The sequence below is a fragment of the Neolamprologus multifasciatus genome, chromosome 6 (genome assembly GCF_963576455.1).
Source record: "Neolamprologus multifasciatus chromosome 6, fNeoMul1.2, whole genome shotgun sequence".
In the NCBI taxonomy this organism is placed as follows: Eukaryota; Metazoa; Chordata; class Actinopteri; order Cichliformes; family Cichlidae; genus Neolamprologus; species Neolamprologus multifasciatus.
Window position 1 is genome coordinate 11,139,705 of NC_140444.1, and position 205,056 is coordinate 11,344,760.

Here is a 205,056-nt window from a genome sequence, read left to right on the forward strand (position 1 = left end):
CCCTAGTCTTGTCTCCAGGTTTCCTAGAGTTTAGTTTTAGTTTTAATTTTAGTTTCTGGTTCTGGTTGTTTTGGGGTTTTTTGCAAGTTATTGTTTTTGGAGTTTTGTCCTATAACTGCAATAAAGCAACCTCTTTGAGTTTACTCCTCCATCTGAGTGTCCTGCATTTTGGGTCCTCCATCCTTCCTGCCACAGCCATTTCATGACAGAATCTTTAAACACACCTGAACTGTTTGAGGCTTTTTTTGATGGAATGGCAGTCCCAACTTTGAACTCGGCATACAGAGACCAATTGGAGGAGAAAATTACAGTGAAAAGAAATTAAATTGGCAATTAGTTCAATGCAGAGTGGCAAATCCCCAGGTCTGGATGGTTATCCGGTTGAATACTTCAAGACCTTTAAGGACAGTTTATCACCATTATTACAAGACATGTTCATTGAGTCATTTCAAAATGTCTTCTCCTAATGCTTTGACAAGCGACCATTTCACTGTTACTGAAGTCACATAAGGATCCACTAGAGTGTTCATCATATTGTCCTATATCACTTTTAAATGTAGATTTAAAAATACTGTCAAAAACATTTGCTGTCAGGTTAGAGCAATATCTACTGTTGTTAATCTCTCCAGATCAGACAGGTTTCATGAAGGGCAGGCATGGTTTTTTCAACCTGCGCAGGTTTTAAAACACATTACACATAGAGTCAACTACAGGTCCTGTAATTGCCTTATTACTTGATGCTGAGAAGGCATTTGACCGGGTGGAGTGGAATTACCTGTTTTATTCTCTAAATAAATTTGGATTTGGCCCTAACTTCATTTCATGGGTTCAGTTACTTTACTCCTCAACTATGGCACGTGTTACAACCTTTCTTATTTCCCACTTCTCCATAGTACGAGAAAAGAATGTCCCTTATCCCCTCTTCTTTTTGCGTTATCAATTGAACCATTGGCGATTAAGCTGCGAAATGATAATTGCATCAAGGGCATCTACAGAGTTGACCATAGGCACAAAAATATCCTTATATCTTGACAATCACCAGTTGGATATGTCAGAACCTTTATACTCTCTTCTCCATGCTCTTGCCATTTTTGAATGTTTTGACAATATTTCAGGTTACAAGTTGAACCTACATAAAAGTGAACTTCTCTGTGTCAGCTCTATAGCCAGGAAGATTTCATTTATGAATTTTCAATTTAAAGATAATCAGAGTATGTGACCTATCTGGGAGTTAAGATTACCCACTCATATGAAGATCTTTACTGAGAAACTTTGTCCCACTGCTTGAGAATACTGAGACAGATCTTCAGAAATGGAACAGTTTACCACTGTCATTAATTGGCCGCACCAATTCTATCAAAATGTACATACTACCCAAGTTCCTTTATTTATTTCAATGTATCCTATGATACTAACCCAATAAGTATTATATAACAATGAATAAGTGTATCTCTGCATTTATTTGGAATGGCAAAAGTCCACAAATTCGTAAAAATTTCATGCAGAGAAGTAGGCCAATGGGTGGATTAGCCTTGCCAAACTTTCAGTCTTATTATTGGGCAGCAAATATATGAAATGTGCTGTACTGGATGAGGAGTTTTACTACAGAGATTCCAGCTTGGCTCCAAATTGAGTCATCAAATTGTGGCAAAACATGTCTATCAGCTTTGTTGAGTTTAGTTCTCCCATTAGAACTGTACACCTATAAACGTAACCCTTTGTTGTATGACTTGCTCAGAATCTTGGTGCAATGTAGGAGAAGGTTTGGGTTACACTCAATGTCAATTAAAGCACCTATCTGCTCAAATCATATGTTCCTCCATGATGGATTCTTTGTAAAATGTAGATTTCCTTCATTTCCGGAATTACCCTCTTTGGATAAAATTATTAATATAAACATTCATAAGAGAGGGGCAATTAAAGAAATCTATGCTATATTATTAGATCTTCAATCTTACAGTGGGAGAAAGACCTTGGAATGGATATAACAAATGAACTCTGGAAATCTTTTCATTACAGGGTACATATGTGCCAGGCATGGGCTCTTCCAGTTCACTGATTACAGATCTCCAAGGAAAAGTTAGCCAAGTTCTATCTGGGAGCTGACCCCCTATGTAACATGTAAAACAGAAACCGGTTCACTCCTTCATACTTTTTGGACATGCCCCAGTCTTCATAACTCTTGGGTCTCTATATGTAATACCTTTTCAGAGATCTGTAACGTTAAATTTGATCCTTCTGTTCTAACGGCTATCTTTTGAGTGATAACTCCAAATGTCACTCTCTCAAAATACTATTCAAATTCTATTGCCTTTGCTTCACTCGTTGCAAGGCGCCTTGCACTTTTAAGATGGAAGCAGGAAGCTCCTCCCACACATGAATGGTGGCTTGCAGAGCTCATAAGCTACCCCCCCCAAAAACCCATCTCCATAGAGACTGTGTCTGCTTCCAAAAAGACAAAAAACAAACTAAAAACCAGCAACAAACAACTTAAACATTTACAAAGAAAGAACAATACAGTATCCACATTTGAACCAAAGAGTAAAACAGTGAAATGTGGATTATTAAATATTAGGTCTCTCTCCTCCAAGTCTCTGTTAGTACATGACTTAATAATTGATCAACAAATTGATTTACTCTGCCTTACAGAAACCTGGTTGCAGCAGGATGATTATGTTAGTTTAAATGAATCAACACCCCCGAGTCATTCTAACTACCAGAAATCTCGAAGCACAGGTCGAGGGGGCGGTGTGGCAGCAATTTTTTACACCAGTCTATTAATTAATGAAAGACCAAGACAGACTTTTAATTCATTTGAAAGCCTGATGCTTAGCCTCGTCCATCCCAGCTGTGAAACTCAGAAACCAGTCTTACTTGTTATCATCTATCGTCCACCTGGGCCTTACACAGAGTTTCTGTCTGATTTCTCAGACTTTATATCTAATTTAGTTCTGAGCTCAGATAAAATAATTATTGTGGGTGATTTTAACATCCATGTTGATGCTAAAAATGACAGCCTCAACATGGCATTTAATCTGTTGTTAGACTCAATTGGTTTCTCTCAAAATGTAAAAGAACCCACCCACCACTTTAATCACACTCTAGATCTTGTTTTAACATATGGCATAGAAACTGAACATTTAACAGTGTTTCCTGAAAACCCTCTCCTGTCTGATCATTTCTTGATAACATTTACATTTACAATAATTGATTACGCAGCAGTGGAGAGTGGACTTTATCAAAGTAGATGTCTTTCTGAAAGCGCTGTAACTAAGTTTAAGAATATAATCCAGCCACTGTTATCATCGTCAATGCCCTGTACCAACACAGAGCAGAGCAGCTATCTGAACGCTACCCCAACAGAGGTCGATTATCTTGTTAATAATTTCACCTCCTCACTACGTACGACTCTGGATACTGTAGCTCCTGTGAAAACTAAGGTCTCTAATCAGAAGTACCTGACCCCGTGGTATAATTCTCAAACACGTACCCTAAAGCAGATGACTCGTAATCTGGAGAGGAAATGGCGTGTCACAAATTTAGAGGATCATCATTTAGCCTGGAGAAATAGTTTGTTGCTTTATAAGAAAGCCCTCCGCAAAGCCAGAACAGCTTACTACTCATCACTGATTGAAGAAAATAAGAACAACCCCAGGTTTCTCATTCAGCACTGTAGCCAGGCTGACAAAAAGTCAGAGCTCTTTTGAGCCAACCATCCCTTTAACGTTAACTAGTGATGACTTCATGAACTTCTTCACAAATAAAATTTTTATCATTAGAGAAAAAATTACCAATAATCATCCCACAGATGTAATATTATCTACAGCTACTCTTAGTTTCATTGATGTTAAGTTAGACTCTTTTTCTCCAATTGATCTTTCTGAGTTAACTTCAATAATTACTTCCTCCAAACCATCAACGTGTCTTTTAGACCCCATTCCTACAAAACTGCTCAAAGAAGTCCTGCCATTGATTAATTCTTCGATCTTATATATGATCAACCTATCTCTAATAATCGGCTATGTACCACAGGCCTTCAAGGTGGCTGCAGTTAAACCTTTACTCAAAAAGTCATCTGTAGACCCAGCAGTCTTAGCTAATTATAGGCCAATCTCCAACCTTCCTTTCATATCAAAAATCCTTGAAAGAGTAGTTGTCAAACAGCTAACAGATCATCTGCAGAGGAATGGTTTATTTGAAGAGTTTCAGTCAGGTTTCAGAGTTCATCACAGCACAGAAACAGCTTTAGTGAAGGTTTACAAATGATCTTCTTATGGCCTCTGACAGTGGACTCATCTCTGTGCTTGTCCTTCTTGACCTTAGTGCAGCATTCGATACTGTTGACCATAATATCCTATTAGAGCGATTAGAACATGCTGTAGGTATTACAGGTATTGCACTGCAGTGGTTTGTATCATATCTATCTAATAGACTCCAATTTGTGCATGTAAATGGAGAGTCCTCTTCACACACTGAGGTTAATTATGGAGTTCCACAGGGTTCAGTGCTAGGACCAATTCTGTTTACATTATACATGCTTCCCCTAGGCAGCATCATTAGAAGACATAGCATACATTTTCACTGCTATGCAGATGACACCCAGCTCTATCTGTCCATGAAGCCAGATAACACACACCAATTAGTTAAACTGCAGGAATGTCTTAAAGACATAAAGACTTGGATGGCCACTAACTTTCTGCTTCTTAACTCAGATAAAACTGAGGTCATTGTACTCGGCGCTGAAAAGCTTAGAAATATGGTATCTAACCAGATTCTTACTCTGGATGGCATTACCTTGGCCTCCAGTAACACTGTGAGGAACCTTGGAGTCATTTTTGACCAGGATATGTCCTTCAACGCACATATTAAACAAATATGTAAGACTGCGTTCTTCCATTTGCGCAACATCTCTAAAATTAGAAATATCCTGTCTCAGAGTGACGCTGAAAAACTAGTTCATGCATTTATTACTTCCAGGCTGGACTACTGCAATTCATTATTATCAGGATGTCCAAAAAAACTCACTGAAAAGCCTTCAGTTAATCCAAAATGCTGCAGCAAGAGTACTGACAGGGACTAGAAAGAGAGAGCATATTTCTCCTGTTTTGGCTTCCCTTCATTGGCTTCCTGTTAAATCCAGAATTGAATTCAAAATCCTGCTCCTCACATACAAGGTCTTAAATAATCAGGCCCCATCTTATCTTAATGACCTTGTAGTACCATATCACCCTATTAGAGCACTTCACTCTCGCTCTGCAGGCCTACTTGTTGTTCCTAGAGTATTTAAAAGTAGAAATGGGAGGGAGAGCCTTCAGTTTTCAGGCCCCTCTTCTGTGGAACCAGCTTCCAGTTTGGATTCGGGAGACAGACACTATCTCTACTTTTAAGATTAGGCTTAAAACTTTCCTTTTTGCTAAAGCATATAGTTAGGGCTGGACCAGGTGACCCTGAATCCTCCCTTAGTTATGCTGCAATAGATGTAGGCTGCCGGGGGATTCCCATGATGCATTGAGTTTTTCCTTTCCAGTCACCTTTCTCACTCACTATGTGTTAACAGACCTCTCTGTATTGAATCGTATCTGTTATTAATCTCTGTCTCTCTTCCACAGCATGTCTTTTATCCTGTCTTCCTTCTCTCACCCCAACCGGTCGCAGCAGATGGCCGCCCCTCCCTGAGCCTGGTTCTGCCGGAGGTTTCTTCCTGTTAAAAGGGAGTTTTTCCTTCCCACTGTCGCCAAAGTGCTTGCTCATAGGGGGTCATATGATTGTTGGGTTTTTCTCTGTATCTATGAAGCGCCTTGAGGCGACATTTGTTGTGATTTGGCGCTATATAAATAAAATTGAATTGAATTGAATTGAATTGAATAAGGTCTTTGCATTTGGAAAAGATGAGATATACACTGGCACGTACAACCACCAAATTTCTTAAGGCATGGCAGCCATTTCAGCCATTTCATGGAAACATTTAAAATGATCACCTTATCATGAACGGATACCAAATTTCGACATCACAATCGTAGTTAACGGTACACTGAGGGTCCCTCATACATTTTATTTTTCTATTTGTGTTTTGTTTTTGTGTTTATTTTTGTTTGTTTTTTTTCTTCTCCTCTCTCTCAGTTATCTTTTGGGGTATTGTAAGTATTGAGCAGCAAAGTACTGTATATTCAAAGTTTTGCTATTACCATGGTGTTGTAACTGAAAATCTAATTTTATTTAAAAAAAACTTTATATTGCGTCTTGACATAAGTTTTTCAATTAGCTCTATGAATACCACTAATGATTACACTAGCCAATTACATATTGTAAATATATCTTTAGTACACCTCAGATGCTACTCTTTCATTTTGTTCTTTGCGATTATGCAAGTTCTGTTCCCTCCAGTATATGACTGTTTACTCACAAAAAGCAGCAGTGACAGCATAGAGCTGACCTATTTAAATTAAAAATCTGTCCTGTCATTTTACTAGTGAATTCAGACTGGTTGCGAGCTTTGTGCTGTACTTCAAACACAATGAGTGATGAATTGATTGTCTTGATTAAGACCCAGAACAGGGTCTGTTAATATTTTCACTATGCCTCTGGAGTTTGTTTGTCTTGTCTGAGGTAATGTGCCGTTGTGCAAACTGAACAAAGTTTAGTAAACATTCTTGCATCATTTTAAATACCAGATTACATTGACTTATGTTACATTGGACATTACACAAGATAAAAATAAAATATAGTTAGCAATAAAGGTAGATTGACCAAGGTTTCATTAATATGTCCAATTTTTTCATTCATTCACAAACCTTCAAATACCAACTATGAGCCCTTAGATAATGTGAATCTATACATGCAATAATATATAAATGCAAAAAGAAAATATAATCCAACATTTTGCATGGATCCACAATAATCACACTGACCAAAACAGCTTTATTTTTCGTGAATTAATTCAACCTCACTGGAAATGTGTAAAAGTACAGCAAGTCTACTTACAACGGAGCTCCATCAGCCACAGACGTCAGAGAAGCAAAGGCCAGAGAGGCCAGTAGCAGCAGAGTCCTCCTCATTATCCTGATCCTTTTCTGCTACTAAAGTAAACTGTGGCCCTACAGCAGTCTCCTCTAATCCACTAACATCCTGCACTCTTACACACTTTTATCCATCATTTTCTCAAACATACACGCAGACAGGCAGTTGAGAAACAGTTTAGCCCTGATAATGATCTCTTCCCTGAAGAAACAGGTGAACTGTCAGCAGATGGTTGCCACTTCCAGGTCCTGTTTCTGCCAGAGGTTTCTCCATGTTAGAAAAGTTGTTTTTCTTTTTTCTTTCCAGCATCCCCAGTGCTTTCTCATAAAGGATAATCTGATCGTTGAGCTTTTCTTTACCTTTCTTTACCTTACAATATAAACCACCTGGGAAAAAATTGTTTAACTGAATATAGGTAAAACCCATAGGAAGGAAGATTTAAAAAACAAAAAAAACGACTTTTTCAGCATTTATCATGTAGACAGCATTTTATGTTGTTTTAATACAGCAATTTGATGATGCATTATATAGACTATAGAAATATGTCGCTTCATTTACAATCATCCAGGTAAGAAAAGCCCAGAAAGTTGATTCTGTTCATCTGGACGTAGCCACTCAAGACTTTGGGAATGTCTAGGTCCAGAACAGAATCAACTTTCTGCAGGCACCCCACATTTAATTACTCTGCAATTAAATCTAAGGTACTTTATTTGGAAATTATGGATATCTTACAGGAAAGGAGATACAGATTATACTGTAAGTACTACATAAGTAATTTTAAGTACACCTGTTAGAAGATTATTCTCTCTCTCTCTCTCTCACACACACACACACACACACAAGTAATCTAATTTCAAGTAACCTCTGGGCCAAGTGTCAAAAACTCAATCATAAATGGTAAATGGCCTGCATTTGTATAGCGCTTTCTAGTCCTTAAGGACCCCAAAGCGCTTTACACTACATTCAGTCATTCACCCATTCACACACTGGTGATGGCAAGCTACATTGTAGCCACAGCTGCCCTGGGGCGCAGTGACAGAGGCGAGGCTGCCGGACACAGGCGCCACCGGGCCCTCTGACCACCACCAGTAGGCAAATATGGGGTTAGTATCGTGCCCAAGGATATTTGGCATGCAGGAGGCAGCCTGGGATCGAACCACCAACCTTCTGATTAGTGGCTGACCTGCTCTGCCACCTGAGCTACAGCCACCCACCCATAAAGTGTTATTCCAGTTACACATTATCTCATTTGATTCTATTTCCATTGCTGACAAAGATTTTGCATTTTACTTTTACCTTTCTTAGTTTAACATGAACAAATGATACTTGCTGTTGCAATAGAATCATATCTTTTATATGAATGATGCTGCATTAGATATTACTTTTTAACGAAATACTGTTCACCAATTTCTGGAGATGCAGCAGCTTATCAAACAGTGTTAGCTTTGGAAAAAAAGATGGTGGTTGCTATTTAAGTCTGATAGTGTGTGTCCTGATTTTTTAAAATCAAACCATAGAGAACTCTGCTCTAGCATGCAAATGTTCATACTTTTAACATTTTCAATGATTTTTTATCTGATCTAGTAATAACATTAATTGGGCAAAACTGCACTGGGTCAAAGTCAAAGTGCAGAAGGAGGGCATTACGTGGATAAAAATGCTCCAGAGTTGTATGGTAAGCGCAGATATGAGATCAAGCAGGGGGACATACAGGACTCGGCTTTGGCTATTAGCCTCACTGGCCTTTTTGTCCTTAATTTTTCTGACTGATGGATCACCCATGTAAGTAGAGTTCAAGATCCAAACTCTAAGTTTACAAGAGTTTGTGATTTGAAAATGTTTGTCTGTAAAATAACAGCATGAATTTATTGTTTTTTTATATTACTGGTGCTATTAAATATTTTCTGTAATGTTTATATGTACAGCACAATATCAAATGTAGGCTCTGCACCCCTCAGACATGTCAGAGTGTTATATCATACACTATATCTTTGATGAGACAATGAAATTTAAATTTGGTAGTGATGAAATATGTATTATTTATTCATTTTATATGCTGCTTCAGTTTCAGTCTATTTTTAAAGCTCAAATAAAAGCTGTCTTTGTCTGGGAACTCTGTCCCTACTGTTTTACTGATTTACTGGTTTTCCAATTGAACCTATACAAGCAAAGATTTTCAATAATTGCATTTCATCTGTTACTTCCATAATGATTAGTCTTTTAGCAGTTTCTGTTGTATAAATTAACATTCTGTTGCAAGTAACTAAACTTTTTATTACTTTTTAGATGTTTTTTATTTTTCCCGTCCCAACCATAATAAACAATAATAACAGTGATGAAATATTATATTGACTTAGTACTTAGTACCTTAGTCAAGATAATCAATGGGTCACTTATTATGTGTAAAGTCCAGTTCGAAGCAGAAGAGAGTCAAACATATTGTTTAAACCAGAACTTCCCGTCAGCTTTTGGGGAAAAAACAAATAAAAGTAAATCTTTGTATTTGTCAGTGGTAAACAACAGTGTGTTTGCCTGTTCTTAGAAGCAATGTTTAATTTTTTCCTCTCTGTCTCACCACTGCTCCATAGGAAGGTGATGTCTGCCCCCAACTTGTTGGGGGTAGGAACAGCACAAAACATCTTTGTGGAGTGTCAAGACTGCACCGATGAAAGCAATTTAATGGTTGAAATTAGTGTAATGAGCTATCCGACCAAATCCAAAAGGCTGATATCAACATCTGTGAACCTCACCAGTGCAAATAAATTTCAGGCCTTTGGACAAATTAAGGTAATGCAGAAATATGGAAATCTATGTTACTGTTAACTGGTTTCGTTGGTAGGTAAGTCTTGTTTGGATTTGTCAGCCCTCGTTTTTGCATAATAATAAGGCAAAGTGATACAGAACAAGAGTTTAAGTTAAAGGTTAGCATATGTACACCATTAAGTTAGACACCTTACATTTTTTAAATGTTTCTTGTGTTATAAATTTGTTATAAATTTGTTTTGAATTAATCAAACTGACTTTTTATATTATTCTACATTCAATAATCATTGATAAAACAAAAAAGGTTGTTTTTAGAAATGTTAAAAATTGTATTAAAAAAACAAAGCCAGTGTGAAGAAAAGGATTAAAAGCAAGTTTATATAAACATTAGCAAATCTTCCATTGTCCAGGAGCAGTTGGCTCTATAATTAAAAGTAACATGTATAAAACTACACATACTTTTTATAGTGTTTTAGCCAGACAGATTAGAAAGAAAAGTTGGTCAGGGAGGCAAACATGGACCCAGTGATCACATAAAGAGGTTTAGAAGGTCCTCTGCAAAAATGGGAGAATGTGCCCAATGGAAAACCCTTTCAGTTTTCAGTAAGCAACTTTTAGAGAAGAAAAGTCAAGTTTTCCAGATACATTTTCAGGTCACAGCACACAAGAACAAAGATGTAATAACTCAAAAACAGAACTATTTGAGCAAAACATCAAGAGCTATGAACCATTTACACCAGGCAATAATTATCATGTGGCCAATATAGTCCAGACAGTGAAGCATGATGGTATTTGCAATTTGTTTTGGTGGAGATCTGAAATAGTAAGGGAAGGATAAACACTGCCAAATGCAGATACTTGAAGAAAACCTTATTCAAAGTACATGCCAACTGAAATTGGTCTGATGATAACCATACAGCCAAAAAAATACTGGAATGGAACATGTCTCTGATTGTTAATGAGTGGTCCAGCTAAAGCCTCCATTTAAACCACATACAATCTGTGAAGAAGCCTGAAGACAGCACTGTACAGACAAATCTTCTTATCCAGGCTTCAAAAGACTTAAAGCATTAAGAGCCTGAATACTTTCAAAAATGACATATCAGATTGTTACAAATTAGGAAAGAGAATAAATAGAAAACACTTGTTAATATTTTTATTATAAATTTATACGTTGTTGGGAAACTTTTAATTGTTCATTGAAAAATTACATTTGCAAAACTGTAAAGTGTGCAAAAAGTAGAAGTGTCCGAATAGTTTCTGAAGTGGCACTGCACTACCACCTTAACTTAATTATCTCATGTACCCTGCATTGTACTGTTTCTTCACACTGGTCCAAGATCCCCACTCAAGGCTTCAGTAGGGATCCACAAAGGAAGCAGTATGTTTACCTGCAAGCTCAGTTCCCTGATGTGAAACTGGAGAAAATTGTCCTAGTGTCCTTCCACTCTGGATACATCTTCATCCAGACGGACAAGACTCTCTACACACCCAACAGCAAAGGTAAGTTCAATACACAATGATAAAATGCTTCTGTATTTTTAGACATTCTGAATTTAAAGAGGAATTTCATAATAGAAAGAAAGTTGTTTAGTCTTAGCTCTTTATGTTGGATTGTCTTGTTATTGTTTTGTTCAAACAGTAATTTATGATAAAAGAAAGAGGTCATTGTTCAGCTTCTCCTTTATACCTTGAAAAAGGAAAATCTTAAATCCTGCTCTGCATGCTTGTATCCTGGATACGGAAACAAGAAAACTATACAGAGAGGTCTAAGTAGAGCTCAATAGATAAATGAAGGTCTGTTGAAAATAGCGGAAGTCTTTCTTCAATACAAAACATGTGGGATTTTCTGAGTATTATCTGAGAAATATACCATATATCTAGTTTTCAAACCAGGCCAGTCTGTATTTATACTATTAAAAAATTAAGGAGAGGACTCTCCCTGAGACGTAACAGATACCGATGGTTTTAATGTCACTGTGCTGAAAAACACTGTGGCATGTTGGGAAATGTGGCATATTACAATGCTACATAACATGCGTTGTCACATATGAGGCACACAACAACACAAATCTCTATTCTAATGAGGACATAAACAAAGTCTTTCTTTCATTCTTAAGTATTAACACAAAACCTAGAGCAAAGTTTAAAATCAGACCAAAGAGCATCATACAATCATTCTAGTGTAGGAAAAAAATCTCATATCATGTCTCTGAAGCTTTGTGTTTCATTTTGAGTTTAAGGAAATTGTGTTTTAAAATATATGTATATGTTATTTTGATATAGCTGTTGTTCCTGCCAATGATGCGCTGTTGCTTTGACTTATAGTTCTAGTGGTGAAAAAAAGATGTTCCGCTGGAAGTGAAGTTAAATGCAGGGTTACTGATACCCTTGGAAGCACAGCATTACTCTGTTTAAATGCGGAATGAAAGAGCTCACCTTTATGTTTTACTTAGAGTTACAACTAAACCTGAAAATCTGGCGCCTCCCTTTGGCTCCCACAGCAAACTACAATGTGTACAATCAACCCCCTTTGTAGTGTTGGGGATTTCTAAAAGCATTTTTTTTACTTTATTGCAATATCAAATTATTTGCTCTACTTGTTACTAGTGCTGTGTAATACTGCAGATTTTGTTAGTGGTCTGATAAAATAAATACAGGGCCTGTATTGCCAATACTGATAACCAATACTTTTAATATAAAGGCAATTTATGTAGGGAAGGGCAGTTTGTCATTTTGTATGAGATGAATCATCGTCAGTTTACAAATTCTTAACACATTTTAATGACCACTAAATCACTGTGATTTTTAACACACACACACACACACACACTTTTCAACTTGTCATGTTTTTTTGTTTGTTTTTTTGGAGACCTCTATTGTAACTGCGCTTGTCTCTAACAGATTTTTTAGGTCAATTTCAGGTGCTGAAATGTGCTGTAGGCTATAAATAAAAGAAATTGAAGAGTCAGAACACACATATTTGAGGCATATTTTTTCATTTTCAAAAAATATTTAATCTAACACGATTCAGTGAGCTACATATAGAACTTAGAAGATAGAAACAAAGTGTTGATCCTATCATGCTAGTATCAATCCAATGCCAATACCAGTGATATTCAATTGATATTTAAAATGATCTGCCCACCTTTAATTTTTACTTCACTTTACAATACTACATAACATGGTTATAGATGCATTGTCACATAGGCACACACCGACACAAAGCTCTATCTTAATGAGGACGTAAACATACAATTCTTTGTTACTTTGTAACACATTACATACACTACTGTTACAAGCAGCTGAAAAAGCCAAACAGTCACAGAGCTAAATGTAGAATAACATGAATAACCTTTCTCTCAGTTCATTACAGGTTATTTGCACTGACCCCTAACATGGAACCAGTGGAGCGGGACAATTCCACCATAAGTGATACCTCTGTTGCCATTCAGTTTGTGGTATTGCTTTCGTTTTATTCTTTTATTTAATAATGAATGTGATATTGTAGAACTTTCTTTTTAGATGAAGGCAAGTTGTCATTGTTTTATAGAGGATAAACTACTACCATCAGTCTGCACCAAGCAATAAACTAACTGGCAGACAGACTAGAATTTGACTATATAGATTAATTTGGGATGGGTATTAAAATGTGTTATTTGATTGAATTTTGAGGTCATTTGGTTGAAGAATTCATTGTCATATTACATGTTCTGTTGCTTTTCATATCTAGGTAGTATGGAGGCAGTATGACTGAGATTGATAAAGGCTTGAGCTTATGGAGTCTTAATAGACTCTTAATATAACTTAATATGCCATGAAAACATTAAGTGTATAGAATAAATAATACAAAAACAGTATGACAGAAGAGATAGTAAGTATCGATGAAGGAGCTAGATTTTTCTTTTTGTAAATCAAAGTATAAAACTAGTTTTTTTGGGGGGGGGGTTATTTTGTTTTCTTTTTTAGAACCCTGAAGGCATCATTTTCCCACTCGATACAGTTTCTGTGAAATCAGGAATCCACTCTGGACATTTTCAACTTAATGAAATTGTCAGGTATATATGTTTTAATTCCATGCTTTTGTTGTTTTGTTTTGTTTTTGATTTTTTGGAGGGGTGGGGTGGGGGGGATAGGTTTCTTGTATGTTACTTTTACATGTATGGAATAACTGAGACATAGTGATAAGTAACATGAGTTTTAACATGCATATATTAAGTACTTATTGGAATGCTAATATTTGCAAGTTGCGCGTGTTAAGCACCCGTACCATCGTCTCTGTGTTTATTATAACGGAATTTATTATTGAGAATGTGTGCAGTTTTGCAGGCAGCTGATCCATTTACATTTTCTAGATACTTGATGTGAGAAAGGGGTATTCTGCATCAAAGAAGTGGACAGAGCAGTTAGAATTATATTATATGTGAATGATTTTATAAAGAATTAACTAAACATCACAGGGTAATTTTATTGACAGTGTGCCATGCATTTAATGCCCCTTAAAACATTTTTGTCTTGCGTTTTCATCACAAAAAGGTGTTAGTGTCTGCCAGTAAGATGTGCCCTATTTTGCTGAAAAAGGTGTGCATATGATTTTATCCAAGCTTGTTGTGATGTCACTAAAGCAGACATTAAAGTAGACATTAAAAGATAAACAAAGGAAACTTTCAGCAAATACAGTAAATGTGGAATCTGCTTAACACAAAAAAAACCCCTGGCAAACATGTTAGCATTTATGTTACTCATCTAAAAGCATCACCATGTCTCAGTTAAAACCAAAAATATGCCAAACTACACACACATCATTCTGGATATTTAAGCACTATGAGTGTATTAAATTGGGGATTCAGCTCTGCACATTTAAATTGGATGAGTCTTTAGGGAATTGAGAACACCAAAACAGCAACAGAATTAGCCACTGAAACATGCCATCGTCCTGGAAGACATCCTTCACATGTCAGTCTGACTCTGTGTACATGTGTTTGTCTTTTGAAAGCACTGGACTGTGGAAAGTGATGGCGAGTTTCCAGAGTAAACCACAGTCGAGCTATTCTGCAGAATTTGAGGTCAAGGACTATGGTGAGCTATCTCATGGGCATTTTCATCATAGACTGCATTTAAAAGATGGATGTAGGTATCATGCCACCGCCTTGTGAAGCCCTGTTTCTGAAGTCTCTAAGCATTTTTGGCTGTCACCATATTAGTAGCACACTCTTGCTTATTCACTAATATGGAGCATCATTTGCAATGTAAAGATCACGTTGTCATGAAATAGCTGTGTGCCAAGCAGGATTTGGGACCCAAGAAGGTAGGAATCAAATTCAAAATTACCTTTAATGCTTTACTTTAAACGGAATGCAAAAGTCCTACACAGTAGCAGGGTGGGAGCAAAGAAACTAAAAATGTGGAAATAGAGCTGGAAGACATGAGGAAGGACACAACAAAGGACAATGGGAGATGAGGATGGGAGAGGAAACCAGTGGGAACACAAGTGATGTTAAGTAAAATTAGAGAACATCAACTTGACACAACTAAACAGTGGAACAAAAAATACAGAGACTAGGCTGAAGGACCAAAACACATAAATGAAACTAGGACAGAATGGATCAGAAAAGGGAATTAACTCACCTAACAAACAAAAAAAATTAGAAGCACAAGAAAATAATACTATACCCACCGAAACATAAACAAACAAAACAGAATTTGTTTTCTTACTTGCTACAAAGAATGCAGGTTTATGGCTTCTCCCCATTTTCTGGACTCACTTTTCAGGCCCAGGGGTCAATTCCACTTTAGATATAACCTGTACAACAATACTTTTACCCTCTTTACTTTATCTTCACCATGCAGTAAAATGTCATTTCAGTGCTGCCCAATTTCGAGGTCAAGCTGACGCGTGAAAATCCTTTCTTCTATGTGGACAGTGATGAGCTCACCATCAACATCAAAGCTACGTATGTAAAACGTTTTTTTAGATTTTAGATTGTTATTTTTTTACGTTTTTTGATGATGATTAATCATACCCATTTGTTGGCCTTGTTAGCTTACTAATTACTTTCTTGTGGCTTTAGCTATCTGTTTGGTGAAGAGGTGGATGGGTCAGCTTTTGGGGTATTTGGAGTTTTGCATCAGGACCAAAAGACAAATTTTCAGGCCTCGCTTCAGAAAGTGTCGGTACATGCTCACACATTTGTTCATCACTGTTGTGTGCCATCACTTCATCTTTATTATTGTGTCTTTCTGTCCCACACAGTTTTCTTTTACGCACATGTATTAAAACACATGCAAAGAAAAGAACAAATGTTTTCTGTTTGGGGTCTGAGCTGCAACATTTGCATCCAGATGAAATAAAGCACTAACATTATGTGTGTTATGTGTTGTAGATTGAGAATGGTGTAGGAACAGTCACGCTGAAGAAAGAGCACATCAAACAGACCTTTGAAAACATCTCCAGCCTGGTGGGGAGCTCCATATTTGCAGCTGTCAATGTGCTGACAGACAGCGGTAAGAAATGGTAAAAGAGAGCATTGTGAGTGTAATTAAAAATATCAAAGGTGAATGTTAATTATAGTAGTAGACCTATAGCTAACACAAGAATTAATGGGTGTGTCATGATCCTGGGTCATTTTGACCCAGCGTTTTGTGTTTCCTTTTGGTTTCACCTTGTGTTTTGTGTTTATTCTGATTTTGGTATTAGTTCTTAGGATTTGGTTCTTGTGTTTAGTGCTTGAGTGTTGTACCAGCCCTACCTGTGTCTGTCCTCTGTGCTCTGTTTGGGTCCTCGAGTTTTGTGTTGTAAAACAGTCTGTGTGTTTCCTGTTTTACTTTGTAGGTCTGTGTCTCGTTATGCCCATTAGTTCCAGCTGTGTCCCATTTCCTGATTGCCTGGTGTGTGTATTTATAGGGTGTGTCTGCCTGTGCTCCTCGTTGCGTCGTCTGCGTTACTCTGTGTCAGTCTGCATTACTCTGTGTAACCCGGTGTTCATTCTGTGTCTCTCTGCCATCTTTCTCTGTGCATTTTGCTCATCCTCCCATGAGTGTTTGGTTTCAGGTTAGTTCTTTAGTTTTCCCCAGTTTAGGTTTGTTAACTCCCCGCTCTGCTTTTCCTGTTTTTGTCACTTCTGTAATTAAACACTCACTCGCACCCCAGCCAGTGCCTGCATTTTGGATACTTTTCTCAATACACCACACGACTGCTGCCCCAGCCGTGACAGGGTGTGTAAATAGCTATGTCACTGAAATACTCTCAATAAGATGAAATACACCCACACCTTGTTGCATACAACTGTTGGACTGTTTGCTAATGTCAATCCCCAATCAGCCAACAACATGCCAGTTACTCAATATTGGTCTGTAGACATGATCAAGATGACCTTCTGAAATTCAAACCAAGCATCAGAATGAGAGAGATGGATGTTTTGAGTGACAAACTAGTCTGAGGATTGCATAAACTGCTGATCGTCTGATATTTTCACACATCCCGTGAGCAGTCATTCTCTACAAAAAGCTACACAGGAAACTATATAACTGTGTAACTGTGTTTGGAGTTCTGGTGTTCTCTGGCAATTATCTCAGAATAATGCACGTGAGCCATCTCAAGGTCTTTTTGAAGGGCTCTGGCAGTGTTTCTCTCTGCACAGAGGAGCAGATATCAGCCCGGCTGTTCAGTTAATGCCCTTCCTAGTCCTGTCCAGCTCTCGTTGTGTCTTCTTTTCCAAATCATTTCTTGTATATCCTCTGTAATATTAAGACTGTGTTGGGAGACACAGCAAACCTTACCTAACTTCCTGTGCAACCTGAATACATTTCAGTAACAGTCTAATGCTATCAGTAGTGACAAGCACACTAGCAAAAAGCAACCATCTGTGTCTGTGTCTATATGTCTATAGTCTGATATTATCTTTTGGGCAGTGTCTTCTTGTTGCCTTTTCAGTGCTCCTGTTGTTGCTTTCATTTGGATCAAAAAAGATAAGATGATTTATGCTTCCTAACTTGATAGACTTATATGCCTGAAGTTTAACTGGCTTTGTCTTATGTTCCCTTAACTTAATTTTTGATCTGTGTATCGTAAAACAAATCCTACATGTAAATTTTAAAAAGTTACTAATTATTAATTATATTAATTAATTACATTGTTAGATTATTAAAGTCCCCTGTTCAGCCAAATTAACTCTTGATATTATTATCTTTATAAATTTAAACACGGTTTTGGTAAATATTTAATAATGCCTGTACAATCAGTTCTCAGTTCTCCACTCTCTCTCTCTCTCTCACACACACATACACACACACACATAGAAAAACACAGAACAGGGAGAGAGACAACCATATGGAAAACACATCAGAGGACAGACGGAGACTTGTCCTGTGTGTGAAATTTCACTTCCATTTTATTGGGATTAATTGGGATCATAGCATTCATGGTGCAATATTAAATGTAGTCCTTATATTGTATTTATATGTACAATAATTAAAATTAGTATACTAATGTTGTGCTATTAATATACTGAGAGCCAACAACTTAAAATGCATCTAAGTTGCTTTTGAAATACTGCACCAAAAATGTGTACATTTAACTTTCTATATTACCGTTTCCCTGAAATCTTTGCTTGTCTGTTTTTATTGTGTTTTAAAGTGCTAATAATCATTTTTAATTTATATATTTAATGTAATTGTTTGTACAGGAAGTGAAATGGCAGAGGCAGAGCTGACAGGTATTCAGATTGTTACATCACCTTACACCATCCACTTCAAGAAAACGTCCAGATATTTCAAACCAGGAATGTCCTTCGATGTTGCGGTAATGTGAATTACCTTTATTTGCATGTTTATAAAAATAAAACTATGGTTAGATGATCTGAGATACATAAATGGTCACTTTAGAAATGACCACTGGATGGCATTGTCACAGTCTGGCAGAGGCAGACGGTATGGATTGACGAAAAGGACCCATAACGCAGACTCCAAGGAACAAGGAACAAAACTTGAATATTAACAAAAAGCGAGCCGTTTAATGGGGCAGGTAAAAAAGGTACAAACAAAGGGCAAGGCCAACTGAAGCAAAACTAACATTAAGCTAAACTGGGTGAACTAAAAACAAACATGAAAAAACCCTCAACATGAAACTTGGCCTGGATGAAACAATACCTGAAACATGGAAACGTGACGTGAACAACAGATGACCTGACAAAAAATGAACAGAAACACACAGACTAAATACACACAAGGGTGATTCGTGGAAGTGGAAACACATGGGGAAACAGTTGACACTTACGAAACAAAGGAAGCAATGCTGACTACACTGACGTAGGACATGGACCTTCAAAATAAAAGAGGAAACATGAGATGCAGACATGACAATACAAACTTGACAACATAAGACATGCAGCATGAAACACATAAAGGGCAAAGGGAGACTAAAACACAGGGGTATAAGACACAAGGGGAATCTAATAAACAAATGAACTTAGATAACCTAATGAACTTAAACATAAACCATAAACATAAAAAATAAACTAAAACTCAAAACGCTAGGTCAAAAGACCCAGGATTGTGACAGAGCCCCCCCCCCCCCCCCCCCCCCTTGTCCCCATGAAAAGAGAACAACAAAAAAATAAACATGAAACAAAATCGTAAAATTGCCACTACCAGGATCGTGACCGAGCCCCCCTTCAAGGGCGGATTCCAGACACCCTAAACCATGAAAAGAGAAAGAACAAGAAAATAAACATGAAAGAAAATCGTAAAATCGCCACTACCAGGATTGTGACAGGCATTGTGAAAAATGTGAATATTTGCTTTGACAGCGTTGACGGAGAAGTATAAAGATGGTCAAAAGGAGTAGATAAAAAGATAAAAATGATAAAAAAAAATCGTTGTTGTTTTGCTTTGTTTTGCAGATTGAGGTTTTGAATCCTGATGGCTCTCCTGCACAAGGTGTTGAAGTGATGATTGACCCAGGTGATGTCCAAGGCTTTACTGCAGCTAATGGCATGGCGAGGCTTACTATCAATACAGTCAATAATCCTCAACCAATGAAAATCATAGTAAGTCATAAAACCTAATAGTTGTCAGTTGTTAGATAAGCTTATCTGATATGCAAGAATCTTCAAATCCCCAGTGGGAGAAACTTCAAATCCCCAGTGGGAGAATTTTTTAAAGATACTGTTAGGTTAATTGTCTCATAATGATTATTCTGTATATATTTAGTTGTTACTGAATACTGGCTTTGATATAATTAAATTCAACTTTGCACATAAAGCAATGTTGTACTGTACATGGGTCACCTCTATATGCAGGCTGAATAAAAGTGAGAGCAAAGTCAATTACTTTATTAGCTTACGTGTGCTTTATTGTAGGCAAAGACCAACGATGTTAAAATTTCACCTGAAAGGCAAGCGTCAGCCACCATGACTGCTCTCCCATATGCCTCTCAGAGCAACAGTTACATTCACATAGGTATGTACTGAAATAACATTAGAGAGGTAGTGACATCCAAAAAAAACAAATTTCTTAAGTCAAATTTTTTTTTAATGTTTTTTTAAAGGGGTGGATACAGCTGAAGTAAAAAACGGGCAAAACATGAAGATCAACATTCACCTCAGTGGGCAGAAAAATGTTCAAAATGACATAACGTACTTGGTGAGATACGTATTTACTTACACAACAAACGTACATAGTAGAGTGTGCATACATAAGAGATAAGTGTTGATGTTCAATTCCTTTTCTCTAGATACTTAGCAGAGGTCAGCTCGTGAAATATGGTCGTTTCAGAACAAGTGGTCAAATAATGATATCCTTAATCATCACTGTTACCAAAGACTTGCTGCCATCTTTCCGCATCATCGCCTATTATCATCCAAATGATAACGAAGTTGTGTCAGACTCTGTCTGGGTGGATGTAGAAGACTCCTGCATGGGTTCGGTGAGACACATAATAATGATGTAGCAATTTAAGTGGGAAAATTACACACCTGCGCACCACAGTTAAAGTTATCTGTATTTTTACAACTTACAGTCTGATTGGTTTAACGAATACAAATCTACTTTCCTGCCTTCTCCAGCTGCAGCTTCATTCAGAAGGAGGTTTTAAATTCTATGAGCCTCGCAAAATATTTAGGCTGAAAATCACAGGTGATCCAGAAGCCACAGTTGGACTGGTTGCAGTTGACAAAGGTGTTTATATCCTAAACAGTAAGCACCGTCTAACCCAGAAAAAGGTAATTTATTTTTTATTTATTCCCCTTTTAAGGAGTTTAAGGCTCACACTTTAATGGCAGTGGACTAAAGATACAAGTTGTTGCATTTTTTGCTCAAGAAAATTTTTATATGTAAAGGTATGGAGGAAGACTAAATCAAAAACTATAGAAATAACTGCCAGCACACTCATAGCTGAACCCTAAGCTTAAACTATCTGCTTCTCTGTTTGTATAACTTCCATACTGTAGATTTGGGACAGTGTGGAGAACTATGACACAGGGTGCACACCAGGTGGAGGGAAGGATAGCATGAGTGTATTTTATGATGCTGGGCTGCTGTTTGAGTCAAATACCGCTTCTGGGACTCCTTACAGACAAGGTGACTTCTTTTTTACTCTCACACTTGTATTCCTTCCTTCTTCTAAAACCAAAACAGTAAATTCTAGTCTGTGTTTCCTTTCCAGAGCTGAAATGTCTGAACCCCAACAGAAGAAAAAGGGCCGTTGATATGATGAATGTCACAACTACCTTATGTAAGATCAAGAAACACATGATCTTCTCTCATACAGTTCAGGCTTTACAAACAACTCCTTCGTTGTTAACGTTTCTAAAGTTTAACTTTTCCATTCTATATGATTGTGGAAGTATAAAAGTTAGTTAAAAGTCTCTATTATTCATTAGAATTAGAGTATTCATTTATTATATATGAAAAATCCAGTCCGTCTCATCTACAGCTAGCTGCTCAGTTTTTTATACTTACCCCCCCCCCCCCCCCCCCCCCTTCAAATTCTAGTTTGGTGATATGGAAAGTTAGAAAAGTGCTGCTAACTAAAATGTAGTATTTCTATTTCTCTTATTACTGTGACCTATTTGAGACTTTCCAGTTTACTCTGTTGTGTCAACTTAAACATTTTTGACAGTTTTTTGAATTTATTTTAAGATAAAGAAAGAAAAATGACCATTAACACAATGTGACACTCAAAGTCAAATTCAATTTAATTAAGAAACTTTTTTATTTCTAATTATTAGTGCTTTATTCCTCCGTGTAAAAAATAAGGGTGAGAAGGAGTCTCACCTTTTGTCTTTCTGTTAAATGGTATTTTCTCCACAGTGAGTCAATATAAAGACAAACTGGAACATGACTGTTGCTTAGATGGAATCCGGGAAACCCCGACTTCATCTAACTGTGAGAAGCGCAGTGAGTTTATTGCCGATACAGCCTGTTTTGAGGCTTTCCTGCACTGCTGCAAGGAAATGGAAAAAAAGAGAGCTGAGAGGAAGGAGGATGGCCTCAAACTGGCTCGCAGTAAGAACATGAACAATGGATGGAAGATGGTTATAAATGGTCATACTGGTTACTATAAAGGAATAAAAATGTGAACGTTTTAAAACTTCAGGTGAGGACGATGACAGCAGTTTCATGGACAGCAATGAAATTGTTTCGCGCACCAATTTCCCTGAAAGTTGGCTCTGGTCTGATATGAAATTGCCTGCTTGCCCTGAGTCGAATCCTAACTGGTTAGTGAGCTGAAATATAGAATAGAAATATAGTAATACTTTCAACTCTCACAGTGGTGATATTTCTATTTCCAGTGAAAAAGAATCAGTTTTCAGAAATATTCCTTTGCAAGACTCGATCACAACCTGGCAGCTCACTGGTATTAGTCTGTCAAAAACTCACGGTGAGGATGAACTGATATAATTTGTCTCTAGATCAAGGAGCCAACCTATAGCTCATCAACTGGTCTTTCTTTTGCTGTGTTTGTGTCTTTCTCCCTTTTTTGGAAGGTATCTGTGTGGGTGATCCATTAGAGATAGTTGTCCGTAAAGATTTCTTTGTTGATCTGAAGCTACCTGACTCTGCTGTTCGTGGGGAGCAGCTAGAAATTAAGGCAGTCATCCACAACCATGGTCACAATCTTTACACAGTAAGCCTGGTTCATTCAAGCACCATCATAATGTTCCATCCAGTGAACAATTCCCAACAATTCATTATTATTGTTATTATTCAATTAACTGTTCATCAGTGAAACTTGATCAGAGACTGTAGTGATGTATTTATATTCTGTAGATTATGACAAAAAGTGTTTGAAATCCTTGAATGAACTTATTTTCAAGGTGCGCGTTGATCTGACTGAGGCGGAACATGTGTGCAGTGCAGCATCTAAACGTATGCGATATCGTCAGGAGATGAAAGTCGGAGCCAAAAGTATACGATCTGTACCGTTCACCATCATTCCTACAAAAGAGGGACAACACCGCATTGAGATCAAAGCAGCTGTCAAAGAGTCAGAAATTAGTGATGGAATTGTGAAGATGCTACGAGTAGTGGTAAGAAAGAAAGACATATTCTACCAACTCACATACAGTGGGGCAAAAAAGTATTTAGTCAGCCACCGATTGTGCAAGTTCCCCCACTTAAAATGATGACAGAGGTCAGTAATTTGCACCAGAGGTACACTTCAACTGTGAGAGACAGAATGTGAAAAAAAAATCCATGAATTCACATGGTAGGATTTGTAAAGAATTTATTCGTAAATCAAGGTGGAAAATAAGTATTTGGTCACCTCAAACAAGGAAAATCCCTGGCTCTCACAGACCTGTAACGTCTTGTGTAAGAAGCTTTTCTGTCCCCCACTCGTTACCTGTATGAATGGCACCTGTTTGACATCATCATCTGTATAAAAGACACCTGTCCACAGCCTCAACCAGTCAGACTCCAAACTCCGCCATGGCCAAGACCAAAGAGCTTTCGAAGGACACCAGGAAAAGAATTGTAGACCTGCACCAGACTGGGAAGAGTGAATCTACAATAGGCAAGCAGCTTGGTGTGAAAAAATCAACTGTGGGAGCAATCATCAGAAAATGGAAGACATACAAGACCACTGATAATCTCCCTCAATCTGGGGCTCCACGCAAGATCTCATCCCGTGGGGTCAAAATGATCATGAGAACGGTGAGCAAAGATCCCAGAACCACATGGGGGGACCTGGTGAATGACCTGCAGAGAGCTGGGACCAAAGTAACAAAGGTCACCATCAGTAACACACTACAACGGCAGGGAATCAAATCCCGCAGTGCCAGACGTGTTCCGCTGCTGAAGCCAGTGCATGTCCAGGCCTGTCTGAAGTTTGCCAGAGAGCACATGGATGATACAGCAGAGGATTGGGAGAATGTCATGTGGTCAGATGAAACCAAAGTAGAACTTTTTGGTATAAACTCAACTCGTCGTGTTTGGAGGAAGAAGAATACTGAGTTGCATCCCAAGAACACCATACCTACTGTGAAGCATGGGGGTGGAAACATCATGCTATGGGGCTGTTTTTCTGCCAAGGGGACAGGACGACTGATCCGTGTTAAGGACAGAATGAATGGGGCCAAGTATCGTGAGATTTTGAGCCAAAACCTCCTTCCATCAGTGAGAACTTTGAAGATGAAACGAGGCTGGGTCTTCCAACATGACAATGATCCAAAACACACCGCCCGGGCAACAAAGGAGTGGCTCCGTAAGAAGCATTTGAAAGTCCTGGAGTGGCCTAGCCAGTCTCCAGACCTCAACCCCATAGAAAATCTGTGGCGGGAGTTGAAAGTCCGTGTTGCTCGGCGACAGCCCCAAAACATCACTGCTCTTGAGAAGATCTGCATGGAGGAATGGGCCAAAATACCAGCTACTGTGTGTGCAAACCTGGTAAAGACCTATAGTAAACGTTTGACCTCTGTTATTGCCAACAAAGGTTATGTTACAAAGTATTGAGTTGTATTTTTGTTATTGACCAAATACTTATTTTCCACCCTGATTTACGAATAAATTCTTTACAAATCCTACCATGTGAATTCATGGATTTTTTTTTCACATTCTGTCTCTCACAGTTGAAGTGTACCTCTGGTGCAAATTACTGACCTCTGTCATCATTTTAAGTGGGGGAACTTGCACAATCGGTGGCTGACTAAATACTTTTTTGCCCCACTGTAGCTCCCTACCTTTAAGAGACACATGAAGCCTTTGAATGCAGCCAGATATGCAGGGTACAATTAAATAAATTAAGAAATCAAGCATAGCATTGGTACAAGCAGGCACCAAAGTGAAGCTCAGCCCACATTCCAGTTGAGCTATCACCTATGATCATTCTAAGGGTCACATATAGGGTGCCCCTTTTAGTCCCTGAAGCCTGCCAAACCTTCTGTTAATCTAAAAAATGCTTTGGAACCTACCTCCATCCTCCTTTTCATCCTGTATCTGATGCGACAATCCACACGTTTTACACTCAACTCTTCCTCAGCATACAGTAGTTTTCTCGGGAGGTTTAAGGTTTCATTTTTTGTTTGCTTGTTTGATATTATATTACTTTGTTAAACTGCCAAAACACAGTATCCACCCTTTTTGCCATGGCTTTTCAGGTCAGGTTGGCACACTTGCTGCTCTTCCCATACCATCCTTACTCAGTGTGTGCTTGTAAATGTGGAAAATATATATTACTGCTGACTTAAAGTTGTTCTTTTTTTTAGTGGATCTGCCTGAACTAAACTGAGATACTTCTTATAATCAAATCCACCTAGGACAAATAATTCTCATCTAAATTTGATGTACAGCAAGTTAAAAAGTTGTGACTGCTTGTTTTTTCAGCCTGAAGGCATATTGATCAAATCTTCTCATACTCTAACTTTGGACCCTAAACAAAGAGGTACAGGTGAGTATCAATGTAAAGTAGCTGCAGTTAAAGAAAAGATAGTAACTTATTCATTTGCTTAAAGCCTGATAATGAACAGCTATCATCTCTGGTTATTTTTTGTAAGTATTAATGAAACTTTTTCAACTTTTTAGATGGCAGACAAGTGGAAATCCTCAATAGCAAGATTCCTGTGATAGATTTTGTTCCCAACTCACCTACCAGCACACAAATCTCACTAACAGGTAAGATATACACATCAGAGTGCCTGCAGTGTCACCTCGGTATTACTGCAGAGATAAGAGGCAGTGGTGCCAACAGGACTAAATTTCATTCACATGGCAGTTCCAGTGTCATGTCAGATTCCTCACAGTAATAGTTTCTGCAGACTTTCAGCACAGTCTTGTCTGCTTGGGAAAAGCACTAACAATATTCAATATGCAATGACATATCGTCAGTGATGATCACACTAATGATCAGCCTTCAAATGCTTACATCACATCTGGCAAGCCTGCCAAAAAAAAACCCCAAACATTTTAAGCATATTAATTAAATAAAATCATTCATATTATGAAAATTATATGTAGAATGCATATGGGATTACTGTATTTATTTGGTAAGAGCTACGTGTTCCACCATCGGTGTAACTTTGTGCTGAACATTGGGGGGGTCGAGATCTCTGTCTAAATAAATAAATAAATCTGGGTAAATTCCCGGATGATTAAACGTACAACTATTTTGCTGGTATTAACTGAAATAAGTAAAGAAAATCAACAGCCTATTTAAGCAAAACTGCTCCCAAGAAACACAGATGTTTACATCAGTGCTGTAACAACTTCTACTGTTATAACTGCACATTACTTTTCTCAGCTTGTATATACACTAACTTATTGGAAGTTACATGTCTACTTTTTAATGCACAGGTACAATACACAATCTGCACTTTTCTAATTATTCTAAATATTCTTAACTATTTAAACATCTTTCAGTATCCTGCTCTGTTTGCACACCATCTGTACGCTAATTTCAACAGCTGTACTGTACTCTGCTCTGGTAACTATTGTCCATGATGTAAATATGTAAAAAAAAATAATAATAATTTTGTTTTCTGTTCTGTGTCCTGTTCTTTTTGTATATGTGCTTTTCTTTGCTGCTGATACAACCAAATTTCCCCTTGTGGGACAATTAAAGGATTATTCTATTCTATTCTATTCTAATTCAATATTTTATTGGAGGGGTTATATTGGCTGGGTCTGATTATTGGGGGGGTCATAACCCCCCTTACCCCCCTGGAAATTTCGCCCCTGTGTTCCACCTTGTTCTCAGTGGCAAATGATGAGACTGGTTGTGTATTAATTTCAGGGAAACAACAGAGAAACGTGCTCAAGAACACAATTAGTGGGGAGTCAATGGGTGGTCTGATCTATCAGCCTTCAGGATGTGGAGAGGAGAACATGATTCACATGACCCTACCAGTTATCGCAATCACATATTTAGACAGAGCCGATCTCTGGGAGATTGAGAACATTGACCTGCGTGATCAGGCCCTCCAGCACATCACAACTGGTAAGTTAACACAAACTGTTAGCACAGGTATGAGAGATTTCTTTTTTAAAGCCCTGTGTGTAAAAACCAAAGGTCACACTTCGCAGTAACCAGCAATGCAAAACCACCTAATTTAAAAATACTATTCAAATTGGTTTTCAGTAACTTTTAGTACAGAGTTTGAACAATAAACTTGAGTTTACTTTCTTTGGTTTGTTTAGGATACCACAACCAACTTGAATACAGTAAAAAAGATGGATCTTTTGCTAGGACTCAGGATGAACCCAGCAGCACTTGGTGAGGCCTACAGTTGTTGGTTTTTAATATGTAAATGTTTGCATATTTTCTCACTCGGATTATGACTATGTGTTGATTTTACATATACACCTTCTTTCTTCTACTAGGTTGACAGCATATGTTGTCAAGGTGTTCGCCCTGGCCAACAATCTGATAGCAGTGCAAAGTGAAGTGATCTGTAACGCTGTCAGGTTTCTGATCGTGAACACACAGCAACGTAACGGCATGTTTATGGAAGTTGGAAGTGTGTCCCTCAAAGAGATTCTTGTGCGTGCACTGATTTCATTAACATTAACTCTTCATTTTAACAAAAGCCTGCATAAAATACAAACCTGCAGAATAGTATACCGAATGTCATTTTGGATGAATCTGCAAACTTTTATTATTAAATATATTAAGAAGTAGTATATATATCAGTAGTTTTGACATGCTTGTGTGTATTTGCATGTACAGGGTGATGTGCTTGACACAGACTCAGATGCCTCCTTTACAGCTTTCTGCATCATTTCTATGCAAGAGTCACGAACAATATGTGCTCCCACTGTTCATGTGAGTGCCTTTTTGTTTGTTATCTCACTTTTTTTAAAACTTTTACGCACAGAATGTGAAACCCAGTAGTCAAATATAAAAAATGAAGGATAGTGTGTTTACTGATCTATCGAAAGACTGGCAGCCTGTACATTTTGCTCCCATATTGCAGATCTTTAAACATCTGTGCAGCTGCAACTTAAATCTTACCTGTCGACGTGATCTTGCATTTCTTCTACCTTTCTTTCCTTCATTGTTTCTTTCTATCCAGAATCTGCAAGCGAGCATAGACAAAGCAGTGGGCTACCTGGAGAGGCGTCTGCCAAGCTTAGTCAACCCTTATGCTGTTGCCATAACATCATACGCCATGGCCAATGAAAACAAACTAAACCGAGAGATCTTCTTTAAGTTTTCTTCCCCAGGTGCTGTAACACAACAATCCAAAATATAAAGATAGTAGTACTAAAGTGGAATAATAAATAGCTTGTGCAAAACTACATCAACAACCGCATCACAAAAACTTGGGTCAAACGGATTGACTCTCATGTCTAACATTCACTGTACATGTTAGCTTATTAGAGATTCTTGTAAAGCATCAGTGTGGTTGTGTAGTTACCTGCAAGAAAGAAAAGCTCAAAAATGCTGTAAATATATGTGTGCTATTTAACATTACAGGAATTGTTCTGTAGTTCAGTGCATATCCTAGCTTTCTATAAATGCAAGATAAAGTGGCCTAAAAATGTATTTTGACATTATGTCACATAACTGGATAAGAATGTGAAAGAAAATGATTTTTTTAATACACATCTGTCAACTGGAAAGCACATTTGACAACCAGAAAGTTCCACACAAATGAGTTTGTTAGTTTTGAAGTTGTATACAACTCAAAATCAGTACAAATAGATGCGTATTCTGACACCCAATAATGACTTTACTAAAGATCAGAGATGGAACTTTTGGTTTTATTGCTTTCTGTCGGTTAGCTTGTAGAGCAGCTTGACAACATTTGAGTGTGGACCCAACCAGTCTCTGTGACAGTTTTGGCAACAGCTATTAACTGATTTTTGTTCTCCATGACATTTTTTAATCTATTTTTTAGCAGCCACAGTAAGTGGAGATGTTTAGTTTGGATCATTTATGTAGTGTAGGAGGTTTTACTAAATGAGTGACTCAAACATTTTGGTTTAACATCCTACTGAATGAACGTGTAACCTTTTTTGGGGGGTATATTTCTTTAAGCGTGATTCTAAAATATATGACATGAGAGTTTGTGATTCCATCTTTATATGCACGTTCACCTGCCACATTGTAAGAAAAAGAAAGTAAGACACTGATGTTTGCACCTCTGTGTTTTTCCCTCCATCCATCCATCTTCTTCTGCTTATCCAGTGTGCATTTATTCCTAGCAATCTTCTTTGGGTTCCTTCTCTTTCCATAGGACCAACAATTATCTACTGAGTTGTATCTGGTAACTATTACTGAAGTAACAACAAGCATTGCATTTCTGCATTTCACTCCTCCTTTTTTCTTCAATCCTCCACCCAGCCAGCACCTATCAAATAGCAGCTTTCTTTTTGAAAAAATGGAATGCATTTTTCTTGTGTATGAACTTGTGTATACATTTATATAACCTTACCCACCTATTATCAAGTTTATTATAAAAATTATTAAAATTAAAGATTAGACAGAGCACCACATTACTTCATGCAAAACTGTCTCTGTGTTTTGCTTAGATTCTTCCTATTGGCCTTCACCTGCAGGACGAGTTTTCACAGTGGAGGCCACGGCTTACGCTCTATTGGCTCTTGTTAGGGCCAAGGTAAGTATCTGTGTCACAGAGCAGTACATGTAGCTAAAGTTTACATGTAATAGAAGATTGAGCTGCCAGGCAGGAGGAAATGAGGAAGACCACAGAGAAGATAATAGATGTAGTGTAGGAGGATATGCAGAGGTCTGTGGAAATCATGCTTATTATATAACAGCTTTGATAAGATTTTCTATATTTAACTAAAATAAGACAAATACACTGTATTTCAACCCTTTTCTTCCATTAAAGGCCTTTGATGAAGCAAGACCAATTGTCCGATGGTTCAACAAACAGATCAGAGAGAATGGAGGCTATGGGTCAGCTCAGGTAAAGAAGACATCTTAATATCCTCATGTACTGATCCACTGATGAAGTTAATCTTGCTCTGGCCACAAATTATTGATCACTGATCATTTTTCTCCCCAGGCCACAATGACAGTGTACCAGGCAATAGCAGAGTACTGGACCAGTGAAAAAGAGCCAGAGTACGATCTGAATGTGGACATCTTGTTGCCGGGGAGGTCAAAGCCTGATAAATACAACTTTAACTGGGAAAACCACTTTGCTACAAGAACATCTAAAGTGAGAAAGTGTTCTTTTTCACATAAGTAAATACACAGCATCTCTGTTCCTTCTGCTTGCTATGTGTTGATTTCTGCATCCCTGACAGATCAACGTCATAAACCAAGACGTGAAAGTGTCAGCCACAGGACCAGGAGAAGCAACACTGACGGTAAGTAAAATGCAATGTTTTGGTTGTTTATTTGTTCTTTATTTGTTTCCTTGTGTTTGAATTTGCTGTAAGCTCCTGTTGTCTGTATCACAGATAACGTCGCTGTATTATGAACTGCCGAAAGAAAAAGAAAACAACTGTCAGAAATTTAACCTGTCAGTGCAGCTCCTTCCAGGTAATTTGCTGCCCTCTGTCGGTTTATCCATCTTAAGATAACTGTACACATTTTTTTGACTATCTATGTGAGGTCATTTTCTTACTTTAATTTGATTTTTTCCGAGCTTTTTAAAAAGTAAATACTGTAAATCAGATTTAAAGTCTTCCATTGCTTTGCCTCTGCAGAGTCGCTGGGTGATGATGAAAATATCTACAACCTAAAAATTAAGGTTTTGTAAGTAGACAAAAAATAAATATATGTATATTTCATTGAACTTTTCAAATGATTTGATTTCCGTTAAAGGTTTTAACAATATTATATATTATTCCCACCAACAAACCTTGAGCTCACACTTGGAAAAATTGTGAAATGAAGTCACCAGGCAGAAAAACACCTGTAGCGACCGCGCACGGGGCGATCTGCACTAACTCACTAACGGAGATTTGCCCCGTTGATGCAGTTATGCTGTCAACGTCATTTTAACAAGATTAGCGCTGACAGCACTAAAAATTTGATTTAAAACATTTCTCTCACAGCTCTTGTTTAGAGCTATACAGATTTGTAACTTTTGTGTCTTTTACTGCTGATAAAGAAATTGTTCTTGCCTTTTCATTCTTTGATTACTTATTCTCCCTGTTCTGTTTACAGCTATAAGAACAAGGAGCGTAATGCAACCACACCAGTCTTGGATATAGGCTTGCTAACTGGCTTCACTGTTAGCACAAAAGATCTGGATTTAGTAAGAAAAATAAACACAAATGGGCTCAAATTGTTCAGAATTCAGTATTTCTAATTAAGGAGGCATCTTTAAATTTTGAACCGTGGATGTGTGTGTTTCATTGCAGCAAGCCAAAGGGCATGCCCGCACTATTTCAAAATACAGGCTGAACACTGAGTCAGAGAGAAGCTTGCTCACCATTTACCTGAACAAAGTAAGCTATCAGTGTTCCCACTCTGTCTACTTTTTCTCTTTTGGCCTGTGCTCGCATCAATTTTCATCAAATTTTTAATTCCTTTTCATAACTTCTCTCCTCTAGGTTCCTTACACAGAGCTGGAGATTGCCTTTAGGGTCCATCAGAAACTGAAAGTGGGCATCTTACAACCAGCTTCTGTATATGTCTACGAATTCAGCGACCAGCTACAAAGTGATCGTGAGTTTGGCATCTTGGAATCATTTTTTTGAGCGTAAAGGATTCGTCTTTGCTTCCAGTAGATTTCATTTCATGTGGTTGGGTGCAATATTACATTTTTAAATGTACTACAATGGTGCAAAAACATCTTTATTTGTCAATGCAGAAACAAAATGTGTGAGATTCTATCATCCAGAAAGGAAAGCTGGAGAGCTGCTGCGCCTCTGTAGAAATGATGAATGCATATGTGCTGAAGGTAAGCAGGAGATGACGCTACATACATTTTTTAACCTCTGAAATTCTTTATTAAACATTTTTGGTATACAAAGGTTAGAACAGGTAGATTGTACACAATACTTGGAACTTTTTTCTTTTTTTTTTTTACCATATCAGTACTTTAGACACTCCGTAACAAATACACCTGTGTGATTCTATTGCATCAATGTGGCCAAAATCTTTGAGGAATGTTTCCAGCAACTTGTTGAATATGTTTTGTGACGAGTTGTGGAGGCAACCTGATACTAGCAAGATGTAATGACGTGACTGCTGGGTGTATATTGTAGTTGCTAGTTAGTTTTTGGTAATGTAATTGACCCATGAGATGTATGATTCTATTGTTTAATAGGAGCTCATCTGTCAGTCAAATGCAGATAACACGAACACAGCTCTAACATATTTAAAATGTGACTTAGATCCATGCAGCCATCACCACTCCACAAAATTCCACATAATCTCATTTAGTTCCTTTATCCCTTTGTGCCTGTTGTATATTTCCAGAGAATTGTAGTATGCAGAAGAAGGGAAAAATCAACAATGATGAACGCAAAGATAAGATTTGTGAGACTACAGTGAGGAGCAAAATAGATTTTGGTAAGTTTGTTTTTAATAAATATGGAATTAATACTCTAAGGAACAGAGTAGGTGAGCTAACAGTCTACAACCTGTCTGTCCTCAGCATACAAAGTGAGCGTGGAACAGTTTAAAGATGGTTTGTCCACAGACATTTACACAGTGCAGGTGCTGGAAGTTATCAAAGAAGGTAGGTTGATTTTATTTAAACCTGTGACAGAACCAAAAATGTTTGCGATTTGTATTGTTTCCCTATCTGATCCCCTATAAATGATACCAAATATCTTCTTTGTCTGAATTTAAGACATTTTCAGCCATTATTCTTTTCAAATATTTGGCTGAGAATTTCTCAGAATTAAAATGCCACCTAATTTTTCATAGCTGAGCTTCTTCTTAATATGTGAATTTTAAAGGAATCACAATTAAGTACGATTTAGATTCATTTTCTGGGCTCTGACCAATAATTCTTCCCAAACTGCCTACTTATGTGTTTGTTTGTTTGTTTTCAGGTAGTTTGCAATCTTTCAGAAGTGATGATTAGAGCTACAAATAATACAGAGAAAATGTAAAAATTTCCTTTATGTGTTATTTGCATTTGTTCTTCTATGTATTGATTACAGGAAGTTATGATGTGGGTCCTCAGGGTAGACAGCGCATGTTCCTAGGTTATCCACACTGCAGAATGGCTTTAGATCTGGGAGTGGGCAAAACCTTCCTTATGATGGGAACATCTGGAGATATTTTCAAAGATGAAAAGAGTCAATCGTAAGTTGTTGTTTTTTCTTCTTGTGATATTGGGAGTATTCATAGATTTGTAAGATTTTTTTCTGTTTTTCACTTTCAAATTAGGTATCAGTATGTCCTTGGTGAGAGAACCTGGATTGAGTACTGGCCTACAGTAACAGAATGTACAACTGAGGAACATAACATAACCTGTTTAGCCATTAACGAGATGGTCAATGAATACATGATCCGAGGATGTCGAAATTAGTGAAACTGAAGAGAATAAAAATAATCTATAAATGCTTTTTAAAGGTTGAGTAAGACACTTCTTAAAAAAAGGCAAACAAAAACCTGCATTAGCAACACAGAGAATTAGGCTAGCTTTCCGAAGGAGAAAATAAAGAAAAAATCATAAACTGTATATTAAAGACAGACTTCCAGGTTTGTAGTGAGGCCAGTGAGGAAGTGTCTTAAACGTGCATTCTTCCACCACATCCCAAATGTCCCTTGATGGACTGAGACAGAGAGACAGAAAGATGAAGACAGCCAAGAATAGAACTGGTCGACTGTAAGGAGATAATAGGTGAATTTTTCAAGTAGTATACAGAAAAATAATCACTTACTCCACATTTAAATTACATTTTGAAAAAATACAGTGTAAATGGTACCTATATTTGGATGAACACGTAAGAATCGTTTGTAAAACATCATGTAACATCATGTGTACGAAGGTGGTTAATAGATAGTTAATAATAACAAAAATAAAATGTCAGCATGTTTACCCATGTAACAACAAATAAAATTATATAACCTGAGTTATATCTGCACTACTTGTCCTTTTTAAAAAATATTTAATTTATATCGTGCTTTTTTTCCTTCCTCAAAACTTAGGTTACAATGGCAATGTATGCACTGTGAACTGTGCGAGAACAGGTTGCCGTCATATTTGATCTTAGTGGCTGCAATTGTGTTTGATAAGCCAACATAGTCACAGTGGAAAATGTTGAGAATCACACTGTAACGCACTGGTTTTCAGCACTGAATAATGCTCTGTGGAAATACTGCCAATGCAGCTACTGGTTTTCTCACACAAGTCAAATGAAAGTTAGAACAAAAACGAAGTAAAGGTAATTTTTGGAGGCGCCTTGGATTTCTTTGCAATAAAGTATTTATTTCATGGTCTGAAACTTTTCCTCTGTGTAGAAAACTTGATCAGTCAGTGAAGAGACATATACAGGTCTTTTTTTTTTTTTTTTTTTTTTTTTTTTTTTTCGCCTGTCCCATTTGGTTCTTTAGCCGTCAGAATTGTTGTCTGAAGACCAACAAGGATACCCAATGGATTTATTTTGCCAAATGGATCATCATGGCATTGCCGTATTGGTCCATTTGATCGACCTTTGTTTTTATTATTTATTTTATTTTCAGTTGTTACAGACGGGACAGACATGAGTGAGGGATAGGAAAGGGAGAAAGAAAGAGGAAGGAAAAGAAAAACAGAAGGGGAGAGGGACAGTGAGAAAGGGGGGAAGAAAAAATATCTCCGGGATCACCTGTTGAGAGAAAAAGAATAGAAAACAAGCAAAAAACAAAACAAAACAATGCAACATACTATACACAACACCATCGCATTAATCTAGCTAAGTGAAAACAGCAGTAAATACTAAATATTGAATGTTGTTGTGCAGCACGCAGGACAGACAGCGCACAATGTGCTTTGAAGTAGCAGCCAAGAAAGGTGTGATTTAAGTCTACGAATAGTGAACACCCATGTGCACACCTGTGTGGATCGGCGCGCTTGTATTCAAATGGTTTCCCCATGTAATGGTCTGCTAGAGGATGTAGAGAGCCATAGCCCCGTCCCCCAGGGCATGAAGCAGGCATGGAGGAGATCCAGGCCCCAGACATCCAGAGGCCCCAGAGTGCAAGAGCCCAAGGAGGACCACCGGAGGGGCATCCGTGCCACCTTCATGGGAAGGGCTGAGGATCCCCAGATGAGGGGTCACCCAGTAGCCACCGGGCAGAAGCTAGAGGGGGCTGCACCGGCGTGCCCGCCGGCTCTGCCGGCAGCCAGCTGTGCCAGAGTGAACCGAGCCGCAGGCACAGAGGCCGGAGGCCCGAGGGCCATATACAGGTCTAAATAACTGTGGCATTGTAATAATTTTTTTGTTTCTTTTAAACAAGTAAACAACAGAAAGGCATTTATATGTCAGCTCTTGGCATTTCTCTACTATATGCATATATACACACTATTTTTAAAATATTTTTCTTGATATTTCTCGAGGATATTTATTTATTTAGTTTAATCTAGCTGCAATACAACAAATTACCATTGGAGGGCAGCCCCACCCTTCTATGGAGTATGGAAAATAAAGACGTTGAAGAAGACGAAAGTGACGTACTTCCTTCAGCCAAGCAGCGGCTCCTTCTGTTGGTGTACTTGGAGAATAAAAGAGGCTAACTGTAACTTGCGTCTTTGAAGCCAGGCAACTTTGACAGCGTGTGAGCTCGGCGATAATAAAGTGCGAAGTGACTCACTAAATCTGGTTCAAGAGAAAAAAAGGCGTAAGAGTTTCTCAGGTTGAGGTGCGTCTGAAGATATGGCCAAGGTACAAGTGTTAAATGTTGCTGTGTTGGATAACCCCAGCCCGTTTGGAAACCCGTTTCAGTTCGAAATAACGTTTGAATGCATGGAGGACTTGCCGGAAGGTGGGTATTTAGCTAGCGTGTCATTCTAGTTGAATTACTCTTTTGTTAGATGTTAGCTGTAGAATAGCAGCGTCGTGTGGGCGCAGTCTGCTTTAAGTGTTAATTTCACCGCTGGATGTATTTGTTGCATCATAAGTGAATGATAAGGACGTTATTTTGCTCGATGGTTATTCAGTATTAGCTGTCGTTTGGGCTGTAAAGTTATATTTCATTTGTAAAGTTGTTGAAAATTGGCGCTGGCGCGTTTGTGCAGAGCGCCCCGCCTCCTGCCCACCGCTATTGGTTAAAGAACCTTCCTCGTAAGTATTTCTCAAGAAGCTGATTGGTCGGTCACATGTTACTGTAGCAATAAACAAGCTCGTAATTTGCCGCGAACCGCGCGACGGGATAGTTGGGAAATAAAATCGTTAAAAGTTAAAAATATAAAATTGAATCCAGCTGGCCTAAATATATATATATATATATATATATATATATATATATATATATATATATATATATATATATATATATATATATATATATATATATATATATATATATATATATATATATATATATATATATATATATATATATTTTTTTTTTTATTTTTATTTTTTTAATTTCTTCTAACGATCATTTCGGGCTTTAGGACATCATATATTTTTCTTTAAGGATATAAAATTAGCCCGCATTTTCTTCTACTAAATATAGCACAATGGACTTGTGAGCCCTAAGTGGCATTATATTCATTGCTGCTTTGCTGTGAACATTTGGTATCTATAATACTGAAACTTAAGTTTCATTACCTTTCCGATTAAAAAAAAAAACTATTTTCCTGTCAACAAAATTTAAGTATAAACTTCAGTCTGAATTTATTTGTACGTATTATATCTTGGACCATTTTTACTAGTACTTGACACAGCACCCTTAACATTTATTTGATTTTAAAAGTAATGGATAAACAGATATTAAATATAGAATGTACTGAACTGTCTTAAAATCAAGCCTACCAATAGCATCATGCTACAACTTTAGTACTTTAGTCTCCTGTTTTCTGCCGTTCATTTAAAAGTGAGCCCAAATAATATTACCAAATACACATTAGGAGCAAGTGGAGTTTCAAATTTTGTCAGCACCTCAAACAAACTGAATTGCTTTTTGTCTCTTTCGTATTGTGGTGCTAGTTGGACTGAGTCACAAATCTTGTTTTGTTTTTTCCAGTTGTTTTAATCCAGTTATTAATATCCCAAAACAACATTTGCACTATTAAACATTGTTTTTCTCCCTTATATTCAAATCAATAAATTGTGGAAACTTGAGGTTTTTATGGAGACTGATGCCGTTTTGGTTATATCTGGCCAGTGCTACAGGTAAATTTTATTTGCATTACTAATACTAATTAATACAAGGTGAACTAGAACAAAAAGGGACAACCATGAAACATTTTCTATGTAAATTGGATAAAGTGACCCTTCTGATGAAGGTATCATTCACAACACCCTGTTTTGTGTGTGTGTGTGTGTGTGTGTGTGTGTAAAAGGAAAAAAAGTAGCTTGTGTATGTTTAACTATAATTATTCATTTAAAAAAGTAAAATTAAGCCTACCTTGTAGTAGTAATAATAATAATGATGGTGATCATAATAATAATTTAAAAACAAACCTCCCTATTTGTCCTCTGTGTACTGGCAGACCTGGAATGGAAGATCATTTATGTGGGTTCAGCTGAGAGCGAGGAGTATGACCAGGTTTTGGACTCTGTTTTAGTGGGCCCTGTACCAGCTGGCAGACACATGTTTGTGTTTCAGGTGAGTCCTCTCAGTGAGCTTTTATCATGTAATACTTAACATCCAGTTTTATTTAAAACAAACCCTGTTGAGTAGTATTCAAAGCAGACATACCAGATCGCACTGTCCCAGCATCTTTTTTCCCAGCTTTTCTGAGAGGAAACTGAGAGGTTCCCAGACCGGCCAAGAGACATCATGCCTGGGTTCTCACTGGGATCAGTGCATGTTGCTACAACACCTGATGCAGAGATGTAGTGGTTCTACTCTAAGCCCAGCTACCCTTTGGAGGATTGTCTCCGCTAGTATTTGTGGTCTACTTCTGTCAGTCTCTACCTTGTATTTTTGTCCGTAGGTGAAGGTAGAAATGTCAATCGAACGCAATAGATCATATAGCTCTGTCATTCTCCTGCTCCACTTTACCCTTGTCTCTAAACAAGATCCCAAGACAGATGAGCTTCTCCATGTGAGGCAGCATCTTATCCCCTTTTCTGACTAAGCTGATGCTAATTGTCAACCAAGTCTCTCTGCACTCAACTGCTCAATGAGTTATACAGTACTGTGCAAGCCTATACTAAGTCAAGCCTCATTTCTTATTATATTTTGCTATCAAGGAGTCAAGACTTATCATTTTTGTGGTCTTGAACAATAGTTTTCCAAAGTCTTCTGACCTTTCAGTATTTCTTTGGACATTGGCTACTTTTTTCCTCACTAATTTTCAATCTAGTCCTTGTACCTGGATATTTTCAAAGGATTTCTTTTTCTTACAGTCACTTAACAATGACCTACGAACCATTCAAGCGTAAAAGAAAAAAGGCACCTAATGATGAGAAATGTCAGAAAGTGGTGTGAACTTTAAGTGCAGAAGAGTACTGTCAGATTTTTCATCTGATGTATGACTGCTTTTAAGAGGACAAGAAGGCATGGACAAGCACCTCAGCTTGTTTTCTCAAGAAGTAAATTGGAGATTCTTGTCCAAGCCTCCTTCTCCTCTTGCTTAGGTTATTGAATGGAGTTTTCTGTTGACTGAAGCATCTAGTAATTCCCTTCAGTCTGTCCAAAATGCTCCTGTGAGACTCTTAACTGACTCTCAAAAGTCTTCATACATCAGTCCACTTTTAACATTTTTGCACTGGCTTTCTGTCAGGTTTAGAGTAGTTTAAAATTTTGGTTTTTCATCTGCATTATCAAAGTGCTCCACCCCTATTCTCTAGGCTGGGTTCGTAGGTCCTCAGATAGAGGCCTTCTTGTGATTTCATATATCCTTTTGAAAACTAAGAGGGGACTGTGGCTTCCAAACCTTAGCTTCAAAACTTTGGAACAGCTTCCCACTCATTCTTTGCACTTCCCACTCAGTGGCATCCTTTAAACAGCAGCTTAAAATGCATCTGTTCAGACAGGCATTTGGGTTATGTTTGTGTTTTTGCTCATTTCATGTGTATCCATTTTGTCTTTTTAACCTCTATAAAGCTCTTTGAGTGTTCCATGTCTTGAAAATTGTTATAAACGTGATTGGTTTTTTTTCTTTTTTCACATACTCCTTTTGCACAATATCATATATGTATTTGATATCCCTGGTTTGATTAACCAGTTACTGCTTCATTTATAGCATAATTAGATTTCATCTGATTTCTTCTCTGTGTTCATTTACCCCATCAGGCTGACGCTCCTAACACAGGGCTGATTCCAGAAAGCGATGCTGTAGGAGTGACCGTAGTCCTTATAACCTGCACTTACCGTGGACAGGAGTTCATCCGCATCGGTTACTATGTCAACAATGAATACACGGACCCTGAACTGCGAGAAAACCCACCTCTCAAACCAGATTACTCTCAGGTAACATACACAAGTACACAAATGACCGTCATGAATAATACTGAGGAAATCTGTTTCCAGCTGTCTGCATTTACTGTAATCAATCACTGAAGTGTACCCATGGTGCTAATTTATTTTATTCAGATATGACTAGATTACATCAGCATTAGGTGATATTAAGTGTAGAATATGGGCCATATTTGTGGAAAAGTACTATAAATGGCTCTCTGCTGCCCTCTTGTGCCCAGAAATGTGCAATTACAGATAACTGTAGCATTGTGTACGAAATAACAGTAGAATTACCTGGGGATTGTTTAGCACTGTGTTTTTGTTTTATTTGGTCTTGCATTGTTTTAAAATAATGCATTAGTTCAGGTGGTATTTTATGCTTTCTTGTACCAGTATCTACTTTAACATTAGCATTAAAATCATTATCTTGTGCTTCATTCTCTTTACACTAGTCTTTTCCTTCTACAAATCCAACGTAAAACCAACTATTCATTGTATTTAATTCAAAGCTATCCCAAGTTTTGAGGGGAAATGTGCACTCCTAAGGATGGCTGTCATAACTAACTTTTGGGCTCCCTAATTAGTAATCTAATTATGTCCTCATGTAAAAACATTAGCAGTCCACCCCTATTTCTAACAAGTTCTCATCATTGCAGCTCCAGAGGAATATTTTGGCCTCGAATCCTCGTGTCACACGTTTTCATATCAACTGGGAGGGCTTGGCAGACAAGATGGAAGACAGTGAGAATGTTGACCCGTCCCCCAACATCAGTGGCATGCTCCCTCCATCCTGTATACCAGGAAAGATGCCACATCTAGGAGTGATGCCAGATAACTCCATGGACTGCATGTAAGAGGCATCAGATTAATGCAATGGATAAGGAGCCCTTCTTATCTATACACACCCACATTGCAAACACACATTTATACAAGGAGGCCATGGATGTTTCTGTATAACATGTGGACTTTAACAGAAAGCACAGGACGCCACAGCATAGACATTATCTTTTTATGAAGCACTCAAAAATGGGATTGGTCTGGAATGGTTACCACCTTTGGTTCATCCTCTTTACGCACTTCCTTTCAACACACATACACACACACACAGGTGTGCACAGTCAGATTTGCCTTAATTTATTGTATTTCTGTATAAGATTATATTTCATGCCTGGCTGAAAGAAGTGCAGATCATCAGTGCTGGGCCGGGACCTGAAACGTGTGGGGAAAAACTCAAGATTCTGATATCCATGCTGTTCATTTTGGCCTTTTCTACACAGATCAACTAGTGCTATGCGATGGGAAGGATATAGCACCTAGCTGCTTGTAGTAGAGCACTTCATTCTTTGTAAGATTTGTCTCTTGTGACACTTACTGAGGGGAGGGAATTGGGTTTAAATTATGGGCCATGTTTATGATATTGTGGCATCAAGTGGCTTTATTCGCATTAACATGTTTTGCCTCAGGGTTATCTAGATTACTCGGTAAACCTGCTTCTGTGAATAGGCAACAGTTCACCTACTGTTACATAAAACGCCTATATGAGCAAAACATGTAGGTAATGATGGATGCCAACTTGCATTGTGTGTGTGTGTGGATGATTTAGGCTTACTGTAAATAATGTTTTCCCTGTTCTTATTTTGTCTTCAAATCAAGAAGGCATGTTTTCATTTTGTACTTACTATATATTCTCAGCTTCAGTATTTGTAACAACATTTGATGGGGTTAATAAAGTTTTTTTTTTTTGTTGACCTTGTTGTGTTTCCTGTTAATCAGAACATGTTACATACGGCTGCTTTCCACCTTGACTTTTGTGGAAGGAAGCACTGCAAAAGCAGAGAGACTCCGCACATTGGCTCGCTCCTCGCCCTCCCATCTCTGGCTCCTTTCTGTTTTCCGATTTCATTCATAAAATGCAGCACCACCATTTTCACTCTAGCCTCATGTTGCTAGGCAACTGCTGCACAAAAGGAAGGGGGGCCTGTCTGTGCTCTCTTGCACATTTTATCTTAGTTGAAGGGACCAACTCCCCCATCCATCCATCCATCTGTCTACTTCTCACATGTCTGAACAGTTGACCAGTTTATTTTCATATATTCATATTTAGCAGTAAAACCCATATGCAGCTTCAATTGTCCTTTAACAGCACCCTGTACAGTGGTGGGGGGGGGGGGGGGGGGGCTGTGATATGTAAGTTACAACCAAGTATAAGCAGAATTAGTGATTTGGTTTTTGAGTCAGTTCTACATAACCGTGGTGGTGTCGTGTGAGCCCAAATGATGGTGTCAAACCCTGCAGCAGCTGAGAGATCTCGTATTCATAGAATGGATGTTTTTTCATACCATGAGTTTTTTTGGGGTTTTTTTTTTTTTGTTAATTACCAACGCATGGTTAAATTGTTATTGAAATTAGATATTCAGATGCAAATCCATGTGAAACCGAGCCTTTTGAAGGTCCCGTTCATAAAAGGACTCTCGGTCATATGCTAGGCTAAGCCTGCAGGTGTTCCAGGTGCTGGGTGGATGTGCTGTGTTGAAGGAGGCTGTTGGAGGGTTTCGGTGACTGTAAAACATTCAGAGAGACGGTATCTCTCTGAGTGTTTAGAAGGACAGTCTTGTTTCCTAATATTATTTCTCACTAAATACACTCATCATTTAACGCACGGCGGTCTGCGAAATGTTTAGAAGTCCTGCCAGCCCGACCGCGCCGCGCGTGCGTTAAATTCTGACCAACATTTCTAAAAATAGCTCGCGGTTGACGTCACTTGGCCAAACGTGTATCAGTCGCTTGGTGGCGGTGGGAGTGGGGGGCTGAAGATGGGTTTTTTTTTCTACCTGCCAATCGTTACTCAGAGCCAATGGACATCTTCACGTTCGCCGAGATTCCCACGGTTCGCCCTCATCGAGCCAATGGAGGACGGAAACCAGGAAAAGTGGGCGGGTATGTCGTCGGGAGGAAAATAATCGGTGACGTTCCCCTCACTCGCTTTGTGTAGGGTGGTAGGATGGTGCCGCGCTTGATGGATTGCGAAGAGCCAATCAGTGCCTTCCGTGGGATACCGGCATACATAGGTTGCCAATCCGCGGGCTGGTTGCAGCTGTCAATCAAAAACCGGTTCTGGCTAGTAGGCGGGACGTTCAGTCGACTGTAGTTCCGTCATCTCGCTCGTCTCCGAGGCTACGGGGGGCCAATGTTGATTTGGGTGAATTCCCGTCGTCGTCGGACCCCGCCGAGGTTTAATTTTTAAAAGCTGGGTTTGGTAACAAAAAGTGGCGGCTCTTGGGCTGAGAATATCGCGTCCCCGCCTCTGGTGTCGTTTTTCTTTAGGCTGGGGAGAGGTGGGGAGCCGGGGGGGCTCGTTCGGCGGGGGCTGCAAGGAGGGACAGGCGAAGACTGGATCCTCCGTGTTCAGGCCATCTGCGCCGAGCTCGGCCTTACGGTCCAGTGAAGCCCCAACGACCGAGATACCTCAAAGGTATCCTCCCCGTGGATTTGAACTATATATCGGTCGCCGGTTGCTGATGACTGAGGAGTGAGTGAGCCCGCTTTACCATCTCGTCTCGCCCTGGCACCGCATCAGCAGCTGCCAGGCTATTAAAGACCAAGACCTCGGAGTTAACGCTTGGTGCTTTTGGATTTAGAAAATACCGAACAGACCTAATCGAGATTAGATCGGCTTGAGAAGGCTGCAGGGCGGCCAAAAAGCCACGGATCGCCCGTTGACAGGTTGTCATCATGGGCAACGCGCCCACGGCCAGGAAGGGCAGCGAGATGGAAAGCGGTGGGTACCGTCGCCTGTACGCTACACATAACACATTGCTCTGTTCCAGCCTCACGAAATCACCAGAGACGGTGTGACACAGCGGCTATGTTAGCTTCAGTTAACATTCCATGCAGCGGCCTATTTCTGCTGTCTGATTTAAAAAGATCCACTCATCCTGCTCAGTCCTTAAATAAGCCTGTGCCAGGATAGCTTTCAAGAACCCAAATTAGGCAGCTACATTTCAATTAACTAACCTCATAATATAGGGACAGATGAATAGGTGCTCAGTAGTAGTATTCCGCTTTGAACAGAGCTTTTTCTTTGGATTCAGTTGATGCTGCTTTATAATAAAGCAGGTGGTAGTACAGTTTCCACAGCCAAATCACTTCACGAGGTGCAAAACAACCAACAGCTATTGTAAGCTGCAAGAATCTTGGCAACTTCACATCCTCTTGTACTCAAATCTTGGCGAGATCACAACAAGCTATGTGTCAGATATTTCCCAAACGCACAGTGCCTGTTGTCTCTGGAAAGAGATGCTGCTGAAAGTGTGGGGGCTATTTTGTTTGGTGAACCCCCTTAAGGTTTGCAGATTGACACTGAGCTAGTCTGATTGTCTGCTGTACTGTAAGTCCAAATATAGAAGGATGAGTGTGCTCATGTCTGGGGTTATACTTTTGTGGGGTTTTTTTTTTTTAAATTCATCAATTTTTGAAATAGCAATTTACTAGGAAATGATATGTAAAGGTTTATTTAGTTATGTATGTGTCACAAACTGGAGTAAATCTGAATACTGTGATGGATTTTTTTTTTTTAAGAAAATCAAAGAAACAGTTATTCCAAAAGGCTTAAATGCTTGACATTTAAATCAAGACATCTAAGTATATGGCATAGCTACTTGGTATAAATGCATACCGGTCACTGAGCAGCTGACACTTTTAGTGAAGGTGAGAAGGGAAAGTGTTGATAGTTAATAGGTGAACAAGTGTTTTGAAATGTGTCCTGGGATTTAAGCTTTTAAATGAGTATACTTGTTGATGAGATTTCAAGTTCAGGTATTTTTTTTTGCACTTGAGAATATTCTGCATGTAGTTTTCAGACTATCAGCCATATCTGGACTAATTGCTGTACATTTAGAAAAATCCCAGCACAGCCTGAATTACCTTACAAACAGATAAGACGATCAGTGTACATCTCAAAACTTTCTACACACTGACAAATCATCCATGTAGCCTCTGGGTCTTTGTGAGTAATAGTTATGAGCAGGTGGTTTTACGATGGATATGAATAAAATTTGATTTAATTAACAACTTTTAGTCAGACTCTGTGCTGTTGACTTCAGACAATAAAGTAGTTGTTCTGTTTCTTTATTTTGCTGTTTTTTCACTTTCTGTATACACACAGATGCCCCACTAAAGCCTTTCTTATGTAAACACTGGTGTGTGTTTTTTCCACAGTCAAGGAATTCCTTGCTAAAGCCAAAGAGGACTTCCTCAAAAAGTGGGAGAATCCTGCACAGGTTAGTGTGTGTACTAAGTCTGCCCACTAAGCTTCAGAAATATGATACACAGGATTTATTGTTTGTAATTTTATCCTAACTTTGTTTGCATGTTAGAAAAACAGAATTTTCACTCCCAATTCTGTATGACCAAAGAAATATATACATTACTTCTGTGTGGGCTGCTGTTTTTGAAAATGCCAATTATAGCTACTGAAATTTCACTTGTTTCATGTCTTTATTGTTTATTTGTTCAGTATTACCAGCTATCACTTTATGCAAATGATAGAAAATTATAATTTTAATATATACAGATGGCAGTATAAATAAATTAGTTTGTAAATAGCATCAGTTTTATTGTTTATTGGCTATTGGTTAGTGATGATGCTACTGTCTGAAAGTTTTTAAAATGCAAGTTACTGTTTCAAGTAAACTGTGACATAAAACAACTCCATATGTTTTGTCATATTTAATGCTGCAAATTTAAATTCGGTATACATATTTCATATTGTATGCATTATGAGTAAGAAAGTTGGAAAATATCCCCAGGGCAATGTCAACTGTATCAACCCTAAAGCTATGCGTGTGTTTTTTTTTAATTCACTTGTTTTAGATCACCTAATATTCTTCATAGACACTAATTAAACCATTAAATATACATAAATCTGTATCAACATTGTTTTAATTTATACTGTATATAATTTTCTCCGTATGTTTTGGGACACTGGCTTATTTTTTTAGTATTTATTTAAGCTTATTGAAGTTAAATGATGAATTTGGGGTTAAAAAATATATTATATATATATTATTCAGTTTTATTTATTATTTTCAGATTGTCAAATGAACAAATTAACACAATGATAAAAAGGGCCCATTGCAATACTGTAATACTGATCAAAGCTCACCAGTACTGCATTTTTTTTAAATGGATCTCAAGGATAGCTTGTTTCACTTGAAATGAGAGCTCTTTCAAACACATGTTGTGGGTTCATAGCTCCCAAATGCATGTACCACACTTGAAATCATCTCCAAAACTTTTTTATTTTTTAATCTACTTAGGAAGAAGTAATGAAGAAACAACCCACAGCTGTCAGTGAAACAGGTTATGTAGCAATGATCCAATTACACTTGAGCAGCTCAAACTATGGCACTGGGTATAAAAATTGCAGTGAAGGCAATATTTTTGTTTTGACTTTTGAGATAAAGCTGAATATCTAAGCCTAAACCAATATTTATCACATATGTATGCAAAAACGTCTATGGCAGTATCTAAAAATATATTAGTGTTAAGCATGATTTGATTCTATGTAGGAAAACATCAATTATTTATGATAAATAAGTTTCTGGGACCATCTCAGCCTGAGAAACAGTTCAGGTACCACAAATATGAGTAAAAGTTTTTTCTTTATTGTTCTTCAAATTTACACTGTATCCTGTATGCACATGTGTATTACTCTCTATTAAGAAATTATAAACCATACATACCAAATATATTAATTTATATATATTATCTATTGCATATTTGTTTATGACATGTGCAAAGAATATATACCATGAAAATACAAGAATTAGTGGTAAATGTGAGCACACGAGTAGCTGAAAATAAAAACTCGCTACCAGCAACATGACCCTAAATATCCCATTTTCACAAAAATCAGCTAACCGTTTTTGTTTTGTCTGTTCAGAACACTGCTTGCCTGGAGCAGTTTGAGAGGTTGAAAACCCTGGGCACGGGCTCATTTGGTCGTGTTATGCTGGTGAAGCACAGAGAAACGGGACAACATTATGCGATGAAGATCCTCAACAAGCAGAAGGTCAGTCTGGGTCAGGGGTCACCAGAATCACAGAGGGATTGGGGTGTTTAAATGCGCTCCCATCCATTTTTTAGTTAGTCTTCCCACAGAAAACAGAAATGTAATTGATGTGAATACTGCACTCGGAAGATTTTATTCTTTTATGCATTTTGTTAAAGGCCCTTCAAATACAGGTGAAATTATTATCTGAACCCACTTGTGCTGAAAGCAGGGATTAGTTACAGTGACAGAGCGGAGGTTGTCTTTACGTGGATAACACCAGAGTAATTTTAATATTCAGTTAAAATAAATCTTTGACTTAATCTGTGAATAAGATGATAATTAATCCACAATATAATTATATTATGGCTTAATTATCATCTTATTGATAAAACACTGAGATTGGGATTTTAGCAAGATCAAAATCAGAATGAATATCTATATCTATCTATCTATCTGTCATGCTGTACTAAAGTACTGGCAAAATAATTTTTGCATCAGTAGGGACATGAAGGTAATCCATGAATTTACAGACTTCTGCAAGTACTACTGACAGAACACATGCCTGAGAGAGTGAATGTACATGAACACGATGGTGTTGTTTTGCTATGGCTGTTTTCACAAAAAAGTCTATGTTGCACTTGTTTCAGGGAGGTGGAACAAGTGCAACAAGTATACTTTTATTTATTTATTTATTTATTTATTTATTGCCTCTGCATACATAGCACCATACTGTTGTACTGACAATTAACTTTAGTAAACAATTTAGATGGAGTTATTGGTCCACAGGGTCATCTCCCAGGGTAAACCCAATACTTTCCCAGAAGCTAAACTACCATCGCATCTATCTAAGACAGACCAAATCACTTCAAGGACATAGGGTCCCCAAACCATTTTAAAAATAGCCTCTGGCCCCACACAAGCCATTTTTGCACATGCAAATAGGGCAATGCGATGAAATAACTCCCTCAGTTTTCAGAGAACTGGGGTTACCCTGGTAAACAAACATTGCCTTTTAAGCTTTACTTGGTATCGCACTATTGGAAATATAGCTCACTCCCAAATTGTATGCTCTCCTGCCAATAGCACCTCGTAGGCCGACACCTCACACCAACCCCAACGTTCAGCTAGCAGGCCTCATTAAGGCCTGAGCATGCAAGTGAGGACGCAGTTACATCAGAACAGTACAAATTAAAAAATGTGTGGGATGCCCAACTAGCAATAACAAAGATGTAATCCACAGAAACACCCTTAAAAAGGCCCCACAAGGAAGCCATTTCTCTGGTAGAATGTGGATGCTGGTGAATGCTGGTTGCACTGGTAATCATGCCATCACTATAGCCTCCACCATCTAGTGTCACAGCCCTAATGAAAAGCTAAGCTAGATTCCCTAAACCAAGGGAAGGCAAGGGAAGGGACTGCAAACAGGAACTATGGCAAGATACCAAAAAATCCCTGAAGGCCTAAACTTGCCTTTGTGCCTCAGTTTAGGGTAATTGCCATCAGCTCTTGCTAATTTATATGAGTCTCTGGGGCCAGGTACCACTGACAGCCCTCCCCTCAAAAACAGCCTTCTAACCTTTCAATCAAGCATCTGTTTGCTCATAACCACCATACATAAGGTTATGAACCTGGTTATGAACAATTTTGGGTCACTCCAGTGAGACATAGCTACCAGATATTTAGAGAAATTGCGACTGGGACTCAGATGACATCTCATATCCATCTGCAGAGAGGACACCTCCTGGGACACTGGCTATTACATGCTTGCATATCATATATATAAGCGTGACCTTATGGGGAAGATGGAAAATGGCCACAATGCCTGGACTGGAGGGAAAATGACATCCTCCTCATCGTCATCATTATCATCAGAAGATACTTTTTAACTCATCCTCATCTTCTTCCTCCTTGGAGTTGAGGAGCTGATTATAAAAGGAGTAAGTTCAGCCTTGGGGTCTTTGATCATATCCCCCCAGCAAGTGCAACCTGAGCTGGGTATGTTGCTCAGCTTCGCTGCAGTGTCAGAGAGACAGGGATCGGCTTTTGAGGCCCTGGGCACTTGCAAATGCGACTCCAGGATTCTGTCTGCCCATGTGACGCCGTTGCATGTTTGACACCCACATAAGTGATTCAGAGGGGTTGGGGGGGGGGGGGGGGGGGGTTCCCTGAGATATTCAACCAGCAAACGCAACGCCCCTAACCTTGCTACCACTACCATTTCCCTGAGAGAATGCAGTGGCACCCAAAGGCACCAATTTTCAGCTTGGACAGCTAGCAAATAGCTATACAAGCACAAGCTCACTTGATGTGCTGACTTGATAAGGTGCAGAATTGCAACAACACAACGACTGCTTACTAGAAAAATGTATTGATGTAATTAAAATATAATTAAATAAAATATTTATGTTAGTAATCCTGAAACCAGAAACGTTCAGGGAATACCTTTCACAACTGGATCTGTAAACTGTTAAGTGGATAACCTTGGTCCAGGATCATTGGTTAAGCTCTAATGATCTTCACGGGGAAGAAAGCAAGAATGCCTGGTGTGGGGCCAGGGCCTATTATAAAGGGGGTCGGGTGAGCCTGTGTCCTTGAAGTGATTGGTCTGTTACAGATGGAAGTGGTGGAAGTGGAGTATCTGTGACTGGTCTTGCAAGTGAGGCCCAAGTGGCATACCAAGTGAGGTTTAAAAGAGAATCCTATTTTAACCAGGTGGTGACACCTTTCCGATGCAGCCTTGTTGTAACTGGTGATGTAGAATATGTTCATAAGTCTTCCCAGCTAAAAATCTGCAACAAACTCTTGTTTCCTGTTAAATTTTGCACTATCCGCCTTGCAACCTCCTTTCATCTAAACTACTTCTAACTCTAAGCTGAAACCCCAACACGTTTCATAGTTATTTTAAAGTTCAAAGACATGGCACAATAGCACACTGGCCTATAGTCTTAATTATGGAGGGAAATATTGAGAATACGGACTTCAGGTTGTTTTCGTAAATGCCACAGATGTCTTGCTGTACCTGGAGTTTCTGTTTGTTAAAGTTACACAATTTTGGAGACAGTAATACTACTGTCTTATCATAAAGAAGTAATGTAATAAGTAAGAGTCTTTTTATCATTCAGTGAGCAGCTGAGATATGATTTTGAATGTCAGCAGAAGGGTACAGTGAAAGAAGTTTGTTGGAGGTGTGCAGTCTTTTGCCTGCAGCGCTTCATCTGACAGCTCACTCTGGCTGTTGCTTCTTGTTCCATTACTTTCTGCAGTATCTCAAACTGATCTGCTGTCAAAGAAATATGTCAGTTATATTGTTTTTTTTGATCCATTTTTAATGAATGATAAAAGTAACAAACACAATGCATTTCCAGCTAATACTTTATAATAAAAGCAAACTCATTTTTCAAAAGTTAAATGGTTTTAATGGGAAGATGCAGCAGTAGGAAATGTTCAGTTTGCATTACCAGTAACTTAATACAGCATTTTCTCCAGTAATGGTGCCACAGACACCCATGTTATAATCCTCCAATTGCAAAAACACTCAAATATTGTGATGATTGGGCCATAGGCAGCATCATATTACTTCAACCTGTGAGAGATGTCTTAACAGATATGTATTTAAATGAAAATTGCTAGTTTCATATTTGCCTTAAATTTTACACTCTTGTCTTACTGGGTAAAATGTCTCTCTCTCACTCTCTCTCTCCTTCTTCTTTCTGTCTCTCTCTGCCTTTCAGGTGGTCAAGCTCAAGCAGATAGAGCACACTCTAAATGAGAAGAGGATTCTCCAGGCTGTCAGCTTCCCTTTTCTGGTGCGGTTAGAGTACTCATTCAAGGTACGGATTATTTTAGGTGTGTGAGAGCACACACGCCTGTGGTTGTTTGATGACAGCGAGTGACTGCTTAATTTCTCACACAATTAAAATAACAATAAAAGAACTCTTTAGCGAAGTTTCACTTATTATTTCATTGAAAAGCCACAGACAAATGTTATGATCCATTCGAAGCTGTTTCTTAGCTGCCTGATTAATATATATCCATCTTTGTGCTGGTCTCAACCAACTCCTGAAATTACTAACTTGCCACTAAATACTATTTTCAACTGCTAGTTGTTACTTTGGTCACTGCTGGCAATGGTCAGTGCTTTATTTAACATGTGTTATACATACCTGTACTTAAAATGATTCTGAAACAATAATAAGCAGAAAACGGCTAAAATTTGTTACAGATCTGATGATGGTTTGGTTACTACGGAAGACAACTTACGCACAAATAAGTTAATTCAAAAAATTATTTGCTTTATTTATTCAAACTATGAACTAAGTGGTCACATTAAGTCTGCATGTTTTTAAAGACCTCTTGGAAGTGTTTACATGTATCTTTGGCCAGCAGATGAGAAGACTATTTGTAATATTTTTGAAAATTGAGCACCAACTCTGATTGTTTTGATGATTAAAATTAAATAATTTATAGTGCATTAATCTTTCAGTCTACTACCCCTTCCATCACCACTGTCAGTCCTGTTGAGTTGTATGTAAGTACATGGTGAAGTTGGCTTTAGATGTCACATGAGCGTGTGACATGGACGTGCACAGACCAATCCTGCTGATGGCTATACTCCAATTAATGCCTTATTCAGGTTAAGCGCTTTAGATGCACCTGGAAAGCCAGGGATTGACTATCCTAGACACCTTAAATAAACCTATTAACAGAATATTCCGGTCCACGTGTGTTGTCCTACACACAGGAGGAAGAGTCAACAAGAACAAAACATACGCAGTGTGATTTGTGTTAGTCGGTTACACTACTTATATCTTGCAAAACTGTGATATAAACAACACACAATATACAAACCAGGCCTTCAGTAACGTTCCTGGGTTAAAGTACTTTATTATTTATATGGCAATACTATAAATAATAGTCAGTTAATGCTAACTAGCAAAATACCAGCTAGATTAAACAATTTGGTAACTGGTGAAATTGCTCTTGTTGTAACTCCTGTATATGTGTGTGAAGTGCATCCATACATGGGCATGCGTTTGTGTGTTTGTGTGAGTGCCACTAACCTTTGTCCTCCTTTCCGCAGGACAACACTAACCTCTACATGGTGATGGAGTATGTGCCAGGTGGCGAGATGTTTTCCCATCTACGGAGAATTGGCAGATTTAGGTCAGTGTTTGAATAAAGTTTATATCCAGAAGCATTTTGTGGATTGCTACAAGAGTAAACAGTGGACTTTGAAGGCATTTCTGTTATCTTGTATTCTACATAGGCACAAAGCACAACAACTCTAGAAAAGTTTGGATACTGTGTCGCAAAATAAGATTTAAAAATCTTTTTTCCCCAGAAGAATTATTATACTATCCATGTATAGAGTTACATGACATTATAACTTAATTAACAGCTTAATCCAAAGTTGCAAGATGATCTGGCTTATCCCAAAGCAGCAAACAAATGTCATGCTATTTCAGATTATAGTATAATGTAGAGTATTGCTTGCCTACATCTTTTCCATGTATTAATTCCTATTCAGTATTCTTTCTTCTATCATGTCTCCTAACCTACGGCAGTATTTTCAGCTCTTCTTATCTCTATGCTAGACTCAAGTCATCTCTACTGTTCGATTACCAAACAGATCCCCTTTTGTCTCGTTGTGTTTATGTGCAGTGAGCCTCACGCTCGGTTCTACGCTGCTCAAATCGTTCTGACCTTTGAGTATCTCCATGCTTTGGACCTGATCTACAGAGACCTGAAACCTGAAAACCTGCTCATAGACCAACAGGGCTACATACAGGTAACAAACTTACTGTTAATTATTTATCCTTCACAGACCCTGCTGATGCATTTGTGTTCCATATTTATTATGTCTGCAACTGACAGTAATTGTTTTTAGCACACATTAATCCATCTGTTTTATTCCATTTATCTAACATCTTTTTACTTAAATATTTTAAAACTATCATCACAGTGAGAGTTTTCTAGAGCTTAAAATTAGAATATTTTATGACACGTACAGCTCAACAGATAAGAGGACATTTATTTTCAGTGTGAGATTTGTTAACCTTACAAAGGTGTTCTTCACTCTTGAATTGTCTCTGTGTGCTGGTGTACCGCCCTCTAGTGGCGAACTGTTGCATAACAGCTGGTGACAATTTCCCTTGATGCGACTGTTTTTAGTGCCTCTCTTTCTTGCTGCCTTTCATGTGGTGTTATTTAGCCTATTTAAATTTTCTTTCTTTTTCTTTTTTTCTTGTTTGGTTTTTTTTTTATTCTTTTTTTTTACTCACTGTCGTTGTCATTGTTCTTTGTCCCCTTTTAGGTTACAGATTTTGGCTTTGCCAAACGTGTGAAGGGCCGGACCTGGACACTGTGTGGCACCCCAGAATATCTGGCTCCAGAGATCATTCTCAGCAAGGTGCGCTTGGCAGCCAGCTGAACTAACTTTAAGCTTGGGGTAGAGGCTTCTTCGTTTTTTAAGGCTAGGATTATATTCACTTGTGGATAGCTGTAGGTACCTCATAGGAAAGATTTTTTCTATTATACATTTTTCCGGTTTGCTTGCAGTCCAACTGGAAGACAAATGCATAACTGTTGGTTTTTCTGTCAGGACAAGTCCTAAAAATCATGTGAAAATATGTGAAGGTCCAATAGCTTACTTTGCTTACTTGCAAACTATAATACCAGCGTTACACCCCTGTGAATTTAAAGCTGATCACACGAATAATCTGCAGTAATATACAGTCATATAAATAATCCTAGCAGGACATGTTTTAGCAGTACTTTTGACAAGCAAATTGCGGTTCACTCTACATGTGCATATACGCTTTAAGATGCTGGGAGCATTGTGACACAAAAACATGCCCATCTGTCTGTATCAGTCCCACCCCAGATGCTCTATGAATGTGTGTGCACACAGATGAGAAGTTGTGTACTCCTGAGTAGAGGACACACAGGTCTCTTCAGTGTTTGACATATGTTAGCAAAACACTGATGACAAAACTCATTAAGAATATTGTTGTTTACACAGACTGGCAGCATCCTCATTAGGTGCCAGGCTTTGGGAAGCTTACGTGCCAGCAACTTTAAAATTGTGCAATAAGTATTAAAATAACATTTGAAGTGCTGCAGTTTATATATAGAGACATTTATGGGCTTTGTAACCCTGGTGGGTTGTGATCTATAGACTCTGTGAGTGACAGGCAAGTTCAAGTTTCTCTTTCTTAAACACCAAAATGATGGGAGAGTATTTTCACTGTGCTCTCTGTAGCTCAGGTCACTGGAAGACTGCCACATTCACATTCCTCTTTTTTTCCCCCAACAGTTGAAGGTAGGATCAAAAATTGCTGTCGGAGATGGGTGGGTGGAGGTATTAAATAGGCAACTTTTAAATGTTACACAAATAATTATATAAAGTAGTTCATCCAAGTGGTGTTGACTGGTAGTGCCCTATATTATAAACAATACTAAATAATGTGGCTAAACTTTTAATTCCAATAAATCCAAACTATAATGTAAGTGAGGTTTCCGCTAAATGACTGAACTACTAGATCTTTATAAAATTGGGAACCCAAGTCTCCTCTTACAAATATATGTTTACAATCAGACAGGAAAAGTCATTAAAGCAATTATTAAATCCAGTGTATATAATAAAATGTACCAAAAGTCACCAAATTTAGTCTTAACAGACAAGCTTTTTGTCTCAAAGGCATCCCAAGATACTCCTCACAACAAGAAGTGAACATATCATTATTAAAATGGAGCTATTCTCTTTATTTCATGCTCTGTATTTTTATTTTTCTGGATTTTATTATCGTAGTTTTGCATGATTCACAGTTCGAGGTAATCATTTGTTTTATTCTGGGACTGCAGCCCCTCAGTTCCTCCACTGTGACTAAAACAAGTTTTCACTCCTCTCCCTTTGAGGCCACCCTCGCTTTAAGTCAACTCACAAATGATTGATTTGAATAGCAGGTGGGTGGGGCTTATGTGCTCAGGCAAAAGCTGTGTATCTGAGATGACCACTCTTGGTGTCTTTGTCATCATGCAGATCCACAAGCTTAAACAGAGTGCCAGAAACTGGGTGTTGGAAGCTGTCTGAAGCCTTATTATTTTAAAAGTTTGGCTATGCTTAATGTGAACGTCGAACATTGTAGCAGTACATATCTGTACTTTGCATTAGGAAAACATATTGAGTGTAAGATATCTTGGAAAGCTAATATGTAGTTAGATTGGAATGAAATTGAGTCTCTGAGACCATGTATATAGGAATTCATTTGGGACCTCGAGTGTAGTGTGAGTGGACCTTTTAAAGGTTTGGTCCAAGTACTCCAACCATGTGTACTAACTATGATACAGACACGTGTAGACACAAGCTGTCCAGTAACTGACAGTAACTAAGGCTAACAGGCTGTGAATGCATCCTTACTGTGTCCAGCTTTATATAACACTTTATAATCTGGAGATACTGAGTTGACAGTTAATTATGTGGAATAAAACAAGCCACTTTATTGATTTGTAATTTTACTGTAAATAACAGACTATCAAGATAGTTCATTATTTATTTTCTGTGGGGGGGGGGGGGGGGGGGGGGTTCTGGGGAATTGGTGCATTTGTTGATATTACCCGTGTACACAATTCATTACAGACATATGATGAAATATACATTTACTGCGTCATTTTATATTTTATCTTAAATTAACTTAATGTTTTTTCTTTCTTCTTCCGTTACTCCATCCTTGTCATGCCCCCCGCTACATCCACCAGGGGTATAACAAAGCAGTAGACTGGTGGGCATTGGGTGTACTCGTCTACGAGATGGCAGCAGGGTACCCACCTTTCTTTGCTGATCAGCCCATTCAGATCTATGAAAAGATTGTTTCAGGGAAGGTGAGTTTGACTGTCTGATTAGCATTTTGTGCTAATATTTAACGCTTTACACAAGAGAACATGACTCATGATGTGATATTAGGTTGGTTTTTTTTGGTTGTAAAAATGTATTTTAGTTTACTTTGTATTTAAATTTCAGTTTTAGGTTAATCCTGAAAGAGTTTTGGGCATTGTTTTTTCTTTTTTCTTTTTTTTTTTTTGTGGTAGAGTGGGTATGGTGTAGTTTCAAAAAATGTGTTTTTACCACAGAAACACGGACCAAGTAGAAGCATCTGTTTTGATCTGTTCAGCCATGTTTTTCCTTTGTTGGTCTTTGAAAATACTCTGTGGTTTGCATTGTATTTGTTCCACACACATTGTTGTTTCCAGATGTGTAAAAAGCATCAATTTTATACGCCATCATATTAGAGAACCTGGCAGTTAGAGCCTTGATCCGGCATAATAAATCTGATCAGGGAGGATGTAAGAGGAGCATATTTCCTTTATTTATTTCTTGTATATTTATAAGGGGAGTATTGTGATCATTTCCAGTTACATAATTTTATATTTGGACTTTAATAGAGTTGTGTTGCATTATTCAGATTCCAAAATAATCCTTATGTATTTTATAACAACCTTTGATACAGCACCTCAGTTCATCCACTGTCTGAACTAAGCTATTTTGGCTCTGCCTCCTTTGAAGCCACCCTCTCTTTAATTCATCTTTCCTCTGATTGGCTGTCCACCTCACACAAAGAATTTGAATAGCATCGTGTTCACTGTGTACCTGAGGTAACCATACTGAGACTATCTGCTATCTTTTGACATCATGCAGATCCAAAGTTATGTTCACTTGTATATGAGTGTTTTAGTAAACTTAACTTTCACTGTGTGGCAGTTTGAACCACTGAAAACAGCTTTTGAAAAATACCTTTGAGGGTGAAATTTTTTTAAATCTATATATCTGTGTGGACATCTATTTATGTGTGGACAAGGAACATTTAGGTTTTTCTCTTGCAACATGAAAGCTGTGCACCTTTATCTCTCCCTCTCTTTTTTATGTCAGACTGTGTGCCATGTTATTGTTTGTGGCTTTTTAATTGGCCAACATTTCTTCATGGTTGGGTTATATCACCATCTGTTGCTTTAGCATGAAATTGACATAATATTTTTTTTTTTTTGCATTTAAATGTGGATGGAAATCAGCTTGGATAAAAAAAAAAAGTACCTGTGTATGTGTGGATGTAGCCCAAACGTGGAAAAAATATTTGAAACTGGGTGGTAAGAGCACACTGAGCCTTCCCAGCAATTTCCCACCAAGGTCAGACCATCCAATGGTCAGAGAGATTGCAAAGAACCAACAAGCTACATCTCAGACTCTACAGGTTTAAGTTAACATCTTAAAAATTCAAATTCATGACATTAAAAATAGAAAAAGACTGAGCAAGTATGACTTTTTTGGAAGAGTTGCCAGAGAAAGCCACTTCTTTCTAAAAAGAACAAAGCAGCACAGCTTAGGTTTCCAATCTGAATAAGACTTCTGGGACCCTCATTTACTAATATGTGCATGGAAACAGGAGGAACAATGCGGTTTTCGTCCTGGTCGCGGAACACTGGACCAGCTCTTCATCCTCTCGAGGATACTTGAGGGTGCATGGGAGTTTGCCCAACCAGTCTACATGTGTTTTGTGGACTTGGAGAAGGCATTCGACCGTGTCCCTCGGGGTGTCCTGTGGGAGGTGTTGCGGGAGTATGGGGTGTCTGGCCCATTCCTACGGGCCATTCGATCCCTATACAACCGTTGCAAGAGCTTGGTTCGCATTGCTGGCAATAAGTTGGACTCGTTCCCGGTGGGTGATGGGCTCCGCCAGGGCTGCCCTTTGTCTCCGGTTCTGTTCATAATTTTTATAGACAGGATTTCTAGGCGCAGCCAAGTGGCGGAGGGCTTTCGCTTTGGTGGCCTCAGAATCTCATCTCTGATTTTTGCGGATGATGTGGTTCTGTTGGCTTCATCGGGTGAGGGCCTCCAGCTCGCACTGGAGCGGTTCGCAGCCGAGTGTGAAGCAGCGGGAATGAGGATCAGCACCTCCAAATCTGAGGCCATGGTTCTCAGCCGGAAAAGGGTGGAGTGCCCACTCCGGGTCGGGGATGAGTTCCTGCCCCAAGTGGAGGAGTTCAAGTATCTCGGGGTCTTGTTCGCGAGTGATGGGAGAAGGGAGCCGGAGATCGACAGACGGATTGGGGCTGCAGCTGCAGTAATGCAGACGCTGCACCGGTCCGTCGTGGTGAAGAGGGAGCTGAGTGTAAAAGCGAAGCTCTCAATTTACCGGTCGATCTACGTCCCTACCCTCACCTATGGCCATGAGCTGTGGGTAGTGACCGAAAGAACGAGATCGCGGATACAAGCGGCAGAAATGAGCTTCCTCTGAAGGGTGGCTGGCCTCTCCCTTAGAGATAGGGTGAGAAGTTCGGCTATCCGGGAGGGGCTCAGAGTAGAGCCGCTGCTGCTCCACATCGAAAGGAGCCAGTTGAGGTGGTTCGGGCATCTGACAAGGATGCCCCCTGGGCGCCTCCTGGGTGAGGTGTTCCAGGCATGTCCCACCGGGAGGAGGCCCCGGGGCAGACCCAGGACACGCTGGAGAGATTATGTCTCTCAGCTGGCCTGGGAACGCCTTGGTGTTCCCCCAGATAAGTTGGAGGAGGTGGCTGGGGAGAGGGAGGTCTGGGCCTCTTTGCTTAGGCTGCTGCCCCCGCGACCCGGCCTCGGATAAAGCGGATGAAGATGGATGGATGGATGGATGCATGGAAACATTGGTATACTGCACAAAGAAATGAGGAAAATCAATGTCAGATTTATGACAGGTGCACACTGACCAATTTTTCTTACCACCATGCATATGTTAATAAATCAGTCTCATTCTTAATCATCTGCTTCAGGGGTGAAACATAACTTGGGTGCTGAATATTGTTTAGCCTGAGCTAGTCACTGTGGATCAGTTGATATGAAAAAGACAAACTACAGGAAAAAGAAGAAATTAGGTGGAGGACATGGACCACATGATCTGTCAAACCCAGATAAGAAACACACGGCAATAAAAACAAACAAAACAAAATTACGCCTCAAAATTCCCCGTCATCTGTGGTATAGTGTCAAAAAAGAGAATATTAGAAGATAAGTTATGACATCAGACAATGATTGATACATATGTTTTATTTTGAGTTGTTTTTTTTTTATTTATTTAATTGTAATTCTGAGTATTTGGGGCCTTACGGTCAACTGTAAATGATGACTGAAAAATAATAATAACAATAACAATAATAATAAGTAGCAGTGGTGTAGTAGAAGTAGTAATACTCATTTTAAAGACCTATGTCATGCCCTCATTTGTTCATGCACACAGTCTGAAGGACTTCTAATTATATAAAATACAAACCTACGAAAAAATCGATAAATCTGTGCATGAAATGTTGTTGTGAGTACAGACTGTTAGAGCCATAAGAACAAAGCGGACAAGTTTGGCCATACATGCACAGCTCCACGTTTGGAGAAAACCAGACACAGCATAATAGCACGTACACCTCAAACCATCAATCAACTCTGTGGAGGGGTGATGTGTTTTGTTTTTTCTGTTATTGTGTGCTTATTCTAGAGTCAAATGTGACACCATTTTTCCGACAAAGGAAGCTTGGTTGACCAACGAGAAAGTCATCTCACACACACGAGCAAATCTAAAACAGAAGATTCAAGGTGTTGCAGCGGCCTAGTCAAAGTCCATACTTAAACCTGATTGAATTACTGTAGCTGGAACTCGAGAGCTGTGCACAAATGCACGCCAGCAAGCCTCAATGAACCGAAGCAACCGTTGTAAAGAAGAGTGGGCTAAAAATCCTCCACAACAATGTGAGAAGTCTGGGAAGTCTCTCGCAAGACAATTACTGGAAGTTATTGCTGGAAAAGGTTCTTCTACAAGCTACTGATTCATAGGATGTACTTAGTTTTTCCCAGAACTACATAGAGCTATGTCATTGTATTATAAGAATCTACCAGTGCTTCACTACAGAAGATAACGAACCCGAGAGCCTGAATCTCATCACTACATGAAGTTATCACTGGTTCATTCCTCATTTTGTGCTCTGCCCTTAGGTTCGTTTCCCGTCTCACTTCAGTTCAGACCTGAAAGACCTCCTAAGGAACCTGTTACAGGTGAGAGCAAATACCGCAGGCATTCAGACGTTTAGGTTACATTTATTTTTCTTTAACGTGACCGTGAGAAAAATATGTTTGTGTTATTTTAAGGTGGATCTCACAAAACGTTATGGAAATCTCAAAAATGGGGTCAATGATATCAAGGGACACAAGTGGTTTGCAACAACTGACTGGATTGCCATTTACCAGAAAAAGGTATGTTTTGGTGAGTGTACTGTGTGGCATGTGAGACTTTTTCTTCCCTTCAGTTTGTTTTATAATAGTTTCCTTTATGTGACTTTAGGTGGAAGCTCCCTTCATCCCCAAGTTCAAAGGACCAGGCGACACCAGCAACTTCGACGACTACGAGGAGGAGGAGATTCGTGTCTCCTTCACTGAGAAATGTGCCAAGGAGTTTGCTGAGTTCTAGAGTTAGAGAGCAAGAGAGGAAGAAAGAAGGAAATAGGGAGAGTCAAAGGTAGGCTGGTCAAGTGGGAGACATAAGGAGAAAGTACTGTCTCCTGTCCAATCACAAGCACCAGCTACAAAGAGGAAAAATCGGATAGAGAAGGAAAAAAGAGCAAGGAGACTGATAACCAGCAGTGTTGCCTTTTCTGTTGTGTTTTTGTTGTGTTTTATTTATTATTCTGTCTTATTTATGGATCCCTTTATAATGAAGGTGTGCTTCATGGGTGTTGAGAATCCAACTAATTTGGAGTTGCCTCTACACATTTTCACCCGAGATCTTCCCTTTTCCTTTTCCTTTTTTTAAATCCATCTTTTAGACATATTCACACCACAGCAAAGAGAAATCAGTCTGTCTGTGCTGATCTAGTCCAGTCTCTTAGTCGTTACATGAAGACTAATGAGTTTTGTGCAAGTTTAGGTCTCAGTCTGGACAAAAGTTTCTTAAATTTTAACCGACAACTGGCTAACATGCTCTTTGTTTTTTTTAAGCAGGAAGGGCATGTAAGTAGCAGGTTTGATAAGTCTTGCACACATATGTACTTTCACCTTGGATGACTTTACATTTTGCAGTTTTATCTCAATTTTTCCTTCAGAATTTAAACTTTTACCCTTTCATATCATAGACACACGACATAACTTAAGGCTTGATGGGCCAACAAAAAAAAAAAAAAAATGAATGCATTGTGTGTGCAAAATAAATTTCATCGAGAGACAGATGATGTTTTAAGGGGAAAAAAAGTGAGTTACGTTTACTGTGTAACTATCCATCTACCGTTCTTATCATTGTTAGAATTAGTGCATATCTACGGTACTCCATTATAAATGTTATTAGATACTAGTGGCTCCAATGATATCATGTCACGCTAACAAACAAGGAAATACGAGTAAGGGGATGGAATTAACTCAGTTTTTAAGGGTGTTTTAAAGAAACACTGTAACGTAATGGTATCTCAGGTTTGAACATATCACTTAATAGACATTTTATTAACATACAGCGTTAGGATCAGCAGGTAAATCTGTGATATGGATTTGGGAATTTAAAGTTCTGGTTCAAATTAAGAGAAACAAAAGGGAATATTCAGACTTTTGGTTAGCGTCTTCCACAGTTTGCCCTTCCAGAAGATTTGATTTTGCTAACTGACTCGACAACTTTGTTTTCATGAAAGCACTTCCTGTCTCGGCTCAGAGTTTACGTAATGGCCACAGTGATTCTGCTTACTGAATCAAGCCTTTGGCCTTGATTACTCCAACTGAAAGAGACCGCTTGAGGCAAACTACCTTGAACTGCTTCCGGCTGGTGGCCTTCAGAGCATTTTGACCAGTCACTGATGGCAGTTTGGATAGTGCGCTTTTATGGTCTTCAATGGAAATATGTATTCATGTTCACCTCATCTTATTACCCATCCCTTTCTTCTTATCACTTGTAAAGTAGGACCACACTCTATGTGACAGTCTTATATGTGACAGCAGCTCTGTTACTGTTTATGTGTTTTAAACATGCACAGTTTTTGTTTCATTTTGTTTTTTGTGTGTTGGTGATGATGTAAAGATGACTGGCACTCTATTTAACAAGTTAGTGAAAGCTAGAGCTTCTGGCGGTGAATCGAGCTAATACTGAGAAGAGAGAAAAATAATCATAGCGCACGGTATACAGCCTGCTGATTTGAAGAATACAACAAATAGCACTTTTGGTATTCAGTGTCTCCTTGGCTCCTGAGCTATGGTCACAGAATATTTCAGCAATGGCCAGAGAGGGTCGTTACTGTAGGATTTGTTCATTCACAATTTCTGAGATAAAACAAAGTGACACTGATGTTCGTTTCAGACATCAAAATGCCTTCTTTGTTGCTGTAATTTAATGTGCCACAATAATGATGGTTTCCTAATTTGATTTATACAGGCGCTTTGGTTTTTCTCCCATCGTTATAAACTGGATAATATAAATTCACATACTTCCCTCGAGTCTGAAACAGTTCAGATAGCAAAAACATATATATATATATATATATATATATATATATATATATATATATATATATATATATATATATATATATATATATATCTCAATCAAGCATTTTCTCCAGGATGCACATTTGTTATGTGTAATGGTTTGTGTCTATCATTTGTAATATGGAACAATAGCCCCCACAGCTAATTGTCCACTTGCCATATTTACTTATTCATTCTATCAACACTCTTTTCCCACTCTGTGCGTGACCCCAGATTTACAATGTGGTAATTTGTTTAAAAAAAAAGATCAATTTGAGAATGTGCATCACAGAAGCACAGTGTCAGCTGAAGGTCTTAAAGGACCACTCCGGTGATTCAGCTTTACTGTTTAGCAAACTTGCATCAGAGGCTGCGTTATCTTATTAGTGCCTTGCATGGGTCAAGCTCCAAAAAACAAAGTCCTACATCTCCCACATCCTTTAAATTCTGCATAAATGTACAGTTTGTAACGCAGGCTGTTTGTGACTCTGCAAGGCCTGTCAGAATTACACGGGTGATGTGGTGTATTTAATTTCCTTTTATTAGTTTATTTAACAGAGAGAAAGAGATATCAACTGAAACAGGAGACACCATTTCAGAATAAATGGACTAGGACAATAATGCTGGGTCACTTTTAAGGCTACTGGATATTGTGCTTGTGTGTGGCATAGTCCCAAAAGTAAAGTTAAATGACCACAAACCAACTGCCACAGTAAACCTGGGGCTTCACAGAGAAATGAGTCACTTACAAGGCAACTAACATGGATCCGACATGTCTCTCCTGTATTAATGTTTCCCCTTCTTTTTCACTGAGGCAGATTAACCAGCTTAAAAACTCCAGATTTTATCAATGAATCTGACGCCAAAATCATAGTGGCAGATAAATGGTGGCAAGAGCTGCAAGCTGTAAGCCTCGTTGTAGTCATCAGCTGGCTTATTGGTTAATTTAAAAACCATTATTATTATTATTATTAATAAACTGTTTACATCACTTGTTGAGGTTTCACATTCGCTGTATTTCCTCCATGTCAGGTTTAATGTTGAATATATCATCATGGACAAAATGTTTGAAGTTATAAAACAATATTATTATGTGTCTCCTCGATGTTTTTACAGTGATACAACTTCCTCTCCATGCAGGCACAATGCTGGTACATACTGTCGCACTTTTTAGGGAAATGAGACCCCAATATAAACCATATTAACCCCCGCCACAGACATACTATACACACACACACATATACACACACTGCAAAGGGAAGCGTCTAAAGTCACGGAAACGGTGACATAAAAATACGAAGTGTAATATTTTGCAACATGAGTATCATTCCAATAAAGTTTTACTTGTAAAATTCTCCTGAACTCCCGCGTCCTCATTTGGGTGTGGAGCTGAAACGTGAAAGTTGCACGTTTGCCGAAAAGTGAGCGGATGCTGAGGTATTTAAAGTGTTCTCGGTGGGAGGTTGGCGTAGTCTTGAGGTGACATCCATCACTCCCGCCTGATGCGGGGTGAAGCCGTCATCCACCCATCTGTTGACCGTGCGGCTCACTCTCATTCGCCATGACGCTCAAAAATATAACACGCAAATACCCGGGGTGTCCTCGGCGGAGGCTGCGTGCGTGTTTCTTTGTGCTGAAATCCACTGTGCTGCTGTAAACCGCAGGCTGATCAGAATAAGACGGCGAACAAAGAACGTGGCTCTGAGCCACGCGAATGCGAGTCAATTCCACCTTAAATGCAATTTGCGTCTCTGGCGGCAGAGACCATAGGCGCCATCTTCGGTCCACCTTAAGCGCACAATGTGGCAAACGAACGCAAGCGTACCAGCCAGGCTTCCGTCCTCATTCTCCAGCCGGGGATCGCACTTTGGCTTCCCAGCTTTGACACAGCGTCACTTGTGAAACAACAGAGAAGGAAAAAAAGACGCACTCGGGCCAAACCCCATCCGCACCAGCAGGAGAAGATGTCCGAGCCAAACAAGTACCGAGAGTGGATCCTGGAAACAATCGACTCTCTCCGCTCGAGAAAAGCCCGTCCGGATCTGGAGAGGATCTGTCGAATGGTCCGGAGACGACACGGGTCAGACCCGGACCGAACCAGGACAGAACTGGAAAAACTGATTCAAGAGCAGACGGTGCTCAAAGTTAGCTACAAGGGATCCATATCGTACCGAAACGCGGCGAAGGTGCAAAGGAAAAGCAGAAAGAAGAGTGAGTTTACGGCCGCTGGCAGCAGCAGCGCGGAGGCAGCGAGGGAGCGGACCAAACACGATCATCTGAACAACAACGGCGACAGTGCGCACAGCTTCACGGACCAGGAGGAGGCAGAGGAGGACTCGGAGCCCAGCCCAGATCCACACACTCAAACATCAGGCAGCACCACCGGCAAAAAGCTCAAGCCTGCCTCCAGCCCGAGTAGCGGAAACGGGTGCCTCAGTTGTGGCGCAACAACGGGCTGTGCTGTCGGGAGCGGCTGTAAAGAGGAGAAAGCGAGTGCACCGAGAGACAAGGGATTAGGACAGCAGGCGGCGGGGGACTGCCCGTCGCCCGGTTTCGGCCACAGGACAGGCGCACACAGCGGGGCTGACGGCGGCAGGACGGCTCAGAGCAAAGCTGGTGCAGTTAGCGCAGAAAAGGAGTGTGCTGTGTCCCGGGCTGACACGCAGAGCAAAACTTGCCCTGGGAGTGTCAGCAGTGTTCATCATAATCAAAGGCAGAAGCAGTCTGTGCCCCTCAAGCCCAAACTTCGAGTCGGAGGAGGGAGCACCAAAACAACGGGGAACCACGCCAACTCGGACCTGGGCGACAGATTAGTCGCTTCTGTTCGCAGCCTGTCCGAGAAGAGCCTCCGAGGGGGCTCAGCCGCTGTGACCAGAGGCCACATGAAGCCGCTTGGGCTGAAGGAGATCCTGGGCTATCTGAGCAGCCAGGAACGGCTGTCGGAGGAAAAGCTGACCCGAGGCAAAGTCAAAGTGGTCATGGAGAGAGAGGTGGCGAGGGGCAGGCTGCGCAGGACCCGCTGCGGGAACATTACTCTCCCTCTGAGGGGGGTGGTGGTAGAGGAACCGATGCCGAAGAATGCGTCCGCTGACAGACTTGCAAAGAGCGCACTGCAGGACAAACACGCTGTGAAAAAGGTGGGCAACGCTAACTTAATATTTTCGACACGTCTGGACTGTACGGGGCTCAGCGAGCAGCTTTGGCTCGATGGATTGCCGATAAATTAATGATCGCGGGTTGAAACCGCACGCACAGCATTAGGACGCGCTTCCGTCGTCCGGCGTGTGCTTCGTTTTTTCTTCTTTTCGTCAAACCTCAATGTTTCAAAAAGTGTTTGAGGGGATTTGAGGAAATGCGTTATTGTCTCGGCTGCTTGTCAGTGGGATGCGACCGTGTCTGTGTTGCGTTTGTCCTCTGTAGCCTCGCCAAATGCGTGTCTCTGTCTGTGTGTGTATGTATAGCTCGGATTCCTGCACAAAAGGTGCGGGTTACAGAGAGGAGCAGACAGCTCCGGAGCGGCTTTCCCCGGCTCCCAGGGCGAGAGCGCGCACCAAAGAGCGTCTGTGCGCGGCGCGAGCACGAGCACCTACAGATTTCGTTTCCACTTCGCTGTTTTCGGGTCAATAACATCTGATTTCGTTCCTATAAACTTTAGCCGTGCACACCGGAGCGCGGAGTGTCTGGGCCTGCCGCGCAGTAGGCGGTGTCTGTCTAAACTTGAGACGTGCCGCTGCCGCGCTCCTGTGAGCGCTGCTCTGTCGCGCAGGCCGACGGAGGACTCAGCCCCATCAGCCGGACATCGTGTTTACTCATATAATAAAAGCGCCATTCTAACGTTTTTATTATAGCCTTCCCGTTCATGTCCCACCACCCCTCCCGTTTCTTGCTTCATTAAGTCCTTTGTGTCATTTCTGACAGCGCACTCTCCTCCCTCGCGCTCTCTCTCTCCCCCCTGTGTGTGCGTGCAAACTTAGCTATAGTAGGCGGCTATCGTTATTTCTGATGTCTTTTTCCAAGTGGGGGGTGTTTATGAGCAGCACTGTCTGCCCCGGAGAAGCTCAGCAGACCTGATATGCTCTTAAACCCCTCAAAACTCAGGGAGCGATTAACTTAGCTTTAAACTCATCTCGAAAAGCAGTGCACCTCCCACCCTTTTTTTTTTTTTTTGATTGCGTTTCTTCTGATACAACTTTATGTGTGCTTGCAGCCGCCGTCACCCTCTGTCCAGGAGAATGAGCCGATGGAAACAGCCAGTGAAGAAGAGGAACGGGAAGACAACGAGGAAGAAGAGGAGGAGGAGGATACTCGGAGTTCTGAGGAGGAGGGAGGACTATCCCCGGTTGTAGCCATGACAACCGAACCAGTGCTCATTGAGAAAATCAGAGAAGATGCTGAGATCCAGAAAGCATCAAAGCAGGAGAGCTCCCAGCAGGAGCAGCAGGAGGGAGGCAAAGGTGTGTGCACTGAATGGCTGTGTGTATTCAGAGGAAGCCTCATTAAAGAACTAGTAATATTCTCACGGTTATATTAAATAGCTCTTGCTGCTGCTTCTTAAAACCTTCGAGTGGTTATTTGTTTTTTTCTTTTCAAACAGATTTCCAACTTTAAATTGGACTTTTTTAAGTTTTTAATTTTGTTTCAACAACAATTTCAAACTCCAGATAAATACTAATAACTAATAACTAATACTAGTAATTATTTAATACTTGAACAATTTTTTCTTTCTTTATGTTTTGCTATGAAAATGGGAATGTGGGCAGCAACTTATTGAACTTTGCAGACATATATAGAAATAGAGTTTGTACAATTCTGAGGTGTTTCAAAGTAAATATTTGGCTTGACCACCTTTGTTCTTCAGCACAGACTGAACTTGCTTAGGTAAGCATTCCTGTTATTTTTTTAAGTAGTCTTCAGGAATTGTTCTCCAGGCTTCCTGGCTTCCTTCTTCGGATGTTGGCTCCCTTTTGCTCAGGTCTCTGGCAAGATGATCTCACAGTGCCTCAGTAATGTTGATGTCTGTATTTGAACCTGTTGCTACTAATTTTCAGTTCAGTTCTTATGTAATTTGCCATGCATATGCTCTTTCCCTGTTTTTCTTTCTTAAGAATAGCTTCTTGATAACCACCCTTCCACTGAGACCATTTCTTATGAGGTTTCACCGTGTCAGTCCATACGCATTTTCTTTAATAACACAAAGAAATTGTGTTATCTTTGACATATTTTGTGAATTCAGCTAAATGATTGGGAATGCATTATGCATTTTTGCAACTGGGTGCTGGTAATAAAGTGCCTACACATACAATTTACACATTTTTACACTTAGGTCAGTGTTAGGGAATGTAAAAAACAAAACACCAGTCCTCTGTGAATAGCCAATTACCAGGACTGGACATAAAATGAATGAAAAAGCAACCAATGTCCAAAAGAACCTTCAAAATACCTTCCTGGACTCAAGAGCACTTTAATAAATCAGAAGGAAGTCTGGCTCCTTGGAAGTAAAAAATATAGAAATGAGGAGTAGCTCAAGACTTTTTGACAGTACTGTACACAGTAAATTACATAAATAGTTGCTCCTATGCTACCATTAAACTATTTTCAGATATAGAATTTCCTTTCTTCAGTCTTTTTGCCTTGCTTTGACTTTCTTTTTTTTTTTTTCAGGTTTGCCGGTGCTTGATTTCATCCCCGACACACCAGTTCAGGGAGCCTCGCAGTCACAGAGTAATGATCCAGTCATTGAAGAGAGAGCTGGTTCCCCTGATCAGATACCAATGGAGGTGCAAGTGAGTTTAAGTACATGTGTCGTCCACTTTGTTTTTGTTTTGTTCTGTTTTTTCGATCATTCAAAATGGTTTGACTGATAGTACACAAGTATTATAAGTCAGATATACTGGAGCATTAAATGTGAAAGTATTCTTTGTGTAGTAATGCTCTTTTCCTAGAGGAGTGGTCATTAGTGAAAACCCTAAATTACAAGTTAAATGTTTGCAAAAAAACAAAAGATGTGAATTTGGACTATTTTAACCATGAATTGACATCTACTTTTATCCTCCATGATGCTGCCTATATGATGTCAACAACTCAGTGTCTGTATCTGCTGAAACTTTCTCAGACTTTTCAGTTTTCCTAGTCAGGAACTCATTTTTCCGAGAAGTGTCTAACTGCCAACTAACATAAATATCTAATCAGCCAATCACATGGCAGCAGCTCAGTGCATATCAGCCTGTGGACATAATCAAGACAACCAGCTGAAGTGCAAGCTGAGCTTCAGAATGAGGAAGAAAGTTGATTTTCTCAATTCCCTTAAAAGCATTTTTTCAGCATCTCATAAGAAGGAAGGAGAAATCATCTGAAGGTGGAATCAGAGTTCTGCACTTACTTGGCTGATCTTAGGTTGTTAAGGAAATTTCTGTATGTTATTAGTCTGTTTAAATATACAAGCCAATTATTTTTTATCAGAGTAAGGAAAGCTACTGCTACTCCTACTACAAATATCAGTAGAAACCTTGAAATAAAAAACACTCACAATATACTTATAATAATAAATAAATCAAAACAGGAAATCCCAAAGTCAACCTAACAAATAATCAAAAACTTAGAGCACGAGAATGGAAACAAACATTTAAACCCCAAAACTCAAAATCCTGCAACTAATTACAGAAAACCCATTTCATGCTTTTCCCCTGTTTAACCTATTAAACCAAGTTTAGCACATAGTTAGATCAGTTCAAGCAACAAATCTGAGAGCAAACTTTAAGAAAACTCAATAAAATGCAACAATTGTTTTCATTTAATTTATCTTAACTCATCAAAGAACTTTTTCAAATAAATATCCATCCATCCATCCATCTATCCATCCATCCATCCATCCATCCATCCATCCATCCATCCATCAATCTGCTTATTTAATTCAGTGACACTAATAACTATAAAAAATAATAATTAAAAATATTAAAGATTTCACATTATATTTTTTTCTGCACTGCTTGTAGAAGTTATTATTTAAATGGTTTTGTAGGGTTTATAGGTCTGTGTTACAATGTAACACAATGTAACTACAACTCATGATTGTGAAGTTACAAAACTTGTATAAAAATGTAAAAAAATGAAACCTGATTTTAAGATAACTTCCTTGGGCAGTCCTGCACCACTTCCAACATTCTTGTAGATCATTCCAAGATGTTCCAAGCGACACATGCTGGACTTCCAAAAACAAAATTCCACTGAGCCAAATCTGATGAGTTGTTTTAAAAATAAATCTCAGGTACATAATGGCATGTTCCAAGAATCATCTTGTTTTCCATTACTGTTCTCCATCAAACATGTCAGGCCATTATAGTCTGTGTTAACTGAAGCTAGAGGACAAATTGTTGCTCTTAGTGTTGAAAAAGCAACAGACCTGCTTCTAGTTGGGTTCCTGTTCTGATGAGTCACTTTATGGTTGCAAACTGTGGCCTCTTTAACTAAAACTGCTGTTTGGTCACTGGGTTACAATCAGAAAACCATCTCTGAATGGGAGTGATTATCCTTGAAATGAAGGCTGTGTCAATTTTTGACACAGAAGTCAGTGTTTTGCTCTCTGCAACAGTAAAATCTCAAAAGTGCAAGTTCTCCCTTTCATTGGAAAAGCAAATATTACGTTATGATTAATGCTGAATGGCCAAGCTTTGTCACACTTAATAATAATAATTATACAATCAGGAAATGTCTTACACTGTACTTAAAGGATATGCCCAATATGTGATTAAGGGCCTGATGCTGATTAATGGGTTATTAAGGAGGAACAAAATATTAAAAAGGGTGTAAGTACAGAGTGAGCTAGACTGACATCTCTCTGACCCTTTCATTAGTTCTGTTGTTCTGATTGGGTAAGGGAGTTATACCTTTATCATGTTTTTTTTAACTTACGCAAAATAGTGCTTTTAAATTAGTATTCCTGGTAAGAGTTCTGAATGCCAGAAAAGAAGCCTCTAGCAACACTTTACATTTTTCAAGAGGTTCAAATAAATTCTAAGAAAATGTAGCAGGCAGATTACTCTTGTTTCGTAATTATTTGTTATATGATCCACACTGATCTAGAAAATGTAATCAGAGTAAACAGCAGTTTATCACACACTCTTAACATTTCTCCAACAACATACCCAAACACTGAAGCCGTGTGCATGCTGGTCATTTTATATGAAAATGGTTAAAATAAATAATTAGTACCCGATAAGGACTTTATTAGGTAACAGTTGTATATATGGTATATGAATGTTGATATACACTGCTTCAAAATGTGTTAGACCACCACCCAGTGTAAGGTTTATTAAAGGTATTTGTAACTATCAAAATCTTTTTTTTATGTTTCTATAACTGGTTAATCACCACTGTGTGCATGCTCTTTGACTGCATTTTTAATTATTGTTGTTATCCACAAATTTTAAAATTTACTGTTTTACAAAAAGCAGAAAAAACACTAAAGTAAATTATCATTTTTTAAATTAAAGATGCCAAAATACAGCTATTCACTTGCATTCCTGAACAAAAAAATTAGTCAATCAATTCCAGCATGACAGCACAAATGTGGTTTGCATAATGTGTGTATATACCTTTTTTTGAACATATACCATGCAATGCTCAACATAGCACTTATTATCCAAGCACTTCTTATGTATTGTGTATATGTATTGTGTAATGACAATGTCAACAGAGGAGTGATTTCAAATGCAATTACAGAGTTTTGCTGGTTAAAGTAATGAGAGGTTCAGTATGTGGAGGCATCCATTTATCTCCAGGAGGCTTTTCTATGCTTTCAAAAGTCGGGCAGAAAAATCCTATTACAAAAGCTGTCTAAGGCAGACTTCAGTTCTCCACCAGGGTGACTCATCAGCTTTGTCAAACTTCGCCCCCCCTACCAGTCCACTCCATACCTTTGCACATCATCATTTTTACTCCCACAGCAGATGGTCTCAATGTCCCACTGTGGTTTTGTCATATGCATCTTCATGCTGCTAGCTCCTCTTGTCCTTCATTTTAGGCGGAGGTCATATGACTCTCTCTGTATTGCTCTGACACTCCCTCTTTGCATTTAATTTAACCCCCGTCTTTCTTTCCTCTCCATGCACAGAATCAGACACAGCATGATGAAATAAACCACAGCTCCTCAGACTTTAACAGTGAGTTTCATTTCATTGATAATCTCAAACTGAGTGCATGTTCAGGTTTCACGACAAGGAATCATACTTGCCTCCTTCGTAGATTTGGAGTGCAAGACAGTGGTCGGTGTGTCGTCCTGCCTGCTAACACCCACAGCCTCCCCGAGAGACTCCAGCCGATCTGAAGAACGAGGGATAACCATTAGCAGTGGAGTGTGAGTACAATAGAGATGTTGCAGATACTGATGCATGCACACAAGCGTTAGAAAACTATGAACAAAAGTCAACAGCTTCTTTGTGTGAAATTCTGACGATACATACCAATATATATGTTAAAAATATCAATTTGGTGCAGTAAACAGATTTTATTTCTGCTTTGCTTTTTGGGTGTTTGCTCCCTTGTAAAAAAATTTGCTTTTATGCTAGCAAAACAAAGAATTCAGAATTAAGATGTTCATCAAACTGTCTTTCAACGAAAACATTTTCTCTCTTTTCTGAGTTTTCCTGCCCACTCTCTGCACTGTCCTGCCAAGTAAAAAAAAAAAGAAAGAAAACAGACTGAAACTAAAACCCACACACTCACATTTACACCTCCCATTATTCTCTTTACAGGCTCTGTCTTGTCTTGCAGTTTCTTGAAATACTTTGAGTGATGTGTTGTCCTTCTCTGTATGCTGTCATTTTCTTCAAAACAATAATAATTTGAAAAAACAATCAAACTCAAACAAGAAAACTATTCCTAAAACTAAAAACTGTTTAGATAAAAAAAAAAAGATGAATTACAAAACTTTAATAACTCTGCAACAGATTTCTCACTGCAGTTCTGCACAGACCAGTTTGCATTGTAACATTTGACTGATTAAAATTGAATAAATAAAATTGAGTTTATTTCATATTTTGATCAATTTTAGATAGACATTAACACATATTTTTTTTCTTGGTGATGCTCTGCTGAGCCAATTCTGCCGGATGATTTACTTCTTGTTTGTTTTGGAGCCTTTTTTTTTCTTCAGATAAGGTCATGTGATGAAGAAAGTACGCCCTGATTCTATTGCAAGGTTTAAAATATCAGGATCCCTTAAAAAGACACCTGGTCTTTAGCAGGTTCTAAAATTAGAACGTCAGATGAGCTAAAAAACATGACATATTATACTGTGTTATTATTTATATAATTTATAACTAAATACAGAAGCAGTGTGTGAAAAACTAAGTAAACTTTGATAGGAATTAAGAGGCAGCCAAATGCACTTGATTAACTAATCATCAGAAGGTGTGACTTCCTCTATAAAAGCAGATTTTTAGCAGTTTGCTGGTCTGGAGCATTCAGGTGTGTGTTAACACAGTGCAAAAGAAGAAACACAGCAGCAATGATCTTGGTGAAGCAATTGCTCCTGCTCATCAAACAGAAAGGGTTATAAGACCATTTCCAAACATTTTAAAGTCTATCATTCTGCACTGAGAAGTGGAAAACATTCAAGACAGCCGTCCATCTTCCCAGCTTGTTTCTGCTTTTTTTTTTGTGTTGTGTACATATTATTTATTAATGCTATTTGCAGTCAACTTTTGCACAATCTTAGTTTTATATTTTTAGTTTTTTTTGCTTTTTACTGTTCTCTACATAACATTTTTTGCACTACCTCTCGTTATAAGACCTTCACTATGGGCCTCTGGTACTTTTCCTTTGAAAATGTTGTTTTTATTGTGTAATATACCGTTTCTTTTTCTTTTTCTTGCTGCTGTAACACAGCAATTTCCTTTGCATGATCATAAAATATCTATTTGTCTGTCTGTGTAGATGTACCAGTAAATTCCTTCCATGCTTAGACCCTTCAATGCTTAGAGAAATTGCAAAAAACCCAAGAACTCGGTCTCACATTTTACAGGCCTCAGTCAGCATGTTTAATGTTAAATTCATTACAAGTCAATTAGAACAAGACTGACATGCGTGGATTCTTTGGAAGGGTCGTCAGGAGAAAGCCTCTTCTTGCTAAAAGAGGACATGGCAGCGCAACTTAGGTTTGCAAAGTTGCATCTGGAAAAATGACGAATCTAAACTGGAGATGTTTTGCCATAATGTTCAGTGTCACATTTAGAAAAAACCAAACAGCGTATGAACACAAACACCTCAGACCAGCTGTCAGTACGGTGGTCGACGGGTGATGAATTGGGCTTGGTTTGCAGCCACAGGACCTGGGCATCTGTCAGTCATTGAGTTGAGCACGAACTCCTCTGTATACCAAAGTATTCTTGAGTGAAACATGAGACTTTCTGTTTGACAGATAAAGCTTGTCCCAAATTGAATCTTGCAACAGAACAATGATCAATGAGAACAGCAACAAATCTATAAAAAATGGCTAAAAACAGAAAAGGAAGGTGTTCCAATTGCCCACTGAAAGTCTAGACCTCAACCTGATTGAAATGCTGTGGTGGGACCTTAAGAGAGCTGTGCATAAACAACTCCCCTCATTGAACTGAAGCAACGTTGTAAAGAAGAGCTGGCTAAAATTGTTTGACAGCGATGTGGCAGAGGTGGTTCTACAAGGTGACATTTATTATAATATATAAAAACCCTGAAACTCAAGGGCGGTCTACTTTCATTTTCACATTATTTTTCATGTGAAGAACATCCTGCATTTGTTTAGTGTCATATCTGATATTTGCCCATATTTGATGGACTCTTTTCAGCCAATATGGATGTGACCAAAACGAAACAATTGTACTTAACCTGTGAAATCTTAGCTTCAACCTGCAGACAGGACACAAAAAAGTTATAATATTTTAACAGTTGTGTGAGTTTAATTTCAACCTTAATATCCAACTAATCACCACCAAGCACTTAATCACAGGATATTGAGTAGTGCAATATAAGCTCTTCCCTGATTACATTATACACTTAATATAAAGTGAGACATATGATTACACCAACTGTGACACAAAAGTAATCGCTGAAACACAGGAAGTCAATGCATAGCATACTAGAGGGGAATGACTTCTGCAAGGTTAGACAAAGTGATCCAGATCAGCACCAAACTCTAATAGGTTTTTTCTCTGGCCCCAGCTCTCTACCAGTTTTATGAAATGAAAAAGCATTGATAGTTTTTCTGCAGTCATGCTATGCACTTTAGAATTTACAAAAGAGAGGAAAAATAAATCTGGCAGCACTATAACTGTTAAAATTGACTGTTTCAACGTCTCCTCCTGCATGTTTTCTATTTGACCAACTTTGTTATTTTTGCAGGCTCATGAAGTCTGAGGGCGTCAATGGGAGCCCAGTAAACTGGACAGTGTCAGATGTTGTCAGTTATTTCACAGCAGCGGGTTTCCCTGAGCAGGCTGCTGCGTTCAGGACCCAGGTAAGGCTGTGATCCTCCTTAGTTGCCACTAGAGTGCACCATACAGAAGCTCAATGGCTTGCACTTCACTTTAAACACTTGTAATCAACATGCACCTGCATGCGCTGTTTTGCTCTCTTCATTAGGAAATCGATGGAAAGTCACTTCTCCTCATGCAGCGTAATGATGTTTTGACTGGCCTGTCAATCAGACTTGGCCCCGCCCTCAAGATCTATGAACGTCATGTAAAGGTTCTGCAGAAAACACACTTTGAGGATGACGACTGCTAACAGCATGAATCAAATACAAGCAGACTGTTGTGTTTGTATCTACATATAGCTAACATAGTATAAAAATGCATGCATGATATACAGTACAATACACTTCACTTTTCATCTCATGTCACACAACACATGCAAACACAAAAACACAGGTACACACACACTGTTGTTTCTTATCCTCCTGCCTCTTGACATCAGAAATGAGACTGGATTTTTTAGACAACAAGGATTTTCTATCAGAGCACAAGTGTCGGAGGGAGAAAGCAGCAGAGATTTTCAAACAACCATGCAATTTCTCCTTTAAGACAAACAACAATTAAGCACTTTGCAATTGTACTGATTAAACTGTGCAAAATGTTTTGGTTTAAGCTGTCACTTCATGCTGACTTTTATGCACATTTTGAAAGCGGTATGTTTTTTTTCTGGGACTTGGGGAAGGGGTCATTTGCATTGTTGGGCTATGATCTGAGAATGTTCTTGTTGGTGTGTACCTTTCCTTCTACAAATAGACAGAACATGTTGAAAAGGACAGCAAAGAAATTAGAGGTTGACCGGATTTAAGACATTCCCAAAGCTGAAGTAGGTTGATGATGGCTGGCATGATGAACCTTTATATTGTTCTCTATGTTTAAAACAAAACCTGTGCAGGGTTATTGAAATTTTGGAAATGGTTGCTGGTCAAAGCAATAAACTGACTAAGATGTTTGAGAGGCTTTTTGGACCATGTCAGCTTGTCAGCTGGTTGATTTTGTGTAACTTAATATCTCATGTGGAAAAAGTTTTTTTTAAATCTGCTTAGGGCTATGCATCACCACCTTATATGCTGGTTTTACAGAGATACACTTTGATATTTGCTTTACATCAGACTTTACTTCTTTAATAGACACCTAAAATCGCATGTCACACAGAACTGTTTAACTGTCTTATGTAGGTCCAGTTTTATAGAAATTATGAGTAAGCTGAGAGCTTTTTTCCTAAACAAACTAAATGGATTGATCTACTGGGAGTGATCCGCTCATCAGTGATGACTTAGACAAAGAGTGTAATTTTTAAGTGTATTTAAAACTGTTTAAGTGTATCTTTAGTTATCATGACATCTTGGACCAGAGTTAAGATGTTGTGATTTCTTGAAGACAGTTCATCCTCAAATCCAATTAAAGGGAACTATTTAGTACTTTATTACTAAAAGAGATATTGCAGCTCAGCTGAGGGGGATAATAGTCGCTTTCTTTGTAGTCACATTGAAAAGATTGATGGGTGTAGCTCAGTAGAAAGAAAATTGTTCCTAACAGAAACTGGATTTTTTTTTTTTTTTGTTATTTTCACTGAGTCACTGCTGAATTATTCCAAATGAATGAAATTTGGACTCTGGACGCCTCCTCACTGATTTTAGATCAAGAAATCAAGACATGGTTGAAGTGCAGGCCTTCAGCTTTAACAAACAAATTGGAATAACAGCTATTTTTGTACATAGTCCTCAGTTTCCAGAGGCTAAAAAGTAATTGGACAACTGACTGACAGGCACCTCTATGGTGATGCTGTTATCTTCGTTATTTCATGACAAAGTAAACAGATAAAATATTTGTTGCTGATTCCAAGTACCAAGCTTGCATTTGGTAGCTGCTCACTGGAATTCTCATTATGAGGTCCAAAGAAAACTGAAATATTAATCAACCACTAATTAAGTATTTCTAAAGTGCACAATCGAGAGACACCTTCATGAATGAAAATAGGGTTTACAACAAAGTTCAAACTTCTTGTTATACACAAGAACAAGAAGGCCAGATTACACCAGAAATGATCTAAAGGAGCCTGCACAGTTCTGAAGAAATATTGCAAAGAATAACCAGAATGATGGAAACAGAAACATACCATACCACGTCATCCGTCAAACATGGTGAAGGCATGTAATGGTACGGACATGTGTAGCTGCCAACACAACTGGACCTCTAGTGTTTATTAATATTGTGATTGCTGATAAAAGTGGCAGAATTAGTTCTAAAGTGTGCGAGGCATTGATCTCCACTGAGGTTCAGGTTCAGCCAAAAGTTCGAAACTGATCCGAGAACCATTCAATTTGAAAATGGATAGTGAGTCAAAGTACAGGGCAAAAGCTGCCCAAGAGTTTCTCAAGGTAAAGAAATGTGAGATTCCTCAATGGCTAAGACAGTCACCTGACATGTTTTTAGTTATTAAATATAAAAATGGTGGCAGAAAGACCCACAAAGAGCAACAGAAGGAGCAACAGTAAAGTCCTGGCAGAGCATCTAAAGGAGTAAATGCAGCATTTGATGATGTCAGTTTTCATCCAAATATTAAAACACATCTCCGATTTATTTTGCTTTTTCAGGCTAATGATAGCTTCCTTCACTTGCATCAACACAGCTTTGGACCTCATTGAGAATTAAATGCAATCCTTTCAGGGGCTTTTATCAGCTGTATTTATCATGGAATAACAAGGGAACAGACCTCATCTGATTACAATCATACTTTTTAGCCTGCAGTAGGCATTTGGTAATGTCCAATGGTTCTAGGCTTCAAGGTTTCCAGCAAAAGTAGTTTAATTAATCCTTATTTTTAAATTTTTCTTATTCAGTTACTTTTGAGCCTCTAAAATCAGGGGCTTTGTAGAACAATGTGTGCGAAACAGGTAATACAATACTTAAACTTAATACTTAAAATCCCTCAAATGGAAGTCTGCACTCGAGTCACATCTTCAATGCTTGATTTAAAATCTTCTGTGGTGGTGTGCAGCTCTCTAACTGTTCCCAATATTCATCCAAATATTTATGGTTTTAGACACCAGAGAAAAAAATATTTCAATTCGATTTCTGTATGAACTTCCTCTTTTATATGACAGCATATGTCAGATCATCATGAATCAACCACTAGCTTTAAATGCAAAGTCTTTTGTATGGTATTTTTAGCGTACTAGCTTAATCGTTGAGAATGATTTAGCTCGATGTCTTGAAAACATTTTAGTGCTGTTCAATCAACACCAATGTAAGATAAAAGTAAAACAGGATGTAGCAGCAAAAGGTAGCATGCCTTACACACACACACACACACACACACACACACACACACACACACACACACACACACACACACACACACACACACACATTTTATTGGCCCTAAATATGTCTTTATTTAATGTAGGTTATTTATTTGTGTATTATATGTCAGTTCCAGACACATACTTAAGGTAATCTTAACTTGCTTCTGTTAGCTAGTTACACTTGGCAGTTAATTTTTAATATTTAGTAAATAGATTTTAATTTTGTCATACATAACTAGGAAAAGCTTGAAGGGACAGGCAGCTGGTTCAATCTTTTGCCTTCCTGGGTCTATGAAAACACCTGACTGTTGCTTTTAACAGGGACAGTGCATTTTGATGGACGATATAAAAAAACATATGATAAAAAAATCCCAAATTTGAGCAAGAAACACTAAAAGCGCTTTACTTACATAACAAAGGCTCAAGTCTTATAGACATGCTTACTTCTTTTGTTCCTATAGATATTACTGATAGTCAACATTAAAGAAGAAAATACTGCCTTTGTGGCCTATTTAATATAGAAAACACCTATGAAGCATCTAAATATCTCTGTGAAACCAGCTGCAGAGTAAAGTTTTGTATATATATATATATGTGTATATATATATATATATATATATATATATATATATATATATATATATATATATATATATATATATATATATATATATATATATATATATATTAAAACCCATTTGGCTGATTGTTAATTACTAAGATTACATTATTTACTGAGAGATGTTGTGGGTAAAGTTGAGTCGATCAATCAAGTGATCTCATACCACCAGCATTTTTTAATGGCTTTTATTGACTGATAACGACAAAAGGCGACCAAATGTGTCCAGTTGTCACATAATTTATTTCCATCTGTATTGTAACAGCATACATTCCATGTTTATGATACAAAAAACTGTAATTTTGTCTCTTTGTCTTATTTTTATTTCTTTTTTTTTCAGCATATCCAATACATTTCAACGTACACTGATGCGTAAATCAGATTCAATGTTTCTTTGTGCATTTAAACCTCCTCTACCTCTCACTGTCTTTCCAATAACTGAGTTTGAAAGATTACCATTAGAAAGAAGAAAGTGTTCGATGTGTTGTTAACATCATTTCCTTCTTGTTCATTAAATCTGGGAACAGCTCGAGTCCTGATTCTCACAGGGGGAATGTACAGTATGTTTAAGCCCTTGTAGCTTGTTTCCTTTCATTTGTTTAAACAATTTAGTAATAAAACATAAAAAATAAAAATAATCCACAGTGAGTGAATGCTCAGTTGTTTGCAAGCTGTGGTGATGTTTTTGTGAGTGTCCTTGAGAGGGTGTGTCTATGTATGTGTGTACTAAACATAAATACACCAACGGCCGAGAGCAGCCGGAGCACAACAGCAGTTCACTTGAGTCACGGTGACAAGGAGTCGAAGGACAATGCTGTATTTTAGAAAAGAGAGGACTCGTCCAGGAGATAAAACGGACGATATGTCGGTTCTTTTGAAAGCAGAACTTATTATGACCCATAAATATTTCACAGCGTTTGAGGCTCGCTCAGCTCTTGCTTGCATTTGTTGGTTAGTAGCAGGAGGAGGAGGAAATATCACACTGTATCTGTTCTGGGACACTCTCCAAGGTAAGTGTGCAAGGAAATGTGTGTGTGTGAAAGTGTGTGTATGGGTCCACCCATGTTGGGGTTATAATAAGACAGAGAACTAGATGGACATATTTATACCTCCGCTGATAAACAGGCAGGCAGCACCTCCTGTAAACATGCTGCTTTAAGAAAACAGAGGAAAAGAAAAAAGACTCTGACTGCTGGGAAAATATCAGAGCTTCAGAAAGACTAAAACCTGAACAGCGCTGGTCAGATCAGAGGGAAATCTGAGCTCTTCGGTGCTGATTAGAACTACACAAGATCAACTTTTGAATCTACGAGGGCAAACACCTACAGAAGACAGTGAGGGAGTGAACTCTGAGGGTGAAAAATTGAAAGAGATCTAAAGTGTGACAGGACAAAGAGGAGCAGTCATGCCAGGCTCAGGAGGAGCAGAGTGAGCGAAACAGCTGCTTTGTGTATGCATGCGTGTGTATGTGTGTGTATGTGCTTAGTCATGCATGTTTCAATACGCAGTAAAACATTTTAAGGAGTAAAGACATTTTATCCAATATGGATTTTTGTGTCATGAAACTTTGAATAATGAGAAATCACAGTGCAGCTGTTCAAGATCATGAAATGTTAAAACTCCTGTACAGTGAATTATTGATAATCAAATAATATTTTCATGTTTATGAAATCAAATAGTTGCTATGTGCAGAGCCACACAGATTCTAAATACAGCACAGAGTCACATGAGGAAATTAGAGCTTCACGTACATGTGAGAGTGCCATAATGCGTCTCTTGTTTGGAAGCCCAAAGGGAGAAGATTACTCCACTGCTATCCTGAAGCAGAAGCATAGACCAAACAGGCTCATTGTAGATGAGGCTGTCAGTGAAGACAGCAGCATTGTCAGCCTGTCACAGGTGTGTGTAAGGTGTAAATATAGCCACACAGAGTCCTGTTTGTCTTCTTGTTAGACTGTTAGGCTTATGTGTGTGAGTGTGTGTGTGTTCGCATTAGCGAAAGACAGAGGAGCTCCAGCTTTTCCGAGGAGACACCGTGGTGCTGAGAGGGCGGAAACGACGGCAAACAGTGTGCATCGTCCTGACGGATGACACCTGTGGAGATGAACGAATTCGGATGAACCGTGTGACGCGCAACAACCTGCGTGTCCGGCTTGGTGACATCATCAGGTGCAGTGGACCTCGTGCCTGTGGCTTTGAGTGTAGTGTGGAGCTATGATTTTACCATAATCCACAGGTGTCTGCTGATGTGCGTGTCATTACAGTATCCATGCCTGTCCTGATATCAAGTATGGGAAAAAGATCCACGTGCTCCCCATAGATGACACCATTGAAGGCCTATCAGGGAACCTCTTTGATGTTTTCCTCAAACCGTACTTTCTGGAGGCTTACCGGCCTGTGCACAAAGGTACAGCAACACCTCAGTTGCTAGTTATAGCACAAAGGTCACGTTATAACATAAAACAGAAACTCAAAGAGCACAAGAAGCTGCTGTGAATGTAGTGGCTTCTCCTTTTCATTGTTAGGTGACATCTTCTTGGTGAGGGGAAGCATGCGAGCTGTGGAGTTCAAGGTGGTGGAGACGGACCCCAGCCCTCACTGCATCGTTGCCCCTGACACAGTCATCTACTGTGAGGGAGAGCCAATTAAGAGAGAGGTCTGTGAGAGATTAAAGAGTCTGCTTTGTGTGATGTTAGTGTGTGTTAACATTTAAAGAACTGTAAGAAAACCCTTTTATATCAAAATTCTCCTATCTGGGGAATTATTGCAAGAAGTATTGCACCAGTCACAAATGACTTTCTTGTTTCAGGATACTATCAAATTTATAAAAATGGCTTAAAGGGACCTTTGACGACGCAAAGATATACGTGCATGCTGTTATGCATAGCCTGTTCTGATAAAATGAATTAATATGGATTCCTGAATTCTCATTACTAAAGTCTGAATAATCTTCTAGACTTCAGTAAACCAGTTATGACAACCTCAAGCACCCAAAGAAATCTCATCGCCTCATCTTTTAATCAGTACATACAGTAATAAACTGTCAGGCTTTCTGGTGCATGACAGGATGAAGAGGAGAGTCTCAATGACATCGGCTACGATGACATTGGAGGCTGTCGGAAGCAGCTGGCCCAGATCAAAGAAATGGTGGAGCTTCCTCTTAGACACCCAGGACTGTTTAAGGCTATCGGAGTTAAGGTATCATGTACACACACACACACACACATGAAGTTCAAAGACAATTTATCATCCCAGCCACCAATAATAGTGATTGTTTCCATTTTAACATGGCATCTTTTTGCATTACTTGGTATGTTCTTCCCTTCTCTCTCAGCCCCCCAGAGGTATCCTGCTGTACGGCCCTGCAGGAACAGGAAAGACCCTGGTGGCCCGAGCTGTAGCAAATGAAACTGGTGCCTTCTTTTTCCTCATCAATGGTGAGACTTTTGTCTACTGAGGCCTGAAAATGCTCAAATCTAAAGCACAGAAGGAAATAAATGACTCTCTGCAAAGCAGAATATTATGCAAATAAATGCAGCAAACAAACAAAAAATACTAGTAATAAATTAATTAAAACTTTGAGTTAATATGGTTTTGCATTTCTTTACTTTTGTACAAACTGTGCTCCAGTTCTTTTTCTGTTAAGTGTCGATTAACCAAGAGATGTAATATGAATTGAACCTTCTTTGAAAGGTAAAACAGAAATGCACAGTAAATAGAAAAAGGAAAAACAACAAACGTTTTACTCAAAAACTCAAAATCTTAAAAAAAAAATAAACAGAGAGAAAAATTAAAAGGGGAATTTATTCATTTATTTACCTTTATTCAACCTGGAAGTTCCACTGAGATCACATCTCTTGCCAAGTTAGCGGTTATATATTCAAAATCCATTAAATACAACATAAAGTGCAAGATATGCAATAAACTAACAACACACCAATAACTGCAACAAAGAATACTAGTGACCTTTCAAGAAAAACTTTTAAAATGTAGTCAGCTGAATAACGAGAACCTGATGGAGGTTATAGTGGTAAATAGTGGTTCTCTTGTTCTTGGCCCTGTGCAGGAGATGTTTGTAAAGTATCATTCTGTGACCAGGTCCCGAGATCATGAGTAAGCTGGCCGGAGAGTCAGAAAGCAACCTAAGAAAAGCATTTGAGGAGGCGGAGAATAACGCCCCTGCCATCATCTTCATCGATGAGCTGGATGCCATTGCTCCCAAGAGAGAGAAGGTAAACATGAGGGGACAATTCAAGAAACCTGTTTCTGCTTGGTCAGATTGTGTGTGTGTGTGTGTGTGTGTGTGTGTGTGTGTGTGTGTGTGTAGGTGTGTGTGTGTGTGTGTGTATAAATGGTCTGTCGACCAACTTTCAGGCATTTTTTTGGCAATCTAAAGCACTGTTTGGATTTCTGAATACTGGCTAGTTAAAATATGAAAAAAGTCTAGTCTCATGTTTCAGCACAAACTAATAAAAACTCTTCACATTGCAAAAAATAATTAGTTAGTTTCAATGGGTGTGGAAAGGGCCTGAAGGTGGGTCAATGGACCTTTTTTGGACCATTACAATTTTAGGCAAATCCGAGTTGGTCAAGCAGAAAATGTTCTAAAAATTTGCTGATTTAAGAGGGGAGTGACCTAATCCCCTGTTGTTCTCCTGTGTCCATGTAAATAACAGCTAAATGTTTTTGACCACGTGTGAGTCTGTGTGTATGTACAGACTCATGGTGAGGTGGAGAGGCGTATAGTGTCCCAGCTCCTGACCCTGATGGATGGCTTGAAGCAAAGAGCTCATGTGATTGTCATGGCTGCAACAAACCGACCAAACAGTGTGGACCCGGCTCTGAGACGCTTTGGTCAGGAGAACCACACACACACACACACACACACACACACACACACACACACACACACACACACACACACACACACACACACTTACAAATATTGCAATTTCTTTCCAGGCAGGTTTGACCGTGAGATTGATATTGGAATCCCAGATTCGACTGGTAGATTGGAGATCCTGCAGATCCACACCAAAAACATGAAACTGGCTCAAGATGTCGATCTGGAGAGGGTGAGCCAGTGGAAAATGAATGAATGCTTTAATAATATAAAATTAAAACTGAAATGGTGAGTTAAATAATAATAAATAAATCTGCTATTTTTTCATCAATCACCTTAAAGGCTCAAGCAAAAAAAGCCAACAACTTTTTAAATTATGGAGTTTGTGAACATTATACCAAAGCTAGTGGCTTCATAGTGTAGTAGTTTACACACAGTTACCAATCAAATGAAACATCCCTGAAGGGTGTAAAAATCTGCTAAACCACATATGTGGAGCTCTCTGCCGTGATGAAACCTTGTGACTAAGGGAACAGCTGAAAGTAGCTGATCTGATAACAAAATTAATATATTATAGCACTGTACTGGTAACAAGTCTAAAAATTACCACTAGAAAGTTAAGGTGAGCATTTTTTGCAAGTAGAGCAACCAGAAGCACATCCTGTACCAAGGCCAGTGTCCTATTTTGCAATTATAAATAAACTAATCAGGATGAAAACATGCATTTCTCTACCAAGGATCCACCTTGGCCCTCCTGCCCTGGCAGATGAATAAGGATCCTTAGGTGCAGTAGGTCTTTTTGATATTCTTGTAATACAGCTTGAACTTATGGCAAGAGAGTATCATTTAATTAGAGTTATTCCCCATAAATGTAAAGACTCTGATGATTCGTTATAACAGTTTTTACTGAAATAAAACTGAAATTTTAAATGGACTTTGTAATTAAATATGAAATCAAACATTTGGACAATGCCTCCTTTTGTTGCTGTAAGTGTTGCAATTCGTATTAGACCGTATGCATTATAATATCAATTGTAAACATAATCTTCTCTGAGAAGGGGCGATATAGGAATCTATGCAACAAACTAATGATATTTATTCAAATTATTTCTTTTAAATTAATCTTTTTTTTTTATCAATATAGGGTCAGTTTAATTTAATATAGTTGAATGTTAGGGTGATATAAGCAAACTCACCAAATACTTAAACTTCTGAACCTTAAATTTTGTTTTCCTTTTAACTGATTTAATACTTTTATGTGCTATTTTCTTCTTCTGTAAATACTTTTGTGATTCTTGTCAGTAAAAAAATTCTATGAATAAATATTATTTACTTGCTTGATACTTAGTATGTTAATATTAATGTGATTTATTTAAAATACTCCAGATTGCCACAGAGACCCATGGCCACGTGGGTGCTGACCTGGCTGCTTTGTGCTCAGAAGCTGCTCTGCAAGCCATCCGGAAGAAAATGACCCTCATAGATCTGGAGGATGAGACCATCGACGCTGACCTGCTCAACTCAATGGCTGTCACTATGGATGACTTCCAGGTACAAAAGACATGAATACACATAAATTTAGCTCTTTGTGTTGGTAGAACTATAAGAATTGAGTGAAAGAACAACATATAACATGAATGTGAGATGCATATCACTATTTCTTGAGGAATTAATAAATGAATAGATATGCATCTCTTTACCAAACATCGCCCCACTTTAGTGGGCTTTAAGTCAGAGCAACCCATCAGCTCTGAGAGAGACGGTTGCAGAGGTGCCTCAGGTCAACTGGGAGGACATCGGCGGACTGGACGAGGTCAAGCGAGAACTCCAAGAGCTTGTCCAGGTGGAAGAAACACTCATGCATTAATTTTGCCACAATACTACAAACACAAGCTCAATCCACAATCTGTGAATCTTCATCTTGCTTCACCATAGTACCCTGTTGAGTATCCTGACAAATTCCTGAAGTTTGGAATGACCCCATCTCGTGGAGTTTTGTTTTACGGCCCTCCAGGCTGCGGGAAAACCCTACTGGCTAAGGCCATCGCCAATGAATGCCAAGCTAACTTTGTCTCAATCAAAGGACCTGAGATGCTCACCATGTGGTTTGGAGAATCAGAGGCAAATGTTAGGGATGTGTTTGATAAGGTAAGAGTGGAGAGAGGAAAGTGTGAGCTCAATACAGACTAAAGTACTCTATCAAATCTGTAGTTCTGGCTTTACACTTTAACCTTTCTTGACCTCTTGACCTTTTCCTTCTGCCTCTAGGCCAGACAGGCAGCCCCCTGCATCTTGTTTTTTGATGAGCTGGACTCCATCGCCAAATCTAGAGGAGGCGGTGCAGGTGATGCTGGTGGTGCAGCTGACAGAGTCATTAACCAGATACTCACAGAGATGGACGGCATGTCGGACAAAAAGAACGTCTTCATCATCGGTGCCACAAACAGGTGCACACATTTTTGCGTGTCTGTATCGTACAGATGTTAATAAATGAAACTCTTTACCGACTTTTCTTCTCACTTTCATCCTTCCTCTCATCATCCCAGGCCAGACATCATAGACCCAGCCATTCTGCGGCCAGGTCGTCTGGATCAGCTCATCTACATCCCGTTGCCTGATAAGCCATCTCGCACAGCAATTCTTAAAGCCAATCTACGCAAATCCCCTGTTGCAAGAGTTAGTGATACAAAAACCAATTGCTCTATACAGTTAGATTCATAAGTTTTGTAAAATTACACAATTTTGATATTTTACCCATGTACACCACCACAGTGGATATTGAACTCAATCGAGGTGTGATTGAGGCGCAGACTTGCAGCTTTAATTTAGGGTGTTTAACCAACAGATTGCATTAACAGTTTCAAAACGGCAGCAGTTTTTATGCATAGTCCCCCATTTTCAGAGGCTCAAAAGTAATAAGACAAACTAAAATAATATAGGAACTGCTATTAATACTTGGATGAAAATGCGTTGCTTTCAATAACTGCCTTAAGTCTAAAATCCATGGACCTCGCCTAATGATGTGTTTTTTCCCCTGATACGCTTTGCCAGGCCTTTACTGCAGGCTAAAAAGTAATTGAACAATTAATTCAGAAGCAGTTATGTGGCCAGATGAGTCCTGCTCCCTGAGTATTCCATGATAAATTAACCAGATAAAAGACCTGTAGGTGATTCCAAGTGGTGACGCTGCAATTTGTTCACTAGAGCCATCAATATGAGATACAAAATGAGACATTGAGGAAAGTGAGGGCAGCTATAATCAGACTGAAAAACAAAATAAACCAAAAATTAGGAGCAGCTAAACCAACCATCTGAAACATTTTTCAAAAAAATTGAATGTGCTGGTCAACAACAAATTCCCTGAAAAACCAGAGAAGACAAATAAAGTGGATGATCAGAATGATTCCCTTGTTTGAGAGGAAAAACATCTTGATGCATTCTCAATCATCCAGGAAAGTAAATCTCCAAAAGTTGATTCTGTTCATCTGGACGTAGCGTTTTGTGAGTCTCCCACAAAACACTACGTCCAGATGATTAGAATTAACTTTTGGGGAGAGGAAAAACAATTTCACAACATCTAGCCAAATCAAGAATACTCTAGAAGAGGCAAGCATATTATTGCAAGTCTACAATCAAGAGATGCCTTCATGAATGGAAATCAAGTGAGTTTACAACTAGGTACAAACCACGTATTACAATCCAGGATAAGGTCGGATTACATTTTGCCACAAGACATATAAAATCCACTTCTGGAAAAAAATATCTTGTGACAGATAAAGCCAAGACTGAGTTGTACCAAAATGATGTGTAGAGAAGGAAAGAAACAGCTCCTAATCCAAAGCGTAACACATCATCTGTAAAACATGGTGGAGACACCATTATGGCATTGGCATGTACGGCTGCCAGCACAACTGCGACTGTTAAAGATGATGTGACTGCTGATCAAAAAACCAGGATGAAATCTCAAGTGTCTCCTCAGATTCAACTAAATGCTGTGAAACTGAACAGACAGTGCTTCAACCATATAAAACACGCTTTTCAGTTACTGAAGACAAAACTAAAGGCACAAAAATAGCAACTGAATGTGGCTTCAGTAAAGGCCTGTCACAGCCTCTCTAGAGAGGAAACACAGCATTTGATTCCCATTGGTGCAAGAGTTTGGAATTTTTCCTCATTATTCTGAAAAATCCCTGTATTTACAGTTATGTTAGTTTGTCAAATTAATTTGAGCCTCTGAAAATGAGCAGACTGTGGATAAAAATGACTGAAATTCCTAAACAGCTTCAACTTTTGTTGAATCCCTTGACTTCAATCAGATCTTCACGGTTTGATTTAAAACCCACTGTGGGAGTGTACAGAAACAGAAGTTATTTTTTTACATTGTCTTAGTTTCTGTCTTTTACTCTTCCTCTTGTCTTCAGGATGTGGATCTTGAATACCTTTCTGGCATCACAGATGGATTTTCTGGAGCTGATCTGACAGAGATCTGTCAGCGGTCCTGTAAGCTGGCCATCCGTGAGGCAATAGAGGCCGAGATCAAGGCTGAGCGTCAGAGGCAGAACAGACCAGGCGTCCCTATGGTCAGCTGCTCAAGCTTGTTTACACCAAAATATAATGTGTTATATAAGAAAATGCTAATTGGGCTTCTCTGGCTTTATTTTATTATCTCTACAAATCACATCTCAAAGTTGTACCAGGCTGTGTGTGCATGGTACAGACAGAGACTGTGGGAGATAAAACGTTCCCTAAAGGGCGGCTGTGTGTTTTGTAACTTTCAGCCTTTGGACTGGGAACACACACACACACACACGCACACACACACGTTCAAAGTGTATTATTTTTGCATGAAATCCTTATCTGTTTTTTGTTTTTTTTCTGACTGCAGGATGAGGACTTTGATCCAGTCCCAGAGATCAGGAAGGACCACTTTGAAGAGGCGATGCGATTTGCCCGTCGCTCTGTTAGTGACAATGACATACGCAAATATGAGATGTTTGCTCAAACTCTGCAACAGAGCCGAGGTTTTGGAAACTTCAGGTGCACATGCTTATCAAACATGTAGTTGTGGACAAGCCAGTCTTGTTTTAGTTGTACTTGAAACTCTTTTCTCCCCACCCAGGTTTCCTTCTGCTACTGGTTCCCAGTCTGGAAGTCAAGGTTCTGGATCTGGGAGGCCGAGTCTGTACAGAGATGAAGGCGATGATGATCTCTACCAGTGACAAAAACTGCAGTCAGCTACTGTGTACTGCATCTCTGGAGGAATGAGACAGATGATTAAAGGAAGTAAAAAAAAATTGTAAGCAAAAAAAACAAAAATAAAGAAAAACTTTTCAAAATTTTAATAAAATCATAAAACAAGAGGGTGAATAATAAATCATTTTCTGTATGACTTTATCAGTCTCTCACATCATTGGGAATTTTGGCCCACTCCTCTTTATAACATTGTTTCGGCTGTGCACAGATGGCCTTACTTTTGAATACTTTGATACACAGCAAACTTCATGGGTGACTAAATTAGGTGTCCAGGTCCTGTGTCTATAAAACAAACCCAAATCATGACCCCTCCACCACTGTGTCTGTCAGTTGATATGATGTATTTGTATTTGATTTACTGTGTTTGTGCCATATGGCTAAATATCTCATGTAAAATCTGTCTAAGGATATTGTTCTAGAAGTCTTATTGATTGTTTGGATGCAACTCATGAACATTAACATTTAACATACTAGCTGAGGTCACTGTGGAGATGTAGCTCTTAGGATTTTATAGTTTGTCTGAGCATTGCACGGTCTGACCTTGGGGTGAATTTTTTGGGTGACTGGTGTCACCTGAATGCTCACACCTGAATGCTCCAGACCAGCAGAATAATATTTGTTTTACTGTCCCCACGCAGTCAATTTATAAAACAAGTCTAAAATCTTGTTACCCTAACAACATGCTTTGGTTGTCACTGTGATCAGTTTGCACTTTTCTGTTTAACAGTTAAGAAATGAATAAAAACTTCTTCTTCTTGAAAATTTGTATTTTATGAGTAGCGTTAGCAGCAGTGAGTCTCTATATGACAAAGCTTGACTCAGCCAGCAGAAGGTCTTGGATCAAGCTACAAGCTAAATACAGGCTTATTTTAAATTCCTTTCACGCTCACTGGCAACATCATGAAGATGTTCACACTGTGCTGACAAGTAGTATACTGAACGTGATTTGTACTGTGTACCAAATACTATTATATAAGAGCTTTTTCACACAAGTGATTTTGCCATGCACTCAAAAAAATGAAATTGGGTGGTTGTTAAATTTACAAAATTCAAACTTGTAATGTGAACAAAATAATTTCATGTTTCTGTGCTGAACATAATTAAATCATGTAGGATCTGCATGAAATCCAGCAACTTAATTTATTCTTGTTGAGATGACATGATACAATCTAATAAGAGTGGTTAGTTGCCTGGATTCACAAAATTCACAAGATCACACAAGAGTTCAAACCACAGGAAAATCACTGAGGTTAGAAGAGACGGACAACCATACACACACTACGTATATGCCTCAGCTATTTATTGTGGTTTTTAAAATTCTATATAAAGCCTTGTAATCATAGTTTCCCTATTTTTTTGAAGTCTAGATTGACAGCTCGGTGGCACAGTGGTTAGCACTGTTGCCTTGCAGCTTGGGACCTTGGGTCAAGGTCTTGGGTTCAAATCTGCAATCTGGCCAAGTTTGCAGTGGGTTCTCTCTGGGTACTCTGGTTTCCTGCCGCAGTAATTAGGGTTAAGTTAATTGGTGTTTCTAAAATATCTGTGAACATGAGGGCAAATGGTTGTCTGTCTCTCTGTGATAGACTGATGACCTGTCCAGTATTCTGCCTCCCACCCTATTACATCTGGGATAGGTCCCAGCCTCACTGCAACCCTGGTAAAGATAAGAGGATGGATGGAGTGCAAGTTATTATAAATCCATTAACATTTTATGTTAACCAGACTCTAGACTTTGTTGAACACTCCAAAAAACAACTCTTTAAATGAACTTAAAATAAATGGATTAATAAAGGGATTTCTATTATGAATAAGCATGTTTTGTTGCACTAACGTAATTTGCATGGTTTGGATCAAATCAATTAAATTAAGTTGGACTCAACTGTAGTAAAACAGTTGATCCATCATTAATTAATCAAGTTAGTCCAACTCAAGTACATTAAGTTGGAATAACAGAATTGCATAATGCTAAAATAAAGCAATTTAATTATGTGGAAATTCTTTCCATGATTTTTTTATGTTCATTCAAAGAGTTATTTTTTTGAGTGTGTTACAGTTTCAATGACTTGCATTTTTCTTTAAATAATAAAATGAATATGTTGAAATGTGGGTTTACATAAATTTTACTTGCCCGAAGGAATTTTCTTGTGCTCTTAAGTAAATAACAAAATGTGTGCAAACACACAAGCACTGTTGCTTCACATCAACACTGGTTCATTTGTACAGTTGTTGTTAATTTATTTATCAAATGATCAGAAAGCCCAGGAAAATGATCTGCAAAAACAAATCTTTACTGCATACAGAGTGACTGTACTTAAGTACATAGTCACCTCCAGGGCCCCATTCTTAGCCAGGAAAAGCCCCAATTTAGATACATTTTCAGGGTCTTTATTTCATACACCATCACTCAAAGCTATTTAGTTAACTAACATGACTAACATAAAAATAATAATGAATTAATTACAGTTTAAACAAATAAAATAAATAATATTACTTATATTAATCATTAATAATAATGAAAATATAAGCTAGTTGATGAGGTTTCAGCTCTGGAAAAATTAACTTTGTCTTAATGTATGCTCAGTTATCCATGTAAGGAAGTCCCAAAAAGTTGACTTTGTTTTTCTCGATGCAGCGTTTTCAGTGGGAGAAATGTTTTGTTACTCACAATTTCTTCAGTGTTAGACTGATTTTTTTAAATTTAATTTAATTAATTACAAATTTGAAACACAAAACTATGGTATAATTACTTACACTGAGACATTTAAATAAACAGAAATACATTTTAATTATAGTTTAATTAATGGAGTTAAGGCTTTTCTCATAACAGACTCAATTATGCAACAGACACTAAAATAATAAAAACCTCTTTCACATATGTCAAAGCAAAAAAAAAAGAAAAAAAAGTCTTTTTTCGCAATTACATAGTGTAAAAGGACTTTTTGCAATATAATTGCTGAAACTGAGAAAAACTTTCATTCCTAGCGTCCTCTTCTGTCACATCAACCTGCATGTCCTCCTTGACTACATCTATTAAAAAAAATTCTGGTGTCTTCCCCTTTTCTTTCTGCCTGCCAGCTCCATCTTCAACATCCTTTGTTCAATGTATAAACTAACCCTGAACTCCACATGTCCAAACAATTTCAACTTTGTCTCTAAAGCTGAGCGAGCCATCCCTCCTGGTCACTCCCAGTGACAATCTAACATCTTTAGCTCTGCGTCTTATCTTATTATCATTGCCACCGTCTCCAAAGCGAAGAGAAATCCATATCTAAAAAACAAAACAAAAAGATTTAATTGAAGGCACCAGTGCAATGCTGGACAGCATTTAGGTAAGTGACAACTCTGCAGTTCTGATTGACAAAAGCACAAACTGTTTTGATGAGTTGTGAGTACATATAATTCACTACTACTCATCAGTAGTAGTGAATTATATGTAGAAACAACAGTTTACAAATACAACGGGAAAGGTGAATGTGAGTGCAGTGACGGGGTAACAAGCGGAACCTTTCTCATTTGTTTTGTTTCCCGACTGGCTTGGCTGGGCTATTTTTTTCCGGTGACAGCCGGAAGTGGTAGCAGGAGGCTTGTGGAGGTGACCGAATGGCAGATAGCAGAATAATTCTGTAAAGATTTCGTTAGCGCCAAAGAAAAGCGACCAGAATTTGTTGATTTCAACAGTGTACGTTTACTCGGTGTCATGGGAGCCCACCTGGTCAGAAGATATGTCACCGAGACGGACACCGAACCCGACCCGGCGAAGAAATTCGAGTTCGACCCGCAGTTCGGCTTTGCAGAAAGGAAGGAGAGAGGTTGGTCTGCAGCTAGCAGCTCAGCCTCTTTTACAGCTGCATTATTTATTATTATTTTTTTATTAATTGAGACTGGAATTGATTTATTAGCAGCTAGTTTGGCCTGTCAAGTGTTAGCTTACGTTAGCTTTGCGGTAATTTGTTGGTTAGCTTACCAGCTAACTGGTTTTGTTAGTTTGTCATGAGCTGTACCAGGATTTCGGCACAGATTACTCGTGAAGGGGATTCTAATCTCCGCCATCAAACTAAGTTTCTATCACAGAAAAAGTTGTGTTTTCATGGTTGCATTGCACAACTGGTTTAATCACTCACAGTTCAGATTAGGCTAGAAACTTTCTATGGACCTCTGTGCCAAGATACTTGGAGTCAGATGTACAAAAGTATACAAACAAAGTCTATACTGACAAAGTTTACTCTTCTCAAGAGTTTAGTTTGAGCATTATCTCTTTCGCAACAGTTTACAGAAGACCTGAGTGTTCATCAAACTACAATTAGACATCCTGTCTAGAAATTGAGGAAATTCTCGATTCTCATGGTGAATGGGCATCCCAAAAGCAACTTCAAAATGCCTACCTCTAACTTGCTTAACCTATATTTATGTATCCACTGTAATAAAAGTGACAGAAGCCAGTGCAACATTGCAGAAGTCCTCTAGGAAGCTCCTCAATACTACTTTGGGGAGATGAGGGAAAGAGATCCTTGGTCTGAAAAAATGACTTTTCCCAGGATACTATATTTAGCAGAGTTACATATTCATATAGCAACAACAATCATTTTAAAGAACTTTTTAATGCAGCATAAAGAATCTGTACATTAAAGAGAACCCCAATTATCCAGCAGGCCACTTTTGGCAAACACTTAGGGATGGTGGGAAAAAGAACTCATTTTTACTAGGAAGAGACTTCCAGTACAACCAAGTCCTTGGAGGAACTTCTGTCTCCAATCGCCAGATGGGGGGTGAGGGGAAAGGGTAGAGAGTAAGAATGAATTTCCTGTTTGAAAAACAGTTCTGACCTCGACCCAGCTGGCATGTTTTTGTGTGATATTGAAAAGGCTGTAAAGTTAAATCACCCCAGAAACTTTGATAAAATCAAACCATTTTGTGCAAGCAATGGTTTAAAAAGTGTCAGAAGCAGCTACTTTTGTGATTCACTTAGTTTTTTCAGACTGCACTTTAACTGCTTTCTCAATATTTTCAATCAAGACATGAAAATGTTTGGTGATATTAGTTTAGCCATATTGTGTTTATCCATAATTGTGACTAAGAATAAGGTCAGACCAATTACTTTTTATTGCAAGCTTCTATATATCATATTCTATTTAGCACATCGGGGTGTTTTACTTGGTAATGATTCACAATTTGTGTCCCTTTGTCAGAGATGATTGCAACACAGGAGCAGATGAACTTGGCCCAGTTGCCTGTGGAGCAGAGGGACTACTGTGCCCATTACCTCCTGAAACTCATGAAGTGCAAGAGGGACAACTGGCCCAACTTCTTAGCCTGCAAGCATGAGAGACACGACTGGGACTACTGCGAGCACCAGGAGTAAGTGCTTACAGTTGTATAGACATTGCTGTTAGTGCTTCAATTTAAAACGATAAATAATAATTAAACTTAAAAAAAAACACATATATATAAAGTGAAAACTGAGGTCTGCTCCTATGAGTAGATCTTTATTTATGGTAGATTCACTTTTTTAAAACTATTGATATTGAGGAAGCCTGTATTACTGTCAGATGTAAGTAAATCTTAGCCACACATGATTCATATCTAGAGTAATTATGAAGTCTATGAAAACAATCTGGTCATGTGGAGTCTAAAAAACACAAGGTCCATTTAGCTTTCCTTTAACCTCCTAAGAGCCAAACTCTTTCATGGCATGCATTTTTAATTTCTCTTTGCTATTTGGACTGATGAATGTAAAAACAAAGAATGACCAGATTTGTTTTTTGTTTTTACCTGATTTGTTTCTGAGAAAAATGAGATCCACATTAGAGGACATTTGCTTTAAATTTCAATATAACAGTGGCAGTATAATGTCGTCATAAGTGGATATTAGGCCCTTGTCAAGACCAAAATGCTAAATTTTGCTCTACACAACCCAAAATGTGATGTCCACATATGTGGATGCCAGGTCCTAGGAGATTAAATTTCTTGAGATCCCCACCAAAATGTTAAAGTTCTTGAACTAGCTGTACCAAAAGGGTTTTAACATGGAAGTCTGTGAGGATCAATTCACATTTGAAACTGAAGTTTCTTGCACTTCCTAATTTTTAAGCCTCAGAAATTCCTGCTCGGTATAAACAGAGCAACTTGTTTTCTTCTTTGAATATCAAAGCAACACAAAACCCCAGATTTCATCAATAAACTTCACCCTGATGCTTGTGTGTTTCTGCCTGCAGCTATGTGATGCGTATGAAAGAGTACGAGAGGGAGAGGAGGCTCCAACTGAGGAAGAAGAGAATTGAGGCTCAGGCTCAAGCGGCATAATCAGTTCATCCTCTGATTCTACTTCTTTGTATATACCTGCTACTGTTCACATTAAACAATATTGTTTAAGCTCTACATCCAGCATCTTATTACTGAAAATAAAAAAACTGATGTTATAAAAGACAACTCTATTCAGATGAACCATTTCACCATAAAAGGATTTTGATTTATTTGATCATTACTGTTTTAAAAGGTAATTTTCAAGTAGTGTAGATGTCATGAATTAACCTGAAATGACACAACCACATGTTGGTTTACTTTTTTAATAAATTACATCAGACATTAACAAATTAAGTTCTGTCACGGTTTCAGATTTGGATTTATGGAAATAAAAACTGAGAACTCTATACTGAATATCACCAGGTGCAAATTCAACCCCTAAACAACAGTACTGGGGGGAAAAAAAGGAACCGTGGTGTCATATATACACTGGTTAGTTTAAAGGTGAAAACTGCTCTGGGAAAGCAAACATACATCAAAACTCAATTAACCAATCAGGGTTTGTCTTCAATAAAAAAATTTAGAGCAATACTAGTGTTTTACATTCTCACACAAGACAAAAGGGGACAGATTACAGGAAGGGAAAACAAAGGTTGAACATCATGGGGGAAAAAAAACAGGCTCCCTTTTCCCAGTTCAAGTTCCACTGTAGATTTTAAAGCAAGGAAAAGGGGAGGGTTTGATTCCTACAAACAGGCAGTGCTGACTAGTCCTCTACAGGATGAAAGGCAGGATGGGCGAGCGGAGAGGAGGGTAGTCTCGGAACTCCTTCAGGTAGCTGCGGTGCTTCCCCTTTGCCCAAACGGTCATCTGGATGAAGCCCACCAAAGTAAAGAAGGCCACTGGCAGACACTGGGTCATGAGGGTGAAACCAAGCCAGGAGCCCAACTGCAGGAGGAAGGAGAAGGATGTGAGACATAAGCTTTCCTTTTCCCCTTATCTGGTTCCTTTGTCACTACACTCCTACAGAGACGGTTGTCAACAGTGAGCAGTACACTGAGTTTTCAGATTTTTATGAATCCATGTACATGTGATGGAAATAATTTTTTTTCACTAAAGATTAATGAGGTAACTACACAATGTATTTACTTTACAGTCAGATTAAAATCTGGTGGGACGAACAGATTTTGTTTTTCCACCACCAATGTAATTGACCTAACTTCCAGACTTCAGATTCCAATCACTAGATTATCTGCTATAGATTGTCAAACAGAGCTCCACCAATCCAACTACAAGTCCAAAAGATCTGTTGTAAGACATCAAAGGTCCTGGGTCCATAACCTGACCCATGAACAAAAATGAACAATGCATAGTTCTCTCAAGGAGAAAAGCCAGTTATGTGATAAAGATGTACCAATGCCACCAGAGGGCAGCAAACTCTTTGATTAATGCAGCAGTTCTGAACCCTTCAGACTTGCTCCCCCCCCTTGAGAAGAAGGAAAAAAGCTATTAACAACAAAAGGGTCCCGAGTTGAATTAAAGCACAAGGAAAGCAAAGTGGGGAAAAAAGATTAAATCTGCAGTTTCAATCCATATTTTCCCCCAGACCTATACTGGCTCACCCCATAGTTTAACAAACTGAACATACTTCAATACAAGTGAGAAACTACAATTTATATATTCAAGTGAGAGTACATTCAGCTGCATGGTTAAAGCATCAATGACCCTCTTAAAACTGATTTGTTACTACAGTGGACAGAAAACCTTTAGCCACCAAAGTCATTAAACCTGTTACCTCATAGGTGTAGTTGGGACAGGAGACCAGCAGAAAGATCCAGGTGAAGGGGTTCTTGGTTGGATAGGGAATCTTCCTGGTCTTAGAGCCTGGATTTAGGGTGGGTGAATGAAAATTCAAAATATTTTCAATCCATGCAGTCATCTTTAGTTTTATTATTTGTTGACAGAATAATGTTTTGTTTAAAACTACTGAGACTGCAAAGAGACCACAATTTTATTTTTCAGTCAGATTTGGACTATGAAAATAGCATGAACGCACACACACACGAAAACAGGGTTCTATATGAAGCTTCTATATGAAGTTTTTATTTTACACTGAAAATGTCTAATGTCACATATTATACTTCATTATAACTTATCAACATCTTGAGGAAGTCACTTTTTGTTCATAGTCATAGGTGTAGTTTGAGTTTGTCATTTTCTATAAGGAAATATTAAAATCATAATACTCTTCAAATAGTATTTCTAGAAAGAGAAGAAAAGGTATGGAGATATTGATGTACAGATTTGACAGGTGTGTTTACCTGGTGGACGAAGGTTCCGAAGAGCAATGTGGATGGAGAAGTTGCCGATCTGACAGAACTGGAAAAAGAAACCATGTCACTCCTAACGTGTTAAATCAAAACAAAAAAGTGTTTTAAAAAATCTAAGCGTAGAAATGTTCTTACCAAGAATATGATAAGGGCAATTCTTATCTGTTGCTCCCCATAAACTGCAAGAGAGGCAATCAATGTAATCAGCAAAGGGGAAAAAAAAGAGTTACAATGACACACTGGCAGGTGTGAGCGTTGATTGTAAGAAATTGTAGCTGCATGCATACTCACTGGGTGGCGTATATAGCGGGTGGTTGATGTAATAAGCCATCCATGCTGCAAAGCCCCAGTAGTAGGTACAGTTCTAAAACAGAATGTGACAGAAGCATTGTCAGCCCAACATTTTCAGTCAGAAAATGAAACACTTTTCATCTTGTACTGTACTTAAATCAGATCTTCAAAAAACATATTTGTATGAGGTAAGGTAACAATGATATGCATTTTTAAATCACCTTGAAGATGTTGCGTAACGGCATTGTTCCATGAGAGAAGCGATGGACAAACAGCGTCTCCAGGAGTCTCTTAACGTAGTGGAAAGAGTGACACATACAGGCAAGACTGGAAAAATATAAGCACTTGATTAGACTTATTACATTTTTTTTTAAATAACTTAAAAAATATTGGTGGCTGCTAGTATTTTTTAAGCCTTGCTTCCTCCCTGGCAGGGTGACAACAATAACCCATCAGCCTTTTTAAAATAAATAAATAAATAAAATAGGTGTCCTTCATTAAGTTGCAAACAAAGCAATGACTGCTTGACTTTGACTTTTGACTGCTTACAGCAAGTTTCTGGGGTTTTGTCAGACTACAGACTAGTTCACATTTAATAAAATCCATTTATACTTTAATGTCCGCTTATCAGTGTTTGTATTTGATATACAATTAGGGATAAAACTCATCAGAAGTGTTTACAACACTAAGCTTACAATGTTGTTTACTACAGCTAAAGCTTTATATTTAGATGACAGGCACAAGAGTGTTATCAATCTTCTATTTGAGCTGTTGAGATGGTCACAAAAGAGGACAAGCAGGCTCTGTTTGACTACCTAAGTGTTCTGAAAGTGTGTTTGAGACACTCACTGTACAACCCAGTGTTTACTGGTGGTAAAGTCATATTTGGGTGGGTAGATGAAGGGAACCCTGAAGTAGAACAACAGATAGATGACCAGTGGACCGGTGTACTCTGTTAGGAAAACCTGAAAAACAAACAAAGGAACAAGAAAGATTAGTCAGAACTTTGGAGACTCAAACAATGAACATACACTCTCAGTCATTTTAACCTTGGTCATAAATTATTTTCCATCTGCTTGTCCTGCATCTCCCTGCAGAGTCAAAACAACCTTCACTGTCAAAGTGGACTTCTGTGTAGCAAATTAACCTCAAAGTTAGGTCTAAACGTCTGACCCACAAACACACACTCAATTTCTACACACAGGGAAAACTCTATATAGCTCTGCTTGATCCCACTTGCACTGATGTATCTGGGCTTGACAGCGCTGTTGGACCCATTCATGGCAGCACAATATGTTCCTGTCTTTGGAGCTGTCTTTGTGTTGTACTCACTGTGACCCAGCTGATCTGAGCTCCCAGGTCTCTGAAATAGAAGGTGGCTGTAGTCCCTACAGGAAGATGCTGCAGAACGTCCTCGTCCTTCAGAGACTTCCCCTCTGAAAAACACACGTTACTTAATATGAGATTTAAAATGTATTTAAAATAAATAAATTATAAAAATAAATGATTTAAAGTCAGAAGGAAAACATTGATTTAAGTGGACCTACTGGGGTCGAGGCGAATGGACTGTCGGGCTGGGTACCACTGAGGATCTGAAACAAACAAAAACAGATCTTCTTAAGACTGTTTTGAAGTATTTATCTAGGCCACGTTAGAAGATTTCCTTGATCTTGACTTAGATTTATGAAGCTGCAGACAGATGGCACTCACGGCTTTTGTGGAACATAGACTTGATCTCCCCGATGGTGGCATTTGGCTCAACCTACAAATAATATCACAATAAATAAGTGCAGGGACGTGTACATACAAAGGAACAGATAATAACCCTGTTTTCCATTCATGATGGTGATTAGGGGTAAATTTAGCTTTGACTGTGTGCGCACACCCCATGGATGTGAGCTATTTAACAGCTGGTATTAGGGTTTCAAAGAAACTTGGCACAGACACACACAGCCAAAGTACACAACCTCATGCCAGGCTGCCAGCAATGGCTCAACAACCCCCCAATATAAAAAAGGAATGACGACGAAACAGAAACACGAAGAGCGCACAAAGGTAAATATGGACATGAACAGTTGTTACGGGACAACAAACAGTGAAACCCTGGGGAATTAGCTTGAATCTTGTTGTTTAAAGTAATAATCACTGTCACAATTATTTGAACAAGTGGTTTTATCTGTTTAAGCTAAGGAGGCATGCATTCAAACAAAATGAACAACCAAAACAAAACTACAGTCTTAAAAAAGCAGGCTGCTTTTAGCAGGTTGACAGTGTGGCAAGTTCTGCTAATCTTAGGGCACATACTAACTTCTAATGTTATCTGTGATATGATTTATTTGGAGTAATGTACAATTAGGCAGAAATGAATTAAACATCTTTGTGTCATCTGACTCCAAGCATAGTGCAATTATAAAATCTGGCACAGATACAGTGGTCCCTCGCTATAACGCGGTTCACCTTTCGCGGCCTCGTGGATTTTTTTGGTGCAATTATGCCTGTTTTTCTTTCTTTCTTTTTTTGCGCATTGTGTTCTCCGCCCCGATTGGCTGTAGACCATTGTCAATCAATCTCGTTCTGTGTCTCCTGCACAGTATAGAATGCATTCAGCCTGTCAAATTTACATAAATCTTCAATCGCGAGCAGTGTGACTCTGAAGTGCTGTACTGTATGTAAGTTTTCTCCCTAACAAACACAACAATGTCCACGAAACGTTTTGCACCGTCAGGTGCCTTTGGTTTCATTCTATAATACAAAGGTTTGAACGTTGAGAGTGTTTAAACAAGAGAGAAAAGTGTGACAATGTTCATGCCTGTCTGAGAAAAGTGTATACTGAGGGGTTTTACAGCCATAAAACATCTATAATAACTGTAAAAAATAAAGTTGGCTACTTTGTGGATTTCACTTATCGCGGGTTATTTTTAGAAAGTAACTCCCGTGATGAACGAGGGGCCACTGTATACATTTCTACATGACAAAAGTGTTATATTGTTATTCCAACAACGCCATACATTTGATATTCTGGATATCTATAATTGAGCTATTTGTAAATATTAGAGCTATTTCTTACATTTTTTAACTTTATAATATATTGTCTTATTTAATTTAGTTCGGTCTGTTACTGTTCTTATGGTCTTAGAGCAACTGTAACAACATATTTTCCTCTGGGATTAAGTATTTGATTCTGATCCTGTTCCACTTACTAGTGCCCATAAAACTGAGACAAGCCCGGGCAAGTCTGACAGCGAGAGCTGTGCGTCAGCCTCTGATTTATTTACCTTAAAAAGGAGGTACTTCAACCTCCTCTAACAAACAAAACATACAAGAAAACTGTTTCTGCTGAAGATGGAAACAACAAACTTCTCTCACCAGTTAAGGTGAAAACACCATCAAGTACAACCAGGCTATGGAGGAGGAGATGGCAGCAACTGGTGGTCAGTGACCTTAATGTAAACAAATGACCCCAAGAATTGCTGGAGCACTCGCTAACTGCGCTGAATATGACAGGAAGAGCAAGCAGATTGAAAATGAAGGTTTTAAGAATCTCGTTAAAAAGCTCAACCCAAGCTTCAACTTCTTGGTACAAAATATTTTTTGTGTTTTACTATTTCACAATATTTTAACCACAATAAGGTTAAGTTAATTTAAAGACAGTTGTTTTATAGTTCAACTTAAAATTTCCAGGGAAAACACTACCTAAGCTAAATTTGTGCTTACATTTGGTTTATAATATGTCACTTAATATACTGCTGGGTCACTACTATTGTACTATAACGCTGCTGCGGGCACCTTTTTCAGTAGACTCGCTCTTTGAATTAGGTACGGTCTCATAAACAGCAGTAGCTCATAACAAAAGGAAAATGTCTTTCATTTACTTTAACTTGCTAAAATGCTGCTGTTTGCAAGCTGTGAGTATCAATAACACAACCCTTGATGAACCTGTGTTTCTTTCCATCTGCGAACCAGGGACCTTTTTTGCACATTGGGTGATTGTGAGAACCACTACACTAAGTTAAGACTAAAATGCCATTACAGTTTCTTAGCCAGGCCAGCACTTTTCAGTGTAGACAGTTTAGCAATGGTAAGCCATCTCTGCAATTGTCTTTAAGAAAGGATGGGAACTATTTTTTAAGCTTTAAATCAAACTTGCTGATTGCTTATTTCAGTGCTCACAAGGAGTGTAAGGAGATACTGCTTTACATTCTGTCATCATCTGCCTGTTGAAGTGTCGCTCCCTCGTCTTGGCTTTCAAAGATTGTGTGACAAATCAGTAGTAGACTGAGCAGGTCTGCTGCTGTAATTGACTTGGCTTCTGTTCATGTCCCCCCGAAGACCACATGCCATTTTCAGCAGGATGACATCACTATCGTTGAATTAGATGGACCAACCACCTGTCTGAACTCCCACTCTTTCTGCAGGCCTCATTTAGTATGAAGTCAGTCAGTCAGTCATATACACACACCGAGCCAGACATAATACAGAACTTAATTTTTATTTTATTTTTTTTAAAAATGTGTCAGACAGCTAGTCAGTTTAGCTCCGTTAGCCTACTTTGGAGGACCAAACCTCTCTCCCAAAGGGCCTTCTGTCCAGATTCCAAATCTATATCTGTCACATCTGTCAAGCTGCCTCCAAAGAGGTGATAAGATTGATGATGTTATCACCATAGAAACTCTGCTAAGCTGACAACAGAGTATAATCCAATAAGGATACAACCTTATACTCTGCGTTCCTGAGGAGTAGCCTTTAATAAGCAGAGTCTGCCGTGGCTGATCACACCGTGAATTTGACTAATGCAACTCTACACTCACCGGACTCACAACAACAATACACTAAACAGTTCTAATGCAAGAGCAATAACCTGCAGGCTGAGCACTAACAATTTAAATCTGTCAAACATTACAATAACATAAGCACAGGGGGAGTAGAAATAACTGTAAATATGCCTGATAAAGTTGGCTTAAACATCCTTTCAAAGTAAATATGGCTAATGCAGTGCTGATACCCACTTAGTCCCAACTGTAAACACAACTGAAGTCCATCAGTCAACACACTGGTCAAATGTAACAGCGGTGTAAATGGTTTGTTGTATTGCAGCAGTGAAACAGGGCACACTTCAAAATTAAAAAGAAATTTAAAACTGATGTTAAATGTCAATGAATGTAAAGTCTAAAGCAATCTTGTACTAATTCTGCTTCTGTTGTGATAGATTTTATAGCTACTATAGCTGTTAGAGTTAAACTGATGCAATCAACAGACTATTGTTCCTATTTTTTGTCTTAATATCTTGTGTATCTTCAAACAGGTTCAATCACATTTTGGAATAAACAGCACAAAAGCAGAAATATTTACATTTTTCAAAGACTGTAGGAGTGGTTAAATAGAGCCAAACCTGAATCTCATACATATACACACACTTTATATATAAGATCAATATAATTGTCATGATTAATACCACTGACCAGACAGTGACAAACAAGGAGTAAATCTGAAAAACTACATATGTGCTGCAATACTGTAGTAGCTGCTCAATTTAAGGTGTATTTCTATAGTAGAAATCATTCTTTTGCTCTTATGCTGCAGTCACACTGTGGAAAACAGTGGTTAGAGACAACAGCTCCACCAAAATTACTGCAACGTGTGCAAAACTGACTCCAGGTCTGTGAACACACACAGTTTGTAGCCTTCTTTAAAGTTCCTTTGGTGTGCAAAGATAGCAAAAAAAATAGCAATAAGACCGATTTAGTTTGCTATTGAAAGGACTCGTGTTGGCAATTATACACAATCTGTTCGTGATAAAGTAGCAAAGATTGCAATGTGTTGCTGTCTGCATACATTGATAATCATATTAGCTACCTTCAGCCAGAAGCACATAGATTTGAAACAGAAATTCCTCAACAGATAGTGAAATTGTTGCTGCAGGACCCAGAATAACCAGAATACAACCAGTTGGCAACCAGTTGAATCAAGTCTCTCACTGCAAAGCGGTGAGTTGCAGATGAGTTACGGTCATCGACTCAGACTGATTCCGAATGATTGTAACATGCTGAAAGACTGTCTGTGTCTAGAAATTACACGGCTACTTGCAAACCATTGCCAATATGCAAAACAAACAGCTGTTAGTCTGAGTTGCGCTGTGACTGTTTGGAGACAGAATGCCTCCCACCAGGTGTCCTGTAACCTTAAAAGTGCCCAAATGTTGAGGGTGTTGCATGTTGAACTTCTGAGCAACCAGCTGTTCGTCACACCTACTTGTGATTGTTCACAATCAGATCAGATGACCCTGATGAAGGCCACAAGCCGAAACGCGTTGGTAAATTATTAAAGTTGTTCATCTTCCCTCAAGTGTTGCTGGAGTTCCTGCTTTGTGAATTGTTCACAATCACCAGGCAACCACTCAAGTGTGGTTCTGGTCATATTTTATAAAGTGTCATAGTGAAACATGGGAATGCCTTGAAAGTGTCTAGCAATATTTAATCATACATTATCAACATATTTCACTGCACATAAGCGCATGCATGTCTGAGGCCACGCACAACTGTGATTGCATTTATATTGTAATGCCCAATGCTTTAAGTGAACCATCTGTCCGACCCCTCCAAAATAATAAGTGTGGGAATAAATACAGGCTACAGATGTAACACAAGACTGCATTAGGCTGCAGTTGTTACTCTTATTTTGTACGTCTTCTTGTATGTGCGTCAATAACCTCTACCATATCCAGATAAATAAAACCAGTAGTGCTGTGCTGTATGTATGAAAGGCACTTCAGTGTGTGCACCATTTACAGACAGCAGCACTCAAAGGCTGTGCACACCCACTGACAGACAGTGGGGAGTACAGCTATAGCAGCTTTTCCATGTTCTAGAAAACACCTGACTTGCATAAAAAGACCATTCTACTGAAGTATAAGAAGAGAAATATTGGATCTATTGGACTGAGCAGAGAAGCAATGATTACATGTGCACAAGCAGTTTTTAAAAAGATCAGGTATCAAAGTAAGTTAGGTGTGAAAGTAAAATTAAAGTTGCATAAATATTTAAGAAAAAAAAGGTTCCACAAATGTGTAAAAAAAGAGGACTGACGTCTTACCTTGTCCAGGAAGCAGAGCTTGTCCTTGGTCTTGGCGTCCAGAATCTCCACCTCAAAGAAAACAACAGCCTTTTTAGTTTTTTTGGCAGGTTTGCGTTTACTCTGGGCTTGGACCGGCAGCGGGGCCGGCACTACTGCCCCGTTAGCCACCCTTTTGTTGCCTGTGGCCTCTAATGCTAGGGCATCCATGTCCACAGTTCTTCTCCTGCTCTCGGTTTATTCCCGTCTTCCCCTCAGTTCTCTCGTCACTCTCCACCTCTCAAATGTTTATCTCAGATGCAGACTTAGCTGGAGAAGAGAGAGGAGGCTCTCAGCTGTGGAAATAAATCTGTCTCTCCCTATTCCTCTCCCATTCTTTTACTCTCCCTCCCTCCCTGTCTGCACCCCACTCATTCCTTCACTTCTGTTGTGCCACTTTAACTCCCAGGCGACCCCTGCAGCACAAACATATGCTGCCTGTGTGTGTGCATATGTAGGAATGCCCAGTATTCCCCAGCTGTCACCTGTGTTTATCATTAAAGAAACTTCAGGACCTGAGAGCAGTAGCTTCCTTTCAGAGCTACAGTGACTTGCATTTGAAATATAACTCGTTTCTAAAAACAGACGCCTGATGACCATTGACACTTCTCAACTCCCAGCTAAGTAGAATGATGAAGGAGAGGTAGAGTGACAACACCACTTTCTAGTTAGACCCCCCCCCAGTCTTCCTCTACCCAGCTAAATATAAAACACCTCCTGCTAAGTCCATATAACCTGACCTCTCCCTACAGACCCCACAGCCATCTGTGTCTATTTTGTGATGTCATGCTCTTACTGTTAACCATACTATGCTGACATTCAATCAGCTCCTAACTTCAACCCCCATGTCCATCACTAAACACTGTGACACCAGTTTAAGGTTTCACTATCACAGCCTACAGGAGTTTTACAGTATGAAACCAAACTGAACAGCCAATCGTCTCAGTCACATACGACTACAGTCGCCTATTTCTGCCACCTCAGGGTGATAATTCAACCCCCTCTCCCCCACTCCCAAGTCTGAGGGCTTAGTGAGGGTATTCCCCTTGGCAAACTTCACCATTCCACTACCTAAGAACGAAGACTTGGGATACAATTTCAAAAAATGAATGAAAGACATGCAGTCACAAGTGGCAGCAGGATCAGATCCGAACTTGGATTTGGATGTGTAAATGCAGACCATCTTATGTAGCTAATTACCCGTATGTCCACTACATGTATCCAAACAGGAGCTAAATTTGAATGTTATTCTGGTTAAAAAAATAAATAAAAATAGGTGAATAAATAAAAAATAACTTCGTGTCACTCATAATTTACTATTCAAGTTTTAAATGTCAGAATTGTGAACACTTGTTCACCTTCACACTGCTTTGATTAAATGTACAAGACTCAGATGACGCATTGACCATTGTTTTGTCATTTTTGCAAGGCAGCCTGTCTGATTAAATGAAGTGATTTAATTAGTTTATTATTGTCCTGAAAAAGGTAGTCATATAGATTGGGAAGAAAAAAAAAACGAGGCAGACACATGACAATGCTGCGGAGACTTTGGGAAAATAATCCTATCTCAGTTTATGTGTCAGGCATACCCTCTGCCTGAGCACCTCCCCCCGTCTCATCTATCTATATAAAAGCTCTGGCAGTGACTGTGCTGCTAATACACTCTGGGGTGACAGTGGGAAACAGGGAGCACCAAGCTTAAGTGGACTTGCATAATGACTACACAGAACCTATTTATTCAAGGTAAGAGATCATTTTAAAATGTTTTTCACCAATCAAAGTAGAAACATTTTGGTTTTGTATGCATTTCTAGATACTCATTACATGTTGATGACTGTGGAGTTGCTCTCCGGTGCTATCTTGTGTAAATGCATTAAAACAGAGATTAAACTGTTAAAACCAAAAAGTCACACTAATGTTTTGGAAGAATCATGAGCTATAACACCTGCAGCCTAATTTATTTTTCTCTTCATAGGTTACTCTCTGAGGAGGCAGTTAACTAAAATATATACATATATATATATAAAAGTAGGACAATAACATCAGAACAGATTGAATTTAGGATTTTGTGTTATCCAGTTAACTTCAGGGTAAACCTGATTTTTCAGGACTACAAAGGTGGTTCACTTCTTACTGGGCTACATCGCCATAGTAACTTATACTGTGAATCTAACCTGCTACAGAGAAGGCCATGTGCCAGAATATTTTATTTTATACTGGTTGATCTCTAGAGTAAAATGTCAATCATATATATTTAATCTCTGTAATATTCTGGATATTTGTAATTGAGCTATTTGTATATATTAGACTCATGTCTTATGTTTTGTAATATATTGTATTATTTCATTTAGTTCAGTCTGTCACCGTTTTTATTGTCTTGAAGCAACTGGAACCAAATAATTTCCTTAGGGATTAATAAAGTATTCTGAGTCATATTTTTATATTACAGTTCTATCTGTAAAAATCAGCCTTTCTGATGGCCATATACACTTGTGAATGTTTGTAATTTGTCTGCCAATGCTACCACTTTCGTGTGAACGCGCAGAGGGAACCTGAGTATTAGCTAGTTAATAATCTGCTTCATGTGACTGCTTATCCTGACTAAGTGAATCTAGATAACAGAAAGATAGCCTGGGTATGTTGAATTCACTTCATCGTACAGAACCCAGGATGTGGTGGACTGATTTTAGCTCAAGTCAAGTTAGTCAAGATGACAGAGTGCTCTGAATCCAGTTTAGCTGTTTGGTTTCCAAAAGAGACAAAGAACCACAGATATGATGTTAATTAAAGTTTAACATATGCATTTTGCTTCAAAAGTCAGTGAACAACCATGCTTTTTTTTTTTTTTTTTTTTTTTTTTTTTTTTTTTTTTCCCGCCTGTCCCATTTGGTTCTTTAGCCGTCAGAATTGTTGTCTGAAGACCAACAAGGATACCCAATGGATTTATTTTGCCAAATGGATCATCATGGCATTGCCGTATTGGTCCATTTGATCGACCTTTGTTTTTATTATTTATTTTATTTTCAGTTGTTACAGACGGGACAGACATGAGTGAGGGATAGGAAAGGGAGAAAGAAAGAGGAAGGAAAAGAAAAACAGAAGGGGAGAGGGACAGTGAGAAAGGGGGGAAGAAAAAATATCTCCGGGATCACCTGTTGAGAGAAAAAGAATAGAAAACAAGCAAAAAAAAAAACAAAACAATGCAACATACTATACACAACACCATCGCATTAATCTAGCTAAGTGAAAACAGCAGTAAATACTAAATATTGAATGTTGTTGTGCAGCACGCAGGACAGACAGCGCACAATGTGCTTTGAAGTAGCAGCCAAGAAAGGTGTGATTTAAGTCTACGAATAGTGAACACCCATGTGCACACCTGTGTGGATCGGCGCGCTTGTATTCAAATGGTTTCCCCATGTAATGGTCTGCTAGAGGATGTAGAGAGCCATAGCCCCGTCCCCCAGGGCATGAAGCAGGCATGGAGGAGATCCAGGCCCCAGACATCCAGAGGCCCCAGAGTGCAAGAGCCCAAGGAGGACCACCGGAGGGGCATCCGTGCCACCTTCATGGGAAGGGCTGAGGATCCCCAGATGAGGGGTCACCCAGTAGCCACCGGGCAGAAGCTAGAGGGGGCTGCACCGGCGTGCCCGCCGGCTCTGCCGGCAGCCAGCTGTGCCAGAGTGAACCGAGCCACAGGCACAGAGGCCGGAGGCCCGAGGGCCCCCCGCGCCCCGGAAGAGGCCTGACCGAGCAGCAGGCGCCAGGCCCCGCCAAGTAGTCACCGGGAGTGAGCTGAACAACCATGCTTAATATTTATGAATACTGACCAATTTAATAGGTATTTTTGCCAAAAAATCTGAGTCATAAATGTTAGTATAAACACCTGGTGTATTTGATTCCATGTGGCGCCGTCATACATCTGGTTATTACACAGTAACTCCATGTACACATCTAAAATGTTTAGAATTTTCAAATCCAACTAAAGGGCTTGTACACAAGTTCAGGAGGTGATAACTGACGAGATAAGGTGAGTCAGGCAGCTTGATCAGAGATCTTAAGAGACAGTTATGCCCCATTGGCCAGTCAAGTTTTTATCCTGTACTAAGGATTGTTTTTTCTTTAAATTAACTCAACATAAGGGCTGCATGCCATAGTGTGCTGTAGACAGATTGTAAGCATGGAAAAAAGCCCTTACAGTGCAAATAAAGTTGATGCAGTGTGAAGAAGACGAAATTGTTAAATTAAACCAATGTTTAATAATTTTTTTTTTTTTATACAATTTAAAAGCATACAAGTATGCATTTTACTTCAAAGATAATCTAATGAAGTTTGTTCTTAGATTTTTTTTTAAATCATTTCGGTCTTTTTTTCTCATTTAAATTCTAATCCTGCCAACAGGTCTCAAAAGCGACACCTGTCAACGGAGAAAGGGGGAGCCAGAGCAGTTACTGGGTAGGTTGGTTTCTGTCAGACTGCTTCAGATCCTGTCTGATGGGTTTTTTTGTGCTCATGAAACTGTTAACATCTGGAGAAACGTAAGGTGCTTGCACAAGTAAAACGGCTGCTTGAAACAGGAAGCTTTTCACGTTTGCGATAAAGCAGTAAAGAGGCCATTATGCACGTTTTTCCTTCTTAATATACAAATACCTAATTAATTTCACTCATTCCACCTCATTTAAAATGTATTTTTATTTATTTTTTTTAACCCACAGTTATACTACAGGGGTTAATTTAGAAGTGCTGAGATTGCGCACTTGACCGTTCACCTGCATTGGGTAAGAATAAGATAAGAAGCGCCATGAGTCACTCCGGCCAGAGATGGCGATGATGCCGAGCATTATCCTACCTACACCCAGTTATCAGTCTTCAGCTAACAGAGAAGTAGCCTACACTTTACAATGAGAACTTATCAAACGCTAAGCGTAAGTATAATTAATCATATCAGCGGGTGTTGTTTGTGTTTCGAATACAGGATTTGCCAATTAAACCGCGACTTTAACGACAACAGGCCACAGCACCTCGTTCATATAGGGCACAGTATATGAGAGGCGGCGATGCAGCAGCGTGCTATTTTCACTGCTCAGGTTTAAAGCTTTGAATTTGAACCTCTTTTCGCTGATTTGGAGAATTGTCTGGAAACTTGTGGGATTATTTAATTAATTCATTTGTAGCCACACTGACGGGTAAAGTTTCATAGATACTACTTACCTCGTAGTGCTTCATCTTGGCAGTTTGCACCCCTTCCTTAGTATCCCAGATGAGTGACAGGAAACCGTCCAATCAGCGAAGTAATACACAACTGCTGAGGCACAGAGCCGTGCACCATAGGTCAACACTGCGATCGCGCCGCAGCCAATCAGCTCCCGCATCAATTGTGCGTACACGCCTGGCTTATCAGGGATGTAGCCAATGGGACGAGAATTCGGAGCGGTCGCGTCTACACCGATATTGTTGGATTTTTTTTGTAGTCTAAAGGGCAGCTCTCTCAAGTGAACAAGAGATTGTAGAAAACGGTTTTCCCCTGCAGTCTTCCTTGTAAATTAAGTGTTGTATTAATAAAGTTGGATTTTTTAAATTACCTGTCATGTGTCACTTCAATGTCTCAAATTTAATGCATTAGTGTCTGTGTATGTTTTTGTTTGTCACATTACTGGTGGACTCTTTTGTCACTCCATTTCCTCTTTCAGAATCACTTTTCAACCACTCAACATTTGACCAATGGACAGCATCCTCCAAGTCGAGCAACATGCAGTTGGGATTTGTGCTTAACGCATGGTAGTGCGATTGTGTCAGTTTGCCACTGTGCATCGGTAAATACACATTATTTACCTATGTAACTTATGATTACCTATACCTGTTTACCTAGTTGTTTTCAATAGGTCTAAATGTTCTTCTGGCCTCCAAAATTCTTCTGCATGCTGCTCAACATGGATGATGCTGTGGGTTGGTAATAAGCAAAGGGAATGACAGCTACCCCCCAAAAAAGGTTTAGGATTAGGTTAACTGGTGATTCTAAACTAGCCAAATGTATGAGTGTGAATGGTTGTCTCTCTCTACTCAGTGTGGTGTGTTGTTAATCTTACAATAGGCTGGCAACCTGTTCAGGGTGTACCCTGCCGCTTGTCCTATGAAAAAAACAGGAGACTGCTACAGTGATTTGGGTGGGTCTTTCTTTTACCACCCTTTCAGTTTGTACTGGCAGCAGCACTCACCTGGAAAACAGGTTTTCCTTCACATGACGAAGAAGTTTATCTTACAAATTGGAATATATTACTTTTATACAACCCAGTGCTGTCTTGCACAACAGCGAATGAAACTGAGGAAACCCACAGAGTGCAGACAGGAGTCTAGTGATACTTGTAATTAAAAAAAAAAAAAGATTTAGTCATATATTGCTTAAACAACAAAAACCACTTTTTGATAAAACATAGTGAATTATATATATAGTATGGTAATGAGGGGCTATGTTACCATAAACCCCGCTGTTGCTCCAGTGCATCGTTATTTTAACTTATATTAAAGTCTCTGAAACTCAAGAGAGATGGAGGCCCGTTTTACCAAAGAATATCACAGCATTTGGTGTTTTGATGATGGTGTCTGTATTAATTTGTAGTGAACCTTTCCTCTAAGGCAGAGGTTGTCAAACTGTGGGTTGGTTACCCACTGATAGACAAAAATGTTCACTCAATATGGTAGATTTCTATTGAGTAAATAATAAAACTTGAGTTTGTTGATGCTATTGTGTGTTTTGTACTTAAGTCAGATTTAGCTTGGATCCTTTTTTAAAATAAGTGATTAATAATATTATTATTATTATTATAATGAAAAGGTGGTCTTAGCAGTGGCAGCAAATCATTACACTTATGTATTATCTAGCTTCAACATTTAAATCAGTTTGTGTAAAACAGAGATTTAAAAAAATGCAGTTTAAAGAGATGAAAAAGTGGGCTTCCAGATGTGGCTACATGGTAGAATACAGCCAAATTATGCAGTTTAATCCCATCAAACATGGCAGTTACTGTATCTCTTTCACATGTTTCTTGTCTGCTTTCCTCTGATTGAGGTAACAGGTCTAAAAAAGGCTGATCCCTCCTGATGGCACAGTGTTATTGTTACATCTTCCTGTTCACCACCAGTCAGTAAGCAGTGAATTTATTTGTCTTAAATCTGAGCCGCACCCAAGCGTGGAAGTTCCTGCCAGCTGTTCACTCAGCTTCAGATTGCATTTGGTGTGCCAAGCCAATAATCCCACGGGACATGTAGGAATGGATTTGTTCTAATGTTTGAAATATTTTGGAATAATCAAGAGTAGTCTTGTGATCTTGTTTTGCATCAAAATAAACCTAAAGTTATGTTTATCAAGACAGCGAAGGTTGTCAAACATACCAGAAACAACTTAGTCATGGCTTTGCAGGATGTGGGGTGTGAAAATTGGAGAAAAGCCCTGAAATAAAGTTTTTCAATGAAATGATATTCTCTGTAAAGTTACGTATTGCCAGCATTGCTACACAAGAGCAAAAATGTATGGAAATGTATGGAAAGTACTATGCCCTTTACTTACAAATACTCTACATATAAAGATTTTATGCTTTTAATTAATTAATTTATTTGTACAGTGCTTTCTGAAACACACAGTTTGTAAAAAACAAAACTCCATATTAAAGGTAAATATATATGTTCAAGCATACAGCAAGTCAAATAGACGTTCTTATGTTCTAATTCTAACATACACACTTGAATGCACACATCAGATGTAAACTATGGCCAAAAATAATAGGATTCAGAAAAGGTTGACCTATAAAAGGGGTTTTCAGCAGTGCCTTGAAACAGACCACTGATTAAGTTGCCCTGACAGGGTGAGAAAGGCTTCTCCAAAGTTTAGGCACTCCAACCTCAAATGAGTGATCACCTCTGGTTTTAAAATAAGATTGTTGAAAAAGACCCTGATCAGATGATCTGAGAGGCCATTTGGTGTTATAAAGCATACATACATATACATACACGAGTCAGACCATATGGGGCTTTATATGTCATTAATATAATTTTAAATAAAAACTAATTCTGCTTAATTAGCAGAAAATGTTTTGAGTAGGTTGTTCTGGAGTACTTACTGGAGTACTGATCTGGCCCTTTTGAAAGCAAATTGGGCTGTGTGTGGCCAGTGAACTAAAATATGTTTGACACTCTTGGATCAGGCATGAAACGTAGGTTGAGAAATATGTCCGACAGCACATGAAGGCATCATGGCGTGACGTCCCGCTGGGCGTGTCCCTGGCGCAGCGTCACCGAGGAGATTGTTCAGGATGGTTATGGAAAACTCTGGAAGTTTCCACACTGTTTATAAAGAAAATATGCGGGGCTGAGCGGATCGAGTTGAGACAGGACTGAGGACGTGCGGCATAAGTTCATCACCAGCAATTTACCAACAGCTACAACAGGCTAGGCCACTGGTTGGTCAAAATGGGTAAAGACTACTATGAGATTTTGGGGATTAAGAAAGGAGCATCGGAGGACGACATCAAGAAAGCTTATCGTAAACAGGCTCTGCGTTATCACCCTGACAAAAACAAGTCACCGGGAGCCGAGGAGAAATTCAAGGAGATTGCTGAAGCTTACGACGTTTTGAGCGACCCTAAGAAAAAAGATATATACGACCGTTTTGGTGAAGAAGGTAAGTTTTCTAAATCATGCAATATTGCGGGGCCAATAATCATCAAGGCGCCGTCAAAATAACGTTTAACACAGTTGAAGCTACAAGCTGTCAACAAGGCTGGACGGAAACAACAGTTCTGAACATGTGTATACTAAACTGGGATAATCCTGTGTGTCATGGCGCTGTCCTGGCTCTCCTCCTGTCCTCCGACCTTCAGTCAGTGGCTTGTCTCTGAGCCAGGACAGGAGAGCTGGTCTGCTGACGGCAATACTCGCATTGCATGTTTCTGCAAGAACTTGATGAAGTACGGAGAGAAGCTGAAGGGTTCTGCATCTGACGGGACAGGAAAGGGGCGGGGGGCTCGGCTTTTAGGCCCTAACGATGACTAGCTAACCTCGGTGTTGATATTTTTAGTTCACGAAAACCTGAAATGGTGGAAACTTCTACTTAAGTATTAGCACAGATGTTTTAACATTACAACAAGCCAAAGCATAAAGCATAATATGCTTATAGTTTAAAGTCTTCAAAGTCAACAACAAAGTAAAGCTTTAAAATAAATGAATATCAATGTAAAAAATTTACATCTAAAGTATAGTGAAGTGGAAGCATAACCTTCAAGTGCTTCAGCGTTGTCCTCGTTGTACTAAGGTGCAGTCCACCATTGCTCCTATTCATGCAGTTAGACAATGATGATGGACATTGTGAGATTAACAGTACTCTAGCACAAGGCTATTGGTAGAGGGGGGGCAGTGCCACTCCATGCACCCAACTGGACATATCCCAGCTACTCTCATGGAATACTTAAGTTACTCCTAGTAAAGCCTGGTAAAATTGTGAAAAATCACCTACCCAGTGCACTTATGCAGTGGAAACCTCAGTTATCCCCAGTGATCACAGCATTACACAAGCATTCGTGTTGTATTTCTTCACATTCTTCTTGGTACCTCCTGAACTGAGAGCATTTCCAAATAAGGATGCTGACAAGTAATATTTTGGCACACAGTTAAACAGCAGCTGCTGTATAACTTTGGTTATACCTGGTTTGTGCCACTTTTTTTGGGGTGGGGGGGCTATTAATTCTAACATGACAAATGTGTTTTAGCGCTGTTTCCTGGCTGATTTTAGTGTTATGCTAGTTTCACATCTGCTTATGTACTTTAAAGGGTGTTTGCAAAATCAAAGCACAAAATAACTTTGTTCATACTATTGTTTAAACGAAAAAACATGGTATAATAAAATTCTCTTTATACCAGCATTCACGTGAACCTCATTAGTGTATGGGATATTTTAAAATCAATACTAATAAAAATCTAAAATTTGTAATTTGCATTAAATAAGTTGCACAAAAGCAAGATAATGATGACTAACAACTAGGGATGGGTATCGTTTAGGTTTTATCTGATACCGGTGCCAAACCGGTACTTTTGAAACGGTGCCGGTGCTTAAACGGTGCTCGAACCGGTGCTTAAAGAATGGAGAACACAAAATTGGTCCAAAAACCTCTCATGTTCAGCTGTTTTTTTTGTAAAAAGATAACAATGTTAGCCTTTTCTGCAGCTATAGGGCATATATGGTATCACTCTTGGCTGGAAGCAGTGCTTTAACAATGGAAAAAACAAAAACTTTATCCAAAAACCTCTCATGTTTAACTGTTTCCCACTTTTTATTTGGTCATTTTAGCCTTTTTGGCCAGGGTGAAGGGAGTATCTGCCATCAAACAAGAAGACAGCCGCATGTAGCTATGATGGTGTTTGCTAGTTCACCTTACATACATTAATGTAATAACGTGGTTAGCCTACTCAACGTAAATTATACACGAACAACATTAAGCTACTCACGCAGAGAAGAACGGCTGCTGCTGCCATCATCATCCTCATCATTTCTGCTACACTGGCAGGGCTAGGGGCCAGGACTCTACTCTTCAGCTTTTTGGGGGATGTTGCTAACTCTTCGTCCGATAACAGGCACCACACCTGCAGTAGATGCGCTCGGTGTGAGGTCTCGCAGCAAGCTATCAAATACGGCGCATTTTTCGGCTTTTAAAAAAAACGCTATGCGTCGCCAGGTGTTTCATCGGATTTCAGGTGTTACCTCCTTTCCACAGTATCACCTTAAAGCACTTGTTGCAGGCTGCTGAGTTTGCATCTTTTGCTGTGAAGTACAGCAAGACTTTTGACCGCTTCGCCTTGGGCATTTTTAATCTGTAGCTCTGCTCTAAAAGAACGTACGTACCTGGACCCGCCTACTATCCCCGGAAACGTAAAATGATTGGCTAGAATTCAAAGTGTATCACATCTCAGGAAAAAAAAGCACCGAAATAAAGCACCGAAATGTGCGCTGCTTTTCAGTCTGGTTACTACCGTTTATGTCAGAACCGGTGCCATCATGGCACCGGATACCGGTACCCATCCCTACTAACAACTGTTTCTTACAAGAATAAAAAAACAAAACAAACTTACTGCAGTGTGCCAAACCCAAACTGAATCCTTTTAATCTGATTGTTTCTACTATGCTTCCAGGACTGAAAGGCGGAGGCCCTACTGGTGGTGGTGGTGGTCCTGGCACCTTCAGCTACACCTTCCAGGGCGACCCCCATGCCATCTTTGCAGAGTTCTTTGGTGGACGTAACCCATTTGAACAGTTCTTTGGCGGGCGGAATGGAGGCATGGATGAGGAAATGGACACTGATGACCCATTTGCCCGCTTTGGGATGGGTGGCGGCGGGATGGGTGGCGGCGGAATGGGGGGAATGGGTGGGTTCCCTCGCTCCTTCAGCTCTGGTATGGGCGGTCACACTAGTGTGGTAAAGAAGCAGCAGGATCCTCCTGTAGTTCACGATCTCCGGGTGACCTTGGAGGAAGTGTTGTCAGGTTGCACCAAAAAAATGAAAATCTCTCGGAAAAGGCTGAACCCTGATGGCCGAACATTAAGGAAAGAAGAGAAAATCCTAGAGGTGCAAATAAAGAAAGGCTGGAAAGAGGGCACTAAAATTACGTTTCCTAAAGAGGGAGACGAGACTCCTACAAACGTTCCAGCTGACATTGTATTTGTGTTGAAAGACAAGCCACATCCAGTGTTCAAACGTGACGGCTCTGACATCATTTACACCGCCAAGATCTCACTCAGAGATGTAAGTAAGAGTACATATAACATTAAAAATACATTTTCAATGTTTTTTGTTTTTTAAAATCAATTTAAATGTTAACTAAATGACATATGAAGTTAACTGGAATTCCTAATGTTTTTCTTCTCTATCTTCTGATCCACCAGGCTTTGTGTGGCTGTACAGTCAATGCACCCACAGTAGATGGCAGAACAGTCACTGTGTCATCAACAGATATTGTGCATCCGGGGATGAAGCGACGAATTAGTGGAGAAGGGCTACCTTATCCCAAACGACCTGATCGTCGGGGAGACCTAATAGTAGAGTATGAGGTCAGGTTCCCAGAGCGGCTCACTCAGAGCGCACGGGACACAATTGCTCAGGTCCTTCCTCGATCTTAAAAAAGACAATCATACCAACAAAACGAAAACAAAGCTGCCAATATAAATGTTTTCAAACATCACGTGGTTACTCGTGGCGGTTAAACTCACTCCAGCCAATATAGGACAAACTGATGAGTCAGATCATCCTTGGTCTACTTGATCATCTGTAGTGTCAGAACCACCTTTGGAACACGCTTACCTGAATGGGTAAAGCAATTCACAGACTAGAATGTATATATATGACTGATACTGTGTGGTGTTTGATTTACTGAATATTATATTTTGATGACACTGAGTGTATAATATATAAAATTCATGTGCACTATTCTGCGGGAGCTCTTGTTCATTCTAAAAGTCTCATTAAGAAGTTTTTATTTTTTTGTAAGAAATTGCAACAGGAACGTTTGCATTGCAATGTTTACATATTTAGTATAGAGGTCCTATAACGTTTCTGATGATGGATAAAAAGTTTCCTTTTCTGAGAGACTTGCTTCATGACATCAAGAGATTTTTATGTGTGTTTGAATGAGTGGTGTTGCAATTGATGCTGTAAGGAGTGACATTTAAATCACAAATGTTGTGCTATCTTTGGACAATAAAGACATTAAAATTGTTTAATGTTAAAGAGAGTAGTCTTACTGTTTTTTGTTTTTTTTTATTGCTCTGTGAGTATTTCAAATTAAGGTCTGTCAAAAGGGATACTGTTTCCATGTAATGGAAGGAAAATTGAAATTCAATAAGGGCAAATTTTACCTCATGATTTTCTTCCTCTGGTGAATGTCTGCTATTCGACAGAGATGAAAGGAACACTATGAGGGGAACTGTCCGAGTCTCCTACATTCACTAAGTGCGATGTCACTTTTGACTAACAAGGTTTAAAATTCAAAGTCTTGTCTGCTGCCGCTATAAATGTGCATACTTAATTCTATAATTTAATCTCATTGAAATTTTGCCTTTGTAAACCACCACAGTTAAGCTTAAATCAAACGGCATATAACTAAAGTGCAGACTATAAGTTACATCTCAAGGGGTTTAACCATTGTATTAACATTGTATTAATGGACGTGCAACCTTTTTTTTAATATACATATTTCCCCAGTTTTAGAGGTTCAAAAGTAACTGGATTGTTGGCTGATAGGTTCCATGGTCTGATGAGTCCTGTTCTCTTGTTACTCTGAATAATGCATCTCTGAATAATGCTTTCTTTGTTATCAAAATATATGCACATGATAACCATTTCACAAAAGAAAATGTAATTTTATTTATTGAACCCATGTATTTCTGCAGGATGTTAACATTTGTCCTAATTCAATAAAAGTATTAGTAGAAGGTTATTTAATTTGTTTATTTTGTGTTTTGGGTCGTTTTTACCAGACTACATGCTAAAGCATAGACATATGGTAAAAAAAAAAAAAACTTCCTAAAAGTCATACCTTTATTTCAGTTTTATACATTGCACATCACAGATTTTGCTCACAACATGCACAGGGTTCGTACGAGTGCTTGAAATCCTTGAAAATGCTTGAATTTAATGTTGCATTTTCAAGGTTTGAAAAGTGCTTGAATTTCAGATGTGGTGCTTGAAAGTGTAACTGTATTTCATTGACCACAAATAACTATCTGATTGAATAGCTTTCTTATCAGATAGAAAAATAAAATGAGTCGTAAAATGTAAAAGCAAAATTCCCTGCCTGGGCTACCTTGCGCCTCTGGCTGTATCCCAATTCATGGTCTGCAGTCTCAAAGTACACAGCCTCAACGGTCCTCAAGGGCCGCGTACTCAAAGACCGCTGAGGCCGGAAGTGCGAGGCTTGTGAAATGGGACGGTCTAGCCTCCGTCGCGCTACCCAGGTTGCCTAGCAACCATGACACTAACAGCTGGAAACGTGTCATACAGCTTTGTTTGACAGAGATGAAGGAGAACACATTTAGTTCATTTGTTTCTACATGAGCTCTGTGTGATTTAATAAGTATCCGAGGCTGAGACCACGGGACTGTAAAAACATGATTGTTGGGCTTCATTTCTGTACTGAACAGTCATTTTAAGATTAGCTAGTGAATAACAATTAGCTAATGTTGTTCATGAGATTAAAGTCATTTCACATTGGTATTGTAAATATAATATGGCCAATATTATAGTTATTATATTAATCATTATTAATCATTACAGCAGGGAGTATGAACTCCGTGTCAAATACTGAGCTTCAGTAAAGATTCAAGTTGCATTTATTTATCGTTCCTATCACCTTAAATCTTCACTCAAAGACGAGTATCTTTGACACTGTATATATAGGTGTATTATATATAAGAGACAAATATTGTTCGTTTAATATGTTGGCATTACTAAATGTGGCTCAATGCTTACATATATGTGTAAAAAGCAAATGTACGAGCTGTGATAACGGTTTCTGATAGAATGAAGAGTAGACCGATATATAAAATATTCCTTCATTGGGTGAGAAAATCAGACCATGTCATAACTGCTTTAAGTCATACAGAATAGATATCAGAGCCTTAAACAGGCTGACTTCTGTTAAATGGGTCAAACTGGGCAGGAAGTATACAAACACATAACATCCTTATAGAATATGATGTAACACTATAGATCAACTTACCTCAGAATATATAAAGCATATAAACAATTACAGCAACCTGATACAATAAACACAACAGTACTACTAATCCAGAATACTCAAAGCTTCATAGAACTGAAACAAACATCTATTTTTAGGTCCATTCTGCTGCTGATACATACTTTAGGTTTCTGAATATTAAACTTGTTTCTGCCTTTCATAGTGTGTAACTTGAAGGTCCTGAGTACTTTCTCCCACACTGAAAACACTGAAATGATAAAATTATTTGAACATTACCTAATAAGACTGATTCAGGACAGACGATTAGTTATGTTAAATTTTTCTAGCAGTCCTTCACAAACAGGGAACAGTCTGTCTATTCTCTCCATCTGTCAGCTGCTGCTGGCTCTTCCTCCTCCTCTTCCTCACACACTGCTGAGTTTGTCCTGGTGGATCATCAGGGGTGCAAAGCCTCACAGATGATGTGCAGCAGTGAGTCCCTCAGTCTGTCCTCACTCTGGACACTTGCAGTTGTCACACATGGAAATCAAATGTGTGATAAGCTGCAGGATTCAAACACAAGTGTAACTTATAAATACATGTTCATAATTTTATTACACAATCAGAGAGAAAGAAACAGAGAGAGAGTGCAGGACAGACAGACAGGTGACAGTCTCAGGTGTATACACTGCTACAAAACAGCACCAGAGAAGGAGGATTTAGTGTTTGTGTTATTACGAAACAAGAAGAGTTCCCAGATGGTACATTGGACACATGTGTGACTGCTGTGATTAAAGCATCTTTCTTTCAGCTTAACGAGTGAACCGTCAGCTCGTTCAAACACACGTTAAAGTCCGTTTGGCTCGACACCACCGAACAGAGGCAGCAATATAACATAGCTAACATTAACAGTGCAGTGAATCCTGCTTGTGCCTTGATATTCAGGACTGCAAACCGAGCAGCATCACTGATTTTCAGCTTGTTGTGTTTGTGGATATATGACTGACTTTAATTATCCATAAAATCATCACATTCTCTGTAAGATTAAGGTCGACTATTGTATTATTATATTTTAAAAGCTTTAAAACCAAGTAAACGCTGAAAGTACAAGCATCGCTAATGGCAAATAACTTTGCCGACATATGGCCAACAGTAATGTTTTAATGTTCCTCATCATTAAACATTTGCACATAAATGAGTGACATAATATTCAGTACTTACTTTTAACAGTTTACTCTTCGGCCGCTCCGGATTTTGCCATCTGCGGCAAAATTATCCACACCGACTGCCGTGCTATGAATAGTGGGATATGCTGGGCCACAAAGTCTACACCACCACAGCCTTAAAATTCAGGGAAATGAAGGACACATTTGAGGGCTGCATTTCGAGCAGCCTTTGAATTGGGACAGCATTCGTCGCATCGCTGTGATGTAATCAGCCTTAAAATGCAGCCCTAAAGGCTGCATTTTAAGGCCGATTATACCCTGACCCTGAATTGGGATACAGCCAGAGTGTTTTGATATGTGAGAGATTTGTGACATTTACCATGTTTGGAGTTGTCTTGTGTAGTTAGTGTGTAGTGTAGTTGTTGTTTTGTGTGTCAGTTCTACTAGTGGAAAAGCTTGAAAAGGGACGTTGAAAGTGCTTAAAAAGTGCTTGAATTTGGCCCTGAAAAAGGCGTATGAACCCTGCATGCAGGACTAATTTGGACTAAATCAAAAGGGCCATGCAGCCCTGGTTCATTCAAGGTAATGTCTGTAAAACATAAATATAATAAGTAAATTTCCTAATTTATAATATTGAGATATTGAGAAGACAAGGCATTTCAGTTTTTTAGTTAATAATAGAGATAGCAATGCCAAGAAGATGCCTTGGATTGACCCCTTCTCATCCCAGTTAGTTAGAGTTCATTGGGAGTATTTAATGAGCATAAGTATGATTTTCTTATATAGCTGTGGTTTGAATGGCTACTTTGCAATATGAAAGAATCCTCAGACTGTCCTCTGATACCCGTGACATGGTCAGCAGAGTCTGCTTGTTGAGTTTGATGCCCTTGAGCTTCATGGACTGTATGTACTAAAACAAATGGAAGAGCCAGTGGTGAAGAGTTCTTACCCTGAAAGAGTCATGAACTAATTTTTTTTAGCTAAAGAGGGACGGTCAAACAACATCATGCCCATTTAATAATGACATTAGCTGAAGGCAAACAAGATGCAATCATTTCTTGGTACAAGCACAGCTTTGTAGCTTTACTCAATCTTTGAGCAGTGAATCAGATGACTAATTTGAGGTGGACTGCTAGACATTTCTGCTGCGCTGTTTTTTTTACTTACCTTATTTTCTACTCGGATAAAAAAAAATGAAGCCCCTTCATGTCCTCGTGTCTTTTTGCTTCTCAGGTGAGTTTTGATCAGTTCTATCCAGAGGCATTTGTTTTAATCAGTAAAAGCTATATTCTATTTTTAATCTGTACTAATACATGAATTGAAGTGAAGAAATAAATGCAATATGTGTAGGTGAATCAGTTTTTTGGAGTTATCTTCATGGCATTTTCTTAAATGAAAATGGATCTTTTTGATCTGTTAGAGCAGTTTTGAAATTGTCAGGTCATCTCCAGTAATTTCAAAAATAAATAGAATATTTTACTTTTAATGAATGTCTGATTAATTAAATTTATGTGAATTATGAGGCTATTCTTAACACAATCAAAGATTGGTCTAATATGATATATAGACTTTAACTGGTTTTTATTTGTAATGCAGCTGCAGTGACTTTGAATCTCAATTAAACTCTAAAAAAAGATAAAAACAAAATTTTGTGATTGTTTGCAATGCATACAATATAATCATAATGTTAAGCCATCAAAAGCGATCTTATTCAGTATAGTTGAATGTACTACTCTTAGTATATTATCATCTTAAAATCATTAAATTGATATGTACAACAAGAGAGTAAGTTAAGATGTTTGGTGTGATAATTTTTGTGTTATATTAATTACAAGTTACAGTCATACAATTCTTAATAATTATGCTTTTTTAACTTTATTACTTACATATTTATAATGAAATGGCAACATAATATTATGATAGAATAGAATAGAGTGGGAAAATGTTGTTATTTCAATGCGATGAATTGCAAGTATAATAAATTATGAAGTAGTCTTTTTTTTAAATTTAGTCATCAGTCACATTTTGGTTAAGTTTATGAAAGAACCATGGTTTGGGTTAAAATAGTCCCTTTCAAAAATAGTAAACAAATATCAAAGAGCTTGTATGGCAGAAATCAATTAAACTGTTTATCTTTTCATCAATGTTTTTATAATGCTTGAGGATACTTAACTCTGGCTGTGAAATAAAAGGTTTCTTTGTTTAGCCTCTTCTCTGCATGGATATGCATTTTTTTTCTAATTTGCAGAGAATGTTTGAAGGATTAGAAGTCTACAGTGCTTTCTTTTGATGCCATTAAACTGTATTTTATAATTTCCTTGACTCAAACCAACAGTTAACTATGGTATATCAGTTGATCTTATTTCTATAGCAAAGCAGCACTCTCCTCAGTGCATTTTAAATCATAAGGTAAAGCTAAAGAGAATGGTTCCCTTGGAAAGAAAGAAACTCAGCAGTGTTAGACTCAGAGGGAAAAAAGCCTGAACCATTTGGGGTGAGGAGAAAATGGAAAGATAGAAGACAAGCATTCAGAGAAAACAAACATAAAGATCAACCCTGAGCGGGTTAGTAGGGCATGATCCATGTCATGTGGACATCAAGTTTCAATTTGAATGAAATGAAATGTTTTTCCAAGATCAAAATGCATGAGAAGATAAAGAAGTCAGTACAGCAAGAAATATAATTTGTGTTCACCACATTTGTATGCTGGTTAGAGCCAGTGTTAAGCTGTAACCAGCTGAAGCGCCTTGAGGCGACATTTGTTGTGATTTGGCGCTATATAAATAAAATTGAATTGAATTGAATTGAATTAACCAGGCCTTTTTGTGTCAAACTGCAGTTGTGAGTATGGTGGCCTCAGAAGTGCTAGAGGTGAGCGGCCGTGTTGGAGGTGAGGTCTCCATCCTCTGCTCCGGTAGCTGGAACAGAGACAGCGGTGCCAAATACAACAGCATGTATTTCTGCAAAGGAGTCTGCTCCAGCGAAAGCATTCTCATTCAGAGTGAGAGGAGGCGATCCACTGTCATAAGTCAAGGAAGATACAGCATTAACAATGGCAGAGAAGATGGAGTCTTCAATGTGGCTATAAAGAAGCTGGAGAAAGCGGACACAGGGAGATATCGCTGTGGAGTGGAGAAAACCTTGAATGTGTTGTATCGGGAAATTAATCTCATAGTTGTAGAAGGTAGGTTAAGTTTCCTGCAGGTTTCTTTCATTGGTGCAGGTGACCCATTTTAAGGTCAAAGTTTTAACTGTAGGTTAGCATAATGCAATCATTTGACCATTTTTGTGCACTAATGTTGAGCCCACCAGTATGTGGCTGGCATTTGCAATACTTAACTAAATTAAGACTGAAATGTCTATTAACTTCTTTATTAACAAAGTTACTAACAGTGTCACATGAGCACACAAGCATTATCTCTCACCAGTCTTCCTGCGTCCTCTTCTCTCAAAGCTTCCACTGTTCCCAGATCTCCTTCCTCCACTACTATCATTCTGAACAAAACGGCACTTCTGTCACATGACAGCTTTACCTCCAGCACCGAGCAATCACCAGCAGCATCTTCACCCTCAGGTGGAAAGAGAAACAGACATGAAGTATCCCGACTCACAGGTATTTCAAGGCCGCATGGATCTGATAGCACGATTAACAACAGCGAATACAGCATGTATGTATAGCAAAACTCTGGATAAGAATGGTTTAATCAGACTCAGATTTATACATTACATCAAAGTTGATTTTTTGTGTGCTACAGCATAGCATTGCTTCCAACTGATGGCATGAAGATACTTGGTCAGTAATAACAAAATAATGACATTCCACAGTCTTGCTTACACATTCTCCATTTCATTGTTTTGTATTTGTGGTACTCATAATCTAGCTACAGCTGGATACCTGTCCAGGGTCTCTACCCTGCCTTTTGCCCTATGATAGCTGCGATAGGCTCCACCCCCTGCGACCTTGATAAGAATAAGCGGAAGAGAATGGATAGAACTTAAAAATTTACATGTAATATAATAATTGTTTTAGTGGTTTGGGTTTTTGGCTTTCACCAAATGTGGCACTGTTAAAATGACAAACATCTCCACTTTGGTCTCATCTGTCTAAGGGACATAGTTCCAGAAGTCTTAAGAACATTCACGTGAATACCTGAATGCTGCAGACCCGCAAACTGCTAAAACTAGTGCAAGAGGTAGTCCCACTTACACTAGCAGCACCTGGCTACTGCTTTCCTTCTTAATTCCCATGCAAGCATCAAACGTTTGCTTAGTTTTTCACACAGTGCTTCTCCATTTTGGTTTAGGTTTTGTTAAATAGATAACGACACAGTGTACAATGTCATGTTTTGTAGTTCACCTGAGATAATTTTTAAATGTTGTCATAGATTAAAAAAAATTGTAATAAATGAAAATTTTAAGTTTTAACTATACTGTCACATTTGTCACACAAACTTTGGCAAAGTGGTACACCATAAAAGTAACTTTACTCCTAGAATACAGGGAATATTATCAACAGAAATAAACTTTAACATGACACAAGATATTGATTAGTGCTTTTTTTCCCATAAAAATAAGAAGATTTAAAATGTGTTTAGGACAATTGTCTTGATTTGTTTTATGAACCTGCTGTTCTTCAAACTAAAGGAAAGTCTTTTGTTTTGTGCAGACACTACAATGGTCATCATTGTCTCAGGGACCTTAGCTCTTCTGGTCTGTGCCATCATCCCTGTTATTTTCTATGGACACTGGCAGAGTCACACAGGCTAGTAGCACAGGTTTAGAGACAGTAAAGTATAATAATTCCATGGCAGGGTATTGTTCAGGTACATTACAAATTTTTTTGTTTATCTCAAAAGGTCCGAACAGAGCTGAAGACAGCAAGGGTGAGGTGAGTGACCATTTGTTATTCAACTATTTTAAAACTGAGTTTCCATATCTAAAGGCTGTTTCAAACACTAATGTTCACTGCTCAGAAAATAGCTACAATGGTGATTTATTCACAGAGTGATCATCGGGAGGAAAATACAGATGTTGAATCTGGTCAGGTTGCAGTGGAGCTGCAGGCCTTTGAGTCAGATGTTGCTCCAGAGACCGATGATAATTACACCTCCGAATATGCTGCCATCTACGAGGCAGGAGAACCTCAAACCATGGACTGAGAAGTCTTTTTTGTCCTGACAGCTTTTTTTCTTCTTTGAATTTTACATAAAAATAAAGCAAACTATTTGACTCTAATTCTTTGAGAGATTTTTCATATTTCTATATTCCAATTTGGATCCTTTAGTTGGTTTTATATCATAAACAATAAGCGGAGACATTAGAAATATGAACAGCAGCAAGAACAAAGGTTGTATTTCTAAACGCAAATTTAAAGTGGTATCATAGTCATACCAAATGATGGTGCGACACACAAGCGGTATATTCAACCTTTACACTTTTTTTAGCAGCCTTTACAGAATGTGGCCTTAGGTCACATTTATTTCATTTAGCTTGTCTGTTACTTGATGTCACATCACACTGCTTACTTAAACCTACAGAAAGCAAATAGAAGAGTGACTTTGGATGCAGATTATTTAGATGGACATCATACATGCAGTATAATGCACCATAGGTGTAGATTATTTTGGTTGGATTATTCATAAGGAGACAAAAGGAAACAAAAATTATTAAAACGTTTGTTGATATCAAAATATACTTTTAGTTTATAAAGTGGTTCTGCTTCAGTATTCTTTAAAGAACATAATGTTCGTAAGCACTGTGACCACACGATGAGTCAGACATCTACTGGTACAGACATGCACGTCTGCTACAAAACGTTGACTTCTTTGTGGCTTATTTGCTAGGAAGGATATGTTTGGTGACAAAGTCATTGGGGGGCACAGTCATTTCTTAAACCATTAAACGACAACTCTAAAAAACAATGACTCATATTACTGAGCTTTCTCAAGGTAAAGATTACTTTGTGTGTGGCATTTAATTTGTTCTTTAAACAAAAAAAGCTTTTCTGTCATTTAAGGCTGTTACATTCTTGGTCTAAAGAGGGAATTGAACGCAACAAGAAAAGTGACCCTCCAGTCACACACCACCCAAAAAAGAGCAAAAACAGAATACTTTTCAAAATGCTATGCAGCCATTTATTTAAGTCAGCAGGGAGCAATGGCAAGATAACAAAACTCTAAAGGGCCCTAAGCCCAACCAAAAGACAACTTGCTTACCTAAGCTAATAAGTGAAAAACAGGAGGAAACTGAGCCAACATAAATTGACAGATTATTTTATAAAGATTATTTTTCAAAAGCAGAACCTGCAGAAGCCAGTCTGTCCTTCATTGTGGCTTCTATGTGTGCTCATGGTAGGTCTACACTCACCTTGTTGTATTGTTTTTAATAGACTGAAAATGTTTGAATATAATTTACAAAATACTAATTGTTTATATGACAAGATGGAGAGTTGTGGATCATATGCACATATTTAAATATGTTTTAAGTTTTTAACAATTAGCCTTGTAAAGGCACAGCCTGAGGCGACTATTTAGAAAAGAAAGAACTACATAACTAACAGTTTTTTAGCCACAATGAAGACCATTTCTTTCATCCCCTGGTTTTTGGTAATACGGCTCCTTTAGCCTGATGGTATACTTCAGATCCAGTGTCCACCATCTGGTTTGGGGTTTAGCACCATGACAGGCACCAACCACTTTGCAGCTGCATCTCAGTGCAGCCGCTTCACCAATGCAGGTGCTGAACATGGTCTGCCCAGGCTCAATGTCCCCAGTCTTCCTCTGAATGCTTTCGAAACTCTGTTGAAGGTGGGGCTTGAAGATCTCGCGTATGGGGGCCTCTGCCAGGCATTCCCAGTGCACCCTCACTATCTGTTTAGGCACCCAGGTCTGTCCAGCATCCTCCTGCGCCTCTTGATCCAACTCACCACCAGGTGGTGATCAGTTGACAGCTCAACACTTTTTAAGGATTCAAGGAGCTTTATTGTCATTCGCATCACATGTTTACATGAGGTGGAACAAAATTATGTACACACGGTCCCGGAGCGAAAAGAAACAGAATAACGAAGAAACAGGATTTTTTTTAAAGTAATAAATATTTTTTAAAACAAAAACAGAATAACAAGTGTAAGGAGAAAAACCTCAGGAAAGCAAAGAATCATGGGCCCAGAGTTAATTCATGTACATGGACGATTTCTGTGCACGATCTGTCAACTACAGAGTCAGTGCAGAAATGCGCGCCAGGCATCTGGTCAAACTTTATTATATACTGTCCTACTCACGTGACACTCATGGGTGGAGTACAAGTTCAGGAAAAAACAACTTCTTATCTGGTGATTGCATACGAGGCTGCACAGGATGCAGCCTTGCAAGACAAAGATGGACAAGTTGATTAACGATCTTGTAGTGGGTTAAAACAATACATGTGGGTGTTGTCTAAACTTGAGCAACTTCCTCATGTGATCACTTTGTTCCAGCTAAAGAATTTGCTGACACGATATGTACAGGCATTACTACAAAATTCAAATAAGCTAAACATAGGCAATTATCACAGTTGAATATTAATAAAATTCAAAATCTTTTAACAACAAGTAATAAAATAATATGATAAATACTACAATAAATAGAGTGCAACAACCTGAGTACCAGTATGGAGCATGGATATAAAATGTAGGTATAAATATAGGTATAAATATTTTAGCAGCAAAAGGGCATGATGACCAGCATTGATAAAGTGACAGTGTCAGTAAGTGTCAGTAGTGATTAAGGTGCTACAATATCAGCTCTTGTCCATTTATGCAATGAGAAGTCTCACAGCTTCAAAATGAAGCTGCTTCTCAGTCTGGTGGTTTTGCATTTAATCCTCCTCAGAGATTGTTTTTCCTGCACCAGTCCTCCAAGTGTTCCACCTCCTTCCTGCAGCCGGTCTCATCATTGTTTGTGATGCAACCAACCACAGCTGTGTCGTCCGCAAACTTCACAATATGACGGCCTGGATGGTTGGGTAAGCAGTCATATGTAAGCAGCATGAACAGGGGGCTATGGAAGATGAGGAGACATTGTGGATCCTCACAGATGGCGGTCTGTTGGCCAGCAAGTCCAGAACCCAGTTACAAAGAGAGGAACTCAGTCTAAGAGTCAGTAACTTATCAACAAGTGTCTGCGGGATCATTGTGTTGAACGCAGATGAGAAGTCCATAAAGAGCATACTATTAGTCCTTTATTTATCCAGGTAAAAAATCTCATTGAGATTAAAAATCTCATTTTCGGACGTATGAATTCTTCTGCTCCAGGTGGGTGAGGGTGGTGTGAACCACAGAAGAGATGGCATCTTCTGTGGATCGATTCTTCCGGTAGGCGTACTGGTCTGGGTCTGGAGTGACACTGATGATGGCTTTGATGTGGGCCATAATCAGCCTCTCAAAGCATTTTGTGACAATCGGCGTGAGGGTTACTGGGCAATAGTCATTTCGACCTGTCACAGCAGAGCTCTTGGGGACTGGGATGATGGTGGCGGTCTTCATACAGGTGGGGACAGCTGCCTGGACGAGGGAGGAGTTAAAGATGTCTGTCAGGACCTCAGTGAGCTGATCAGCCCAGTTCCTCAAAACCCGCCCGGGGATATTATCTGGGGCGGCAGCTTTGCAGGGTTTAATCCTCTTGAGGGTCCTCTTCACTTCAGCTGCGGTCACACTGAGGGTGACTTCATCTGATGGTGGTGAGAGTCTGATCATTGGGGGGGGGTTAGGTTAGGTTAGGTTAGGGTCCTCAAAGCGGGTATAGAACCAGTTGAGAGCCTCAGGCAGAGAAGGATCCCTAGGGCATTGTGTATCCCTGATATAGCAGTCAGTGATGCACTTGATACCCCTCCACATACTGCATGGATCCTGGGAAGAAAAATTACCCTGAATCTTTTGTGCGCATCTCTTGATGCCTACAGTCAGTTCTCTCCTAGCCCTCCTCATCACCCGTGTCCAGAACATAAAGCCACAGAGTTGATGATACAATTAAAAAAACTGAAAATCAACCTGAGCCCTAGGCTGCCATTACACATTACAGCCACAAACATGAATCAATTTTATTGGAATTCCACGTGAAAGACCAATACAAAGTGGTGTACACGTGAGAAGTAGAACAAAAATCATACATGATTCCAAATATTTTTTTTTTACAAATAAATAACTGAAAAGTGGGGTGTGCATAATTATTCAGCCCCCTTTGATCTGAGTGCAGTCAGTTGCCCAAGGTTTTAACAGTGTTTTATTAACCAGGACAAGGATATTATTTACAGTGGCACTCGACTTAAGGCTTGATAAATGGGGCATGGGGTCTTGGCTTGGAGAGAGGAGGAAAAGCAGAGTGACAGGTCCAAGAAAGCAACGGGAGCTGGACTGGTGATTAGGTACGCACTGGAAGAAAGGAGAGCGGTGTTAAAATGGTAGCCAGTGAGGAGTTCTGGAGAGACTGGAGGCTATGAGTTTCTTTGTCTTACTGTGCAGGTGGGAGACGGAAGCGTTGAAGGAGAGGTGGTGCGGTCCGGGTGGGTTTGGTGGTGTGTGTCGGCTGTCCTGAGCGTTGAAGGTTCTGTGGTAGTGTGACGGCAGGAGGGCAGGCAGGTGAGGCAAGGAGATAATTCCCAAAACCAGGCAGATGAAACAGATTTCCAGGATGTTTGAAAGTAAGTGAAGCTTAGCAACAGTATACATGCTGTATGATAGTAACTTATTACATTACCCACAACTGGTTATTTTTTTTTATTTGCCCTCATGTGGTCTGAATATAAGCCTTTGCTCTTGTGTTTCTCATAATTGGTGGAATGACCTCTGATGTTGATATCAGAATAAAAAAGAACAAACAACAAGAATGTTTTTTTATTGACAGTTGTCAGCACGTGTAATAGCATATGGCTAAAACCGAGTTTTTATAGTTGATGTGGAAAACTTTTCAAAATATAAATAAATATGGCATAAAACAGCACTTATGTCAAAACAGTTTAAACACTGTCATCATGGTGGAAATGTAGCTCTCATTTACTCACTTTTGTACCGACAAACCTTCAAATGTCAGATTAATAGCAGACCTGACCCATTTACAGATGTATGTCCTCCACAACTCAATAGGCAAGTCTGTGTGCATTGTGACTGCATTGTGAGCTTAGGGCCAGATTGTCCAGCCTTTGAAATTGTCAGTGAATATATTTACTTGCTAAATATTCATTTACATATTTTATCATGATTGTGGCAAAGCACCAACAGAACCCACTTACTGGACAGGAACCATGAAGCCTACATACCTTTCAACAGGTACAATAAATATATAACATAATCAAATTTCAGTCCATATAAATATGAGTCACATATAAATTAAAAGTGAAATTCCTTTCTGTCCTATACAGCCTTGAATTTCATTACTGAAGAACCTAAAATAAGCACAGGTAAAGTTCTGATCAATATTATGACTTAAAGAATTTACATGAATAAAATTTGACAATTCTTTTGCTTTTATCAGGCACTGTTGTATACGGCACCATTGGGGGTTTTGCTTTGATCTCTATTTTGCTACTGGCAGTATGCTTCAGGAAGTACAAAGAAACCTCAAAACATCACCTACAGGTTTATTGCAACATAACAGACCTCAGCAATGCAAACAAAAGAGAGGTATGAATCAGAAACTGGAGATCACCCTGACAATTGTTTCTAAAAGCCAGGAGAAAGCCACCCAGTTTTTCACTCATGTGAGGTAACTGGTTCTGATGTCCTGTTCTTTTTTCTTTGCGCTGTATTTTATTATTTTTTTAACTCAATTGGCTGACCTCAGTTTTTTAATCACAAGTTGGAAGTGACTTTAAATTCCCTCACCTAGCCTTTTGGTGGTTAGATCGCCATTTTAGAATGTTGGTATTTTGACAGGAGAGCTGGATTCCACTAGGCTGAGGCAGATCTGGGCATCCTTGCAGATAATTGTAGTAGATATATGTATGGATACAAAGGTCCTGATCTTTTTTCCTAATTCACACAATATACTTTAGCAGTCTAAAAAAATTAAATATTGGATTTTCTAGCTCCCCGAGGGAGACTGGGGACATTGAGTCCGAATGGACCATGTTCAGGGTCACCAAAGCGAGCCACCAAGCTGAAGAAGGAGTCCTATCAGGCATAGTTAACCTGTGGGACTTTGGAGGCAGCTGATAGGTACTGACAGACCAAGCGGAACGCTGCGGGGGTAGTGGCTGAAGCAAAAACTTGGGAGTAGGAGGAGTTCGGAGAAGCCATGGAAAAAGACTTTCGGACTGCCTCAAAAAAATTCTGGCAAACCGTCAGGCGACTCAGGAGGGGAAAACAGTGTTCTACCAACACTGTGTATAGTGCGGGCGGACCACTGCTGACTTTGACTAAGAAAGTCATCGGGCGGTGGAAGAAATACTTTGAGGACCTCCTTAATCCCACTGGCATGTCTTCCGCAGAGAAAGCAGATTCTGGGGACAAAGGGAATGGCCCGCCAATCCCCGGGGGCGAGGTCACTGAGGGAGTTAAACAATTCCTTGGTGGCATAGCCCCTGGGGTAGATGAGGTCCGCCCCGAGTTCCTGAAGGCTCTGGATGTTGTAGGGCTGTCTTGGTTGACATCCATCTACAATGTTGCATGGAGATCAGGGGCAGTACCCCTGGATTGGCAGACTGGGTAGGTGTTCCAACTATAGGGGAATCACACTCCTCAGCCTCCCTGGTAAGGTCTATGCCAGAGTGCTGGAAGGGAGAGTTAGTCTGCTAGTCAAACCTCAGATACAGGAGGAACAATGCGGTTTTCGTCCTGGTCATGGAATACTGGATCAGCTCTTTATTCTCTCAAGGATTCTTGAGGGTGCATGGGAGTTTGTCCAACCAGTCTACATGTGTGTGGCGTGGGTGTGGTCTCTGGCCAGCTGCAGAGGAGGGGTGACGCAGTGAGCTCCCGGGGCGGTGCAGGGGCGGGTTGAACAGGTGTGCTGGGATCTGACAGTGATTGTGTCTCTTTATATGTTGGCAGTGATAGTCGGAGGGAGAGCGGACGTGACAGCAGAGAGAAAGCGGGAGTGTCTGTGTCCCAGTCAATAAAACCACAGTATCAAATAAAAGTTCTGCTGTCAACATATTCGCTCCAGCATATGTTTCTTGGGTCCAACGTTACAATGTGTTTTGTAGACTTGGAGAAGACATTCAACCGTGTCCCTCAGGGTGTCCTGTGGGGGTGCCCTGGGAGTATGGGTTGTCTGGCCCATTGCTACGGGCCATTCAATACTTATACAACCGCTGCAAGAGCTTGGTCTGCATAGCTGGCAATAAATCGGACTCGTTCCTGGTGGGTGATGGGCTCCGCCAGGGCTGCCCTTTGTCACCGATTCTGTTCGTAATTTCTATGGACAGAATTTCTAGGCGTAGCCAAGTGATGGAAGGCTTTCACTTGGGTGGTCTCAGAATCTCATCTCTGCTTTTCGTGGATGATGTGGTTCTGTTGGCTTCATCAGGTAATGGCCACCACCATGGTGGATGAATTTAAATATCTCGGGGTCTTAATACAAGTGACGGGAGAAGGGAGTGGGAGATTGGCAGATGGATTGGTGCTGCGGCTGCAGTGATGCGGACGCTGTACCGGTCTGTTGTGGTGAAGAGAGAGCTGAGTGTAAAAGCGAAGCTCTCGATCTACCGATCAATCTACCTCCCTACCCACACCTATGGTCACGAGCCGTGGGTAGTGACCGAAAGAACAAGATCAACAAGAGCGGGTACAAGCGGCGGAAATGGGCTTCCTCCAAAGGGTGCATGGCCTCTCCCTTAGAGATAGGGTGAGAAGTTCAGCCATCTGGGTGGGGCTCAGAGTAGAGTCGCTGCTCCTTCACATCGAAAGGAGCCAGTTGAGGTGGTTTGGGCATCTGACAAGGATGCCTCCTGGGCACCTTCTGGGTGAGGTGTTCCAGGCATGTTCCACCGGGAGGAGGCTGCGGGGCAGACCCAGGACACGCTGGAGAGATTACATCTCTCGGCTGGCCTAGGAACACCTTGGTGTTTCCCTGGATAAGCTGGAGGGGGTGGCTGGGGAGAGGGAGGTCTGGGCTTCTCTACTTGGGCTGGTGCCCCCGCAACCCAGCCCAAGATAAGCGGAAGAATTTGGATTTCCTAACAAAAGTAAACAATATGGGATAAATGTGGGACATAAAATGCTCATTTCTTTTGTCTTTGTCCTTTTCAACGGATCACCAGAATCACAGAAGAAGACAAAGTGTAGTAAAAAGTCACATGAGAGTTTCTCTTTGTCTGCTCACCAATACAGACAAGATCCAACAACACCAACCAAATGTGGGGTACCCCTCGATATCTATGAAAACATCTCTTTCTCCAAATTTCCTGCAGGTTCAGGATATTCACTCACAGAGGACCAAAATCACAATGATAATAACTCTGGGATCTACATGAGTCCTTTGCCAGCTTTGTATATGTGAAAGAACAGGTGATAGTATCCTCAGAAACTACACATTTAAATTGAAAATGTGCAAAAAAAATTAAAAAATACAGAAAGCTCTACAAACAGTGAATGTCCTTGTGTCTGCAGAGCCCCCTGTGAATCCCTCAAAAAGCCCACCAGTTATTTTTATTGTGTGTTAACAAATCAACTTTTTAATAAAAATGATTAAAAAAGTGTTTGCTTTTTGTTTTGTCCTCTTGACAATAGAACAGATTATATTGTGAATTATTTATCTCGCTATTGTTTAAAATAATACAATTTTATCCTTTGCAAAAAGCTGGCTATATGAATGAGCGAAGCTGTGAAGATGAAAATGTAGCAGTATATAGCGAAGTGTAATTGGCTTTGTTGTTGTCAATTTGGAGCTTTGCTGGATTTCAGTTCCTGCTTTGTTTTCGTTTGTTAATTCATGCTGAAGATCGAATCATTTGACTGAAACTAAGTGTATGCACACACATGAAGTCAATGTCCTTTCATTTCTCTCGAGTTGATAACTAACACCCATGGCATTTGCTGGGATTTTGGCGCAGGCCCTGAGGCCATCTGAAACATCTCGATTCTATTTAAGGCCACTCTGTAAGACAGTGCTTCTCAAACTGTGGGACAGGGCTCCACTAGTGGGGCAGGGTGTTGCAAAAGGTGGGACGAGGATAACCTGGGGAAAAAAAAAAATTAAGTCAAACAAAGTTCACTGAATATGACTGCATTCTCTTTTTTAAATAAATAAATATTATTTCTGGTGCCCTTTTGCGAATTTCATGATATTATTTACCGATCCAAGCCGATCCAAGCAGAAACAGTGTCACGCCCATAAAACTCAACTTGGTTCCTTTTTGTGGGTAATAGTTAATAAAAATGATGCAGCGTGGGCCATGAATTGTCTTCGATCTCTGAAGATGGCATGTCCGAAATACTGTAGTTTCTGAAGAACTGTGTTAAGTATTAATATATATTACATATCTCTTAGTGGCAAAATTATTCAAAAAATATTACCAGTTAACTTGCTGGTAGCACACTGTGGTGGCTGGGTGTAGTTTTTGACTCAGCTGCAGGCAAGTGAGTTCAGGGAGCAATGCCAGGGGAGGCTGGGTGGCAATGCTGGCAAGTCTTTTAGAATTAGGCATTTAGGCCTGGATGCTTCAGCACTTTCCCCAGAATCTCTTGGACTCTTGGAATTCAATTCAATTAGATTTGTTTCAATTCAGTTTTATTTATACAGTACCAAATCACAACAACAGTTGCCTAGGCGCTTTCTATTGTAAGGTAAATCCTACAATAATACATACCGACAAAAACCCAACAATCTTATGACCCCCTATGAACAAGCACTTTGGTGACAGTGGAAGAAAAAACTCCCTTTTAACAGGAAAAAACCTCCGGCAGAACCAGGCTCAGGAAGGAGCAGCCATCTGCTGCGACTGGTTGGGACGAGAGAGGGAAGACAGGATAAAAGACATGCTACAGAAGAGAGCCAGACATTAATAACAAGTACAATTCAATGCAGATAGGTCTATTAACACATAAGTGAGAGGGTGACTGAAGAAGAAATAATCAATGTATCATAGGAATCCCCCGGCAGCCTATGCCTATCGCAACATAACTAAGAGATGTTTCAGGGTCACCTGATCCAGCCCTAACTATATGCTTAAAGAAGAAGGAAAGTTTTAAGGTTAATGTTAAAAGTAGAGATAGTGTCTGTCTCCCAAATCCAAACTGGAAGCTGGTTCCATAGGAGAGGGGCCCGAAAGCTGAAGGCTCTCCCTCCCATTCTACTTTTAAACACTCTAGGAACAACAAGTAAGCCTGCAGTCCGAGAATGAAGTGCTCGACTGTCAGTAAATCTAAAGGCACATATATAAATTAATTACATTTATAGTTGATGCAGCAAATTTTAATTTTAAGCTGATGTGGTATAAAACGCCACTTAAATTACTGCTACCCAGTTAAAAGAGGCTCTCGTCAGGGAGGCTGTGTAGGTGTCATTTCCGCCCTTTTGTGCCCACAAACCAAAGCAAGCAGATCTGAGTTATCTGCAGTAGCAACTCTGTCCTCCACCGCTCACCAATTCTAACTGTGTGCATTGTGTCTGCTTTGTGCACTTATGGCTAGTTAATTCTACATGCACCTTGTTGTCTTATTTATTAGTATACTGTATAAGTTTAATTAAGGCTGTAAATGCAGATCCTGAAGGGAGCAAGAAAGAACTACTGGTACATAGCTGTTACTTTTTCAGCCACAATGAAGACCATTTCTTTTCTCAACTTCCTTTTGTTTGGTAAGTGAATTCACAAATTTAATACTTACATTTTTTCATTGAATGATTTAATTTCATCTTTCATATCTTGTTACATGATCAATTTTGGCAGTTCCACTTACTGATGGAGCCATAATCAATGTAGAGGGATTCGAGGGGAGAAATGTCTCCTTCCAGTGCTCACACAAAATTGCATCGAACAGCAACAAGTATTTTTGCAAAGATCCATGTAAAGGCGAAGGAGAAAAACTGGTTACTGTAGAACCTGGCAGAAGAGCAGAGTCAGGGAGGATTGCTCTGGTGGACTCTGGGGATGGATCCTTCACTGTGACCTTCAGTCATCTCCAGCTGTCAGACTCACAGAAATACTGGTGTGCAGTGGATAGGCCTGGTTTTGACACATATACTGAAGTGCAGCTTGCAGTAAAGAAAGGTACGTATATTGTTCTATCACTTTTAAATAAAATGCACCAATACTCTTAATTTTACACCTGTAAATTAATGGAGGGACAGCTCCTAGTTGGTAGTATAATTTGCATCTATGCATTCATTCTCTGAGGGGAATTATTTGCAAATCTCATTAAGTCAAATTTGTGTCATAATAGGACAGAGAAAAAATGCCAAATGTTTAATCTGAGAAATTGTGACTTAAGAAAAACGTTGCTTATTTTGACATTGATGGTGCCAACACATCTCAAAAAGGTTGGCACAGAACCACTGTGTAGCAGCCAGTTCTCTTTGAACAACAGTCTGCAAATGTTTGCGAAGTGAGAGGACCAGTAGCTGGATGTTTAGAAGAAGACCGTTGACCCATTCTTGTCTGAGACAGGACTTTAGCCTTTTCACAGTCTTTGGTCATGTTTGTCATATTTGTTACGCGATAATGTGTACAATACTTTCAATTGGTGAAAATTCTGGACTGCACACAGTTGAGTTCAGTTGTTTTACTACAAAGCCATTTTTTGAGCAGTGTATCAACATGAAAAACAAGATTAAAGTACAGTATGCTGATGATACTCATGATTGGCTTTTTAATGAAATACATTTATGGTTTTGTTTTGACTCATATTATTTTGAAAAGGGTGAAAAACCGACAATCTAAGTAACTCTTTCAATTCTCCTCCTTATACAGTTACAGCAACTATCATATCTGATGTTTCTTCCACATGGACATATCAAAATACCAACATAACACATTTTACAACTGGAACAGGAACCATGAAGCCTACAAACCTTTCAACAGGTATAAGAAATATTTAACATAATTAAATTTCAGTCCACATAAAAATAAATCAAAGACAAACTTACATTAATTAATATTATATTTTGCCCTACAGTCTTAAACTTCACAGCTGAAGAAGAAATTAAAACCAACACAGGTAATGTTCTGATTGTTATGATGACTTAAAGACTTTGAATGAATAAGATTTTGAAATTCAACCTGTTTTCCTCAGGCACCATCATGTTTACTACTGCTGTGGGTTTAGCTTTGTTTGCTCTCTTGCTGGCAGTATGCATCAGGAAGTCTAGAAAAACCTCAAAACATAAACTACAAGATTACTGCAACAGCACAGACTTCAGCAATGAAAACCAAAGAGAGGTATGAGTTAGAAACTGGAGATAAACCCTGAAAACTGTCTCTGAAGTCAGTTGATATAAATCAAGCACATAATAAAATGTTCTGGGTTGAATTTATAGAATTACAACGAGAGTAAATCATGACACATTATGGCACCTAAATTCTGTATTTTGCGAGAGCGCAAATAACTGATGTTAGATGGAAATAGTTTATTTGGCAAGCCCGGGTAATCATTTCCTGTCTTTAGCATTGCATGCATTTAAAAGGCATGCATTAGAACTGAAGGAAACTGTCAGTCTGGCTCTCTCCACAGATAAAACTAAATATAAGTGCATCACTGAAACACTGTTTAGCACTTTAGATCTCAGTTTAATTTGCTGTGCTGCAAATCAGTAGAGCAAATAGAAACTGATCTGCAAACTGAGATCCTTAACCATCATTAGGCAGATTGAGGAAAAGTCACACATCCTGTCCAAGTAACTGTCTAGCATGAACCAACTTCAAACTACACTTCACCTTTGGCTGGATTCATTTCCGAGTTTGAGTAATTATAGTTTTGAATTTTCTAACTACTTTTTAAATTTTTTTTATTTCATTTTGATTTTTGGTTTTAAATTAGTTAAGTTTCTGTTAGTTTCCAGAGTTTTCTTATTTTAGTTTGATTTTTTTGTATTGTATTGAAAATGTTCTCTCTCTGCTCTGCCTAGACTCGTGGCTCTGGGACACAAAACCAGACAATGTTGGCTAATTCATGCAACATACTTAATTTATTTAGTAATTTGTTTTATAATATATAAATAAAGATTCCATAAAGAAATATAAATGAACTTCTCAGTTGATGTAGAGCATACATAAAGCATACATAAAGCATAGAGCATACATAGATAGAGCACTCACGAATGTGATTATTTTGTTTTTCTTTGTCACTTTTCAACAGGTCAGCTGTGAGTACAGTGACACTGACGACAGGACAAACCAATGTAAAAAGTCATCTCAGAGTTCTTCTGTCTCTACTCACCAACAAAGATGCCATTCAGATCCATCATCTGAATCTGAACCTGCAGCAACCAAATGCAGTGCACCCTCTAGTATCTATGAAACCATCTATTTCCCCAGCCTTCCTGCAGATTCAGAATGTTCAACAACACAGCACCAAAATGTCTATGATAATAACTCTGGGTTATATGTCAATACTTTGCCAGCTCTAGTGCCAAAAAAACCCAAACAGGTACTTGTCAAAAAGACAACTAAACCTAAGTCGTGCAAAAATATAGAGAGCTGTACCTACAAGGCATCTCCTTCTGTCTCCTGTGGATCAACCGCAAAGGAGCCAAAATCTCTTTGGTTTGGTTTAGATTTATCAGAAATTAATTGAACTTAATCTAAATTTGTATGTTATTCATAAACATTCATGGACAAGTTAATTTCTCCAATTATGTGCACCATAATCTCCAGTTATGATTATTAACTTTTGCAACTATCCTCAGTGTCTGCAGGTTTGCCCTCTCAGGCAGATTATTGGTCATTTCTGGGGATAGAATAAAATAGAATAGATTAGCCCTTTGTTATCATTGTACATGTACAACGAAATTGTAGGTGCTCCACACCAACTGTGCCAGAATAAATATAAATAGTAGACAGGAGGAATAAATAGCAAACAGGACAAATATATAAAATCAAGAGAGATATACGTATAGAAAACTAGCAAAATATATACAAGAAATAAGAGAAAGGCACACACTGGAGAACAAAATATTTGCAAAGTGCTCGGAGCTAGTGCATAGAAAATAAAAAAATAAAACGTTTGTTGACTGTCCGAAAGGCCCAGGGGAATGGCCCAGGGCAGTCAGGTTTCACACCTCCAGCTGAGTCTGGAGGTGTGAAACCTGACTGACCTGAGGGTTGGGCGGGGTGCAAGGGGTCCCCTGTAATGGCCCTGGTTTTCCTGAGACAGGAGGATCTGGCGATGGTCTCCAGGGCAGCCAATGATTTTTTGGGTGGCATTAATTATGCTCTGCACATCCTTTATCTTCTTGGCCCCCAGTAGTTTCTTTTGGGAAAAACCGGATCCTGGGGGATCAGAAGTGTCTGGTCTTCAGTTATTGAACAAAATAAACTCTTTCTATCTTGAAATGAACAAAATTCCAGTCTGAATTGTCATTTTATGTTCGCTGAGATCCAAACATCAGTACTGTAAGGAAGTGTCAGTGTGCAAACCCTATTGTCTACTACCCAGTTAGGACTAATAGTACATAGGGCTTATCTGAAATTCAAGAAATGGCTTGACTTAGTTCTTCAGAAATTTCCCATAATCCGACTGCATGGCTGGCCTCACCATTTCATCCACAATCTCATTTGTGCTGGGCTCGCCATCAGTGGTTCTCCAGAATCCTTTCTAGTAGTTACAAAAACCCAATTATGATTTTATAACACAAATAACTCAGATGTTAGCGTCTTTGTGCTCTGAGTTTGGGCCCAATATATTCTTCGTCTTCCTCCAACACACGCTTGACACCATAGAGGGAAAGAGCTCAAAGACGAGACAGAAAACGCTTCCTGTGGACAAGACCTAAGATATGACAGCCTCACAGACCTAAGGTTGTCATAATGCAAAACAGTCTCACGGCGCCCCCGTGTGACAATAATAAGCAATAGCTTTAAATGGTGCAAAGGGGTTTAGTAGCTCTGTATTTCATATGCGTTACACATGATTTCTTGCAAGTTGTACCCTGTGTAACATATAGTTATATTTCTAGGTGCACATGCTGTTACGTTATGGCATAGGATTTCAGAAGGGGCTCCAATTACAGTGCATCTATGTCTCAGATTTAAAGAAGCAGAAAAACCCTGTATAAAACCCAAAGAGGGTGCTAAACATCTTTAGTATGATTGAAGCTTTCCACTTTCTTCTGACAGAATTTGTAAAATGTACCCTTAAAACAACCATTTAATTTCTGCTTGTCTGTCAGTTCATGTCACTCATTGTACTTACTTACTTCCTAAAGTGACTTTTGTATCCAGATGTATTTGCATTGAGATAAAAAAAAAAAAAACAGCTCCAGTGTAACATGCATGCTGCATGATACAGCATGTAACCAGTTGATCATTGTGTTATTGGATTATTCATAAGGAGACAAAAAAAAAGAATATTTCCTATGGTGGCATGAAAATATATTTTCATTTTATAAAGTGGCTTTGCTTTAATGTTTTAATGTTACTGTTTTGTTTTTTTATATGAGACATGATTTTAGTATAGTGTCATCAGTATGACATGTGTTTGCATATACTTGCACACATATCTGTCTACTGGAAAGTCTTGATCACTCATTGCCACTTTACAGGAAGGATGTTCTTGGTGATAGAAGTTAGATGTAGGTACTGACAACTTTTAAACCACAAAACCACAACTCAAAACACAATGACTCTTATGAGTAAACTGACAACTATTGACCTGTTAGCCTTTGACTGAAAGGTTTGAGATAGCACCTAAAAATATTCAAAATATATCGGTACTAATGAAAACCTCAGTATTTGGCTGTTTGTAAAAGGAGTGTAATTACAGAAGAAAAAAAAACATTTTGAGAAACATTCCACATTTCAAACCAGGAAGACTGGTAACAGTTTAATATATATATCTGTCAAATTGCTGTCTTGCAGAAAGCATTCGATTAAGTTTCTAAAATATTAAACTATTCCTAAAATGAAATTTATGATATTGTGTGAAATTATCCAACATTTCTGTAATAAAAAAAACAAAATCAAAAACTTCCTGCTTCCCTGCTTTTATTTCCATAAGAAATAGAATACATGTTTATATATATATATATATATATATATATATATATATATATATATATATATATATATATAGCTACTGCCACCGTTCGTGAAGCAGTGAAAATAAACTGTCATATATGGGGTTGTGTAGGTGTCATTTCCTCCCTTTGTGCCCACAAACCTGCAGAAGCAGGTTGTCTAAGAGATCACTTAAAATAAAGAACTACGTACAAGTGTCACTTTTTCAGCTACAATGAAGAAGACTTCTTTCCTCTACTGCCTTTTATATGGTAAGTGACTACACATGTTTAGTAGTTTATGTCATTTAAATGTTTATTTTGATGTATTGTATCTTATCACATCACTTATTATTATTACTAAATGACTTTACATTATTACATCAATTTCAACAGTTACATTAATCAATGGAGACGTAATCAATGTAGAGGAATTTGAAGGGAGAAGTGTCTCCTTCCAGTGCTCACACACATATGCATGGAGCAACAACAAGTATTTCTGCAAAGATCCATGTAAAAGCACAGGAGACATACTGGTTACTGTAGAATCTGGAGGAAGAGCAGAGTCAGGGAGGATTACTCTGGTGGACTCTGGGGATGGATTCTTCACTGTGACCTTCAGCAATCTTCAGCTGTCAGACTCACAGAAATACTGGTGTGCAGTGGAGCGGACTGGTTTCGATACATATGCTCAGGTACACCTAACAGTAAAGAACGGTACGTGTACATGAATACTTTTAATTTGATATTTGTATTTACATTCTTGCAGGTACAATTCTCAGTTTGTGGGTTAATGTAACTAAAAAAATGTAACAACAAAGTTTTTGTACAACTTTACCCACTCCCACTTTACCCATACTGCACTAATTCAGTAACTATCATATGTCAGTGTTTTGCTTTTTTAAAACCACTTCTTTCTAGAGATGGACCGATCCGATATTACGTATCGGTATCGGTCCGATACTGACCTAAATTACTGGATCGGATATCGGAGAGAAATAAAAAATGTAATCCGATCCATTAAATATCAAAAAAGCACCTCAAAAAACTTGCGACACGGTGTAACTCGGCTCATAACCGTAGCACGTCGGAGCAGTGTGGTCACGTGATAGAGCGGCTGTGTGTATTTGTAGCCTGCTAGCAAACATTTTATCTCTGAGGAAGTTATCTCAGATAGAAGTAAAGCAAGTGTGTAAGTTCATCTCTGAATGTTTGTAAAGCATTCCCGCATTAAGCTTAACAACCGATATATAGAGCAACTGCCTCTTCTCTCTTCCTCCCTCTGCTACTTCAATCATGAAACTGCTTAATGATCAGCTGATCGGCTTTTCTGTCGCGAGTCCGTCTCTCTTCTTTGTTTTTGGCCCACTTTGCACCAGAAAGAGGAAACCAGCGGCTGAACAACAGCAGCACTATTAAGCTTGATAAGCTGTTGTTAGAATTTATTTAATATTACTTTCTACACCAGGATCTTTTTCTACGCAGCTGACGGCTGGTAACTGTGCAGGGGCGGATCTAGCAAAGTTTAGCCAGGGGGGCCGATAGGGCATGAACAGGGAAAAGGGGGCACAAAGACATACTTTTCTTTCTTATTCTCATTTAAAATATCTAGCTTTTAATTATTTAATAATTATCTGAATCTTACACCCAAAGTTTTAATCTGAAATGTTTAATGGACTTCTATAAAATGTATAGAAGTCCATTACTGTATATAATAACTGTTAAGTCTAATATACCCTAGTAAGCTGTAGTACTTTTTCCTTTGGGAAAGTACCATCTGTGAATTCTGCAATTCTGTTGAAGAAAGATGTTGAATCTATTTAATTATTCTTGAAAAATAATTTATTTCTGTGAATTTTTTTCACCCTGCATCAAATTAAAGTTGATTACATTGATTAAGCATCATGAGGAAGAGGGTGGTTCCCTATTTTCTTTTGCTGGGAGTTTGCAACCCTATTAGTTAGGTTGCTTAATATTTCTGCTAAGTACTCTTTAAAATACCAGAATAGGAAGGATGGTGCAGGTTTAACTTTATTAGATTGATCAGTGTTGCTGATCTATGAAATATTTTGGGTGCAGTGTGTTTTTTTTTTTTTTGTTTTTTTTTTACATACAGGTATAACAGAATAGCTTTAGTGAGTGTTGTTGTTGTTTTTTTAACTTGAGTATGAACTTATACAAAAAGCAGCAAGATATTAAAAAAACATTTTGTTGATTAAAAAACACACTATATCGGATTCATATCGGTATCGGCAGATATCCAAATTTATGATATCGGTATCGGTATCGGACACAAAAAAGTGGTATCGTGCCATCTCTACTTCTTTCACACAACAATTATAAAAAAATATCTTTTTGATTTCAGAGAAATAAACAAAAATGTATTACAGCTAAAGTTTTATTATAATTGATTCTTAGAAGTGCATTTATAAATGTTTATAATCTTGTGGTTCACAGACCACTTCTTATATAACGCTTCTCAACCCTATCTCAACTATGATGTCACCACCTATTTTTGTCTGTGGCTTAGACTGAAGCCCTTGTGAAAACCAAGAGATTTACAACCCCTTTTAAATTGCATAACTATATATAATGATTTGTTTTAGACAAATGTTTTTAAGGTTAATTTAAAAAAAAAAATGTAATTGTTAATTTATGTTAATTTCGTCCACCGCTGTTCTTCTTCCCACTCACGAACTGAAATCAAATCAGAGGAAGAAAGACACATATCCACCCAGCGTGCAGATAACTGAAGTACATTTAAGATACAATGAAGATAAACCTTTATTAATCCCACATGTGGGAATATATTTGTTGGGTCACGGCAGAAAGTGGACAGTGCAAAATTACAAGCAGTAAAAATGAAGAACAATTGTGGAATAGAATAAGATCAAAAGAATAACATACTATATAAAATAGAATAAAATACTATGTTTTGTTAGAAAAATTATACTTATTGGTACTGCACATGTGTGGATGTGTGTGCATCTGTCATCTGCGCCATTTGTATTACTGCGCTTGCATTTGTAGCGCAAGTAAAGACACAATTGTAATTGTAATGTCATAACTGAATTCACTATAATAACTTGTTACATTACTGCTGCTCTAAAACCTGTATATGCATTTCAGCATTGATGGTACCTTGGCAGATGTGCAAGCTGCCGTTTTACATTAATGCACCCTAAATCATCGGAGATGGAGGTTTCTGAACTTGCTACAAGCTGGTATTCACCCTCCTCTTTAGGTCAGAGAATGCAGTCCTGATGTTTTTGAGAAAAATAATTTCAGATACATTTTTGATTTGTCTGAACACATAACCTTTGCCTCAGTGCATTTAAAATCAGCTTTTACTCACGGACAACGGTAGTATTTCTAGATTATGATCACATATGGCTTATTCTTTACCTGGCATTGCATTGTGAACTTTGTTCATAGATAATGATTTTGAGGCTCATGCAGTTAATTCCACAAAAGAACCAGTGCCTCTCTTAATTTAGTGCCAAGTGAGGACCCAAAGGTCATGGACATCCAGTACTGAGTATCTGGTTTGTCTCTTTCAGAGTGTTTTACAAATTCTCTGAATCTCTAGATTATTGTCACACCGAGGAATCATTTCTAAGAAATCCTAGGATACTCTTTTTATACTCAATCATGTTATCAACCTGTTGCCAGTTAACCTCATTAGCTGCAAATTAGGCTCCTTCAGCTGTTTAGTTTTCCAGCCTTTTGTTGCCCATCCCATTTTTTAGGGATGTTGCTTCCATAAAATGCTCTAACATTTTACCAAAAATATTAAAAATTTCTCAGTTTAAACATTTGATATATGTTTTTTAATGTTCGTGATTTGAAATGAATTAATTGGATTTTTTTAAATCATTGCATCTTTTTTTAAATTGACATTTTATACAACATCCCAGCTTTTCTGGAAGTGGGGTTGTATATTTTTTAACAAAGGTAAAAGTACAAATAGTATAAATACCTTGTAAATAACCACTCTCTTAAACAGCTATTGCAACTGTGACAACTGTCATACCGGGAGTTGCCACATGGACAAATCAAAATACCAACACAACAAACTTCACAAATGGAACAGGAACCATGAAGCCTATAGAACTTTCAACAGGTATAAATACACATATCAGTCCTTATGAATATGAATCACAGATAAACTTACATGAAGTAATACTTAATTCTTCCTACAGCCCTAAACTTCACAGCTGAAGAAGAACCTAAAATCAACACAGGTAAAGTTTTGTTTGATATTAGCTTAGCTAATAGCTTATTGGCTTAAAGTGTTTACATGAACAAGATCTGATAATTGTCTTGTTTTCATCAGGTACCATCGTGTTTGCTACCATTGGTGGTGTTGGCCTGATCTCCGTCTTGCTGCTGGCAGTATGTTTCCGGAAGTCCAGAAAAACCTCAAAACATAAACAATCAGTTTACTCCAAATGTGCAGACCTCACCAGTGCAAACAAAAGAGAGGTATGAGTCAGAAAACAGGGATCAATATGAAAGTAGTACACAAATAAAAAGAGGCAATATAAACTGAAGCACAAAACGATGTTCATGTTTGTAGTTATAGGAGTATAATGTGATTAAATCCTTCTGTGTTATATCAAAACACAACTAACATGCTGTTGGATGAAAAACTACTCTTACCACCCTCATGCCTTTCTTTTACATGTAATGGTAGAGAAATATTCTTTATACTGCCTCTATCCACAGATAAACCTGTGCAACAACATCACTGAAGGGTATCATTCAATATTTTAGATCTCATGTTTTATTTTTGGTAGAGTTTCTTTAGCCTCTGCAGTATGCACTGATTAGCCAAAAATTAGTGTTAGGAAATGACTGACCCTGTCCAATGAATTGTTAAAAACGAGCTTAAAACGCTCTTTGAACACACTTCAATCTGTTTTCTTTGGGACAGAGCTTGTTTGACAGAGTTACAGCTCTGGGTACCTCACTAGGGTGAGGTACGTAGATCAGCTTTGCTTAGACTGGTTACTCTGTAACACAGATCCAGATAATTGTAAATGTGTGGATACTCACAGAAATCCATTTTTTTGTACTTAAATTAATAATCATTTAAAAATTGATTTTCTACACAAACCCAATAAATGCGTATCATATAAGAGCATGCTGATTTGTTTCTTTTTCACTTGTCAACAGGTCAGCTGTGGTTATGATGACACTGACAAGAGGACAAAGGGTAGTAACAAGTCTCCTAAGAGTTCATCTGTCTCTGCTCACCAACAAAGAGCAGATCCTTTAACATCTGATGCCACAGAGACCAAATGTAGTGTACTCGCTGATACCTATGAAAATATCACTTTATTCAAGCTTCCTGCAGGTTCAGGAGATTCACCCACAGACGACCAAAATGACTATGAAAATAACTCTGGAATCTACACCAATACTTTGCCAGCTTTCATATTTGAAAGAGCAGGTGATGGTGCTTGTAGAAAAAAGGAAATAACTGAACCTAATACAAGCAAAAATACACTGAGTTTTGCAAACCGTTGTGTCTCCAGAGTCCCACGTGAAAAGCCCAGATCGCTTTGGTTTGGTTTAGATTTATCAGAAATAAATCAGAATTAGTTTCATCTGATTTGTAATTTTGTAACATTTTATGACATTTATGGAAAAGTGAACTTCTTCACTAATCATCAACAACAGTCTTCACCAATATTAAAGATGTACACTAATTGTACTGTCAGTGTTTCCATTTCATGGCTGTCTCTGTCTGTGTTTTTGTCATTTATACTTTGGTTTCATTTAACCCTGTAAGACCCAACCCATCACAAAATAGTGAGAAAATTCTGATTTTTATGGGAACTGATTTTTATTAACACTAACAAAATCTACATTTTTTCTATATCATGTTGTTAATTATATATTTTCATTATATATTTATTATATTTGTTTGTATCACATTTGATACATTGGGTGTTTTGGCAACTTTTTGTTAACAAAATATATGTTAATTTTAGACCAAAGAGTAGTAACATAGTACATAACATTTTGAAATTATTGCAAGTATTGATCATGTAGATGAGTTAGAGGTCTCAGAAACTCATGTAGCAAATATGATACAAAGGGCATTATAGGGTTAAGAACAAGTCTAATAGCTTGTTGACTCAAAGCTAAAGTGTGAATTGATGCTGACATTTTTAACACGTCAGGGGAAATGTGCTACATTTCTAGTGGGTGAAAGTTAGTTAGTGTAGTATCTTGTGTGTTTTTGTGTGTGTTGGCATCTGCTGTTGTGGTTAATGTTACCTTATAGGCTATTTGTTTGCAGACAGTGATAAATTGAAAATAAACTCAAAAATCCATCATATTCGGCTTCCAAATTGTATTATATCATTATTTTTCCACATGTAGGCCTACAAATGACTAATTTTTGTAGCCGGTACCAGTTTGAATAATTTGAGTACCAGTATATATGACGATAAGTGCTGGGTTAAACGCATTACCGTAAACACATTGCGTTATTGCATCATTGCTAAATGTAACAGCTAGATTCTGAACTTCAACAGGTAACAAAAGTATTGATGAGCAGTCAGGCTTGTACAACATTGTAGCCTATGCAGTCTTTCAGCGGGCACATTCTGCAGTGGAATCACTTTGAAGATCACGTTGAAGTACTGCATTGTTGGCTTTGTGTTTATACTAAATACTAAAAGAAAAATGTTGTACGCCCTCATTAGGATGCAGGTGGCTGATGACAATTTAAATATAGCTTTTGTTTTGTTTTTTTGTCCTCTTGATGGTAGAAGGACTAGATTTAAATGTGTTAGCAAATTTTGCATATTTGCATATTCTCACACAGACAATATCATTGGTAGGGATGGGTACCGGTATCCGGTGCCATGATGGCACCGGTTCTGACATAAACGGTAGTAACCAGACCGAAAAGCAGCGCACATTTCGGTGCTTTATTTCGGTGCTTTTTTCCCTGAGCTGTGATACACTTTCTTCTTCCTTACATTTGTATTGGCGGTTGGCAAACAACTGAAAGGTGCATTAGCGCCACCAACTGGTATGGAATGATACGCTTTAGATTCTAGCCAATCATTTTACGTTCCGAGGATAGTAGGCGGGTCCAGGTACGTACGTTCTTTTAGAGCAAAGCTACAGATTAAAAATGCCCAAGGCGAAGCGGTCAAAAGTCTGGCTGTACTTCTCAGCAAAATATGCAAACTCAGCAGCCTGCAACAAGTGCTTTAAGCTGATACTGTGATACTGTCAAAGGAGGTAACACCTCAAATCTGATGAAACACCTGGCGCCGCATAGCGTTCTTTTTTAAAGCCGAGAAATGCGCCGTATTTGATAGCTTGTTGCGAGACCTCACACCGTGCACATCTACTGCTTGTGGGTTGCCTGTTATCGGACCTGGAGTTAGCAACATCCCCCAAAAACCCGAAGAGGAGAGTCCTGGCCCCTAGCCCTGCCAGTGTAGCAGAAATGATGACGGATGATGATGCAGCAGCAGCTGTTCTTCTCTGCATCAGTAGCTTAATGTTGTTCGTGTGTAATTACGTTGAGTAGGCTAACCACGTTATTACATTAATGCATGTAAGGTGAACTAGCAAACACCATCATAGCTACATGTGGCTGTCTTCTTGTTTGATGGCAGATACTCCCTTCACCCTGGCCAAAAAGGCTAAAATGACCAAAGAAAAAGTGGAAAACAGCTAAACATAAGAGGATTTTGGACAAAGTTTGTGTTTTTTCCATTGTTTAAGCACTGCTTCCAGCCAAGAGTGATACCATATATGCCCTATAGCTGCAGAAAAGGCTAACATTGTTATCTTTTTAAAAAAAAAACAGCTGAACATGAGACGTTTTTGGACCAATTTTGTGTTTTCCATTCTTTAAGCACCGGTTTGAGCACCGTTTAAGCACCGGCACCGTTTCAAAAGTACCGGTTTGGCACCGGTATCGGATAAAACCTAAACGATACCCATCCCTAATCACTGAAAATACTTTATAGCCAGTATAGAATTTTTGTTTAAACAAAATCCTTGTAAAAGGCTGCCAAATGAATTGCATCATTATTTTTTCCATTTGAGCTGCTCATCAGCACAGTACCAGTAGATAACTACTGTAATGCTGATTTTGTACAGTGACACTGACAAGAGAAAAAACCACCGTAAAACGTTATCTAGAATTCTTTTGCCAATACTCATCGACAGAAATCACAAACATCTGAACCCAGAGCAATCAAATGTAGCATACACTAGCTATAGCTATAAAACACTAACTCTGGGATCTATATCAGTATTTTTCCTGCTTTAATACATAAAATGAGGAAAGCAGTAAAACTAAAACAGAGAAAAAACAGAGCTGTGCAGACCCTGTGCCTCCTGTGAATCCAAAAATCCTAAACTGATCTGAAGGAGTTCAGAGGTGGTAGAGGAAGAACATTATATATATATATATGTATATATATATATATATATATATATAGTATATACATTATATACATTAGGTGAATCTGCAGTAGTAGCAGCAAGCAGGTGAATTCTGTACATTAATAAGAATAGACATCTGATTATTTTACAGAATAGACAATATAAACATATTTAAAATTAAAGGAATTTGAAATGTACATTGTGCCTGGGTTTAGAGTGTCTGGAAGAGAGTCCTGTCTCAGTCAATTATAGATGATGTGAGATGGTGGGTGTGTGTGTGTTTAGGGCCCGGATGGCTTGGGGATAGAAGCTCCTTTTGAGTCTCTCTGTCCTTGTCCGGATGATGCGGAACCTTCTACCAGATTGCAGAAGTTGGAACAGTTTGTTCCCAGGATGGGACAGGTCCTTCAGTATCTGCGCTGCTCTAGTCCGGCATCTCCTGGTGTAGGTGTCCTGAAGCGGGGGGAGAGCAATCCTGCAGCAGTGTTCTGCTGTACGGATCACTCTCTGGAGAGCTTTTTGGTCCTTCACACAGCTGTTCCCAAACCACGATGTCATGTTCTGTGTGAGAATGCTCTCCACAGCGCCTGTATAGAAAATCCTGAGGATCTTTGGAGAGACCCTGAACTTCCTCAGTTGTCGTAGGTGGTACAGGTGCTGCCTAGCCTTTTTGGTCTGGATCTGAATGTGGGCAGACCATATCAGGTCTGAGGAGATGTGGACACCAAGATACTTGAAGGACTGCACCCTCTCCACTGGAGCTCCATTGATGATAATGGGCTTGTAGTCTCTGTGCTGACTCCTTCTGAAGTCCACCACCAGCTCCTTGGTCTTGCCGACGTTCAGCTGGAGGTGGTTGTCCTGGCACCATGATGCCAGATTCTTCACTTCGTCCATGTAGGCCGCCTCATCGTTGTTGGAGATGGCACCCAACACCACTGTGTCGTCAGCAAACTTCACAATGGTGTTGAAGCCATGGGTGGCCACACAGTCTGAAGTGTAGAGGGAGTAGAGCAGTGGCGAGAGGACACATCCCTGTGGTGCTCCTGTGTTGATGGTGATGCTGTTAGAGACGCATCTACCCACCCTCACCACCTGAGTTCTGCCAGTGAGGAAGTCCAACACCCATGCACACAGACGGCTGTTGAGTCCCAGATCCCTGAGCTTTGTGAACAGTCTGCAGGGCACTATTGTGTTAAACGCTGAACTGTAATCAACAAACAGCATTCTCACATAGTTACCCTGTTTCTTGTCCACGTGGCTGAGGGTGGTGTGCAGGACGTGGGCGATGGCATCCTCTGTGGATCTTTTGGGTCGGTAGGCGAACTGCAGCGGATCTGTGGTGTCTGGGATGGAGGAGGAGATGATGTTCTTCAGCAGCCTCTCAAAGACCTTCATTACTACCGAGGTCAGTGCAACTGGCCGGTAATCGTTCAGGGATGAGGGTTTGCTGTTCTTGGGCACAGGGATGATGGTGAATCTTTTGAAGCATGTGGGGACCACAGACTTCGCCAGGGACTCGTTGAAGATGTAAGTGAGCACACCTGCTAGCTGGTCAGCACAGCAGCGCAGCAGACAGCCGGTGATGCCGTCTGGCCCTGCCGCTTTCCTTGTGTTCACTCTCCTCAATGCCGCACGGACGTCATGCTCCGCGATGCTGGTCACCGGTCTCTCGTTTAGTTTAGTTTGTATTCATCAGGAATTATTCAGAGGTATCAGGACATTTGTAAATGTTTTACTGACATTCAAGGACAACTAAATTTCTCCAATATGTGCAACACCTGGTTAACAAATTGTGAAATACTCCTTTGCAGGGTGATGATATAAGGGGAAGGATTTTGCAACATCTCTAGTGTGTGAACATTAGTCATTGTTATATTCTTTACATTTGTGACTGTGTTTATGAGCATGTGCATGAATATTGTGGCTGAGATCTTTATTTAATTGCTAATGTTTGCTTGTCTCAATTCATTATGTCATAGATTTGAATTTTGATGCCCACTAGTGGTGTTTTCGATAAACACACCAAACAGACAGCACTGCACACAGATCTATTGCAAGCATACATATTGCAATATAACATTACACTGATGTGAACTATGCGATGAAGAACAAAGAAAGAAGGTCAGTTTAGACTTTTATTTACATGTAATGTGTTAAAAAAAAAAGCAACCATGTAGGAAAAGGAAAAAGAAAGTGAAAAGGTTTGGACACCCAAGAGATAGTTTAAAATGAGAAGGAAATCTGAATCAGAATACTTTAATAATCACTTAGGAAATTATGTGGTTTACAGTTGCTCCAAGACAGTAACAGACTAAACGAATTAAATAATATGATATATTACAAAGTTTACACATGTAAGAAATAGGACTAATATATACAAATCACTCAATTATAAATGTCAAAAATATTACAAAGGTGTAATATATACAATTGATATTTAACTCTAACCTGTGAAACTTTGTCATTTGTTATTTTACTGTACAGCATGTGCAACGAGTGTAACTATTGCAATGTGTACTGTGTGCAGTGTATTAGTTGGAGGAGTTGTGCAGAGAGATGGCTACAGACAAAAATGATTTCCTGTGTTGTTCAGTGGTGCTTTTTGGTAATCTCAGTCTCTTATTGAACATGCTCCTGTGACTAGCCAGCACATCATGGAGTGGGTAGGAGATATTATCCAGCATTGTCCTTATCTTGGGCAACATTTGCCTCTCAGACTGGCCTTGTGGATCAGTTTATTGAGACTGTGGGCGTCTGTGACCCTCAACCTGCTGCCCCAGCATGTAACAGCATGGAGGATAGCACTGGCTATAACAGACTCGTAAAAAAATCCCGAACATTGTCCAACAGATGTTGAAAGACCTCGGCTGCCTCCGAAAATAGAGACCACTCTGACACTTCCTGTATAATGCAGTGGTGTTTATAACCCAGTCCAGTAGTGGTCTTCCTGTTAGGTAATCAACAATCAGGGACACAAGAGAGGCATCCACCTGCATCGATGTCAGGTTATCACCCAGAAGGGTTGGCCTGATGCTATTGAATGCACTGGAAAAAATTTAAAAAAAACAACATAACCCTCATAGTGTTCATTGGCTGGTCCAGATGGGCGAAGACACGACTGAGCCTGCCCGTGTTACACAACAAATTCACCTGTAGCTAAATTCTACATACGTCATTTTTAAACATGTTAAAATGAAAGAAGTGTTCATTTGGGGTAGGGCTGCATTGGTGGGACATGATGTTACTGCTGGTGTGGCCAGGATGACTACAGAACAATTTAGAGTGAAACAAAGTTCAATGAAAATAATTTTGTATTTGTTGCATACTTGGACATAGGCAGCTTTAATTCACTGTGTTATGTGAAGGCTGTGTGCAGACAGGAGTGGTAGTAGGAGGACCCAAGGTTCAGACACTCAGAGGCAAAACTTGAACTCAAAACAGCTTTAATGCTAAACTCAAATGTAACATAACTAGATATATCAAAATAAACTTACACGAGAAGACTGACAGAACACACAGCATGGCATAAGGGTAGATCACGACACGGACACAGAGAAACACAGGGCTTTATATACACAGAGGGAGCAATCAAGGAATAGGTAACAGGAGGGAAACAGCTGGGGCAAATCAGGCCTAACGAAACAGGGGAAGCAAAACCAGATACATTAACATCAGACATGGACCTTCAAAATAAAACAGGAAACAACACAGACTGAACTAAAGACAGACTCACACGCAGGCACTGCAACAGAGGGAACCGAGACGTAAACCATAAGACAGAACACAGACAAAGAAACCAAAGACTAGAAATGATAAATAATATAATAAACTCAAACCTCTGGGTCAACGACCCAGGCATCCTAACACTGTCTGATGATAAGATTGACCACATTCAGACAGAAGCGGACCCAAGCAGATGGAGAAACTGTAACATGACCATAAACTTTATTCCCTTTTTGTGGGTAATGATTAATAAAAACTGTGAAGTCTGGGTCATTGTTTTTACCACTCGATCGAATCATATCACTAGTTTCTGAAGGTCCAAAAAGAGCTCAAAATAGCAAGGGTTATGTGAGTGTCCCATTCTTACGTTTAATCATTTAAAATGATTAATGTCTGTTTTGCCAATGTCTGTTTTGCCAATGTCTGTTTTGAGAGTTAAGGTTGAGGTCAAACTAGTATTATTTATGATTTATCCTAGGATGAACAAAAAGCAGATGTTGCATCTGCTCTGGCTGCAGTGGGGCTGCAGGCTTTTGAAGCAGAGGTTGCTCTGGAGCTAACAACATCTCTGAATATGGTGCCATTACCATGTACTGGATCTTCAAATTCTTGACAAAAAAACACTTTAGTTTCTTCCTGTCCTGAGAATTTCTTTTCTTCTTTGTGTTTTATGAAACTATTTGAATATAATTCTCCATATAATTCATACTTTTCCACATTTTTGTATTTGATAATTTTTTATATTATAAAAAAGACACAGGCATTAGAAAGAACTGCATAAAAAACAGTTTACAGGATTTATTTGTAAAAACGAAAACAATAACATTTGTTACTAAGATTATTGGTAAATGGCCTGTATTTGTATAGCGCTTTACTTAGTCCCTAAGGACCCCAAAGCGCTTTACACTACATTCAGTCATCCACCCATTCACACACACACTCACACACTGGTGATGGCAAGCTACATTGTAGCCACAGCTGCCCTGGGGCGCACTGACAGAGGCAAGGCTGCCGGACACTGGCGCCACCGGGCCCTCTGACCACCACCATTTATTTTCATAAATTTCAAAGCAGTGTTATAATAAAGCTTAATTTATCCTTCCACAATAAATCTACACAGAGCCTATGACATAACCCTTGCAAGATGCCAGTGCCGTCACCAAAAATTATACTTGTGCGACATTTGTTGCAAGCTATGTCTGTACAACGTATAGTTATATTTGGTATAGTATAGCAATGTATAATTAAATAGAAAGTGAATAGAAGACTGAGGTGATTTTTACACAGTTGTGTTCAAACTTATCTGCATAGAAAAAAAATAACAGTGCTAATGTGTGAATGTTGTACGTCATTTTGTAACTGGATTATTGATAAGGAGACAGAAAATTGCTATGATGATATGAAAACATTTTTTCAGTTTCTCAAAGAAATTTTGCTTTGACTTCTTTTGTTTTTTTATATAGGAAATTATTTTATTATGCTCTGTGACTGTATCATCTGTCAGACATGTGTTTGTATACATGTACACATATACATGTCTGCTGGAAAGTCTTAGTTACTCATTGCCACTTACTTTACAGGAAGGATGTTCTTAGTGATAGAAGTCAGAGGCAGTTTTTAAGCCTCAAAACCACAACTCTAAAACACAATGACTTTCTCATGAAAAAGATGTCCTACATAGATTTCTCTATGCCTGCCAACTCTTGGCCTGTCAGTTTTTGTCTCAGCAATTTGAGATAGAAACTAAAAATATTAAAAATATAGCCGTGCTACTGAAAACTTCAGCTGTACTAATGAAAACGTCAGTATTTGCTGTTTGTGAAAGCAGTGCAATTAAAGAAAAAAAAAAAATCAGTTTTAATAGGGAAGAATGGTAGAGACACAGACACCCTCTCCTGAGCCTGGCTCTGCTGGAGGTTTCTTCCTTTTCCTTCCCCCTATTGCCAAAGTACTTCCTGATGGGGGTTATCTGATTGTTGGGGCTGTATTATTGTAGAGTCTTTGCCTTACAATATAAAGTGCCTTGATGTGACTGTTGTTGTGATTTGGTGCTTTGATATTGTAAAAGTCAGCTTTGTTCTTTTTTATGATTAGTAATTGTTCAGCTTTTAAATCATATTGTATGTGTTTGTTTGTTTGTCCGTCGCCAACGTTTAAGTAGCACGTAGGTGGAGCTTCTGTCCTTTCTTTTACTGCAGACTGCTTTAGAGCAATCTAAGTATAAAGTCTAAGTCTAAATATAAACAGATGTGACATAAAACAGCACTAATGTTGTGAGCCAGTGTTGGTGACACAGTTAAAAGAGGCTGTCACAAAGGAGGCTGTGTTGGTGCTGTTTCCTCCTTTTTATGCCCACACACCTTTGAAAGTTAGAATGAGAGCAAACCTGATTTGACTGCAGAAGCAAGTCTGTCTTCCACCATTCACCAATCACATCTGTCTGCACTGGGGTTTCCCTGTTATGTAATTATATAGCAAACTGTGAAAGTACCTGTCAACACGTTTACTTTTATCATGATTGTGGCAAATTCGGACAACAGTAGATCATTTGGATATATTTGACAAGAAGAAACCACTTAGAATAAGAAAGAAAAATAAGAAAAACCCAACATAGATGTTACTTTTCAGCCACAATGAAGATCAATTCATTCCTCTGTTGTCTTTTATATGGTAAGCGACTTTACAATTTTACCACTTTAAGCTATATTTAAATGGTAATTTCAGTGCATTTAATTCTGCATTCAATGCTTTCAATTTTAGCAGGTATGCTTACTGATGGAACCATAATCAATTTAGAGGAATTCGAGGGGAGAAGTGTCTCCTTCCAGTGCTCACACAGACTCGCAGGGAGCAACAACAAGTATTTCTGCAAAGATCCATGTAAAGACAAAGGAGACATACTACTTACTGTAGAACCTGGCAGAAGAGCAGAGTCAGGGAGGATTGCTCTGGTGGACTCCGGGGATGGATCCTTCACTGTGACCTTCAGCAATCTCCAGCTGTCAGACTCACAGAAATACTGGTGTGCAGTGGACAGGCCTGGTTTTGACACATATGTTAAGGTACAGCTAACAGTAAAGAAAGGTATGTGTATTATACAATCAGTTTTAAATAAAATGCATGAATACGCTTAAGTTCTGTAAAGTTTACACATTCATATTTCACTAGAAGAGGAATACATTTAAATTTAAATTTACCCTACAAGTATCTTACCACTGCTGAAGTTATGTTACAGATAGACGGTATAAAATAATATACTAATTATTAATTTGAAATTTTTCATAATCCTTTGGTTCACTTTTTTTGTCTTTTGGTTTGACTGGAGCTCACAAGACTTACAACTTCTTTTAGCTCTGAAATTTCTATTATTTTGTATTTTCCTCTTTATTCTATTATTCTCTCAAATCTTTTTAGGTAAAACATATTAGAGTATTTTGAAAAATGCAGCTTTTCTAACTTATTATAGTGGATTAAAAATTATTTTTTAAATCCATAAATCATCTCTTGAAAAAGGCATTACACACTTTGGTGGGGCTCTCTGGACAAAATGACTAAATTCTGAACATTGTTGGGGTTGTTATTGAATACAGTAATGTACTAATGCCATATGTTACTTAATTACTCCTTGAAGAAAGTAATTTGTCGCACTACTTATTACCTTACGTTGTCATACCATGTTACTCCTTAATGTGGCCCATAACACACTGTGACATAACTAACGTTGTTAACATTATAAATTTTAGCAGCGTCAGCAGTATGTAATTTAAGATATTATTAGTAAAAGAAGCAAAACGTAAAAGTAAAAAAACAAAACGTTATCTAGATGGGTGCATTTGTTTCCCTAAAGCCTGTACAGTATATGCATTTCATATCACATAATATTTAACTTCAGGCCATTTTAAATGAGGTTTGGCCCAGAGAAGACAATGTTTTTCTGAATTATCTTCATAAAGTATATGGCATCTTTCCATGATAGAGCTTGAACCTACATTTCTGGATGGCATAGTGAACTGTGTTCAGAGACAATTACTTATAAAAGTGATCCTGAGCCTGTGTACTGATTTGCCTGACAGAATATTAGCTGCTTTAAATGCAGTGCCATTTGAGCACCCAGCCATCAGGGACATCAATTGTTGATTTTCAGGCTCTCTTGCCCACAGAGATTTATTTTTAGATTCGTTATATCTCTTAATGATGTTTAACATTGAGGAACTCTAGTTTGAAAGTGTTCCACAATTTGTGGACATTATTTTTTTTTTTTTAGATAACCTCTGCTTCCATTACTTCTCTAAAATACTCTTTTTATACACTGTCATGTTGCAGATGTGTTGCTAACTAACTTAATTATCTGCAAAACATTCCTCCAGCTATTTAATTTTTTATAACTACTTAGTTTTCCAGACTGAGAGATGTTTTGTGTTCTATTGTAAATAAAATGTGAGTTCGTAAGATTTGAAAATCATTGGATTCATTTTTTTTTTTTTTTTTTTTGCATTTTACAATTATTTTCATTTACAATTATTACATTTATTTAAGTTTTACATACCATACATTTCCAGAAGTGGGCCTCTAAATATTTTTACAAAAATAAAAGTACCAATTGTCTAAATGCCTCTTACACCATTCCTTCTTGTACAGCTGTTAAAATTGTGACAACAGTCGTACCTGATGTGTCTTCCACAAGGACATATCAGAATACCAACACAACACATTTAAAGACAGGAATAGACACCACAGAGCCTACTAAACTCTCAACAGGTATAAATATATTTATAAATCCTTATTCATATGAATAACAGATAACTTTATATGACACAATATTCCATTCTGTCCTACAGCCCTAAACTTCACAGCAGAAGAAGGACCTAACATCAAAACAGGTAAAGCTTAGTTTGATAATATCATTTAAAGTGTTTGCATGAACAAGACCTGAAATGTTCTTGTTTTCATCAGGCACCATCGTGTGTGCTACTGTTGGTGGTGTTGGTCTGATTGTTATCCTGCTTCTGGCAGTATGCTGCAGGAAGTCCAGAAAAACCTCAAAACTTAAACAACATGAGTACTGCAACAGTGCAAACTTCACCAATGCAAACAAAAGAAAGGTATAAACTCAAAAAATGTACGTCAATCTGAAAGCTGTGCTTGTATTACATAAACAAAAAGCTGAATTTACAGGAAGTGTGTGTGTATCAACAGACATTACACTGTCTGGATTCAGAATGACTAATATACCATTAGATAAAAAGTTACCACTACCACTCTCATGGCATTCAACTGAGAATTTTAAATACACTGAAAACTGGTAGAAGTTTTGCTCTACCTGCAGCAAAACCAAGTATGTCTAATAGTATCATAGATAGGCACTGTTTAACAATTTTACATCTCAGTTTTATTTGTAGTAGAGTCTTGTTAACTCCTCAAGTATTCAAAGAAATCCTCTGCCTGAAAACCCTCGTCAAAAAACTTTTGGATCAAATTCAGAGCTTGTTTGATAGCCTATCGAGGCGCAACTGAGTTAAGCTGAGCTAAGTTAACTCAAAGTCATGATCCAGTGAGTTTATTGTCAATCACCGGACTGCATAAAGCGCAATGCGCAAAATTGCAATAAAACAAAACAAAAGCAGTGCAACACCAGAAAAAAACAGAACGATACCGATACAAGACGGTGCAGACCCAACAGTGCAATAGAATGTGCAAAAGACTGAGCGATGTGCAAAATGTAAGTGATATATGAAGGTGTGCGTGTGTGTGTGTATGAGATCGTGCAGATAAGTGGTTGGTAGTGACGTGTATGAAGGCATGCGTGTGTGTGTATGTGTGTGTATCAGCCCAGTCACTGAGTGTTCAGGAGTTTGATGGCTTGGGGGAAGAAACTGTTTTGCAGTCTGACAGTGAGGGCCCGAATGCTCCCGTACCTCTTGCCAGAAGGCAGCACAAGCAAGTCATTCTGAGCATCAAACCGTGCATACAAGTAGTTCAGCGTATCTGGTACAGAGGCGTCACCGTCGCAGGCAGGTGTTGCCTTCCTGTAGTTGATGGCCTGGATGCCCTGGTACATGCACTCATACATGCCAACCCTCCTGATTTTTCTAGGAGAATCCCACATGTCAGTGCCCCTCTCGAAAATCTCCCAGAGCCACCATTCTCCAGATTTTCTCCTGATTTTCCAATAATGGCAGTACAAACACCCAATAAATGCAAGTCCCATAAGAACGTGCTAATTTGTTGTTTCTTTTCACTTACCAACAGGTCAGCTGTGGTTATGATCACAATAAGAAGAGGACAAAGTGTAGGAAAAAGTCACCTAAGAGTTCTTATGTACCTACTCACCAACAAAGACAGGATCTACCAACATCTGATCCCCCAGCAAGTGTACACCTTCATATCTATGAAAACATCTCTTCCCCCCAATCTTCCTGAATGTTCAGGATATTCACCCACAGGGGAACAAAATGACTATGATAATGACTCTGCAATCCACATTAATACTTTGCCAAACATAATGCATGAAAGAACAGATCGTGGTACTCAAACAGTGTCTCCAGCAGTGATGGGAATAACGGCGTTAGAAGTAACGGCGTTACTGCGTTACTATTTTTCAACAAACAGAGGGTTGAAGCTGTGTTCAGCTTACCGCACCTTATATCAGTTGCACGGAAGTATCTGTAAGTAATTTGGGCGCTACAGCTTTAAGCAGCTGTGCGCGTTCCCGTGGACGGCAATCACTTTCTGGTAGACAAATCGCTTTTGCCCCCCTTGAGCTAGGGGGAAAACAATCGCATGAGTGCTGCTGTTTGACTGAGGAAGAATAAAGTAGTAGTCATGGTAAGCCAGTCACATGACGACTTCAAAATGACAAAGCAACAAGGTGATATATACCAGTTTTTAAATTGTGTTGATAGGCCCCGTAAAACCAGAGTCATGATAAACAAAATATACGCAACATTTTTTTCTCAATATTTTCATCATGCTGTCTAAGGACAGCGCGAGCAAGCACTCTCTGCTTATGAACAAAAAAAAACAAAACAAAAAAAACGCCCGCTCGTGTTGGTGGAAAAATGCACCATGTCGACCAATCAAAAATGATATGGCGACATGACATTTGGTTGTTTAGGGAAGAGGGGAAGTTTTAGGAGTGATGGCGAGAGAGAGAGAGAGAGAGAGCGAGAAAGAGCAGAAAAAGAGAGCGAGTTTTGAGATGTGAGAGATTTGTGATGTTTAGCATGTTTGGAGATCACTTTTTCTACTCGGATTTGTTGTTTTTGTCTGATTTTAGATCAATTGTGTTAATACGGTATATCAAAATGAAAACATAACTGTAAATTCAGACACGTGAGGTTGTGCTGAAAAGGATGATACCAAACAAGGCAAAGTAAATAGTTTTAAAGGTGAACTGTCGAGGTAAAATCAAAAGTGGTTAAAATGGCCAATTAAACCCTGGACCCCAGAGACTTAAACTACTTTTTTTTAAAGTAACGCAATAGTTACTTTTCAAGTAATTAATTACTTTTAGAATCTGGTAACTCAGTTACTAACTCAGTTACTTTTTTGAAGAAGTAACTAATAAATATAATTACTTTTTCAAAGTAATCCCACAGAGTCCCTTGTAGATCCACTGAAAAAAAGCCCAGATCACTTTGGTTTGGTTTAGATTTATCAGAAATAAAGGAGAGTTCACCTTAAAGATATTAGTTTTTATGGACATTCATGGACAAGTCCATAAATAATAAATGAGCAACCCTCATTGTCATCATTATTTAACTTGTACAGTAAGTCATACTGTTAATGTTTCCATTTCACACTGAAAAAAATATGTTGTTGGATTTACTTAATTCAATGGTGGACATTTGTTGCACACAGATGTTTTGCTTTGGCAGCAACTTAAACAATTGAGTTAAATTAACACAATTTATTCATGTTCAATAAACCTGTGCAATTTGTGTTGATAAAATGTGACTTAAACATGTTTTGATGAAGTAATTTGAGCTCATGGAATATTTTAATCCTTCACAATTTTTTCACTTTATCCCAACACCATTCAATAACTTTTACCCAATACTACTTGGTCACTTAAATACTACATGTTATCTTCAAATTACATTTTGCTATTATATTCTAGTATCAAATACACAATTTTCAAATGGAGGCCTTATAACAGATTGTATTGTTCTCTTCCAAGATGGTTGCTGGCATCCACCAGTAACCTTTCAAAACAAAATGTCCAATTTCACTGCATTGACAGTAGGTAAAGAATTAAACTGACATTACTCCTCCACTGAATCTATATAAATCAACAGTTAAATAATGTCAGTTCTTCCGTGTTCTCTGGAATCAATCACAGCAAAGAAATTAGACTCTTTTAAAAATGTTACAGGACAATACAAAACATTCTATTTAAGGCCTCTGACGTCAAGATTCAGTTAAACAACAATTATAACTAAACAATTTGAGGTAATGTTAGTTTCCATTAACATTAAATTAGGTTACTGAATTGGCAAACACCTTCCTATTAACATTACCCATTTTACCCCAATAACTAAAGAAATTAGCACTTGCAGGTCAAAAACTTTATTCAAGAGACTCAAAAATAACATTGATACAGTGACTGTCAAAAATTACAGCACTGATCATACTGTGACATCTTGGTTCAAAACAGCACACTTAGAAATATTCAACATTCTTTACTTCAACTGAATGAAACTGAAAATACCATTTCACACGACCCATATGGGATATTTAGACTGTATAACTGTTTACACTACATCTCTTCACTAGTAAAAGAAAGAAAAAATACAAAGAGAAATTTAAAAATGCTGCCAAACAGACAAACAGAGAACTTGTACAGAGCAAAAGGAAAAACAGACAACAACAAAAAAAACGGCTCGTCCTCATGGCAGTTGCAGAGTATATAACAATGAACCCTGCGATCTGTTCCTGGAATTGAGCTTCAAAAATGCAGCAGAACAAGTGTGAGATTTAAATGTCCTCTCACCTAGAGCTGATCACCTTGCATGCATAACAGTGAGCTTTCCTTGCAGGAGCAGTTTTGTCTTAGTTGTGAGCTTTTCTTGAGAGCTGAGTTGCATCCAACTCCATTACCACCCTTTGAATCACCTCAAAAGTGTAGCAGAGCTGTGATGGGTAACTTATATTGAAGGAATAAAAAAGGTCCAAAAAGCATGGCTACTGCAAAGGTCACGTTATCCAGATCTTGAAGAACTACTATACCCTCGATGATGATGCCAACATCAGAAAAGTCATTGCCTGGCGCATCCTCTGGAGACAGATGTTCATTGTGGTTTTCTCAATCTGTGCAGTGGCCTCAGTCAAGTCCTGGTTAAACACAAAACATTTTTTTAAGATTCCTTTTTAAACTCATCTCTTTTGAATCTACCAGTTCTAATGTTAGAGTAATTTAAACCAATGAAAGCAACATAGTAAATAGCTATAGCCAAAGAGTGGCCTGCCATGCTGCCATTCATGGTCTAACAGAGTTTCTAAGAGAGAGTGAAAAACATAATAATTTCAAATGCTTTACATTAGTTTTTGTTAGAAAGACACCAGCCCATCAGAAATCCAGGTTATGTCACTCAGAAGATGTTAGAATTTAGACTTTCAGCCCCACAATTTGGTTAGCTGTTGGTCAGTTGGTCATTTTTTTTTTTTCAAACAAAAGCTAATGTAAATATTGGTGGGATTTTCCTTTGTTCACTAGAATGACAAATTTAAAGTTATATATCAAAAATTCCTGTTCGACATCAACTTTATGGATATATAGTTTCTAGAACATATATTTTTAAAAAAAGATAAATTTTTCTCAGTAAATGCATGACGAAAATTATGGCATCCTTTCAGTGGAATCTGTACTCACAGGTAATAGTTGACTGTTTCAATGGATGCAGCATAAAATTCTTTTACTGACCTAATGCAATACATATACACTTTGTAGTTAAAGAATTTTAAAGTTCTTACTGTCATCATGGCAGCTACATCCTTTAGCTTTGTGCCCTGTTCCCCCGATCACTTTGCAAACACTTTCAGCAGACTGTCAGAGAGAAACTCAGCTCTGTCAGAAACCTTGACTGTAGGGGTGGGTTTTTATAATCGATTTATCGATTAAAATCGATTCTGGCTTGGATAACGTAAAATCGATTCATTAAAATCCTGAATCGATTTTTTAATATAAATTTATTTTGCCCGAAATGCCAGAATCTCTGGTGAAATCTCACAAAATTTCAACAACCACCAAACAGCTAAGACAGTAAATGAGAGCAGGAACACGGATTCTGCACAAAGATGTAAACACACAGTGCGGACCTGCCGACGGATCAGAATCAGTGAGATGTCGCCTTTCTCAGCTGACGGTCGGGGCTGAAAGCCGACAGCTCGCTGATTCTGATCCGCGGGTCGGCGCTGTGTGTTTACGCCCTTTTTGCGCTGATCATAAAGCTGTTAGTTTTATCTCTCTCAATACTGACCGAACCAGCAGCAAAAGAAGATCCAAACTACGCTTCACATAAACATCGTCATGAATTCCCTCTTACTTTTGCTGTTTTGCTTCCACCACGTTAAAATCACACTTCTTGCACAGCTCTCTCTCTCTGTCTCTCCCTGTCTGTCTGTTTTCTGCATTATTCGCTTGCTTGTTACGCACAAGTCTACCGTTGTTTACAGCGCTGTCAGCCGACGTTTTTTTTTCGTTTTACATACTTCCGAAAAGAAAACCTAATTTCTGCCGTTCAATATTGAACAAATTTCAACTTTTTAAAATTATGCAAAATGCAAAACACTGTGTCTCTAATAAAACCGCTGTAACTTAAGAGGTGATGTTCATGTGTTGATTAATGGTTTTCTTTCGTTTTTGATGTACTGCAGAATATTTTTATTAAATCCCAGGCCAGGAAAATCACCTTCATGTTTTTCTGTGTTTTATCTTCAGCTACTTTGACACAAAGGCATCTGCTTGATGCTCACACCTTTGATAAAGTCTGGAAAGTGTCAGTTTCCTTTTTATTGATACAAAAATATGTAAATGTACTGATCTGAATTATAATATTTCTGACTGTCAAAATTTCCCAGATTCAAATCGAATTGAATCGAATTGAATCGAATTGAATCGAATCGAATCGAATTAAATCGAATCGTGGATCGAATCGATTCGGGACCTTGTGAATCGGAATTGAATCGATTCTAGAAATCAGTGACGATACCCAGCCCTACTTGACTGTAAAGGCATGTTTGGGATGCACTGGAATGCTGCATTTTATCTGAAATGACATAAAATTATTTTGAAATAACAGCAGGCACTGTGCTTGGTTAATCAGTAATGTTTTGTTGAATAAAAACTGTGTTTCCAGATCTTATGGGATTAAAAAAATCCAAAGATGTTTGTTTCTGATTTGCAACCCAACAACCCACAAGTTACAACCTCATTTTAGTTCAAGTGTGCATTAATTTGAGTCCAGTAATCACCTTTCTGACAATACATACAGGTATAAGTTAAACCTATGGCAGATTTTGGATTTCTCAGTTGTATTAATAGGGTGGTCTATTTGAGTATGCATGCACCTAATAATTATAAAAAACCTATTATAATTAAGTTACAGAAACCTTAAGCGAAAATAGAATATACTTTCTTACCATAACACCTTGAACCCACAATCCATCAGCTGACTCCTGGTGAAATGCAGAATAGAGGTCGTCTCTCAATGTGCAGCAAAAAAAAAACAAAAACCAAAGCACAGCAGGTGAGGGCAGGAGGGGTAGGGATGTAAGCTAGCATAATGCTGCTAATGATATTAGCTAAAGCTGTTCAATGTCCAAAATCTCACTAACACCACAGTGCAGTAAATACACAATGTAACTGAAGAGTCAGTTGGCAAATCTATTCACACAGAAAACCAAATTATGTTATGAGTGCCTCATAATTAGGTTTAATGTGATATAACGGCTCTTGTGCCAAAGACAAATTCAAATGAAAAAGCGCCAATTCTTTGACAACAGATAAAACAGCAAATAAGCTAACAGCTCTTTTTTAGCATGTTACATGGCGACACTCTAGACGTTTAACTACATTTGGCTGAAATATGGTAAATATTAATTCAAAAAATCAAGACATACCAAAAACGTAGAGTTGGCTGCTCGACTTGACTGAGATGGATGCCTTTTTTGAACCACGATCCAAAGCCCGCGAGATGAAATCACGCGTGGTTTCACGAGATTTAATGTTGCTATCTTATTGACTTACTTCACCTGAACATGATATGAACAATTTAATACACCCTTTCTGCATATCATGTAGTTTTTACACTATACAGTTACATTTATCTTTAAAACATGAGGCAATTGTGTTAAATACATGCAAGATGCTTACATAAATCCAAGAGATGGCCAGGGCCTTTTTTTCAGTGCATGTCTGTGGCTATATGTGTTTGTGTAAATTAAACTTCTGTTGCATTCAAGTACACGTTTTAAAGCTTCTCTGCTCAGAGTTAAAAGTGTAAAATGTTACTTCATGAGGTTAATACTTCTGGTTAAGTTCTTGGGAAGCGTTAGTAAGCATTGTGTCACTTTGTGCCTGTGTTCATGAGCATGTGCTGTTGTGGTTGCATGTCAGCATGTAAATACCGAACAGTCTGTGTCTTCACAGTTAGTGAGAACTTGTGAAAACGAGAGTGAATTATATCTTTACTATAAAGTGTGTATACAATTCATTATGCTAAAGACTTGGATTTTGCTTCTTCCTTGATGCCATAGCTGACACCACTGCACACTGATATCAGTAACCCAAATTAAACTAATTACTATCAACCTGTGAAATAATATAATATCACAGTGATGTGTAGTTCACAATGAAGATCTATTCTATTCTATTCTATTCTATTCTATTCTATTCTATTCTATGCAATTCTATGCTAGTCAAGTGTTCATGTAATAAACGAATGATATGTAGCTTATATACATATCATATATATACATGTACTGTTTTGTTTTTTTTTTAAATTCATCCCAATGATAGCATCCTTTGACTGAAATTAAGTCTGATGTCAGTGTCCTCTCACTTTTCCTGAATTGATATCTGATGCCCACAGCATCCGCTGGATCTTGGAGCAGTCCCCCAGTTCATCTCAAACATCACTTCTCTCTTTAAGACCACCCTGTAAGCTAGTGGTTCTCAAACGGTGGGGCAGGACTCCATTAGTGAGACATGGTACTACTGCAGGTAGGGAGTGAAACAAAATTTTGGAGTGAAACAAAATCCAGTAAATATGATTTTGGTTTGGAGAATAAAGAAAAGTTTACTGATGTACTTAAGTGTGGATTACACTGCACAGGCAGCTGCAGACATGACAAATGAGGTGTCACTCCTGTCATAGTGCTTTGAAGTCGAAGTTGAAGTAACCATGTCTAGTTGTCACATTGTAGTAGTGTCTTCACTGATGACGCCACGTGGTCACAAAACAATGACAGGTACACAGATGTTTGTGCAAAGCCTTAGTTCACTGTCTGGTGATGAAATTCCCATTACTCTGAAACAAGTGGACCTAGGCAGATGCAGAAACTGTATCATGCCCATAAAATTCAGTGTTGTGCGGGCAAACATTAAAGCCACCTTTGTATTACAGGTCTTAAGCTGAAGTCTGATGCTTAGAGTGTCTCTCTGTCAAAACCAAAATAGCATGCTTATGGGTGATGGGACGGGTGGAGGGTAATGATTCGGGCTAGTTTCGCAACTAAAGGGCTTGTTACTGTTACTTTTTGTAAGGTGTTCACACACACACACACACACACACACACACACACACACACACACACACACACACACACACACACACACACACACACACACACACACACACTATTAATTTTAAACCTGCAAAGGAGAACATTTGCCACAACTTTTGCCATTACAAAGTTCAAAGTAGTGTCCCAGTAAGCACTGCACACATGTACTATGGTTCCACCTTTGCACTCTTTATTCTGATGGCTTTAGGTCACATTTGAACCATTTTGAAGACTTCTCACCCATTTAATTCACACTTGTGTGTTGCTTGTTGTTATACATACAGCAGGCGTGTATAAAAGTCAAAGACTGAATGTAACAGCCTGCTCTGTGGAAGAAACTGGGCATCACCTTTGTCTCTGGTTATTATACAGGAAGCAAATAGAAGAGTGGAATTACCTTTATAGAGTTGTATTTTATTTGCATAGACATAGCAATAACTGCATATAACTGCTATTGCTATGATATTAGGTCAGTTTTGTTGCATTATTCCTAAGCAGATAATAAGCAAATATAAGTATGTAAGAATACTTGAAATGGTGACAATAAAACATTTTCAGTTTTTGAAGTGGCTCTGCTTTGAGACTTTAACAAAAATATTTTAGTACAGTATGCTCTTTGACTACATCTATAGTATTTGTATACTGTACACATGATGTGTTGAGGACAGTGATAAAGTCAGAGAAAAGCAGTATAAACACATTTGTGACATAACATCTCTGGTCACATGAAGTCAACCAGAAATATTTCTTGAATATAAATTCTCTTTATTGAATGGTCACTACAGTCACCAAATATCAGTTCAACAGAACGTATTGGGGATGTGGAGGTACAGCTATAATTCTTCTATATAATGGGTCAAATATAGACAAATGATAACAAAAATTATACTCTATAAAATCAGGTGCTTTCCAATTTGTGAAAAATATATGACTAATATATTTTTATAAATTAGAGATCTATAGAATCAAAGTTTGATCTTTACTTGGAAATGTTAGTCTGGAGAAGGGAAAGATGTGCAGTCCAGCAATTACACAGAATCTGCCAAAATTCCCTCCATTGATAGCTGTCAGCGCATCTAATGACATAGAATAAAAATGAACTTTGATAGTTATTTTGGCAAATCCTATTTTTTCTAATGTATAAACAAATGTGAAGGAAAATGGCATTCATGCTACTACCACAAAGAAACTGTGTAACAGTTAAAGGAGGTGGAGGGTCATGAAGGACGTTGTGTACATGTCAGATTGACAGAGACTATAGGACCTGCTCCTCCCTTGATGTCTGCCCCCAAACCTTCAAGAGTGAGATCAGTTTGCGTAAACAGAATGCATCTGATATTTTAGCCTGCAGGATTGGATCTGTTCTCCATTTGTGGTACAAGTGTTTAACTTTTAGGCTGCAGAGCCTGTAACAACCACTTAGAATGAGAAGGATCTACAGAGCTGGCACTTTATCAGGCATAATGAAGAGCATTTTTTTCTTCTCCTGTTTTTTATATGGTAAGTGACTGCCTAAAATGTATACATTAATTCATTTAAATGTTCAATTTGATGCCTTATTTCCTGTAATGTCATTTGTTTTAGTTGAACTAACAGAAGGAGTCATAATTAAAGTAGAGGGATTCGAGGGGAGAAATGTCTCCTTCCAATGCTCGCACACACTTGCATGGAAAAACCATAAGTATTTTTGCAAAGATCCATGCCGAAGCATGGAAGACATACTGGTTACTGTAGAATCTGGCAGAACAGCAGAATCAGGGAGGATAACTTTGGTGGACTCTGGGAATGGATCTTTCTCTGTGACCTTCAGTCATCTCCAGCTGTCAGACTCACAGAAATACCGGTGTGGAGTAGACAGGCCTGGTTTGGACTCATACATTGATGTACAGCTCACAGTAATGAAATGTAAGTGTATAATCCTATTTCTTTTAGCTTGATTAAAAATTCATCACTACAGTGAATTCTATAGCTGTATCTCAAGGTTGGTAAAGTTTTACATACTCATTTCTTACTAGCAAAAATATATTACAAACAACATTGTTACAAACTCTGAACATAAATGCTGTGATTTTTTTCCGCATGTTAAATACTTTTCAAGTATTTAATATATGAAAGGATAATTAAAATATTTAAAAAACCGGAGGTACCTAAAACATAAACCACATACAATACAAAATAACACCAAAACACAGCAACTCAAAAACACTGGGTCAAAATGACCCAGAACCATGACAACACTTAGAAAAACATTATATTGCAAAAAAAGAACTACTGACATGAAAATGTAAATGTTTTTTAAATGAAATTTAGTGAAAAAAGAAGAGAATGCTACTTTATTTTTGAATTTCATGTTGAAGCGAGCAAACATCACAAGTTGTACCAGAAAGAAAACCCCAAACAAAAGTATCCAACAATACTCTAATCCAAATAGGAAAAAAAATAACTGAGAAAACATTTTTGTGCACTTTTTTTTTCCTTGCATACTTCGATATCAAAGTATACTAAGCAGATAATACTTTTGACAAACTTTAGCATTTTAATGATTTCATTTGTATTATTTTTACAGAACTTATCATTACTCTAAATAACTCTTCTACCACTCCTTCTTACACAGCTGTTGAAAATGAGACTGATATTTCTCCTACATTGCCATATCCGAATCCCACCTTGAAGCAGTCCACAACAGGTATAAGTTCTGTCTGATATTATAAGAAGAAAAAGTTGTATAAAGGCTTCATGATTCAAGATTTCTTTTTAATACATCAGGCAACATCATTTGTGCTGCAGTTGGGGGTGTTATTCTGATCTCTGTCTTGATGATGGCAGTACGCTTCAAGAAATCCAGAAGAACATCAAACAATAAACTACAGGTTTACACCAACAAAGCAGACACCAGAAATTCAAATGAAAGTGAGGTATGAATTAGAAAATGGAAAACACCCTGACACCTGTCAGGAAACAGGAATATAAAAAAGTTATATATAAAAAAAAACTTTCTGGGTAGAATTACAGAATTATATTGAAAAGTAAATCATGAGAGTTATACAATCCCAACTCTGTACCAAAACCACTTTCATGTCCTTCTCTTAAATATAATGGCAAAACAGGAGGTGGTTGTCTGAGATTTTCAGACACTGGGAAATGGGAGAAAATGGTTTGTCTGGCTCTATTACCAGATAAGCATACCCGGAGGGCACTAGCTAACATTTTTACATCTCAGTTTACTTCTATTACAGCCTCCTTGACTCCTCAAGTATTCATTAAATGGCCAGTCGACAAAATTAAAAAAAGTATTACAAATCATGTCAAAGAAATTGTCTGGCTGACAGCTCCCTTAAAAATGCACCTTGTTTTTGTTTGTTTGTTTGTTTTTTTGTCTTTAATGGATTAAATTTGACTAAATTTGTTTGATAGCCTATACCCCATGTTTCTGTCTTTCAGTTAAACTAAGCAGAGCAAAGCCAACTGGCTGCGCATAAACTTTCATATTTCTACCAGTCTATAAGTATATTTAGGTTTCATATATAGGGGCTCATTGTCGGAGCTCCTTCTAAGTAAAAGTCTTATAGAAGTATTTTAGGACTGGACAGACCAGACATGTTGGTGAGGTTAATATTTTCTCCCTCACTTGGTACCCAGGCATCATACCAACATATTGGTGTCCTACCAGGAGAGCTATGGAGTGAGGCAGATCTGGGCACCTTTGCTTAGGCTGCTGGCCATGTTAAATAGACCCCAAAAATGGTAGAAGATTTATGTTAAGTGTGCTTACTATAATTGATCTAATAATCTATCTAATAATCTGTGTGTGTCTTTCATACTGTATCATTAAAAACTTTGGATTTTTATATACAATCTCAACACTTTTTTGTCACTTTTTAATAGGTCAGTTGTGGGTACAATGACACTGACAAGAGAACAAACAACTGTAGCAAGCTGTCTGCAAGTTCTTCTGTCTCTACTCATCAACAAAGATCAGATCTACAAACATTTAAACCCACATAAACCAAATGCAGCACACTCACTGCTGTCTATAAAGCCATTTATTTCTCCAGCCCTCTGGCAGGTTCAGGGTATTCGCCCATGGAGGGCTCAAATGAATAATAATAACTGGCATCTACATTAATCTCTTGCCATCTTTAATATATGAAAAAACATGTGATTGTACTTGCAGAAAACTCAGGAAGTTAAGTTATAATCTGTACTTTTTATGGACATTTGGAGACAAATACATTTTCCAATTATGAGCAACACTTGTTTTCATTATAATATGCCTATACACTGAATTAAAAGTTATTGTTTCCACTCCATGTCTGCTGTGCTCTGTGATCACAATGTGATGTTAACTATGGGAAAGCATGGATCCATCATGCCTTGTATGAATGGTTATCCTTTAATGACCACTTTTTATTTCATTTCTGCTTCTAGCATGATGTCACGAAGCTCGTATCATCTCAACTGTTTTCCTGAAAGTGGCAATAAATTCTCTGTAGATAAATGTCCTGCGCAGTCATCAGATTTCAATCCAATAGAGAACATTCAGATCCATTCATTTTCCATTTTAAAAACTGTTTCCAGTCACAAAGTAATTCACTGATAAATGTCAGTGCATCTAGTGACACGCAGCAAAAATTAACTTCAATAGTTAATTTTGAAAAACTGTTTCTCAGTGTAAACAAATGTGGAGGAAAGTGACAGTCATGCTTCCTCCACAGAGTAACACTGTGTGTGGCAGTTCAATGAGGCTGAGGGTCATGAAGCATGCTGTGTATGTATTGAAAGAGGTCATTGGATCGGCTCATGACCGGCTCTTGTTTATTAATAAATATATTTTGTTTGCAGATGCGTACAGTGGTGCTATGAGCCTTTAACTTTGTAACTCCAAATGCAGAGTCTGTAGCAACCACTTGAAATAAAAAACAACAACAGAGCTGGCACTTTTTCCAGCATTTCTTTCATCTCCTGTCTTTTATATGGTAAGCGAAGTCCTAAATTTATACATGAATTCATTTAAATGTTGAAGTAGATGCCTTCTTCTAATAATGTGAATGGCTTTAGCAGCTGCATTGACTGAGCAAGCCATAATCAACAACAGGGCAGATCTGAGCAATGCAAACAAGAGAGGTATGAATCAGATACTGCTATCAAAGGCAGTGAATAGGGTGATCTCTAATCACTGTGAATAAAATAAAGCATAAAACATATTCGGGGTTGAATTCGCTGGAGCAAAGTGAGAGTAAATCATTAGAAGTTGTACCAGCTGTGTTGATGTTATGGATTTTGTGTTGTGTCAGACAACCAGCTGTTTGATGGCTTGGTTTGGATTTGTCTGGAATAAATCAGAGCTAATCGCAGATATATGAGATTTGTGTAAATTTTATGGAAATTCCTCGACAAGTGGATTCTCCGGGTATTAAAAGCTTCATCTGAAATCTTCGTCACACTGAGGGTGTATGCTAAATTTCACTGTGGTTATTTCTAATTCATCACTGTAGCTGACTGTGTTTCTGTAACTCAAAATTATTTTGCATTTGAATTTAAAAAGCTTGTTCACATAAGGTTAAGTTAGTTTTAGTTAGTCACTTAAGTTTCAATTAGTATGTTCAGTGAATGAGAAGGTAATTATCTGTTTTGTGTTTATTTAGTTTTACAAAAAGAAAAGAGAAAGGAGAGAAATGAAAATGGATAAGGGATACCATGTATAAGAAGCCTTAGTAACATGGCCTGTAAACTGGAGATGCAGATCGAAGTAAAGAAGAATCTCAGTTCAAAGCATTCTCTTCTTCTCATTCTGTTCACTGTCTGTCAAACTGGATAAGCTAAATCACGCCCACATCTAGTGAGGACAGAACAGTAAAAGGCATACAATTCAGCAGATTTCACCATTCAAGGCGGCTACTGTATTCACAATGTCTGAGCCATCAGCTAACCAAGCCCAGCAGGTAGAGACACTTGGATCTCTGGAGACAAGATCATACTGTTCCAGCTGAAAACTTTCCAACAGGTCAACAGCAAGCGTTGCAGCGCTCAGGGCACGTGCCAAAGCAAAGGCTGCACAAGCGCAGTTGGCTTATGCGGAACAAGAAGCGGAAGCTATGAAACAACAAGCTCAAATCCAAGCACAGCTGCATATTCTCCAGGTGAAGAAAATGGCTGCTGCTGCATCAGCTGAAGCACAGGTCTTAGAGGCAGCTGTTCAGCTTGAGGAACAAAATTCCCAGAAAAGTGGGCAACTCCCAGTCACCCCTGCAGATTGTAAGCAAAGAGTTCAAGATCTCTCGCACGATCCATGTTTTTTGACATCTTCGAGGTGGACGGGAACACAGAGACATACACACTCAAGACGTGCTCAGGCATAATGGAAATGAGTGGAAAGCGAGCCAAACACTTCATCATAGAGTCGATTGATGGCAACACCAAGGTACCTCTTCCTCCATTGCTGGAATGTGATATGATTCCAGAGGACCGGTCTGAGATACCCTCTCCTGAAGTTGCACAACATTTTCCTCACTTGAAGGACATTGCACACAAAATCCCTCCCATCAATTCAGACGCACAAATCCTTCTGCTCCTAGGAAGGGATGTGTTGAATTTGCATAAAGTGAGAGAACAACACAATGGACCAGCAGATGCTCCATTTGCTCAACGGCTCGACCTTGGCTGGGTAGTCATAGGAGATGTCTGTTTGGGGCGCACACATAAGCCGAGCTCTGCTGTGAGAACCTATAAAACTAACGTGCTGCTCAATGGGAGACCATCATATCTCAGCCCGTGCTTCAACAGTATGAATGCAAAGGAAAAGTTGTTAGCAGTCCAGCAGAGATGCACTACTCAAAGCCACATGGATACTTATCACGAGGTCAAAACAGACAACCTCGATGATACAGTGTTCATCAAGAGCGAAGACGATGAGAGACCCGGACCTTCACTGGAAGATGAACGTTTCCTCAAGATCATGCAAAGCGAGACGTACCAAGACAAAACTAATAGTTGGGTCGCGCCTCTGCCCTTTGTAACACATAGGCTGCGACTGCCAAACAACCGCCAGCAGGCTCTCAAACGACTGCATACTCTCAAGCGGAGTCTTGACAGGAAGGCAGACATGAGAGATCACTTTGTTAAGTTCATGCAGAAGATGTTTGACAGTCAGCAAGCAGAGTTAGCACCTGCTTTGAAGCCTGAGGAAGAGTGCTGGTATCTTCCATTGTTTGGAGTATACCATCCGCAAAAGCCTGGACAAATACGGGTAGTTTTTGACTCGAGCGCCAAACACGAGGGGGTGTTATTGAATGATGTTCTTTTAAGTGGTCCAGACTTGAACAACACTTTGGTTGGAGTGCTACTGCGGTTTCGAAAAGAGCTTATAGCTATAACTGCAGATGTGGAACAGATGTTCTACTGCTTTACTGTAAGTGAAGATCACCGGAACTACCTACGTTTTCTCTGGTACCGAGAAAATGACCTCACAAAAGATGTGACAGAGTTCCGCATGACAGTGCATGTGTTTGGCAATAGCCCCTCACCGTCTGTGGCGATCTATGGGCTGAGAAAAGCAGCTCAAGCAGGAGAGGCAGAGCATGGCAAAGATGCAAGGGAGTTTGTTACCAGAAACTTTTATGTCGACGACGGTCTGACTTCACTCCCTACAGAAACAGAAGCCATCAGTCTTCTTCAAAGAACACAGAAGATGTTAGCTGAGTCCAATTTACGGCTACACAAAATTGCCTCAAACAGTAGCAAGGTAATGGATGCATTTCCAGCTGATGATCTGGCCAAGGACCTGAAAAACCTAGACCTAGGGACAGATCCTCTTCCTGTTCAGCGTAGCCTTGGACTGAGCTGGAGTCTTGAATCAGATTCTTTCACCTTCCAAGTTTCCAAGGAAGAAAGACCCTTCACTAAGCGAGGCATACTCTCTACAGTTGACAGCTTGTATGATCCGTTAGGGTTTATTGCTCCCATCACTGTCCAAGGCAAAGCCCTCATCAGAGAACTTACCACAGAACCATGTGAATGGGATGATCCTCTTCCACCTGCCAAAGAAAGACAATGGAATGCATGGAAAGACTCCCTGTAGAGCTTCTGCACATACCCAGGCCTTATATTCCATCTTCTCTGTCCTCCATGCAGTACCAAGAGCTTTGTGTCTTCTCAGATGCCTCGTCAATGGCTACTGCAGCAGTTGCCTACATACGAGCTATTGATAAACAAGGACAGTGCTTCATCGGGTTTGTCATGGGTAAATCCAAGCTAGCACCCAAGCCTGCACATACCATCCCCCGATTGGAGCTGTGTGCTGCAGTTCTTGCTGTAGAGGTGGCAGAGCTCATTTGTCAGGAGATGGACCTTGAGTTGCATGCCGTAAGGTATTACACAGACAGCAAGATTGTGCTAGGCTACATCTATAATGCTTTGCGAAGGTTTTACATCTATGTGTCCAACAGAATCTCCAGAATTAGGAAGTCCACTACATGCACGCAGTGGAATTATGTTGCAACAGAGAACAACCCAGCTGACATCGCAACAAGGCCGATTGCAGCAAGCCTCCTACACAAAACAAGCTGGTTCACTGGTCCTCAGTTCCTAAAGCAGGCCCAACAACAGGTATCTCCATCAGTGACATTAAGTAAGTTTGACCTTGTTGAACCACAGCACGATGCAGAGATTCGCCCAGAAGTCAGCACCCTGACAACTAAGGCTACTGATAGACCTCTCAGTCCACAGAGATTTGAACGGTTCTCCTCATGGAAAACTCTGATAAATGGAATGGCGAAGCTCATCAGCATGGCAAGATACAAGTCTAGGCTTTCAAAACAAGTTCCTCAAAATCCACAAACACAGGCAAAATTTAGAGTGATCTGAAGTGTTCAACAGTTAGCATTCACGGAAGAAGTGAAACAATTGGAGAGAGGGAAACAAATTTCCGAAGCAAGTCCTCTGTGGAGGTTGAACCCTTTATCGATCAGGATGGAGTGCTTAGAGTAGGTGGACGGCTCTCTTCAGCTGACCTTCCATATGATGAAAAACACCCAGTCATACTCCCCAAGAGACACCATGTGACAACTTTGTTAGTGAGACATCATCAACAGGAAGTTGCCCCACCAAGGTCGCCACTTAACTGAGGGGGCACTTCGCTCAGCCGGTTGTTTGCAGTGTTGGGAAGGTTACTTTTAAAATGTATTCCATTACAGAATACAGAATACATGCCCCAAAATGTATTCTGTAACGTATTCCGTTACGTTACTCAATGAGAATAACGTATTCTGAATACTTTGGATTACTTAATATATTATCATGCTGTTTACAACTACATGAATGTACTATTGCTGTGATTCATTACTGTTACTGAAGGTCCGCGGCTCCGAACCGTAGTAAAGGGACCTTTGGCTAATACGGTGGGTTCTGTGTCGGGCTCGTAGCCGAAAACTAGCTTTACTTTGTTGTCTGGGTCAACCTTGCTAGCGAGAGACAGAGAGAGGCGTTGAAAGGCTGCTCCAATGGAACTTATTGATTTGGAGGAAAACACGAACACAGCGTACAGTCGAGTCTTAATAGCTTACTTACAACTGGGGTCGTCAGGCACTCTTCTTGGCTGCAGTGGTTATTATTATATTTACATGCTTCCAGCTCCCGTTTTTGCTCAATGACAGCTAGTACTTTTACTTTTTCTCCCTCCCTCGCTCACAGACACATAACCAGTATGGCAGTCCATTCTCCCTGCAGCACGGACTACACTGCCCATGATGCTACATTCTTTAGAGCTATGCCTGTAGCATTCTGCCTATTAGCTTAGCACAACAACAATAAAAAGGCCTCTCTCACCCAGGAAACATGCAGAGAGAGAGCGTCACCCTGTAACCATGGCAACCGTAACGCTGCCACCTGGAACAACAGAATGTAGCTGTCAAACAAAACCCAAACAGTCCCGCGACAATATGAAACAGGAAAATACCGCCGTGTAATCCATTTATTTAAGCAAAGTAACTGTATTCTAAATACCACCTTTTTAAACTGTAACTGTAATGGAATACAGTTACTCATATTTTGTATTTTAAATACGTAACGGCGGTACATGTATTCCGTTACTCCCCAACACTGGTTGTTTGGTGGTGGCTATGGCAGAGCTTCCACAGAGGCAACAGGTGGATGAGGGAAGGGGAGGCAGGAGGAGGAGAGACCTGAGGCAGCCGCCGGTCCGACTATCAGGTGAACTGAACTTCAGGTAAGAAGTTATGACCTGCAGTCTATCTGGGTCAGATATAAACCAAGTTTAGGTGGAGTTTATTTTCGTTGTGCTGACTTTTTACAGTCAGTTACAATAACTCCTACTGCGTGAGCTAGCAATCATGAAAATGATCAATGATCAGCTGATCGGCTTTTCTCTCTTGTTTATTTATCGCCCACTTTGCGCCAGAAACAGGAAACTAGCGAATGTCGCACTAAACAACAGTAGCACGTTTAAGCTTGATCAGCTGTTGTTAGAATTTATTTAATATTAATTTCTAGTATCAGCTGATGTTTGCTGGAGCCACAGCTGTAAAAGCTGCTGGTCATGATATCGGTTTGGATATGCAACAGTTCTAGAAAAGGAGACAGGTTTGTTCCAGTGTGCAGAAATGTTATTATAAATATTCAAACTACTGCACTGTAAAATCGAATTAGTTCCCAGAACTCAAAAAACTATGCAAACTCGTTACCTCCAAAAAATTGAGTAGAGTTTACTTAAGATGACTGTTAGGACAACTTATTCATTGCAAGTATGCAGTACTAAGAATAACTTGATGTTCCTGAAGGTGCATTATGAATTGTTTACCCACTGACAAACATTTTGAGTTCTACTAAATTAAAAAACAATTTGTGGTAACCTGATTATGATTTAAAAAGAATGATCAACAACACTTCTTGTAATGGTGTTAAAATCAGCCCAATGTTTATTTTCAAATGCAAAAAGGAAACTAAACTGCCGCCATGGCAACTATGACACGTTTAGAATCTTATGACCACTTTGTCCTTTGATCCTAAAGAATCCTTAAACAGGGGTGAGACACAACCACTTTTAGTCCGTTATTCGCAGCACTTATGTTCGTAGCGTTCAAACATTCGCCAGAGAAATCTTTTAAAACATTTGGATCCTTTTGAGAGTGACAGTTTACAGATTCAAACATGTCTCAGAGGAAAAAAAATGAAGAAATCCTTGAAGAGAACGAACACCTGAAAATAAACCAGAGAGACTTGCAGTGCCAACTCCAAGAAATGGAGGAGAAAAACAGAGCACTGCAGGTAAAGCTTGATGAAAGACCGCACACAAAGGAAGACTTTCTTCAAGAAAAAAGGCTACAGGAGATAAAACAGAAGGAAATGGATTTCAAGCTTCAGGACATGGAGAAACACAACAAAGGTTTGCAAATCAAGCTTAATGAAGCTCTCCAAAAAAATAAAGAGCTCCTCCATAAAAAAGATCAACAGGACATGAAGCAGAACAAACTCCAAGGCACGGAGGAAAAATACAAAGTGCTTCAGGTAAAGCTTGATAAAACACTGAACAAAAATAAGGAGTTGCTTCAAGAACAAAAGCAACAAGAAATTAAACAGAAACAAATGGACTGCAAGCTTGAAGACGTGCAGGAAAAATACACAGCGCAGAAAATAAAGCTTGATAAAGCTCTGCAGAGAAATAAAGATTTCCTTCAAGAGAAAGAACAGCAAGACATGAAACAGAAACATCTGGATTGCAAGCTTCAGAACATTGAGAAACACAACGAAGGTTTGAAAGTAATGCTTGATGAAGCTCTGCAAAAGAATAAAGAAATTCTTGAAGAGAAGGAAAATCTGGACATTAACCAGAGAGACATGCAGTGCCAACTCCAAGAAATGGAGGAGAAATACAGAGCGCTGCAGGTAAAGCTTGATGAAAGACCGCACACAAAGGAAGACTTTCTTCAAGAAAAAAGGCTACAGGAGATAAAACAGAAGGAAATGGATTTCAAGCTTCAGGACATGGAGAAACACAACAAAGGCTTGCAAATAAAGCTTAATGAAGCTCTGCAACAAATTAAAGAGCTCCTCCATGAAAAAGATCAACAGGACATGAAGCAGTGCAAACTCCAAGGCACGGAGGAAAAATACAAAGCGCTTCAGGTAAAGCTTGATAAAACACTGAACAAAAATAAGGAGTTGCTTCAAGAACAAAAGCAACAAGAAATTAAACAGAAACAAACGGACTGCAAGCTTGAAGACGTGCAGGAAAAATACACAGCGCAGAAAATAAAGCTTGATAAAGCTCTGCAGAGAAATAAAGATTTCCTTCAAGAGAAAGAACAGCAAGACATGAAACAGAAACATCTGGATTGCAAGCTTCAGAACATCGAGAAACACAACAAAGGCTTGCAAGTAATGCTTGATGAAGCTCTGCAAAAGAATAAAGAAATCCTTGAAGAGAAAGACAAACTGGACATTAACCAGAGAGACATGCAAGGTGTGCAGGAACAATACGGAGCGCTGCAGGCAAAGCTTGATGAAACACTGCACAAATATCAAGAGCTGCTTCAAGACCAAGAACAACAGGAGATAAAGCAGAAAGAAGACAAAGAAATTCTTCAGGACTTTGAGAGGAAAAACCAAAACCTGCAAGAATTTTATAACAAACTGAACTACAAAACAACTGAACTGGAAGGGGAAAAGGAAAAACTGCAAAACCAATGCTCAGAGATGCAGAGTAAGCTCAATGCAATGCTGAGAAAAAACACAGAACTCGAGGAACTTTCAGACAACTTGAAGTGCAAAAACACTGAGATGCAGGTGCTAAAGCAACAAGTAGAGAAAACAAACGAAGACCTGCAGCGTACACTTCAAGAAATCGAGAGGAGCAGTCCGCAGTTGGAAGACACGCACAACAAATTACAACAAAGTTATACAGAGCTGCACGAGGCAAAGCTAACGCAGGAGGCAACATCTAAAGAAATGAAAGAAAGGCTTGAAGACAAACAAGCCAAATTAGAAGAAGTGGAGAAAACATGCAAGAAACTTGAGCAGGAGTATGCAGAGACAATCGATCAGCTGAGAACCCTCATCCTAGAGAAAAAAGTGCTCGTGGAAAAGCTCGTGGAAAAGAAGAAAAAACGCTTCCGCTTCTTCTGGAGGAGGAACACTCCTGCTTTTTCTTCTTTTTCTACTTTTTCTACTGCTGATGTCACCTTGTCTTCCTCCACCTCTGTTCCATCTTAATTTTCACCTCTCCTCTCCCTTTCTCTCCTGACACACAAAGGTGTTAGGAGTTAAAGGGAGATTGGTGAGGGAACCAATCTCCCTTTAACTCCTAACACCTTTCCCATCTCCCCCCCCCCCCCCCTCTCTCTCTTTTCACCCTCACCCCCCAACCAGTCCCGACAGTTGACTGCCCCCTCTAGAGCCTGGTTCTGTCATAGGTTTCTTCCTTTATACGGAGTTTTTCCTATCCACTGTCGCACCCAGTGCTTGCTCAGAGGGGATTGTTGGGGTTTTCTCTCCTCTATCTCTTTCCTTCTTTCTATCTCTTTCCTTTCCCTTCTTCTTTACACCCCCCCCCCCCACACACACACACACACACACACTCACACACTTTCTATTTCCCAAATTAATAATAAACACAATTGGCAAAATTTTAAAAAGTCAGATCAGTGTCTTCATTCAAGAATGAATTGTCTTTGTCACGGGGTCATGTGTATTTTGTGTTTTCCTCGGGCTGGTGATCCTTGCAGTCGTTGAGCCCAGGAGTCCAGATTTTTAGTGTTTTAATCACATTTAGCGTTACACTTTAGATCACAACAATAGGATATCCACAATTTAGGATTCAGGCATTTGTTCTTTTCAATATTGTAATCATTCTATGATTGCAGGTGTTTAGAGTTAATTTGTTGATTCAGATGATTAGGTTAATAGCTCATTTAGAGAACCTTTTCATGATATGCTAAATTTTTGAGATAGGAATTTTGGGTTTTCATAAGCTGCATGCCAAAATCATCAATATTAAAACAATGAAAGGCTTGAACTACTTCAGTTGTGTGTAATGAATCTAAAATATATGAAAGTCTAATGTTTATCAGTACATTACAGAAAATAATGAACTTTATCACAATATGCAAATTTTTTGAGAAGGACCTGTACACTTTGACACACATTGGAACTGTTAGCTAAAGGAAGAGTTACTGAATTTTACAGGAAAAAATATCATTAATATGTCCCAACTTCATGGAACAAAGATATAAGAAAGTGAGGACAGGGCAGAGGTATTTGCATGATCAGCAAGAGCCATTTCATAAACTGGAATTCAAGGCTCACGTGTAAATTATATCGTAAACCAGAAGCACTCCACCACAGTAGTTCACTCTCTGGGCAGTATTTACTTTTAAGTGAAAAGCATTATATTCTGTTTATATTCATTGTGCTTTCTTTGTTCTTTTTAATCATACTAGAAGTTTGTAGTGCAGTAAAAATCTGATCAAGGTAGCCGGTTTTCACTTACACAAGCATTACATGGTATTCATTTGTAAATAACCGGACACGAAAAACTAGAGATAAAAAATGTGATATAATATTATACTGCGGTGTATTTCGAACAAACTCGGCAGCTTATTGTCTTTCTCTTGATGATACTTTCTTTTTTATTTTTTTTATTTTTTTTATGGCTCAAACTATTTGTTATGAAAGCAAAACAAACAAATTGATGTTGTATAAATTGATTCAGGATTATTTACTTCGAGTCCAGAAATCATAGCTGTCTCATCAGATCCAGTTGTGACATTAGCTATAGTTTCCGCGGAGGGTACTTGGTTCTGTATGACAGCACAGCTTTTAGGTTGAATTCAAGTGCTTGAGTACAGCCTGATAATTAGAGGCCTGCAAACTGTTTGCTGATGAACTTTTGTCTGTAAAAGTACAGAAAGCTTTAGAAGACACAGGACATGAGATGAGTTCAGTGGCGTGTTCAGCGGGGTGGCCTGGGGGGGCACAGGCCACCCCCCCAACCAGACTGGCCACCCCAGGTGCCACCCCAAAGCTAAAACACTAAAATTGAATGAAATATCAAATGTACGATTATGGTTTCACAGTGAAGCTCAGATATCCGAGGGTAAGTGAATGCAGCACCGGCTTCTGCACTATGAGCATCATGTTAGCAAAGGTAGGAGAGCCAAGCACGAAAGACAGCACCGCAGAAAACATTTTTTCAGCGAAAGATTAACAAGTTAACATAGCTGGACTAGCCATCGGACATTTGCACGGTGGGCTGATGACTTATTTATTTATTTATTTTGTAACGGCATGAACAATGAGAGGTGGTGGATTGGCCAGATGCTGGCCGATGTGTAAAAATAACTCAGTTGTTTGGTGGTGGCTATGGCGGAGCTTCCACAGAGGCAACAGGTGGATGAGGGAAGGGGAGGCAGGAGGAGGAGAGACCCGAGGCAGCCGCCGGTCCGACTATCAGGTGAACTGAACTTCAGGTAAGAAGTAATGACCTGCAGTCTATCTGGGTCAGATATAAACCAAGTTTAGGTGGAGTTTATTTTCGTTGTGCTGACTTTTTACAGTCAGTTACAATAACTCCTACTGCGTGAGCTAGCATGACGGAGTTTCTATACAGCTGTTCGGTTGCTATGATGTTACTGATAGTGAAGTTTATTTTATTCATAAGGTTAGTTAGTAGAGTTGCCAACGGCTCCTTAAAAAAATGGAATGGTCCCTCATTCAGAGAAAATATTATGCGTTTGGTATTGAGCTGAGAAGAGACGCAGTTTGTCCCGTACTTTAGCTAGAATGAAAAAAGACACAAAGCTGGAGTTATTCAGCTTTATTTATCGCCTACTTTGCGCCAGAAACAGGAAACTAGCGAATGTCGCGCTAAACAACAGTAGCACGTTTAAGCTTGATCAGCTGTTGTTAGAATTTATTTAATATTAATTTCTAGTATCAGCTGATGTTTGCTGGAGCCACAGCTGTAAAAGCTGCTGGTCATGATATCGGTTTGGTTATGTGGTGAGAGGGAAACATGAAGATGAAACCAGGAGATGTCCTTACTGAATCATCAGAGCTGAGCAGGTGATGGAGAAACAGATTTACCTTTTAGGTGCCATGAATGAGTTGAAGGGAAGTTATGAACTGGTTTTGAGAGACAAATAACACCAGGATCCTTTTCTAAGTAGCTGACAGCTGGTAACTGTGCAGGGGCGGGTCTAGCAAAGTGTTGCCAGGGGGCCAGGTAGGGCATCAACAGGGAGAGGGGGGCACAAAGAAATACTTTTCTTTCTTATTCTCATTTAAAATATCGAGCTTTTATTAAATAATTATCTGAAGTTTTTATCTGACGTAAAATGTATAGAAATCATACATATACCAACAAGACAGTGTACATCACTGTCACAACAGCATTTGTTTTCATTCAAAGGCTTTATGGCTTTAATACCTGGTGGGCTGGTCTGTAGTGAAAATGCCCAATTTTTTGTCCCAGTCCAGCCCTGCAGGTTAATACTGGCAGTGTCACCATGCCAGCTGACTGTATTTCATCATCAGCCAGTGTTGTTCTTCATACATCAATATTACCAAAGTTTACCATAAGGCAGCATATAAAGTATTTACTTGCTTTCAGGTTTCATTCAAATGTTAGTCTTTTCATTTGTTTCCCCACTTTTTTCCTGTTTCAAAATCAAACACCAGTTTGTGAGAAGATTATCTTCTTTTTTTAATAGGCATTGGTTTTGCATTGGCTAATTTGGCAATTGTATGTTAAAAATGTTCGTATTTTAATATTCAAAAATGTTTTTGCCCAAAACATATGTGCACTACACGTCAGTAAAAATACTATGCAAATATTGATGTCCTTGACTGCTGAATAAACACTGACTGATTGTATCTCTTGTACTTTATCAACGCAGTATCTAACAACTTTGCACCGTAGTGGTTAAAACCTCATTCTAATAAGAGCTAAAAGCGCATTCGGTTATTAGATTTATAGGGTTATTGAATTATGGTTAACGGTTGGTAGAATTGTTTTTAACATTATCTGCCAATTACATCTGCCACCCTTCTCCAAATCTATGCCCCTACCTGGCCCCCCCAACAAAAATTTTCTAGACACGCCACTGGATGGGTTCAACATTTCTTTTGAGTTCCATGTAACAATCCCTAACTCTGTAATTAAAGAATGCGCCATTTACTCTTGGCTGGTTAAAATGGGGTGGCTGCCATTCAGGATTTAGCACAAGTCAGCTTATGATCAGAAAGTTTTCTGGTTTGATCCCTGGCTGCTCCAATCTGCAGGCGAAATATCCTTGGACAAGATTGTAATCCCAAGTTGCTTTCTGATGCATCCTCTGGAGTGTGAATTAGGGCTGGGCGATATGACCCAAAATTCATATCTCGATATTTTTTAGCTGGGTGGCGATATAAGATATATATCTCGATATTTTTTTAAAGCCATAAGTTAAGAACAAAAAGAGTTCTTAGTCAAAGCTGTGTCCCAGATGTCACACAGGCATTTTTATTTACATACAGCATAGATGTACATGAAGAAATTACTCAAAAATAAATTATCAGCATTTATTAAATAATCATGCTCCATAAATAAAAGAAAACAATGTTGTTTTTGTGCATAACAAAAAGCTCATAATTGTGCAGTCAAAATGTAAACTAACAGATGCTGAGCATAATAACAAAGACAGATTTCACAGCTGCTCTGTTCCCAACTTCTACTGCGTGACTGATAGCCTTGAGTTTGAAATCCTCTTTGTAACCACGTCTCTTAACAAGTGCCATTTATGGCCCTTATACACACACAATACGGTAATATTACGTTGAAGCACAGTACGTATCACTCCGCGAGGCTCCAGACTACGGTAGCCGTAATGCTCCGACAATCCATCAAGCGCTGCATCTCCGTAGCTTACCAAAGTTGTACTAAAACATTTTTTGACAGATTGCTGAGCGCCGTGTACCACCTAAAATCGGTTCGCGGTCAGTAAGCACAACCAGAATTCATACATAAGGCGCGCTGTCAACTTTTGAGAAAATGAAGGGATTTTAGGCCGTGCAGCCCCTGTGGGCTGCATGTCGTTAGCATGGTTAGCTCGTTAGCGCGGTTAGCTCGCTAACACGTTGACGCCGTCCAGCCCCACAACTCGCTAACGGAGATTTGCCGTGTCCATCTTGTCGCTGGCTGCAGGTGAAGCTATGGGGGAGGAGGGGGAGTTGTGTTCAGTGAAGGAGAGGCAAGGCAGAGTAACGTTGCATAAAGACAAAAGTGGATGAAAGAGAGGCAAACTTGTGGCTCCACAAGTATAATTATAACGTAACATAGACTATATCGATATAAAGGATATTGTCACATCTTATATCTCGTATGAAAATATATCGATATTTTTTAAAAACTTGATATATCGCCCAGCCCTAGTGTGAATGCTTTATAGAGTTTGTGAAACAGTTGCACGTGTGGTCAGATCGTTTTGTATTTGTGTGTGGATTGAAGCATGTGCCTGAAAGCACATCAATCACTGCACATATTTTTAAAATATTAGTTTATTATAAAAAAGAGATGATATATATATATATATATATATATATATATATATATATATATATATATAATGCAGTGGGTACTCCACCAGCTAACATGTCAGTTAATTTGACACATAACACCAGTTAGTTCTTCCTTTTGGTGAAAGCTGGGCTCTTCAGTTCAGTATGGTACAGCTCCAAAGATTCTGCAACATCAAACCCTCTGTCTGCTAATGTTACATCACCTGGGCTGAGGCAGTCCAGGTAATTTCAACAGTTTTTTGTTTTTAAAGTTTAGATATAAAGAAAAAAAAGAAAAGTAACAAATGTCACTCTCTATCTTCACGATGGAAGATTCATTTTCATCTCATAAGTGTTAGCAACAGTTCTAGAAAAGGAGACAGGTTTGTTCCAGTGTGCAGGAATGTTATTATAAATGTTCAAACTACTGCACTGTAAAATCGAATTAGTTCCCAGAACTCAAAAAACTATGCAAACTCGTTACCTCCAAAAAATTGAGTAGAGTTTACTTAAGATGACTGTTAGGACAACTTATTCATTGCAAGTATGCAGTACTAAGAATAACTTGATGTTCCTGAAGGTGCATTATGAATTGTTTACCCACTGACAAACATTTTGAGTTCTACTAAATTAAAAAACAATTTGTGGTAACCTGATTATGATTTAAAAAGAATGATCAACAACACTTCTTGTAATGGTGTTAAAATCAGCCCAATGTTTATTTTCAAATGCAAAAAGGAAACTAAACTGCCGCCATGGCAACTATGACACGTTTAGAATCTTATGACCACTTTGTCCTTTGATCCTTTGATCCTAAAGAATCCTTAAACAGGGGTGAGACACAACCACTTTTAGTCCGTTATTCGCAGCACTTATGTTCGTAGCGTTCAAACATTCGCCAGAGAAATCTTTTAAAACATTTGGATCCTTTTGAGAGTGACAGTTTACAGATTCAAACATGTCTCAGAGGAAAAAAAATGAAGAAATCCTTGAAGAGAACGAACACCTGAAAATAAACCAGAGAGACTTGCAGTGCCAACTCCAAGAAATGGAGGAGAAAAACAGAGCACTGCAGGTAAAGCTTGATGAAAGACCGCACACAAAGGAAGACTTTCTTCAAGAAAAAAGGCTACAGGAGATAAAACAGAAGGAAATGGATTTCAAGCTTCAGGACATGGAGAAACACAACAAAGGTTTGCAAATCAAGCTTAATGAAGCTCTCCAAAAAAATAAAGAGCTCCTCCATGAAAAAGATCAACAGGACATGAAGCAGAACAAACTCCAAGGCACGGAGGAAAAATACAAAGTGCTTCAGGTAAAGCTTGATAAAACACTGAACAAAAATAAGGAGTTGCTTCAAGAACAAAAGCAACAAGAAATTAAACAGAAACAAATGGACTGCAAGCTTGAAGACGTGCAGGAAAAATACACAGCGCAGAAAATAAAGCTTGATAAAGCTCTGCAGAGAAATAAAGATTTCCTTCAAGAGAAAGAACAGCAAGACATGAAACAGAAACATCTGGATTGCAAGCTTCAGAACATTGAGAAACACAACGAAGGTTTGAAAGTAATGCTTGATGAAGCTCTGCAAAAGAATAAAGAAATTCTTGAAGAGAAGGAAAATCTGGACATTAACCAGAGAGACATGCAGTGCCAACTCCAAGAAATGGAGGAGAAATACAGAGCGCTGCAGGTAAAGCTTGATGAAAGACCGCACACAAAGGAAGACTTTCTTCAAGAAAAAAGGCTACAGGAGATAAAACAGAAGGAAATGGATTTCAAGCTTCAGGACATGGAGAAACACAACAAAGGCTTGCAAATAAAGCTTAATGAAGCTCTGCAACAAATTAAAGAGCTCCTCCATGAAAAAGATCAACAGAACATGAAGCAGTGCAAACTCCAAGGCACGGAGGAAAAATACAAAGCGCTTCAGGTAAAGCTTGATAAAACACTGAACAAAAATAAGGAGTTGCTTCAAGAACAAAAGCAACAAGAAATTAAACAGAAACAAACGGACTGCAAGCTTGAAGACGTGCAGGAAAAATACACAGCGCAGAAAATAAAGCTTGATAAAGCTCTGCAGAGAAATAAAGATTTCCTTCAAGAGAAAGAACAGCAAGACATGAAACAGAAACATCTGGATTGCAAGCTTCAGAACATCGAGAAACACAACAAAGGCTTGCAAGTAATGCTTGATGAAGCTCTGCAAAAGAATAAAGAAATCCTTGAAGAGAAAGACAAACTGGACATTAACCAGAGAGACATGCAAGGTGTGCAGGAACAATACTGGAGCGCTGCAGGCAAAGCTTGATGAAACACTGCACAAATATCAAGAGCTGCTTCAAGACCAAGAACAACAGGAGATAAAGCAGAAAGAAGACAAAGAAATTCTTCAGGACTTTGAGAGGAAAAACCAAAACCTGCAAGAATTTTATAACAAACTGAACTACAAAACAACTGAACTGGAAGGGGAAAAGGAAAAACTGCAAAACCAATGCTCAGAGATGCAGAGTAAGCTCAATGCAATGCTGAGAAAAAACACAGAACTCGAGGAACTTTCAGACAACTTGAAGTGCAAAAACACTGAGATGCAGGTGCTAAAGCAACAAGTAGAGAAAACAAACGAAGACCTGCAGCGTACACTTCAAGAAATCGAGAGGAGCAGTCCGCAGTTGGAAGACACGCACAACAAATTACAACAGAGTTATACAGAGCTGCACGAGGCAAAGCTAACGCAGGAGGCAACATCTAAAGAAATGAAAGAAAGGCTTGAAGAAAAACAAGCCAAATTAGAAGAAGTGGAGAAAACATGCAAGAAACTTGAGCAGGAGTATGCAGAGACAATCGATCAGCTGAGAACCCTCATCCTAGAGAAAAAAGTGCTCGTGGAAAAGCTCGTGGAAAAGAAGAAAAAACGCTTCCGCTTCTTCTGGAGGAGGAACACTCCTGCTTTTTCTTCTTTTTCTACTTTTTCTACTGCTGATGTCACCTCGTCTTCCTCCACCTCTGTTCCATCTTAATTTTCACCTCTCCTCTCCCTTTCTCTCCCTTTCTCTCCTGACACACAAAGGTGTTAGGAGTTAAAGGGAGATTGGTGAGGGAACCAATCTCCCTTTAACTCCTAACACCTTTCCCATCTCCCCCCCCCCCCTCTCTCTTTTCACCCTCACCCCCCAACCAGTCCCGACAGTTGACTGCCCCCTCTAGAGCCTGGTTCTGTCATAGGTTTCTTCCTTTATACGGAGTTTTTCCTATCCACTGTCGCACCTAGTGCTTGCTCAGAGGGGATTGTTGGGGTTTTCTCTCCTCTATCTCTTTCCTTCTTTCTATCTCTTTCCTTTCCCTTCTTCTTTACACCCCCCCCCCCCCCCCCCACACACACACACACACACACTCACACACTTTCTATTTCCCAAATTAATAATAAACACAATTGGCAAAATTTTAAAAAGTCAGATCAGTGTCTTCATTCAAGAATGAATTGTCTTCGTCACGGGGTCATGTGTATTTTGTGTTTTCCTCGGGCTGGTGATCCTTCCAGTCGTTGAGCCCAGGAGTCCAGATTTTTAGTGTTTTAATCACATTTAGCGTTACACTTTAGATCACAACAATAGGATATCCACAATTTAGGATTCAGGCATTTGTTCTTTTCAATATTGTAATCATTCTATGATTGCAGGTGTTTAGAGTTAATTTGTTGATTCAGATGATTAGGTTAATAGCTCATTTAGAGAACCTTTTCATGATATGCTAAATTTTTGAGATAGGAATTTTGGGTTTTCATAAGCTGCATGCCAAAATCATCAATATTAAAACAATGAAAGGCTTGAACTACTTCAGTTGTGTGTAATGAATCTAAAATATATGAAAGTCTAATGTTTATCAGTACATTACAGAAAATAATGAACTTTATCACAATATGCAAATTTTTTGAGAAGGACCTGTACACTTTGACACACATTGGAACTGTTAGCTAAAGGAAGAGTTACTGAATTTTACAGGAAAAAATATCATTAATATGTCCCAACTTCATGGAACAAAGATATAAGAAAGTGAGGACAGGGCAGAGGTATTTGCATGATCAGCAAGAGCCATTTCATAAACTGGAATTCAAGGCTCACGTGTAAATTATATCGTAAACCAGAAGCACTCCACCACAGTAGTTCACTCTCTGGGCAGTATTTACTTTTAAGTGAAAAGCATTATATTCTGTTTATATTCATTGTGCTTTCTTTGTTCTTTTTAATCATACTAGAAGTTTGTAGTGCAGTAAAAATCTGATCAAGGTAGCCGGTTTTCACTTACACAAGCATTACATGGTATTCATTTGTAAATAACCGGACACGAAAAACTAGAGATAAAAAATGTGATATAATATTATACTGCGGTGTATTTCGAACAAACTCGGCAGCTTATTGTCTTTCTCTTGATGATACTTTCTTTTTTATTTTTTTTATTTTTTTTATGGCTCAAACTATTTGTTATGAAAGCAAAACAAACAAATTGATGTTGTACAAATTGATTCAGGATTATTTACTTCGAGTCCAGAAATCATAGCTGTCTCATCAGATCCAGTTGTGACATTAGCTATAGTTTCCGCGGAGGGTACTTGGTTCTGTATGACAGCACAGCTTTTAGGTTGAATTCAAGTGCTTGAGTACAGCCTGATAATTAGAGGCCTGCAAACTGTTTGCTGATGAACTTTTGTCTGTAAAAGTACAGAAAGCTTTAGAAGACACAGGACATGAGATGGGTTCAGTGGCGTGTTCAGCGGGGTGGCCTGGGGGGGCACAGGCCACCCCCCCAACCAGACTGGCCACCCCAGGTGCCACCCCAAAGCTAAAACACTAAAATTGAATGAAATATCAAATGTACGATTATGGTTTCACAGTGAAGCTCAGATATCCGAGGGTAAGTGAATGCAGCACCGGCTTCTGCACTATGAGCATCATGTTAGCAAAGGTAGGAGAGCCAAGCACGAAAGACAGCACCGCAGAAAACATTTTTTCAGCGAAAGATTAACAAGTTAACATAGCTGGACTAGCCATCGGACATTTGCACGGTGGGCTGATGACTTATTTATTTATTTATTTTGTAACGGCATGAACAATGAGAGGTGGTGGATTGGCCAGATGCTGGCCGATGTGTAAAAATAACTCAGTTGTTTGGTGGTGGCTATGGCGGAGCTTCCACAGAGGCAACAGGTGGATGAGGGAAGGGGAGGCAGGAGGAGGAGAGACCCGAGGCAGCCGCCGGTCCGACTATCAGGTGAACTGAACTTCAGGTAAGAAGTAATGACCTGCAGTCTATCTGGGTCAGATATAAACCAAGTTTAGGTGGAGTTTATTTTCGTTGTGCTGACTTTTTACAGTCAGTTACAATAACTCGTACTGCGTGAGCTAGCATGACGGAGTTTCTATACAGCTGTTCGGTTGCTATGATGTTACTGATAGTGAAGTTTATTTTATTCATAAGGTTAGTTAGTAGAGTTGCCAACGGCTCCTTAAAAAAATGGAATGGTCCCTCATTCAGAGAAAATATTATGCGTTTGGTATTGAGCTGAGAAGAGACGCAGTTTGTCCCGTACTTTAGCTAGAATGAAAAAAGACACAAAGCTGGAGTTATTCAGCTTTATTTATCGCCTACTTTGCGCCAGAAACAGGAAACTAGCGAATGTCGCGCTAAACAACAGTAGCACGTTTAAGCTTGATCAGCTGTTGTTAGAATTTATTTTATATTAATTTCTAGTATCAGCTGATGTTTGCTGGAGCCACAGCTGTAAAAGCTGCTGGTCATGATATCGGTTTGGTTATGTGGTGAGAGGGAAACATGAAGATGAAACCAGGAGATGTCCTTACTGAATCATCAGAGCTGAGCAGGTGATGGAGAAACAGATTTACCTTTTAGGTGCCATGAATGAGTTGAAGGGAAGTTATGAACTGGTTTTGAGAGACAAATAACACCAGGATCCTTTTCTAAGTAGCTGACAGCTGGTAACTGTGCAGGGGCGGGTCTAGCAAAGTGTTGCCAGGGGGCCAGGTAGGGCATCAACAGGGAGAGGGGGGCACAAAGAAATACTTTTCTTTCTTATTCTCATTTAAAATATCGAGCTTTTATTAAATAATTATCTGAAGTTTTTATCTGACGTAAAATGTATAGAAATCATACATATACCAACAAGACAGTGTACATCACTGTCACAACAGCATTTGTTTTCATTCAAAGGCTTTATGGCTTTAATACCTGGTGGGCCGGTCTGTAGTGAAAATGCCCAATTTTTTGTCCCAGTCCAGCCCTGCAGGTTAATACTGGCAGTGTCACCATGCCAGCTGACTGTATTTCATCATCAGCCAGTGTTGTTCTTCATACATCAATATTACCAAAGTTTACCATAAGGCAGCATATAAAGTATTTACTTGCTTTCAGGTTTCATTCAAATGTTAGTCTTTTCATTTGTTTCCCCACTTTTTTCCTGTTTCAAAATCAAACACCAGTTTGTGAGAAGATTATCTTCTTTTTTTAATAGGCATTGGTTTTGCATTGGCTAATTTGGCAATTGTATGTTAAAAATGTTCGTATTTTAATATTCAAAAATGTTTTTGCCCAAAACATATGTGCACTACACGTCAGTAAAAATACTATGCAAATATTGATGTCCTTGACTGCTGAATAAACACTGACTGATTGTATCTCTTGTACTTTATCAACGCAGTATCTAACAACTTTGCACCGTAGTGGTTAAAACCTCATTCTAATAAGAGCTAAAAGCGCATTCGGTTATTAGATTTATAGGGTTATTGAATTATGGTTAACAGTTGGTAGAATTGTTTTTAACATTATCTGCCAATTACATCTGCCACCCTTCTCCAAATCTATGCCCCTACCTGGCCCCCCCAACAAAAATTTTCTAGACACGCCACTGGATGGGTTCAACATTTCTTTTGAGTTCCATGTAACAATCCCTAACTCTGTAATTAAAGAATGCGCCATTTACTCTTGGCTGGTTAAAATGGGGTGGCTGCCGTTCAGGATTTAGCAAAAGTCAGCTTATGATCAGAAAGTTTTCTGGTTTGATCCCTGGCTGCTCCAATCTGCAGGCGAAATATCCTTGGACAAGATTGTAATCCCAAGTTGCTTTCTGATGCATCCGCTGGAGTGTGAATTAGGGCTGGGCGATATGACCCAAAATTCATATCTCGATATTTTTTAGCTGGGTGGCGATATAAGATATATATCTCGATATTTTTTTAAAGCCATAAGTTAAGAACAAAAAGAGTTCTTAGTCAAAGCTGTGTCCCAGATGTCACACAGGCATTTTTATTTACATACAGCATAGATGTACATGAAGAAATTACTCAAAAATAAATTATCAGCATTTATTAAATAATCATGCTCCATAAATAAAAGAAAACAATGTTGTTTTTGTGCATAACAAAAAGCTCATAATTGTGCAGTCAAAATGTAAACTAACAGATGCTGAGCATAATAACAAAGACAGATTTCACAGCTGCTCTGTTCCCAACTTCTACTGCGTGACTGATAGCCTTGAGTTTGAAATCCTCTTTGTAACCACGTCTCTTAACAAGTGCCATTTATGGCCCTTATACACACACAATACGGTAATATTACGTTGAAGCACAGTACGTATCACTCCGCGAGGCTCCAGACTACGGTAGCCGTAATGCTCCGACAATCCATCAAGCGCTGCATCTCCGTAGCTTACCAAAGTTGTACTAAAACATTTTTTGACAGATTGCTGAGCGCCGTGTACCACCTAAAATCGGTTCGCGGTCAGTAAGCACAACCAGAATTCATACATAAGGCGCGCTGTCAACTTTTGAGAAAATGAAGGGATTTTAGGCCGTGCAGCCCCTGTGGGCTGCATGTCGTTAGCATGGTTAGCTCGTTAGCGCGGTTAGCTCGCTAACACGTTGACGCCGTCCAGCCCCACAACTCGCTAACGGAGATTTGCCGTGTCCATCTTGTCGCTGGCTGCAGGTGAAGCTATGGGGGAGGAGGGGGAGTTGTGTTCAGTGAAGGAGAGGCGAGGCAGAGTAACGTTGCATAAAGACAAAAGTGGACGAAAGAGAGGCAAACTTGTGGCTCCACAAGTATAATTATAACGTAACATAGACTATATCGATATAAAGGATATTGTCACATCTTATATCTCGTATGAAAATATATCGATATTTTTTAAAAACTTGATATATCGCCCAGCCCTAGTGTGAATGCTTTATAGAGTTTGTGAAACAGTTGCACGTGTGGTCAGATCGTTTTGTATTTGTGTGTGGATTGAAGCATGTGCCTGAAAGCACATCAATCACTGCACATATTTTTAAAATATTAGTTTATTATAAAAAAGAGATGATATATATACACAGCAAATTCAAAAGTGTTAAATGTTTTGGTGTTAGTAGTCTTAGAGTTAATTTTACTCTAAGTAGAGTCACATTCTTTTAATGTAACTCTGAGGTGTAAAATGATAGTAGTTAAAATCGAGTGTTAAAAATGAGTGTTTCTATTTCAAATCTGGAGGTGTTACAATGGAAACATTAACTCTTGACCTCTTAACTCTGAACTCCTACAGGGGCTATGACACCAATAGAGTAAATTCACAGACTCCGCCCCCAGCACGGCTCCAATCGAAGCTGAAGTGAAGCCGTTTCAGAACATTTTGCTCTACATATTTGAGTTGTTTGCCATGCTTGGTAAGTCATGTTTTCAAAGATTGTTTCAATTATTGTTATTAGCTTTTACTTCTGTGGCTCTTTGGAGTTGAGACAAAGCTGTGTGAAAGGCATTAGCCATGTTGGTCGGTGATAGCATAATATTCTGTTTTAGCTAGCTGAAAGGTATTGTTTGCGGGCAAATACCACAGCCTTGAAAAAAAGCTTGCATGTGAATTTTCAGTCAAATTTCTTGGTCAAATACACTTAAAACAATGTCTAGAATGTGAAATGTTGGTATAATGGTGCTAATTGAAGCCTGAAAACGATCTCCCATAAAAAACGAGCAAACAGCAGTAGCAGACGTCCCGACTGAGTTCTACGTTAGCACTTAGATTCCTCCAGAGTTTTGTGCACACGGTTTAGGTAAAAATGAAAAAGGTTGAGGTTTTACATTTAGTTCAGTATTACCTGTTGTCTGTGTCCTTGTCTTTTGGGAAAATACTTTACACAAGTAATCGCTCAAAAAGGATTCCTTTTTTTTTTTTTTACTGTGCTGCAATTGATTTGTGCCATTAATTAGTGTCAACTAATTTTTATTCAATCTCCACATAGGATATGCTTGTGAAGATGGAATATGGGGGAGAGCAGAAGTGCGTTGAAGTTCCACAAAGTGATGAATGAAGGACATGCATATTGTATTGAAGAAATAAGTGATGAGAATGCTGTTATTTGCATTTACCAGCTCACCTATGTCAGACCTTTTGATAAACGAAATTCTAATGAAAGTGAGAACATGTACACTGTTACATCTTTCAGAAAATGTTTTGAAATTGTGGTGCACAGTTCAGAATAAATGTTTTTCAAAAACCATTGCGTCTTTTTAGTAAATGTTTATTTCCAAAAGAAATTTCTAGAAGTTCAGAATAGTAAAATTCCCGCTTTTTAGAATTAATTAGAAGATAACTCTTACGTAGTTAAACTAAAATACTCTTTGAGAGTTAATATATAAACTCTTAACACCAAGTGTTAAATTATCAACTCCAGAGAGATTTGGTGTTTAACACTAAATCAGAGTTAACATACCAACTCTCCAAAAAGAGTTAAATTAACACTCTCTGGTGTGGACCCATATAGACACTTTAAAAGTGTTGAAATCAAATCTGACAGTGTTAATTTGGACATGCTGGATTTGCTGTGTATATATATATATATATATATATATATATATATATATATATATATATATAATGCAGTGGGTACTCCACCAGCTAACATGTCAGTTAATTTGACACATAACACCAGTTAGTTCTTCCTTTTGGTGAAAGCTGGGCTCTTCAGTTCAGTATGGTACAGCTCCAAAGATTCTGCAACATCAAACCCTCTGTCTGCTAATGTTACATCACCTGGGCTGAGGCAGTCCAGGTAATTTCAACAGTTTTTTGTTTTTAAAGTTTAGATATAAAGAAAAAAAGAAAAGTAACAAATGTCACTCTCTATCTTCACGATGGAAGATTTATTTTCATCTCATAAGTGTTAGCAACAGTTCTAGAAAACGAGACAGGTTTGTTCCAGTGTGCAGAAATGTTATTATAAATGTTCAAACTACTGCACTGTAAAATCGAATTAGTTCCCAGAACTCAAAAAACTATGCAAACTCGTTACCTCCAAATAATTGAGTAGAGTTTACTTAAGATGACTGTTAGGACAACTTATTCATTGCAAGTATGCAGTACTAAGAATAACTTGATGTTCCTGAAGGTGCATTATGAATTGTTTACCCACTGACAAACATTTTGAGTTCTACTAAATTAAAAAACAATTTGTGGTAACCTGATTATGATTTAAAAAGAATGATCAACAACACTTCTTGTAATGGTGTTAAAATCAGCCCAATGTTTATTTTCAAATGCAAAAAGGAAACTAAACTGCCGCCATGGCAACTATGACACGTTTAGAATCTTATGACCACTTTGTCCTTTGATCCTAAAGAATCCTTAAACAGGGGTGAGACACAACCACTTTTAGTCCGTTATTCGCAGCACTTATGTTCGTAGCGTTTAAACATTCGCCAGAGAAATCTTTTAAAACATTTGGATCCTTTTGAGAGTGACAGTTTACAGATTCAAACATGTCTCAGAGGAAAAAAAATGAAGAAATCCTTGAAGAGAACGAACACCTGAAAATAAACCAGAGAGACTTGCAGTGCCAACTCCAAGAAATGGAGGAGAAAAACAGAACGCTGCAGGTAAAGCTTGATGAAAGACCGCACACAAAGGAAGACTTTCTTCAAGAAAAAAGGCTACAGGAGATAAAACAGAAGGAAATGGATTTCAAGCTTCAGGACATGGAGAAACACAACAAAGGCTTGCAAATCAAGCTTAATGAAGCTCTCCAAAAAAATAAAGAGCTCCTCTATGAAAAAGATCAACAGGACATGAAGCAGAACAAACTCCAAGGCACGGAGGAAAAATACAAAGCGCTTCAGGTAAAGCTTGATAAAACACTGAACAAAAATAAGGAGTTGCTTCAAGAACAAAAGCAACAAGAAATTAAACAGAAACAAACGGACTGCAAGCTTGAAGACATGCAGGAAAAATACACAGCGCAGAAAATAAAGCTTGATAAAGCTCTGCAGAGAAATAAAGATTTCCTTCAAGAGAAAGAACAGCAAGACATGAAACAGAAACATCTGGATTGCAAGCTTCAGAACATTGAGAAACACAACGAAGGCTTGCAAGTAATGCTTGATGAAGCTCTGCAAAAGAATAAAGAAATCCTTGAAGAGAAGGAAAATCTGGACAATAACCAGAGAGAAATGCAGTGCCAACTCCAAGAAATGGAGGAGAAAAACAGAACGCTGCAGGTAAAGCTTGATGAAAGACCGCACACAAAGGAAGACTTTCTTCAAGAAAAAAGGCTACAGGAGATAAAACAGAAGGAAATGGATTTCAAGCTTCAGGACATGGAGAAACACAACAAAGGCTTGCAAATCAAGCTTAATGAAGCTCTCCAAAAAAATAAAGAGCTCCTCCATGAAAAAGATCAACAGGACATGAAGCAGTGCAAACTCCAAGGCACGGAGGAAAAATACAAAGCGCTTCAGGTAAAGCTTGATAAAACACTGAACAAAAATAAGGAGTTGCTTCAAGAACAAAAGCAACAAGAAATTAAACAGAAACAAACGGACTGCAAGCTTGAAGACGTGCAGGAAAAATACACAGCGCAGAAAATAAAGCTTGATAAAGCTCTGCAGAGAAATAAAGATTTCCTTCAAGAGAAAGAACAGCAAGACATGAAACAGAAACATCTGGATTGCAAGCTTCAGAACATCGAGAAACACAACAAAGGCTTGCAAGTAATGCTTGATGAAGCTCTGCAAAAGAATAAAGAAATCCTTGAAGAGAAAGACAAACTGGACATTAACCAGAGAGACATGCAAGGTGTGCAGGAACAATACGGAGCGCTGCAGGCAAAGCTTGATGAAACACTGCACAAATATCAAGAGCTGCTTCAAGACCAAGAACAACAGGAGATAAAGCAGAAAGAAGACAAAGAAATTCTTCAGGAGTTTGAGAGGAAAAACCAAAACCTGCAAGAATTTTATAACAAACTGAACTACAAAACAACTGAACTGGAAGGGGAAAAGGAAAAACTGCAAAACCAATGCTCAGAGATGCAGAGTAAGCTCAATGCAATGCTGAGAAAAAACACAGAACTCGAGGAACTTTCAGACAACTTGAAGTGCAAAAACACTGAGATGCAGGTGCTAAAGCAACAAGTAGAGAAAACAAACGAAGACCTGCAGCGTACACTTCAAGAAATCGAGAGGAGCAGTCCGCAGTTGGAAGACACGCACAACAAATTACAACAAAGTTATACAGAGCTGCACGAGGCAAAGCTAACGCAGGAGGCAACATCTAAAGAAATGAAAGAAAGGCTTGAAGACAAACAAGCCAAATTACAAGAAGTGGAGAAAACATGCAAGAAACTTGAGCAGGAGTATGCAGAGACAATCGATCAGCTGAGAACCCTCATCCTAGAGAAAAAAGTGCTCGTGGAAAAGCTCGTGGAAAAGAAGAAAAAACGCTTCCGCTTCTTCTGGAGGAGGAACACTCCTGCTTTTTCTTCTTTTTCTACTTTTTCTACTGCTGATGTCACCTCGTCTTCCTCCACCTCTGTTCCATCTTAATTTTCACCTCTCCTCTCCCTTTCTCTCCCTTTCTCTCCTGACACACAAAGGTGTTAGGAGTTAAAGGGAGATTGGTGAGGGAACCAATCTCCCTTTAACTCCTAACACCTTTCCCATCTCCCCCCCCCCCCCCTCTCTCTCTCTCTCTTTTCACCGTCACCGCCCAACCAGTCCCGACAGTTGACTGCCCCCTCTAGAGCCTGGTTCTGTCATAGGTTTCTTCCTTTATACGGAGTTTTTCCTATCCACTGTCGCACCTAGTGCTTGCTCAGAGGGGATTGTTGGGGTTTTCTCTCCTCTATCTCTTTCCTTCTTTCTATCTCTTTCCTTTCCCTTCTTCTTTACACCCCCCCCCCCCACCCCCCCACCCCCCACACACACACTCACACACTTTCTATTTCCCAAATTAATAATAAACACAATTGGCAAAATTTTAAAAAGTCAGATCAGTGTCTTCATTCAAGAATGAATTGTCTTTGTCACGGGGTCATGTGTATTTTGTGTTTTCCTCGGGCTGGTGATCCTTCCAGTCGTTGAGCCCAGGAGTCCAGATTTTTAGTGTTTTAATCACATTTAGCGTTACACTTTAGATCACAACAATAGGATATCCACAATTTAGGATTCAGGCATTTGTTCTTTTCAATATTGTAATCATTCTATGATTGCAGGTGTTTAGAGTTAATTTGTTGATTCAGATGATTAGGTTAATAGCTCATTTAGAGAACCTTTTCATGATATGCTAAATTTTTGAGATAGGAATTTTGGGTTTTCATAAGCTGCATGCCAAAATCATCAATATTAAAACAATGAAAGGCTTGAACTACTTCAGTTGTGTGTAATGAATCTAAAATATATGAAAGTCTAATGTTTATCAGTACATTACAGAAAATAATGAACTTTATCACAATATGCAAATTTTTTGAGAAGGACCTGTACACTTTGACACACATTGGAACTGTTAGCTAAAGGAAGAGTTACTGAATTTTACAGGAAAAAATATCATTAATATGTCCCAACTTCATGGAACAAAGATATAAGAAAGTGAGGACAGGGCAGAGGTATTTGCATGATCAGCAAGAGCCATTTCATAAACTGGAATTCAAGGCTCACGTGTAAATTATATCGTAAACCAGAAGCACTCCACCACAGTAGTTCACTCTCTGGGCAGTATTTACTTTTAAGTGAAAAGCATTATATTCTGTTTATATTCATTGTGCTTTCTTTGTTCTTTTTAATCATACTAGAAGTTTGTAGTGCAGTAAAAATCTGATCAAGGTAGCCGGTTTTCACTTACACAAGCATTACATGGTATTCATTTGTAAATAACCGGACACGAAAAACTAGAGATAAAAAATGTGATATAATATTATACTGCGGTGTATTTCGAACAAACTCGGCAGCTTATTGTCTTTCTCTTGATGATACTTTCTTTTTTATTTTTTTTATTTTTTTTATGGCTCAAACTATTTGTTATGAAAGCAAAACAAACAAATTGATGTTGTACAAATTGATTCAGGATTATTTACTTCGAGTCCAGAAATCATAGCTGTCTCATCAGATCCAGTTGTGACATTAGCTATAGTTTCCGCGGAGGGTACTTGGTTCTGTATGACAGCACAGCTTTTAGGTTGAATTCAAGTGCTTGAGTACAGCCTGATAATTAGAGGCCTGCAAACTGTTTGCTGATGAACTTTTGTCTGTAAAAGTACAGAAAGCTTTAGAAGACACAGGACATGAGATGGGTTCAGTGGCGTGTTCAGCGGGGTGGCCTGGGGGGGCACAGGCCACCCCCCAACCAGACTGGCCACCCCAGGTGCCACCCCAAAGCTAAAACACTAAAATTGAATGAAATATCAAATGTACGATTATGGTTTCACAGTGAAGCTCAGATATCCGAGGGTAAGTGAATGCAGCACCGGCTTCTGCACTATGAGCATCATGTTAGCAAAGGTAGGAGAGCCAAGCACGAAAGACAGCACCGCAGAAAACATTTTTTCAGCGAAAGATTAACAAGTTAACATAGCTGGACTAGCCATCGGACATTTGCACGGTGGGCTGATGACTTATTTATTTATTTATTTTGTAACGGCATGAACAATGAGAGGTGGTGGATTGGCCAGATGCTGGCCGATGTGTAAAAATAACTCAGTTGTTTGGTGGTGGCTATGGCGGAGCTTCCACAGAGGCAACAGGTGGATGAGGGAAGGGGAGGCAGGAGGAGGAGAGACCCGAGGCAGCCGCCGGTCCGACTATCAGGTGAACTGAACTTCAGGTAAGAAGTAATGACCTGCAGTCTATCTGGGTCAGATATAAACCAAGTTTGGGTGGAGTTTATTTTCGTTGTGCTGACTTTTTACAGTCAGTTACAATAACTCCTATTGCGTGAGCTAGCATGACGGAGTTTCTATACAGCTGTTCGGTTGCTATGATGTTACTGATAGTGAAGTTTATTTTATTCATAAGGTTAGTTAGTAGAGTTGCCAACGGCTCCTTAAAAAAATGGAATGGTCCCTCATTCAGAGAAAATATTATGCGTTTGGTATTGAGCTGAGAAGAGACGCAGTTTGTCCCGTACTTTAGCTAGAATGAAAAAAGACACAAAGCTGGAGTTATTCAGCTTTATTTATCGCCTACTTTGCGCCAGAAACAGGAAACTAGCGAATGTCGCGCTAAACAACAGTAGCACGTTTAAGCTTGATCAGCTGTTGTTAGAATTTATTTAATATTAATTTCTAGTATCAGCTGATGTTTGCTGGAGCCACAGCTGTAAAAGCTGCTGGTCATGATATTGGTTTGGTTATGTGGTGAGAGGGAAACATGAAGATGAAACCAGGAGATGTCCTTACTGAATCATCAGAGCTGAGCAGGTGATGGAGAAACAGATTTACCTTTTAGGTGCCATGAATGAGTTGAAGGGAAGTTATGAACTGGTTTTGAGAGACAAATAACACCAGGATCCTTTTCTAAGTAGCTGACAGCTGGTAACTGTGCAGGGGCGGGTCTAGCAAAGTGTTGCCAGGGGGCCAGGTAGGGCATCAACAGGGAGAGGGGGGCACAAAGAAATACTTTTCTTTCTTATTCTCATTTAAAATATCGAGCTTTTATTAAATAATTATCTGAAGTTTTTATCTGACGTAAAATGTATAGAAATCATACATATACCAACAAGACAGTGTACATCACTGTCACAACAGCATTTGTTTTCATTCAAAGGCTTTATGGCTTTAATACCTGGTGGGCCGGTCTGTAGTGAAAATGCCCAATTTTTTGTCCCAGTCCAGCCCTGCAGGTTAATACTGGCAGTGTCACCATGCCAGCTGACTGTATTTCATCATCAGCCAGTGTTGTTCTTCATACATCAATATTACCAAAGTTTACCATAAGGCAGCATATAAAGTATTTACTTGCTTTCAGGTTTCATTCAAATGTTAGTCTTTTCATTTGTTTCCCCACTTTTTTCCTGTTTCAAAATCAAACACCAGTTTGTGAGAAGATTATCTTCTTTTTTTAATAGGCATTGGTTTTGCATTGGCTAATTTGGCAATTGTATGTTAAAAATGTTCGTATTTTAATATTCAAAAATGTTTTTGCCCAAAACATATGTGCACTACACGTCAGTAAAAATACTATGCAAATATTGATGTCCTTGACTGCTGAATAAACACTGACTGATTGTATCTCTTGTACTTTATCAACGCAGTATCTAACAACTTTGCACCGTAGTGGTTAAAATCTCATTCTAATAAGAGCTAAAAGCGCATTCGGTTATTAGATTTATAGGGTTATTGAATTATGGTTAACGGTTGGTAGAATTGATTTTAACATTATCTGCCAATTACATCTGCCACCCTTCTCCAAATCTATGCCCCTACCTGGCCCCCCCAACAAAAATTTTCTAGACACGCCACTGGCTATACAAGCCAGCAAGTACCAACGACCGGATTTGGTGTGTGGTAGTAACAGGTAAATGAACATTTTCTTTTTAATTATTTGAATATATATGAGTGCTTGTGTATAAATACACAAACAATACACATATGCTTTCAATTGTGTAATTTAAGTGATCTAGGTAGCTCTGTTTGGGAAGTTCAGTTAACGTTAGAAATGTGTTTTGGAATTTGTACGTGTTTTGTCTCTAGGGGCCACCGCATATATTTATATATAAACATATATAAATAAAACCGCTTTTTTTTACATTAGTAATTCCTTTTGTGCATAATTTTATATTGTTGTTAATAATAAATGAATTAAAGCAACAAAACAACCTGAAGAGCCAGTTCGGTAGTGAGCCGAGCCGAAAGAGCCGGTTCTCTACAAAGTATGTGCCAAGTCTCTCGCATTGCGCTTGGAAAAAGTTATTCACGTTTAAGTTAATGCAGACCAGTCAGGATTTATCCGAGGGAGGCTCACATCTGATAACATAAGAAGGCTGTTGCATATCATAGATGCCACAGATGGCTATCATAATCCATGTGCAGTATTCTTACATGATGCGGAGAAAACCTTTGACAGGCTAGAGTGGGAATATACATGGACAATATTAAAACACTTTGGGTTTAAGCAGAGAGAGAGAGAGAACCCTTAGCACAAGTCATTAGACAGTCCACAGTCTCTTGCATTTGAATTGGTGCTCAAAATCATATCATATCTCTGTACGCAGATGACATTATTTTGTTTTTAGACAACTTTGAGACATCCATCCATCCATTGATTAGATAATTTACCATTTTGGTTCTCTCTCGGGCTACAAAATAAACTGGACAAATCTGCCTTGATGCCTTTGGACGATGAAGGTACCAAAGCTTCTTTGCCGGGGTGCATTCAGATTAAAAATGTACTGCCCAAATAAGTAAAAGTGCTTTTTCATTTCATTCATTTTCATTTATTTGTGCCTGAAAATGAACAAATAAATGAAAATGAATGAAATGAAAAAGCACTTTTACTTATTTGGGCAGTACAATTCATAACAACATGCAAAAGATAAACCGGCACAATTTGAATACCATGCAAAAAAGGTGGTTTGGCAGTTCCAAAAAACTTTACTTTTTGCTAAAGCATATCGTTAGGGCTGGATCAGGTGACCCTAAATCCTCCTTTAGTTATGCTGCAAAAGTTGTAGGCTGCCGGGGGATTCCCATGATGCATTGAGTATCTCTTTTTCAGTCACCTTTCTCACTCACTGTGTGACTTCTCTGCACTGAATCATACTTGTTATTCATCTCTGGCTCTCTTCCACAGCATGTCTTTTATCCCGTCTTGCTTCTCTCACACCAACTGGTCACGGCAGATAGCTGCTTGTCCCTGAGCCCGGTTCTGCCGGAGGTTTCTTCCTGTTAAAATTGAGTTTTTCCTTCCACTGTCCTTAAAGTGCTAGCTCATAGGGAATCATGATTGTTGGGTTTTTCTCTGTATTTATTATTGTAGAGTCTGCCTTACAATATAAAGCGCCTTGAGGTGACTGTTGTTGTGATTTGCCACTGTATAAATAAAATTGAATGGAATTCTCTACCAACCCCTGACTGTAATTTATTTTCATAAAATGCTCTATGTTCACCACTTTTAAATAACCGAATAAGGAGTTTGTGTAGTGATTTAATTGCCACATTTCTTTTGCATGCATCATATGACTGATGTCATCATATGAGGGGTGTGGTCATTGGCTCTTCTGAAGGGGAGGGGTGGTACAGCTTGCTCAAGGGGCAGTGCCAGGACGGCTGATGGAGCAGGTGATAGTTGTACTAATGAGGTATATCTCACCTTTTTTAGCGATGTGTGTGTGTGTGTGTGTGTGTGTGAGGGGAGTCAGCTTGAGAAACGTTGGTGCTGAACCAAGAAAAAACATTTTTGGTGTGCTGAATAAAGTATCTGTGAGAAAGACCTGAATATCTTGTGGGGGGCTGGATATTCACAATGACCCTTATTAAAACATATTTTACATTTTCT

The 205,056-nt window shown here is 38.8% G+C and overlaps 12 protein-coding genes, 3 long non-coding RNA genes and 1 pseudogene across 19 annotated transcripts; 13 read left to right on the forward strand and 3 right to left on the reverse strand.

The window, feature by feature from the left end:
- Positions 1-8,621: 8,621 nt before the first annotated feature.
- LOC146516492 (complement C3-like) lies at positions 8,622-34,230 on the forward strand. The gene is made up of 43 exons (XM_085163680.1): positions 8,622-8,799; positions 9,606-9,804; positions 11,121-11,283; positions 13,147-13,241; positions 13,750-13,838; positions 14,777-14,859; positions 15,647-15,734; positions 15,852-15,954; positions 16,164-16,284; positions 18,465-18,580; positions 19,680-19,826; positions 20,139-20,238; positions 20,327-20,421; positions 20,513-20,704; positions 20,844-20,999; positions 21,228-21,357; positions 21,443-21,511; positions 22,090-22,284; positions 22,376-22,496; positions 22,572-22,660; positions 22,767-22,906; positions 23,097-23,309; positions 25,603-25,666; positions 25,801-25,890; positions 27,008-27,211; positions 27,412-27,487; positions 27,595-27,754; positions 27,941-28,036; positions 28,287-28,437; positions 29,749-29,834; positions 30,072-30,149; positions 30,249-30,404; positions 30,493-30,555; positions 30,649-30,730; positions 30,898-30,946; positions 31,361-31,451; positions 31,558-31,644; positions 31,750-31,864; positions 32,010-32,099; positions 32,621-32,713; positions 32,799-32,882; positions 33,313-33,457; positions 33,542-34,230. Exons 1-43 carry the CDS (start codon positions 8,675-8,677, stop codon positions 33,681-33,683), a joined length of 5,031 nt encoding a protein of 1,676 aa, XP_085019806.1. The 5' UTR covers positions 8,622-8,674; the 3' UTR covers positions 33,684-34,230.
- A 1,564-nt stretch (positions 34,231-35,794) lies between these two features.
- Positions 35,795-41,460, forward strand: LOC146516493 (histone chaperone asf1b-B-like). Its single transcript, XM_085163693.1, has 4 exons — positions 35,795-36,121; positions 37,797-37,912; positions 39,548-39,724; positions 40,369-41,460. Exons 1-4 carry the CDS (start codon positions 36,013-36,015, stop codon positions 40,564-40,566), a joined length of 600 nt encoding a protein of 199 aa, XP_085019819.1. The 5' UTR covers positions 35,795-36,012; the 3' UTR covers positions 40,567-41,460.
- Positions 41,461-42,774: 1,314 nt separating this feature from the next.
- prkacab (protein kinase, cAMP-dependent, catalytic, alpha, genome duplicate b) lies at positions 42,775-63,623 on the forward strand. The gene is made up of 11 exons (XM_085163692.1): positions 42,775-43,490; positions 44,930-44,991; positions 46,656-46,784; positions 50,498-50,596; positions 51,847-51,929; positions 52,428-52,554; positions 53,080-53,175; positions 55,524-55,646; positions 59,770-59,829; positions 59,923-60,027; positions 60,116-63,623. The coding sequence occupies exons 1-11, from the start codon at positions 43,445-43,447 to the stop codon at positions 60,239-60,241; spliced, it is 1,056 nt and encodes a 351-aa protein (XP_085019818.1). The 5' UTR covers positions 42,775-43,444; the 3' UTR covers positions 60,242-63,623.
- A 101-nt stretch (positions 63,624-63,724) lies between these two features.
- Positions 63,725-75,389, forward strand: samd1b (sterile alpha motif domain containing 1b). Of its 2 annotated transcripts, none has more exons than XM_085163689.1 (7): positions 63,725-65,408; positions 66,479-66,725; positions 67,933-68,060; positions 71,381-71,429; positions 71,512-71,623; positions 74,647-74,761; positions 74,887-75,389. In XM_085163689.1, exons 1-7 carry the CDS (start codon positions 64,236-64,238, stop codon positions 75,028-75,030), a joined length of 1,968 nt encoding a protein of 655 aa, XP_085019815.1. In that variant the 5' UTR covers positions 63,725-64,235; the 3' UTR covers positions 75,031-75,389. The 2 variants fall into 2 exon arrangements, with proteins under 2 accessions (XP_085019815.1, XP_085019816.1); XM_085163690.1 differs by having other exon boundaries at positions 67,933-68,054.
- A 3,377-nt stretch (positions 75,390-78,766) lies between these two features.
- LOC146516496 (transitional endoplasmic reticulum ATPase) lies at positions 78,767-89,559 on the forward strand. 3 transcript variants are annotated; one of them, XM_085163634.1, is made up of 18 exons: positions 79,729-80,129; positions 80,489-80,600; positions 80,698-80,870; positions 80,966-81,108; positions 81,227-81,357; positions 81,768-81,899; positions 82,036-82,138; positions 82,800-82,933; positions 83,420-83,555; positions 83,664-83,776; positions 84,931-85,095; positions 85,265-85,387; positions 85,480-85,692; positions 85,813-85,991; positions 86,091-86,220; positions 87,966-88,124; positions 88,430-88,581; positions 88,664-89,559. In XM_085163634.1, exons 1-18 carry the CDS (start codon positions 80,107-80,109, stop codon positions 88,761-88,763), a joined length of 2,421 nt encoding a protein of 806 aa, XP_085019760.1. In that variant the 5' UTR covers positions 79,729-80,106; the 3' UTR covers positions 88,764-89,559. The 3 variants fall into 3 exon arrangements, with proteins under 3 accessions (XP_085019762.1, XP_085019760.1, XP_085019761.1); XM_085163636.1 differs by lacking the exons at positions 79,729-80,129; positions 80,489-80,600 and adding an exon at positions 78,767-79,711; XM_085163635.1 differs by lacking the exon at positions 80,489-80,600.
- Positions 89,560-92,333: 2,774 nt separating this feature from the next.
- ndufb7 (NADH:ubiquinone oxidoreductase subunit B7) lies at positions 92,334-95,493 on the forward strand. Its single transcript, XM_085163159.1, has 3 exons — positions 92,334-92,606; positions 93,984-94,152; positions 95,010-95,493. Exons 1-3 carry the CDS (start codon positions 92,495-92,497, stop codon positions 95,095-95,097), a joined length of 369 nt encoding a protein of 122 aa, XP_085019285.1. The 5' UTR covers positions 92,334-92,494; the 3' UTR covers positions 95,098-95,493.
- On the reverse strand, positions 95,347-110,093 carry tecrb (trans-2,3-enoyl-CoA reductase b). 2 transcript variants are annotated; one of them, XM_085163158.1, is made up of 12 exons: positions 109,977-110,093; positions 104,748-104,798; positions 99,369-99,420; positions 99,206-99,250; positions 98,991-99,094; positions 98,508-98,623; positions 97,880-97,985; positions 97,659-97,731; positions 97,503-97,546; positions 97,359-97,416; positions 96,833-96,921; positions 95,347-95,985 (listed from the first exon to the last, which is right to left on the reverse strand). In XM_085163158.1, exons 1-12 carry the CDS (start codon positions 109,989-109,991, stop codon positions 95,812-95,814), a joined length of 927 nt encoding a protein of 308 aa, XP_085019284.1. In that variant the 5' UTR covers positions 109,992-110,093; the 3' UTR covers positions 95,347-95,811. The 2 variants fall into 2 exon arrangements, with proteins under 2 accessions (XP_085019284.1, XP_085019283.1); XM_085163157.1 differs by lacking the exon at positions 109,977-110,093 and having other exon boundaries at positions 104,748-106,011.
- A 2,944-nt stretch (positions 110,094-113,037) lies between these two features.
- On the forward strand, positions 113,038-117,532 carry dnajb1b (DnaJ heat shock protein family (Hsp40) member B1b). Its single transcript, XM_085163156.1, has 3 exons — positions 113,038-113,439; positions 115,941-116,551; positions 116,692-117,532. Exons 1-3 carry the CDS (start codon positions 113,229-113,231, stop codon positions 116,923-116,925), a joined length of 1,056 nt encoding a protein of 351 aa, XP_085019282.1. The 5' UTR covers positions 113,038-113,228; the 3' UTR covers positions 116,926-117,532.
- Positions 117,533-117,546: 14 nt separating this feature from the next.
- On the reverse strand, positions 117,547-121,620 carry LOC146516500 (uncharacterized). The gene is made up of 2 exons (XR_014874598.1): positions 120,702-121,620; positions 117,547-120,043 (listed from the first exon to the last, which is right to left on the reverse strand). It is a non-coding gene; the product is annotated as an uncharacterized LOC146516500 (long non-coding RNA).
- Positions 121,621-123,462: 1,842 nt separating this feature from the next.
- LOC146516501 (uncharacterized) lies at positions 123,463-127,941 on the forward strand. Its single transcript, XM_085163160.1, has 5 exons — positions 123,463-123,830; positions 124,101-124,259; positions 125,313-125,408; positions 125,503-125,534; positions 125,650-127,941. The coding sequence occupies exons 1-5, from the start codon at positions 123,494-123,496 to the stop codon at positions 125,803-125,805; spliced, it is 780 nt and encodes a 259-aa protein (XP_085019286.1). The 5' UTR covers positions 123,463-123,493; the 3' UTR covers positions 125,806-127,941.
- An 8,059-nt stretch (positions 127,942-136,000) lies between these two features.
- On the forward strand, positions 136,001-141,702 carry LOC146516502 (uncharacterized). Its single transcript, XM_085162085.1, has 6 exons — positions 136,001-136,416; positions 136,508-136,828; positions 137,528-137,638; positions 137,733-137,774; positions 137,850-137,995; positions 138,912-141,702. Exons 1-6 carry the CDS (start codon positions 136,317-136,319, stop codon positions 139,347-139,349), a joined length of 1,158 nt encoding a protein of 385 aa, XP_085018211.1. The 5' UTR covers positions 136,001-136,316; the 3' UTR covers positions 139,350-141,702.
- A 3,982-nt stretch (positions 141,703-145,684) lies between these two features.
- On the forward strand, positions 145,685-147,649 carry LOC146516503 (uncharacterized). Its single transcript, XR_014874341.1, has 3 exons — positions 145,685-145,891; positions 145,971-146,012; positions 146,105-147,649. It is a non-coding gene; the product is annotated as an uncharacterized LOC146516503 (long non-coding RNA).
- An 8,050-nt stretch (positions 147,650-155,699) lies between these two features.
- Positions 155,700-163,648, forward strand: LOC146516504 (CMRF35-like molecule 1). Its single transcript, XM_085163700.1, has 4 exons — positions 155,700-156,591; positions 156,682-157,005; positions 158,560-158,679; positions 158,760-163,648. The coding sequence occupies exons 1-4, from the start codon at positions 156,555-156,557 to the stop codon at positions 158,810-158,812; spliced, it is 534 nt and encodes a 177-aa protein (XP_085019826.1). The 5' UTR covers positions 155,700-156,554; the 3' UTR covers positions 158,813-163,648.
- A 1,492-nt stretch (positions 163,649-165,140) lies between these two features.
- On the reverse strand, positions 165,141-166,318 carry LOC146516505 (uncharacterized). Its single transcript, XR_014874676.1, has 3 exons — positions 166,042-166,318; positions 165,562-165,625; positions 165,141-165,188 (listed from the first exon to the last, which is right to left on the reverse strand). It is a non-coding gene; the product is annotated as an uncharacterized LOC146516505 (long non-coding RNA).
- Positions 166,319-169,678: 3,360 nt separating this feature from the next.
- On the forward strand, positions 169,679-176,799 carry LOC146516506 (uncharacterized). The gene is made up of 3 exons (XM_085164195.1): positions 169,679-170,392; positions 170,473-173,499; positions 173,649-176,799. The coding sequence occupies exon 3, from the start codon at positions 173,996-173,998 to the stop codon at positions 175,781-175,783; it is 1,788 nt and encodes a 595-aa protein (XP_085020321.1). The 5' UTR covers positions 169,679-170,392; positions 170,473-173,499; positions 173,649-173,995; the 3' UTR covers positions 175,784-176,799.
- Positions 176,800-186,704: 9,905 nt separating this feature from the next.
- Positions 186,705-193,621, forward strand: LOC146516507 (uncharacterized; annotated as a pseudogene).
- The last annotated feature ends 11,435 nt before the right edge of the window (positions 193,622-205,056 follow it).

Bases quoted from the DNA above. Each gene is read 5' to 3' on its own strand.
- LOC146516492 (XM_085163680.1), top strand. From the start codon at position 8,675: ATGCTCCAGAGTTGTATGGTAAGCGCAGATATGAGATCAAGCAGGGGG. The intron at 14,860-15,646 runs GTGAGCTATCTC...ATGTCATTTCAG, and splicing joins ATTTGAGGTCAAGGACTATG to TGCTGCCCAATTTCGAGGTC. The intron at 21,512-22,089 runs GTAAGATCAAGA...TTTTCTCCACAG, and splicing joins GAATGTCACAACTACCTTAT to TGAGTCAATATAAAGACAAA.
- LOC146516493 (XM_085163693.1), top strand. From the start codon at position 36,013: ATGGCCAAGGTACAAGTGTTAAATGTTGCTGTGTTGGATAACCCCAGC. The intron at 36,122-37,796 runs GTGGGTATTTAG...GTGTACTGGCAG, and splicing joins CATGGAGGACTTGCCGGAAG to ACCTGGAATGGAAGATCATT. The intron at 37,913-39,547 runs GTGAGTCCTCTC...TTACCCCATCAG, and splicing joins GACACATGTTTGTGTTTCAG to GCTGACGCTCCTAACACAGG.
- prkacab (XM_085163692.1), top strand. From the start codon at position 43,445: ATGGGCAACGCGCCCACGGCCAGGAAGGGCAGCGAGATGGAAAGCG. The intron at 46,785-50,497 runs GTCAGTCTGGGT...TCTGCCTTTCAG, and splicing joins AGATCCTCAACAAGCAGAAG to GTGGTCAAGCTCAAGCAGAT. The intron at 55,647-59,769 runs GTGAGTTTGACT...CTCTGCCCTTAG, and splicing joins AAAAGATTGTTTCAGGGAAG to GTTCGTTTCCCGTCTCACTT.
- samd1b (XM_085163689.1), top strand. From the start codon at position 64,236: ATGTCCGAGCCAAACAAGTACCGAGAGTGGATCCTGGAAACAATCGAC. The intron at 65,409-66,478 runs GTGGGCAACGCT...GTGTGCTTGCAG, and splicing joins ACAAACACGCTGTGAAAAAG to CCGCCGTCACCCTCTGTCCA. The intron at 74,762-74,886 runs GTAAGGCTGTGA...TCTCTTCATTAG, and splicing joins CTGCTGCGTTCAGGACCCAG to GAAATCGATGGAAAGTCACT.
- LOC146516496 (XM_085163634.1), top strand. From the start codon at position 80,107: ATGCCAGGCTCAGGAGGAGCAGA. The intron at 80,601-80,697 runs GTGTGTGTAAGG...TGTTCGCATTAG, and splicing joins GCATTGTCAGCCTGTCACAG to CGAAAGACAGAGGAGCTCCA. The intron at 82,139-82,799 runs GTGAGACTTTTG...TTCTGTGACCAG, and splicing joins CTTCTTTTTCCTCATCAATG to GTCCCGAGATCATGAGTAAG.
- ndufb7 (XM_085163159.1), top strand. From the start codon at position 92,495: ATGGGAGCCCACCTGGTCAGAAGATATGTCACCGAGACGGACACCGAA. The intron at 92,607-93,983 runs GTTGGTCTGCAG...TCCCTTTGTCAG, and splicing joins TGCAGAAAGGAAGGAGAGAG to AGATGATTGCAACACAGGAG. The intron at 94,153-95,009 runs GTAAGTGCTTAC...TTCTGCCTGCAG, and splicing joins GACTACTGCGAGCACCAGGA to CTATGTGATGCGTATGAAAG.
- tecrb (XM_085163157.1), bottom strand. From the start codon at position 104,936: ATGGATGCCCTAGCATTAGAGGCCACAGGCAACAAAAGGGTGGCTAAC. The intron at 97,732-97,879 runs GTGATTTAAAAA...ATTCTGTTTTAG, and splicing joins CGTTACGCAACATCTTCAAG to AACTGTACCTACTACTGGGG. The intron at 97,417-97,502 runs GTAAGAACATTT...TTCTTTTTCCAG, and splicing joins TTGCCCTTATCATATTCTTG to TTCTGTCAGATCGGCAACTT.
- dnajb1b (XM_085163156.1), top strand. From the start codon at position 113,229: ATGGGTAAAGACTACTATGAGATTTTGGGGATTAAGAAAGGAGCATCG. The intron at 113,440-115,940 runs GTAAGTTTTCTA...CTATGCTTCCAG, and splicing joins CGACCGTTTTGGTGAAGAAG to GACTGAAAGGCGGAGGCCCT. The intron at 116,552-116,691 runs GTAAGTAAGAGT...CTGATCCACCAG, and splicing joins CCAAGATCTCACTCAGAGAT to GCTTTGTGTGGCTGTACAGT.
- LOC146516501 (XM_085163160.1), top strand. From the start codon at position 123,494: ATGGTGGCCTCAGAAGTGCTAGAGGTGAGCGGCCGTGTTGGAGGTGAG. The intron at 123,831-124,100 runs GTAGGTTAAGTT...CTTCTCTCAAAG, and splicing joins TAATCTCATAGTTGTAGAAG to CTTCCACTGTTCCCAGATCT. The intron at 124,260-125,312 runs GTATTTCAAGGC...TGTTTTGTGCAG, and splicing joins TGAAGTATCCCGACTCACAG to ACACTACAATGGTCATCATT.
- LOC146516502 (XM_085162085.1), top strand. From the start codon at position 136,317: ATGCAGATCCTGAAGGGAGCAAGAAAGAACTACTGGTACATAGCTGTT. The intron at 136,417-136,507 runs GTAAGTGAATTC...CAATTTTGGCAG, and splicing joins TCTCAACTTCCTTTTGTTTG to TTCCACTTACTGATGGAGCC. The intron at 137,996-138,911 runs GTATGAGTTAGA...ACTTTTCAACAG, and splicing joins GCAATGAAAACCAAAGAGAG to GTCAGCTGTGAGTACAGTGA.
- LOC146516504 (XM_085163700.1), top strand. From the start codon at position 156,555: ATGAAGATCAATTCATTCCTCTGTTGTCTTTTATATG. The intron at 157,006-158,559 runs GTATGTGTATTA...CTTCTTGTACAG, and splicing joins ACAGCTAACAGTAAAGAAAG to CTGTTAAAATTGTGACAACA. The intron at 158,680-158,759 runs GTATAAATATAT...TCTGTCCTACAG, and splicing joins GCCTACTAAACTCTCAACAG to CCCTAAACTTCACAGCAGAA.
- LOC146516506 (XM_085164195.1), top strand. From the start codon at position 173,996: ATGTTTTTTGACATCTTCGAGGTGGACGGGAACACAGAGACATACACA.